Below are 284,811 nucleotides of genomic sequence, written 5' to 3'. Positions count from 1 at the left end.
CGACAGGGCCCTCATTGACCACTACCCATGCAGCCTGCGCGAGGATGTCCGTCGGGAGTTGGCCTGCAGGGATGCCACCATCACCTTTGACCAGCTGGTGGATCTGTCCATTCAGTTGGATAACCTGCTGGACACCTGCAGACGTCCAGAGAGGGCTCTGTCGGTTCCCGCTTCCAGCACCCCCGCTCCGGTGCCAATGGAGCTGGGAGGGGTTGCGCTCAGGGAGGCCGGAAGGGGGGCCTTCACGTGCACCATCTGTGGCCGCAGAGGGCACACTGCCGGTCGGTGCCGGGTTGGTGCCTCTGGGAGTCGAGGCAGCAGGCAGGTGAGTCTGCACCACTCTCATCCAGAGCCCTCTGTTTTTCACCTGTTTCTGCATGTTTTTTTTCCTGAGTTTTCCCCGCATTCCCAGCATAAGGCGCTCGTTGTTCCTGTGGTTAGACCCTTCCCGGTACATGCTCTGGATAGTTGACCATTAGGGTCTGGGTTAATTAGGGAAGCCACCATCTCCCTGGGCATGGTGACGCAGGGGGGTCACGAGGAGAGAATCCGTCTCTTCCTCATTGACTCTCCTGCGTTTCCCGTGGTACTAGGCCTTCCCTGGTTAGCTCGTCATGACCCCACTATTTCATGGCAACAGAGGGCTCTCACGGGGTGGTCGCGAGAGTGCTTGGAGAGGTGTGTAGGGGTTTCCGTTGGTGCTACCACAGTGGAAAGTCCAGACCAGGTCTCCACCGTGCACATCCCCCCTGAATATGCCGATTTGGCTCTCGCCTTCTCCAAAAAGAAGGCGAATCAATTACCACCCCATCGACGGGGGGATTGTGCGATAAATCTCCTGGTAGACGCCGCACTTCCCAGGAGTCACGTGTATCCCCTGTCACAAGCGGAGACAGCGGCTATGGAGACATATGTCTCTGAATCCCTGCATCAGGGGTACATTCGGTCCTCCACTTCACCCGCCTCCTCGAGTTTCTTTTTTGTGAAGAAGAAGGAAGGAGGTCTGCGCCGTGTATTGACTATCGAGGTCTAAATCAAATCACTGTGAGGTACAGTTACCCACTACCTCTCATCGCCACGACGATTGAGTCAATGCACGGGGCGCGCTTCTTCACTAAACTGGATCTCAGGAGTGCGTACAACCTGGTGCGTATCCGAGAGGGAGACGAGTGGAAGACGGCATTCAGTACCACCTCAGGGCATTATGAGTACCTCATCATGCCGTACGGGTTTATGAATGCTCCATCAGTCTTCCAATCCTTTGTAGACAAGATTTTCAGGGACCTGCACGGGCAGGGTGTAGTGGTGTATATCGATGACATTCTGATATACTCCGCTACACGAGCCGAACATGTGTCCCTGGTGCACAGGGTGCTTGGACGACTGTTGGAGCATGACCTGTACCTCAAGGCTGAGAAATGCCTGTTCTTTCAGCAGGCCGTCTCCTTCCTAGGGTATCGCATTTCCACCTCAGGGGTGGAGATGGAGAGTGACCACATTTCAGCCGTGCGTAATTGGCCGACTCCCACCACGGTAAAGGAGGTGCAGAGGTTTTTAGGGTTTGCCAATTACTACCGGAGATTAATCCGGGGTTTTGGCCAGGTGGCGGCTCCCATTACCTCACTGCTGAAGGGGGGTCCTGTACGTTTGCAGTGGTCGGCTGAGGCGGACAGGGCTTTTGGGCACCTAAGGGCTCTGTTTACCTCGGCTCCCATGCTGGCTCATCCGGATCCCTCTTTGGCGTTCATAGTGGAGGTGGACGCGTCCGAGGCTGGGATAGGAGCTGTGCTCTCTCAGTGCCCGGGCACGCCACCGAAGCTCCGCCCCGTGCCTTCTTCTTGAAGTAGCTCAGCCCGGCGGAGCGGAACTATGATGTGGGGGACCGGTAGTTGTTGGCTGTGGTTAAGGCTTTGAAGGCGTGGAGACATTGGCTTGAGGGGACTAAACACCCTTTTCTCATCTGGACTGACCACCGCAACCTGGAGTACATCCGGGCAGCGAGGAGACTGAATCCTCGTCAGGCAAGGTGGGCCATGTTTTTTACCCGTTTTGTGTTCACCCTGTTCTACAGACCAGGTTCCCAAAATGTGAAGGCAGACGCACTGTCCCAGCTGTATGACACAGAGGAGCGGCCCATGGATCAGACTCCCATACCCCCGGCCTCCTGCCTGGTAGCGCCGGTCGTGTGGGAGCTGGACGTGGACATTGAGCAGGCGTTACGTACAGAGCCCACTCCCCTCCAGTGTCCCGTCGGGCGTCTGTACGTTCCGTCTGCTGTTCGTGACCAGTTGATCTATTGGGCCCACATGTCACCCTCCTCTGGTCATCCGGGGATCGGTCAGACGGCGCGCTGTCTGAGTGGGAAGTACTGGTGGCCTACCTTGGCAAAGGACGTGAGGGTTTATGTTTCCTCCTGCTCTGTTTGCGCCCAGTGTAAGGCTCCTAGACACCTGCCCAGAGGGAAGCTACATCCCTTACCCGTTCCACAACGGCCTTGGTCACACCTGTCGGTGGATTTTCTGACCGATCTTCCTCGATCCTGGTTGTTGTGGATCGTTTCTCTAAGTCTTGTCATCTCCTCCCTCTGCTCGGTCTCCCTATGGCTCTACAGACTGCGGAGGCCTTGTTTACACACGTCTTCCGGCACTACGGGGTGCCTGAGGATATAGTGTCTGATCGAGGTCCCCTGCTCACTTCGAGAGTCTGGAGGGCATTCATGGAACGTCTGGGGGTCTCGATCAGCCTTACCTCAGGTTTTCACCCCGAGAGTAATGGGCAGGTGGAGAGAGTGAACCAGGATGTGGGCAGGTTTCTGCGGTGGGCGGCGTTCATGCCCTGGGCAGAGATGGCGCAGAACTCGCTCCGCCACTCCTCCACCAACCTCTCCCCCTTCCTGTGCATATTGGGGTACCAGCCGGTTCTGGCGCCGTGGCATCAGAGTCAGACCAAGGCTCCTGCGGTGGACGACTGGTTCAGGCACGCGGTGGAGACATGGGAAGCCGCCCATGTTCACCTCCAGCGGGCTGCGCTGCGCAAAAAAACCAGTGCGGACCATCACTGCAGCGAGGCCCCGGACCGGGTCTGGCTCTCGACCCGAAACCTGCCCCTCCGCCTGCCCTGTCGGAAGCTGGGTCCGCGGTTTGTGGGGCCATTTAAAGTCCTGAGGAGAGTGAACGAGGTGTGTTACAGGTTACAGCTTCTCCCCGATTACCGAATTAACCCTTCGTTCCATGTGTCTCTCCTCAGGCCGGTGGTGGTTGGTCCGCTCCAGGAGTCTGAGGTACGGGAGGTTCCTCCGCCCCCTCTGGACATCGAGGGGGCCCCGGCGTACACCGTTCGGTCCATCCTGGACTCGAGGCGTCGGGCGAGGGGCCTTCAGTACCTCGTGGAGTGGGAGGGGTACGGTCCGGAGGAGAGGTGCTGGGTGCCGGTGGAGGACGTCCTGGACCCTTCAATGCTGCGGGAGTTCCACCGTCTCCGGCCGAATCGCCCTGCACCTTGCCCTCTGGGTCGTCCCCGAGGCCGGTGTTGGCGCGCGTCGGGGGGGGGTTACTGTCACAACTTCCGCCGAAGTCGGCTCCTCTCCTTGTTTGGGCGGCGTTCGATGGTCGACGTCACCGGTCTTCTAGCCATCGCCACTCCATTTTTCATTGTTCCATGTGTTTTGTCTTGTTTCCCCGCACACCTGGTTTACATTCCCTAATCACACTACATATATATTCCCTGTTCCCCCCACATCTTTGTGTGGAATTGTTTTGTTACGTGTTTTGTGTGACGCGCCAGGCTGGTTTTTCTCTGGGTACCATGTTTAACCCGAAGTATGTTTAATTGTTAAACATTTTGCATCATTGTGACTGTTGTCGCACTTTTCACTTTTGCCATTGGCTGGAGGTTTTTTGACACAGTTGCGTCCGTCTGTTGTTGCTTCTGCCAAATAAAGTGTGCGCCTGATCACAACTCTCTGCTCTCCTACACCTGACTTCTATACCAGTAGCACACAACCTGACAATACCGCTCAGGAAGGAGACACGTTCTGTCTCCTAGAGATGAACGTACTTTGGTGCGAAAAGTGCAATCCCAATCCCATCAATCCCAGAACAACAACAAAATACCTTGTGAAGATGCTGAAGGAAACAGGTACAAATGTATCTATATCCACAGTAAAACAAGTCCAATATCAACATAACCTGAAAGGCCACTCAGAAAGGAAGAAGCCACTGCTCCAAAACCGCCATAAAAAAGCCAGACTACGGTTTGCAACTGCACATGGGGACAAAGATTGTACTTTTTGGAGAAATGTCCTCTGGTCTGATGAAACAAAAATAGAACTGTTTGGCCATAATTACCATCGTTATGTTCGGAGGAAAAAGGGGGAGGCTTGCAAGTCGAAGAACACCATCCCAACCGTGAAGCACGGGAGTGGCAACATTGTTGTGGGGGTGCTTTGCTGCAGGAGGGACTGGTGCACTTCACAAAATAGATGGTATCATGAGGTAGGAAAATTGTGTGGATATATTGAAACAACATCTCAAGATATCAGTCAGGAATTTAAAGCTTGGTCGCAAATGGGTCTTCCAAATATACAATGATCCCAAGTATACTTCTAAAGTTGTGGCAAAATGGCTTCAGGACAACAAAGTCAAGGTATTGGAGTGGCCATCACAAAGCCCTGACCTCAATCCCATAGAATATTTGTGGGCAGAACTGAAAAAGCGTGTGCAAGCAAGGAGGCCTACAAACCTGACCCAGTTACACCAGCTCTGTCAGGAGTAATGGGCCAAAATTCACCCAACTTATTGTGAGAAGCTTGTGGAAGGCTACCTAGAACGTTTGACCCAAGTTAAACAATTTAAAGGCAATGCTACCAAACTCTAATTGAGTGTATGTAAACTTCTGACCCACTGGGAATATGATGAAAGAAATAAAAGCTGAAATAAATCATTCTCTCTAATATTATTCTGACATTTCACATTCTTAAAATAAAGTGGGGATCCTAACTGATTTAAGACAGGGAATTTTTTGTAGGATTAAATGTCAGGAATTGTGAAAAACGGAGTTTAAATGTATTTGGCTAAGGTGTATGTAAACTTCCAACTTCAACAGTATATACTTTCAACAGACCCTACTGATTATTTCCTACAGTACTTTTCCTGTGGCACCAAGAATAGTTTTTGCTCTATAGGCCAATATGTATTCCATATACAGTGATTCACATTGTGGTCAATGGAATGGGTGGAGTAAAAGTCCAGCAACACCCCGTATTATTCAGAGCCCCATGAAATAACACCATATATAGATTCTACAGACCCTACCGAGTACTCCCAACCCCACTTTTACATCGGCACAAATAATAGTTTTTCCTGTACAGTGCTTTATATGTACCATATAGTGTCCAGGCACACCATTTTAAGCTGACCATAGTAAAAGTCCAGCAACACTTCCTATAACCTACCTGTTTGTTCAAACTCATATGATTAGTATTCTAGGGACTGTAGTTGGTAAGTTGACTGGACCAATCAATAGTTTGTTCTGTACATTGCAATTTGTTTGTACAATACAAAAAAAATACTGTTACTTTTCTTAAACATCACATTTTAAAATTGCATTCTTCAACAATAGTACCAGTAAATAAACTAGAATAATACTATAAAAATGATATTTTTTAAATTGTAGATTTATTTACTAGTAGGCTATTATTATGTTATTGATATTAATTTACTTAAGCTCCAACCATTTCTTAATGTGCTCCACCTTATAGTTTTCTTTATCTTATATAAAGTAGTAATTCTCTTTAGTTTATATTTTCCCCCATGTAGTTATAATTTTACATTATGCGCTATGCAAAGCTGCAAAAAATATTGATTTCGTATTATGGAAATCATGGACTTTTATTTTGAAGACAAATTCAGAAAACCAGAAGTCTAAATGTGGATCGTCTCCAGCTAGTTTTGCTGCCATGATGTTAATCACGGAGTTTCTAAACCCAGAGGTGCAGCATTGTGAAGTCAATGAGAGAAGTGAAACATTCTTCCTTTGTTGTTCATTTTATTGAAATCTAATGGCACAAACTAGATTTGAGCCAACGTCTGTAGTAGTTGGACATGTTATTATTACAACCTCGTGAAAGTGGCAAACTGACACGTTGTCATTTTTGTCAAAAACGACTTTATATCTAAGGAGTGTCTTTGATTTTTGACGACCTGCACATGCGCAGTTTGGTGCCAGACGACAGACCTGATGATGTGATTCTATGCAGGAGTTTAGCTAGCCAACATCGCCATGACGTCGCCTACAAGTGTGATCAGGGATTTCTATTAGAGAAGCAGTTTTGTCTTATCTTCATACTGTAGTCTTTGCGCTAATGAGGTGAAGTCCACAGTATGAGTCATAATACCCATAAACCTAGCGGTAAAACGGAAATGTTTCAATTGTTTTTCCACCATTCATTTTTCCCATAGGGGATTTTATAAACACTTAAAATAAGGGCTGTTTCCTGTAGGCTTACCATGGTGTGAAGTTTTGATAACTGTGTCAATCTCTCTAGGACAAGGTTACTTTTATCAATGTATTCGCCTGTAATTGACCTCCCAAAAATGAAACGCTAATTAGCTTCTAATGTGGCTACCATAACTACAAATGCCATGATGATCTGGACGAGACTGCCGAATCAAGGCAAAAGTAAGAATCTCTGGATTACCTATCTAATGCTAAATGTAGTAAAGAATAAATTGTCAAAATTTCTTACAATTTTTACAATTCTGTGAACTGTCTTGTGCAAGTTATAAATTGACACAATACCTGTTAGCAAAGGTGTCAGTTAGAGATGATGTGCAGGAGCTTGCAGGGATGTGTACTTTTGCATGATGTGTACTTTGACGCAAATTGGCATTTTAGTCAGAGTACAGAAAGCTGAAAATATTGATAAGTCACCTTGTCCAAGAGAGATTTGCATGGTAATCAAAATGTCACGCCAGGGTAAGCCTACATGAAACACAGCACTCATTTTAAGCATTTCTAAAATCCCCTATGAGAAAAAATGTATGTGGAAAAATGATTGGAACCATTTCCCTGTTTTCTGGCTTTATTTGGCCCCCCTCCATGTTTTCTGAGCAAAATAAAATTACAAAAATGTGTGTGGAATTTTCATTGTTGGACATAACAGACTGTAAAAACACCAGGAAATCAGCTCCAAGTGATTTTAACATTTGTAGACACGTGATTGTCTACAAATGTAAGCTAGGTTTGAAATCATGATGTTCTTGCGGTCAATTTGCAGTCTCAAATCAAATCTTATTTGTCACATGTCGAATACAACAAGTGTAGACCTTACAGTGAAATGCTTACTTACAAGCCCTTAACCAACAATGCAGTTTTAAGAAAAATAATGTTAAGTAAAAAATAGATAAATAAATTATAATAACAGAAGAGCAGCAGTAAAATAACAATAGCGAGCCTATATACAGGGGGTACCGGTACAGAGTCAATGTGCGGGGGCACCGGTTAGTGGAGGTAATTGAGGTAATATGTACATGTAGGTAGAGTTAAAGTGACTATGCATAGATAATAAACAGAGAGCAGCAGCAGCGTAACAGAGGGTGGTGGGGGCAATGCAAATAGTCTGGGTAGCTATTTGATTAGCTGTTCAGGAGTCTTATGGCTTGGGGGTAGAAGCTGTTAAGAAGCCTTTTGGACCTAGACTTGGAGCTGCGGTACCGCTTACCGTGCGGTAGTTACAAACATATTTGTAATTATGTTCTGGCCCCCTGACCTTCGCTCCAGAAAAAGTCGGCCCGTGCCTGAATCTAGTTGACTATCCCTGACCTACAATATTATGTTTTTCTAAGTAGTGAGAACACTAGGGAGCAGGCAATGTTGAAAAGTAATCATCTTTAGACATGTTATACTTTTCTTAAATGTATACTGAACAAAAATATAAACACAACATATAACAATTTCAAAGATTTGACTGAGTTACAGTTCATAAAAGGAAATCAGTCAATTGAAATAAATTCATTAGGACCTAATTTATGAATTTCACATGGCTGGGCAGGGGCACAGCCATGGGTGGGCCTGGGAGGGCAAAGGTCCACACACTGGGGAGCCAGGCCCAGCCAATTATAATTTGTTTTTCCCCACAAAAGGGCTTTATTACAACAACAAAAAATACTCCTCAGCACCCCCCTTCCCCACTAACAGGAATGTAAAGAAATTTGAGATAAATAAGCTTTTTGTGTGTAAGGAACAATTATGGGATCTTTTATTTTACCTCATGAAACATGGGACCAACACTTTACATGTTGCATTTATATTTTTGATCAGTATAGTTTTATAATTGGCTAAAACAAGCAGACAACAAGAAAATTGCATTTGAAAGAAGTCAAGTTTTTGCTGTGAACCAATGGGGTAACCACAGGTTGTTTCCCCAGGGGTGGGAAGGGTCACAATGTTCTATCTAATACCGACTGAGTCTATCCCAGCTGCACTCGGATAGGGAGAAACTCATCAAAAAAACACAACAACAGAAACTCTTCTCCTTCCTGCCATTTACCACGCAATTAATTCTACGTGTATCAACCACTCCATGAATCTTATTACCATAGAGCAGTGTCAAATTCTTCCGCTACTCCAGAAATGGCAGGTGCCCTGCTTCGAAGATCAAAGCACGACACATCATATTCATCAGTTCCAGTGAGATCAACAGATGCACAAGTCCACTTCTTGTGATTTTACCCATTGCTTTCTTCACTAGTTTTGATATTTTTATATTTGTCATTTAGCAGACACTGTTATCCAAAGCAACTTACAGTAGTGGCGGGATACATTTCTGTAATTTCTCCCCACACTCATCCCCCATGGGAATCAAACCCACAACCCTGGCGTTACAAGTGCCATGCTCTACCAACTGAGCAACACGGGACCCCTAAATTGGGGTCCACACAGATCCACTAAGTCGGGATGTCTTGTTTACCCCCAAAACGCATTCTTACTAGATACGATGGGGAATCTGCAGCACTAAACACATTTACCACAACAACATTGCTCCCCTTTCCATTCTTTTGGACAAAAGTCCACTCATCCTTTTTCCCACCGCCCTCGTATTCAAGCTCCACATCCATTTCCCCCGTGTGTCGGCCACCAGGCGGATATCTATTCATATGACATATTTATCATCCAGTAGTCGGCGCAATTTGCAAAGTACCTGACCAGAGATCTACTGATATGAGTAGCATCAGAGATATGGAACGCCCAGAGTCACTTGAAATAAATACATATCAGTCGAGAAATAATTAAACGTGGAAATTAAATAGATAAATTGAAAATGCAACACAAAAATAAATAAATAGCCTAGACCAATCAATTGGGGAAAAAAATTGTATTTTATTAGCAAAAGTTGTATACAAAAATGTCAAATAACAATGAATGATGCCCCACATTGGTAATCTGGATAAAATACTGTCTAGTATAAAAGGTCTTGAAATTCGGACCCTCAATATCTAAGGGTTTTCAATCATCAGTAGGTTGGTGAGTGCCTCCCCTTCTTTGTGGGGCCCCTCTTCTTTATGGAGCAATGGGAGGTTGATGCTGGTTTGACTTCCCACTCAACTCTATCCTGCTTCTCCTGTCCATCAAACTCTGACACGTCCAATATCTTAGGAAGTGAAGAATAATGCATGGCTTAAGTCTTGGTAGAAAACAAAACTAAAGTGCAGTTTTTCATTTATCTCGTTGCCTTCCCACTGAGCTCAGACGTCAATTCAATGTTGGTTCAACATAATTTAATTGAAATGAAGTAGAAACAATGTTGATTCAACCAGTGTGTCCCCAGTGGGTTGCTACCTAAGTATTGTGCTATCTTATAGCCTTTCGAAGACTTCCTCATACCCCCAGTGCCCTTCACATCACTGTACCTGTAGAAGCCATCTAAAGCTGGTCAGGCCTATGCCACCCAACACATAGAAGATCTGTCCAAACGTATGCACAGAGAGGCCCAAAATACACATCTTTTAGCCTCCTTCCTTATTTCAGCACTCCCATTGACCACTCCAACCTTCCTCCTCCAGACAGGTCCGCTCGATCCTGCGCCCTCCCCACTCCCAAGCTCAGTTAGTCGGGTAAGAGGTTCTCCAAACATGGCTCCAAACCTGGGTGGATAAGCATCTCTGATGGTATGGTGAGATCTTTGTCCAGTGGTGGCCTGTGTCATTGTCCAGTGTTGGTAGATATTTCTCAGAGCTGGCTGTGTGTCTATGTTGATAGGAGGGGTGCTGGCCCATTGCTTCAGGATCAAGGGGGGCATCAGGGTATCACAAACTGCCTAAACATCTGTAAAGAAAAAAAACACCCATCCAGATAACAATACTGACTTCATTTCGGAGACAAACTTCAAAGTCATTTGTCAATAGCGAAGTACAAATTGAAAAAAAGCAACCTCCACTCAGGTCATTTGTGATGTTCCTTTTGATTGATTGGACTCTTGGAATTGGGTTGTTGTGGTGCTGCAATTAAGTGGCCTATGGTGTGACAGAAGGCAACATGTCATCCCTTTGTTAGATATGTCCATAGCATTAGTGACCTAATTCCATGGTCATGTCTAACAGAGACACAGTAGACTCATGCCAGTAGAGGGCACCCTCATACATTTGACTGATTTGACCCAAATGGGTTGGTTTCCTGAAGAGTAAATTTTTTTTAACCCTGGCCTAAACCCACTATAGGAGCGAGTCACACAATAATAGCAATGCCTCAGCCTAAAAGTGACATAACTTCTGTAATACTTTTCACCTTACTGCATTAAATAACTGATGAGAGTGGCGCTTGCTGGTGTAAAACAGCTGCCTGGCAAATGTAGTTGGCGTGGTGAGGCGATCTTATTCCTTGGTAAAAGGGTGAAAAGGAACTGTTTATATCACATTCAGTGTCTGTGTCATAGATTTCTGTTTTCAATTCAAAAAGCATCGAGCAAAACATGGGCTCATCAGTCACGTAAAACCATTGAAACGCTCCCTGGTCACGTTTGCTTCGAGCATACGAACCTTTTATCTCCTCTCCTTTTTTTTGTGCTGACTTTCTGTAGGTTATGCCTGAGTGAGCCGGGAGGAATGCGCTGCCTCTTCGGCTCCGAGTGCATGTAATCAGAGGACTGGCTTTGACCTTACTCAGTGCCTGGTGAATCCCAGCCCATTTACTGTCTTCAGCAGAGTGCATGCAGACCTTGCTGGGGTTATTGATGATCGCCAGGCGTTTCCAGGTGTTGTAGAAATTCTGCCTGTGCGCACCACGTCCTCCGTACACCTCCATCATTTTGACAGCAACTGAGGCCTGTGTCACTAGGGTATCAGTGCAATCCGTCACCTGCCTTGGGATGACTGAGCATGTGTACTTTTAGCTGAGGGTACCGCTTAATAAATGACTAATTAAAAGACGGACATGACACCCTTGAAAACATGCTCATACTTTACAGGTGTGTAGCAAGCTATCAATCTGTAAAACGATTTGCCCTTTACGTGTCTATAACAACACATCAGACATCATTTAGTGCTACATCATAAGGTCACTCAAATGTGCTTACTGAATAGATCAACTCACACAGACCAGAGCCAGTTGCATTGTGGTGGGGATGAATATCTACTGTCAGTGCTGCTTTGATCAATAGCGATCATTAGTTAGAAAGTCCTGCAAATATACTCACACACAGGACAGAGAGATTCACTGCTGCCTGCAGAGCCAGCAGGTGCAACTCTGCCTAGCATCCTTCATCTTGTCCCACTTTCCCCCTACAGACGCACTTAATCATCTCCCTTTCCCCATCTGCGATAAGCAGGAGAACCACACTAGCCCTACACTTAGTAACAGACGGGGGCAACGGAGCAGTGTCTTTCCCAAGAGTTCCCTGTAGATTTGTAAAGTTAATTTAAGACTAAATGGAAACTTACTGCAAATGTGATTTGGTTAACATTTTGAAAACATTTTTTATTGAGCAGCACAAAGGGGTTTTACAATTGTTTCATTTCAATTATCTTACATAACACTGGTAAGTTATGCACATGAGTTTATACACCACACTAGATCCTGCTTCATCACTTCAATACCATATCACTTCTGCACTCTGGAAATATGTGCCCTTTCTTTCTTACCCTGTCACGTCTGGTTACAAAGTCAGTTAAGGATGAAAAGATGACTTAGTGCAGCGTGGAATCATTCAATCTTCCCAAAAGAGTAGACATTCAAGGTTAGTTTTGCAGTCAAGACCCTTCAGATAGGCAATATTGCTTTGGTTCTATATAGATGTGTCAATTAGACCCACAAAGTAGAATATAATAATACATACAACACCAAAGACAGATGGCAACTTGGTTAAATCTATGCAAGTTAGTAAAAATGTGGCCACAGTAAAAGAGGTATCAAGGCTATGCAGGTACAATGAGCCCGGCTGTTCACACTTAAAACAGGCTCTCCATTTAAATAGCATAACTGTTCTGCAGTTTTATGCTTACATAAGTGATGTAATTATATTCAACATATTGTACAGAAATGTATGATACAGATAAGTCCCTCACAAATGTGAGCAGGGTTGGGCAGAAACTGATTATATATAATCTGATTTAAAAACATGTACTTGTAATCAGTTATGTTACCAGCAAAAAAATATTGTAATCAGATTAGATGCTTTTGAAAAACTAGATGATTACTTCTTGGATTAGTTTCAAATTCAGAAAGGATGTTTGCTGTTTTCTCAATGACATTTAATTGAGCATTGATAAAAGCACAGGTTTAAGTTTGTTCCACCTGAGCGAGTCTGACCACAAGTCAGAGACCACATGTGTGTGTGTTGATCCTTTTTTGTCTACTTCTAATAAGGGGAAAGTAATCTGATTACATTACTGAGTTTGGGTAATCGAAAAGTTACATTACTGATTACAATTTTGGACAGGTAACTAGTAACTGTAACAGATTACATTTAGAAAGTAACCTACCCAACCCTGAATGCAAGTTCACTCCAGTCCAGTTCCATTCCAGGGAATGAGGAATCACAAATCCACTGAGATGGAGCCTGGTTTGAGCTGTGTGTCTGAGGGGATCTGAACTAAACAGGTGTCAGTGGGTAGCTGTGATAAGCGGTTATCGGAGTGAGCCTGTCCAAAACTACCGTTTGTCGGTGGTTTCTCTTCGACTCCGACGTCTTTTGAGAGGTATTCCCGGCGTGGGTCAGTGTCGATCTCATAGCGGTGTTGATACCCCTCTAACACGTCATGGCAGGCATCTCGCGTCTCCGCCACCCACTTTTTAATACCTTGCCGGTTGAGGTAGAGCACAAAGAGGAAGACCATGCCCACAAAGCCCAGCACCAGACCCAGGAGGACATAGGAGGTCTGTAGGGAGAGGTTGTCCCCCTCGTCTCTGATTCCGACCAGAGGTGGTGAAGTGACATGGCATCCGATAACTTGGACGCCGAGCCCTTGCAGGGGCCTGTCCTGAAACTCCCAGGGTGAGGCGCAGGTTAGGGCTTCTGCATCCCCCACCTGAGCCCGGGAGCTCTTGAGCCACACGGCAAAGTCTTGGATCTCACATGTGCAGACATAGGGGTTGCGGCTCAGCAGGATGCGGGGGGCTTGCCCCAGCCTCTCCAGCTCCCCCAGAGCATCGCTTCCGAACGCCCTGAAAGAGTTGCGGGTCAGGTCGAGCAGCTCCAAGCGGTGCAGGCCAAAGAAGGTGCCGTTGTAGACCGATGCTAGGGAGTTGTTACCCAGGAGGAGGTGCTGCAGCCTGGGGAGATGGGAGAACATCCCTGGGGGTAGGAAGACCAGGCGGTTCCCGGAGAGGTCTAGGATGTGCAGCCCTCCTAGGCCTCCCCAGCGCAGTGCAGTGGTGAGATCAGTCAGTGAGGTGTAGTTATAGAGGGAGTGGCTGAGGTTGAGCTCCTTTAGAGGACTCCCTGGGATGTTGAAGGCTTCAGGGTGGATGAGAGCCAGATGGTTGCAGCTCATGTCCAGGGAGCGCAGGTAAGAAAGGGTAGAGAAGCTGTGGGACGCAACCTCTGTGATCCTGGGAAGACAGATGTACCATGTTTACAGTCCCCAAACCGATTATTGGACTCAGAAGTAATGTTTGTGGAATTATTGTCATGCTCAAATAGGGGTATCTAAATATTTCATAAGTTGGTGTGATGGCATTCAGGAGAACATGGAATAATCATTTTGTTGTAGTTTAGAATCTTAACTCAAAGCTTCAGAAATGTATAGGCTAGTAAATACAAATGCATGTCTCAATGGTTGAAAATGTTGAATCTCTGCAACAGCAAGAATACAATTCTCTTTATTTATATATATTTTTTCTACCACTTTTTCTCCCCAATTTTGTGATATCCAATTGGTAGTTACAGTCTTGTCCCATCGCTGCAACTCCCGTACGGACTTGGGAGAGGCGAAGGTCGAGAGCCATGCATCCTCCAAAACACGACCTTGCCAAGCCGCACTGCTTCTTGACCCACTGCTCGCTTAACCCGGAAGCCAGCCGCACCAATGTGTCGGAGGAAGCACTGTACAACTGGCGACCAGAGTCAGCTTGCAGACGCCAGGCCCACCACAAGCAGTCGCTAGAGCGCGATGGGACAAGGACATCCCGGCCGGCCAAACCCTCCCCTAGCCCGGATGACGCTGGGCCAATTGTGCGCCGCCTCATGGTACTCCCGGTCACGGCCGGCTGTGACACGGCCCGGGATTGAACCCGGGTCTGTAGCGACGCTTCAGAAAACAATTCTCTTTGATAAGAATATTTACTCACCTATTGTTGCTCAAAATGATGGTGGTGACATTTTTCAGTTCTTGAAACGTCTCTGATCCAATTGTGAATATATTATTTCCTGTGATGATCACATTCCTTGTGTATCCTGGAATATCTTGTGGTATGGCACGAAGATCCTTGGAGACGCATTTCACTGTGCGCGTGTCTGCAAAGCATCGGCAGCCTGATGGGCACTCCAAGCACTGGTGGAGCGCACAGAGTAGCGCACCAAAAAGTACAACGATCACCAAATGATGCATAACTCAACAGAAAAGTTAGAAACTGATAAATACCAGAATATGCAGAAGGTGATGGGGAGTCATATTACGCCGTATCATGCACATCAATGAGTAAAAACAAACTCAGATTCCGGTATGAGGTGTTAGCCTTTCTTTAGATGCTGCCGAATGATTCCGGTTCCGGCCCAATGGTTTGTGTCTGCATTGAGTGAGAGTGAGAAGGATGTTTCATCCGCAGATCAGCAGGACCGACGAATTGTTAGCTTGAGTTTAAATACCGGCGCAGAATCAAGGAGAGGAATAACGGTGAACGTTTTTTAAAGGCACAGACGCTAATAATATTATACTAAACAGAACAGTAGACCTCTGTGGTGTCTTTGTGTGATATGATTTAACAGTTTATAAACAATGAAAGAGTAGGCTATGCATATTATGTACATTTATTTATATTTGTTCCAATAAATAACAACACAAAACAGAGGGTAGTGCGCATGGCCCGCTACATATAATAATTTGGGCGGTGCTTATATTTGTCCTGCTACATACAAGTGTGTAATATAAATGTTTTTTTTTGGGGGGGGGGGGGGGGGGCATTTGCTAACTCCCCTGAGACACTCGCAGGGAGTGGGGGTCACGGCCAGGGTCACCATTGTCCAGCGTCCCTGGAGCAATTAGGGTTAAGTGCCTTGCTCAAAGGCACAGTGACAGGTTTGTTTTTCACCTTGTGGTTCCGGTATTCGAACCCAACGCTCTAACCTCGAGGCTACGTGCCGCCCTCAATAACAGGCAGTTAAAGACTCCAGCCATCCAAGTCATAGACTGTTCTCTCTGCTACCATAAGGCAAGCGGTACCGATGCACCAAGTCTGGAACCAACAGGACCCTGAACAGCTTCTACCCCCAAGCCATAAGACTGCTAGATAGTTTAGCTAAATAGTCTGGGTAGTTATTTGGTTAACTATCTGCATTGACCCTTTTTTGACTCATCACATACGTTGCTGCTACTGTTTATTATCTATCCTGTTGTCTAGTCACTTTATTCCTAGTTATATGTACATATCTACCTCAATTACCTCGCACCCCTGCACATCCACTCTGTACTGCTACCCCATGTATATATAGCAAGGTTAGTGTTACTCTGTGTATTTATTATTACATTTCTATATTTTCTTTCTCTCTGCATTGATGGGAAGCATTTCACTGTTAGTCTACACCTGTTTGTTTACGAAGCATGACAAATACAATTTGTTTTAACTTTACTAGCCTATATGGTATAGCCATTTGCCCATCATTTCTGTAATTCTATCGAATGCTTGGTCATGATTATGTACTACTGTACATTATATAAACATTCCTGAGCATGTTGCTTCAGCATGTTGCTTCAGAGAACTTACAGTATTGCATGAAAGAATACTGTCTGATAAAATACAGTAAACAATTACAAAGTAAAAATGATGTTGAGCTGGTATGACACTGGTTAAATGGGGTTCAGGGGTCAGTAAAAGAGACCAGTATAAAATTATGACCATAGACAATATATTTACATTCAAACTCTTGTCATTTAGCAGACACTATATCAGTTCTATATTTATGGTTATGACTATCCCAAGCCAAACCTTCCTTTATATGACATTCCTTTCTGCATCGAGTAAAAGGTACCTCGAAACAAGGCAGAAAAGCTGGACATAACGGCCCTCATCAGACACCTTTCTGATGGATGTCGGAGAGTGTGGATATTTTAGTACGACACAAAGAAGTGTCCCATCGGAACATTCTTCTTCTTCCTTCACTTTCATGATTACAACTGAGCAGGAAAATCCCGTGTATTATCTCTCCACTCCTCCATCTCCCTCTCCCTGGTGTGGTCAGTGCAGGTTGAGCGTTAGGATGAAGGTGACGAGGGCTCCAGTCAGCATGAGGAAGGGCAGCCAGGTCTTGAGGAACGACACACAGCTAGGGAAGGACAGAGAGAGAGAAAGCACAGTGACAGTAGTAATGACAGTCATTAAATCTTCACGTTTCAGCTGTTGGTCAAAAACACATACTCTAAGACATTTGTAATCTATACTGCACTACAAAGGCAAAATGCAGGAACTACACTTTTGGTCAGAATTGAGTTAAGACTGAAATCAGGCTTTGTAGTATCTGTTTTATCTTGTGACAAAGTGACCTGGATCAATTATGTTCTGTTTCATAGAAAGTTTGAGTTAGAAATTTGCAGTAACTACAAAATCCGAGTAAAAACAGCAGTAACTGAAGTCACTTTGGCTTTGTTCCACCATGTTTTGACTGCAGTTACCCACCATGCCATACAAAGAGCAGTGAAACTCAACGCAACAGTGAAACTGAGAAAAATGCCTTTAAAGTTGTATTTGTTGTCCAGACAAATATGTTGTAGGTAGATAAGTGACAATGCACTGATGTAGTATCTTATTCTGAAGTATTTTTTTATGTGTAACCGATGTGAAATGGCTAGTTAGTTAGCGGTGGTGCGCGCTAATAGCGTTTCAATCGGTGACGTCACTCGCTCTGAGACCTGAAGTGGTTGTTCCCCTTGTGTTGCAAGGGCCACGGCTTTTGTGGCGCGATGGGTAACGATGCTTCGTGGGTGTCAGTTGTTGATGTGTGCAGAGGATCCCTGGTTCGAGCCCAGGTTGGGGCGAAGAGAGGGACGGAACCTACACTGTTACATATGCATATCAACCATGACCACTGATTTGACCTATGACCCCTAAGTCAAATAAATGACCATTCAAAGTCAAACAGAAAAACAACAAGAGTTGGATAAACACATTTAGATTGTAGAATCTACACAGTCAAATATTTTTTATTTAGATATAAACATTCTGTGATGAAACAGTGGCGGGAAAAATGTTTGAGGGTTGCCTTTGCCTTTGTAGGGCAGTATTATAGGGACAGGTAAGGACGTGCCGTCGGTTCAATTTCCCCGAAGCCAGGGTAATTTACACAGGACACTGAGGGCAGACCAACTCCCTTATCTCCCAGAGGTTTACCCCACTCCCTCCCCGTCCTCTACCCTGTCCTCCACCGATCCAGCAGTGGGAGCCCCAGCAAAGAGTTGATGTGGTGATGAAGGGGCCCGCATCTGGCAATGATGAATTACACGCTGCCCCACTGTTGAAGGACGTAGTGCCCTCGGACGATAATGTGGAGGCTGCACAAAGCAGTGACGCCAGCTCCCTATGTGGGCCAGGGGAGAATAATGAGGGGGTTTCTCAGCAGCATATGTTTCCCTGTGTCTGCAGCTCCTCTGTCCCTCCTGCAGAGCGTTGCCTGCTGGCAGGTGCATGCTTGCTTGTTCAGACTCGGTGATGCTGTTTTGCAATACAGACCGGTGTTGCATAGTTTGATTCTGCCCATTTCAGCATGTCTGATTCTGGTCCTTCCACACCAGTTAGTCAAATGATCCAGAAGAAACTCACACACACACACACAGAGTGATTGGTCAGTCAGAATGATGCTTTGTGAGTGGCAAGTATTGTTGTACAGAAGGTTCAGTGTTCGCGCCTTGGTTAGGAGAGGAATGAGCATACTCTGTTATATACAGTAGAGTGCCTCTTCATTGCATGGTATCTCACCTGACATGCCTGCCATGGATAAAGGTCTGCAGGCATAGGTTGACCATGTTCCAGGACGTTCTGTTGTCGTAACGCATGAGGTTGAGGGCCCGGGCCACGTGGGAGTGGCAGTTATCACAGCAGAGGTTGTGCTACAAGAGACAGAGGAAGAAGGCTAGTCAAGTCTAACTCCAGGCATTTTTGTCAATATCACTACAATGGGCCTTTACAATCACTGTACAAAACATGTACATATAAATACCTTTACCCTTTACAATAGGCCTTTAGTGAAGATGTTCAATAGAACCTAGGGAAGATATATAATTCCACTACTAGACCTTCCAGTCTCTTATTATGACACTGTCAATGTTCATACCGGCCTGCATTTGTACTCCTCCGATGCATTGTGCACTGCTTTGTCCCAGGCAGCTGAGCCAGTGCCACACACCTTATCAACATCAAGCTTCCAGTATCTGTTAAAAGAGACAAGCAATGCTGCAGATACCTTACTACATAACTGCAATTCTGCATGTCAATTTTGAGCACAATATGCCAGGCATAGCTCCAAGCATTGAACGAACAAAGCCAACTTACTTTGTTGGTCTTCCAAAGGCCATATTATCTTCCTGAAAGGAAAGATGGGAAATGTTGAGGAACTATCACGAAACAGATGGTCCAATAATATTAGGCTTATGCACATAATGCTGTAGGCCTACTGTCATAATGCATGATCTGCATATACTCACAGACACTAAGTACGATCCAGCGAAGTCTCTTATCACGCCTGCAGAAGTACATATCCCCATGTGACCAATGAAGGGGAGCAACCACCTGAACAAAACAGAGGTACAGCACTGTATTGGGGCGTCCTGGGAATAAAGAGTGCGCGTATAAGGCATCTAACGGTATGGGCATTTTAATTCCAGCCCACATAGTATTTGGAAATTCACTAGCTATAATGCAAGCTAGTGATTTAAATGTCCAAAAGATGTGATGGCCTACATGACCATTGATGTTTATCAACATGATTTGTCACGTAAATAGTGTCTCCATTTCAGATGGTGAGAGCAAAAGAAAACAACCGGAAAAGTGGCTACTCACGACAATATTGGAATAGGTGTCCAAACGATACAATAAGGATAACGGCTGTTTTTCCGGTCTATTTTTTCGAATCCCCCGTGATAATTAATCATTATATCTATATCGTCCGCCCCCTGCGCCATTAGTAATTTTGACACTGACGTAGCCTATGGCTACTAAACTCACAGTGCAAAAATGCGTAGGCGCGCATGGCGGCCGCGTTCCAGGCCGTCTGCAAAGCAGTCACGCACCAAATCTCACAAAGCCAGCCTGGATATTAATTAAATGCCCAATGCAGACGTTTTTATATCAATATCAAATCATTTCTCGGTAACAATTAAGTTACTTAGATTTCCATTAAAATGGGAAGATGGCTTTTTTAGCCAAAAACTACTTCTCAAAGGTCCAATGTTAAGAAGCCGAATGTGGTGGTCCTGGGCTGGCATGGTTACACGTGGTCTGCCGTTGTGAGGCCGGTTCGACATTCTGTCAAATTTTCTAAAACGACATTGGAGGCGGCTTATGGAAGCGAAATGAAGATTAAATTCCATGGCAACAGCTCTGGTGGATATTCCTTTATTCTGCATGCCAATTGCACACTCCTTTAAAATGTTAGATATTTGTGGCATTGTGTTGTGTGAGAAAACTGCACATTTTAGAGTGGCCTTTTATTGTCCCCAGCACAAGGTGCATCTTGTCATACTTGAGTAAAAGGAAATATTCCTTAATCGAAAATGACAAGTGAAAGTCACCCAGTACAATACTACTTGAGTAAAAGTATTTGGTTTTAAATATAGTTAGGTATTGAAAGTCAATGGAATATCTAAAATGTACTTAAGTATCAAAAGTAAAAGTATAAACCATTTCAAATTCCTTATTTTAAGCAAACCAGACGGAACAATGTTAATTTTTTTATTGGCGGATAGCCAGGGGCACACTTCAACACTCAGACATAATTTATAAATTAAGCATTTGTGTTTAGTGAGGCCGCCAGATCAGAGGCAGTAGGGATGACCAGGGATGTTCACTTGAAAAGTGAATTGGACAATTTTCCTGTCAAAATGAAAATAGTACTTTTGGGAATCAGGGAAAATGTTTAGAGTAAAAAGTACATTATTTTCTTTATGAATGTAGTGAAGTAAAAATAGTAAAGTACAGATACCCCAAACAACTACTTAATTAGTACTTTACACCACTGCTGAATGGGTAGTTGTGGACCTGTGTGTAGCCTATTTCTGCACCTGGAACAGTGTGTAGGTGGAAAACATTAGTAATACAATCCAAAATCATCATTACCCTGGTTAAATACACATCAGACGCGAAACAAACTCAAGACAAGTGGTTCAACAATATTAGACCACTTTTATTTTTCTCTTGCAGCAAACTTTGTCATTGGATTTTTCCCAAAGAAAAATAAACATAAAACATTTCTTAAATTATTTTTTAACAAAGAAATTACACATGGAAGCCTAGTGTTAGAGGACTCCATCCTTAGGTTTTCTTTGAACCCACATGTCATCAGTGGTGGTGGTTTGCTGGTTGGCTAGAGGACCGAGAGGCTCGTTGTCCAAATTTGCCATTTACAATGTTACCTTTAGACAAAACCTCATAAGTAAAACTCCAACTGCAGCAGAGGACTCATGCTGGGTCCAAAGCTACAGGAAGGGAAAAATCCCTATTCCATTCTTTCCCCAAAATGTTCTGGAGAAAGCTGAAAGTGCTTGTATAGGGATCCTGAACCCCAAAAGCCACCAAATGGATTGCGTCTACAAAATTGTCTCTATGCCATGCATGAGTGATATTAGGACTGGTGGTATTGCCCTAGGATAGTGAAATACCCTTCTCTCTTCATCACTTTCCCTCTCTCTGTTCAGAGCATCAGTCCAACATAAGTTAACTTTCCCATAATTCCCCGTTTTTTCCCCGAAATACTGGTTGGAAGATTCATGATTTCATGCTTATTCCATCCGGATCCTGGTTATCTACCAACCGGGATATCTCGTAAAAACTGGGAATTTTGTGGAAATTACCAGAATTTTGCAACCTTAGTACAACAAAGTTCGACAGATTCTGACCAATCAACACCTGACTATCAATTAAATCAAACCCCCTAAACTTAACCCCACAACCCTTCCGGCTCTACATTGTTATCAACAAATGACAGAGGAGCAAATGTCTAAGTGTTGGAGAAAATGTGAGGAGCTACTGCTTCAGTTTGACAGCTTTGTCTTAACCTACATAATAAAAGTAAAAGGGAAACATTTTGCATACCTGTCAATAAAATAGGCATATAGAGCCACAAGAAGAACTTCTCATCAACAGACAAAGCAAATGCAACATGGATCCTTGGCCATTATTTACTCTTAAAACTTTGAACGAATTAAGAGAACCTTTTCTTTTGCCAGACCGAGTTTAAAAGAAACAAGGTGCACAATCCTATCAACACATTTAATTTGAGTTGGAGAAACACTTCAAGACTGGGTAACACTTAGAGTCAAGACTTCTTGTGCCCTCTTCCTGTTGACCAATATTCCAACAACTTTAAAAAAAATGATTGTAAATCAAAAACTTTAGGTAGAGACTTTCAGAGCTGCAGAGGGGCTGAGAGTGACCTCTTATACTCCAATTGAAAAGCCCACTAGAGATTAAACAAAGCAACTTCCTGTGGCCTCAAGTCTCATCCTCCAATGAGGACACTGACTATTGGGTCCTCGCTTTGACCTCTAACCTCTGAGCTGTCTGCAGGCTACACTACCAGAGGCGTGGGGCTTCTGCTTGTAGTGTTTCCCTCCAACGCGCTCCCTCTTGAGGAGGGTTTAGAAGTGGTTGACTCCTAGCTCATAGTGAGAGATTAGGGAGTGATGGAGTACTCTCTTCTTTACCGTATAGGTCCAATACCTCCAGCCTTGGAGCAACGGAGGGAGAGGCCGAGGTGATGTCGTTGGTGTTCTTAAAAGGGGTGAAAGGTCGTCGTCGTCACCCCCCCGTGGAATCCCCTTGCCAAACTGGTTTCCTCCAATCCTGCCTCGGGATGTGAAGGAGGAGGGCAGTGCATAGTGCAGAGCTGTGACATGACATTCACTCCATGTTGCTTTCGTTTTAGAGGGGCGAATGAAACATTGACAAACGGAATATCTACGGTGCTTTTTTCCAACCTCCTCACAAACACACACACACAGACGTACACACACACAGAGACAGCCTCAGGGTTTGGGAGGGGGTAGGGGAGGAGTGCCTTGCATCCTGCTGCCTCCATACTGTATGTGGTGTTGGGCCTGCTAGTCTAGCTGGGCCGGCACTGCACCTGGCCATCTGAGCTGTCCTCGTCGTCTGAGCCCTCTGACCCGCGGCCGCTGAGGCCCGTGATGCGGTAACCCATGTTGAGCAGCATGACCTCCAGGGGGTCGGCATTCATACGCCGCTGGTTGGCTGCAGCGGCGCCCTCCATGTCCTCCACCACGCGACCGTTCCCACTCTCACTCTCCGTCTGGATGACAGAGGGGAAAAGGATGGAGAGAAAGAAAGGTTAAAAAAAGGGTTAACTTCTGGTGTTTTGTAAAGTCAGACTTATTTTTTTTACATCAGACTACTACACAGGAGGCCATAGGAAAGGATAGGTCATAGTGCAGCCTCAATTGTGACAATCCAATAATCAGATGTACAATTGTGTTTATTTATTTATTGCGTACTCCTTGATAGTTTTTAATGCATGTATTGGCAGTAAACAATTTTATCGTCAAATACATCCAATCAAAGATTCAATCATGTCGGTGATTGGATTGCTTTTTAAATGCATCTACTCTACGTATAGTGTCCTTGGTGCTGAGGTGTGTTTTTACATCCTGTTTCTTGCTGTATGTAGCCTACTATTCCACACAAAAGAAGTTTGCTCGTGGGGAAAATGAAGTTATTTGAATAGAATTGAATAATGATGTTAATGACCTCTGGCCTGGGGTTCCAGAGCCGCACCACAGGGTCGATGCCGCTGGTAGCCAGGAAGCAGTAACTGGGGTGAGGCTGCAGGCAGTTGACTATGGACTCGTCCCCCTGGAGGATCCGCACCAGGTTAGCAGTCTCCTTCTCCCAGATGAAAAAGGAGCCGTCGTCGGAGCCGCTCACAATGTACTGGCCTTTACTGTGGGTGGGGTGGGGGGGGTTATATATACACTGAACAAAAATATAAAAAAACGCAACAATTTCAAAGATTTTACTGAGTTACAGTTCACATAAAGAAAATCAGTCAATTGAAATAAATTCATTAGGCCCTAATCTATAGATTTCACATGACTGGGATTACATATGCATCTGCATATGTATATGCATCTGTTGGTCACAACCGTTTTTTTTAAGTAGAGGCGTGGATCAGAAAACCAGTCAGTATCTTGTGTGACCACCATTTGCCTCATGCAGCGTGACATCTCCTTCATGTGGAGTTGATCATGCTGTTGATTGTAGCCTGTGGAATATTGTCCCACTCCTCTTCAATGATTGTGAGAAGTTGCTGGATATTGGTAGGAACTGGAACACTGTCGTACACGTCGATCCAGAGCATCCCAAACATGCTCAATTGGTGACATGTCTGGTGAGTATGCAGGCCATGGAAGAACTGGGACATTTTCAGCTTCCAAGAATTGTGTACAGATCCTTGCGACGTGTGGCTGTGCGTTATCATGCTGAAACATGAGGTGATGGCGGCGGATGAATAGCACGACAATGGGCCTCAAGATCTCCTCAAGGTCTGTGCATTCAAATTGCCATAGATAAAATGCAACTGTACTTGTTATCCGTAGCTTAAGCCTGCCCATACCATAACCCTGCCACCACTATGGGGAACTTTGTTCACAACGTTGACATCAGCAAACCGCTTGCCCACATGACACCATACATATGGTCTGCAGTTGTGAGGCCAGTTGGACGTACTGCCAAATTCTCAAAAACAGAGGTGTCTTATGGTAGAGAAATGAACATTTAAATTCTCTGGCAACAGCTCTGGTGGACATTCCTGCAGTCAGCATGCCAATTGCACGCTCCCTCAACTTTTGACATCTGTGGCATTGTGTTGTGTGACAAAACTGCACATTTTAGAGTGGTCTTTTATTGTCCCCAAGCACAAGGTGCACCTGTGTAATGATCATGCTGTTTTAATCAGCTTCTTGATATGCCACACCTGTCAGATGGATGGACTTTCTTGGCAAAGGAGAAATGCTCGCTCAGGGATGTAAATATATTTGTGCAATTTTTGGTTGTTGAGTAATACGCTTTTTGTGCGTATGGAACATTTCTGGGATCTTTCATTTCAGCTCATGAAACATGACCAACACTTTACATGTTGCGTTCAAATTTTTGAGAGAGAGAGTGAGAGAGAACCAACTATTAGACCTTGTTTGATACTGCACACAGGTGGCAGAGACATTTCTGTTGAAGGGTACTTAAATAAGGACTTCATAACACATTCATAATCAAAACGTTCATAAGCAGTACATGAGCATTCTTTCATTCTTATGTCAACTACCCCAATTTGACACCTTATGAACTGCTCACGCGTTATGAAGTTCCTCAGGAGGCCCCGGCGTTTATATAGAACATCGTGTTTTTTCTTCAAAACGTCTAAAAAAATTATGCTGCACACTTACACTACCTTTCAAAAGTTTGGGGTCACTTCGAAATGTCCTTGTTTTCCATGAAAACATATGAAATGAGTTGCAAAATGAATAGGAAATATAGTCAAGACGTTGACAAGGTTATAAATAATGATTTTTAAATGAAATAATATTTGTGTCCTTCAAATTTTGCTTTCGTCAAAGAATCCATTTGCAGCTATTACAGCCATGCCGACCTTTTGGCATTCTAGTTGTCAATTTGTTGAGGTAATCTGAAGAGATTTCACCCCATGCTTCTTGAAGCACCTCCCACACGTTGGATTGGCATGATGGGCACTTCTTACGTACCATACGGTCAAGCTGCTCCCACAACAGCTCAATAGGGTTGAGATCCGGTGACTGTGCAGGCCACTCCATTATAGACAGAATACCAGCTGACTGCTTCTTCCCTAAATAGTTCTTTCATAGTTTGGAGCTGCGCTTTGGGTCATTGTCCTGTTGTAGGAGGAAATTGGCTTCAATTAAGCTCCGTCCACAGGGTATGGCATGGCGTTGTAAAATGGAGTGAGCCTTCCTTCTTCAAGATACCGTTTAACCTGTACAAATCTCCCACTTTACCACCACCAAAAGCACCCCCCCAGACCATCACTTTGCCTCCACCATGCTTAACAGATGGCGTCAAGCACTCCTCCAGCATCTTTTCATTTTTCTGCGTCTCACAAATATTCTTATTTGTGATCCAAACACCTCAAACTTAGATTCTTCTGTCCAATCTTCCTCTGTCCAGTGTCTGTTCTTTTTCCCATCTTAATCTTTTCTTTTTATTGGCTCGTCTGAGATATGGATTTTTCTTTGCAACGCTGCCTAGAAGGCCAGCATCCCGGAGTCGCCTCTTCACTGTTGACGTTGAGACTGGTGTTTTGCGGGTACTATTTAATGAAGCTGCCAGTTGAGGACTTTTGAGGCGTCTATTTCTCGAACTAGACACTAATGTACTTGTCCTGTTGCTCAGTTGTGCACCAAGGCCTCCCACTCCTCTTTCTATTCTAGACAGTTTCAGAAGAAAGTTATTTGTTTCTGGCCATTTTGAGCATGTAATCAAACCCACAAATGCTGATTCTCAAGATACTCAACAAGTCTAAAGAAGGCCAGTTTTATTGCTTCTTTAATCAGAACAACATTTTTCAGCTGTGCTAACAATTGCAAAAGTGTTTTCTAATGATCAATTAGCCTTTTAAAATGATAAACTTGGATTAGCTAACACAAAGTGCCATTGGAACACAGGAGTGATGGTTGCTGATAATGGGCCTCTGTACGCCTATGTAGATATTCCATAAAAAAAAAAAAATCAGCCGTTTCCAGCTACAATAGTCATTTTCAACATTAACAATGTCTACACTGTATATCTGATCAATTTGATGTTATTTTAAATGGACAAAAAAAATTGCTTTTCTTTCAAAAACAAGGACATTTCTAAGTGACCCCAAACTTTTGAACGGTAGTGTATATACAGTGCATTCGAAAGTATTCAGACCCCTTTCCTTTTTCCATATTTTGTTACAACCTTATTCTAAAATGGACTAAATAAATAATCCTCAATTTACACACAATACCCCATAAAGATAAAGCGAAATACCTTATTTACATAAGTATTCAGACCCTTTGCTATGAGACTCGAAATTGAGCTCAGGTGTATCCTGTTTTCATTGATCATCATTTAGGTGCTTCTACAACTTGATTGGAGTCCACCTGTGGTACATTCTATTGAGTGGACATGATTTGGAAAGAGACACACCTGTCTATATAAGGTCCCACAGTTGACAGAGCATGTCAGAGCAAAAACCAAGCCATGAAGTCGAAGGAATTGTCCGTAGAGATCCGAGAAAGGATTGTGTCGAGGCACAGATCTGGGGAAGGTTACCAGAACATTTCTCCAGCATTGAAGGTCCAAGAACACAGTGGCCTCCATCATTCTTAATGGCCAAACTGAGCAATTGGGGGAGAAGGGCCTTGGTCAGGGAGGTGACCAAGAACCCGATGGTCACTCTGACAGAGCTCCAGAGTTCCTCTGTGGAGATGGGAAAACCTTCCAGAAGGACAACCATCTCTGCAGCACTCCACCAATCAGGCCTTTATGGTAGAGTGGCCAGATGGAAGCCACTCTTCAGTAAAAGGCACATGACAGCCCGCTTGCCAAAAGGCATCTAAAGCCCTTAGACCATGAGAAACAAGAACATTTCCAAAAACCTGTTTTTGCTTTGTCATTATGGGGTATTGTGTGTAGATTAATGATGAAAAAAACAACAACTATTTAATCCATTTTAGAATAAGGCTGTAACGTAACAAAATGTGGAAAAGTAAAGGCATCTGAATACTTTCCCGAACGCACTGTACTCTCCCAAAAATGGAATGGGGAAACATAACGGACGTTTCAGAATGCAGTGTCTTCTTCAGGGTTGACTATACATTTAGTCAGCACCTCTACAAAAAAAATGTGTATGTCAAGCTCATGCTTTTTACTTTTCCCTCACAGGTCAACAACTAATATTAACAGTGTTTTTAGAATGTATAAGATATGTGTGTCTAAAATGCTCCACTGACCTGCCAAAGAAGTTGGCCTCCTTGATGTCTGTGGTGGTGTTACAATGACCACAGTAGCGGTGTTTGTAGTCATAGCTGCGCTCCCTCAAGACGACCTCGTCTTCCGGGATGGACTCCTTCCTGTTGAACGTGTGGAAGCGGATTGAGCTGTTGCCCTTTTTGTCCTCAGCTACGAACAGACACGACATGGAAATAAACAACAAAAAAATGAATTAAACAATGTATTATATCAAATCCATACACTAATTAGCACTGTATTCATTTGCATAATTGCCCTTGTGGAATATATAAGGTATTTTGAATTGAATCAACACGTAAAAAACATATTGTAAGTCAACGTGGAAAGGTGATGGAAAAGTAAGAGGTCAGCCAAAATCAACACTTTATTTTTTGGGGGAAACAGACGATTACCCAATCCAGCATCACCATTAACCCCTTCTCACCAGAGTCCATCTTGGAAAAGAGGGCGGCCTTGATATCCTTATCCAGGGCGTCACAGGCGCTGCTGTGGGCTTGCTCGGGGAACTTGCCCTTGAAGTCATCCAGGCATTCCAGAGCCTCGGTCACATACTTCAGCTCAAAGAGGCAGCGCGCCAGCCGGAAGTGGGCCTTCAGGTGCCCAGGGTTGAGGGACAGGGCCTTCAGACAATCCCTCAGCGCATCATAGTGGTCACCATCCCTGGGGGAGAGAGAGAACACATCACACACACAACCGTATATACCACACAGTCAAACACACACGTGTACCAGCATAGTGGTAAACCGTTTTAAACGCAATGAAACAAGGACGTTATGCCTGAACTCAAATGTTTTGTTTTTCGCTGCAAAACATTTTGCTACAGTATGCCATGTTCTGTAATAGGAGAAACACAGAAGGAGAGTGAATGAGGCTAGGGGTTAGCTAGCTGCCTACCACTTGCGCTTCATGTAGGCGGCCGCTCGGTTCCCGTACAGCATGGCGTTGTGGCTGGCCTCGTGGATGCCCAGACTATAGAACTGGATGGCCTGAGTCCACTGCTGCCGCGCAAACGCGTCGTTGGCCTGCTGCTTTATCCGCTCCAAGTGAGGCGGCAGCTCACCAGAACTAGGGAAGAACAATGAGTGGAGGACAAGATGAGAGAGTGATAAGAGAGAAACTAGGGATGTCACTCCCCATAGTGGTGTTTCAATAAATACACTTGGGCTAGGCTGTTGCTAAATGTAATATGTGGGTGAAAATGAACGATTAAAATCAAACATGAGAAAAAGGTTACCCAGAGAAGACTTTGCTTTCTGCGAATCGAAGTCGGCTGGCTGGCAAATGAATTCCATTTGACACACCGTTGGTTGTCTTTCCATTCTGAACATCTGTTGGGATATCACCCCATACAGTTCTGGGCATTACAAAGTTGTACTGCAGCACAGTAAAGAACGTTTGCCGCAAAGTGGATGTAACTGCACTGTCAGGAACATTTTTCAAAAATGCATTTCATCACATGGGTTATTGTCAAGTGATTGATGTCACCCTCCAAGAGAGTAATTTGTCACAGACAATGTACCTTGATGTACATTGCTGCTGCAATTTTTAATGCCCTGATCTGTATATAAACTATGGGCAGACTTTTAGCAAGCAACTACACCCCTCCACATAACTCATTGGTCATAAATAATACATACTGTATATGTCATTTTAATGACCAAATACTGTCGTAAGCTTTGGGCTACTTCCATAATCATAATACCTGTTGATTGACACTTTTTGGGAAGCAGATAGGTGTACGGCTTCTGTTTGAACGTCAAGTCAAATAGATATACCTGCAGACAAGAGAAAACACATTCTTGGCAAAGTTACCCTTTTGAACCAACCACAGGTAATCATCAACTTTAATGATTTGCTTTGAGAGTTAAAGTAGTATGCTTTTTGGAATTCAAACATGACAATCTGAGAAAGAGATGGATTTTTGCCTAGTGGGCTGACCTGGAGGTTTAACCTAAAATAAGAGTTTAACTTCTAAAGCCTCCTTTACCTGTTCTCCTCCCATGTTAACTAGCAGCTCGGTGCCGTCAGGGCTGAAGGTGACGTAGGTGGCCACTAGGACCCTCAGGCGGTTATTGTAGTCAGGGAGCTTCACTGGCAGGTGCCCTGATGTCACGGAAACAAGGACAAGAAGTTGGGTGAGAGGCATACAGAATCCCCTTACCTGTCCCACTAGTTTAGTTCCATATATTGCAAATGACTGCGTTATAACGCACACATTGTCCATGTGTGTTTTTACTGTTTATAATACATTGTAGATACTGTATGGGCTTCATAGAAAGTGTTCACAGCTGTTTTTTATTAATACATTTTGTGCAATAAGCCAAACCATACGATCACACACACACACACACACACACACACACACACACACACACACACACACCTGCGACATAATACTGCCCCGCTCCGTCTGGGATGGGCTTCTGCCTGTCGCAGAATGTGTGCACTCCTGCCGATGTGCTCTGACTCGCAGACTTCCTGTGAATGGGTGTGGAGGAGAGAAACATAAATGATTACCAAAAACTCTCAAAGCTGAGAAAATAACATTGGTATAACTTATGATAGCCCAGAGTAGTAGGGAGACATATAGGACGTTCTATCCAGTAGTCGTGCAAATTCCTTATGTGATACAAAATGAAAAACTATTCAATTAAAAACTCAAATTTGACAGTCAAGCAGTGAGAGTGAAATCCTAACTTCCGATTTGAGATGTCTTGGACTTTCAGTTAAATTATGTATCGATGTCAATGGAAACATGAGCCACAAGCGTCAATCTCAAGTTAGGATTCGAGCCTGACTACTACACACCTGTGGTTGTGGATCATGCGCATGTCGTAGAGGCGTACAAAGGGCCCGTTGGCCCCCACTGCTAGGTAGTTATTATTTTGCGGGTTGACAGCCAAACATTTGGCCTCCACCAGCTGACCACAGTATTCCGTCAGGTCGATGAGCACTTCTGAACGCTTACTGCTCTCCCTCAGGTCATACTGCCTAAAGTAGTAGTAGAAGAAAGCACATCATGAGGACATCAATCATTTCCAGAGAGTCAGAACTTAGCTCTTTAAAATATTGTTTTGAATTCTAATCAAATACTAGACTTTTTGCCAGGTTTAATTGCAAGGTTGAATTAACACTGCAATTTGTGTCCAGAGCCAGCTTGCTCAAAAATAAACAACTACTATACTCTGTACGTGCTACTGGAGGCATGTGGCCTCAGAGACCCAGAGAAAAGATCCCTGGGAGAGCCAAGGAACTGATAGGGAATACAGCTTGAGGTAAGAAAGGGGCCCATGGCATAACACTTCCATTCCAACATTACTTTTTCATGTCATCTTTTCACCTTCGATATTCTACTACAAGCCAGTAGAAATAACATGGTGCATCTGACAATGTGTCTTGACACAGTGTCACCTTAACCAATGAACATCTTTGGCTGCGACAAGGATGCGCCAATGGTTAGCTAGCTACTGGGGCTCTGACCTGATGATGCCGTCCTCTGCAGCACTCCAGAAGATGTTAGGCCACATGGGGGCCGTAGCGATGCGCTTGACGCGGTTTGTGTGGTCGGAGAACATGTGGATGGTCTCCTTGACAGACACGTCGTGCACGTGAACCTTGGTGTCCGCTGCACCCGTCACGAGGATACGGTCACCTGAGTGTGGGAGAAACTGCAAGGGGGTACGGGAAAAACAAAAGGATAAAATAAGAAACAATAAGAAAGAAGCTTCATTTCTACACACATAGAGTTTTCCATCAAGCAGTTTCTGTTTTTACCTTCACAGAGAAGATGTTTGCTGCATGCCCTGTGTGCATAGTGGTGAGCTTCTTGTGTTTGAAGGGGTCCCAGATGATGCAATGTTGGTCATCTGAGCCCGATGCCAGCAGACTGAATAGAACAAGAAAAAATATTACAGATAGGCCAACATAGAATGTAGAAGTTACATATGTAAGTTCATTACATAGAACCCTGCTTTCAGCTCAGGACTTACTCTCCGCGTTCGTTCCATTCCAGGCAGTTCACACACCCAGTGTGGCCCTGTTGACACAACAGATACAGGCTGTCAGATTGGCAAAGACGTTAATGCTGTATGTGCGCAGAAACACACACACGCACACGCACACACATCACCTGCAACTCTGCCTCCAGTCCAAGTCTATTGATGAAGGGGTCTGTGACATGATACTGCCTTTGGAAGCCCAATGCTCTCTTGTCCTGCAGACATTAAGGCAAAACATCACCTGTCTCTCTCTAAAATCTCCTGTCTCACTCTGTCCAACATAAATAAAGCATTTTTGGTGAATACTAGTGTTCATTATTGAATAGATTGCAATGCAGATTGCATTTCAGGGTTGTTAACAAGGGCAGTTTGTTTGGGTAAAAGAGTACAGTATTTCATAAAAACAAGGTCTTAAAACGTTGGACCCACCCTGATCTGCCTGTGCAAGATGTCTCTGGTGATGTTCACAGCAGACATGGCCTTACAGCAAGTCATAGAGCACGGACTAGAGGTGCAGGGTCCGAGGGTCAAAGATCAGATGGCATCTGCAGTCTCTAGGAATGGGCTGCAATTTGAGAAATAGAATAGAACTGACATCACACAAAGAACAAGCTTACTTAGATAGGCTTAATATGTAAACAGAGATGTTTGTTTCTCTACTAGGTACACCAGTCAATGGACACTGGAGTAATTTACAGCTAAATTGATGAGGGGTTCCCAAGTGTTTGAGGTTTAAATACTGAAACATAACTGTTAGCTAACTAGAACAACAACTGGTTATATCTCAGCTAGCCAAGTGGTGGTCTTCAGATAGCCATGTACACACAATTCCTTCCTAATACTAGCCATTGCGACTGGTGATGTTTACATTAGCCAAATAACGTTGACGGTAGCTAGCTGGATTAGCTGCTGGGATGCTAGCTACCAATAGCCAATAATAACAAGCCGTATACGCACAGTGACAGCAGGCTGGGTTGGCCTCCCAAAAAGACAGACATACAGCTCAGTCACCGTAACTAGATATTTCTGACATTCCCTAAAAAAAAAAGCGTTGTACCTGTGTCGTCTGGCATTCAACTCGAAATCGTTCCCAATCTTTGCCCAAGTTTCCAGATAACGATAGAGCCAGCTCAGCTACTGAGCTACAGTAGCTAGCTAGCTGAGCTAACGTGAGATGATTTATTCAAGAAACAGGGAATTCTCAATGCTCTAGTTCTCTATCTAGCACTTAAGCTAGTCCTTACCAATGAAAGTCAAACTGTAACATGAGCCCTTCATATTAAATATTTTGGTAAGAATTTACAAGTGTTGACTGTCACTGCTTACTTACTTGGGTTTATCAACTGACTGAACCCTCCCACTACCCTTACGTGAACTAACTGACGTGAACTAGCCTTTGGTTATGAATTTTAGGAAGAAAATTATGAGTACACCGCTCTGTGAATTGCACCGCTGTTTTTTTTTTTTCGTTGCACGACTGTACTGTTGAGTGACAGGTCAATTACACATGAAAAAGTTACAAAGTTCCTTCGAATGTTTTTATTTTTTTCCAGTGGTGTAAAGTATTTAAGTAAAAAATACTTTAAAGTACTACTTAAGTATTTTTGGGGGGATATCTGTACTTTACTATTTATATTTTTGACAACTTTTACTTCACTACATTCCTAAAGAAAATTATAGAATTTTGACTCCATACATTTACGTTACATTTTGAATGCTTAGTAGGACAAAAAAACATCCCTGGTTATCCCGACTGCCTCGAATCTGGTGGACTCGCTAAACACAAATGCTTAATTTGTAAGTTATGTCTAAGTGTTTGAGTGCACCTGTCTATCCGTAAATAATCTGGTTTACTTAATATAAGGAATTTGACATTATTTATACTTTTACTTTTGATACTTAAGTATATTTTAGCAACTGCATTTACTTTTGATACTTAAGTATATTTAAAACCAAATACTTTTACTTTTACTCAAGTAGTATTTTACTGTGCGACTTTTACTTGAGTGATTTTCTATTAAGGTATCTTTACTTTTACTCAAGTATGAAAATTGGATACTTTTTCCATGTCTGTATTTTTCGACTTATTAACCTAATATTAACCTAATATGAGATCACCAGTGACATTCAGCACTGTTTTCCTGGTGAGATGTATGAAGGAGTGTGGCCTATGGGACAAAATAATGAATTAATAATAAATGAATCCTGAAATAATTAATAAAATAATAGATATATCCTGATACATATGTATGTACATGGTCTTTCATTACTTTCAATCATGATATTACTGCATGTCAGTGAGACTTGTCCAGTGGCATGGACTGGTCCAGTGGTTATTGACTGTACGTTTGTTTATCCCATGTGTAACTCTGTGTTGTTTGTGTCGCACTGCTTTGCTTTATCTTGGCCAGGTCGCAGTTGTAAACGAGAACTTGTTCTCAACTGGCCTACCTGGTTAAATAAAGGTGATATATATATTTTTTTTTAAATAACTAAATGGACAATTGTCTCAAAGTGGAAAGCACCTGTAGACATTCACCATTGCTCACTGTTGTATCTACATTATGATATCAGATCAGTGCAGATGAGAGGAAGCTGCTTTCGAGTATTGACTTTTTGAAATAGAGAAGCAAAGAACTCGGCTTTGTGGAAGTCACAGGTGAACCTTGCTGCTTGTGCAATTAACATAACAACCAAAGAGGTAGTGATGAATTTCCCCAAACTTCTATGCAGCTTCTATTTATTACAGCTAGTGGTCTGTCTTGGTGAGGCAAAGTGTTCAGTTCACAAGCTGGAAACAGGCATCTAAAGGTAAGCACCCATTCTATGGATGTACAACTTCTTTCTTAGAGAAATTCTGAATGTGTTATTTAACCCTTGGCAAAGCTTGGCACAGAGGCTTCTTCTACACACTCTGAAGAAGGCATAGTAGCCAAAACACGTACGTATGTGATTTTAATTATGCTTGTGGACATGACAAGATCATAAAGGCATTAACTTGCACCAAAAATGAAGAGTGAAATCGTATTTCTTCAAATATGAACATTTTATCATGAATAATCCAAAGACCACCTTCAAAATGTTTGTACACCTGTTTTCACCCAGGCAGCAGCCTCTGCCTCTAATTCCATGATCGATTTGTTGTGCCATAAACTGAAACTTGTTTTTTTCTTCTTCTGTGCATGTCAAGAAGTCAATGCCATGGTTCTGGAGACTGTGTGGAGACTATTGTCACCAGTGCAGTGGAGTCTGTGTCTTTTATCCCTTCTCCTGCTTCCCATAGTATCAATGCTATTATGTGCGATCCGTTCAAAAAGGTAATACTTCTTCCTGTATTATGGCCCTTTATGAGCATTTTTCAGGTATTGCTGACATCCTGTCTGCATTTTCCATTAGTAGAAAGACGTCCAGGTTGTCATTGGCTGAAATGGGACCGATCTCTGGTGAAAGGGTCAGTGTACAAAATACCTGGGAATGTACCATTCACCTTACCAATTCATTTACATGACCATTTGCTGTTGTTTGTGGATGTCCTGCTCCAGAAAATAGTCAAACTTAATGTAAAGCTGGAATTCAAATGTATGGAATAATCAAACTGAACTGAAACCAATGGCTCCCTCTGCTGGTACTTATATGATTGCTCATTGCAGCCTCCAGATTCAATTGAGGTCACGACCTCAGAACTAAGGAAGGACATCATTGGACCAGCATCCTCAAAAAGAAAGTCAACCCAGTTCCAAAGAGAACACAGAGGTCAGAGTCAGTTGTTCATCACACTTGCAGTTGGACATGTTTCCCCACATCACTCAGCTCACTGTTTATGTTTCACCCTGTGTAGGGTCTTTCCCAGGGCAGGATACCCCAAGGCCAGTGAAGAAGGCTTTGAGGCAGTTGCCTCCCTTACCTGAGCTGGAGAAGAGCAGTGTCCGACGTCACAGCAGCTACACTGGGTCCGTAGTGTACGACGTTGTGGCCACAGAGGTTTGTATTCCATGGCCCACTACAGACAACCAGGCTTCTCAACAACAGACTGCAGACTGCAGCAACCACCTGGAGGAGGAAGATGAAAAGGGGGAAATTCCGTTCCCTGTCTATGCCAAAGTCAACAAAACCAAAGTTTGCTCGAACTCATCAAGACGTTCACCACTGTATGCCAAAGTGAACAAGACTAGCTCCCGGACTGTGAAATCTGAACTACTCTTCTGCAGTGACTGATAATAAGTCAACACTGTGATTGACATGTCCTCCAAATGCTAAATAGTCCACTATGTTTTACGCCAAAAGCTTATTTGAGATAATTGCTTCAACTGCCAATCTGATTCGTGTAAATAGATGACAAGTGTAATCCAATAGACAAGAAGAGTAAAAAGTATCACTCACAGAGCCAAATGCATAGTTGTTTTGTACTTTCTGAAATGTTTACATGCGTATGTGTTTCTTATGTTGTTTCTCAGGCCCACAATGCTACAAAGACACATACATGACTTCTGTTGTCATTTACTTGAGTCTCAAGACAACAAATGAAGTTTGTTTGCTCTATGTTCAATAAGTCTACTGCACAATCTACCAATTCTATCATAATCAGATCGAAGGACTAGGCCAGACAAATGGAACGTTCCCATGTCTCCCTTCTATTTTAAAATGGGCGGGACTCTGAAGTTGCTAACAGCTTGTGGTGTTGTTTGAGTCAAATCAGAGACGGTTAGCTAGCTAAACTCTAGAACAGCAGCTGGCAAATAACGATTTCTTGAGAGCGACCGAAATTACACATGTGCTAATCTCGGTACACTCAAGGAGTTCATTTTCAAGTATTGGAGAAAAGGTAGGTTTAGGTGACGAAGTTCTCTTACGCCGTCGCTATGGGTTGCTAATGTTATGTCACTAACGCAACTTTGTTAGCTAGCTAACGTTATTTGTATTGCGCTAGCTAGCTAATTTGCTAGGCTATGCAGCCGACTAACTTAGTTTTTTTATTTATTAAACAAGCTAGATAACTAACAAACACAATTGACATGTAAGTTAGCCATCGAATTTATATTACAGTTACGTTAGTTAGGTAACAGTAGGTAGCTAGCTATCTCCTTAGTTGGGGTCCGTGACTATTCTCTCCCCCCCATTGAAGTTAACATCTTAAATGGTTACGGGTAGGGTTTAGTAAAAACACGTCCCAAGAATCCCGGATAGCACTGACCGTGTTCGCTTGGTAACGTTATTTTGCTGACCAGTGGCTAACTGGCATAAGCTATATCTAGTAGATAGTTAAAGACACAGGTCTCGCTTTCTAACTTAATCAGAGCGAGAATCATCCGTTTTCCAGTCATTTGGACTAACTTCAACTGGAATATGGGCTCGTCAGCTGATGACATTGAGTGTTTCTGATACAACGGTGTAACATTCCCCTCGCCCCCCTGGCTCTTAAATTCAGTTTAGACTCTCACACCCCTCCATTAAACCACTCAAGCTCCCGTTATGTAATTTCGAGGTGTTTGTTCTTGCCAGCGCAGTTGATCTGTGTCTGCCCAGAAATACTCCCTGAAATTCCTAATGTTCCTGTGGCTCTACTTTGTGGTCTCTTGAGCAATTGCTGTGATATTATATAACGAGGGGGAGGGAAGTGCTTGTGTTTTGTATCTTCCTATACTTTTCTCTCACTGTTCTGCAGTTCACATTGTTCTAGCCCTAGAGCAATCTGTGCTATTTGTCCACTCAGGGAGCACGTTCAGCAGGACACATTTTGAAACATTCAGATATAAATATATTATGTAGAACATATTTTGGCATTTCTATCTGCAACTGAATGTGGCCCAGAACTTCACACAGATGTTCATAATATCACTCTCCTTTCTTGACAGGTGACATTTATTTTTATTTAACTAGGCAAGCCAGTTAAGAACAAATTGTTATTTACAATGACGGTCTAGGAACAGTGGGTTAACTGCCTTGTTCAGGGACAGAACGACAGATTTTTACCTTGGCAGCTCGGAGATTCGATCTAGCAACCCTTTGGTTACTGGCCCAATGCGCTAACCACTAGGCTACCTGCCTGACGTGAGTGGAATGACCACCTCAGAGATACCTGGAGTCTAAGCTGACAGGTAAAGCTTACCGTATGCTTCCCAGTCTGAACAGTTTGCCCCTATATTATGACATTTTGGTCTTTGGCAGGTTTTTTCCCCAGCTGTTTGTGCACACAATATAAAAAATTAAATACAAATGTAGCAATTAAGTTTTGTAGCCGAAGTCTACGCTCATTTGTTGATCGGTCAACAGTACTACTCCTAGTAGTAGTGGGAACATGAAGTGTTTGTCACCCCACCAAAAAAATATGACTAAGATGTCCTCAGAAAAATCGTCAAAATGAATGACAGTCTTTATTAATCTAAGATAAATCAAGAAAACTATTTTGAGAAAGTGTTTCTGGCAATGTTGTTGCTACGGTGGCTCAAGTGGGACAAACAACAATATTGCCTTCTCGTCTTTTTTTTTTAAGCAGAGGTCTTTAGGGAGTATGAGAACACACTCGCTTCGCCTACTCAAGTTCTGCTAGGAGCAAACAGAACCTATGTAGCTATGAAGACGCCTTTAGCCTCCATCAAAATGAAGGGGGGTGGGGGGAATACCTGCTTGTCGTGAAATGCTATTAGTGTCACCTTGTGGATGTTGGTTGTGCTTTTCACACATGTATGTGTTTCAGCTGGGTTTCCTGACATGGAGTGGCAGACGCCAGCTGTGTCTGAGAAGTTCCAGAGCCGCTTTGGCCGCCGGCCTGGGACAGCGGACAGTGGGGACACGGGGCTAGGCGTCACCCCATCTGACAGCACAGAAGGTGAGAACGTTCCCTCTTGCTCTGACTTCCTGGCGTGTACTACCATAACACCCATGGTTATTATGCAACACGTGGTATAGCTCAGTTCTGTAACACCCCCCACACAGCCGTACACGGTTCACACTGTTCTCTGTTCACCATGGTGAGTAATGTTAGTTACACTGCTGAGTGCTGACTAGCTCACATGTTAAATGTCTTATAAAAGTTAGCTTTTTGTTCAGATCCACCTCGGTGAATATCAATTTGAAATGCCTTAGTTCCCGAGATGCCAGACATTCATAGAGTTGGAAAACGATTATCCGGTGTATGAGGTGATTGTCAGGTTTATTGGCTTATCACAATGCTGTTGTCAGATCAGCCCACAATCTCAAGGTATGTGTGACTCGCTGGACTTACATTTAAGTCATTTAGCAGACGCTCTTATCCAGAGCGACTTACGGGAACAATTCGGCTGGGGGGGGATTCGAACCAGTGACTGGTTAGGTGACTGGTCCAACACTCTTAACCGCTAGGCTACCTGCCGCCCTACCTACCATATCAACTTGAGAGCAGTCGATGTGAACGAGAAGGAGAAATCCACAGCAGCTTGCTGTTTCTCTCTGCGACTGTCATGTTTGGAACAAGGGGTCAGAGGTCAGCATCTTCTGTTGTTGAGTACAGCCTATTTATAGGCAGGGTGATGTGCTCAGGAGATTTACAGGGGTAGATTATATTCCTTACCAGGTGGCTCTGCCAACCTAATTGAGGGATGGGGGGGGGGGGAAATGCCAGGACTGGACAGCTAAATGGAAACACTGAACCCTCGCCCCCTTTGCTGAGTGATACATGTAATGCTCACAGATTAGCTGCACCCGATGGGGTTTAAATGAGAACATCATTTTGGAAGTACTAAGACTGGAGGTGTATGTACTGTCTGTATGTCCTATTGAAGGTGAGACTGGAGTGCTTTAGTAGTGTGCCTGTGGTAAGCCTACTTGTGATTCTATAGTTTATTTCCTAATAATTGGGCGTGAGTCCATTAAACTATTGTAATCACGCCATGCCATCTGCATTCACAATTGAACACCTAAAAGGAGAATTGCATTTAACAAGACATTTCTATTTGGGCCCAACTGTCAAGCAAGCTAGTGCAGCTGATTTCCCCCCCCCCCCCCCCCCCCCCCGTGCTGTAACTGATAACGGTGCTTAGCAGCATGAGTCTCTTGACTCCTTCAACTCCCTTACTCCAGTCTAAACTGTCAAAGGAAAGGGTCAGTGTGGACATAGTGTCGTGTCAGAGAGTTCAAAGTTCAGTCTGACAGGTCATCCTTCATAGGCAATGATATGTTGTTTTTGGGGCCCTGGATGAAGTTGTTTGGTCTTTGAATGCACCTGATTTGTATCCTACTATCCAATTGTCTATTTGTTTCTATTTATGTTTTGGTCACAGTTATTCCCGTACTGCTGGAGTAGCGTTTTATATTAGATCGTTGCCGAATTATGTTTTGAGTGAGTTCACAAACCATTTACCTGCTGGAGAATTAACTCTCAACTTCAATTCCACATCGGCCTAGTTTGTTCTCCCTCAAAGCGTCAGAGCAGTTTGGACTTGTCCTAGCCAGACAGATTCATGAATCAGTCGAGCCTTGAGGGCACCTGAACGTTTAATTTGAAGAATGTTTTCACTGGAAGAGCCTCTGTCTTTGCCAGTTCCTTCCCGTTGTGTGCTCACTAATTGTTATTTTCCCTAGACATTGCTAAGCACAGCTCTGTACAAAATGAGCCATGTCTTTTGGGGGGAGGTTTTTAGCCTCCCTCATTGTTTTTAGTCTCGCTTTTGGGGTGTACACATGTGACGTGCGCGGGAAGGTGGGAGAGGGCTAGGTGCTTAAATAAGCAGCCAGCGTGGATCACTATGTAACCTGAGAGTGGGGCTATAAATACCCCTAACCTTTCCTGCCTGTGTCTGTTTGTGTGTGGTTGCTCTGAGCGCTGTACAGGGCAGCCTGGCTTGGTTATTGTCTAGGACAATACTCCCTGCTGTACAAGACCTTCCTGCCCGCGACACTACACTGCTGTCAGCCTAGAACCTTCGAGCCTCCAGAAAAATGCATTGGAAAGAATTCGGCAACCGCATTAAACATCTTGCTGCTGCGGCTCAGCCCTTCCACTGGGCTGTTAAATGTCACGGTTAATAAGACGTTTCTCCCAGTGTCGGAGTGAGTGCCAGGTGAGCAGTGCTCTGTCGGTTTCTCTTGAAATAGCTGTAATGAAATAGGGCTTGTGTATGGGGTCTGCTGTCACACAGGCCAAGTTGTTTTTTACTAGTTTCCAGTGCTTTAAACGCTGATGTTTCTTCATTTGAAAACCAATGTGTCTAACGGTTTCCATTTCAAAATATAGCTTTGTAGCCGTTATCACACAATCAAAATGAGTTACTTTGGCGTGTAGTCTCATGATCTGAGGTTAGGCTATTTGCCTGTCTGTTCTTGCATGTGGTAAGAGGGCTGTGATGGGTTTCTCGGTTCGTGAATGAATGGTCTTTCTGTTGGCAATGAAATAAAGCAAACATGACTGTCTCGTTAAGGTTTATTTGAATTAGACGCAGCCCTTTTTAAAATGCATTGGAATGGACCAGGGATGACCCCCTAAGACGCATGATCTAGACATGTTACTTTTAAGTTGGGTTGGCTAAGGTCTACTTACTAGGTCTGTCAGTACTAGTGGTGTCACCTGACAGGCAAAGTGGGCCACCCACTGACCCCAGTCATGGTGTGTAGTATGCTTCACATCACCATCTGAAAATAGTGTGGCTGGTATTGGGTAGGTACATCATACCAGCTCTCTGTAAAGGAATCTTAAGCCAGAGATTGTTTGGAGAAAGGAAGAGTTGTACTCTAAGGCCATTCACTGAATTCAATGCCACCCGAGTGGCAGTTTTGTTACTGAATGAATGCTGCTTCAAATTCGTACCCAAATCCAACGGTTCCTTTCTCTTACCCCTCCAGATTTCTGCAGTTCCAGCAGCAGCCCCTCGTTCCAGCCCATCCGCAGTCAGATTCCCATCCCCACTGCCCATGTCATGCCTTCCACGGCCGAACCACCGGCCTCCAAGCCCCAGCCCTGCTCCCAAGAAGATTCCCAGGCTTCTGCCGAGGCACACAGGCCCTCCTCGGGCTCCCGAACCTCCAGTGGAACCTCCAGCTCGAAGTCGTCCTCCCTCTCCAAATCAGCCTCTTCCCCCAACCTGGACATGGCACAAGACGGCATGGGGGGAGCTGACCCCGCCGGGCCCAAGCCAGACTGCTTGAGCCGCTACCGCAGCCTCGTGAACGGACTAGATCACTCTCTGTTCCCCTCGGGGGACCACTCTTGCATGGAAGAGGGCCAGAGGTTCGACATGCCCGCCATGGAGCCCACAATGAACCAATCTGCCCTGCTGGCGGGCTACTGCCCCGACGTCCGACTTAGGCTCCAGATGACCAGCCTGGGGGTGACTCCCGAGTGCAGCGGAGAGGCCTACAGGGGCGCCATGGAGCACTCGTACAAGGCTCTCCCCGAGACAAGGCCAGGGGTCCCCGGAGCTCCAGACCCCTACAGCCAGAGGAGCAGCCAGCCAGGTGGAACTGGGGCTGGGTCAGCAGGTGTGTTCCCCAGCTCTCTGTATCTGCAGACCCAGGCTCTGTTGAGGGAGGCCAAGGCCTATGAACCCATGCTGCAGGAGAGATGCAGCGAGCTGCTCAGCTGGCAGCAGCAACAGCAGCACAAGCAGCAGCTGGAGAGTCTCCGTGTGCAAGTGGAGCAGATGCAGGTGAGCTGAGCATTTAGACGTAAGAACAGCTAGCGTAAAACTGACCCATTTCACTCTGGAGTACACATGTGCACAATTATTAGGCAAGTGAGTATTCTGATCTTATCATTATTTGTATTCACATTTTCGATCTCCAAACCATATAAACTTGAATGGTTATTGGATTTAATCATTTTCAGATATGTATTTGTGTAATGAGGGAGGGTGTGGCGAAAGTGAATAACACCTTATATCAAGGTGTGCATAATTATTAGGCAGCCTCATTACCTCAGGTAAAATGGTCCAAAAAAGACATTTAACTGACACTGAAAAGCCAAAAATGTAAAATGCCTTTCAGACGGATGCGACACTCTTTAAATAGCTAAACTATTGAGGCGTGACCACCGGACAATCAAATGTTTTGTTGTGAATAGTCAACTGGGGTGCAAAAAACACATGGGGAAGAAAAGGCGCAAATTAACTGCAAAAGACTTGAGAAGAATTAAACGTCAAACTACTAGGAACCCATTATCCTCCAGTGCCACCGTATTCCAGAACTGCAACCTACCTGGAGTGTTCAAAAGTACAAGGTGTCAAGTGCTCAGAGACATGGCCAAGGTCAAGAAGACTGAAACAAGACCACCACTGAATAAGATTCACAAGTTGAAGCTTCAAGATTGGGCAAAGAAATACCTGAAGACAGATTTTTCAAAGGTTTTATGGACAGATGAAATGAAAGTGACTCTTGATGGACCAAATGGATGGGCCCGTGGCTGGATCAAAGGGCACCACTTTGAGTCAGGTGCCAGCAAGGTGAAGGAGGGATACTGGTATGGGCTGCTATCATTGAGGATGAGGTAGTTGGACCTTTTCGGGTTGAAGATGGACTGAAACTCAACTCCCAAACCTACTGCCAGTTTCTGGAAGATTCTTTCGTCAAACAGTGGTACAGGAAGCAGTCCTCAGCATTCTAGAAGGCCATGATCTTTATGCAGGACAATGCTCCATCACATGCATCCAAGTACTCCACTGCTTGGCTAGCCAGCAAGGGCCTCAAAGATGCCTGAATAACGACCTGGCCCCCTTCCTCACCTGACTTAAATCCTATTGAGAACTTGTGGGCCCTTCTCAAACGTGAGATTTACAGTGAGGGAAGACAATACACCTCTTTTGAACAGCATTTGGGAGGCTGTGGTTGCTGCTTCAGCGAAAAATTGATCGTGAACAGATCAAGAAACTGACAGACTCCATGGATGGAAGGCTCATGGAAGTTCTTGAAAATAAGGGTGGCTATATTGGTCACTGAATATTTTTGAAAGGCCAAAAATGTTATAATTGTCATTTTGTGTTACTTATCTGTTAAACTTACTCTAAAAATTGAGAATCAACAAGTGAGTTGAGAGAAATTAATTTTGTAATTTAGTTGCCTAATAATTCTGCACACTAATAGTTGCTTATTAATTGTGCACACTTATATTTCCCTTAAAGACAAAACTCACTTTTCCTTTGTTAAACATTCAGGTTTGAGGTTCAATAACATTTTGGATTGACTGAGAGCATTGTGTTTGTTCAACAATAAAATTAATCCCGAGGAATACAATTTGCCTAACAATTGTGCATGCAGTGTAGTTAACATTAGACCTGCTCAAAATACCCATGTTAGGACAACGGAAAACATTTTAAGTGAGTAAAGTGGTTGAATGTTGCCAAATTTAGAGAAGATGGCCTCCTTTAAAAAAAAGAAGAAAAAAAAAGTGGTATTTATTTTAGCTTTAATATTGTAGCTTCCATCAGTGTAATTGTCTGCATCACTTCCAATCCCCCATATATTTTTATTATACACACACACACACACACACACACACACACACACACACTACCAGTCAGAAGTTTGGACACACTTACTCATTCAAGGGATTTTTTTTATTTTCTACATTGTAGAATAATAGTGATGACATCAAAATGGAATAACACATATGGTATCAGGTAGTAACCAAAAAAGTGTTAAATAAATCAAAAGATATTTGAGTTTCTTCAAAGTAGCCACCGTTTGCCTTCATGACAGCTTTGCACACTCTAGGCATTCTCTCAACCAGCTTTACCTGGAATGCTTTTCCAACAGTCTTGAAGGAGTTCCCACATATGCTGAGCACTTGTTGGCTACTTTTCCTTCACCCTGCGGTCCAACTCATCCCAAACCATCTCAATTGGGTTAAGGTCAGGTGATTGTGGAGGCCAGGTCATCTGATGCAGCACTCCATCACTCTCCTTCTTGGCCAAATAGCCCTTACACAGCCTGGAGGTGTGTTGGGCCATTGTCTTGTTGAAAAATGAAATTATAGTCCCACTAAGCGCGAACCAAATGGGATGGTGTATCGCTGCAGAATGCTGTGGTAGCCATGCTGGTTAAGTGTGCCTTGAATTCTAAATAAATCACTGACTGTGTCACCAGCAAAGCACCCCCACACCATCACACCTCCTCCTCAATGCTTCACGGTGGGAACCACCCATGTAGAGATCATCCATTCACATACAGTGGGGGGAAAAAAGTATTTGATCCCCTGCTGACCAAAGAGCTCTCCAAGGATGTCAGGGACAAGATTGTAGACCTACACAAGGCTGGAATGGGCTACAAGACCATTGCCAAGCAGCTTGGTGAGAAGGTGACAACATTTGGTGCGATTATTCGCAAATGGAAGAGAAACAAAAGAACTGTCAATATCCCTCGGCCTGGGGCTCCATGCAAGATCTCACCTCGTGGGGTTGCAATGATTGAGAACGGTGAGGAATCAGCCCAGAACTACACGGGAGGATCTTGTCAATGATCTCAAGGCAGCTGGGACCATAGTCACCAAGAAAACAATTGGTAACACACTACGCCATGAAAGGACTGAAATCCTGCAGCGCCCGCAAGGTCCCCCTGCTCAAGAATACATATACATGCCCGTCTGAAGTTTGCCAATGAACATCTGAATGATTCAGAGGACAACTGGGTGAAAGTGTTGTGGTCAGATGAGACCAAAATGGAGCTCTTTGGCATCAACTCGCCGTGTTTGGAGGAGGAGGAATGCTGCCTATGACCCCAAGAACACCATCCCCACCGTCAAACATGGAGGTGGAAACATTATGCTTTGGGGGGGTTTTTCTGCTAAGGGGACAGGACAACTTCACCGCATCAAAGGGACGATGGACGGGGCCATGTACCGTCAAATCTTGGGTGAGAACATCCTTCCCTCAGCAAGGGCATTGAAAATGTGTCGTGGATGGGTATTCCAGCATGACAATGACCCAAAACACACTGCCAAGGCAACAAAGGAGTGGCTCAAGAAGAAGCACATTAAGGTCCTGGAGTGGCCTAGCCAATCTCCAGACCTTAATCCCATAGAAAATCTGTGGAGGGAGCTGAAGGTTCGAGTTGCCAAACGTCAGCCTCGAAACCTTAATGACTTGGAGAAGATCTGCAAGGAGGAGTGGGACAAAATCCCTCCTGAGATGTGTGCAAACCTGGTGGCCAACTACAAGAAACGTCTGACCTCTGTGATTGCCAACAAGGGTTTTGCCACCAAGTACTAAGTCATGTTTTGCAGAGGGGTCAAATACTTATTTCCCTCATTAAAATGCTAATCATTTTATAAAATTTTTGACATGCGTTTTTCTGGATTTTTTTGTTATTCTGTCTCTCACTGTTCAAATAAACCTACCATAAAAATTAGACTGATCATTTCTTTGTAAGTGGGCAAACGTACAAAATCAGCAGGGGATCAAATACTTTTTTTCCCCCACTGTGTGTGTATGTATGTGTGTGTGTGTTATATATATATATATATATATATATATATATATATATATATATATATATATATATATATATATATACATACACACACACACACACAGGTGTAAAAATACTTTAAAGTACTACTTAAGTCGTTTTTTGGGGTAACTGTACTGTACTATTTATATTTTTCACAACTTCTACTTTTACTTCACTACATTCTTAAAGAAAATTATGTACTTTTTACTCCAAACATTTTCCCTGACACCTAGAAGTACTTGTTACATTTTGACAAATTCACGCACTTATCAAGAGAATATCCCTACTGCCTCTGATCTGGCGGACACAATAAACACATGTTTTGTTTGTAAATTAATGTATTGTGCCCCTGGCTATCCATAAAAAAATAAAAATTGTGCTGTGTGGTTTGCATAATATAAGGAATTTGAAATTAATACTTTTGATACTTAAGTATATTTAGAACCAAATACTTTTACTCAAGTAGTATTTTACTGGGTTACTTGAGTCATTTTCTATAAAGGAATCTTTACTACAGTGACTTGAGTACTTTTTTCACACGTGTGTGTGTTTATTACCCTACCACCCCTCCCCCAACTGGAGCAAACTAGTGAACAACAATGCTAAGACCCTGTATTTCCAGCTTATACATACTATATATATTTTATGGACACAATAATTCTATTTTGCTTGTTTTTAGTCCTGGTCTTCCTCTCCCATCTATTTCTGATGTCCATCTGGTTTGGTTTCTATTTGTCATATCTTTCAAACTGTGCTCTTTCCAAAAAGTTCTTAACCTATATATGTTTTATGGGCACAGTATGTTTTACATTTGAGTTATCTTGCTATTTAGTTATTAGTCACAACCTTCAGCTTCATTCAACCCCTCCTTGGTTATAAGGCTGTTGGGTATTCTTTATAGTTGAGTCGGACATGTCCAATACATTGTGTGTGTGTGTGTGTGTGCAGATGATGACTGCTGGAGTGGGCCAGTACCCTGCTGTCTACTCCACCCCCTCCATGCCACCAGAGACCAGGAAGTGGGAGGCGGCGATCAAAGCCAACGAGAGCATTCTGAAGGAGAAGGAGCTAGTCATCGAGAGGTACACACCTATTACTTCAGATTTGAAAAGGTTAACCAAACTCACTTCGGCCTTGCTTGAACAAAAGAATCAGCTGCGCTACTGCGGGATAATCCCAAGAAAGTATTCTTTACCTCAGGACACTGCAACTGGTGACTATCCAGGAATATAAGGGAAAAGTGCCTGCATAGATCTGGGGTTTTCTGGGGGACAAACAGGCTTACATTCTGGCGTAGCGCGCCTTTATCAGAGCCTTGGTTAGGCTGAAAATAATCTCTGATCCATGAAGATGCTCTTTTAAAGTGTCCTGGGGTAAGGGATATCTAATGCCCTACCTGGGAAAAAATGTAATAATTCTACACTTCCCCTGATACAGCCCGCTGTGTGTGTGGTATCTGACCATGTCACTGGTGTTTTACTCTGGTCTGTGTTGTTGTAGACAGAAGCAGCAGATGTCTCAGCTGGAGCAGCGGCTGCGGGAGAGCGAGCTGCAGGTCCACGGAGCCCTGCTCGGCCGCGGCGCTCCGTACGGCGACCTGTGTCTGCTCCGACTGCAGGTGAGCTGAACACACTCGCACGTCCTTTCACATTTTGTCATTTAGCAGACTCTCTTATCCAGAGCCCCACACACGCTTCATTGAGCTGAAACCGCACGACCACGGATGACCTCCAAGTCTTTCCTGTGTGTCTTCCAGGAGGCTCAGAGGGAGAATGCTTTCCTGCGGGCCCAGTTTGCGGAGCGGGGTGACTGCGCCGCCCAGGAGAAGGCGGAGGCAGAGCGCCGCCTCGGTGCCATGGAGGCGGAGACGCGGCGCCTGAACGATGCGCTGAGGGAGACCAGCGAGAGGCACGCCGAGGAGCTGAAGAAGCAGGAGGAGAGGGTGAGAAGCTGAGTGTTGGGCCACAACATCATACTGCTACATTGATAGTCCAGTTGCTAATTACATAAACTGATTCCCTTTTCGAATTGCATAACGTCAGTTATTTCATGTGACTGCAGTCTTCCCTCACTGCAGTCTTCCCTCACTCATGTGTTGCAGTCGGGGAATTTTTCTATTTATAAAAAGTGACCGTTATGCCATACTTAACGTGTGTGTGTGTGTGTGTGTGTGTGTGTGTGTGTGTGTAGATTCGCAGCCGGGACAAGCACATCAACAGCCTGAAGAAGAAGTGCCAGAAGGAGGCAGAGCAGAACCGAGAGAAGCAGCAGCGCATCGAGACTCTGGAGCGCTACCTAGCTGACCTGCCCACTATGGAGGACTACCAGGGCCAGAGCAAACAGGTCAAAACCAGCACAGACTGCATTAAACACACACATACCTTCATCTCACTCAACACAACTACGTCCTACCTTTATGTTTATGGTCACGTTCCAGGTCGTCTTTTTATTGCTGTCTGGCGATTTTGTGTTCACTGTCTCAGGAATCACATTAATAAGATGTTTAAATCGTCTGATATGCGCAGCTCCACCGCAAAAGCCACACACGAGCGTGCCCTGAGTTTAGTGCTGACGTGTGTGTGTGTGTGTGTGTGTGTGTGTGTGTGTTTTAGCTGTCGGAGGCGGAGCAGCGGGCGTCCCAGCTGCAGGGCCGGGTCAGAGAGCTGGAGGTGTGTCTGGAGGAGGGTCGCTCACACACCCGGGAGAAGGACACCCAGCTGGAGGAGCAGAGACGCAGGGAGAGGGAGCTGCTCACCACTGTCACCAGGTACACACACACACACCAATCTAAGCTCGACGCTATGGTTAGAAAAGAGCAAACTCTGAGCTATCCAACCAGGACCAAGTATTTTACTACCCCACACACAGCTATACACTCATTCTGACATGATCGCATACCAAGTGTGCACGCGTATTTTAACACGCACGCGTACTCGTATAACCTACGTTGTTTGTATAATGACCCGTTTTGGTAAAGAGTTTTTTTTTTTTTGTGTGTCAGTTTACAAGAGCGGGTGCAGGAGGGCCTGGAGGACGGGGCAAGGTTACCCTCCCTGGATGTGGAAGTACTCCGAGGGGAGAACAGCAGCCTGAGAGAGGAACAGCAGAGACTTAAAAAGGTCAGTCTTTTCATCTCGTTCCTTCCTTACATTGACATTTTCACCCGGTACGTTACATTCTGAAATGTTGCTCTGCTTTTTGTGGTTGTCGTCTCGTGCTGGTTCTAAAACGTTCCTCTTCTTCTCCAGGTCCTAGAGAAGCAGCTGAGGGTGATGGAGAAACTGGGCGCCCAGATTGTAGTACGTGATACGAATTCAATCAGTTCACACCTCGGATGATATCTCTGAGTAACCAAATGGACTTAGTAGCCATGCCTAACCCATGTCCAACCTCTGACCTGTGTGTAGACCCTAGAGGAGCAGGTGTCTCAGGAGGAGAGCAGCTCCCACGCTATGAGAGAGGAGGTTTGTTCTAAAGAGCAGGGGCTGCTCCAGCTCCGCACAGCCATGAAGGAGGTGAGATGGTAGGACAGGACCTCACCACTACTGGAACTAATGCTCTGTTCCATGTTCTGATGGGAATCATCTTGAGAGCCCCAGAGCTCATGTTCTGTCCTAATGCATAAAATTATGAACTGGACAGTAGGTTACATTTCAATGCTTATTCATTAACCATGCACATACGTATTGAAGTTGAATCTTTTAGAGTGCTGTAACTGTCCATTTTATTTTACATGGAGTATCTGTGATGATTCTCCAGCACCCAACAATTTTAGGTGTAAAAAAACTTTTGAGTTGAATATGTTGCCTATTTCTGTAATTCCTAATGATGTGTTTTCTGCGTATTCCCAGCTGTCAGCCCAGAACCAGGAACTAATGGAGCAGAACCTGACCCTCCATGAGCGTCTGGAGGACTCGGAGAGGGTGAACCTGGACCGGACGTCGTCCTCGCTGCGGCCGGCCGGGGCCCGCCTCACTCAGCGTCTCCATGGGGAGATGGCCTCGTGCCTCTGTGACCTGCGCTCCCTCTGCAACGTCCTGACCCAGCGGTCACAGGGCCGAGACCCCAACCTCTCGCTGCTGCTTGGCATTACATGTGAGTGATGACCACCGTGCATTAAAAAAAGGCTGCCGCTATTTTTCACTTAATCCTGAAACGCTTATCAGTTGTAGCTTGAACAATGGTAAAAGATGAATGTTTGATCAATTTAAGTGTTGTAGCCACAGAATACTTCCAGCGTTGTAATACGTTGTTGCCCTACGTCATACTTCCAGGTCTGTCACCTAATCTTTTGAATGGGCTTGATGATTGTATAATCAAATTCCTGAAAGTGTTTGGTTATTTAAGGTGTGGGTGTGTGTGTTTTTTTGGTTGATGAATTTACTTAAGCCAGATGCCTTATGTTTTTGTGCTGAAAACCATTTGCACTACATTTTTGCCCGTTGAAGACCATTCAAAAAGCCTAAAGTAAAAAAAAAACGGCTACATTCTGAAGAGAGAAAAAAAAAAAGTTACTTTCATAGTGTGTATTAACTGTTTCTTCTTCTCCCCAGCTCCCCCGCCCATGGCAGAGCAGGTGGAGGATTGGCTGAGTCCTGAGGTCCTCCAGAGGAAGTTGACTGAAGCCCAGCAGCTGCGTCGTGACGTGGAGGAGCTCCGCACCACCGTCTCAGACCGCTACGCCCAGGACATGGGAGAGAACTGCATTACCCAGTAGCCCCAGCTGCTAGCCTGTCTCTAAAACAGACTGAACCATCAGGCTAATTGGGTAAGGCTTCCATATTGGCCTTGCTTCTTCCATACTCCATTGAGTATGAAATGGAATCTCATGTTGGCCCATTGGGAATGGAATCCTTGATCAGGTCATGCATTTCAGTCAAAGGGCTTACAGTGAAAGAACTGTTCTCAAACCAGTGTGTTTTTGTTTTTATAAATGTTTTACTGATACATTTGTGTCTTTGTGTTGTCAGAGGCCCTCCCCTCTCTTTATGACACACATGGATGGGGTTGTGTTGTCTGTTTCAATAAATAACACTATTTTATTATTTAAATCTTCCCTCTGGGGAAATAATGTTGGATGTGGTTGACAATCAACTGAAAATATTTAAATCTGTTTTTGAGTGATTCAACAGGGAATGTTACTAAACCTTTTTTTTTTTTTTTTTTTAAATGGCATATTTGTATCATTGGCGTGTGGGTGGCTTTTAACAGTGGTAGGGCTAATACTGAAAAGACATTCTGTCAGCATTATAACTGAGATATTGTTCAGAGACATCTGTCCCGTTTGTAAATTATTATATCTTTTTTTTATGTTAGCAGATATTTCTCTCAGGTAGTGGGCTTGCTTTGATGTTCAATCGTGCCTGTCTGTGCTTTTGCTGTCATCACCATGCAAGCCAATATACTCCCAGGAAAATTTGCTAGTAGCTTTCTTTCTCAAAAATGTACTTTATTTGGGTGTTTCAGCCGACAGAGCAACTCAACACATTCCTTAAACATTGCTTCATGGGTTGTCCTCGAAGAAGAAATGTCACAGCTAGTTATGGGGGGGGGGGAATTAACGGTCTGTGACGATGTGGACTGAAGCCATTTCACACACTCCTTAACAGTATTTGTGGGACTGGTTGTTATGGGTCTGTTCACTCTTGCAGAGAAACATACTGTAATCTAACAGGTGGGTCCCTGTGCCTACTTTGTCCTTATGGGCACCAAAGTGAACAGTGTATATCTGTACTAGCAAGAAATGTTTGGTTTCAAATGAATAACTTAACTAATGGATGTCAGTATTGTCATTAAAAAAATGTACGACATGACTGAACACTAACTTTATTCTAGTTTGCTTCAGTGGTCGACGAGCACGAAGAGTTAATTTATTGATGGAATGTCACGTCAAATGTTTTCCTTCAGTTGACAAACATGACACTAAGTTGGGACAGACTTGTCTAGATGAGACTGAGTTCTCATTTGAGCTTGAACAAAGTTAGACAACTTGCCATATGTCATATTTTTATATTGAATTTATCCTTAATTACACTGAAATAAAGTTTGTTTTCAATACGTTGGCTTGGTGATCTCCACATGATGAATTGTAATTTACTTTGTTTAAAATCTTTCCATTTTTAAAAGGTAGTCAGCGATATAACGTAGATGCAGTGGGTCAATTTTCCACAACAACTAAGATCATTGGAGGCTAAACGTCTCTGCTGTTTTGATCCCTTGGCTACCACATAAGAGAGTGAAGCAAATCCATGCCCATGTGCAGATACTGTGTGTGACTGTGAGAGCGAAGTCTTGCATCGTGCTCATTGCAATATCTGCGGTGCTGCTCGTGCACCGTTATTTCGTTAATTCACCTTGAACCATGACTGCTTACAAGGTAGAGTTATCAGCATCAATAATTATGCAAGTGTTCCTATGGAAATTAGGATTTTTCCCATGTCATGATGATCCTGAAAAGGATAGTTCTGAATGTAAGTGTTGGCACCCCCTAGTGTGACATCCCTATCAGATCTGAATATACATGGTTATGAAAGTAAATACAGTATTTTATAACCATGAGGAGAGCAACAGGGCGATTGTTGTTTTGTCATTGAGGTGGGCCTGGCCTAGTCCAGAGCAGCATTGGGAGTGAGCCCAGAGGAGAGGAGTGTCTGAGATTCCTCACTGTACCAGCGCTGTGGGAACGAACTGATGTCATATGCTGAGGTGTAACCGATGTGAAATGGCTAGTTAGTTAGCGGTGGTGCGCGCTAATAGCGTTTCAATAGGTGACGTCACTCGCTCTGAGACCTGAAGTGGTTGTTCCCCTTGCGTTGCAAGGACCGTGGCTTTTGTGGCGCGATGGGTAACGATGCTTCGTGGGTGTCAGTTGTTGTGTGCAGAGGATCCCTGGTTCGAGCCCAGGGTGGGGCAAAGAGAGGGACGGAACCTACACTGTTACAGGGGCATCTGTCCATCTGAAATTGTGAGGGTGGAGAGAGAGTTGATAGTGATGGCACAGGACTGGGCTTTCATAACATGTCCAACAGACTGGGATGAGACTTAGTTCTGGTATGCAGATTTTGTCACTAATCATTTGGACAAATCGCGATTCCCCATTTAGAGGAGTGGATACTTCACTAGCCTCGTTAGTACATTTTCTACCACGTCTCCCCCGAGAATTTAATCGAGCATCTGATGCAAGTATGCGAGATTATATTTTTTTTTAAATGTAGGTGGATCAGCTTTAATATTGCAAATAGATTGTGGCTTCTATCAATGTAATTGTCTACATTTCCATTTTTTTATATGTGTGTATATATATATACACACACACACACACACACACAGCCTGGAGATGTGTTTTGGGTCATTGTCCTGTTGAAAAACAAAAGATAGTCCCACTTAAGCGCGAACCAGATGGGATGGCGTATCGCTACAGAATGCTGTGGTAGCCATGCTGCTTAAGTATGCCTTGAATTCTAAATAAATCACTGACAGTGTCACCAGCAAAGCACCCCCACACCATCACACCACCTGCTTCATGGCGGGAACCACATGCGGAGATTATCCGTTCACCTAGTCTGTCTCACACAAAGACACGGCAGTTGAACCAAAAATCTAATTTGGACTCATCAGACCAAAGAACAGATTTCCACTGGTGTAATGTCCATTGCTTGTGTTTCTTAGCCCGAGCAAATCTCTTCTTATTGGTGTCTTTTTTGTAGCGGTATCTTTGCAGCGATTTGACCATGAAGGCCTGATCCTCTTAACAGTTGATGAGATGTGTCTCTTACTTGAACTCTGATGCATTTATTTGAGCTGCAATTTCTGAGGCTGGTAACTAATGAATTTATCCTCTGCAGCAGAGGTAACTCTGGGACTTCGTTTCCTGTGGAGGTCCTCATGAGAGCCAGTTTCATCATAGCGCTTGATGGTTTTTGCGACTGCACTTGAAGAAATGTTCAAAGTTCTTTAATTTTACATATTGACTGACCTTCATGTCTTAAAGTAATGATGGACTGTCATTTCTCTTTGCTCATTTGAGCTGTTGTTGCCTAATATGGACTTGGTCTTTTACCAAATAGGGCTGTCTTCAGTATACCACCCCTACCTTGTCACAACACAACTGATTGGCTCAAACGCATTAAGGAAAGAAATTCCACAAATTAACTTTTAACAAGGCACACCTGTTAATTGAAATGCATTCCAGGTGACTGCCTCAATGAAGCTGGTTTAGAGAATGCCAAGAGTGTGCAAAGATGTCATCAAGGTAAAGTGTGGCTACTTTGAAGAACCTACAATATATTTTAATTTGTTTAACACTTTTTTGGTTACTACATGATTCCATATGTTATTTCCTAGTTTTGATGTCAAATATAGAAAAACCCTTGAATGAGTAGGTGTCAACGTTTTACTGGTACTGTATATGTTATCCTCAAAATCAATAAATATACATACACACACACATACAGTTGAAGTCAGAAGTTTACATACACTTAGGTTGGAGTCATTTAAAACTCGTTTTTCAACCACTCCATACATTTCTTGTTAACAAACTATAGTTTTGGCAAGTCAGTTAGGACATCTACTTTGTGCATGGCACAAGTAATTTTTCCAATAAGTGTTTACAGACAGATTATTTCACTTATAATTCACTGTATCACAATTCCAGTGGGTCAGAAGTTTACATACACTAAGTTGACTGTGCCTTTAAACAGCTTGGAAAACTCCAGAAAATGATGTCATGGCTTTAGAAGCTTCTGATAGGCTAATTGACATCATTTGAGTCAACCTGTGGATGTATTTCAAGGCCTACCTTCAAACTCAGTGCCTCTTTGCTTGACATCATGGGAAAATCAAAAGAAATCAGCCAAGGCCTCAGAAAAAGAATTGTAGACCTCCACAAGTCTGGTTCATCCTTGGGAGCAATTTCCAAACGCCTGAAGGTACCACGTTCATCTGTGCAAACAATAGTACGCAAGTATAAACACCGTGGGACCACGCAGCCGTCATACCGCTCAGGAAGGAGACGCATTCTGTCTCCTAGAGATGAACGTACTTTGGTGCGTGTGCAAATCAATCCCAGAACAACAGCAAAGGACCTTGTGAAGATGCTGGAAGAAACAAGTACAAAAGTATCTATATCCAGAGTAAAACGAGTCCTATATCGACATAACCTGAAAGGCCGCTCAGCAAGGAAGAAGCCACTGCTTCAAAACTGCCATTAAAAAAAGCCAGACTACGGTTTGCAACTGCACATGGGGACAAAGATCGTACTTTTTGGGGAAATGTCCTCTGGATTGATGAAACAAAAATAGAACTGTTTGGCCATAATAACCATCGTTATGTTCAGAGGAAAAAGGGGGAGGCTTGCTAGCCGAAGTACACCATCCCAACCGTGAAGCACAGGGGTGGCAGCATCATGTTGTGGGGGTGCACTTCACAAAATAGATGGCATTATGAGGAAGGACAATTATGTGGATATATTGAAGCAACATCTCAAGACATCAGACAGGAAGTTAAAGCTTGGTCGCAAATGGGTCTTCCAAATGGAAAATGACCCCAAGCATACTTCCAAGTTAAGCAAAATGGCTTAAGGACAACAAAGTCAAGGTATAGGAGTGGCCATCACAAAGCCCTGACCTCAATCCCATAGAAAATGTGTGGGAAGAACTGAAAAAGCGTGTGCGAGCAAGGAGGTCTACAAACCTGACTCAGTTACACCAGCTCTGTCAGGAGGAATGGGCCAAAATTCACCCAACTTATTGTGGGAAACTTGTGGAAGGCTACTCGAAACGTTTGACCCAAGTTAAACAATTTAAAGGCAATGCTACCAAACACTAATTGAGTGTATGTAAACTTCTGACCCACTGGGAATGTGATGAAAGAAATAAAAGCTGAAATAAGTCATTCTCTCTACTATTATTCTGACATTTCACATTCTTAAAATAAAGTGGTGATCCTAACTGAACTAAAACAGGGGATTTTTACTAAGATGAAATGTCAGGAATTGTGAAAAACTGAGTTTAAATGTATTTGGCTAAGGTGTATGTAAACTTCCGACTTCCACTGTAGGTGTCCAAACTTTTGACTGGTACTGTATATTTTCAACTGTGCTGTGATGGGGGGGGGGGATCAGTCTCATGCAACTCCAACCTGAGTTAGAGTAGGAGACAACAGGTTCATAACTCACATTAGCAAATGTGTGTCCCTCTTCCAGGGTCTCCTCTGTCACAAGGTCCCACAAGGCCCCCTAGTGGTGGAAGTGAAAGTATTGTGCATAGTTCTAGACACCTCCATACCTCTCTTTCAAGGCCTGTAGCACTGGTGTGTCTATGAGGGTCACAGCATGGCTGTTTGGAGCATCAGAAGAGCCCTAAACACAAGACACAGGCATGTACTAACATATAGTATACTCGCGTTCATCATCTACAGGTATAAGCAGAAACATGCAACAGATCTGTCTCACCAGCAGACTGGCTTTCACGGAGTCCCTGATGTCAATCACTCTACCAGCCTTCACCAACACCCTGGGCAGCCTGTTCAGCAATTGGTCCATTGTCAGTGTTCTGCCTGTGGGTAACTCAATGTTCAAGTCAGAGCAAAATAGGCTTGGGGTGAATCTCAAGTGACATGCATATAGTTGAACAAACTTCAAGTATGAAATTCTATTATTTCATTGATTCCTTGCGTCCTCTCTCCTCGCCTCCTCAAAGAAGATCCAAGGTTTCTTCCCATCTCATGCATGTTCAGGAGGAGACGAGGAGAGAGGACTCGAGGAATCCAAAAAAATACAATTGAGATTCCACCCCTGCAGTTGGTTCAATTAGAGTGTAAAGTGTAGCACATGTTTTTGGGAACAAATTGAAGCGATACAGAGGGGACCAACCGTGTATTTGGGAGACGGCACAGTACGCGTGTTCTAGGCTGTCTGTTGATTTCTCCCCCTCTGTGCATCCAACAACACCCTTCCCAGGGAGCTCCGCCCACGGTCACCTCTCTTGGAACGCCTCCTCTCGCCTGTCGTGAACCTGTGTACGCCAAAAGACGACGTGCCACTACTCACCACAAAACAAACAGGAAATACATTGTCCTTGTAGTCCGTTTTCCTACAGTAAGCACATTTTAAATTCACGCATGCACACAAAGCAGACACACACACCTAACAGGGCACCCGATCTGCAAACCTGTCCTGTAGCTCAGAAGGGAAGTATCCGTCCATCAGGTCTTGCACGCACTGCTGTAAAGTCATGAGCGGCAGGGTGTCAGACACATCGGACTGAAATACAAACAGAGCTTTCTGTACTTAGTTATTCTGTCTGCTACAATCTGACAGAGTCAATATATGGAAACATTGAAATCAAAGAATCTTTAGTGAAAATGTATCTAAAGCCGTACCTGGTTCTAATATCTAGTCTGTTTCAGTGCCTGGTCTTGGTATGTTGTACTCTCGTAATAGCCTTAACAGTAGCTGATTTGGTTCTGGGTGCTGAGACTATGTACTGACTAGCCAGTTAGAGTGTAGAGAGTATCCCCTAAAGTTCACCAGGATGTTGCTCCTGGCCACAGAGGTCTCTGCAAAACACAGGCCACCATAATAAGTGAATGCATAATTAAAGATGTTCTGTTTGAAAACCATCCGGGCATCACATGAGCACAGCTCTGCGAAACTTTACTGCTGCATTGAAAAAACATAAAAGTCGTGAAAGAAACCACTCTTCGGTGTTGTTTGGCAGTTGCTTTGCACTGTTGGAAATGACAGTTTGAAGATGGGATTCGATTAGATTTCACTTGACGTGTAAATTGAAAGTCAGGCCTATGGTGAGGATTAGAGGGTTACTGAGTACTGGGGCTGCCTGTTAAGGAGGGTGTACTGTTACAGCATGTTCAGATAGAAATGTATCATGTAGAAAGAATATGATTGTCTGTCAGAATAGGAAATCTTAGCAGCTCTATTAACTGCTTTCCAGTCACTGCAGGCTTCCCTTTATGGTCTCAAACTGGTCTTGAATGTTCAGAGCTAGAACTCTGCCAGAGAATGTTAGCATTGTCACATCTGGTGGCTTATCCATCGAAAAAGTGTCGTCCTACAAATACCTAGGTATTTGGTTGGATGACAAGTTGTCCTTTAAAGTTAATGTGGATAATCTTGTGACAAAGCTTATATTGAAATTGGGTTTTTATTTTTGTAATAAGGCTTGCTTCCCGCTTATGGCTAGAAAGAAGCTTGTTCAGCCCACTTTTCTCTCTGTAATTGATTATGGTGACTTGTTGTATATGCATGCAATCTCCTCCGTATTACAGAGACTGGACTCTGTTTATCATGCATCCTTGCGCTTTATTACAAATGCCAAGTCACTCACCCACCATTGCACATTGTACCAAATGGTAGGTTGGACCTCACTTTATATGCGCAGAAAGATACATTTGTATGTGTTCATCTACAAAGCCCTTTTGGGTAAACTCTTTACCTCTGTAGTCTGGTCTCCTTCACCACCAGCAGTTACCATACCCGGTCTGCTAGGTGGTTGCTACTTAAAGTCCCCAGGAAATTCACAGTATTAGGAAAGACTGCCTTCTCTTCTTGTGCACCAGACGCATGGATTAATCTACAATCCTTGCTTCATCTAGATATGTTAGTTCCACTGAACAAATTTCAAATATTGACGGAAGACTGTTACAGAGGAGTGTAAATGCTTTTTTTAGGCTGGATCATGTTGTGCTGTATTGTTGTAAGATTTAATTATGTAATGTATTAATTGTTGCTGCCTTCTTGGCCAGGTCTCCCTTGAAAAAGAGACTCTGGGTCTCAATGGGCTTTTCCTGGTTAAATTTCTATCTGCAACATAAGGTTCAGCACTTAATACCACCCTGGTTTCTTTACCTGGCTGCCACACCCCTCCCTCAGAGATCTGGGTCTGCTCAGCTTCCTTTACTTCCTGTTGTGTCGAGCTCCTCTCCACACCCCACCCAGACCATGCGGTAGTCATTCAGAAACCACTGAGTGGTTAAAAAAACTCAGTGTGAGTTTAAAAAAAAAACTACTTTTCAGTGACATCGGTTAACCTGTCTGGGAACCTGGTCAACAGCCAGTGGAATCGCGTCGCGCGAAATACAAATACCTCATAAATGCTATAACTTCAATTTCTCAAACATATGACTATTTTACACCATTTTATAGATACACCTCTCCTGAATCGAACCACGTTGTCCGATTTCAAAAAGGCTTTACAGCAAAAGCAAAACATTAGATCATGTTAGGAGAGTACCCTGCCAAAAATAATCACACTGCCATTTTCAAAGCAACTAGCATGCATCACAAATACCCAAAACACAGCTAAATGCAGCACTAACCTTTGACAATCTTCATCAGCTGACACTCCTAGGACATCATGTTACACAATACATGCATTTTTTGTTCGATAAAGTTCATATTTATATATAAAAACAGCATTTTACATCGGCGCATGACGTTCAGAAAATATTTTCCCTCAAATGCTTCCGGTGAATCAGCGCTACAATTTACAAAATTACTATTCGAAAACATTGGTCAAATATAATATTGTCATTCAAAGAATTATAGATTAACATCTCGTGAATGCAACCGCATTGCCAGATTTAAAAATAACTTTACTGGGAAATCACACTTTGCAATAAACGAGGTGCTATGCTCAGAAAAATAGGCTAGGCGATACAGGTTAGTGCCATCTTGGAGTCATCTAAAATCAAATATACTATTGTAAATATTCACTTACCTTTGATTATCTTCATCAGAAGGCACTTCCAGGAATCCCAGGTCCACAACAAATGTAGTTTTGTTCTAAAAAGTTAATAATTTATGTCCCAATAGCTCCTTCTTGTTAGCGCGTTCCGAAGGCTACTCAAAATGTACGAGGCGCGCGGGACTTGTCGTCACGAATGTGCAAAAAAATAATATTTACGTTCGTTCAAACATGTCAAACGTTGTATAACATAAATCTTTAGGGCCTTTTTCAATCAGAGCTTCAATAATATTCAAGGCGGACGATTGCATTGTCTTACTAAACGTTTCGGAACGAGAGGGTACCCATGGGCGCCCGTGTCATAGTAGTAATGGCCCTCCTCCTATGACCAACTTTCCAGGCCTCTCGTTCGGTCAGTTTTTACCGGAGAAGACTCAAACAACTTTGTAAAGACTGTTGACATCTAGTGGAAGCTTTAGGAAGTGCTAAATGAATCCTAACTCACGGTGTGTTTCAATGGAAAAGTGTTGAAGGTGATTCCACAAATCAGATTTCCACTTCCTGCATGGAATCTTCTCAGGTTTTTGCCTGCCATATGAGTTATACTCACAGACACCATTCAAACAGTTTTAGAAACTTCAGAGTGTTTTCTATCCAAATCTACTAATTGTATGCATATTCTAGTTACTGGGCAGGAGTAGTAACCAGATTAAATTGGGTACGCAAATACTGCCCCCTAGCCCCAACAGGTTTTAAAGAAGTGAACTAAACTATTTAGAACAGACGTAAAGATGAGTCAACCACCACAACTCAACTTCTTTGTTATACTGTATGTAGAAAAGTTCAAGTCTAAATTGGACAAGCACTGACTTCGTAAGATATAATGTGAATCACACAGACACAGGTTAGTGCTTCCATGGCTTTCAATACAGTGAGGTCCATCCATGTCTGTGCAACGTACCAAACTGTTAGCTGAGGACCAAAAACAACATTGTAACAAAAACATTGCTCCGTTGTATCACCATGGCGATGAGAACACTGTATAGGCCTACATGGGGCTGTATTTCTATAAATACATGAATACTAGACCTACGTGTGTTGTGACTGGAGCTCTGTGGTTCCAGAACTGTATGAGATATACGATAGGCTGAAATAACTTTTTCCCCATTTTGTTACGTTACAGCCTTAATCTAAAATAGATGAAATTGCTTTTTTTCCCCTCATCAATCCACACACAAAACCCCATAATTACAAAGCAAAAACAGGTTTTTAGAAATTGTAGAAAATGTATAAAACATTTTTTTTACTGAAATATCACATTTACGTAAGTATTCAGACCGTTTACTCAGTACTTTGTTGAAGCACCATTGGCATCGATTACAGCCTCAAGTATTTTTGCGTATGACGCTACAAGCTTGGCACACCTGTATTTGGGGAGTTTCTCCCATTCTTCTCTGCAGATCCTCTGAACCTCTGTCAGGTTGGATGTGGAGCATCGCTGCACAGATATTTTTAGGTCTCTCCAGAGACGTTCGATTGGGTTTAAGTCTGGCTGGGCCACTCAAGGATATTCAGAGACTTGTCCCAAAGCCCCTCCTGCATTGTCTTGGCTGTGTGCTTAGGGTTGTTGTCCTGTTGGAAGCTGAACCCTCGCCCAAGTCTGAGGTCCTGAGCGCTCTGGAGCAGGTTTTCATCAAGGATCTCTCTGCTCCGTTCATCATTCCCTCGATCCTGACTAGTCTCCCAGTCCCTGCCACTGAAAACATCCCCACAGTATGATGCTGCCACCACCATGCTTCACCGTAGGGATGGTGCCAGGTTTCCTCCATACGTGATGCTTGACTTTCAGGCCAAAGAGTTCAAGAGTGATTATCGGGTTCTTGGCACCTCCCTGACCAATGCCCTTCTCCAACGTTTGGCCGGGCGGCCAGCACTAGGAAGAGTCTTCGTGGTTCCAAACTTCTTCCATTTAAGAATAATGGAGGCCACTGTGTTCTTGGGGACCTTCAGTGCTGCAGACATTTTTTTGGTACTCTTCCCCAGATCTGTGCCTCGACACAATCCTGTCTCGGAGCTCTACGGACAATTCCTTCGACCTCATGGCTTGGTTTTTGCTCTGACATGCACTGTCAACTATGGGACCTTATTTAGACAGGTGTGTGCCTTTCCAAATCATGTCCAATCAATTGAATTTACCACAGGTGGACACCAATCAAGTTGTAGAAACATCTCAAGGATGATCAATGGAAACAGGATGCACCTGAGCTCAACTTCGAGTCTCATAGCAAAAGGTCTGAATACTTATGTAAATAAGTATTTTCTACAAACATTTCGAAAAACCTGTTTTTACTTTGTCATTATGGGGTATTGTGTGTAGATGAGGAAAAAAAACAATTTAATCAATTTTAGAATAAGGCTGTAATGTAACAAAATGTGTAAATAGTCAAGAGGTCTGAATACTTTCTGAATGCACTGTATACCGTATATTCTTTTGGCGAAACATTTAATGGGTAGTTGCAGTAGTTAATTACTTTTTTGCCATGTTGCAGTGTAGCTAACTACTGAAAAGACTACGAAGATTTGAATTTCGGTAAACTACCACCAAGCTACTGCAAAATGTAGGTAAATGACTATTTCAATGACATAGTGGAACTACTCCCAAACACTGTCTGTTTTCAACTCGACAGCACAAATTTGGAAAATATGTAGCTGTTTGAGGAGGTCTCTTATTACCTCATCATACAAACTATAATAAATATCTTGTCATTCAAAATATGAGAAGTCTCTTATACAAACTATAGTTTAAATAAGGAATCTCTTGTCAAGCAAACTATAAGGAACAAAGGTCAACTACAGAATACCGATGCAACATCCACACATTTGCAGATTTTGTGTAGAAAACATTTACCGGCACCATTTAGCTACTGCTCACACATACTGTAGCAGGAATATGTGTAGACTTAACACTTGTATGACAGGCATCCTGTATGTACAACTTCATCAGCATTCTGTGGTTGAGCTTTCCTTTAAAATGCATGCTTTTGATTGGGTGTTGCGGAGGATCACAGAGGTCGATGTGGTTGAGGTCGATTTCAGATCTAACCAAAACCCTTGTCTTGCTGGAGGTGTTCACAGAAGCTAGATGCAGAGTTGTTACCGGTTCTCCCATCGATTGCACCAGAAGTCGCTCTGGATAAGTGTGTGCTAAATGACTCAAATGTAATGTACAATGTCATTTCTATGTCTGAAGGTGTGTCGTACTTGGCTCCCCTTGTGGTCAACGTCCAGGGCTTGGGTCTTCACCTTGGTCTCCAGCAGGGTCAGCCTCTGTATCATGGAGGGTATCAGCTCAAAATCACTAAGGGGTGCACCTGGAGGGTTCAGTCAGAATTCACTAGATCAGGCAGCGTAATACCTCTATAATAAAGGCTACTGTATGACACTCGGCAGATGTTTTTTTCTTCTCCAAAGCGTCTTACGGTACAGTGATGCATACATTGTTGCTGATTCTGAGAACACTCTTGTTTCAATGTTCCTGTACATTATCAGAAACTCACATTTGTGACCACAGTGCTGTATTAAGAAAATGAGACAATTTATTTTGTGGTCCATGCACACAACATACTAATCTAACAACCATGCATGAGATTTCCAGTGTTATCGAAGTTGTATGTGCTCACGGCACTTATTTTGAACATGACGGATGTGACGTTGGTTGTGGTTGTGAATATTTCAGCACAGGGCAAGTTGCAAGGACATCAAAGGAACATACAAAAGGAGTTGCTTTTCCTTTGTTTGGCCTTTGATTTGGAAGGACAGGCAATATCAGTGGCTTGAGTCTGAGGCGTAGGGTGATTGTAAGTAGATACATCATTCAGCAGAGTAGCTTCATATTCTAAAGAAAAAATAAGAAAAGAAAAAAAAACAACCAGAATGACCCCAGGTTTTTAAAGAACTATATTCAGAGGCAGCATAGGTGTCACGTCCTGACCAGTATAAGGGTTATTTGTTATTGTAGTTTGGTCAGGATGTGGCAGAGGGTATTTGTTTTATGTGGTTCGGGGTGGTGGTTTATTTAGTAGGGCGTTTGATTAATTATTTCCGGGTTTTGGTTTATGTTCTATGTTTTGTACTTCTATGTTCTTTCGGGGTTGGTGTGTTTCTATGTGTAGGTTAATGGGGGTTGGACTCTCAATTGGAGGCAGGTGCTTTCTCGTTGCCTCTGATTGAGAGTCCTATATATGGGTAATTGTTTGGGTTAGTGTTGGTGGGAGATTGTTTCTTGTTTTGCTGAGTGTGCACGACAAGACTGTTTTGTTGTTCGTGAGTTCTTCATTTTGTTATTTTGGTGTTCTCTTGATTTAAAATAAATTAACAAGATGAGCATCCACATTCCTGCTGCGTTTTGGTCCTCTATCCCCGACGATAACCGTGACAATAGGTTTCAAATCATTGGATATCTCATAGTTAGACTATAGCAGGATTCCCCAACTGGCGGCCCGCTGGACGAATTCGGCCCGTGGGTCATTTTATTTGGCCATCCAAGTTTTATGAGCAATAAATAATACTAAAATGTTTTTTTATTTTTGTTGTTGGTCATAAACGACTAAAAACACCAGCAAATCAGCTCCAAGTGATTTTCATTTTGGAAATCTATTCCAAAGTATTCCCACGCACCATAGAGAGATATGTGATCGTATACAAATGTAAGCAAGGTTTGAAATTATTATGATTAGTAAAACAGTATATCTTCTTGTGGTCAATTTGCAGTCTACAAATGATTTGCAATATGTTCTGCCCCCCTGACCATCTGCTCTAGAAAAGAATATGCTTTTAAATACCTTAATTCCATACCTGCAAATGGATTCTCCTTGAAAGGCACTCATCTCTTATTTGATCAAAATTAGCAATCATCAGTAACGCAAATAAACATGTACATCCATCTAATTGCTATACTTTTTGTCTTGGAAAAGATCCACTTTGTTTTCTCTCGAACAGGAAGAGGAACCCGTCGGTTTTTCCCCAACATTGAAAGTGGTGAGCTCATCTCCTCACATTCATAAAACACCTGGGGCCGATAGGATGCACAAATGGCTAGCAGACTAGTTTACAGAGGTCATTTTGTGATTCAACAATGAACGTAAAAAATACAATATTTATGAGCACCTGGCTGACATTGACACGGTTTACATGCAAGCACATAGCAGCTAAAAACGCTAAATAAATGTCCTGAAAGTCTACACTTGGTTCAGTTATTAGACTTAATAAACGAAAGTAACTTTTATTTGCCATGCTATGAATTTATAAATGACTTACAAGTGAATGGCTCTAGATTCCGTAGGTTGGAATATTATTACTAAATGATTGTTTGGAGTTCATTGCGATTGGTAACGTGGATCGTGACATTTCAGTGGCTCGTTGCTGGTTCCAGAATTCAATGCACCCTCGTTCCCACTGTGAAGAACACGCCAAAGGGATACGTTGTAATTCAAAGCATGACATTGTAATCATCCATCGACAAACCTTGACATAGATTGAACGATGTATCCAAACACCAGTCTACTTTTTATTTCAAAAGTTGTCACACACCTAGCCCTAGATCAGAACACATACTAGGCATGCTATACAAAACATAACAATACAATAACCTACAATACAATGCAACACGGTGCAATAAATAGGCTATCGGCATATATGGAAAAATAACCATCTGTTTCATTCGTGCCAAATAGTTTGTAGGCCCTATTAAAGTTAATTTACACTGCTCATGACTGTAAAACAAATATCTGTTCTTGTGCACATGCAGTCATAGTGCACACACCCCTTTCACACCCATCTTCTTCTAGCTGAAATAGACACAGATACACTTTTGCTGTTCAGAGACTCAACCCTATTCAACATGAACAAAGCTCTGGTCTGTGCTGTCTTCATCTTTCTGGTGTTTTCTGTGTTCACAGAGGCCACAGAGGGGAATCATGAACACCCAAAGGACAAGGTAAGAACCAACATATCAGTATTAGTAAAGTATTAAGTAGAGATTAAACATTAATTGTAGAGTTCAGCAATTGTATACATATCATCAATAGCACCAACCTGTGGTGATTAGTTTCCAGGTATTGTGTTAACATTTAGGTAACAGCCTAAAGTGTTGTGAAATGTCTAAAATGGTCCTATGTCCTTCGTCTTTCAGGTGAATGCAACCAACTCCCCAAACAAGGTATTCTCATATTTTTACAAATTGATTGAGCTAATCAGTGAATTGAAGATAGAGAGGGGAATTGTAAACTAAGAAAGTGTCTATAGGCCTACCTACCACAAGGGTTGTTCTTGAATTGCGGCGGTATTTGGGTGTGGCATTATGGAGAAAAAAATGAACTTAATTTTTCTCTATTCTTTTTAATAAAATGTATTGGTTATATCTTCCCATTGTAAATTAACTAATATGGTAGCTTAATGACTTTTAATAATGTTTTACTATTATGATAACATCGTGCCACCAGCAGAAGTAGATTACACCAGTGATGGTAACTCCAATGACAACATTTTGGTAATTGAGGACATTCGAATCTAAGGTCATTAAACCTTTAAAAATAATTGACCAAAGTGTTTATGATTCATAATTTAGCTCACAGTGTAATTTCCCTTCATTTAACATTTGTAACACCAATTACACTATTTAGACACACCAAATTATCAATGGAATCCTCAAATTTACGAGTTGCTAAAAGGGTGTGATTAGCTAATAATTGTATTTAATATAGATCCCTCCAGTGCAAAACTTTTCCACTGGAGGTCAATGCAAGGTACTTGTAAATCTTTGTAATGAGTGATTTTCAAGGTGGTTACACCAATGGGGATAAAACTTAGGGACACGTATTAAATTTGTAAAAAATAATAGTAATTTTAATAGCCTGTCTTGTTTTTATTGATAAGTACAATATACAGTTGAAGGCGGGAAGTTTACATACACCTCAGCCAAATACATTTAACTCAGTTTTTTCACAATTCCTGACATTTAATCCTAGTAAAAATTCCCTGTCTTAGGTCAGTTAGGATCACCACTTTATTTTAAGAATGTGAAATGTCAGAATAATAGTAGAGAGAATTATTTATTTCAGCTTTTATTTCTTTCATCACATTCCCAGTGGGTCAGAAGTTTACATACACTCAATTAGTATTTTGTAGCATTGCCTTTAAATTGTTTTACTTGGGTCAAACATTTCAGGTAGCCTTCCACAAGCTTCCCACAATAAGTTGGGTGAATTTTGGCCCATTCCTCCTGACAGAGCTGGTGTAAATGAGTCAGGTTTGTAGGCCTCATTGCTCGCACACGCTTTTTCACAAATTTTCTATGGGATTGAGGTCAGGACTTTGTGATGGCCACTCCAATACCTTGACTTTGTTGTCCTTAAGCCATTTTGCCACAACTTTGGAAGTATGCTTGGGGTCGTTGTTCATTTGGAAGAACTATTTGCGACCAAGCTTTAACTTCCTGACTGATGTCTTGAGATGTTGCTTCAATATATCCACATAATTTTCCTCCCTCATGATGCCATCTATTTTGTGAAGTGCACCAGTCCATTCTGCAGCAAAGCACCCCCACAACATGATGCTGCCACAACCGTGCTTCACGGTTGGGATGGTGTTCTTTGGCTTGCAAGCCTCCCCCTTTTTTCCTCCAAACATAACGATGGCCATTATGGCCAAACAATTCTTTTTTTGTTTCATCAGACCAGAGGACATTTCTCCAAAAAGTACGATCTATGTCCCCATGTGCAGTTTCAAACCGTAGTCTTTTTTATTGCGGTTTTGGAGCAATGACTTCTTCCTTGCTGAGCAGCCTTTCAGGTATGTCAATATAGGACTTGTTTTACTGTGGAGATAGATACTTTTGTACCTGTTTCCTCCAGCACCTTTGCTGTTGTTCTGGGATTGACTTGCACTTTTTGCACCAAAGTACGTTCATCTCTAGGAGACAGAACGCGTCTCCTTCTTGATGACGGCTGCGTGGTCCCATGGTGTTTATACTTGCATACTATTGTTTGTACAGATGAACGTGGTACCTTCAGGCGTTTGGAAATTAATCCCAAGGATTAACCAGACCTGTGGTCTACAATTTGTTTTCTGAGGTCTTGGCTGATTTCTTCTGATTTTCCCATGATGTCAAGCAATGAGGCACTGAGTTTGAAGGTAGGCCTTGAAATACATCCACAGGTGCACCTCCAATTGACTCAAATGATGTAAATTAGCCTATCAGAAGCTTCTAAAGCCATGACATAATTTTCTGCAATTTTTCAAGCTGTTTAAAGGCACAGTCTACTTAGTGTATGTAAACTTCTGACCCACTGGAATTATGATACACTGAATTATAAGTGAAATAATCTGTCTGTGAACAATTGTTGGAAAAATTACTTGTGTCATTCACAAAGTAGATGTCCTAACCAACTTGCCAAAACTATAGTTTGTTAACAAGAAATTTGTGGAGTGGTTGAAAAACGGGTTTTAATGACTCCAACCTAAGTGTATGTAAACTTCTGACTTCAACTGTATGTAAGGCTTTTGTTTTCTTTCTAGAAATAAAAAATAATACACATATTGATAGCTTTAAATACCCCAAAATATGTCACTATAACTGTACTTTAAACATTTACAATTTTACATTTAAGTCATTTAGCAGACGCTCTTATCCAGAGCGACTTACAAATTGGTGCATTCACCTTAAACAATGCATAAACATAACGATTTGCATTATTAAGCACTTGCAGTATTTTTTATGACTGATAAACAGTCTTTTAAACAGAAAACATGTATAATGTGTAACTATTTGTCATTTTGAAGTGTTTTTTTTGTGGATGTGAATGCCACTGCAGTTCAAGAACGACCCATAAAGGGTTCTTTGGCTGTCCCAGAGAACCCTGTTTGGTTCCAGGTAGGGTCTTATCACCAAAGGGTTATTATAAGGTTATACCATGGTTTGTTGGGTAAGTTGGGTTCTACATTGGTTCTACATCGGTTCTACACGGAGCCAAAAAGGGTTCTCATACAGGGACAGCAGAAGAACCCTTTATGATTCTAGATAGCCCCTTTTATAAGAGTGTAGAAATTCAGTTCCTTCTCTCTCTCTCTCTCTTCCCTCTATCTTCTCTGTAGGCATCGGGGGCAAGCACCTTGACACTTCCGTTTTTGCTGCAGTTGGGGCTGATGGTTGCACCTGCCTTACTTCAAACTCTGCTGTAGCACTTGCTATGCTCTCCTTCCACAAGACTCTGCAGAACTTTTGCAAGAACGGGGGCAACAACATAACAATAGCTTTAATGACTAGGCCTACTATATTTACCGGTACTGTAGACCCTAGCTGACCCGTTTCCATGATTGAACACCATGAAATTCTTAACCCAAATGATCTTGTAATAATCATACAGATACAGAAATAAAGTTGTGTATCTAGACTCTTCTTGATATTTTCTATCTCTGTCTGATAGATGGAGCCATGTGCAGACTATGCCTATGACATATTGTGGGCTAGGGATAGGCTAGGCATTAGCCTTGAAAAATTGACAAAACGTTGATAGTGCTGGAAAACGCACAGCAGGACATAGAAGAGACAAGATGTCGAATGAACAGCAATACCTCCACCTGGTTTCAAAAATGCTTTCACACATACAATATGTCACAACCGGCCGTGACCGGGAATCCCATAGGGTGGCACACAATTGGCCTAGCGTTGTCCGGGTTAGGGGAGGGTTTGGCTGGGTGGGGGCTTTACTTGGCTCATCGCACTCTTGCGACTCCTTGTACCGGGCCGTGCGCCTACAGGCTGACTTCGGTCTTCAGTTGAACAGTGTTTCCACGACACATTCTTCTGGGTTAAGCAGGCGGGTGTTAAGGAGCGTGGTTTGGCGGGTCATGTTTAGGAGGACGCGTGACTTGACCTTCGCCTCTCCCGAACCCATTGGGGAGTTGCAGCGATGAGACAAGATCGTAATTGGATATGACGAAATTGGGGAGAAAAAAAAGAAATTAAAAATGTAACAAATCACATATTAATAAGTTACATGGACTCACTCTGTGTGGAATAATAGGGCTTGACATGATTTTTGAATAACTAGCCCTTCCTCTGTCCCCCATACATACAACATCTGTAAGGTCCCTCAGTCAAGTATTGAATTTCAAGCACATATTCAACTAAAAAGACCAGGGGGCTTTTCGAAGCCTCATAAAGAAGAGCAGTGATTGGTAGATGTGTAACAATAACAAATCAGACATTAAATATATCTTAAGCATTGTCCAGTTAATAATTATGCTGTGGATGATGCATTAAACTACTTAGACACATCAAAGATGCAGTCTTCCTTCTGAACTGAGCTGCAGGACAGGAAATAAACTGCTTAGGGATGTCGCTATGAGGCCATTAGTGATTTTAAAAGAAATGAGGATGGATCAACAGCATTGTATTAACCTAATTGACAGAGTGAAAAGAATAATACAAATATACAGACCAAAATATTCCAAAACATGAATATGTACGGAACAAGACACTGAAGTAATAGTGCAAAAAAAATACACTGCAAAGGAATAAAAATGTTGGCCTAAATGCAAAGCCTTATGTTTAAGGCAAATCCAACACAACACATCACTCAGTAACTGCCTCCTTACTTTCAAGGATGGTGGTGACTGCATCATGGTATGTGTATGCTTGACATTGACTGGAGAGTTTTTCAGTATGAAAATAAATGTGATGGAGCTAAACACAGGCAAACTCCTAGAGAAAAACCTGCTTCAGTCTGCTTTACACAAGACTGGGAAAGGAATTCACCTTTCAACAGGACAATAACCTACTACACAAAGCCAAATCTACACTGGAGTTGCTTACCAAGAAGACAGTGGATGTTCCTGAGTGGCCAAAGTTACAGTTTTGACTTAAATCTGCTTGGCAAGACTTGAAAATTGCTGTCTAGCTATGATACCCAACACCTTGACAAAGCAAGAAGAATTGAGAAAAGAACAATGGGCATATATGGCACAACACAGGTGTGCAAAGCTCTTATGAGACTTACCCAAGAAGACTCACAGCTGTAATCGCTGCCAAAGGTGATTCTAACATGTATTGATTCAGGGGATGAATACGTATCTAATCAAGATATAGTAGTGTTTTATTTTTCATTCATCTTAAAAAATATATCACATTTTTCTTCCACTTGGATATTATAGAGTATTTCATGTAGATAGTTGCCAAAAAAGGACAATTAGTCTAAATCTATTTTAATCCCACTTTGTAACACAATAAAAATGTGAAGAAATCCAAGGGGGTTGTAGACTTTTATGTACACAGACTCGACATATAAATCAAATCAAATTTTATTGGTCACATACACATGGTTAGCAGATGTTAGTGTGAGTGTAGCGAAATGCATGCGCTTCTGGTTCCAACCGTGCAGTAATATCTAACAAGTAATCTAACAATTTCACAACAACTACCTTTTACACACAAGTGTAAAGGAATGAATAAGAATATGTATATATAAATATATGGATGAGGGATGGCCAAACGGCATAGGCAAGATGCAGTAGATGGTATAGAGTACAGTATATACATATGAGATGAGTAATGTAGGGTATGTAAACATTATATAAAGTGGCATTGTTTAAAGTGACAAGTGATACATTTATTACATCCAATTTTTAATTATTAAAGTGGCTAGAGATTTGAGTAAGTATGTTTGGATGCAGCCACTCAGTGTTAGTGATGGCTGTTTAACAGTCTGATGGCCTTGAGATATAAGATGTTTTACAGTCTCTCGATCCCAGCTTTGATGCACCTGTACTGACCTCGCTTTCTGGATGATAGCGGGGTGAACAGGCAGTGGCTCGGGTGGTTGTTGTCATTGATGATCTTTTTGGCCTTCCTGTGACATCGGGTGGTGTAGGTGTCCTGGAGGGCAGGAAGTTTGCCCCCAGTGATGCGTTGTGCAGACCTCACTGCCCTCTGGAGAGCCTTGCGGTTGAGGGTGGTGCAGTTGCCGTACCAGACTGTGATACAGCCCGACAGGATGCTCTCAATTGTGCATCTGTAAAAGTTTATGAGTGTTTTTGGTGACAAGCCAAATTTCTTCCGCCTCCTGAGGTTGAAGAGGCGCTGTTGCGCCTTCTTCGCCATGCTGTCTGTGTGGGTGGACCATTTCAGTTTGTCCGTGATGTGTATGCTGAGGAAATCATGTTTACTATAAAGTTATAACAACTAATTATAACAAATGGTGCATATTGGCCTTATGATTGAGCACTTAGTTGTTATTGAATTAAATGGCTATTTAAATGTTTTATCTCACAAACTGAATTATTGTAGACCAAGTCCCATTCTCATACACTGAATATAAGTAATTATTAAGTTATAACACCAAACACTGTTAGGCTAGAACAAATGGCACACATTGGCACAGAAATGAAATCTTATCAAATCAGTCACTGGAGGGGAGAAGTGAACGAGGGTAGAAATGAGGGAGCACATTTATTTGAATGAAACGCTGCCTTGGTATTTGGATTTAGTAAATTAAGTTCCTCTCCACCTGGTGTCACTGTAAACCAGAGCAATGTCTGTAACCGTCCGGAAGACCAGAGAAGAAGTTAATAAAGCGCCTGTGCTTGTTTGAGATCTACTACATTGCAGTCATACTGCGCAGAATCACTGATCTACAGAAACCATCTTGGGTAAAACAACTACTAATTATGTGGTGAAGATTAGCGTATCTGCGCAGATCCTTGCTCAAATGTATCCCCTCAAACAGGCTATCTACCAGAGGTGGGACCATGTCATTGTTTTACAAGTCACAAGTAAGTCTCAAGTCTTAGCACTCAAGACAGGCAAGTCCGAGTTAAGTCTCAAGTCAAGACCGTCAAGTATCAAGTCAAGTCTCAAGTCCTAAAATTTGAGTTTCGAGTCCAAAACAAGTCATAATGTGCTCTTCACCAAATGTAATACCATTTCATATTTTTAACAAGAGTAATAGTTAGTATATTACATTTACACAAATCATGAATGCTTTTTAAAATATCTATATATTTATTACTTTCCAAATAAACGTTATATTTCCATGGAAATACATGGGTAGCCATGAGAAAGACCCCCCCCCCTCTCTCTCTCTCTCTCTCTGTGTGACAGCGGGAGAGGCGTGCTAGGCTGGGTCGGGTCGTGTGGGGTGGTTGCATAGAAATAAATCACCTACAACAGCCTTTGCCGTGTAGAATAGAGAATCGAGTACAGAGCTATGTATTGCATTTCTATCTGGAAACCTGTGTCTGAATGCGGTGCCTCAGATGAAATAAGCCGCCGTTCTTCATTCATTATCAATGGAGAAAGCTCAAAACTGCGGAGGACAGCAGAGAGGGGGATGGTGGGATTTGTGTGAAGCATAAACACAATCAGAGGTTCAAGCACTCGCCGTAATCAGCAGGTTAGGAAGAGTACACAACCATTTTAGGAGGCACTATGCCACAAATGTGCTCATTTGATCTTTTCCAGCTCCAAACAGTGTGGTGGCGAGTCAATCTGCAAGTCTAATCTAGGCAAGCAGTGAGGAGCGCACATAACAATACAGGCTCCAGACATCACAAAACAGCAAAAAGAAATCATGAAACAAGTTACACACACTCATAAACACACAACCTCGTGTGATGGATAGCTGTTGGCTATATTAGCCACGACTTACCGTTCTTTGTGCAGCTTCAAATGTCGAACAAAGTTTTAAATTGTTGCACCTCCGTCTGTAATTTTCTTCTCACATGTTTTGCAAGTTGCAATCCGTTTTTTTGTTGATACAGTGTCATCTTTATATCCGAAAATAATAATTTGGGGTATCATCTTTCCAAGGGCTCCATCTGAATTCACCCGCCGACGTTCCTCTGCACTGCCACGCCCAATTTGATTGGCTGCTGCCCGATTCAAACTGTAATCCGTTAAATGAAGAGTTGATGCGCTGCACACTTTTTTAAATAGCATCATTTTTAACATTTGGGCTTGGGGAGGGTATCAAGTCAGGTCGAGTAATAAGGCTCAAGCCCAAGTCAAGTCATGAGTCATTGGTGTTAAAGTCGAGTTGCAAGTCATCATATTTGTGACTCGAGTCTGACTCGAGTCCAAGTCATGTGACTCGAGTCCACACCTCTGCTATCTACCGTTGTTGCCATCAGCGAAACAATTGACTGTACAGAGAAAGGACAGCAAACTAGTGAAACACAGTAGAAACACTTAAAAAATACATGTTGCATGACCCACAAACCTAGTGAAACATTGTACACAGAATAATTTGGAACAGTTGTTGGTGCTTGTAGAATAGGGGTTTCAGATGGGGGGGGGGGGGGGTGAGAAAGCTCCAGAAGAAACTGAGACAGATTGAGCATCTGGAGATCAACATTTCACAATCTCTCACTCCAGAAGAGTCAAGGCACAGAATACGACTTCACTTCTCATCTTCATCCATAGTTTTAATATCAGGCGTGTCGTGAGCGCACCGTTGCTTATTCCACAATCCTGAATAGATTTCCCTTGGTACTAATACTCCCGGATATGACTGTACTCGCTCCCACAAGAGATCTTGATGTAGCACCTTAATCTCCCAATACCATCTTGCAGGTTACGGTTGACATTATTACACTCTCGATCGTGAGTGGGTTCAATTGAGGCCACTCTCAAACACCGCAACCTAGCTGGAGCACAACAAGACTGAACAGCTGATCATTAAATCATTTCACCCAAGTGAGATAGAGAATTGGCTCGCTAGATCATAATCTTTAGAAACATAGTGGTAAACAACTTGCGTTCTCATTGGGTTTTGGCCGAGTTTTAGATGTGGTTTTAGATCAACCTCATCTGCACTGGCACTAATTGAATATATCAAATGTAAGCATAACATGATACCCTTCTCTTGTGTCAAAATGTATCATGCCTTTCTAATCTTGATTGAGTGTCATTGTCATAGGGGCTTTGACAATGAATGAATCACCATGTAAGGGGGGGGGGGGGTTGCATTTATAAACCCTGTATTGCTGATGCTATGAGAGGCTTTGAAGCCACCAGTTGGCCATATTGGCACTCCCTAGCAGGAGACCTCCATAGGAATTAATGGAATTCTACAGTATTTCAATTACATATTTCTAGGACAAAGTGACATGTATTTAAGTATTTTTGTTGTAGTGGGGACAGTAACATTGGTACTCGCAAAAATATATACTTTGTAGATCTTTTATTTTGATTTTTTATGTTTAGCTCGCATAATATAATTTTAAAGTATACATTAAGATGCCTGTAATAGAATAATCGTGTCAGAAACGAATATAGACATTAATAAATGCGTTTCTGTAGCTTCCAAAATATACTTTTGCAATTGAGGAGTGCCAAGATGGCTGCGCGGTGGCTTCAATACAGCGCCCCCTGTCAGCCATTCAGGGTTTATACGAATCGTTAGGGGGCACATATCAATAGTCTACAGTGGTCATTTTGTCTCCTTTCCTTCATCTGCTCTCATCTGGAAACACATAGGATCGGTGACAGTACTATAATGGATGGATGTCTACTCACTGTCTTTTATCAGTCCATCTCTTCTCAGATCAGTCCAAATGAAGGAGGAGCGACGTTCGACTATTGAGACGTACCCAGGGAGATTTCTACGGTCATGCATGTTATTATTAACCTAAATGATGTTCAAACAAATCTAAGCCCAACCCCCCTTTCCCCATCTTCAGATCTTCAGGAAGGCGGAGCTCCGCACCAGATTGGCTGAACTTCTGCTGCAGCTTTCTGGCCCCCAGCAAACTCCGGGGATTGTGGGAGAAGGAAAACATGAGGAGATGAAAAAGTGTAAGGAAAGAGAGAGAGAGGGAGGGAGAGCTAGAGGGCGATAGGGGAGATTAACATCCCTGTTTACAAGCTGTAACATTCACTTTGATGCTTTGATCTGGCTTGAGTCTAGCCGACATAGGTCAAAGTCAGTCAGTCTTTCTTTCCAGGCATCCTAATGTATTGGAGTAGTAGAGGGGATAGGTACGTCATGTAGCCATCACTTAGGGATTCCTTCCACGCAGTCACGACTGGGCACACTCTCCCAGGGCTTTGGAATATCAAGGGAATACCAGGGGAAATGTCATTATCACAAAGTAGTATAAAGACATGATAGTGATAATCTGTTAATCAACGTTAAACAACATCGATCTGTTTTCCACGCCATGGCTACAAATGTATATTTATGCACTCTGAGATCATACTTGTAATGAAAAGTGCTGTAGAAATGTAATAAATTATTAGCATTATTTGTAAGCTTGCTTGTGTGTCTGTGGCTTAGCCTATGTACTGTCCTGTATGTCTGTGCACATAATGTTTTCCTGAATGTGACTGCACTGTCAATTCACTCTTGGTATTTGGTGTGTTTTTTGTTGTTGCTCGGGCACAGTGAAGCCACCTCTGAGGCTTTTCCTTCGCACAGCCCCTCTGCTACCAAGATCCCCAAAATCCCCCAGATCCCCAAGGGAGAAGCAGGACCGACAGAAGAAGACAGGCAGTCAGAAAGAGACAGTAACAAGGGGAGAGACAGGAAGAAAGGAGGAGACGGGAGGACGGAGAGAGACAGGAGCAGGGGGAGAGCAGTCAGAGCTCCTGTCTAGCTGTGACCGACACAAGCCCCAAGGAGAACCAGGAAGGTGGGGTTATCTTTAAACTAGGATTTGTTAGATTATGTAGACACATTCTCATACTCATTGGTATCTCACAAATGTACTGTGATTGAAAGAAAGGAAATATGGAAAATCCTTGGTAGGCTCCCAGAAATCATATCACAAAAAGTTAACATTTCGATCTGTCCTTCCCACCTGGCTTGTGTTCATTAGGGTCCACTGTAGGCACACTGAAGCAAAACGCTTCACAACGACAAACCAAAACAAGGGACTGTAGTGATGCCTCTTGGACTGAGATGCAGTGCCTTTGGCCGCTGCGCCACTCGGGAGCCCCCTTAAAGGCAAAACAGATCCTAGATCAGTGTCTATTTTGACTTCATTCCCTCATAATGCCACCGCCTTTACGCGCGATGAATAAGGTCGATGCAACCTGTCGGTTCCAAGTGGAACAACATCTTTGTTATTTTTTTCTGATAGATAAAACACCATTCCCCATGCACTGTAATTTACAAATTGATAAGAGCTATTGATAAGAGATAGGTAAAGTAAGCCGCTTAGATAAGGGGATTGAAAATATTACTGACAATTGTTTCAGATCTATTTTAACTTATGATCGCTGGAGACAAATGTGAAACCAGTCATATGGCAGCAAACTAAAGCATATCAACATATCAACTTTCCCACAGTGATGTTTATAAAATGTAAGCCTTGTAACTTGCAAGAATGACATTTGGAGACACAAACTATAGGCTTCTGGAGCCATGCGCAAATGAGTGTACAGCGCCAAACCTAGAGAGTTGACTTATGGTTTCTAGAATGTTTTAAATATATAAACAGACTTTTGACAGTATGTTTTACAATTTGTATCATGTTGAATATTAGCCACTATTGGTAGCCACTGTCAGTTATACCCACTTACAGTGAGGGAAAAAAGTATTTCATCCCCTGCTGATTTTGTACGTTTGCCCACTGACAAAGAAATGATCAGTCTATAATTTTAATGGTAGGTTTATTTGAACAGTGAGAGACAGAATAACAACAAAAAATCCAGAGAAACACATGTCAAAAATGTTAGAAAATGATTTGCATTTTAATGAGGGAAATAAGTATTTGACCCCTCTGCAAAACATGACTTAGTACTTGGTGGAAAAACCCTTGTTGGCAATCACAGAGGTCAGACGTTTCTTGTAGTTGGCCACCAGGTTTGCACACATCTCAGGAGGGATTTTGTCCCACTCCTCTTTGCAGATCTTCTCCAAGTCATTAAAGTTTCGAGGCTGGCGTTTGGCAACTCGAACCTTCAGCTCCCTCCACAGATTTTCTATGGGATTAAGGTCTGGAGACTGGCTAGGCCACTCCATGACCTTAATGTGCTTCTTCTTCAGCCACTCCTTTGTTGCCTTGGCCGTGTGTTTTGGGTCATTGTCATGCTGGAATACCCATCCACGACCCATTTTCAATGTCCTGGCTGAGGGAAGGAGGTTCTCACCCAAGATTTGACGGTACATGGCCCCGTCCATCGTCCCTTTGATGCGGTGAAGTTGTCCTGTCCCCTTAGCAGAAAAACACCCCCAAAGCATAATGTTTCCACCTCCATGTTTGACGGTGGGAATGGTGTTCTTGGGGTCATAGGCAGCATTCCTCCTCCTCCAAACACGGCGAGTTGAGTTGATTCCAAAGAGCTCCATTTTGGTCTCATCTGACCACAACACTTCACCCAGTTGTCCTCTGAATCATTCGGATGTTCACTGGCAAACTTCAGACGGGCATGTATATGTGCTTTCTTGAGCAGGGGGACCTTGCGGGCGCTGCAGGATTTCAGTCCTTCACGGCGTAGTGTGTTACCTATTGTTTTCTTGGTGATTATGGTCCCAGCTGCCTTGAGATCATTGACAAGATCCTCCCTTGTAGTTCTGGGCTGATTCCTCACCGTTCTCATGATCATTGCAACTCCACGAGGTGAGATCTTGCATGGAGCCCCAGGCCGAGGGAGATTGACAGTTATTTAGTGTTTCTTCCATTTGCGAATAATCGCACCAACTGTTGTCACCTTCTCACCAAGCTGCTTGGCGATGGTCTTGTAGCCCATTCCAGCCTTGTGTAGGTCTACAATCTTGTCCCTGACATCCTTGGAGAGCTCTTTGGTCTTGGCCATGGTGGAGAGTTTGGAATCTGATTGATTGATTGCTTCTGTGGACAGGTGTCTTTTATACAGGTAACAAACAAGCACTCCCTTTAAGAGTGTGCTCCTAATCTCAGCTCGTTACCTGTATAAAAGACACCTGGGAGCCAGAAATCTTTCTGATTGAGAGGGGGTCAAATACTTATTTCCCTCATTAAAATGCAAATCAATTTATAACGTTTTTGACATGCGTTTCTCTGGATTTTTTTGTTGTTATTCTGTCTCTCACTGTTCAAATAAACCTACCATTAAAATTATAGACATTTCTTTGTCAGTGGGCAAACGTACAAAATCAGCAGGGGAACAAATACTATTTTCCCTCACTGTACATTTATAACTGTCACTAGTGTTAGTTTCCTTCCATTTATAACTGTCACTTTAGTGTTTGTTCCCTACATTTATAACTGTCACTTTAGTGTTTGTTCCCTACATTTATAACTGTCACTTTAGTGTTTGTTCCCTACATTTATAACTGTCACTTTAGTGTTTGTTTCCTTCCATTTATAACTGTCACTTTAGTGTTTGTTCCCTACATTTATAACTGTCACTTTAGTGTTAGTTTCCTTCCATTTATAACTGTCACTTTAGTGTTAGTTTCCTTCCATTTATAACTGTCACTTTAGTGTTTGTTCCCTACATTTATAACTGTCACTTTAGTGTTTGTTTCCTCACATTTATAACTGTCACTTTAGTGTTTGTTTCCTCACATTTATAACTGTCACTTTAGTGTTTGTTTCCTCACATTTATAACTGTCACTTTAGTGTTTGTTTCCTCACATTTATAACTGTCACTTTAGTGTTAGTTTCCTTCCATTTATAACTGTCACTTTAGTGTTTGTTCCCTACATTTATAACTGTCACTTTAGTGTTTGTTCCCTACATTTATAACTGTCACTTTAGTGTTTGTTTCCTTCCATTTATAACTGTCACTTTAGTGTTAGTTTCCTTCCATTTATAACTGTCACTAGTGTTTGTTTCCTTCCATTTATAACTGTCACTAGTGTTTGTTTCCTTACATTTATAACTGTCACTAGTGTTTGTTTCAGTGATGATGTAGCCATCGCCTTCAGGCACGAAGCAGAGAGCAGTCACCACGTTAAAGGTATAGATGGACTTTACACACTGGCCTGGACGGAGAGAGGGGAACACAGATTTAATTGTCCACAACATAATTACGTAGGCACACGCAAACACGTAGGCCCATGCAAACACGTAGGCACACACACACACACAGACGCACACAAGCACTCACCCAGACAAAGCTTTAGGGCTCGTGCTCAGACTGTGTGTGTGTGTGTGTGTGTGTGTGTGTGTGTGTGTGTGTGTGTGTAGTGAGCTCACCAGTGCTTAAGGCCCAGATCCTCACACAGCAGTCTGCTGAGCCACTCAGGAGGAACCTCTCCTTGTCTCCCAGAGACAGATCCCTGGCTAGAGAAAGACACAGAGACACAGAGACACAGAGACACAGAGACACAGAGAGAGAGAGAGAGAGAGAGAGAGAGAGAGAGAGAGAGAGAGAGAGAGAGAGAGAGAGAGAGAGAGAGAGAGAGAGAGAGAGAGAGAGAGAGATTGACAGTTGGGGAGAAGGAGGGGAAGAGACGAGGGGGGGGTTGAACGGAAGAAAGAGATGGAGAGAAATGTGGGGGAGGGAATAATAATTATTTTATTTGTTATCACTGTACAGTTCATAGTCAGTACGCATATAATTATCATCCAAGTTGCTATTGATTTAATATGATATGTTCCCGAGTTCTCGTCTTGGCAATGTAAGCCTGAGCAAAAAAACCTGGAGAGAGTGAGATAGAGATACGGAGAGGGGTAGCGTGGGACGAGAGACAGAAAGGGCAGAGACGTTGAAGTAGTGGAACGATCCCTCCTTCAGTCAGAATGAGAGTAACCCAGTGTCTGCTGCTGCTAGTTCTCTCCCTGGATTTTACCTGATGAACTAAAACTATAATTACTGCCTGAAATCAGGATGCCTGACGGAGAATAAGGGTGTGTGTGTGTGTGTGTGTGTGTGTACGTTTTACTATACTTGTGAGTACCGGAAGTCCTCACACAAATAGTAAACCGGTCTTCACTTGTATACAGGCTATTTTAGTTTTAGGCTTAGGGATTAGGGTTAGGGTTAGAATTAGAGTCAGGGATTAGTGGTTAGGTTTAGGGTTAGAATTAGGGGTAAGATTTAGGGTTAGGAGTAGGGTTAGGAGTTAGGGTTAGTATAGTAAGACATAGGTGTGTGTGTGTGTGTGTGTGTGTGTGTGTGTGTGTGTGTGTGTGTGTGTGTGTCCATTCCCTACCTAGTCTCCTACAGTATTCAGGCACAGGGGCAGAAAAGACAGGTGACTCCACCAGTATGACCTCCGAGATTCCGCTGCTCTGTTGCCGTAGGAATGGGCGACAACTTTACTGTTGTGTCTCGACTGAGAGAGAGAAATAGAGAGAGAGAGAGATGGCGAGAACAACGAAGAGCGATGAAATGAGTGTGAGAGAGAGAGACACAGAGCGAGCCCACGAGAGTGAGAGCAGACAAGGTTCAAGTAGCTCAATAACACTCTGTTCAGGCGAGAATGGCTCTCAGTGGTAGGAGGAGAAAGTTAGCATGTCAGAGTTACAGAGAGAGGAGGGAGAAAGAAAGAAATTGATGGAATTGTTCACAGTTATGAGATCTATTATTAAATCGGAGAATGACTCACTCACCAGGTTGTCAACAGCAACCACACAGGTGATGATGTCACTGTGACCCTCCATCGACCTCAAGCGAAACTTGGCCTTCTCCCATGATGCTTTGAGAGATGTAAACTCGGCATCTGAAAAAAAAGGGACCCATCATAATCACTATGAACCCAAGTCTTGGGTGAACTTTTTTCAAAGGGACAAATTCAGACTTGTACGCCTTTCCTATGCACTTCTCAGTAGTTGGTATTCAGATGTGTGTGCGTAACGGGCTTTGTGCAGGTGCGTAACAGGCTTTATAGGTTTGGTTCCTTTGCGTGCGCTGAATCAATTTAAATCAACCGCTGAAAATCCTTCCACTTGACGAAACTCTGAAACAGTCAGAGGTCACCAAGCGCAACATAGCTTCAGCGTGTAAATCAGCTAGAAAGATGTGTCGGCATCGACTAATTGTCTCTGGCCCCCTTCCAGTTAGGGGGAGTGATGAGCTCTACAGCAGAGTCTCACAACTCAATCGCTGGTTGAAAACTGTTTTCTGCCCCTCCCAAAAGATAGAATTTGTAGATAATTGGCCCTCTTTCTGGGACTCACCCACAAACAGGACCAAGCCTGGCCTGTTGAGGAGTGACGGGCTCCATCCTAGCTGGAGGGGTGCTCTCATCTTATCTACGAACATAGACAGGGCTCTAACTCCTCTAGCTCCACAATGAAATAGGGTGCAGGCCAGGCAGCAGGCTGTTCGCCAGCCTGCCAGCTTAGTGGAGTCTGCCACTAGCACAGTCAGTGTAGTCAGCTCAGCTATCCCCATTGAGACCGTGTCTGTGCCTCGACCTAGGTTGGGCAAAATTAAAGATGGCGGTGTTCGCTTTAGCAATCTCACTAGTATAAAGACCTCCTCAATCCCTGCCATTATTGAAAGAGATTGTGATACCTCACATCTCAAAATAGGACTACTTAATGATAGATCCCTCACTTCCAAGGCAGTTATAGTCAATGAACTAATCACTGATCATAATCTTGATGTGATTGGCCTGACTGAAACATGGCTTAAGCCTGATGAATTTACTGTGTTAAATGAGGCCTCACCCCCTGGTTACACTAGTGACCATATCTCCCGCGCATCCCGCGAAGGCGGAGGTGTTGCTAACATTTATGATAGCAAATTTAAATTTACCCCAAAAAAAACAGCAACGTTTGTCTTTTCAGCTTCTAGTCATGAAATCTATGCAGCCTACTCAATCACTTTTTATAGCTACTGTTTACAGGCCTCCTGGGCCATATACAGCGTTCCTCACTGAGTTCCCTGAATTCCTATCGGACCTTGTAGTCATCGCAGATAATATTCTAATTTTTGGTGACTTTAATATTCACATGGAAAAGTCCACAGACCCACTCCAAAAGGCTTTCGGAGCAATCATCGACTCTGGGTTTTGTCCAACATGTCTCTGGACCTACTCACTGCCACAGTCATACTCTGGACCTAGTTTTGTCCCATGGAATAAATGTTGTGGATCTTAATGTTTTTCCTCATAATCCTGGACTATCGGACCACCATTTTATTACGTTCGCAATCTCAACAAATAATCTGCTCAGACCCCAACCAAGAAGCATTAAAAGTCGTGCTATAAATTCTCAGAGAACCCAAAGATTCCTTGATGCCCTTCCAGACTCCCTCTGCCTACCCAAGGACGTCAGAGGACAAAAATCAGTTAACCACCTAACTGAGGAACTCAATTTAACCTTGCGCAATACCCTAGATGCAGTTGCACCCCTATAAACTAAAAACATTTCTCATAAGAAACTAGCTCCCTGGTATACAGAAAATACCCGAGCTCTGAAGCAAGCTTCCAGAAAATTGGAACGGAAATGGCGCCACACCAAACTGGAAGTCTTCCGACTAGCTTGGAAAGACAGTACCGTGCAGTATCGAAGAGCCCTCACTGCTGCTCGATCATCCTATTTTTCCAACTTAATTGAGGAAAATAAGAACAATCTGAAATTTATTTTTGAAACTGTCGCAAAGTTAACTAAAAAGCAGCATTCCCCAAGAGAGGATGGCTCTCACTTCAGCAGTAATGAATTCATGAACATCTTTGAGGAAAAGATCATGATCATTAGAAAGCAAATTACGGACTCCTCTTTAAATCTGCGTATTCCTCCAAAGCTCCGTTGTCCTGAGTCTGCACAACCCTGCCAGCACCTAGGATCAAGGGAGACACTAAAGTGTTTCAGTACTATATCTCTTGACACAATGATGAAAATAATCATGGCCTCTAAACCCTCAAGCTGCATACTGGACCCTATTCCAATTAAACTACTGAAAGAGCTGCTTTCTGTGCTTGGCCCTCCTATGTTGAACATAATAAACGGCTCTCTATCCACCAGATGTGTACCAAACTCACTAAAAGTGTCAGTAACAAAGCCTCTCTTGAAAAAGCCAAATCTTGACCCAGAAATTATAAAAAACTAAATCGGCCTATATCGAATCTTCCATTCCTCTCAAAAAATTTTGAAAAAGTTGTTGCGCAGCAACTCACTGCCTTCCTGAAGACAAACAATGTATACGAAATGCTTCAGTCTGGTTTTAGACCCCATCATAGCACTGAGACTGCACTTGTGAAGGTGGTAAATGACCTTTTAATGACGTCAGACCGAGACTCTGTCTGTCCTCGTGCTCCTAGATCTTAGTGCTGCTTTTGATACCATCGATCACCACATTCTTTTGGAGAGATTGGAAACCCAAATTTATCTACATGGACAAGTTCTGGCCTGGTTTAGGTCTTCTCTGTCGGAAAGATATCAGGTCGTCTCTGTGAATGGTTTGTCCTCTGACAAATCAACTGTACATTTCGGTGTTCCTCAAGGTTCCGTTTTAGGACCACTATTGTTTTCACTATATATTTTACATCTTGGGGATGTCATTCGAAAACATAATGTTAAATTTCACTGCTATGCGGATGACACACAGCTGTACATTTCAATGAAACATGGTGAAGCCCCAAAATTGCCCTCACTAGAAGCCTGTGTCTCAGACATAAGGAAGTGGATGGCTGCAAACTTTCTACTCTTAAACTCGGACAAAACAGAGATTCTTGTTCTAGGTCCCAAGAAACAAAGAGATCTTCTGTTGAATCTGACAATTAATCTGGATGGTTGTACAGTCGTCTCAAATAAAACTGTGAAGGACCTCGGCGTTACTCTGGACCCTGATCTCTCTTTTGAAGAACATATCAAGACTGTTTCAAGGACAGCTTTTTTCCATCTACGTAACATTGCAAAAATCAGAAACTTTCTGTCCAAAAATGACGCAGAAAAATTAATCCATGCCTTTGTTACTTCTAGATTGGACTACTGCAATGCTCTACTTTCCGGCTACCCGGATAAAGCACTAAATAAACTTCAGTTAGTGCTAAATACAGCTGCTAGAATCCTGACTAGAACCAAAAAATTTGATCATATTACTCCAGTGCTAGCCTCCCTACACTGGCTTCCTGTTAAGGCAAGGGCTGATTTCAAGGTTTTACTGCTAACCTACAAAGCATTACATGGGCTTGATCCTACCTATCTTTCCGATTTGGTCCTGCCGTACATACCTACACGTACGCTACGGTCACAAGACGCGGGCCTCCTAATTGTTCCTAGAATTTCTAAGCAAACAGCTGGAGGCAGGGCTTTCTCCTATAGAGCTCCATTTTTATGGAATAGTCTGCCTACCCATGTGAGAGACGCAGACTCAGTCTCAACCTTTAAGTCTTTACTGAAGACATATCTCTTCAGTAGTTCCTATGATTAAGTGTAGTCTGGCCCAGGGGTGTGAAGGTGAACGGAAAGGCTGGAGCAACGAACCGCCCTTGATGTCTCTGCCTGGCCGGTTCCCCCTCTTTCCAACGGGATTCTCTGCCTCTATCCCTATTACAGGGGCTGAGTCACTGGCTTGCTGGTGTTCTTCCATGCCATCCCTGGGAGGGGTGCGTCACTTGAGTGGGTTGAGTCACTGACGTGGTCTTCCTGTCTGGGTTGGCGCCCCCCCTTGGGCTGTGCCGTGGCGGAGATCTTTGTGGGCTATACTCGGCCTTGTCCCGGGATGGTATGTTGGTGGTTGGAGATATCCCTCCAGTGGTGTGGAGGCTGTGCTTTGGCAAAGTGGGTGGGGTTATATCCTACCTGTTTGGCCCTGTCCGGGGGTTTCATCGGATGGGGCCACAGTGTCTCATGACCCCTCCTGTCTCAGCCTCCAGTATTTATGCTGCAGTAGTTTATGTGTCGGGGGGCTAGGGTCAGTCTGTCACATCTGGAGTATTTCTCTTGTCTTTTCCAGTGTCCTGTGTGAATTTAAATATGCTCTCTTTAATTCTCTCTTTCTCTCTCTCGGAGGACCTGAGCCCTAGGACCATGCCTCAGGACTACCTGGCTTGATGACTCCTTGCTGTCCCCAGTTCACCTGGCCGTGCTGCTGCTCCAGTTCCAACTGTTCTGCCCGCAGCTATGGAACCCTGACCTGTTCACCGGACGTGCTACCTGTCCCAGACCTGCTGTTTTCAACTCTCTAGAGACAGCAGGAGCGGTAGAGATACTCTCAAAGATCGCCTATGAAAAAGCCAATTGCCACTTACTCGTGTTACTGACTTGTTGCACCCTCGACAACTACTATTATTATTATTATTATTATTATTAGACCATGCTGGTCATTTATGAACATTTGAACATCTAGGCCATGTGCTGTTATAATCTCCACCCGGCACAGCCAGAAGAGGACTGGCCACCCCTCATAGCCTGGTTCCTCTCTAGGTTTCTTCCTTGGTTTTGGCCTTTCTAGGGAGTTTTTCCTAGCCACCGTGCTTCTACACCTGCATTGCTTGCTGTTTGGGGTTTTAGGCTGGGTTTCTGTACAGCACTTTGAGATATCAGCTGATGTAAGTGTGACAGGTTAAAGGAAATACTCATAGCCTGTTATACATTAAAAAGTATTAGTAGTATTAGTTCATAGTATGTGAGGATCTTAAAACATCTAAGGTTAAAAAGATCATGCATTCTGTATTAGTTGATAGAGATGGATAACATTCATATAATTGTGTTAAAGTTAAAATCCATCAAGTGTACAAAGGGTAAGAATTGTAAAAGGAATGTGTAAACGTTATATTGATTACTTTATTTTGTGGTGCCTAATTGAAGGGGAAAAGTGTTAATCTGTGATTTACTAAATGCTCTTTAATCCATGAGCCTGAGATCGATTGCTCTGGTCTCCACCCAAGTTCGCGGGGAAATCGCGGTCTTTTCCTCATTACAGTAAAAGTTCTCATTGAGGAAACAATACCGTATCACTCTCGTGATTATTTCTCCCCTTTTTCAGGGGCGTAACATTTTTGGAGGCTCCGCTTAGATTGCTGCTCAGATGTCCAGTTTCCACATCCTGGTCGCTGAATTCCGAGCCAGCTAAATCTCCACATAACAACTCAGGCAGGCTGCAGTGAGGAAAGTGTTGCTGTTCGAGGAGAGCTGGAAGTTGGTGGTTAAGTACGTGTCAGCTGAGGCCATTGATCGACCATCAGAGGCAGTAAGGACCATCTAATTCAGAGTCAACTCCTGCACAGTAAAAGTTCCTCCTGTTCTGTCAACATGACGACCGCCTTGGAAGAACTACAGGAAGAGGTAGTAGGAGAATTGCACACCCTGACTAAAGACAAGTTACTAGAGATATGTGATTTCCTTGACATCTCAGGCGAACAGAGAAGAGATGTTCAAGACAAATCCCGCATATCATTGATGACTCACATTATGATGTTCCTTCAAAGAGAGGAAGCTGTAGAGTTAGAAGATGGCGGCTTGTCGGAATTGTTGCTATTTAAAGACAAAATGACAGAGATGATCAGTGGTTTAGATAACAAAACAGGGCAAACTGACCATGATATTGAAACAGCCGGAACACATCACAGAATAGAGGAACTGAGAACTGCAACCCCACAACAAGGGGTGGAAACTGAGCAGATTACTGCAGCCAAAGCCAGTGATTCTCTGCGTCAGCCCCAACCCCATGCTAATCTTCAGGTGAGCGTGCCGCTCTCACCCAGTGCACAGCCCAGCTCATACTGGCGCAAAGAGTTTAAAATTTCTGGTCAGATAGGTGAACCGGGCCAGAAAGATAAACTGATTTTTTCCAGCCTTGCCCATCAGATTGAGAATGGACTTAAGAGGCTATCCTGAGGTAGAAATAGTAGACGCAGTAGTCAGGGCTATTTCTCCAGGCTCACAGCTACGCAGCTACTTGGAAGGTAAACCCCAGCTAACTCTTCCCACACTTAGATGTATCCTGCGTTCCCACTTCCAAGAGAAGAGTGCAACAGAGCTTTACAAACAGCTAGCTTCAGAAGCACAGCATAGCAAGGAGACGCCTCAAAGCTTCCTGATGTGCGTCTTAGATTTGAGGCAGAAAGTACTGTTTGCATCCCAGGAGTCAGAATCAGGGCTTAAGTATGACCCTGCTCTAGTCCAGCGCATGTGTTTACACAGTCCTTACAGGTCTCTAGAGTGACAGTATCAGGATAGACATGCAGCCTCTCCTGCTAGATAGCGAAACATCAGATGAGGTTTTGCTAGAGAAGCTTAACATTGCTTGTGCTGAGATAGAAAGACGAAACAAAAAGCGGTTAAATGCCCCACAGCCTGCTACAACTAAGTGTAGTCCAGTTAGAAGATACGCTATCTGCAAAGTGTCCTGTGAAGGAAGCCAAAGCTAAGATACCCGCAGAACTGTTAACAGAGTTAGCTGAACTTAAGACAGGTGTAGCTTCTCTAAATGGTCTCAGTGCAGAGATTGCTCAGATTAAGGAGACATTACAGCAGCCTGTGTTTCAGTCACCGCCTTGTGCCTATGCCCCACCTCCAGTTAGGAGGCCAGATAGGGACCCCCAGCCACCTGTTTCCCATCAGCAGTATTACAGCAACTACAGTCAGCCCCATGCACCTGTTCCTGTGCAGCATCAATATGCACCTGACCTGTATACCAACCGCTCTGCTCAAGCTCCAAGGAGGTGTTTTGTCTGCCAGCAGGCCAGAACAGATGTACGCTGCACACACTGCTTCCGATGTGGGAGTAGAGAACATTTTCAAGCTGGATGTAAAATCCGGGGAGTCAGACCATCAAGAGAGGCCCCTTTAAACGGGGAAGGGTTACCGCTGAGGGACGAGTGTTAACCGTAGGTACCAAAAAGTCCCAGAAATGTGCAAATTGTGCCAGAGAAGATTCATTTGAGAACCTGAAACAATGTTCATCACGTAAAGAGACACTGTACTGTTCCAAAGTATGTCAAAACCAACATTGGACTAAACATAAGGAAAAATGCACTCACCTGAAAATTGACTCTACCAGGGAAAGGTTTTCCTGCACAGAGGAAAATGCCCACTCTTTACCATCCCTAGCTCAAGGTTGCCACCCCCGTAAGGTCACCTCGCTAGTCGGCAGACAGTGCCTTATTGAGTGTCACCTGAATCGCCACCACCTCCAAGCTCTATGGGACACAGGCTCTCAGGTATCGGTCATCGATGAACGATGGAAAGAGAAATCTCTCCCCAACGCAAGGCTTAGAGATGTTTCAGAAATCCTGGACTCACCTGATGATCTAAGGTTGACTGCAGCAAATGGGACTGAAATGCCGTACCTGGGATGGATTGAAACAATTTTTCGGCTAGCCTCTGAAACTGACCAAACAAAGGAACTGATCATCCCAGTGCTGGTAATGAAAGGCTGTCACCTATCTTATCCCATCATAGGTTTCAATGTTATCAAGCACATCCTGACAATGACTGAAAAGACTAAACGATACAGTACAGTAAAAACAGCTTTCCCAAGCCTCAAAAGAAACAAGGTGAGAGCTTTTATACAGGCTGTTAGCGCAGAACAGACAGATGAATACGCAGTGAAAACCAAGAAAGAGAAGGTTGCTGTACCAAAACACAGTAGCATTCAGATTGAGTGCCGTGTAGCTTCCCAGCCTTTCAAAGAGGACATGACAATGCTTTTCCAGCCAGACCTGAACCCGCAGTGGCCAGACGACCTAGAGTTCTTTGACACACTAGTCAGAGTCAGGAAAGGTGTTTTTCCAGTTGTCATGCTTGATCTCTCTAACCCCACTGACCATGACATTGCCCTGCTAGGACGCACAATAATCGGTACAGTACAAACCATGACTGTGTTACCTGCCCAGGTCTTTGAAAAAACTGTCGCCACAGTGAATCACACCAGCGTTCGAACCCCATGTACTGCTACTGAACGGTGGGATCCACCAGTAGGTTTAAATCACCTCACCGAAGAGCAGAGAGAGGTTGTTAGGCAAATGCTTAGAGAAGAGTGTCACTCCTTCTCCAGATCAGACAATGACATTGGCTGTATTGAACGATTGAAAATGACTATTTCTCTAAAGGACTCTGAACCAGTCAAGCACACATACATGTCAGTGCCCAGGCCACTGTATCAGGAGATGAAGGGTTACCTTTATGACCTCATAGCCCAGGGCTGGGTTAGGAAGTCAAACTCTTCATATTCTTCACCTGTCGTGTGCATTCGGAAGAAGGACGGGACCCTCCGGTTGTGTATAGATTACAGAGACCTGAACAGAAAGACATCCCGACCGCCAGCCCATCCCTCGGGTCCAAGACATCATGGACAGTTTAGGTGGTAATTCCTGGTTCTCCCTCTTAGACCAGGGAAAAGCGTATCACCAGGGGTTCATCTCTGAAGAAAGCAGACCACTGACAGCATTTGTGACCCCATGGGGACTCTATGAGTGGATACGCATGCCATTCGGCCTCATGAACGCTCCTGCAGCTTTTCAGCGGTGTATGGAGGAGTGTTTGGAAGGGCTCCGGGATAACATCTGCATTCCTTATCTGGACAACACGCTAGTTTTCAGTAAAACATTCGACAGCCATGTGAATGATGTGCGAAAAGTTTTGCAGCGTCTCAGAGAGCATGGCATTAAACTCAAACCAAGTAAGTGTGATCTCTTTAAACCCCAGGTCCGTTATTTGGGCAGAATAGTGTCTGCAGAGGGCAGCCGAGTTGACCCAGATGATTTTGAAGCAGTAAGAGCATTGAAAGAAATCAGACCAGAGACTGTCAGCCAGCTCAGAAAAATGCTTGGTTTACTCACTTACTACAGACAGTACATCAAAGACTTTTCTAGGAGGGCCAGCTGCCTGTATGACCTCCTGAAAGCAGATTCAGAGAAATTACCTCACCACCCAAGGAAAACAAAAACAAAGAAAGTAAGTAATGTGGTGCCCTCAAACAAGCCAATCTTGTGGACTGACCAGCATCAACAGGCACTTGAACAGCTGATTGAGTGTTTGCTTCACCCACCAGTCTTAGGTTTCCCTGATTTCACTCAGCCATTTGTTGTACACACTGATGCGTCACACCAAGGCTTGGGAGCAGTTCTGTATCAAAAGCAAGATGGGAAGCTTAGGGTCATTGCTTATGGCTCTCGAACCTTAACAGCCGCTGAGAAGAACTATCACTACCACTTGGGCAAGCTAGAATTTCTAGCTCTGAAATGGGCAATCACTGATAAGTTCCGTGATTATTTGTACTATGCTCCGACCTTCACTGTATACAGCGATAACAACCCGCTCAGCTACATTCTGTCTACTGCAAAACTGAACGCAACCACTTCCAGGTGGGTTGCAGAATTGGCTGATTTCCACTTTACAATAAAGTACAGGCCAGGCAAAGAGAACGGTGATGCAGATGCTTTGCCAAGGATGCCACTGGATGTAGAGTCACTGATGGAAGAATGTTCTGAGGAGCTTCCACCAGACACCATTGCTGCCACGATACAAGCAGTTGAGGTACAGAAAGAGGCTGTTGTACCTTGGTCACTTTCAGCTGCATCTCTGTCAGTATCAGCTGAAGGTGAGACAACCACTGCAACAATCAGCTCGATCCCAAAAGATGGGATAAGAGAAGCACAAGAATCTGATCCGGTCATCCGTCCTGTGCTCAATTTCAAACTGTCTGGTTCCAAACCGCCAGTTAAAGAGCAAAAGAAATGCAGTCCAAAGACAAAATGCCTATTCAGGGAATGGGACAAATTGACAATAGACAGTGATGGCATTCTGTACAGAATCACTACAGCCCGCAAGCAGTTAGTTCTACCAGAGCAGTACAAAGGTAAAGTGATGGAAGAGTTGCACAATAACATGGGACACCAAGGTACTGACCGCACTGTATCACTAGTACGTGACCGCTTCTTCTGGCCATATATGCAATCTGACATCGAGCACATGTGACTAAAACTTGTTGCTGTGTCAAGCAGAAAAAGCCAGCCCATGAAACAAGAGCTCCTCTGACAAACATTGTGACAACACAGCCATTTGAACTGGTATGTATAGACTTCCTTCATCTCGACAGATGCAAAGGGGGATATGAGTACATCCTCGTGATTGTTGATCATTTTACACGTTTCACTCAAGCCTACGCCACCACATCAAAGTCACGTAAAACTGCTGCAAATCTCATCTTCAATGACTTTGCCCTGAAGTTCCGGTTCCCATCCCGCATCCACCATGACCAAGGGGGAGAATTTGAAAATCAGTTGTTCCATCAGTTAAAGAAACTCAGTGGCATGGCGGGGTCCAGAACAACACCCTATTACCCGATGGGGAACGGTCAAGTGGAACGCATGAACAGAACAGTGTTGCAAATGTTAAAGACACTAACAGACACAAAAGTCAAACTGGAAGGAGTCTCTGAACAAACTGGTTTATGCCTATAACTGCACCCGTTGCGAAGTGACTGGCTATTCACCATTTTATCTTCTGTTTGGGAGATCACCCAGGCTTCCAGTTGATATGCTCTTTGGATTGTGCACAGAGGCAGGTTCCAGTAACCAGCGAGACTACGTGGAGAACTGGAAACGAGGGATGGAAGAAGCATACGCCATTGCAAATGAAAATGCTCAGAAAGCCGCTGAAAGAAGTAAGAAGTACTATGACACTAAAGTTAGGAGTTCAGTGCTACAGCCTGGCGAGCGAGTTCTGATTAAAAACCTGACACCAAGAGGAGGACCAGGAAAACTCCGTAACTATTGGGAAGATACAATTCACACAGTAGTGAAACAAATGGGTTCAGACCTGCCGATTTATGAATTGAGACCAGAAAAGAGTAGGGGACGCTCCAGGGTCCTGCACAGAAACCTGCTCATGTCCTGTGACCACTTACCTTTTGAGACGCAACCAGAAATGACCAAAGATGACAAAAGTCAGAAAAAAATGAGACATCAGCCTGAATCAGAGCCTATAGATTCTGATGAAGACAGCGGGGATGAATATGACCTTCATCATGAGCCGCTACAGGTTCCCACATCTACAGTACCTGAGGGGAGGAATGCTGAACCAGCGAGAGAGTGGGAACACAGGCCCCCGCCAGTGAAACAGACAGTTGCACAGCCAGTCCCTGATACGCTACCAGCACAGCCTCTCGTTGAAAAGCGGCTGGAGGAGACAACAACAGTTAACGACCGGCCTGCTGAGGAGCTGAACTTGCCTGCTGAAAATTTGCCTGATGATCGTCCACCAAGTGCCTTTCCTTCATTAACTGCTGCTGCTGAACCTGAGGAACCAGCCTACCAGCTGCCACAAAGAGAGAGACACCCTCCAAGACGTATCACCTATGATCATCTTGGTATCCCTTCCTGCTACAGTATCCAGCCACAGTTGTTCCCTGTCTACTCTGCACCAGGAATGGTTCCATGGCTGCCATCACTACGGCAATGTTACTTTCAGCCACCTTACATGTATGGGCTTCAGCAAACATGAGGCTACAGAGTTGACATGTTTGACCATGGACTACTGACTGATTTCAGACTGTCACAAGAGACAATTTGTAGACTATGCATATAGATCATTAAAATTGATGGACTGTTGATCAATAGTATGAGAAAAGACTGCTTATGGACTGTTTATACAGCTGGTCAACAGATATGGACTGTGGAAATAACTTGTTAGTTATATTTGAACTGTGACCCTTGACCTCTGCTCAAGTACTACCTTACAGAAGAGGATTTCCTAGGTCCAGTGCATACAGACTGTTGAAGAAGACAATGTTGGTAATGTTGGGACAACATTTATTTTGTCAGGGAGAGTGTGACAGGTTAAAGGAAATACTCATAGCCTGTTATACATTAAAAAGTATTAGTAAGTTCATAGTATGTGAGGATCTTAAAACATCTAAGGTTAAACAGATCATGCATTCTGTATTAGTTGATAGAGATGGATAACATTCATATAATTGTGTTAAAGTTAAAATCCATCAAGTGTACAAAGGGTAAGAATTGTAAAAGGAATGTGTAAACGTTATATTGATTACTTTATTTTGTGGTGCCTAATTGAAGGGGAAAAGTGTTAATCTGTGATCTACTAAATGCTCTTTAATCCATGAGCCTGAGATCGATTGCTCTGGTCTCCACCCAAGTTCGCGGGGAAATCGCGGTCTTTTCCTCATTACAGTAAAAGTTCTCATTGAGGAAACAATACCGTATCACTCTTGTGATTATTTATCCCCTTTTTCAGGGGCGTAACATAAGAAGGGCTATATAAATAAATTTGATTTGATTTGAAATTTGATTTGATAACACCTAAACTGAAATCAAAACAGACTGGCTCCCTACATCCTTGTTGGAGAGAATGCTGCCTATCGAGGGTGGATCACGCTCATATCTTTTGGACTTGCCCCACAATCGAAACCTACTGGGAAGAAATAATATCTAACATTGGGAAAATAATGGGATTTGACATAGAACAAACATTCATTTCTTTGTAGTTGGGTGAAATACCTGATAACTTACACAATAGAGAAAAGTACCTCTTGAAGGTCCTACTGGCAGCCAGTAAAAAGGCTATCACTAGGAAATGGATACAAAAAGACCCTCTCACAGTGACACAATGGATAGACATTGTAAAAGAAATACACTACATGGAGCGTATGACCTTTGCTTTAAGAACACAAGAGGAGAGAGGTCAGGAATACTGGGAAAAATGGGTTTCGTACTTGGAAAAGGTCTAATTCAAAGATGTCAATGTAACTAATATGATGAAGGTATGACGTGCACTATAACTGCCAGATCTTTTTTGTTGTTCTTTTATTTTACTTTATTTGTACTTTCTTTGTGTTCCTACAATAAAAACAAAGTATAAAAAAATAAAAAGCCCCTCTTTATATCCAAAAACCTCCATTTTGTTGGCGCGTTTTGTTCAGTAATTCAATGGCTCAAATGCGGTCACAACAGGCAGACGAAAATTCCAAATAGTACCGGTAAAGTTTGTAGAAACATAGCAGACAATGTTTATAATCAATCCTCAGGTTGTTTTTGGCCTAAAGAATCGATAATATTTCAAGCGGACAATAGCGTCGTCAATATAAAAGAAAAACAAGATAGGTGCGCTCTCGGCCATGCGCAGCAAACAGCTCCGGGGACATCCCACTATCCACTCACTCAAAGTTGTCATTCTCCCTCATTTTTCAGAATAAAATCCTGAAACAATGTCTAAAGACTGTTCACAACTAGTGGAAGCCATAGGGAATGAAATCGGGGTCCTATCCCTTTAAATGGTGGATAGGCTTTCACTGGAAAAACAGCCATTTCAAAATAATGGCACTTCCTGGTTTGATTTTCCTCAGGTTTTTGCCTGCCATTTCAGTTCTGTTATACTCACAGACATTATTTTAACAGTTTTTGAAACTTTGAAGTGTTTTCTATCCAAATCTACTAATTATATGCATGTCCTAGCTTCTGGGCCTGCGGTAGCAGGCAGTTTACTTTGGGCACGCTTTTCATCCGGAGGTGAAAAGCGTGTGTAACCCTCTCACCAGGCTCGAATATGACTCTCACAATATTAACTTATGCAGAGTATCTCAGCAGCATGGGATGTTAGGTGAGAAGGACATCTCCAATAAGAATTCCTATTGTAAACTATCTAGGGTTATGACAATAGGGTATTAACTTCAGAATAAATGATTATAGGTTTTTGTTATTGAATCAGGATAGACCATCCCATGCATTAAATTAAATTGAGACAATCAATGACTCCACCAACTCAATATACATAACGTTCCATATGTGTATTAAAACATTGGCAAACACAAATACATTTTCAGACACAACAAAAGAAATAGAAAATAATAAACCCCAATGAGTCCAAATTATTTCAAGTTCGCTTAACCTGTCTGGGGTATGTGGGACGATTTCGTCCCACCTACGTAACAGCTACTGATATTCCAGTGGCGCGATTTTTGAATCGTTAGAAATACTATTACTTCAATTTCTCAAACATATGACTATTTTACAGCTATTTAAAGACAAGAATCTCGTTAATCTAACCCCACTGTCCGATTTCAAAAAGGCTTTACAACGAAAGCAAAACATTAGATTATGTCAGCAGAGTGCCCAGCCAGAAAAAATCAGACAGCCATTTTTCAAGCTAGCATATCATGTCACATAAACCCAAACCACAGCTAAATGCAGCACTAACCTTTGATGATCTTCATCAGATGACACACCTAGGACATTGTGTTATACAATACATGCATGTCTGTTCAATCAAGTTCATATTTATATCAAAAAACAGCTTTTTGCATTAGCATGTGACGTTCAGAAAACGCATAACCCCCGGCAAACTTCCGTTGAATTTACTAACAGTTTGCTAAATTACTCACGATAAACGTTCACAAAAAGCATAACAATTATTTTAAGAATTATAGATACATTACTCCTCTATGCACTCGATATGTCCGATTTTAAAATAGCTTTTCGGATGAAGCACATTTTGCAATAATCTAAGTACATAGCCCGGCATTACAGGGCTAGCTATTTAGATACCCACCCAGGTCAGCATCCACCAAAATCACATTTCCTATAAGAAAAATGTTCTTACCTTGCTTGTTCTTCATCAGAATACACTGCCAGGACTTCTACTTCAATAACAAATGTTGGTTTGGTCCCAAATAATCCATCGTTATATCCAAACAGCGACGTTTTGTTCGTGAGTTCTAGAATGCTTCTTCCCGGTTGCGCGCATGGCGCATTGGCGTGTCAAAAATGTCTAAATATTCCATTACCGTACTTCGAAGCATGTCAACCGCTGTTTAAAACCAATTTTTATGCCATTTATGTCGTAGAGAAGTGATAATATTCCGACCGGGAGTATGCATTGAGCCTAAACAGCCGAATAAAATTTCTCCTCAGAAGCGACTCATGCACGCGCATCATTCAAAGGTCCTCGGAGCATCCACTTACAAAAGGCGATAATATGTTTCAACCTGAGGCTCCCTCGTAAACCTTCAGTTATTTCGCGGGCTCTGAGAGCCTATTGGAGCCCTGGGAATTGTCACGTTACAGCTAAGATCCTTACTTTTCAATAAAAAGATGCAAGACGCACGACTCCTTGTCAGACAGGGTACTTCCTGCTTGAAACCTTGTCAGGTTTTTGCCTGCCATAGGAGTTCTGTTATACTCACAGACACCATTCAAACAGTTTTAGAAAATTCAGAGTGTTTTCTATCCAAACCTGAACAATAATATGCATATTCTAGCTTCTGAGTTGGTGTAGGAGGCAGTTAAAAATGGGAACATATTTTTCCAAAATTCTCAATACTGCCCCCTAGCCCAGACAGGTTAAATAAACCGTTGGCGCGCGTTGGAGCTCAAAAAATGATGACACCCAAAAATATCCTGAAGCACCTCACGTTGTGGTTACTCACTGCTTGGTAGATATTCCCTCAGCGAAGTATGGCAATTCCATGCAGGTTTCCTCACAAAGTCCAAGCTAAACACAGCTACCCATGCAGACAGTACTCCTTAGCCGTAACCGATATCCCATGGGAACACGAACTCGTTAAGCTTCCCAAGCAATTATCTCCCAGTGTCACACGATGCTAGGCTAACCTCAATGCTGACAAATACCTCCACGACGAGACGGTAGCTTCAGTCTTTACTGAGTTTTAACAAAATTATAACAACTCTTTTATAAAATAAAACATGTATCTCCCTTCATATCCTAGTAGGTATGGGTTTTGTTCTAGTTCTGTCGTCTTCTTTTATAATTAATTTACCAACCGTCCTAAGGTAAAAACGTCCATCCTTTTCATCAACGTCTTTTTCCTCTCTTTTTTTCCCAGGCCTCCCGTTAACCAGGTCAACTCCCATTGGCCACAACTTAACGAGCGACATTATTGGTCAAAACTTACAATTCAAAGTAAAACAAACTATTCACTTATACATTAAATAAATATTTCTTCAAAAGCATAATGCATTAACAACATTACAGGTTAGGAGCAATTCAATGATCTTTTAAATATATAACCAATTAATTATAACAAATAAACTCAATACCTGGTTCAAACCAGGGTATTACACGTGCCCCCTACCCTAGTGAGGTTAACTAACTTGTCACCATCCCACCAAAACAGGCTGACATTTTTGGCGGCCTTTTCAAACAGCATTATAAGGGCATTATCATAATTTGAGCAATTTCACAGTATTATTCCAACATCATAGTCTGGAAATATATAAAACACAAGGAAATCACGTTTTTGACTGCCCTGGGCCTTTAAGACTTACATTTATGTAGTGTTACAGGCTCAACACAGTTAGGCCAAAGCAGTGAAAGCACCATCCCCACATTTGTTCATTAATCATGCAAATCCATGTGAAACCACGCACACACACACGCAAGCATGCATGCACGCACACACACACACACACTGTATCCATGCATTGTATTCAGCCACTGCATTCTGTCTCCATGACAACTGCCCCCTATCTATCCTCCACAGTCCCAGGGTCTCCTGATGTTCAGCAGCTCAGCAGAGGGTTGGGTGTCTGTGTGGGAGGGGCTCTGCACCAACCGCGACCCCTGCAGCTGTTACATCCTTGGGATGCAACGGTAACGGGCTGCGGGAGTCAGGGAGGTCATCTGGGGACCGTGGTGACAGGCTTTCTGTTGCCTACGGCAGAGACAACCTCGGGATCCTCAACTGGAGGATAGGTGAGAAGCAGTGTGTGTGTGTGTGTGTGTGTGTGTGTGTGTGTGTGTGTGTGTGTGTGTGTGTGTGTGTGTGTGTGTGCGTGTGCGTGTGTGCGTGCACTATATAGAAGAGCCAGTTTAATACGGTACTGTGCTAGACCTTACAGATCTGTGTACTATCTGATGTTTACCCTTCCGCTGTCCAATCACCACAGGCACTGTGTCCAGGCTAACCAATCAGAGCAGCTTCGCTGGAGTAACAGATTGTGTACATCAGACTCTCCTCATTGGCTCATGCTATGATTTGGCGGATGGGGAAAGCACCTTGAACTGTGAGTAAAGCTAACACAACTGGTTGTTCTCTCAATATTATGGTACAATTGCCAACCTATAGAGCCATGCTGTTCGTAGAATGCATCGTTCCCTAAATCTATTTCGGTTTTCAGCAACTTTTTTTCTCTACTTCTCTCCTTCCCCTCTCTCTCTCTCTCCCCCCCCCTTTTCTCCTTCCATCTCTCCCAGTGTTCTCTCTACCTCAGTGCCAGTACCTGGCCTCGCTGACCTGTGCGGATGCTCCGAGAATCGTCTGGTTTGCGGCATGGCTCACGGGCGGTGGGGGTCACCGCTAGGTCACCGGGGGTCGTGCCCTTACGGTGTGGGAGCAGCTCCCCAGCTCCGGGAAGCACCTTTCTGTCAGTACTCATCTAGATGAATGAATACTGATCTGATGATTTAATGATTTGCAGTTTAATAGAACTTCTTTATGGGTGCACCTGACAAAAAGTTCACTATTACTCATGTGTCCCTATCCTCACTTCTTCATGTACTTTACACTAAACCAATGTCAGCTGAATAATATTTATTTGTAGTTTTTGTAAAAGAGAGGGGTCTCCCTTCTTTTTTTTGTGTGTTTTTTTGTTGTTGGTTTGTTTAACATGTAGGACAGTGTAGAATAACAGGGAAGAGAGAAGAGAGTTTCTTCTGAAGTAGTGATGGAACTGGGATTTGACCCGATGCGTGCAGGCCACTGACATGAGTACCACAAGTAGTACCACAATGGAAATACGCCTTCAGGCTTTATCCTGTTTTAATCCTCCATCATTTTTTATGTATGCAATGTTGTCTCTGTCTGGAGCAGCCTGACACTTTTAATTATCTAATCAATTCAATTCCATATTTGTGCTGAGGGGGTGGTGCCAATCATTAGACCACCCCAGGCCACAGTTTAAAGAATATTAATAAAAAGTCATATATATGCAACAGTATAACAAGAACAATATGGACTGTCGGTGTCTATTTGAGAATAAGGCATGAGGGGGGTGTGGTATATGGCCAATATACCACGGCTAATGGCTGTTCTTAGGCACGACACAACGAGGAGACCCACGAGACCCACGACACAAACCAGAGTTGCCTTATTGCTATTACAAACTGGTCACCAACGTAATTAGAGCAGTAAACATAAATGTTTTGCCATACCCGTGGTACACTGTCTGTCAGCCAATCAGCATTCAGGGCTCAACCCACCCAGTTTATAATGGTGATGTTGTCACAGGGGTGATGTCACAACGAAGCGAGACAATCGATTGGACGCCTCCCTGATGCAATCAGAGGGAGATTCCGAGGAGGACAGTGAGGAGTGGGTTGACAGCAGGCTGAAACACACGCACAAGTGATATACAGTTGAAGTCTGAAGTTTACGTACACTTAGGTTGGAGACATTAAAACTCATTTTTCAACCACTCTACACATTTCTTGTTAACAAACTATAGTTTTGGCAAGTCGGGTAGGACATCTACTTGGTGCATGAAACAAGTCATTTTCCAACAATTGTTTACAAACGGATTATAAATTCACTGTATCACAATTCCAGTGGGTCAGAAGTTGACATACACTAAATTGACTGTGCCTTTAAACAGCTTGGAAAATTCCAGAAAATGATGTCATGGCTTTAGAAGCTTCTGATTGGCTAATTGACGTCATTTGAGTCAATTGGAGGTGTACGTGTGGATGTATTTCAAGGCCTACCTTCAAACTCAGTGCCTCTTTGCTTGACATCATGGGAAAATTGTAGACTTCCACGAGTCTGGTTCATCCTTGGGAGCAATTTCCAAATGCCTGAAGGTACCACGTTCATCTGTACAAACAATAGTACGCAAGTATTAACACCATGGGACCACACAGCTGTCATACCGCTCAGGAAGGAGACGTGTTCTGTTTCCTAGAGATGAATGTACTTTGGTGCAAAAAAGTGCAAATCAATCCCAGAACAACAGCAAAGGACCTTGTGAAGATGCTGGAGGAAACAGGTACAAAAGTATCTATCTCCACAGTAAAACGAGTCCTATATCGACATAACCTGAAAGGCCGCTCAGCAAGGAAGAAGCCACTGCTCCAAAAACACCATAAAAAAAACAGACTATGGTTTGCAACTGCACATGGGGACAAAGATCGTACTTTTTGGAGAAATGATCTGGTCTGATGAAACAAAAATAGAACTGTTTGGCCATAATGACCATTGTTATGTTTGGAGGAAAAAGGGGGATGCTTGCAAGCCGAAGAACACCATCCCAACCGTGAAGCACGGGGGTGGCAGCATCATGTTGTGGGTGTGCTTTGCTGCAGGAGGGTCTGGTGCACTTCACAGAATAGATGATATCATGAGGGAGGAAAATTGTGTGGATATATTGAAACAACATCTCAAGACATCAGTCAGGAAGTTAAAGCTTGGTCGCAAATGGGTCTTCCAAGTGGACAATGACCCCAAGCATACTTCCAAAGTTTTGGCAAAATGGCTTAAGGACAGCAAAGTCAAGGTATTGGAGTGTCCATCACAAAGCCCTGACCTCAATCCCATAGAAAATTTGTGGGCAGAACTGAAAAAGCCTGTGCGAGCAAGGAGGCCTACAAACCTGACTCAGTTACACCAGCTCTGTCAAGAGGAATGGGCCAAGATTCACCGAACTTATTGTGGGAAGCTTGTGGAAGGCTACCCGAAACGTTTGACCCAAGTTAAACAATTTAAAGGCAATGCTACCAAACACTAATTGAGTGTATGTAAACTTCTGACCCACTGGGAATGTGATGAAAGAAATAAAAGCTGAAATAAATGATTCTCTCTACTATTATTCTGACATTTCACATTCTTAAAATAAAGTGGTGATCCTAACTGGCCTAAGTCAGGGAATTTTTACTAGGATAAAATGTCAGGAATTGTGAAAAACTGAGTTTAAATGTATTTGGCTGAGGTGTATGTAAACTTCCCGACTTCAACTGTACATAGATCAGAAAAACACGTCCATTGGTTCAAAGTGTCTTCTTTTGCTCCAGCTGTAGACAAATCTATATAAATCACATCCCAAAAAGTAGCTGTAAGAATATAGCTAAGTAACTTCAAGACAGATCGCTTTGATAAAGATATGGACCTGATTCAATCCGTAGCGCTGAAGACCTGCACTACAGACAGGTAGAAATGTAAAAGCAATGCATTCACGGCAAACGCTGCATATGTCGGCTCAATCGGAAATGACCTCCGGCGAAGATCTTCAGCGCTACGGATTGAATCGAGCCCTAAAGATTGAACTTGTCAACTTATTAAAAGAGCATGAACTGAAAAAGGATAGTTTTGGTCCATTGTTAGCGGTTGCTGTTTTCTCTAAGGAAATACTCACTATCAACAGGTTCCTACTGTATTCCTAATTATCTATATCAATGTATATCTATATCAAGAGAGAGAGAGAGGGAGTGAAGTGTGACAGATTGAGAGAGTGGCGGATGTGGAAAGAGAGCATACGGAGAGGGAGTGAGTGCGAGCGAGAGACAGATCATTTTCTATGTAAATGTTGTTGTTTCATGTATGCAATAAAGCTGTCACACTGTGACCTTCCTGCCTCCAAATATTTATCCTTCACATTGTGGTGTCACCTCGTTTATTATGAACACCAGTTATTTTGTTCATCACCCCACTCAACCTGTCCTTGTGTAAATGAATGTATATTCATTTTCCTCCACCTCTCTGTCTCGCCACTCTCTGGCTCGTCTCAGTTTTATCGAAACATAACAGAATACCTTTTTTCCTCTGCTCCCAAAATGAGAGTGTTCATGTAATTTTCTGTATCTTCGTTATTTCCGTCCTCAAATACATTTCATCTCTTTTTTTTGCTGTCCATTTAATTGAACGAGTTGAAATAAGCATTTCAATCTCTTTCCTCCAGTCTCCCTCCCTCCGTCCTCCTCCACTCTCTCTCTCTCTGACTCTACATGTCTCTGTCGCTAAGGCAACCAATGCCTTTTCCTACTCGCTCTCTATATCTCCCCCTTTCTCACTGTCTCGGTCATTCCCTCTCTCTTCAGCCAGAGGTAGGCATGTTAACTGGTATCTGTCTGAGTGAATGTGGTGTGCGTGCTGGTGTGACAGTAAGTTGTCTTCTGGTGTGTGTGTGTGTGTGTGTGTGTGTGTGTGTGTGTGTGTGTGTGTGTGTGTGTGTGTGTGTGTGTGTGTGTGTGTGTGTGTGTGTGTGTGTGTGTGTGTGTGTGTGTGTGTGTGTGTGTGTGTGTGTGTGTGTGTGTGTGTGTGTGTGTGTGAGAGAGAGCGATAGAGCGATAGAGCGTGTGTTCCTGTCTGTGTTTGACTGAGTGACAGTGGTAGTAAATATGAAGTCAATCTTTCTCGAGCTAAAAGTAGCAGCTTTGGGATGTTGGCTACATGCGTGCCTATGAGGAATGTTTTGTGCACAGGTGTGTGCGTGCAAGTCTGATGTGCCAACTGTATTAGCATGTGGCATAATTAAGCGCTCATTTTGGACAGCCAGGACTGAGAGAGAGAGAGAGATGTGTGAGTATTCCTGTACTGCCGCCTATGAGTGTCTGTTTACGATTTCAATAACAGTCAGTGTCAGAAGAGAAGTGAACCCACCCACCCACCCACCCACCCCCCTCCCTCTCTCTCTCTCTCTCTCTCTCTCTCTCTCTCTCTCTCTCTCTCTCTCTCTCTCTCTCTCTCTCTCTCTCTCTCTCTCTCTCTCTCTCTCTCTTCCTTCCTCTCTTCTTTTTTTTCTTTCCTCCCAGAGAGAGAGATGATCGGAGGATTGGGGGCTCAGTGAACAGAACGAAGCGATGGAGAGATGGTAAGATGGAGAGAGTGAGCGGATGTTAAGACAGACACAGAGTCAGACCCTCTGGTTGTATGAATGTTGCATGAGGAGTCCAGTTAGACAGTGGACAATGCATTTGTAATGTTAATCGTGCTCTAATTCTCTTTCTTTCTCACTCCTTTTCTCTCCCACCTCTTTCTGCTTCTCTTTACTTCTGCCACCGTCTCTCTTCTTTTCTCTCTCTCTCTCCTTCCTTCCTTCCTTCCTTCCTTCTCTCTCTCTCTCTCTCTCTTTCTCTTTCTCAGCTCCATCTCTCCTGTCAAACGACTGACCACCCTCCACTGCCTTTTCTTCCTCATGGTTGCCGCGGTGACGCGACCCTCTACCTGTAACCGTGACGACGAGGGCGAGGGGAAGGTGGAGGCCCTCTCGGCCCAGCTGTCTGTCCCAGGACAGGTCACACCCACCCCTATTTGGTCCGTGGACTGGGGCCCCACACTAGCCCTGGAGGACGAGACGCATCACATCCTGTCCAGCCAGGAAGCAGACCTGCACCACCATGGCCATGAAGTCCCCACGACAACCGCCGAGGCCTGGCCGCATCATCAGAGTGCACCGGGCAGCGCTTTACCCCAGGAGCCCTTGGACCTGCTGGAGGCCCCGGACGCAGAGGGAGTGGAGGATGGAGGAAGTGAGGCAGAGGAGAGAGAGCCTGAGGAAGGTGGGCACCGTAGAAATCAGAAAATATTAAAGAAAGAAAGGATTTGTGTTGGTGGGCATGAGAACAGAGTGTTTTGGAATAAAGACATCAGAAGAACTCTGGGGGCATCAGGGAGTAGCTTCAATTCCCGCTGGGCTGTCTTTGTGTGAATGGATGGCTGCGTTTTGGTGATGGAGAATGCTTAATAGAGTTTTCTGAACTCACAAAAACACACAAAAAGGAAATGGGTGACATCACACACCAAGCGATGGAATGGATGACTTCATCGGCTCATTCTCTTTTGAGTTGCTTTACTGACAGTATGGTAACTCTTTAAAAGCAGAGTTGTGTTTTTTTCTTACATCATTGCAGTTGACCTGGGTTATATTCATAAGGCACCAAACGGAAGAAAAATGACTGAAACAGGGACGGTCTACCTGAACTTGTCCAATAAGAAACGCTAATTTTTGTTTTCGGTTGCAAAACATTTCAAAGCGTTCTCCGTTGCATGCTCTAATGCACATGACCCTGGTTTTCTTCTGTTGTGCTGATTTGATTGTTCCTTCTATTGTTCTGATTTCCAACCATGTGAAAGGTAACTCCTCTGTGTGTGTGTGTCCTCCAGTGGACCCTCAGTTCTACGTCACAGTGACCATCTCCTCTCTGCTCATCCTGACTGCTGTCATCATAACAGTCAAACTCTGGTAAGATTCCCTCTCTCTTTCCCCCGTCCGCCCACCTCCTTTCTTTCTCTTTCTACACCTTCTCTGATACATATTTTTTGATGTACATCAGGGAACTTCGACGGTGTCATTCGTTTGAACGCGGGAACGGTAAAAGTCGGATCTAGATAGCGGATGAAAATACCTTCCCAATGTTTAAAGGCTTTCAGAGGTTTAAGGTGGCGCAATTTCAATCACTTGAGGTCTTGATATCCACGCCGCTCTGTTGCTACATGCCGGTAGCATCTAAACAGTTTGAGGGTTTTCTATTTTGTTTTCATATGATATTTGATGTACCGTTCACCTATACAATCAGCTGGGCGTGTGTTGTGCAAACTCTAACATGAAATGAAAACTGTATTCTCTGGAATGTAGAGCAGCGCTCGTGCTAATCGCTTCAGTTATTTGACAATGGAGGTCTCTTCTTTCCACCTGCTCTCTCACTATTTCACTCCTCCTGTTCTCCCGTTGGTCTCTCAATCTCTTTCTCTGTCTTGCCCTCTTTTTGTCTCTTTCCCCTGCTCTATTTGTCTTACCTTCTGTCACTCTTAATTTCTCTCCCTCGTTCCTGTCTCCCCTCTCTCTTTTCAACCCCCCCCCTCTCTCTTTCTCTCTCGTTCTCTTTCTCTCTCTCTTTCTCAACCCCATTCCTCATCCTTTAATTTAGCTTCATCGCCTTTCAGTAATACTGGGTTCTGGTTGATCCTTGATCGTCACATAGCATTCTTATCTTCTTCGCCAGTCACCTATCACTCCCAGCGCTGCCCGGGCCAGCTCCAGATCCCCAAATAATCCCTCTGCTCACTGTATGCCGATACACGATAAGCCCCATCTCCCTCTCACTCTCTCTTTTATTTCTTTCTCTCTCCCGCTATCTCTCTCTCTCTGTCTCTCTCTCTCTCTCTCGCCCTCTCTCTCTCTGAAACCTGCTCTAAGTGTTTCTGTGTTTAGCTAACTTAATTAACCTCCACTGTAGGCTGGTTGAAAGTGTGTGTGCTGGCTTTACAGTGTGTGTGCTGGAAACAAGTGTTGTTGGAGTGCTTAATTGGAGCAGCAGTATCTCTCTCTGTGTTGTGTATGTGTGGGCTTATGTTGCCGTTTCACTATGACTGTAAATATACCTATGGGGTAAATTGTGGTGAGGAATGGAGGGAAGGTTACAGTGGGAATTCAATAGGTGTTTGACGGGTAAAAGTGGGGGATTGAATAGAGGAGAGACGTGTGTGCGAGCGTGCGCGTATACATGCATATGTGGATAGTTTGCCTGACTGGAACTGCGTGTCTGTGATCTACAGTGTGACTGTGAAAAAGGCTTTGTTGTGTGTGAGTGCTCTGAAGAGCTGTTACCTGTGACTCTCACTGTGCCAACATCATCATAACTCATACACGTAATTGGAATAATGTTTCCCCACATCAGCCCTGTATCCCCTTCCTCTTGCTCTCTCGTTTCATCTCTCCCTCTTTCTCTCTTTTCATTTCCCCCCTATCCCCCTTTCTCTTTACCCTCTCTCTCACACCCTCTGTTTCCTTCACCTCTTTACCCTCTTTCGCTCTCTCTCTCTCTCTCTCTCTCAACCCGCTATTTCAACCTTGACCACCACACTCTTTCTTAACCGCCCTCCCTTTCTCGCAACCTCTCTCCTCTTCTCCCTCTCGTCTGATAGTGCTTTAACGAGTCAAATGAGTGCATTAACTCTCTCTCAGAGGCGGTGTAATGTGTTCGCCGCTGCTAAATGGCTCTGTCATTCCCTCTTCTCCTCTCACTCAGCCTCGCCCTCCGTCTCTCTCTCTCTCTCTGCCAGTTACGACCGCAGCTGTTCCCAGCACCCACCCCCACTTTCCCGTGGCGTGGCCCCCCCTCTCTCTCTCGCCCTCCCTCGTTCCCTGGCTCTGGAGGACAACCGGCAGACGCTGCACGGCACTCCCTCCTTTACCGACAGGGAGAGGTAATGAGTCGCCTCACCAGCTCGCTGGAGAGAGAGGGAGAGTGTTTGTGTGTGTATTTGTGTGGAGTTGTTAGTACATTGATTTGTGTGTGTGTGTGTGTGTGTGTGTGTGTGTGTGTGTGTGTGTGTGTGTGTGTGTGTGTGTGTGCGTGCGTGCGTGCGTGCGTGCGTGCGTGCGTGCGTGCGTGCGTGCGTGCGTGCGTGGGTGCGTGTGCGCGCTTGTTTGTCAGTGAGTGGATGATGTGTCAAGGAGTGCTTGGTGCCTCTCCCTGTATGGTGTACGAGCATAATAATGGTATATGTGCATAATTAGGCGATAGTGTTAGTCTCTGTGGAGTACACAGGCCTGAAGTGTTAGGGATGTGAGATGTATGTGTGTTTTAGAACTTCCTCTCCTATGAGTCACACAGCTCTGGAAGCAGTGAGCGCACAATCCATGAAATTATGCTTTTATAGCCGGGGATTTAAAGTTAATTTCAATCAGGATAATTGGACTCCTCGTTTCTCCTCTCCTTCTCGTCCTTTCTATCCCCTCCCTTCCTCTTTCTCCCCCCACCCTGCTCCAGTTCTACTTCTCTCTCTTTTTTTCCCCTACTCTCGTTTTCATACTTTTCTTTCACCTACTCCAAATTCTCCCTACTCTAGTGTTATATAATACTAATAGCGCATTCTGTTCTCTTTTCCCTCTCCTCCTCCCCTTTTCCAGTTCTACCCTTCTCCTGTCCCTTAACCCTTTTCCTCTGCCCTCTCGCTCTCTATTCCCCTTCTTCTAGTTCGGCATATATATTCTCATCTTGCTCTCTCTCTTTCTCTATTCCCCTTCTTCTAGTTCGACACATACGATATCATCTCTCTCTCTCTCTCTCTCTCCGTCAGGATCCCCGTGGTGAACCTCTAAGGCGAACGTTCTCGATTTGATACACATTCCCACGGGACGCGACGGAGAACATCAACACCGCCAGAGGGTGTGCCCACCGTGGCCCACCGTGGCCTTCTATTTATCTTTGACTGTGAAAATGAAAATCAGGAAACCAGGTATCCAGCCATGGCAAACACCTCTTTTTCCCTCCATCCCTTCCTCCCGAAGGAGAAAAGCCCAATCTCATCCCTTCCTTCCTGCTGCCATCCTCCTGCGCCTCTTTTCTCCACTTTTCTATGGCTCTGTGTCACTGTAGGCTGAGCAAACCTTGCGCTCTGTTTTATATTCCGCTGTCTGTGCTGCCCCAGGCTGTAGCAGCAACACACGTACAGGTCCCTCCACTTTATCTGCTTTGACTAATTCACAAGCAAACAGTGTTAGATATCAATAGAACGTTTTAGTCCCGCCGGTGCCAAAACCGCATAGCTATATGAGGCTATTTGGAATATTTCATACAGCTATCTTGCGTAGCTGAACTTTGAACTATGATGAAATAGTGGACTTGGTTATTGAAACTTAGTTGAAAGTGAAATATGTGTGTTATCTGAAAGTGAAATATAGGTGTTCAGCTAGCTGGTGAAGGGTTAAAACAATCCCTGTTTCCTAGGACTGAAGGGGTTATTTCACAAAGCTGGTTGGCGATGTTGTCGCCAGCCGCCAATGTACTTAACACGACACGGTCCAAAAATCGCTGTTTACTCCCGCTTGGAAGCTTGGAATGCAAATAGGTCCACTGCAGTTTCCACATTCGCAATGTGTTTTCTGGGTGTTTTTATTCCCTAAACTGTATTCTTCGTTTCTTCCTTTAATTTTCTTGCTTCTTTGCCGCCTCTCTCTGTTGTGCATTTGTGAGTCTGTTATCTTGTCTCTGGAGCATGGGGATGAGCAGGGTTTATATATTACTGCTCTATATAGGGTTGTGAAATTCTATCATTTTCCCCAAATTCCCAGGTTTTCCAGAAATCCCGGGTTGGAAGATTCCTGGAATTCGGAGGGAAGGAAATACAGGAATTTTCCAACTGGGATTTCTGGAAAACCAGGGAATTTGGGGGAACGTTATCCTTGTTGTATATGAAAATAGTGGTGCAAACAATGTACAATACATGTTTGCATATATTGCAATCAGTACAATCAAACGACACATGTGGTACAATCAATGGTGGTGTCAGGTAAACATAATGGGTATAAATGATACAGTCCAGAATGAATGAGTCATTTTACCATCATCTGTTGTTTCTGCTCCGACTTCAAGGCTTACACTAGTGTTTACTGTAGGATCTTACGGCAATGTACCTGTCCAACTCGACCACCAGCTTTGAGCAATTACCCACTGGACTTCCACTACACATAGTGTTGTGACGTCATACGTGACTCGTGTCCTTCTGCAGTCTAGTGTTTCTTGGTTCTCAGTAGCATTCCTGTAGACGTGTGGCTCCACTGTACGATGGAACAACAATAAAAACTCAACACTGGTGTTTTAGCACTGTATCCGACTGGACTTTATTAGCCAGTGGCTTTGGGACAAGATAGAATTGACAATGCGCGAGGGCCAGCCTTACAGGAGAACAGTGGATGAATCTCAACTGTCCTGAGTTGCCTCCTTTCCTTCATCTGTCCTAGGTTGGAGATACCCAGGTTACGACAACCTAATAATTCCATGAGGAGACTTATGAACAATCAAACAGATTCATGGGACCAGTGCTGTTGCTAACTAGCATCCCTGATCCCTTCGTTTAGAACCCTTCCTCATTTATGCAAAGACATATACGGAATATTAGAATTCTTTTGTCTTAACCTTTATCTCCAACCTAGCATCTGTACTAAACTTTAGGAGAAGGGGAAAAGAGACCAGGAAATACACGAGAGCCATGTGTTCTAATTGTGTCATTCAACGCCATTAACTTCAAGTTCTATTTGGCTTCTACGGCAGATCAGAGCCATATATTTAGATATCAGAGCCATGTATTGAAATATAAATATATGGCACTGGTGGAGTTATACTTCCTGATTATGACATCATCTCTCTTCTTCTAAATTTGATCCTAGGTTAGGTGATGCTTGTCAGGGCCACACTACACCATCCTAAACTTGAATGTGTTTTCATCTCTGTAATAAGACACAGGAGAGCAAGCCACTTTACACTTTTGAGACGTACCCATAGAAAATCCTACATTTCCTGGAAGTATTAGAAGCTGCGGCGTGAGAGAGACCAGACAGAGATGGACAGTGTCTGCTGTTCCTTTTTCATTTCCTCTGAGCATTTTAATGACCAATCAAAGTAATTGAATGGCTGAAGTCCATTCCAAAGTTAACTGCTGGTTGATTATGAGTCCAACCAGCTGACCCTGTAGTACTCCATAGTCTCTGTGTTTAAGGAAGGACACACAGTTATGTATACACATGAAAAGTCACATCTGAAGTTTTACGCACACACACACAGTATCCCTCTCACAGCCAAGCGCACATAAACACACTTTTATTTCATAAAAAACTAGGCAAGTCAGTTAACTAGGCAAGTCAGTTAAGAACAAATTCTTATTTACAATGACGACCTAACCCCGGCCAAACCCAGACAACACTGGGCCAGTTGTGCACCGCCCTATGGGACTCCCAATCACGGCCGGATGTGATGCAGCCTGGATTCAAACCAGGGACTGCAGTGACTCCTCTTGCACTGAGATGCAGTGTCTTAGACCGCTGCGACACCTAGGTGTACAGCCACTAGAATTCACAGCTCCCATCTGGTAGGAACCGAGCAAACTGTGAAACAGCAAAGCTCAATCACACTGACTGAAATTAACACAGCTATTTATAGAGGGGGAGAACGAGAGAGCGACGGAAAGGGGGAGAAAGAAAGTTGGGAAGAGGGAGGAAATGGGGTTAACGGAATAGGATCATTTCCCTGTCTCTCCATCCCCCTTCTCTCTCTCTGTGGGTGCCATGGGAGTTAATAGCTACCATTAACGTCATGCAGGATAGGGAGAGAGCGTTTTTAGAGAAAACAGAGGGAGGCTGAGGAGAGAGAACGAAAGAGAGCGAGCGAGAAAGAGACACGGACAGGATGAATGTGAAAAATTAAATGTGGAGCGTGTGATGGGGGGGGGGGGCAGACAATTCCGACAGGCAATTTTGACGGTGAAATAGAAGCTTTCGGCAAAATATAGCAATATCAAATATGAACGCCCTGTGTGTATCTCTCTGATGCGTGTATGTGACAGGGAAAATGAGGTGTGTGTAACCAAGCCAACTGATCACAGGGGTAGTTCCAGCGCTCTAATATATTAGTCTCTTTGGGGATAACCTAATTAAGGGTCTGACCTAACACAGATACCCCCCTTCTGTGAGTTAACATTTAGCTAATGATGCAACCTCCAGATGCACTTTAAAGCATGCACAAAAAAACAGTAACACAGACAGATACTAAATGAATAGAGGGGGTTCAATTTATTACCAACAATTCATATCCTGATTTTATACGTTTCAACTCAATCCTCAGCAGAAAAAATATACAAACAAACAAAAAGTGTAAGACAATAGAATACACACATCAAATACACACATTCAGTTTCACTGCCTGTGGCTCTGCTTCTCCTGATAAAACAGACAGCAGCAAAGCTCTTCCCAGAGCAGATTATTCTCTGTCTGTCTCTCTCTCTGTGTACATGTTAGAATGGGTTTGGGTCTGTGTATATACACAGTGCAGATAGTCCGTCTGTCTGGTTGTGTGTACACACCTATCAAATCAGAATGGGCGTCAATTTTGTCACTCACTGCAAGTGTGTCTGGACTCAGTGTCTGTATATATGTGTGTGTGTTTCCGTGCGTGCATGAATGTGTGAACGTGTGTGTAAATCTTAGTGTCTGTCTGTGCATTGGTCACGTTATCGGTCTATGAGTCTGTGTGGGTCTGTGTGTCTGTCAACCTGTGTGTCAGTCCGTCCATCTGACAGTGGATCAGCGGGGGTGTTCCGGGGTCTCTCTGCCTTCAGTTGGACTTGGACCAGATCTTCCCACTTCCACGGAGCCTGAGACAAAAAAAACAGACAACAGTCATTACATTACCCTAAGATGACGTCCCTGACAAGCGGCCGTTTCTTATAAAGGCCGGGTATCGCTTCACATTGTAGCCAATAAACGCCGGTGTCTAACAGACACAAGCGGGTGTCACAGTGTAATTTCACGACGGCAGATTGCCGCTCTGCTCCGAGGGTAATTTCGCACACTGCACCTCGCGCTAGATCAGTGTTTTCCCAAACTCATCAGTAAGCGTTGATTATTTGAATCAGCTGTGTAATGCTAGTGCAAAAAAACTAAAACATGTACCCCTTGGGGGGTCCCAAGGACCGAGTTTGAGAAACAATACTTTACATGATTGATCCCTACATGTCAGTGGGGGGAAAAAAGTCCCCTAAATCACAAAATCATTTTTTTTTTTTACAAATACATGCATGCCTGTGGCTAGTCTAGTGTGTAAGACCACGGCCTGCAGAACACATACGCCAACCCAACGTGGGTATGAATCCCGACCCCACCGTTAATCTTCATCTCCCCGTCTCCCCACTCATTTCACGCTGTCTGAATAAAATCTACAGGTCGGAGCAGATCAGGATATTATGTAACAGCTAGCGCATGTCCACAGTCCCCACTTCAAACGGCATTTAAAGGCTCATCTCCAATACACGCCTGTCTTCAATAAACAGAAGAGGGGTATGAGGATGACGTCAGCTTGACGTCGAAACGTCAGTCACCTGTTCGCATCCTGTACACATGGGGTATACTACGATGCAAGCTAGATCTACTCCGGGTTTTATAAAGCCAGTCAGCTTCAGTTAGCTTCCCATTGCAGCTCAGGCTTTATCCATGTTACGAAGGTGCAAGGTGGATATTGATCGCGCACCCGCCGCTTACTCGAGCTGAGCTTGTTCATGTCGAACGGCGAACTCTTTACTAAGACAACGCTGAAACATCAATCCATGGGCTAGTCAGTGCCACATTTTCATTTGTGTCGAAATCAGAATGGAAAGAGTTATCTTGCAAATGTAGCAGGCTATGGTGGGGGAATAGGCTGTTAGAAGTGCCGTCTTTCTTTTATTACGTATCGTAATGCCGTCTTTGGTGTGCTTATCAAACAACAAGCGCCTTTTACCCACTATTATCGGTAACATATTTTCATTAAGTCAAAAAAAAAATGTATTGTGCGTGAAGTTTCAAATGCATTCTGTCATTAATAAATGTGTACTGTGATAGGTATCTTCAAATTTAAAAAAAATGTACACCAAAAAATTGATTAATAAAATATTTTAAATCAGTCGTCTTCTGCAAATGAAGGGGATGACGACGCAATGTGATTTCATTGGTCCTTAACTCGCAGCTCAGACAATATATTAAAATAAAAGGAGTTAGTCTGCCCCAGAGCAGGTTAGTTCTGAAGGATTCTTGGCTATAGAAATACAGCTACATTCATGTCACCGGTTATCCCGAGTTGAAGTCAGAGTTGACCAAAGTTACCTCGCTAATTCCTCAAACCAGATTCGTAGTATAGGGCGCTGGATAAATTAGTTAAATATTCTGGGGGGAAAAAGCTCATTGATCCTGCTTTGGAGTATACAGTTGAAGTCGGGAAGTTTAAATGTATTTGGCTAAGGTGTATGTAAACTCATTTTTTTCACAATTCCTGACATTTTATCCTAGTAAAAATTCCCTGTCTTAGGTCAGTTAGGATCACCACTTTAATTTTAAGAAATGTGAAATGTCAGAATAATAGTAGAGAGAAGAATTTATTTCAGCTTTTATATCTTTCATCACATTCCCAGTGTGTCAGAAGTTTACATACACTCAATTAGTATTTGGTAGCATTGCCTTTAAATTGTTTAACTTGGGTCAAACGTTTCGGGTAGCCTTCCACAAGCTTCCCACAATAAGTTGGGTGAATTTTGGCCCATTCCCCCTGACAGAGCTGGTGTAACTGAGTCAGGTTTGTAGGCCTCCTTGCTCACACACGCTTTTTCAGTTCTGCCCACAAATTGTCTACAGGATTGAGGTCAGGGCTTTGTGATGGCCACTCCAATTCCTTGACTTCGTTTTCCTTAAGCCATTTTGACACAACTTTGGAAGTATGCTTGGGGTCATTGTCCATTTGGAAGACCCATTTGCAACCAATCTTTAACTTCCTGACTGATGTCTTGAGATGTTGCTTCAATATATCCACACAATTTTCCTTCCTCATGATACACTCTATTTTGTGAAGTGCACCAGTCCCTCCGGCAGCAAAGCATCCCCACAACATGATGCTTCCACCCCTGTGCTTCACGGTTGGATGGTGTTCTTCGGCTTGCAAGCCTCCCCCTTTTTCCTCCAAACATAACAATGGTCATTATGGTCAAACTGTTCTATTTTTGTTTCATCAGACCAGGGGACATTTCTCCAAAAAGTACGATCTTTGTCCCCATGTGCAGTTGCAAACCGTAGTCTGGCCTTTTTATGGTGGTTTTGGAGAAGTGGCTTCTTCCTTGTTGAGCGGCCTTTCAGGTTATGTCAATATAGGACTCGTTTTACTGTGGAGATTGATACTTTTGTACCTGTTTCCTCCAGCGTCTTCACAAGGTAATTTGCTGGTGTTCTGGGATTGATTTGCACTTTTTGCACCAAAGTACGTTCATCTCTAGGAGACAGAACGCGTCTCCTTCCTGAGCGGTATGACGGCTGCGTGGTCCCATGGTTTTTATACTTGCGTACTATTGTTTGTACAGATGAACGTGGTACCTTCAGGCATTTGGAAATTGCTCCCAAGGATGAACCAGACTTGTGGAGGTCTACAATTTGTTTTCTGAGGTCATGGCTGATTTCTTTTGATTTTCCCATGATGTCAAGCAGAGGCACTGAGTTCGAAGGTAGGCCTTGAAATACATCCACAGGTACACCTCCAATTGACTCAAATGATGTCAATTAGCCTATCAGAAGCTTCTAAAGCCATGACATCCTTTTCTGGAATTTTCCAAGCTGTTTAAAGGCACAGTCAACTTAGTGTATGTAAACTTCTGACCCACTGGAAATGTGATACACTGAATTATAAGTGAAATAATCTGTCTGTAAACAATTGTTGGGAAAATTACTTGTGTCATGTACAAAGAAGATGTCCTAACCGACTTGCCAAAACTATAGTTTGTTAACAAGAAATTTGTGGAGTGGTTGAAAAACGATTTTTAATGACTCCAACCTAAGTTTGTGTAAACTTCCGACTTACATTTACGTCATTTAGCAGACGCTCTTATCCAGAGCAACTTACAAATTGGTGCATTCACCTTATGATATCCCTGGGCAATTTCCCAAATCAAGCAGATAAGTTCCTGACTGTTTTAGTTCAAGTTTTACGATAGTTGTAACACAACACAGTTATGAACCAGGTCTGTTTATGATGGCCTTTGTCACCTTTGGTCCAACTCATTATGTCACATATTATTGCAGGGATGTTTCGATTACAATGTTGGCAAACGAATGACTATATTACTGTACTACTCTCTTACCACTTACTGTCACCCAGTAAGTGAATTATAATGACTCTTTTAACTGGAACAGAAAAACTCATCCTGTCATGTAATAAAAAATAAATAAACATTTCCTTTTAGCACCTGAAGCTTTTTCTAAAAATTCACTTCAGTGACATTTAAAAAAAATCCAGGACAGATGATGAATTAGTGTTGTAATTGGCCCAGAAGAGAGAGAGGGCCCCAGGTAGCGCTGTGAGTACCGCTACAAAGCACAGCCTCTCTGGCTAATGAAGATACGCTATGCAGACACACACACACACAGTCACTATTCCAACTTCCACTGGCAGCTGGCATTTAAATTGATGTTTGTTGTTAAAACAACCAAAATATTACTGTGTTCGAGTTGAAGACGCTGCGAAATGACATGTAACGCAGTGGTTACATAATCGACTCCGTGCCGTTTGAATTCATCTGAAGCGATTGGAATATTTTTTGCAACACACAAATGTTTCTTCTTGCCTCGGCTTGAACCACACCTCTGTCGTGACCCTGCCGTGAACCTGGAAGGACGAGGTCATGCTCAGAAGGCACCTTGGACTGAAACAGGTATTACCTGGACTTATTTTTGGGGTTTGATGCGAAATGTTAAAAAAAAAATGGTTTCTGTTTCTTGCCCTAATGAACAAGACCCTGAGGATAGCTCACCAACATCAAATGGTAGCACCTATAAAATAAATAAAACAATGAAAATATGGGATTGACCTAAGGAATATCACCTTACTTACCCTTTGACCTTTGAACTCTTCTTGCCCGGTTGCCGTGGTTCCTGAGAGGAGGCGGGGTCCCGTGGCTCGGCCGGCTGGTCTGCATCCTGATTGGATGCGGCTCCAGCGGCGGCGGGGCCGGACGACGGTGAGGCGGAGCTGGCCTTTAGCGTTTTCTGGAGGTTTGACACCTGAGAGAGAGAAAGATAAGGAAAGGTAAACTAATGAAGTTAGGACAGAACAGATGTGCCTGATTCAAACTAAGGCCGACTTGGAAATGTACTGGGATGGCTTAGATATTTTCTTCTTACAAGGTCCTTTCCAGCAGCTATGGTGGATGCGTAATCAGGCCAGCCCCAATACAGCTTGGCACTGGTTTGGCTCAGTAGTGTGAAAAGCTTAAGGTGCTGTTAATATTTCTAATAATAAGAGGTTAGAGAGTAACTTCTACCTCAAGCTGGAGAAGACTGACTCAGAGGACAGAAAAGCAACCTGTGGCCTACAGCCTCAATAAAGACACTGGACAGAGCTCTAAATTGGACACTGAAATAGGTCAATGAGTAATGAGTATACGTTTTGCTTATGGCTTCACCTCTAGCGTGAGGGTTTACTCCAGCCAAAACCTGTCCTCGAAAATAAAGACCACAAAGTGAGGAATTTTTGTATTGAGGTTAATGAGTGTCAAATTTGGTCAACAAAACATTTAATTGCTAAGTTGTTACGAATGCACTGATGTAAGTGGATACACGTGGCATTTTGGCACGTGGCAAAACGACTTTATAACGGAGTTGTGCCTGTTGTTGATACGCGCATCTGCCCTCTCATTAGCTAGAATGGACCCACCTGATCTCGCCTCCTCCTGCCTGCCTTCCATCTTTGAGGACATGTATTTCCATTGTTAGAGGTGTCACTCAACTATCTTGTCAACATAATAGATCATCTTTGACTCTACCCAGAGAAAAGTGGCTACTGGTACTAACCTCTGTCTCCACCTGAACTTTGACCTTCAGCTGGCTCTCTCTGTATTGGTTAGCTCTGGTTACCTGCTCCTCGATCCCACACAGGACCGCCTCACACCCTGAACACCTGAGAGAGAGAGATAATTATTTAGACACTGATATGAATGATCATACTATCTATTTTATCCCATTCTATACATCTTATTTATTGCATCTATCATGTCCACTGTTATTTTATTGTTTACTATTTTAATTTGTCTCATTTAAAAAGCGTATTGGTCATTATTATGCATCCACTGTAAGAAATGTGTTCTATAAATAAAGTCTAACTTCGTCACACACACACACACACACACACACACACACACACACACACACACACACACACACACACAGAGCTGGGTTCGAGTCAATTCCATTTCAATTCATGAAGTAAACTGAAAAGGCACTTCTAGCACCGCTCTTCGCACACACATATCACTAACTAACCACTCCTGCAGTGTGTTGGCTATGTTGGGCAGCTCGTTGGGCCCCAGGTCTCGGCCCACGCTGCAGTCCACCTCCACCTGCTGGTTCCTCTGGTCCAGCTTGCCCTGAATGATGTCACAGTAGACCGCCTCAATCAGCAGGTCCTCCAGCTCCCGCACGTTCTTCAGCTCCAGCTGCTGCAGGAGCAGGGAGTAGGGCAGGCACTGGGGGAAGAGGGAGACAGAGAATGTCAAATTCTATTACGTTGGGTCAATAGAAGTGAACAGGCACAGAGAGACAGAGAGACAGAGAGACAGAGAGACAGAGAGACAGAGAGACAGAGAGAGAGAGACAGAGAGAGAGAGACAGAGAGAGAGAGAGAGAGATGTTGAATTTTAGATGCTCTTTATGACGTTAGTGAGGAGGGAGTCGAGCAAGGGTGGTGGGGACAGAGAGAGGGGCAAGAGAGAATGTCAAATTCTTCTATGTTGGGTCAACAGAAGTTATCTGGTCTAGAGAGGGAGAGAGAAAGATGGTGAATTTGAGATGCTCTTTACTTCAGTGAGGAGAGAGAAGAGATGATGTAAGAGTGAGGAATGGAAAGATAAGAGAGAGGGGTAGAGGAAGGGAGGGCGGGTCAACATAAATGTACAAAACCATAACATCAAAATAGCTACCAGAGATAGAAGGGAGTTTAGAGTTTTAAAGGGGCAGTGCTGAAGAAAAAAAATTGGATGTAACTTTTATTTATTTATATATTTCCACACTATGACGTCAGAAATGCTGACATTGTGAAAATTATGATAATGACCTTTGTGTAAAAGCTGTTTGAAAAAAAAGCTTGGAATTTCAGCCTGTTCAGGTGGGATGTATTTTTTGGCCCACATCATGATGTCACAATGTGATATGATTATATAGACCAATGACTGTTCATCTGGGTAAGGGAGTGGGCTCTAGACCATCTTATCAGCCAATCAGGGCGGTGTATGTAAATATCTTATAATTTGTTTCCTAACGCCCACACGATCAAACTGAGCATTTCAAGGGCCAAAGGAGGCTCAGGGAAATAAATTATAAAAAATATATTTTGTAGTTATTTTCATAAAATAAACAGTGATTTATTAGACATAGAGTGATGATTTAAAAATAAAATTACAAAGACTGCATGGGGGCTTTAACAAGTCTTTATTAGGCAATTCATGGACAGATTCACCCATTTTGAATGTTTTTGTGCATCTCTGAGCGATATTCTGTCGATTCCCGGGGTCATTTCATGTTTTCATGTGCATCGAAGCTATTCGCCGTTAAAGCAGACAAAAATACAGCCGGCCAATAACTCAGATACACATGAAAACCTGAAATGACCCCGGGAATCAACAGAACATCGCGCAGAGGTATAACGATATAACATTTGAATGGGTGAATCTTTGTGTTAAGGTGTGCCCATACAGAGGTTCAATGTGGCATACTTATACTATGACAGTATAAAAAAACAAGACGGGAAGAGAAAGACCAGAGATAAATGGGGGAGGGAGGGAGAAGGGAGAGTAATAGAGAAAGAGAGAAATGAATCAATCAATTATTTATTGGGGAGAGTGGAGAGAATGAGATATGGGTGAAAGCAAGGTAGGAAGAGAGACGGCAGAGGGAGGGAAAAAAATGAAATGTGGATGGGCTCGAAATGAGAGTTAGATGAATGGACAACAGAGAGCAGCAAATACATAAAGAGACAGAGAGCTCAAAGAAGAAAGGACAGAATACTTAAAAGTATCTAGCCAGAATCTCATAATGATTTCAATCTCAGCCGCTATCATTCTCATCTATGTGATATAAATAAAGTTAAACCACATCACAGACAGGCTCTTAATAAAGTCCTTCACAACACAGTCATTTATCTTGTTCATGTGTCAAGAGTTACAAAGCAAGTTGTCTCATAACCATATCATTAAAATCAAAGTTGAGCAAATTACTTGCTATTTTTGGTACTGAAGCTTGCTGAGTATCGTTAGGACTACCATTGTAGGTAGGCTATTAGAGTCCATGGAAATACTGCACAAAAGTATTATTTGACCGGCAATCATTTAATAACAAAATAAACTAGACAAGATAAATCCAGAGAGTGTTACGTTCAGAATAAATGGCAAACGGATGATGGCTATCATTATATTACATATCATTCTAAACTATTTCTATCATTATAATGTGAGTGACCCCTGTTGAGCGTACTAAAGCGAGCAGGGTAAGGAATTTAAAACCAGATGAATGGGTGGTAATCTACCTTGAGATTGGATGCCAGACTGATGATGGAGAGGTGACGGAGTTTGTTCCTCTGGGCTGGGGTCAACTCTGGGAGAGAGGCTGCCCTCTCTGAAAGAATAACATACCACAAACAGACAAGGAAAAGAAACAGACAGCGAGAGAGCAACAGAAAAGGGACACGTCATTACAGGGACACACCCTTACAAACACAGGGGTACAGGCTCTGTCCAGGCAGAAACCTCTGCAGCCTGCTGAATTCCACAAGGGAATACAATGAAAAATCATTTGAGTGTGTGTGTGCGCCTGCGAATGTGGATGCTTTAAAAAAAAGAAGAGTATTGACAGTTTTTCCTCTGTGCTCCATTTTGTAATTTAAAAAGCACTATGAAAGTGAATACGGTATGTGTTGACATAACAAGATTTGTATTTCTCTCTTCCATATTGCTCGTCTCTTATGAAGTCTTGTTACTAAATGTGTTGCTAAAGAATGACAAGTCCTTTACATATTCGGGTATTTCAAAGGGTATTCAGGATTTCATTTGTCAGTTTGATGACAATGCAACCACTTACAACCAATAAGAATGTCTAACAAAACGTCAGAGAAGTCTGTCCCTGGTTGAGTCCCAATGAGCTCTCCTTCCTCCTAAAGTGCGCACTTGTTCACTATTTCCCACAAATGTAAAAGCATTGGATTGGTGTTGGCAGGCTAGAGCAGTGATAAGTCAACTGTTTCAGCGGGCACCCCATTTCTTCCACCAGAAGTTCTGGGGACCCCATTTTTTTTTCACCAGGAATGCTAGCGGGAGTTTCCATATACCAGTTATTTAATTCCAAATCCACAAAGGAAAGTGAACAAGTGCACACTTCTAGAGAAAGGAGAAGTTATTGGGGACGCAACCTCTGCCGTGCCAAACATTGTCACTTGGCTCCTCGTATAGGATGAAATAAAGTCTTGTGGTTGACTCTGTAAATGATCGGGGGCTGTGACAACCTACAACATTGATGAGTTGCCTTGCCTACAAGGCTGACGAGCAGGGAGAGAAATACTGCTAATAATAAAACAGCTCCAGGGCCACTACATGACTTATTCACACAGCACCGCTGCCTGCCACTGTCGTACCTTTATAGTCACAGTAGGTTCCATAGGCGAAGAGGTTGAGCAGCTGATACACTGGAGCGTGCGGACCTGTCTCCAGCTTGGGGTAGAGTAGAAGAAGAAGGTGGGGGGGGGCTTGTTAGGGTCTCTTGCTATACCACCTCCAGTGAGAGCTGTGCCTTGAGAACGGCTGTGACTGTGTGCTTGTTTGTTTGTGTGTGTGTGTGTGTGTGTGTGTGTGTGTGTGTGTGTGTGTGTGTGTGCATGCATGTGTGCTTACATGCGAGTGTGTGTGTTACCTCTCTGACGTTGGGCAGCTCAAGGATGTCTGAGAAAACGTAGAGGCCTGGTGTCTCCAGCAGAGAACTTATGGCCTGGGCCAACGCCGGGCCTGAGAGAGAGAGGAGCTGCTCTACCTCCATCTGTGAGATAGAGAGACAGAGAGTGAGAGAAAGTGTGCAAGAGAGAGAACGAGCAAAAAAAGACAGAAGGCAAACAGAAGTCAGTGGAAAGACGAAATGAGGATAAGAGAAATAAGGACAAATAATGGTAGAAGAGAGGGGAGGGAGGAAAGGAAAAAAGTGAAGAGACTTAAAATTGTCTTGAATAAAATGGTCGACCTTCGAATGAACCGTTAATACAGCATATCTTACATTTAACAGGCTGATCAGCTTCTTTTTAATAGCAAGACAACTTGAATGCTTTGTTAATGTATGCCTGTAGCTCTGTCTAACCAAAACAATTACACAAATAGCCCTTGTGGCAAGACTCCAAGTCAGTAATTCAATTTTCCCTCTCATAAACTGATATGTAGGCAAGTGCTTTGAAAAACACCCTTCTGGTCAAAGCCAGTCACAGACACAGATTATTATTTTACATAATTAAATAGGCCTTGCTTAATTTGAATATGAAATTGGCCCTACTAAAAGCACTGAGAATGTATTATTTTAAATCTATCCTATTTGTATTTCATATACTGTGCTATTTGGTGAGAATAATAGGCAGACACAACATTACTTATAAATAGCCTAGCTACGTAGTAGTAGTAACCTTCCTAGGCTGGGCATTAGGACACTACATGCCATTGTAAGATAATCATGACTTTGCACACTTAGCTACTACTTCACAACGTAGCTATTTAGGTAGCCTATTAAACTCAACTAGTCGGCTACTATAGGCTAGCTTGGGCACAATGTTGTGTAAAATATTGACAGACATGTAAAATAAGGAATCATGTCCGATCAATTCTATCTGCATCGTTCGACCTACTAAACTTGGCCTTAGTGTGGAGTGTTTTGAGTCAAGTTCATTCAATGCTGAGTCCCAGGGCAGGGACCGATTTTCTGAATAGTAGTAACGTTGGCTATCTAGCTAACGTCACACAGTCTTCTGTATTGTTTTTAATGTCACAGTCATGAACAACCGATTGCATGCTAGCCTAGAAGGGAGCTAGTACACTAGCTCTTTGTGGTAGAGAAATGATATTTAAAAACTGGCCCAAAAAAATCACAAACTAAAAAGATTTCTAAAGTTTGACGAACTGTTGTAGCAAAACTAGCACATGGGCGCTAGCTAGCTAGCTAGCTTACTACAGCAGTATGACTATGAGGAGTCATGCTAGCTGCTGCTAACGTTACCACTACAGCTCGAGGCATGACCGTAAAGCGGTAACGTTAGGCCTCTTCCTGTTTTTCAGTTGTCTACCGACTCAACTCTAACGTAGCTAAATGATGCAAGGGTAACCATGCGATTACCTTTATTGAAAACTAGTTTACAAATATGTCCATAGGAAAAAAAGCAACAAATTACCTTATTGGTAAGCTAACTCAAGTTGATAGCCTGTCCCCCGAATCCCTCAGTTCCGCCGTCAGTGCACGTTTGACAACAAAGGAGAACATCACTGCCCATTGGGCGAAACGTGAAAAGGAGGAGGGGAGTGTTTATCTTGACTGACAAGGGACTGAGCGGACCAGATGGTTGCTTTTAAAGTAGTGCCATCTTGTGGCGAAATATTATCTTCTTCGATGTGGCTAATCGGCGATTGGCATCCAACGTTATGTTGCATTGCCTCCACCTAGTGTACTGGGTTTGTATAAAGCAGGTCTTGGCTACTCCGTGAGCTAAATGACTGGAGACTCATCAACACTGCACATGAATCAGAGCAACTACTCTGTCTGGCTTGACTTCTTCCAACCACTGCCAGGCCAACAGTATGGCCATCAGCTCCGCTGTATATACAGCCAGATGATCTGTAATACGTTTCCTGACTGCCACCCCACATTCCTGCACTACAAATGCTGACCCAGTACTTCCTGTCCTTTGATCTTTTGAACCATCTGTGTAAATGGCCACAGAATCCTGAAACACAGTATCCAGACGTCTCTTGAACAAATCAGATGGATCAACACTATCCCTATCTTTCTGTAGTCTCTCCAACACTTCTAGATCAACTACTGGATGCAAGCGACAGGCCTCCTAATTGTCCCTAGAATTTCTAAGCAAACAGCTGGAGGCAGGGCTTTCTCCTATAGAGCTCAATTTTTATGGAATGATCTGCCTACCCATGTGAGAGACGCAGACCCGGTCTCAACCTTTAAGTTTTTATTGAAGACTCATCTTTTCAGTAGGTCCTATGATTGAGTGTAGTCTGACCCAGGAGTGTGAAGGTGAACGGAAAGGCACTGGAGCAACGAACCTCCTTTTCTGTTATAATCTCCACCCGGCACAGCCAGAAGAGGACTGGCCACCCCTCATAGCCTGGTTCCTCTCTAGGTTTCTTCCTAGGTTTTGGCCGGTTCCCCTCTCTCCACTGGGATTCTCTGCCTCTAACCCTATTACAGGGGCTGAGTCACTGGCTTACTGGTGCTCTTCCATGCCATCCCTAGGAGGGGTATGTCACTTGAGTGGGTTGAGTCACTGATGCAGTCTTCCTGTCTGGGTTGGCGCCCCCCCCCCCCCTTGGGTTGTGCCGTGGCGGAGATCTTTGTGGATTATACTCGGCCTTGTCTCAAGATGGTAAGTTGGTGGTTGAAGATATCCCTCTAGTGGTGTAGGGGCTGTGCTTTGGCAAAGTTGGTGGGGTTATATCCTGCCTGTTTGGCCCTGTCTGGGGGTATCATCGGATGGGGGCACAGTGTCTCCTGACCCCTCCTGTCTCAGCCTCCTGTATTTATGCTGCAGTAGTTTGTGTCGGGGGGCTAGGGTCAGTCTGTTATATCTGGAGTATTTCTCCTGTCTTATCCGGTGTCCTGTGTGAATTTAAGTATGCTCTCTCTAAATCTCTCTTTCTTTCTTTCTTTCTTTCTTTCTTTCTTTCTTTCTCTCTCTCAGAGGACCTGAGCCCTAGGACCATGCCTCAGGACTACCTGGCTTGATGACTCCTTGCTGTCCCCAGTCCACCTGGCCATGCTCCTGCGGCTATGGAACCCTGACCTGTTTACCGGACGTGCTACCTGTCCCAGATCTGCTGTTTTCAACTCTCTAGAGACAGCAGGAGCGGTAGAGGTGCTGACCTGTTGCACCCTCGACAACTACTGTGATTATTATTATTTGACCATGCTGGTCATTTATGAACATTTGAACATCTTGGCCATGTTCTGTTATAATCTCCACCCGGCACAGCCAGAAGAGGACTGGCCACCCCTCATAGTCTGGTTCCTCTCCAGGTTTCTTCCTAGGTTTTGGCCTTTCTAGGGAGTTTTTCCTAGCCACCGTGCTTCTACACCTGCATTGCTTGCTGTTTGGGGTTTTAGGCTGGGTTTCTGTACAGCACTTTGAGATATCAGCTGATCTAAGAAGGGCTATATAAATACATTTGATTTGATTTGATTTGGAGGCGGGAGTAGCCATGGTGGATTTACAGGAACAGCTACCGTTGGACTAAACTCCCTTCCATACAGTCACCTCGGTATTACCCACCCAGGTCAGTCAAAACAGAGAGAACAAGAGAATAGAATGAAAGAAGAAGGAAAGTATACCCCAACGAACCTGAAGGCCCCAACCCTCTCCAAGTTTCTCCCATATAACCTCAAGCGTTCCTCATCTCCCACCTTCCTCCTGGCAAAAAAAAAAACACTGACTTTTCTCTACAGAGAACCTGAATCCCCACATTAATGCCCACCATTCTAACTCATCGATTTCTTCCTGTACCTTCCTGACTATGTGTGGCACATTTCTTCCTCTCTTCCATGAGGCTCCATCATCTGCAAATAACGACCTCCCAGTATCCGGCCGTACCTGAGAGTTAACATCATTGATCATGACTGAGAACAACAGAGGACTAATCACGCTCCCCTGCGGTGTACCGTTATCCACCCTCACCAAACAGGAAATCCTTTATCCAGTTGTAATTTCTTCCTCCTACCCCAATAATATCAATTTTGATGAACAACCCCTCCTTCCACATCATATCATACGCCTTCTCCACATCAAAAAAGACAGCTACAACAGTCTCCTTGTTCACCTGAGCCTTCCTGACCTCTGCTTCTAAGCAGAGCACTGGGTCCATATTTCCCCTACCCTTCCTGAACTCACTCTAATGTGGCGATAATAGCCACCTGATCTCCAGAAAGTAATTTAGCCTCTCCGTAATTATACGTTCCATAATCTTACATAATTAAAGCTATTGGCCGATAGCTGGTTGGCCTCGTTGGGTCCTTCCCTGGCTTCTGGATTGGTAACACTACTTCCTCCTTCCAGCTGCATGGAAGTTTCCCCTCCTCCCACCCTCTGTTGTACAACACCAAGGCAAAATATTATGTAAGAAACAGTGTTGTCTTAAAGAAATAAAAATATGATTTCTAGATTAGAAATACGAATGAAAAAACATAATTTCAGCAAATAAATGTATTTAAATGTGTAAAAAAAAACATGAAAACGCAATCATTTTTCAGGCTACATCATTGAACAATAAAAAAGTGGATGAGCAAAGACACGGGAGAAAGCAACAGATGTTCACCAAAGTCAATTAAATGTTTTTTTTTTATTCCAGTAAAATGTAACATGCATTGGAAAAAACCCAGACACAAACCAGAAAGATACATCAGAGGAAGAGTAATTCATTTGAAAATACAGTTTTTATTGACACATTAACTCTCAGGAATACACTTTTATGGTTAGTGCAGTAATACAGTATATTTCGGAGATTTCTGTACAGGTCACACAGATAAAAAAAAGGCATACAGATTGCTCAATAGTATCACAGCAATCAGTTTGGCAAGCAGCAGAGTTGATTAGAGCATCTACCTCTTTGATTGCAGTAGCTGATTTACTAAATTGAGTGCATGAATTTAAATTCTCCTTGCAGAAGGTGCCAGATTTGCTAAATGTTTGCATCTGTTATTTTCAGTACGGAATGAACATTTCATGAAACTAGCTATACCATAAAACTATCTTTATCTCCTCTTGTCATTCGATATCTTAGTCCTTCCCTTAACCTCTCCTGTCCCATTTTGTTTTATGGTTTCTGAAAAATGCTAAGTAATACGCACACTTGGCAGTGTAGTTGAGTACATCTGATCCATAACCTAGTTCAGTTTCCAGTTCTGATGTTTCCAGTAAGAACTGTAATTTCACTTTTAAAGCGCTTTTCATTGCACTAAAACATCTCAAATCGCTTGAAAGACATAAAAAGGATAAACTATTTAAGACAACATTGCCATCATTTATGAATACATGGATGGCAGATCTAGATGACTGGGAAGTTCATGGCTTGGTTTTAGTCCTGTGATTCAGTCTAGCCGGATGGCATCCATCTGACAAATGCGTTTGTAGATGTTGTCACACGGCACGTCAAACCAGGTCAGCGAATGGCTGTCCAAGGTGGCACAGTCTTCCCCATGTGATCCTCCTGACTGATGATTGTCAGGCTCAGAGCTATGCTCATTCCAATACCTGAAAGAGAGACAGGGAGAGAGGAGATGAGAGAGAGAGAAAGAGAGACAGAAGGGTGGAGGGAGAGAAAGAGAGGGGGTAGGGGAGAGAGAGAGAAATAGAAAGGCCAAAAACAAAAGGAGGGAGGCAGTTAGGGAAAGAGGTAGAAAAAGAGGGAACAAGAGAATAGAATGAAAGAAGAAGGAAAATAATTGAGAAAGGGAGCAAGGGAATGAGAGTGTAGAAAAGTAACTATTTGCCTCCCTCTCATTATAACACGTGATAGTGGGTTATTTAGAATGGGCTTCACATACTTGTTTGTCAGTGTTGTGTTGTCCACCCATCTCCAATCCCCTTCCTTCTCTATATCTGATAGGCCAATCCAGAAGTGATAGTCAAACCCGCCAATCCTCCGGGCCTCTTTTTCCAGAGCGTCCTACAAGCAAGCACAGTTATGGTTACAATGAGGTTACACATGCACAAATACACACACACACACACACACACACACACACACACACACACACACACACACACACACACACACACACACACACACACACACACACACACACACACACACACACACACACACACACACACACACACACACAATCTTACATGCTGTTCCTTGCTGTGCAGGATGGTAAGGTGGCTGCCCAGGGAAGTACAACTGTCTCTGCTGCTCGGCCAGTCCATCTTGTCATTACTGAAGGAGTAACATTTCTCATCTACATGAATCCAGCCCTCAGGACACTCCTTACACTTCCTTACTGTGAGAAGCGGAGAGGAGAAAGAGAAGAGTAGGAGAACAGGAATAGAGAGGTAAAAGAGATGAAGAGGTGAGGATGAAAAGGACAAAGAGAGACAGATGAGTGAGTATGCATGGGTAATTAATGTTTTATGTATACTGTATAGTGTACACTAAAGTAAAACTGTAATTGATATGGTCATTTGGGGTATTATCAACAGTAAAATACTGTGAAACGTTTTACTGCAGCATACTGTAAAATATTTTGCGTTGTGGGAACATTTTGTGGGCAGGGAAAGAATTGCTGTATTTGGAATGGTACTGTAATTCCGTCCCATAGAATACAGTACTGTACCGTATTCTTGGAGCACCAAAAACCTTTTGACCACTAGTGGGTGCATGGTATTGTTGTTTCTGGCTCTATTTCTGTTGCACCTTTTACAGCACTCTGCTGTACCAACTTAACTGGTATGTAGTAGTAGTAGTGCCGCATCAATTTAAAATCTATAGTTGACAGATGCCTGTAAGTAACTGTTAACTTCACGGCAACCCCTTTACAGTGCACCATTTCTTACGTGAAATAATGTAATAGTGAACGACAGTTGTCTAAAGTATCTATCCACTCTGAATTACACTTAGTCCCCCTTTACCTGTCTTTGAGCAACTCTGGCCCAGTTTGGAGTAGTCATCACAGAGACGGACATAACGTCCTCGAACTGAGTTCAGCTTCAGGGTCAGAGCTGCTGCCTCCAGGGGAACACTAGGTAACGGCCTGCTAAATACTGAGAGAGAGAGAGAGAGAGAGAGAATGAAAAAGAGGAATATATACAGAATTGAGAGGTCAGATTGGGACAAATTGGTGTTTCTTTAAAAATAGTGAATGCTCTCAGCGTGTTATAAAGACTGAACAGCCTGGGCTGCCAGAGAGTGAGAGTTCTGGGAGGGAGCACATTTCACAATTCTGGACTTTTGTTCCTCTTGGATTGCACAACTCCCACAACTATCGTTACCATTCTGCATGCCAAAGAAGGCATGACGAGGAAGAGTAAGGGAGAGGGGGGGTGCTGGGTTGGAGAGAGAGAAAAAGAGAGAGAGAGAGATTGATGTTTACTCACAGAGCACGCTCAGAGCGATGTTGGCACAGATGGATGCCAATAGACCAATCAGCACAAAGAGGGCAGTCTGACCTCTGAGACACTCTGACCCCCTCTTCAGCCCCTGGGTATCTGATTGGACAGATTACAGCTCAATGCAAAGAGTGACACATTTACATTTCATTTACATTGGAGTCATTTAGCATTAAACTATAGGTAAAAATAACCACATATAACAGTCATTGCAAGTCGCCAGGTAGCCTAGTGGTTAGAGCGTTGGGCCAGTAACCGAAAGGTTGCATGGATTGAGTCCCTGAGCTGACAAGGTAAAAATCTGTCATTCTGCCCCTGAACAAGGCACTGCTCCCTGGTAGGCTGTCATTGTAAATAAGAATTTGTTCTTAACTGACTTGCCTAGTTAAATAAAGGTTACATTTAAAATGAAAAGTCAAACCTTCTTCAAAATAACATTAATCTGTCAAATCAGTGGCAGTAAGAAAATCAGAGTGTGAGAGTTGACTGTTTTTCACCTGTCATTCACCTTTCATGCTTCAGAAGTCCTTTGACTATGAACAACCTCTCTCTAATCTATCTGTAACTGTCTACGATTTTACAGTGGGCTAACATGGAACCATAAGGTGACAATCACTTCAAAAATATTTAAAAGGATTAGCTCTAAAGGATTCCAAAGGAACTGATGATAGCCAATAAACTGAAAGACTATCTGTAAAACTCACACTGACTATTCCCTAAAGAGACACCGTGTCCTTAGAGTTATGGTCAATCTCACACTTATGCACGTTCGCTAGTACGCACGCACGCACACACACACAAACACTTACTTTGGTTGTTTAGGATAGGCTTGTTTCCTCTGCTGGAGATATCCTCAGTAAACTCGTGTAGGCTGGTATAGTTCTCTTCCTTCTCCATGATTGAAGATTTGGTTCTTCACCAGCTCTTCTCACTACAATCACTAGTTAACTTACTAATACTAACTATTGCAGAATCTCCCAACTTCGTAACTAACTGTAAATAAAGTTAGTTGCCCAGTATCCTTTAGCAGTATTTATTGTTGCTCCTCCAGAAATTCACCGGTGGTTCTTTTAGTATTGCATCAAACCTGCTCTCTCTCTCTTTCTCTCTCTGTCTCTCTCTGGCAAGAAGGACTGTGTGACAGGGGGATAAGTCAGGAGAGTGTGTGAGTGTCAGTGTGTGTGTGTGTGTTTTTAAGCAAAAACTCTCAAGATATTGGAACTGAGGGGAGAGTTTGGCAGGAAATGGGAGGGTCCATCATACTGTGTGTGTTTCTGTGAAAAGTACTGGATTTGTGTGTGTGTGTGTGTGTGTGTGTGTGTGTGTGTGTGTGTGTGTGTGTGTGTGTGTGTGTGTGTGTGTGTGTGTGTGTGTGCATATACACGTGGAATTGATGCAGCTGCTCATTTGTGAAAACAAAACAAGTAAACCCATGCCGTTACACAGCATTTGGCTTAAAGTGCAATGTCATGCTTTTGTAGTAAACCTCTCTGCCAACCTCATGAAACTGCACTGTCATGTTTAGTGACAGAGAGAGAGAGAACTTTGATCGCTCCGACCATTGGCAAATAATGTTCAAACTCTGTGACAAATCCACTTTGTTCGGTAGCATTTGATTGTTCACTGAGACTACTGATCCAACTCTGCATGGCCAGCTGGGTTTAATTCCGTGACAGATTTTCTGTTATTGCACCACGTCTATTGCTCCACTTTTCCCGTTCAAATCTGATTCAGGTCCAGCATAACGTTATTTCCACAATTTGTACTTTCCAACCATTTCCCGACACTCACACACAGACACACACACCACGTTGCTATGCAACACCAACTCTGAGCGGAAAAAGAGACACGTTTGATTTATGAACGGTTAACTAATCATGTACCAGTGATATTACACAGAGAACATGGAAATCTACCAATCTAAGCAAGGGAAAATAAACTTGTGGGTCTACATCACTGTGTGCGTGTGCGTGTGCATATGTGCATGTGCGCGTGTGTGTGTGTGTGTGTGTGTGTGTGTGTGTGTGTGTGTGTGTGTGTGTGTGTGTGTGTGTGTGTGTGTGTGTGTGTGTGTGTGTATGTGTGTGTGTGTGTGTGTGTGTGTGTGTGTGTGTGTGTGTGTGTGTGTGTGTGTGTGTGTGTGTGTATTTTTGTGTATCAAGTTTGGGCAAGTCACTTTGTTACAATGTTTAGGTTCATTTAAATGGCATCTAAAAATACATCCTGTACGTAGAACTGTTACTGGAGAATGAATTGTCATCTCTATTCTAATCAGGTTAAACTCTCATCTGACTGTTAAACTCACATTCCTTCGGAGAGATTGGAAACCCAAATTGGTCTACACGGACAAGTTCTGGCCTGGTTTAGATCTTATCTGTTGGAAAGATATCAGTTTGTCTCTGTGAATGGTTTGTCCTCTGACAAATCAACTGTACATTTCGGTGTTCGTCAAGGTTCCGTTTTAGGACCACTATTGTTTTCACTAAATATTTTACCTCTTGGGGATGTCATTCAAAAACATCATGTTAAATTTCACTGCTATGCGGATGACACACAGCTGTACATTTCAATGAAACATGGTGAAGCTCCAAAATTGCCCTCACTAGAAGCCTGTGTTTCAGACATAAGGAAGTGGATGGCTGCAAATGTTCTACTTTTAAACTCAGACAAAACAGAGATGCTTGTTCTAGGTCCCAAGAAACAAAGAGATCTTCTGTTAATCTTCTGTTCTGAATCTGACAATTAATCTTGATGGTTGTACAGTCGTCTCAAATAAAACTGTGAAGGACCTCGGCGTTACTCTGGACCCTGATCTCTCTTTTGAAGAACATATCAAGACTGTTTCAAGGGCAGCTTTTTTCCATCTACGTAACATTGCAAAAATCAGAAACTTTCTGTCCACAAATGATGCAGAAAAATGAATCCATGCTTTTGTTACTACAACCCGGATAAAGCACTAAATAAACTTCAGTTAGTGCTAAATACGGCTGCTAGAATCCTGACTAGAACCAAAAAATGTGATCATATTACTCCAGTGCTAGCCTCCCTACACAGGCTTCCTGTTAAGGCAAGGGCTGATTTCAAGGTTTTACTGCTAACCTACAAAGCATTACATGGGCTTGCTCCTACCTATCTTTCCGATTTGGTCCTGCCGTACATACCTATACGCTACGGTCACAAGACGCAGGCCTCCTAACTGTCCCTAGAATTTCTAAGCAAACAGCTGGAGGCAGGGCTTTCTCCTATAGAGCTCAATTTTTTTGGAATAGTCTGCCTACCCATGTGAGAGATGCAGACTCGGTCTCAACCTTTAAGTCTTTACTGAAGACTCATCTCTTCAGTGGGTCCTATGATTGAGTGTAGTCTGGCCCAGGAGTGTGAAGGTGAACGGAAAGGCTCTGGAACAACGAACCGCCCTTGCTGTCTCTGCCTGGCCGGTTCCCCTCTCTCCACTGGGATTCTCTGCCTCTAACCCTAGTACAGGGGCTGAGTCACTGGCTTATTGGTGTTCTTCCATGCCGTCCCTAGGAGGGGTGCGTCACTTGAGTGGGTTGAGTCACTGACGTGGTCTTCCTGTCTGGGTTGGCGCCCCCCCTTGGGTTGTGCCGTGGCGGAGATCTTTGTGGGCTATACTCGGCCTTGTCTCAGGATGGTAAGTTGGTGGTTGAAGATATCCCTCTAGTGGTGTGGGGGCTGGGCTTTGCCAAAGTGGGTGGGGTTATATCCTGCCTGTTTGGCCCTGTCCGGGGGTATCGTCGGATGGGGCCACAGTGTCTCCTGACCCCTCCTGTCTCAGCCTCCAGTATTTATGCTGCAGTAGTTTATGTGTCGGGGGGCTAGGGTCAGTCTGTTATATCTGGAGTATTTCTCCTGTCTTATCTGGTGTCCTATGTGAATTTAAGTATGCTCTCTCTAATTCTCTCTTTCTCTCTTCCTCTCTTTCTCTCTCTCGGAGGACCTGAGCCCTAGGACCATGCCTCAGGACTACCTGACATGATGACTCCTTGCTGTCCCCAGTCCACCTGGCCATGCTGCTGCTCCAGTTTCAACTGTTCTGCCTGCGGCTATGGAACCATGACCTGTTTACCGGATGTGCTACCTGTCCCAGACCTGCTGTTTTCAACTCTCTAGAGACAGCAGGAGCGGTAGAGATACTCTCAATGATCGGCTATGAAAAGCCAACTGACATGTACTCTTGAGGTGCTGACTTGTTACACCCTCAACAACTGTGAATATTATTATTTGACCATGCTGGTCATTTATGAACATTTGAACATCTTGGCCATGTGATGTTATAATCTCAACCTGGCACAGCCAGAAGAGGACTGGCCACCCCTCATAGCCTGGTTCCTCTCTAGGTTTCTTCCTAGGTTTTGGCCTTTCTAGGGAGTTTTTCCTAGCCACCTGCACCTGCATTGCTTGCTGTTTGGGGTTTTAGGCTGGGTTTCTGTACAGCACTTTGAGATATCAGCTGATGTAAGAAGGGCTATATAAATACATTTGATTTGATTTTGATTTGATCTGATTGACATGTATACTGTATAATATAACTCTGTTGAGCTCCCTCTTTGATCAATCCAATCAGGTTCCCGGTGGGGGAGGGGGGAGAAGTGGGCAGGGCTTCCTCCTTGTGCTGATTGGCCTCTTTGTATCCATCAGCACCAATCAGGCAGCTACAGAGCCCCTGTCAAATGCCACTCAACCTGGGGAGACCCCTGAGGAAGAGTTGGCCTCCCTGAGGTTGAAGCTGATTTCTGAGCTGCGTCGCTACAGCCGTCTATGTGGTGACTATGTCAGTCTGGCACAAAACTGCTCTGCCACAGGTTAGCACTAGCCAGCAAACACTATGTACTCGTTAGAGAATAACTCCATTGTCACCAAACGGCACAGAATCACTGATGGACAAATCACTGATCTCCTAAATAACTGCTCATTATGTGATCATGAGTAGTACTTCTTGTTCAAACGTATCCCATCAAATATGCTGCATACTGTATGTTCCCAGATGGTTAGGACAGGGCCAGGAGGTCACATGGTCAGGTTCATGTGATTAGTGGCCCTAATAACATTGCCCAGTCTACATTCCCCTACCTCTTTTATCAAGTTCTCTGAATATTTCCATAATGTATTGCAGCAACATTTTCATAAATCTAGGGACATTCCACATTTGACACAGGACATGAACCCACAGCTGGGTATAGTAAATACTATATCTATCATACAGTACAAAGGTAGGATTATAGCGAAATCTCTCTTTCTCTCTCTCTCCCTCTCTCTCCCTCTCTCTTTCTTTCTCTCTTCTCTCTCTCTCTCTCTCCCTCTCTTTCTCTCTCTCTCTCTCTCTCTCTCTCTTCTCTCTCTCGCTCTCTCTTTCTTTCTCTCTTCTCTCTCTTTCTTTCTCTCTCTCTCTCTCTTCTCTCTCTCTCTCCCTCTCTTTCTCTCTCTTTCTCTCTCTCTCTTTCTCTCTCTGTCTCTGTCTCTCTTTCTCTCTCCCTCTCTCTCTCGCTCTTTCTTTCCATCTCTCTCTCTCTCTCTATTTACAATGGTGAATTTCACAAAGTGTCCTGAGTGGTGGCTTCATGTACCTGTAAATGATCATCATAACCATGTGTTTGTTTATAGGAAGCCCTGGAAAACGAGGCCAGTAGGATTGGTGGGTTTAATAACTACTTATGGATCGGCCTATCAGACAGAGAGATAGAGGGGGACTGGAGATGGGTGGACAACACAAAGCTCACAAATGAGTATGTACTGTCTGCAACCCATTCAACAATCTCAACATGACACGCACACCATTGACTCAAAATATCTCAGTTGCTCAGTCCTGTCTTTTTTCTCCACTATTTGTCTGCTCCTCATTTACTTTTTTTCTGTCTTATCTCTCTCCCTCTCTGTGACTTCAATTCCATCCTGCCCATCATATTTTCTCTCCCCCTACCTCCCTTTCCCAGACCTGGTCCGACGTGTGACTTCACCTACCGCCGCATCTGTCACATGGATGCCATCCCCATTACTTGCCCTTGAATCAGCGGGTGAAAGACACCACTGACCATGAAATAAGCTTAGAGTGACAGGAATTCAATAGAAGGCACATTGTAGGGTTGCACTGTTGACAATGTGCATTTTAAATGCAATTTTCCTTTGTTGAAGGAAATCAAATTCAGTGTAAACGCAGCGGTAATAAAGTGTAAATTCCCTTTTAAAGTTAAACACAATGTGCATTTCTACAACGTGCAATGGATTGAATCCCAGTCGCAGTATGTATAACTAGCCAAAACAAATGAAGAAGTGACAGTGGGTATCTATTTGTGTTGGTGTCTGTCTACCCACCGCTGAAGGTATTTCAATAAAGCTGCCAATCAATCACCCCTTAGTCACTGCTTGTTTTTTTATTTTTTTATTTTTGCTTAATTCAAGAAATTTAAATACAATCTAACACTTTTTTTCACAGTCCTACAACACAACAACAATAACCCCTGTATTTTCTCTGTTACTATTTCAAACAATTCAGCAAAACTTTGTAGCCTGCTGAATCCTAGCTTGGTGAAACGAGCCTGATCACGCAGCAGTCTGCTCACACTACCTGAAACCGGGAGAAACTATAGTATTAAGATGTTATTACATTCTCTTAATAAAATATTGGGTAAAAAATGGACTCTAAAACAAAGTGCTATGCAATATCCACGGAGTATACCAAACATTAGGAACACCTTCCAAATATTGAGTTGCACCCCCTCAGAACAGCTTCAACTTGTCTGAGATTCCCACAGTTGTGTCAAGTTTGGCTGGATGTCCTTTGGGTGGTGGACCATTCTTGATATCAGTGGCGGTCGGTGCCGTTTAAAATGAGGGAGGATGATTATTTTTTTATGAGCATGGCCTTAGTTCTATTACAGCATATTGGATGACTGCCATTCATATTCCATTCACCCAGCTCAGTGTAACATTGATAGGTTAGGCTACTACATGATTCTCTAATTTTCCCTGTACCCATCATGAGGTTGATACAACAGGTTGAGATAATTTTTGCTAATCAAGGTGACAGACAGTGGCACATTCAATACCGCCTTGCGTACTCTAGCCTGCTTCTAGCTGATCTAGGGTGTAATCATTAGTCCAACAGTTGCAAATGAGAGTTTCTATTGGACGAATTCATGTATGTTTATCCCCGTTTCGTTCCGTTTGCTTCCGTTTAAGAAACATTTTTCAACAGAATCAGCGGAATGAATACACCCCTGATCACACGCAAACACACATATACACTCTGCGCGTTGTATATATAACTCCTTCACGGCACTATCTACGCGCTCTCCTCCCCTTCGCTTGTGGACTTCAGTGCACAACACATCGGCTGTCTGTGACCAGGCGAATAAACCAAACGCTACCCTACAGAGTGCTGCTGAGGCTACTGTAGACCTTCCTTGCAGACCAGTGTGTTTTAATCAACTATTTGGTGGCATGAATATATTTAGTATAGTTGTTTCTAAAAAGGATACCTTTTTTTATGTTTCACAATTTTTATTTTGGTCCTCTGAGGAGCCTACACTGCAATACACACAGGAAACGGTTGAGTGTGAAAAACCCAGCAGCGTTGCAGTTCTTGACACAAACCGGTGCGCCTGGCACCTACTACCATACCCTGTTCAAAGGCACTTACATTTTCTGTCTTGCCCATTCAGCCATGTCTCAATTGTCTTAAGGCTTCTTTAACCTGTCTCCTCCCCTTCATCTACACTGATGGAAGTGGATTTAAAAAGTGACATCAATAAGGGATCATGGCTTTCACCTGGATTCACCTGGTCAGTCTATGTCATGGAAAGAGCAGGTGTTCTTAATGCTTTGTATACTCAGTGTACAGTAAAAAAAGCGACAGTAGCTATACATATTTATATACAGTATTTGTTCAATTGTAGCTCAATCATAGGTCATAAAGCATGATAATATACACCTGTGAAATCTATTATCAAACATCACATGAAAACATCTTCTTTCTTGCTTCTTTTGTCCTTTTGGTTTTTCTTTGTATCAGAATAGAATAGCTAAGACGAAATAGTAGAGACATTGTCCATTGACAAGGATTCCGGTCTGTATGATATCTCTAGTTTCTGTAGAATCCTTTTGGTTTGGGGCTGTAACAGAGGAAAACAGATTGGTTAGCACTGTAAATAACCATTCTCACACAGCATTTCTCAAATATGGGAGGCAACAAAAATCCTGTTTTCCTCTGAATTTAGTTGGCAAGAGTTGCAAAAAAGTTTAGGCTTCTACCTTGAACCCGCATCACCTTGAACAACTCTGCACAATCAAGGCCAAAACACAGACTTTCTGTCCCTCAACCTAACCAAATTTGAGGGTCTGTGTGTGTGTGTGTGTGTGTGTGTGTGTGTGTGTGTGTGTGTGTGTGTGTGTGCTCAGGAAATGACACTCACTCTTTGCAGCGGCAGATTCTGCGTTTGCCACGTCTGGGCATCATCACCCGCTGAAAACCAACAGAAACACACACACAGGAAAACTCAGTAACACTACCAACAAGACACAAAATGTAAGAGATAGTCAGTACATTTTTAAGCAAAAATAAATATCTGATTAAATCACCAAACTGTACCTGTCTGTGGCGTCGGATGAGGATGACAGTGAGGATGAGGAGGAGGATGAAGATGACGGCTGCGGCACAGATGGTGACCAACAGCCACACGTCCATGGGGACTCGCTCTGTCCATCAGAACAACATCAAGAAAAACAGAATCAGTATGGAAGTTCTACATTGTTCCCAGCATATCAAATCAATAAAGATGTATTATCGTATGACAGTATGTGGTTTTCAATAATACTATTATAAGGTAGGTGTTCAAAGCACACATCAGAGCTTCCTTCTTTACAGGCTTATAGTACTGACTGCTATAAGTACATTGTACTTAATTACTGAAGTAGTACTGTTGTACTATACTGTTTAAAGTGCTGCAGTAAGCGTGGCCACTGGCCAGTGAGGCTAATTACACCCTAACCTCAATAGTCACAACCTAACCTCCACACACACACGGACCACGCACCCTAACCACATCCTGACCATGTCACTTCCTGTTTCTCCTTTCTTACCGATCTTCAGTGTGATCTCCACTGACGTCAGCTTGGTTTTGTTCCTCCACAATTCACACCTCCACCTCCCACCATTTATATCCCTCGCTTCCGGGATGGTGAGATGGGCGGGGTGTGGGGAGGAGCCTAAAGCGAGGAGGGAGGATTGGCGTGGTGGGATCCATTTCACTTCCAGGTCAGAGGTCAGAGGCTGGCCCAGGGTGCAGGTGAGGTTGACCTCCTGACCTACAAAGGCCACTGGAGCTGGAGAGGAAAACACTGGACAGGAGAGTGAGTGAGTGAGTGAGTGAGTGAGTGAGTGAGTGAGTGAGTGAGTGAGTGAGTGAGTCAGTCAGTGAGTCAGTGAGTCAGTGAGTCAGTGAGTCAGACAGACAGACAGACAGACAGACAGACAGACAGACAGACAAAATTCACAATTTTGATGTGAATAAAAGGCGGAGACAGACAAAATATATATTATTTTACAAAAACGTGGAGAAACATGTTTTTTTTATTAGTATTAATTCAGCTGGCATATTATCCTGGCAGAGAGAAACCTCATTATACCTGTCATGAATCCCTCCGGAACTTTCATCACGCACACCTGGCCCCTATTCCCACTGATTAGTATTTGCATATATGTGCCCTTTGGTTTACATTGGGCTGACCATTATTGTTCCAATGTCCGTTGGTGCGTGTGAGTACCTGTACTGTGTGTGTTGGCTTTCGTGCCCTTGTGGATTGCCAGATAATTACGGGTCTCGTCCCGTGTGTTAATCATTGTGTGCGTGTGTATTTATTACAGGTAGTCCTCGCTCTTTTGTTTGGGTTTCAACCCTGTGTTTTGTGTACGTGTTTGTTTGGTTTTCGTCCCCGTGCCTTTACACGGCACGCTGTTATTTGGGGCGTAATAAAAAAAAATATTACGCATTCCTGCGCCTGTCTCCCGAATCATTGTTACCAGTGTGACAATACCCCATTAAAACAAGTGGAGCCAGACAAGTGTACTATCCACTGAATTAGACACAGGACACAATACCCCTGGGGACATACTGTTCCCAATGAACGACAGAAGGAGATGAGAAAACTGTCTGGGTGTCATAAACAGAATCATAGAAAGGGGGAATAGCATTGCCATGACGATGGTCTGACGGGTTTGAATGTCAATGAAAGGAGAAAGAGGGATAGAGGAATAGAGAGGGAAGAAGAGAAGGTTAGAAATAGGGTGCAGGCCAGGCAGCAGGCTGTTAGCCAGCCTGCCAGCTTAGTGGAGTCTGCCACTAGCACAGTCAGTGTAGTCAGCTCAGCTATCCCCATTGAGACCGTGTCTGTGCCTCGACCTAGGTTGAGCAAAACTAAACATGGCGGTGTTCGCTTTAGCAATCTCACTAGAATAAAGACCTCCTCCATTCCTGCCATTATTGAAAGAGATCGTGATACTTCACATCTCAAAATAGGGCTACTTAATGTTAGATCCCTCACTTCAAAGGCAGTTATAGTCAATTAACTAATCACTGATCATAATCTTGATGTGATTGGCCTGACTGAAACATGGCTTAAACCTGATGAATTTACTGTGTTAAATGAGGCCTCACCTCCTGGTTACACTAGTGACCATATCCCCCGTGCATCCCGCAAAGGTGGAGGTGTTGCTAATATTTATGAGAGCAAATTTCAATTTACAACAAAAGAAACAATGTTTTTGTCTTTTGAGCTTTTAGTCATGAAATCTATGCAGCCTACTCAATCACTTTTTATAGCTACTGTTTACAGGCCTCCTGGGCAATATACAGCGATCCTCACTGAGTTCCCTGAATTCCTATCGGACCTTGTAGTCATAGCAGATAATATTCCAATTTTTGGTGACTTTAATATTCACATGGAAAAGTCCACAGACCCACTCCAAAAGGCTTTGGGAGCCTTCATCGACTCAGTGGGTTTTGTCCAACATGTCTCTGGACCTACTCACTGCCACAGTCATACTCTGGACCTAGTTTTGTCCCATGGAATAAATGTTGTGGATCTTAATATTTTTGCTCATAATCCTGGACTATCGGACCACCATTTTATTACGTTTGCAATCGCAACAAATAATCTGCTCAGACCCCAACCAAGGAGCATCAAAAGTCGTGCTATAAATTCTCAGAGAACCCAAAGATTCCTTGATGCCCTTCCAGACTCCCTCTGCCTACCCAAGGACGTCAGAGTACAAGAATCAGTTAACCACCTAACTGAGGAACTCAATTTAACCTTGCGCAATACCCTAGATGCAGTTGCACCCCTATAAACTAAAAACATTTGTCATAAGAAACTAGCTCCCTGGTATACAGAAAATACCCGAGCTCTGAAGCAAGCTTCCAGAAAATTGGAACGGAAATGGCGCCACACCAAACTGGAAGTCTTCCGACTAGCTTGGAAAGACAGTACCGTGCAGTATCGAAGAGCCCTCACTGCTGCTCGATCCTCCTATTTTTCCAACCTAATTGAGGAAAATAAGAACAATCCGAAATGTATTTTTGATACTGTCGCAAAGCTAACTAAAAAGCAGCATTCCCCAAGAGAGGATGGCTTTCACTTCAGCAGTAATAAATTCATGAACTTCTTTGAGGAAAAGATCCTGATCATTAGAAAGCAAATTATGGACTCCTCTTTAAATCTGCGTATTCCTCCAAAGCTCAGTTGTCCTGAGTCTGCACAACTCTGCCAGGACCTAGGATCAAGGGAGACACTCAAGTGTTTTAGTACTATATCTCTTGACACAATGACGAAAATAATCATGGCCTCTAAACCCTCAAGCTGCATACTGGACCCTATTCCAACTAAACTACTGAAAGAGCTGCTTCCTGTGTTTGGCCCTCCTATGTTGAACATAATAAATGGCTCTCTATCCACCAGATGTGTACCAAACTCACTAAAAGTGGCAGTAATAAAGCCTCTTGAAAAAGCCAAACCTTGACCAAGAAAATATTAAAAACTATCAGCCTATATCGAATCTCCCATTCCTCTCAAAACATTTTGAAAAAGCTGTTGCGCAGCAACTCACTGCCTTCCTGAAGACAAACAATGTACACGAAATGCTTCAGTCTGGTTTTAGACCCCATCATAGCACTGAGACTGCACTTGTGAAGGTGGTAAATGACCTTTTAATGGCGTCAGACCGAGGCTCTGCATCTGTCCTCGTACTCCTAGACCTTAGTGCTGCTTTTGATACCATCGATCACCACCACATTCCTTCGGAGAGATTGGAAACCCAAATTGGTCTACACGGACAAGTTCTGGCCTGGTTTGGATCATATCTGTCGGAAAGATATCAGTTTGTCTCTGTGAATGGTTTGTCCTCTGACAAATCAACTGTAAATTTCGGTGTTCATCAAGGTTCCGTTTTAGGACCACTATTGTTTTCACTATATATTTTACCTCTTGGGGATGTCATTCGAAAACATAATGTTAACTTTCACTGCCATGCGGATGACACACAGCTGTACATTTCAATGAAACATGGTGAAGCCCCAAAATTGCCTTTGCTGGAAGCCTGTGTCTCAGACATAAGGAAGTGGATGGCTGCAAACATTCTACTTTTAAACTCGGACAAAACAGAGATGCTTGTTCTAGGTCCCAAGAAACAAAGCGATCTTCTGTTGAATCTGACAATTAATCTTGATGGTTGTACAGTCGTCTCAAATAAAACTGTGAAGGACCTTACTCTGGACCCTGATCTCTCTTTTGACGAACATATCAAGATTGTTTCAAGGACAGCTTTTTTCCATCTGCGTAACATTGCAAAGATCAGAAATGAGGCAGGGCTTTCTCCTATAGAGCTCCATTTTTATGGAATGGTCTGCCTACCCATGTGAGAGACGCAGACTCGGTCTCAACCTTTAAGTCTTTATTGAAGACTCATCTCTTCAGTAGGTCCTATGATTGAGTGTAGTCTGGCCCAGGGGTGTGAAGGTGAATGGAAAGGCATTGGAGCAACGAACTGCCCTTGCTGTCTCTGCCTGGCCGGTTCCCCTCTTTCCACTGGGATTCTCTGCCTCTAACCTTATTACAGGGGCCGAGTCACTGGCTTACTGGTGCTCTTCCATGCTGTCCCTAGGAGGGGTGCGTCGCTTGAGTGGGCTGAGTCACTGACGTGGTCTTCCTGTCTGGGTTGGCGCCCCCCCTTGGGTTGTGCCGTGGCGGAGATCTTTGTGGGCTATACTCGGCCTTGTCTCAGGATGGTAAGTTGGTGGTTGAAGATATCCCTCTAGTGGTGTGGGGGCTGGGCTTTGCCAAAGTGGGTGGGGTTATATCCTGCCTGTTTGGCCCTGTCCGGGGGTATCATCGGATGGGGCCACAGTGTCTCCTGACCCCTCCTGTCTCAGCCTCCAGTATTCATGCTGCAGTAGTTTATGTGTCGGGGGGCTAGGGTCAGTCTGTTATATCTGGAGTATTTCTCCAGTGTCCTGTGTGAATTTAAGTATGCTCTCTTTATTCTCTCTTTCTCTCTTGCTTTCTCTCTCTCTCTCGGGGGACCTGAGCCCTAGGGCCATGCCTCAGGACTACCTGGCATGATGACTCCTTGCTGTCCCCAGTCCACCTGGCCGTGCTGCTGCTCCAGTTTCAACTGTTCTGCCTGCGGCTATGGAACCCTGACCTGTTTCCCGGACGTGTTACCTGTCCCAGACCTGCTGTTTTTAACTTTCTAGAGACAGCAGGAGCGGTAGAGATACTCTCAATGATCGGCTATGAAAAGCAAACTGACATTTACTCCTGAGGTGCTGACCTGTTGCACCCTCGACAAATACTGTGATTATTATTATTTGACCATGCTGGTCATTTATGAACATTTCAACATCTTGGCCATGTTCTGTTATAATCTCCACCCGGCACAGCCAGAAGAGGACTGGCCACCCCTCAGCCTGGTTCCTCTCTAGGTTTCTTACTAGGTTTTGGCCTTTCTAGGGAGTTTTTCCTAGCCACCTTGCTTCTACACCTGCATTGCTTGCTGTTTGGGGTTTTAGGCTGGGTTTCTGTACAGCACTTTGAGATATCCGCTGATGTAAGAAGGGCTATATAAATACATTTGATTTGATTTGATTTAGAGAGATGGCGGGAGGTACTGATTGAACAATTGAGAGCTGACAAATCAAAGTGATCTGTCACTCCTCACGTTGTAGGCAGAAAGAAGGGGGAAATAAGCAAGGGGAGAATTAAAGGAGGGAGGAAGTAAGGTAGCAACCAAGTTAGGAAGTAAAGAAGGTAGGAAGGAAGAAGGACATTTTTTCAGGATTGCCACAAAGCTTGACTTACCCTGTAGCACCTCCACACGCATACTTCTCTTCAGGGTGTCGTCCCTCTGGAACTCCACAGCGCAGGTGTACTCGCCCCTGTCCCCCTCCGTCACCCCTTTCTTTGTCAGCGAGAGGTTTAGATTTTCCCTCTGCAGGGCTGAGACATCCAGCCCTCTCTTCTGATTGACCACCCAGGCTAATGGAGGCCCCAGGGAGAGGTTGACGAGGGTCTGGACAACCCTAGTGTTGGAGCCTGCCGCTGGGCTTGGAGTAAAGGTCCAGCGGCCTCCCTGGATGCTCTTTTCCTGGCTGTCTGACCAGGACAGAGGAGGAGGATTGGAAAAGAAACATGGCAGATGGAGAAGAGAGAGGGAGGAGACAGAGGTGTAGATAGGCTGTGGATGAGCGGGGGAGAGGTCTGAGAAGGCGAGAGAGAGAGAGAGAGAGAGAGAGAGAGAGAGAGGAGAGAGAATGAGAGACAGAGATAGGAAAGGGACAGTTTATCCTCAGTCTGATGACATTTTACCTCTTGAGGGGAAATGATTTAATCTAGAAGACCATAAACCATTTTATCTAACTTAACACTTACCTATTACAGTAACAGGGGTGTTGGCAAAAGCTTCCCTGCCCTGGTATGTCACCACACAGGTCCACTCTCCATGGTCTTGGCCAGTGACACTCATTACTGTCAGGCTGCCGTCATTCTTGATCTGGACACGCATGTCGTTGTTCAGGTCATGTTTCTGGGGACTTTGCCATATTCTCTGTGTCCCTTCAACTATTTTCTCTATGTCACACTTCAGATTAAGATTCTTCCCAGCCAACAGTGGAGAGACTGGCTGTACACGCACTGAGAGAGAGGGAGAGAAATAGAGCGAGAGAGAGAGAGAGAGAGAGAGAGAGAGAGAGAGAGAGAGAGGGAGAGAGAGAGAGAGAGAGAGAGAGAGAGGGAGAGAGAGAGATAGCGAGAGAGAGAGAGATAGCGAGAGAGACAGAGAGAGAGGTGGGAGGGTATACAAAGGTACATTTGTAAACATGTGTGTGCAGTACTTGTTTCCCCCGCATGATGGTGGCTGAACACAATGTCCCATTTCCTTCCTCATCTTTCTCATAACACTGACATGAGACATAGAAATCCCCTCTTTCGCTCTGCACTTACCACGGGACAGTCTGAATGTGGTGACATTGGAAGTTGGTTGTGGCCTGAAATCTTTCAGTTCACATTTGAAGGATTTGAAGTCCTCCAGTCTGATATTGTTGATGATCAAGGAGAAGTCAGTCTTTGACAGAGACAGCCTGTCTTTCCACTGTGGCTCTGCATGTCAGTAATCAAGTGATTAATAGTAGTAGTAATAGTAGTGTGAATCAGAAATGTGTCTTCTTTCTGTCTTATGTTATTCCCAACCCACCTGGACACCACACAAACATATGAGAATATGGAAGCAGCACAGGGCCACCTGCAGAGGCAGAGCAGTGAACCCTGAGCAGGACAAGGGTTAAGTGCTCAAGAGAACAACGGTAGTAGGCACCTGAGATTCTGATGCCAGCAACCCTCAAATTGTAAGCTAGTCAAAATCAGGTTAAAAAAAAAAGCCAACTACCAAATACTGTTTTGCTCAATATGTTTACGTCTCAAAAAGGTCACGCTCGATTAAAGATGGCTACCGTCTAGCGCTAATCTCACTCACCTGTCGTCTCTCGACCATGGGCGTTGCGGGATATCAAAGGTTGTGTGTTCGTCCCAAGGTACCATTGTACCAACACCCTTTCTGAACCCCACTTCGATCTGGGGAGTGTGACCGTCCCTCCCACCTGCCCATACACAAGCACATCTCCAGCCGCTGAGGGAGAACACAGAAGACAAGATATATATATGTCTACTGTACGTCCAATAGTAAGTTACCTTTACAGAAATGTATCTGTTGCTATATAATAGATGAGTAGTATGAATATATAGTATGAATAAAATTCAGAACACACTCTCTTACCTGTTGAAGAGATGAACAATGCAATAATGATTGAAAGGAATCCAGAAACATACTTCATTTTGTACTTTCTTCTGAAAACAAAGAGCAGCAATAGCTGAATAAGACGAATTGCTATAGTCATGTATTTCCTGTCACCCAAGATCAAATACTGTGGAAACAAATCAACATCAAGTAGTACCGCTTCTTCTTGGAATATAAAAGATAAAACAATAACATAGATATACTTTGTATATCCTCCTGTAGACAGTGGCCCTTGTAGACGGAAAGGGGCATAACGCTAATTGGGCAGTTGTCAATTACAAATTGTCACGTTAACCTTTTCATATAACACAATAACATTTTCAAATAACCATTTATATTATAATTATTTTAAACGCACTCTACAGTATATTCCACGAGAGCTAGCTACTCTTTTCTACCGTGTCATCCCGTTCAACTACTGTGGCTACTGTACAGGTGCGCTTGTGCCTGTAAAAAGTAGCCTATATGTTTTCACCAAATAACATTGTTATGCATTACTAATATAAATATAAATTGACAAGATTTTCTGCCATGTTTTGTCATGGCATTAATCAAAAAATGCCTTAGAAAATGTTTTGCCTCGCATCATTTTGTAACTGCTACGACCGCAGCGCAGCCGTGGCTAAACAAGTAAAAACCCGCGCCCTCTCCTTTATTGTGTAATTGCAATCGACACTAGTCTCCAAATTAGCAAAGGGCATGTGTCGGGGGATTTTGTCGCAATTTATAATCAAAGCACATTCTAAATAGCCTATTTCGTTCTGTCAAATAGGCCAATTAATGATACAGTGGAAGCAGCCAAGTTTGTTTGTTTGAAGTTTGTTAAAATACTGTGGTCCCTCTAGCTTTTACTCTTCAGCATAGTAAAAATGATACACCTGGTAGTGTTCCAATTTACAGCAGTACAATTGGAAAAGGTTGTAGGAGTAACAGTGAGTGAGTGAGTGAGTGAGTGAGTGAGTGAGTGAGTGAGTGAGTGAGTGAGTGAGTGAGTGAGTGAGTGAGTGAGTGAATGAGTGAGTGAGTGAGTGAGTGAGTGAGTGAGTGAGTGAGTGAGTGAGTGAGTGAGTGAGTGAGTGAGTGAGTGAGTGAGTGAGTGAGTGAGTGAGTGAGTGAGTGAGAGGTCTAGCTTTGGATAACCTGGCCTATACCCTCTGTGACAATGTCACATACCTCACTCAGAGTGTGTTCAAGCTGTGTAAACAAACCAAGCAGCCCACAGTCAGCTCTTTACCTGAAAAGTTACCCATTGCATGCTTGAGAAACACAAACCCATAAACACCCTCTCACACACTCTCCTGACCCCGGAACTGTAGTGATGCGAAGTGTGCCAGTCAGGCCTGCTTTCTGTTCGACTACGGGTGGATGCCAGTCACGAAGTGAAACCTTTACTTCCCATTAATGGTATTGATTTCGAAACACTTCTGCTGGCTCAGCAGTCGGTCTCGAACCACGGCACAGAGATAGCACGAGCCAGGCAACCACAGATCCTTGTTCTTGATTCGTTGACGACTTTCTATGTTGTGTCAAGACCCCTGAATATAGCCTCAACAGCACATGACAGAAAGGTTACTGTCGGAGCTTTAGCTACTAAAGTGGAAATGTTCTTCCATAACCCCAGAAGTCACTGGACTGCACCCTCACACAACTTGTCCCTCCAGCACTTTGTGTTCCTCATTGCAGCTGATTAAACTTTCTGTCTGACTGCTTGACGTGGAGGTATGTGAAATCCTCCTAAATGGACGAAACATGTCTCTTTAAAAACAATGATACATTTAGTTTTAGGCTATCTTATCTTGTCTTTGGTTGTATGCTCCTGACAATGTTGAATTCTTTTATTTTAAGAGTGTGCCTCTATCATTTCATCAGAATCTTAAATGGACAGTGAGTTTAGAAATGGTAGCCCTAATCCTAGGCCTATAGTTGGATTTTCTTTGCTTAACTTGTTGTGGGAGACATTGGATATCAGGGCATATAATATCCAATGTAACGTAACAAAATGTGGAAAAGTGGAAGGGGTCTGAATACTTTCCGAATGCCCTGCAAATCAGGCTAAAATATGTTGTTTGTCTGTGTTTACTTGTTGAGAGAGCAGACCTGACTCCGGCCAGGCGGACACATTGTCGTCGCTCTAAATCAACATCAGGTGACATGCATGCAGCATGATGCTACTGAGGTTTAATAATAGCCCTGGTTCTAACGTAGAGGTCAGATACACACTGCTCCTGTCCTGTTAGCAAAGTGTCTTCATTTTCCACCTTAGATATTATAGTTATCATACTATACTGTACAAAATGATAAACGCAACATGTAAGGTGTTGGTCCCATGTTTCATGAGCTGAAATAAAAAAAGCTTAGTTCTCTAAAATTCTGTGCACAAATTTGTTTACATCCCTGTTAGTGAGCATTTCTCCTTTGTCAAGATAATCCATGCACCTGACAGGTGTGACATATCAAGAAGCTGATTAAACAGCATGCTCATTACACAGGTGCACCTTGTGCTGGTGACAATAAAAAGCCCCTCTAAAATGTTTTGTCAAGCACACAATGGCACAGATGTCTCAAGTTTTGAGGGAGTGTGCAATTGGCATGATGACTGCAGGAATGTCCACCAGAGCTGTTGCCAGAGAATATAATTTTTTATTTCTCTACTATAAGCCGCCTCCAACGTCGTTTTAGAGAATTTCGCAGTACGTCCAACTGGCCTCACAATGGTAGAACACGTGTATGGCGTTGTGCGGGCCAGCGTTTTGCTGATGTTAACGTTGTGAACAGAGTGCCCCATGGTGGCAGTGGGGTTATGTTATGGGCAGGCATAAACTACTGACAACAAACACAATTGCATTTTATCGATTTTATCAATATCTCAGCAAGAGAGCATGAAAATTGCAACAAGTGGATCTGTGAAAATTGAATTCAATCAGAATTTCTGGACTGGGCTGCGCTCAGAGTATCCTGCCTTGGGAAATCGCGCTGCTAAGACACTGATGCTCTTTGCAACCACGTACCTATGTGAGAGAGAATTCTCAGCCCTCACTAGCATGAAAACTAAATACAGGCACAGACTGTGTGTGGAAAATGATTTAAGACTGAGACTCTCTCCAGTACAACATTGCAGAGTTATGTGCATCCTTTCAAGCATGTGCATCCTTCTCATTAACCTGTGGTGAGTTATTCGATTAACAAATAAGGTTTTATATGTAAGATGGCTAAATAAAGAGAAAAATGATTGATTATTATTATATTATTATTTGTGCCCTGGTCCTGTAAGAGCTCTTTGTCACTTCCCACGAGCCGGGTTGTGATAAAAACTCACATTCATTCTTAGGTTTAATAAATGTATCGTATGGTGTGTGTGTGGCAGGCTTATAATGATGGTAAAAAACATAATTTGAGAGTGCGCTGACCCTGGTGCTAGAGGGGGTACGCAGCTGGAGGTTGAATGTTTGAAGGGGTACGGGACTATAAAACGTTTGGGAACCACTGTCCTACAGTATCACTGTATTTTGATGTTATGTTCAATAAAGGCAGCAAAAACTGTAACTGAAGAGACCCAATTTCTGTTTCTCCCTTTTGTCATGTACTGTAAATGCCATCTTTTACCCATTTAAAATACATGTATTTAGATAAATTCACTGATTCACATTAAATTGATTTCATTCACTTCCCATTCCCTTGACAGTGATTCCTGTTGCGCAATACATCATCATCAGAGTAAAAAAAAAAAAAAAAAGACAAAGGATGGGGTTTGTGGTGGTCTCCGATTTAGAGGAGTTGAGAGACAGACAAAAAGAAGAGGAAGAACGAAGAAAGGCGGAGGGAGAGAAGCAGTAGCTTTGTGGTGGGCCCTGGTTGAGAGAGGGTTGGGGGAGGAGAGAGAGGGGGCGAACGCCTGAGGCTGTGGTGGGCCCTGATTTCACGAGGTGTAGATTTGTATCCCTATCCTCACCTCCTCCCCTCTCACTCACACACCCCCTCCCTTCCTCCTCTGTTCCACGAAAGGCGGATTTCTCCACGCTTGATGGAAGAAAAAAAAGACCACAGTGGCAGCCGAACACCGGGAGTGTGGTCTATGGGAGTTTTTCTATTCTGTTTTCTGTGTTGTGTGTGCATGCATGCGCGCGTGTGCGTACGTGTGTGTATGTGTGTGATAGTTGTTAGGTGTGTTGTGGGTACTTTCAGAATTTTTGTCTGAAGCGTTCTGCACCTTTTAATCTCTTTTCATCTTAAGACAATTCTCAATCATTTCACCTGTGTGTGAAATGAGTACAGTAAGCTCCTGATAAAGGTAACAGCTTCGGGCTGTCATGACAGGGATGTGCACTTAAAGGTAGCGTGGAGTTATCGGGAGCAATTCAAAGAATGTAATATAATCAGGATTGTAAAACTTCAGTGTGTTCGGTCAACTAGGCTGCAAACAATATCCCCTTAGGGGATGATCATGGTCTATTGAATTTAACATTGTAGAATTACTCCACCAAACTATGAATATGTGCATTAATAAAACATAGTCCTTTTTTATTTAACATCCACGTGTATCATCAATTAACAATTATTTTTTACAACGACGGCCTACCCCCATCAAACCCAAACGACACTGGGCCAATTGCGCACTGCCCTATGGGACTCGCAATCACAGCCAGATGTGACGCAGCCTGGATTTGAACCAAGTACCGCAGTGATGCCTCTTGCCCTGAGATACAGTGTCATAGACCACTGCGCCACTCGGGAGACGAGAGAGTGTGAGCTGCCGTGAGCTGGCATGTTATCCGACGTTATCGTGTAGAAGACAGGGTGCCTACTGGGGAGGACTATACAACAATATACTAGTAGTAGATTGCTATCTTGGTAAAATAAAAATCAAGGATCAAGGTACTCTTTATAGTGTGTTAGAAAATGAACTTGCTACCAGGGTAAGGGATATTATATGGGCAGCAGGTAGCCTAGCGATAAGAGCATTGGGCCAATAACTGAAAGATTGCTAGATCAAATCCCTGAGCCCACAATGTCAAAAATCTGTCGTTGAGCAAGGCACTTAACTCTATTTGCTCCAGGGTGGCTGTTGATAATTGCAGACTCTGGCTGTGACCCCACTATCCGAGGGTGTCTCAGGGGAAGTTGGGATATGCAACAAAAACATTGAAATTGGACTAATGTGCATTCGGAAAGTATTAAGCTCCCTTGACTTTTTCCACATTTTGTTACGTTACAGTCTTATTTTAAAATGGATTTTTTCCCCCTCGTCGATCTACACACAATACCCCATAATGAGAAAGCAAACACAGGTTTTTAGACATTTTTGCAATAAATAAATAAATAAATTGAAATATCACATTTACATAAGTATTCAGACCCTTTACTCAGTACTTTGTTGAAGCACCTTTGGCAGCAATTGCAGCCTTGAGTCTTCTTGGGTTTGAAGCTACAAGCTTGGCACACCTGTAATTGGGGAGTTTCTCCTATTCCTCTCTGCAGATCCTCTCAAGCTCTGTCAGATTGGATAGGGAGTGTTGCTGCACAGCTCTTTTCAGGTCTCTCCAGAGATGTTCGATCGGGTTCAAGTCTGGGCTCTGGCTCGGCCACTCAAAGACATTCAGAGACTGAAGCCACTCCTGCATTGTCTTGGCTGTGTGCTTAGGGTTGTTGTCCCGTTGGAAGGTGAAACTTCGCCCCGGTCTGAAGTCCTGAGTGCTCTGGAGCAGGTTTTCATCAATGATCTCTCTGTACTTTGCTCTGTTTATCTTTCCCTCGATCCTGACTAGTCTCCCAGTCCCTGCCGCTGAAAAGCTCTAGGAAGAGTCTTGGTGGTTCCAAACTTCTTCCATTTAATGAATGATGGAGGCCACTGTGTTCTTGGGGACTTTGAATGCTGCAGAACATTTTTGGTACCCTTCCCCAGATCTGTGCCTCGACACAATCCTGTCTCGGAGCTCTACGGACAATTCCTTTAACCTCACTGTCAAATGTGGGACCTTATATAAACAGGTGTGTGCCTTTCCAAATGATGTCCAATCAATTGAATTTACCACAGGTGGACTCCATCAAGTTGTAGAAACATCTCAAGGATGATCAATGGAAACAGGATGCACCTAGGCTCAATTTCGATTCTCATAGGAAAGCGTATGAATATTTATGTAAATAAGTATTTTTATACATTTGCAAAATGTTCTAAAAACCTGTTTTCGCTTTGTGGTTATGGAATATTGTGTGTGGATTGATGAGGGGAAATTAATGTAATACATTTTAGAATAAGGCTGTAATGTAACAACATTTGGAAAAAGCGAAGGGGTCTGAATACTTTCCGAATGCACTGATAAGCACCCAAATAATTATTAGCAGGTGCACAGGGAAAAATATATATCCAGCCGTTATGGACCCAGATGAAGGTTAATTGAGAGCGTTTAGATTTTTTTTTTATTAGCAGTGAGCTGGATTTTTCCTTTTTTTATCTATTAGCCTGACTCTTCATAATATGAAAATGCGCAAAATAATATGAAAATATGAAAATGTTTATGCCATTTTATTTAAGTGGCATAAACAGATTCTTAAAAGCTTGGAGACACTTCGGCCTTCATCAAGATGCCAAAACTCATCTTGGCATTCGTCGTTCCTATCTCTTTTCATGACAACCTCACCATTCTACTTCATCTCCTGTCTACCTTTTGATTTAACTAGGCAAGTCAGTTAAGAACAAATTCTTATTTACAATGACGGCCTAGGAACAGTGGGTTAACTGCCTTGTTCAGGGGCAGAACAACAGATTTTTACCTTGTCAGCTCGGGGATTCAATCCAGCAATTTTTCAGTTACTGGCCCGACGCTTTAACCACTAGGCTACCTGCCGCCGCAACTAGGCTACCTACCTACCTGCCTTTCTCTTTATAAAATTACTTGACATGTTTTTAAGATCAAAGTTAGATAGAGATATCAGGTAGTTTGTGTAAGTAAAAATGTTATTTCATTCAGGTCAGCTGTTAGACCTATGTTAATTGTTGTAGTACAATACATTATATGATGAGATAAAATATGTTTTGAGAAATGTTTTGAAGTATTTGTATAGGCCATTCCTCACCTCTAATCTTTGTAAGACTTATCTGTCTGTTGAGGTTGGTAACAGCAGTGGGATATGAGATAACCAAAAAGAGAGAAGATGTGAGGTGCTGGAGGAAGAGGAAGCATAGCGCTATATAGAAGAGAAAGAGAGAGAGAGAGAGAGAGAGAGAGAGAGAGCGAGAGAGAGAGAGAGAGAGAGAGAGGACAAGTGATAGAGAGAGAGAGGAAGAGAGAGACAGAGAGAGAGAGAGAGAGAGAGAGAGAGAGAGGAAGAGAGATCGCACCTGAACAGTTAACCCAGAAAAGCAGATGATCGTATCTGTGGTCAGGGCAGAGGTTAAACAGCAAACAGAGAGAGGGGGAAGGGAGGGGGGAGGGAGGCCAGGATCTGTCTGTAAAAAGGTAAAGGAATAATCTTACAGAATTGTCTCCCATTTTAAGGTAGTGGAACTCTGATGCCTTCAATTGAATTGTACGCAGTACAAAACATATGATGGAATGTAAAATGGGACTAAATCATTGTTCCCCATAAAGCTTATCAGTATAAGTAATACGAGTATAATTGTTGAACCTTTATGACTTGTATGTAAGGTGTGTATAAGCCATGTCACAAATGTAAGCCAGGGGTTTGAAATTCAATGGGACCAGATAGGCCTAGCGCAAAGAGGAGTGTCTCTGGTTTGAGAGCATCAGTTCAGAGAGGGCCTTTACAGTACATTAAAAAGTAATCATGAAATGTCTGCGAAATGTTGTAAAGTACAATGGCAATGAAACCATGTCTATTTACCGCGGTAGTACGACAGGGTAAATACATCAGCGGACAAATACATTGGGTTGACCGCCATTTCAACGTTTATCTGAAGCGCACTTGCTACCTCTGTTATTGTAGTTTAAGGTTAAGTTAACAGGTTTTACTTTACTGTGAAAGCAAAGCGGGCAATACGCTCCAGGGCAGCGTGTAACATTTTATGAAGGTGAAATAAATGATTACAAATATTCTGCGTTCATTAATGCAAAACAAACCCACGTATGTTTTCTCTGTCAAGATAATTGTCTGATTTAGACACTCGATGGTCTACTGCGAGCAGTCATAACAATGATTAACAGTTATTACATCAATACTTTTTCATTGTTTACCACAAGTCAATGATCATGGAGTGCTATTATACCATATTACGTCTAGCTTCTTAGTTAACATCCTTTTCTATACTTACGTTTGGCAGATAGCGTTGAGAGTCCCTCGCCAATGATCAACAGCCAGGCGGAAATGTAGATCTTCAGAGAAACAACTTTGCTTTTAAACCCCGTTGCACCTCCCTCACTACTGATTGGTCTAAAAAAAATCGGGAAATGTACAGTTATTAGTCAAATGCATTAAGGCCAAAGCAGTGACATTTTTAATTGGCTGAAGAAAGAGCGGATTATCTTGGCAAAATGTTTCGCTAGCATGTTAGCGCAGTAACAGCCGGTAATAACAAAATAGGCTACATAATAGTTCATATTTGAACCATTATTATTATACTCATTGTTGTTATCATCATCATCGATATTATTCTAACCCACATGTCAACAATAGTCAGTCGATTTGATGTACTTCTGCCAGTCGTTATTCACCTTACATTGCTTCGCTCGGGCCATAAAATTACAAATGTTTTGCTCAGTCACAGGTTCATCTACATTAGACAGAACATAAATCGGCAGAGAGAAACAAGCAAACTAGAAACACACACACAAATACGTATCTCTCTTGTTTCATTGTATATAGTCAAACAACAGTTTAAACATGAAACTGAGTGCATGCAGCACATATTTATTGAATCTGTAAAATGACCAAAACTGACATCAATATATATATGTAGCCCTTTCCTGCAGTCAAATTATGTTATTCATATTTTTTTATAATTTCATAATTAATAAACATACTTTTTTTAATGCCGAAAATCCGCTGTTTCTATGACAAACGGTTTTGTTTTATTTCAGTCTTCTGTGATGCATATAAAGCATAATATTGGGATGCAAACTCAAAATTGAAAACATTTCAAGTGTCTTCATTTTTTTAAGCCGATAAGCTTAATGAGGTGTATACATTTGTTTCTAAGTAGATTTGTTCAAGACTACCCAGAAACACTTTGTGTGACCCTGATTTAGCCCACTGCAGTAAAAGGTTAACTAGGTGTACCGATCATACGCCTGAATCAGATTCGTAGGCCTTTGAAATACACAAAGTTTAGCAAAGCATCACATTTAAGAAATTACAATAATGCTCTAAAAAAGCTTAATCAATAAAGCTTACCACTGAAAGACAAATAGACCTGGCCAATGAATCTGTGGTACTGAACCCTTGAAAAAGATTACACCATATTTAGCAGGATCCATTTTGAAAGCGCATAATCCATCCTTATTCTAATGACCACCATCAGACCATTTTTGGTTATGAAATGTAGTCTTTATCCTACAAACACATGCACAGATCTGTAGCCTACATTTCCACACATGAAAAAGTTAATCATTTAAAGAAGAATTCATATTTCATGTGACTTGGTTTTGTTGGTAAAAGCAACACGGTAACGTCACAAGATTGGGTACATGAATAAGAGCAGTTGAATGTAGACTATATAATTAATTTAAATGACCATTGAACAGCAGGAACTATTGTAGATTGCATCTTGAAATATATCCACAAATTTGATGCGAATGTACCAGTACACTACATATTTAACATTGACCATATAGTCGTGCAATTGTTACTCATAATCAGACATACACCTTGAACAATGTATTCAATGATATTCAATTTCCTACCCAGAGTCACAACTTTTACAAGATAACAAAATGACTTCAATCCTCTTCACAATGATTCTAAACTCATGTATATAACTCAAAATTCGTAATTCATAACACACCTTATCCAATTGGTGCCCCGTGTGAGGAGCATCCCTTACACAATTTGTGCCCCGTGTGAGGACAATCTCCTACAGTATGAACCTCATTCCACATTGAGAATAGCAATGATCTATTCTAGTAAATCAATGTCAAGTTCGATTTATGTATTAAGCTATGTAAAATTCACTGCTAGGCAAATTTCGTGGTGCACAAATTCGACAAGAAAGAGTTGAGATAACTGAAATAACTCTGACACAAATGATCAAGTATGACAAACCAATATCATAAATGTTCTTTCAAATATGACAAATTGCAAAGAGTCATGCATAATCATTCATCAACGCTACCTCAATGAAGATGAAAAAAAATGGACTAAATGTAATAGAGTGAATGGAAGCTTGATGGCACTTTTCTGTTTCGCTCTACAACTATGATTGCATGTTTTACTAAGTTCAATATAAAACCCATAGGAATTGCAAGTCCCTTGAATCTAGTGCATACCCTATTTGATAACTCCTTTAAAGCTCCGCAGGTTCTAACCGTTGTCTTGGCTGAAGAAACACCTGTGTTCACTTCACATGTGCCTCTCCATGCTGTACATACCCTCCTTAGTACGTAGCTCTGCAGAGAGTGGGATCATGTCTGCACTCAAAACTACAGTAGAAGCCCAGAACCCCATATACCATCTGTTCATCTATATGCTCCTAACTACCTGCATTACAAGTTAGTGTATATGAAACTCTAAGAGCTGAAGTCTAGAGATATAAACTTGAGATGTGCTCGCGTAGCTTGTCCACGTCAAGGCATTTCCAGACTTGTCTTGGTAAAGACATCGCAGCCTAAAAGTCAACAACAAAAAGTATCCGACGTTCAATCCAGGTGTTTTTGATTTTCAATAGTATGTTGGCTTTACTGTGTCTTTATGGGAAAGAGAACATGGTTAGTTTTGGGCCAGTAACGGAAAGGTCACTGGTTCAAATCGCTGAGCTGACTAGGTGAAAACTGTCCATGTGCCCTTGAGCGAAAGCACTTAACCCTAATTGCTCCTGTAAGTTGCTCTGGATAAGAGCGTCTGCTAAACGACTAAATAAAACTGTCTAACCGTCCAAGGCTGTCTTCTAAGTGAAATACATAGGCAAGGACAAAAAGCTTTTCTATCTAGCACTATGAAACATCTGTGTTTGACTACAAATGCCTTCATGTTCTATGGCCATTAAAGCCATTGTTCAACTGAAGACTTACTAGAGAAACACCTGTACTAGAGAAACACTGCTCAGGTGGTTTGGAGACAAGAACCACAACAAGCACCAAACAAACATGTCACTCACGTCTCATCTCTCTCTGAGGTTTGCATTCTTTCATGCTCTCTTTGTCTGCCGCGCTCTGTTCTGAGATTAACTGAAAAAAGGGTTGAACACTCCCGGTCTCTGAATTATTACCTACTCGGGCCTTTTGGGAGGACTTTAGAACGCTGCACGTATAAAGGTCTTGGTAACGGATTTACTAACGCTCTACGCATCAATAAAGAAGTTAGGCGTAGGACCTCTGTCGAAAATGTGCTGGTTCAAGGACACCATCATCCTCACTCAAAAGAATGGAAAGACTGCAAAGCCAGTTCAAAGCTCATATACAGTAAGAGATGTTATGCATAGACTCATAGAAATACACACGTCGTCTCAGATTCCCAAACATGTAAAGTTTGTTGTATTTATATTTTCTGATCCAGCATGGGAACGAGAAAACATGCTAAAAAATGTACCAAAGAATCTCCTGTGGAAAACACCTGAAAGTGAGGACTCCCTCGTTAGTCAGAGACCTAACGATTTGAAGGTGTTGTGCACACACCACACAAAGTCATTACCGAAAAAGAGAATGAGAGATAGTGTGGGGGGTAGGGAGAAAAGAGGGGGTGATTGGTTTTTCGAGACATCCCTAATTCCTCTTATGATGTCCCCATCTTTCCTATACATTGGGTCTCTCTCATTCTCTCTCTCTCTCTCGCTCTCTCTCTCTCTCTCTCTCTCTCTCTCTTTCTCTCTCATCAGGTGTTTGAAGGTCCAGTCGGCCACTGGAGTTCCTGGTTGCATGTTTGATGCGGAAGGCAGTCGAACTGAGACATGAAGAGAGCTGTGACCAAGACAGAATGGGGAGGTACCTGGTACTGTTCTCCTTTGCTTTCTGTCACTTTGAATCATACATTAACTCCGTTCTTTTCTTGTGTTTAAAGAAATAACCGTTGAATGTCAGTGGAAAGAGAGGCTAAGAATAACAGAGATGTGACATTTTGTGAAAGGATTGTGAAAACACAATTTTTTTTTTTTGCAATCCGCAGTTCATGTTGGTAAACTTTGTTCAAGGCCTTTTAAAACTCATATGTTGTGTAACTGCCTCCCTGAGCCCAGAACGTCTCCATCTTCTCTTTCTGTACCTATGCTGTTTATCTGTTTCCCCCTTTCTCTTTCTGTCTTTCTCTGCTATCCCAATGGTCTGCATGCTTTGATGTTTTCATGCTGTAAAATGTAACGGTTCATTTCATGTGCATGAAAACAACGTACTTCAATGTATGAACTCCAATGTACTTCCTCCAACTCAATGTATATTTACAGTAAAGTCTTTAAATAAAGGCAATTCATATCTAATTGTTTGTATTTGAACATATCCGAGAGAGCTTTTAGCTCTCTGCAGGTGAATAAGGAAAGGAAGGTCACATGACTGAAATATCATAATAATGAAACAATTGGCCAAAAATAATATAGCATGGGCAGTTTGTAGCAAACCACATTGAGCACTTGTTGTGAATCAGGTGCAATTGTATTTTAGTAATAACCATGAAAACCTTGTCATAAGCTGACGTATATCTGCTAGAATTAAAAACGACAACCCAAGTGGAAATACAAGAGGGAGGACCAAATGTCAAACACAATATCTCAGTCTTACTTTGAATGGAGAAAACTTATCAACGGAGAGAGAGAGGGAGAGAGAGAGAGAGAGAGAGAGAGAGAGAGAGAAAGAAAGAAAGAGAGAGAGAGAGAGAGAGATAGAGAGAGAGAGAAATAACAAGAGAGAGAGAGAAGAGAGAGATGAGAGAAAGAGAGAAAAGAGAGAGAGAGAGAGAAAGAGAGAGAGAAAAGAGAGAAGGAGAAAGAGAAGAGAGAGGAAAGAGAGAGAAAGAGAGAGAGAGAGAGAGAGAGAGAGAGAGAGAGAGAAAGAGAGAGAGAGAGAGAGAGAGAGAAAGAGAGAAAGAGAGAGAGAGAGAGAGCTATTAGTCATGTTTATGAAAGTCTGAACGAGGGAATCCTTGTATCTCATTATGAAAAATTATCCCTCGCCTGCACAGTATTCTAAACATGAGAATATTTCTAGGGTGACTCTAACCAAAGGAAGCACCTGCCTCAGCCTGAATGGGTGTTCTCTATTTTTTTTAATGCACCTGCAAGAGAGGACCAAAAACAGATGTAGTTGACAACAAAATATGTATGTTAAGCCTGTCTGACTTTACTTGAACAGGCTTTCTCCTTTTGTGTTCATAGGCATCCATCAATTCCTTTACTAGGCCAGAGTTGTCAGTAGTGTTCTTCAGTACTCAAGTATACAATACGTGTCGTAACAGTAAACTACACCAGTAGCTTAAGCTGCGTACGTTTCCAATGACTGAAACCAGACTGAAACCAGTACAGGTTAGTGTTACTGTGATAGACTTTACAACACTACAGTTTAGGCCCAAAATAAGATACAGGTAACCCAAACCAATGAAATGCAAGTAAAATACTCTAAACAGAATATCTGAATAATATCAGAATATCTGAATGGTGCATAGCGTGGCTTTATAAAATACTGCGCTGATTAAGCTACATGTTGGATTCAAATGTGGGGTGAAATACTATAGCGTTGAATGTATTCACAATCAGGTCACACTGTAAATCCATAGAATAATGTACATTTACTCACTACACAGGGTGCTGTGCTAATCCAAGTACAATGTACACCATTTGAAATATAGTGCTTTATGAAAAGTACATTTCTGTTTGAGTATACTATTGTGAATTACATTTTCACAATTACATTTGCTGGGATTTGCAGCCCTGGGGTTAAACGTGTCTGGATTGAAGACTGCACTAATTTGAGTATTCTAAATCCAGTATTCTATCGTAACATTTTATAATAATTAATTTTAAGGTCTGCCTAAATTGCTTATCTTCATTGTTACAGTTAGTTGACCATGAAGTAAATACTTGTGCAGAACTTTCTGTTCTTGATCTATACTGTATATGACTACAGACATTTGTAAATATATGTTAACAAATACATGAATTGGTGACATATCGTGATTTACAACCAAGTAATAGTTTATTAGCTATTTAGCGAACCTTTAAATAAAGTGTTACAGATATAATCCACTAACGTGTTTTGAGCTTGACTAAATATCGGCTGACAGGATTATAGATATTCAGTTGTTGTAGATACTGTGTAAGCATTGCAACTGAATACCTATCGTTTTGGCTGCTTTTTAATATTATCAGCGCAAGCTGGGATGTTTCCTGTTGTTCAATGGACATTTAAATGAATGATATACCCACCCAATGAATGATCTGTTTTCATTTGAGTTTTAGTAAACGATCGTATAAATGTATATCTTGAAAATATCGTATTGATCTCACGGACTGTCCTTTCCTGGCATCCATTTGGATTGAAACGCAAACGTAAGATTGTGACCGTGACAGATTGTGATTACCTTGGACAGGTACATGACTATAATGTTGTGTTCGTTCACATGACCATCCTCATGTTCCTTAACATTTCAAATAAACCTTTTTAGTGATTGAGTTTGCGGACCGTCCATAGCAGGCCTAACCGTTCTTTTCCAAAGGATAGTGAAAAATACTACACTTCGGGGTTGGGCTCAATTCCATTTCAATTCAGTCAATTCAGGAAGTAAACTGGTATTCCAATCCAATTCCAATTTTACTCAACGCTTCTCTATGTGACTGAAGTCAAATTGAATTGACCTCAACCCTGCTATCCGTGCTACTTGCATCACTGCTACTTGTTTCCCAAATGATAAGTAAAGAGGGACCTACTGGTGAGCCGTATCCAATTCCTACATGACCGCAGCTAAAGTCTGTGCTACTACCAGAAAGACTATTCAAACAGCTTTAGGTGGGACATGACCCAAAGACGTTAATATATCATGTCTCTCTTGCCACAGTTGCTGTTGTTTCCTTGGCCTCGGCCCTCATCAATAGACAGAACTTGTAACTCTCCTCAGCAATACTGAGCTGTACATATATGCATGGGCCTACATTACAGCTTACAAATACTTAGAACTTTACAAACTCCAGTGCAATTGTAAACTTCATTTCTTGACCGTGGATACTATATTAAATCTCCTCCGGAGGATTTGTGGGTCTTAAAATGAAATAACTCACGGTTACAACAGGTAGAGTATTTTATCTTGTATTCGTTCTCCGATCACAAGAACACAGCCATGTCGGAATTAAATCAACATCAAAGCTCTTCTCTTTCCCTCTGGACACACACAGGTCACTTCTGGGAATAATGAAGTGCTTCACAATAAAAGTCTTAAACGGGTACCGGCGGTAATAATGACTGAATATAGATTCAGAATCAAAGTACTCTACAACAACCTAGGCTACTACACTATTGCTACAAGTACATGTTTTACCAAATACGTATGGCATACCCAATGCAAATGTTACTGCGATCCCATGCTGCTATTGCAAACACACTTGTTATTGTTCCAGCAGGCCTAGGCTAGAGTACGACCTGATCAGAGATACACCAAGTTGACTTCTCTGCATACACTGTAGGCTAAACAATAGTCACACTCATTAGTGTACTTACTCACACCAAGCACTGACTTCCTAGCAATCATACAATTTACACCATAGCATCTGGCCAGCCATCACCCAATACTCTCAACATGCCTGAAAAAAGACAGTATTCAACATGTTATTTCATTACAACTCTGGAAGCATCTAAAGAGAATTGTTTTAATCACTATTGTAGCAAATGGCGACAGTGTAACGCACCTTGCGGGTCTCCCAGCCCGTAGGCAGACCAGCATACCACTGCTCCCTTTTGGGGGGGGGGGTCGTAAAAGGCCTACCCAGGCAAGGTCTGTTACACAGTCCCCTTCATTCAGGAGAACGTGTCCCCACGCTTCACTATACCAAGACCCTCTCCGATGGCCCGTAAGGCAACATCCCACCATTGTTGCAATTTTTGAAAACGGCAACAATGTAATGCCCCTCGCGGGTCTCGAAACAAGGTCTTCCAGCCTGAAGGCAAAACCTGCTAGCCACTACCTCCAATAAGAGTTAAGCCCTTTTTGGGGGGATTGTAGCAGGCCTACCTAGGCAAGGTTTGCTACAGTATATTCTACATAACCTGCATGTGTCAATTCTGTTGGATATAGCCTACATAGACTAAAACCGTTATTGTCAATAATCCATGATATCTTCCATTATATGGTTCCAGCAGTTACGGTAGGGACACAAAGCATACTACTATCTAAGCCCCTGCACTTGAAAACAATATATACATGTACTGTATCTCAGGCAGTTGTCCAGCCTACAGCTGGTCATGTGAGTTGAAAGACCATACACTCGTTTACAGTTACATCAGGATCGTATTGCGAAATATCTGCAGGTATTTCACAAGTCCGTTTTTTGTTGTCGTTCTAAAACCTCCCTGCAACACATACGATATCACTAACATTGTATTATTAGACCCTGTGTCCTTTTGTCATTGTGTAAGTTCTCCAAAACACATTGGGTACCACAACAGAATATATGATTGATAAACGTTCATATGGCTCTGGGGACTACTCATCCGTAGCTATGGATCCCTTTAGTCCAATGTCAATACTATTCTTAGTACTGGCACAGTGAGTGAACTTTTGTGTTTTTATAGATAATAATTTGCTTCTACATTATCCTCAGTCTGACAAATCCATCTTTATCATAAGTGTGAAAAATACATGTAGTAACACTGTACTCACCAGTATGATGCTCTCAGTGCAGAGATGAGATCAGGTCTGACATCACTCAGAATGTACACACTGTTACACACAGGGAGACAGGAAGCTAGACTGCACTATATGATCCCCTCTGATCCTCTCACTGGTGCCTTCTGTGTCACATACACACACAGACAAGCACGCACACACACGTTACGGACACACACACACAGGCAGGCACACACACACACACGTTACGGACACACACACACACACACACACACACACACACACACACACACACGTTACGGACACACACACACACACACACAAGCAGGCACACACAGGCAGGCACACACACACACGTTACGGACACACACACACACACACACACACACACACACACACACACACACACACACGTTACGGACACACACACACACACACACAAGCAGGCACACACAGGCAGGCACACACACACACGTTACGGACACACACACACACACACACACACACACAGCGGTGTAAAGTACTTAAGTACTTTACTATTTATATTTTTGACAACTTTTACTTTTACTTCACTACATTTTCCCTGACACCCAAAAGTACTATTTACATGTTGAATGCTTAACATGACAATGGTCCAATTAACCCACTTATCGAGACAACATCCCTGATCATCTCTATTGCCTCTGATCTGGCGGACTCAATAAACACACATGCTTCATTTGTAAATGATTGTCTGAGTGTTGGAGTGTGCTCCTGGCTATCTGTACATGTAAAAAACAAGAACATGGTGCCTGGTCTGGTTCAACTAATATAAGTAACTTGAAATGATTTATACTTTTACTTTTGTTAGTTAAGTATATTTTAGCAGTATATCTTAGCAATTACATTTCCTTTTTAAAATTATATATTTTTCTACCTTTGACACATAATCCTTAAGAGCACCTGTGCATCAATCTAAGTATCAATCTAAGTAACATATAAAAAATAAAAAATAAACATCAAAAACATAAAGCTAGAGATGCATGGGCTGCGTCTGAATCCACCGCATCCGCCTATGTCGGCCTTCCACATCTGCGGTGGAATGTAGCTACAGCGATGTTTGTCAGAACACGAGACATCACAGAAATGTGTGTAGCGTCCGAGCGGTTTGGCCTACAAACACTATATGGAAAGGGGAGACTAACGAACACGATGGTGTTCTCCGTTTTGCTCTAGGACCCCCACAAGTGTCACGGGACTCGTCTGAAGGTAACCCATACAAACAAATGGAAGATTGGAGGTTTGGAGATTTTTGTGCCAACAAAAATAAGGGGTTAAATATTTGTCCAAAAAAGCTAATATATTTATTTTTTGCCATTTATGAATGTGTTATTCAAGGCGTTTCTATGGGCTATAGTAGTAAAGGTCAAATTCAATATTTTATTAAATAATACAAAGAATTAGAATAATTTTTGATACCTAAAGGGGTCCTTAAATTCTAAATGATCAATGGTATGACCATCTTAAAAACAATTCCATATGTTAGCTTAGACTTTTAGAGGTTTTAAATATATTTAAATCCTAATACTTTTAGACTTTTGCTCAAGTAGTATTTTACTGGGTGACTTTCACTTTTACTTGAGTCCTTTTCTATTAAGGTATCTTTACTTTTATTCAAGTATGACAATTGGGTACTTTTTTTACACACACATACTATTTTTTTTTACTGGACTCACAACTCCAAGACATCACTCGACATGCTTGGAGTCTACATTGTCACTGACAGCTGTCTGCACTCTACTGCACCAGTTAGTGAAATGGAACCACTGACAACGCCACTAGAATGTATGTAATAGGAGGCTGAAGTAAGTGTTTAAAAAGACTCAAGTAAAAAGTATACTTATTAAAAGTGAGACGAGACTCAGCGGTACATATTATGTTTGAAATCAAACCAAAAGAAATGTCCTTTATATGATCTGTATTCCCTTCAACAAGAAAACACTTTAATTTAACAGGTATATTCATTTATAACATAACAAGCATTTGTAAATATGCCACACTGAACAATATCACAGCAAGAATCATTCTAAAACCGTACAGTATAAGTCTCCGGCTTTGTGTGAAAATGAATAATCATTGAAAATGATCTAAGCACAAAGATGCAATGCAGTAGAGGATGCTCTGACAATGCGAGGAAGACATCAGATGACATTCAATAACATATAGGTAAGAATATGTGATTTTTTTCAATGTGTGATTTTCAGTTTATATAATTTCATCATTCATATTTTTGAAACAGACATAAGGCCATTTACATGATCTCCCCCCTCTCTTTCTCTCTCTCTCCCTTGTAATCTCTCTAACTGTATGACTACTTTTCTCTCTCTCGCTCTATCATTCTTCCATCCGCCCTGTGTCGTCAAGCAATCATGTTCCAGCCCATAATACTCCGCTCCATCAGCGCTGTTGCCGTGGTACAGCCGAAGGCTTCTCTCACTGCGTCCTCCGGGGTGGACCCTCTGGTGTGCTGTGAAATACATGTGTTACAATCTTAAACTTGACAATGTATCACTAACTACTTTATATGACATAGTTCCATGTATTTTAAATGTTATTTCCATAGCTAGCAAACCTGATTCAACTTGTAAACTAATCATCAAGCACTTGAATTGGCAAATCAGGTGAGCTAGTTCAGGGCTACAACAAATTGGAAAGGGGAGGTTTGAAAACCACTGGTCTACGTGACTGTTCAGGAATAGACAGTGTGCAGAAATTCCCTTCTATGATTCTACTAGATAGAGCAATAGAGTAGTTACCGGTTACACTGGCAGTAGTCGTTGGACTTCAGGGGCACTCTGATGTTCTTCATCTTCCGGTCTCTTCTCTGAGGGAGAAAAACATGTATTGTCTTTCTCTTTCATTTGCTCTTAAGCACTTACTCCACCTGAATATAACTAAATCAATATTTAATTGGGTTAGAGACATAGCCGTGGGAAGTATGGGTGCTGCAGTACCCACAGTAAAAATCTGAAATAAAAAAATATATATGAATAATAATATACTGTCTTTTCTCACAACTGTAGTGCACTAGGCCTTTACTAATCTTGTATTAGCAGACCGATATAGCTTTCTGTTGCGCTGACAATATTTTAAAAATAAATATATATTGATCTATATATGCTTATAAATCACTTTGGGTTCTAAGTTTGACAGTGACATTTTCATTGATCCCTCCCCTCTAGCCTGTCTCCTCACCTTCATTCTTTTGTTCCTGAGGTGCAGGAGAACAATGGTCACCAGGAGTAAAACCACCACCAGGCATCCTGCTCCCACTGCCACCCACACCCACAGGCTTAAGCCCAGAATGGACACCCACTCAACGGGCTGCTGGCTGCCCGTGGTACCTGAGAGACACACAACCAGGGAGCACCTCAGTGAAGACCTCGGAAGTGGCAAGTCACCCTCAAAATCGCTGTATTGATGTCAATGCACGGTTGACTCGAAATGTGTCATTTCACACTTGTTTCTCAAGTTAGGATTTGTCCCCCTATCTGTCAAATGGTGTGGAGATAGAATTTACCATAGTTTCTTTTACATTTACATTTACGACTTACAGTAGTGAATGCATACATTTCATACATTTTATGCATTTTTTCCCCCCGTACTTTTGTGAAAAATTGATTTTATTGAATCACTTTAGATTCATGAGAAACAATAACGTTTTATTTTTGTAACTTTTTGAACAACCCCTCCTCCCGTCCTGAATTGACCAATGTTAAGGAGAGATTGAATAAAGTAGGAGCTTCCAATAGCTTTACCATGAGGAAAATGAAACAATAAATCAGTAGTCAGTGTTCATAAAGTAGTGATACTCACAGTGATTGCAAGGTGTCACTGTGTTTACATTAGAGTTAGGTCCACTGTGCCCCTGCCCATCATCTTGGCCCTTGTCCTGCGACAAACCTGGGAGAGAAAAGACAAAAGCATTGTTATATTCATTACTATCATGGTTGTATTGGGGATACTACCACCGATAACCTACTTCTCACATTGATGGTCTGAGTCTCTTTGTGTGTCTTCTCATCCTGAGTAATCTGACATGTCCATTCTCCTGTGTCTGACAGGGCCACAGAGCTGAAAGAGACTTTCCAAGAGCCAGGTCGTCCAGGGGCCCCTTCCACCGTTCCACCTGGACTACGCCACTCCACACTGGGCAAGGGATCCACTCCTGTCACCTGGCACTCGAGGATAGCATTGGTGCCTTCGATGAGGACATTGGAGGGGTGGACATTGACTGGTTCAGACAGGGGAGGGGGAGAGGGAGGAAGGGAGAGGGAGGAAGGGAGGGAGAGGGAAAATAAAGAGGGAGGGGTAGAGTATGAAAAGAAAGCGAGGAGGAAAAGATAGGGAGGGAAGAGACAGAGGGAGAAATGTCTAGGTTGAACACGGAAGCTTTCGCCACATGAATTCTGCCATTAGAATTTACCTCTGGTGCAGACCTGGGCCAAAATAATATTTTCATTCTTTTAAATATATTTTCATTCTTTTAAAGATACAGCCTGCCTGTAGTGCTAAGTGGGTGAGGATTGCACTTTTGAGACATTTCTATTGGTTCCATTGCAACATGGAAGCTCAATCAAACACAGATACAGCCTTTGAAATGATTTCAAGTAGTACTTGAACCCAGATCTGCTTGGGTGGTGTCATTCAAATGTACTAGCAATAATAATATCACTTCACTATTACTGCTATAAAAACTGCTAGTTTGCAGGACTGGTGTCCACATTCACTTGCTGGACACCCCCATAACCCTATGCGGGGTGACACCTGTGACAAAGTCGAGTCTGTGATCCATCTCTTTCCTGTCCACCATACAGATGTAAAGTCCGGCGTCACCATCATTTAGAGCAGAGATTTCCAGCCCGTCCCCTCTCACTTTCGCCCTTTCAACCATGGGAGCCTTTCCTGACATGGGGAAAAGACAGGCACTATAATGAACACGTACAAAACGCCATGTATACATTTGTTTTACGGCATAAGATCTATGCAGTATTTTAGGAAACACTTCTTTTTACTGCTACTTTTTCATGAAATAACCAATTTATTTCTTTGTAATGAGCTCTTTTCTATCCACCTTTCCGCTGCTTGCCAGTCCTCCCTTTAATGTCCATGATCAACACAGATTCACTTCCACCCACAGCTTTATGTCTCCACTCTACATCCTTGTTAGACGTCTTGAATCCGCAATCAATTTTGACAGAGTGCCCCTTTGTCTTGTAGATCACCTCACCCACCACATGGAGAATACACAGGGCTGAGCGGAGAAAGAGAGAGAGGGAGAATAAGAGAGGGAGAGAGAGAGAGTACTGCAATCACTTTATTATTATTAAAGTACTTCTGTTACTAGTATTATAATGTATTATTAACTTTCCATTTCAATAAAGCATACTGAATTGAAATTGAATTGATAGAGAGAGATTTATATGTTTATTTATTTTCCCTTTCATACTTCAACTATTTGCACATTGTTACAACACTGTACATAGCCAATAATATAACATTTGAAATGTGTAATGTTTACTGTTCATTTCTGATTGTTTTATTTCCCTTTTGTTTACTGTCTATTCCACTTGCTTTGGCAACGTAAACATACATATGTTTCCCATGCCAATAAAGCCCTTTGAATTGAATAGAAAGAGAGAGAAGAGAAAGGTGTGTGTGTGCGTGCGTGCGTGTGTGTGCGTGCGTGCGTGCGTGCGTGTGTGTGTGTGTGTATATGTGAGGAGTAAAAGTAAGAGTAAAATGAATACAACAACATTTTAATATTTCAATCATGTAGTGTAGATCTTTACCCACCGAACACAAACCAGGAGAAAGTCTTCATATTGAACATTTTATCTGAAATCTGGAATGCAAATTTAAATGACATTCATGCAGTCAAAATGCATAGAACATTTTAAGGAGAGATTGGCACTTTTGAAACATCTAAAATGTAAAATATATTATCTAAAAAATATCTTAAACCTTTGTTTGGCTTAAGTACGTTTCTAAGTAGAGTTTAATCTAGACTTCATGTTCTTACATGGCTTCTGTTTGAGTGAACTTGTGGTTTCTAACTACATGGCTACTTCCTCTCTCTCTCTCTCTCTCTCTCTCTCTCTCTCTCTAACATTTATATATGTATACAAAAAGAAAACATCTGTGAAAAAAGTCAAAAGAGTCAAATGTTTCTTTGCATGACTAGAGATATGATGATAGTTTTCTGAGCAGGGCTAGAAAGTTTTCTATCTTTTCATTATTTTCAGAACCTACTCCAAACATTTGACACATTTCAATAACAGATAGACGTATATATAATAACATGAATAGGCATATAGGCCTCGCTAACCGATAACAACCAAAACGTATGTAATGAATTGTTATTGAGTATATAAATCAGTATAATCATCATCACCATTATTATTGAAATACTCAAATATGAAAATCATTAGTCTATATCAGAGCACAATACAAATAACTTTGTGCCATAACTCACAGTTCATGGATAGAGATCCCAGTAAATAAATGAACTGAAAATCGACAACAAAGGTGGTAAATATTCTAATTTACAGTATAACATTAGTTACATGTTTTCAAGAATGATATTCCTCTGAAGATGGTTTATTGAATAACAATAAGTAATCTATCACTCCACAATAGTTTTAGTAAATAGTAATTATATATATAATTAACTCATTTTCACTATTTGTTTTATTCAGATTGATAATAATAACTTAATTTATTAGAGCTGTATTAGTAATTGGGGCAATGCTTTACTACTTTACAATATTCACCTTTTACTTGACCAACTTAATTAAATTAAGACCCATTTATTTATAATGATACTGTAAGCCTACTTGAAATCGGCATTTCATACTTTATCAGGTGTTTGATATCGATGTTATTCTTAACACTATCTTTGATAACTTTAAAATATTAAATTATTCCACAAAGGCTATATCTGAATATAATGCTATTCACAGAGGTGAATTATAGGCTACTTTAAAATGTACTGTAATTTACTAATAGTAATCATCTTTATTATGAACCGCCTGAACTGCCTGGGGGGGGGGGGGGGGGGGGGGGGGCAATGCCCCTGTGACAACAATTTTGAACCCCCCCAACTCATTTTTGCTATCGTTCTTTTTTTACATCCGTTATTAGACAGTGGCAACGATGATGATTATGAACATGGTATTTTGCCTGCTAATGCCTGCAATACAGTGAAGAAAACGATATGACAACAATAACGTCTAATGTAACTGGCGCCTCTAACAGTACAACTGGCCCCAGCTTGCCCCCCCCCCCCCCCCCCCCCCCCAGTTGAAATGGTCTAGAACCGCCACTGCCTGTAATCAAATGAAACATTTGACGAAATTGCAGTAGCCTAATAATTCTTAGATTCGTGGCTAAAAACATGGCTAAAAACGTAGATGCCTGCTTGATAAAAGCCTACCCTATAATATCTCATCGATATACTATTGATCAAGAGCTATTCATTTGCTATAACTGTTATTTTGTACATTTATTTGTGTGTTATGAAACATTATAATAGCCTACTGATTGTGGTGATTCAACAGTTTTAAGGCCAGGCTGAAATGACATTTTTGCATCTACCGATCAGTTTTGAGATTTGTTGGTGTTTTGGTCAGTTAATATTTGTATTTTCAAAACTTGATGAAAATGTAGATTTTCTTTAGTTAATCATACTACCATCATAAACATTTTAATGCATTTTAAACACTTTAAAAATCGACATACATCAATATTTTCAAAGCTCACTACAATAAATTACAGATCATTTAAATGTCAATTTCATAGAGAACGTCACAAACTGGACTGACTATATTTAGTAACTTACTTTGAAGAGATAGTGATTCGGTCGAAATAGGCGTTTGGTAGTCTAAGTCATACTCTTCCCACACCCCAACTAAGAAGCATCTGCGTTAATCACATTTTAGTCCGGTCCGGGAGTGTCTTAACAAAATGACTCTAAAATATTTAGGCTGGTTTCGTCCAGAAAAATGGATTTGCGCAATATGCAAATATGATATACTGCCTCATTTGCATATTTGTAAAACATATTTCTGGAAAAATGTAATATAACAAAATATTATATTTGTGTCTAAATTTAACTGGTAAAAGTTGATTATCCGTCCCCTCTCCTTTCAACATTTCTCACGAAAAAAAGAAAGAATAAAACTCCTCTCCTCTCTGGGTAAAAAAAACAACTGAACTAGCTCCGACAAACATATGGGAACATTAATATTACCTGATCTGATTTGTAATTTACCTGAAATTGATTCTCAAAACGTCTTAGGTTACAAAAATCGGAGAAAAAAAAACACTGTCCTTTCGCGACAATACACTGAGTATGCGTTGAGGATAGTGACCGAGTAGAGCGGAAGAGATCGAGAAAAATCGTCTGCACTTTGGAAAGATTGTGGGTTTACGCATGCTACTTGCCTGCGCCTTCTTTGCAAACTCCTTATTTGATTCTGTATTCACCTTCCACCAGTGACCCAACTTCATAGGAAATGGGCTCCTTACTAAAAGTCCAATCTGCAAAATGTGCTGTATATAGGAAACATTGTATTTGCGCTGACTGGCTGCATATAACAAGTATCGTAAGTGACATACTTTTTTGTGATGATCCTTTATGACGAACTTGACAGTAATACCACTTAAACTTCTCATGTAAATATAGTATGTGCTTCCGCATTATCAATAGTAGCCTACTTTTAAAATGTACCTTATAAAACCACGCTATTAAACCAAATAAAAGTAGGATATTATCTTTTTTCCGGCCCATCATCAAAATAAATTGAATGGCAAAACTGATGTTCAGTGAGATGGCCTTGGGTCTTCCAGGCATGTGGCCATGAAGATATACACACCTGAAAGACTACTAAATTAGTTATTAGAAGAGCATAGTAGCAGCAAACATAAAATGAGTCAAAATGTAGTTGGGTGTCAGGTGTAACTGAAATCAACCAATTAATCCCCACAATGATCCCACTCCCACCCTATGAAGAAGACAAGACCTATGGTTTCACTCTCACCATGTTTCCCTGGCATGTAACAGCCCTCAGGAAGATGTTGAGCCTGTGGCCTGATGCCAGTGCGGAGCACCATGACTCAACTGGTGTCCCCAGCTCTTCAGCAAGAGCCTGAATATAAGGACCCAGTGCAGCAGGGCCACTAGATGACCAGTGGTCACTAGTCACATCCATCTCAACACAAACACAACAAGCAGGGGCGGCAGAAAGACATCTTTATTTGTCAGAGCAGAAGTAACAAAGGAATTCATTTGAGCAAAATAAAAAAAATAAAAAAGCCAGATATCACCCTCACCACACTTAAAAGAACAACCTGTTTGGTTTAGTTTTTATTTCGTTTTTTAAAATACACATTTTATTTTTTTGTATTTTATTAACTTTTTTCTCTCTTACTGTGGATGCCAAACTTATGAAAATGCCATGTTGGAACACAGAAGGGGGAGAGAAGGGAGGCAGTGCTTGGCTTAAGAAGCAATAACAATACAACAGATGCTAGCCAATAAGTGGCATGTTGTTCAGGGAGGGGGGGGGGGGGCAGGAACATTGTTGCCATAGATACTGGTATCATTATACAGTGTCTATCATGAGTTGATTGGTGTCAGTTGCAAGATGAGTATAGACTTAGAAGGGGTGAATACACCAGCAGCCTTCCACCAACACTACTGTGTTTATTGTAAAAAGTGGAGTGGAAAAAAAATATCAAAAAATAAAAAATAACTTCTACTTTAAAACACCCCATCCATTCCACCTGCCTGTGTCTGCGTACATAGCTGTGGGAAAAGTGTATTTATTTAAACCCTACATTTGTCAGTTCAGAAGCTTGTGTCAGAGCATTCTTAGTAGCTCAGTGTGTGACAGTGTGCATATGTGCATGTTGACGACCCTCTTCCCCTCCCTAAGTGAAACTCTGCCCCCCTCCGTTCACTCGGTGACTCTCCGGTAGAAGTAGAGGTAACCCAGGTCCTTGGGCGGCTTCTCTGAGGCACACACTTTCTGATCGTTAAAGATAACCCACCTGAGAGAGAGAGAGAGAGAGAGAGAGAGAGAGAGAGAGAAAAGAGGGGAGGAAAAGAAAAATACAGACAGACATGAGAAAACAAGAAACAGCACTTTAAAGCTTTGTCTAGATTGTTATAACCGCAGAATCTCAATAGCAACACTGCACCACAGCAGTGGGAATAAAGTAGAACGACATTCATGTATCAAGTGTGTGTATAAAAGGAGTGGTTTCTTCTATAAGAAATGAAGAGAGAATGGCGCTTACTGTTGGTCCTTCTTGATGTGGCAGACGTAGTGGCCGCACATAGTGCTCGTGCCCATGTGACTGATGAAGGCAAACAGCTCATACTCTGGAAGAGAGGGAGAGGAGGATAGAGGAGAAAAAGGAAGACGTACATAGCAGAGACATCAGTGACTGAATCTATACTGCAATTTGACATCAATTTGAATACAAATTGAAAGACATGGACAGAACAATTTGGAGTCTGCGCATTGTCAAAATACATGTAATATGCTTTCCACAAAGAGTAAATCATTAACCAATAAATGTTGTGGAAAAAATGAAGTATATTCTTTGTTTTCCGGGAGTGCGTACATACAGATGCTTTGAAGAGAATATTAAAATATGTTCAAACATCCAACTCAAACTGGAGCCACTCCCTTCACCCGCTTCCTGTCGCTGTTGACTTACTGCCCGGTCCGTCTCGGACTTTAGGCCCAGGAGGGGGCTCCCTGGACCCCTCGCTCTCGGCGGCCGAGCGGCCCCCCTCTGAAACCTCCATGGACTCTAGATCATCCAGGTGGGAGAAGATCCAGTCCACGGCGCGCTCTAGGACGTTACTCTGGAAGAGGGATAGGAGAGACTACTTGGTTAAAGGTTGGAGACCTGACCAGCAGCACAAATGAAGAACGTATGTGTGAACTTCAACTCTGTGCTAGAATAGAGTATATTGTGCCAAAGGGCTAATTGTAGAAAAAGCCCATGGAGTTGGTGGAATAATCCTTTAATTCATTGCCACTTACTCAGCTGGGCCAGGGGCGCTTTAATTAGGTCAGGTGGAAATGTCCGACAGATCTCCACTCTATAAAAGGAGGAAATCACCATCGCCTGATCGCGCTGCTTTCTCTTCCTTCACTCTGTCAAATCCAGAAGTTCTGTGCGTCCATGAATCCACGAATTCCTGCCTCAGTCTCATCCATTTTTCTGTCACCTGACCCGTGACCACCTGTTCACCCTCACTGTCAGTCATCCTACCTGTCCAGCTACCCACACAGATTCCACTAATCTTTCACTAATCATACCAGTAAATTCCACGAGGTCAATACAGCTACTGAGCATGTGCGAAATCTCACTGCAGTTGTATTATTTATTTGAAGCAACATCAAGGAGTTCTGTCACTACAGCAGTGCTAGACGTGAAGAGGAGTTGATTCAATTCAGAGTAAGGGTAAGGGAAACACCGTCTCACCGTGGCCCTCAGTGCTCGCGTGGCCTGGTCTCGGCTGAAGCCCATGGAGACGATGGTTGCTAGGTGCTCCTCAGAAAAGCTCTCTGTGGGCGTGGTCCCGGGAGCGGAGCTGGTGCCCGGCAACACCAAGGGAGCGGAGAAATCTGCAGCCAATCACAGAGGGGGCGGAAACGTGAATATAACGTACATAATGAAATTAGTTACATGCTGTCGTGAAATGACTATTGTAAAACATGAGTAACAACATTGCTGGAAATTACTAACTGGGTCTACTTCATGTTCAAACACATGGCAGTCCATACCATTTAACTTCCACTACAAGTCCAGTTTCATAACACGTACTTATTCAAGGGTTTCTTTATTTTTATTATATTCTACATTGTAAAATAATAGTGAAGACGTCAAAACTATGAAATAACACATATGGAATCATGTAGTAACCAACAAAAAAAAATTTAAAATCAAAATATATTTGAGATTCTTCAAAATAGCAAGACAGCCCTACTTGGTAAAAGATCAAGTCCATCTTATGGCAAGAACAGCTCAAATATACAAAGAGAAACAACAGTCCATTACTTTAAGACATGAAGGTCAGTCAATACGGAACATTTCAAGAAAGTTTCTTCAAGAGCAGTTGCAAAAACCATCAAGCGCTATGATGAATCTGGCTCTCATGAGCACCGCCACAGGGAAGAAAGTCCCAGAGTTACCGCTGCTGCAGAGGATAAGTTTATTAGAGTAACCAGCCACAGAAATTGCAGCCCAAATAAAAGCTTCACAGCGTTCAAGTAACAGACACATCTCAACATCAACTGTTCAGAGGAGACTTTGAATCTGTGGGAGGGGAGGCTCCCTTCTCTCCTCCCTCCCTCCTCTATCACTCCCCTCCACTCTCCTGTTATCAGTCTCTTCACCCCCAGTACAATAGCTGTCTGATATGCCTCCTGTCTTAGCTTCTCCCCATGAGCCTGTCCCTTCCACCCTCTTATTCATCCACTTGCTCTCTTTCTCGCCCCCTGCCTCCCCTCTCTCCATATTGAGGTTGGTGTTCTCGGTTCCCCTTCCGGTCTCTATTCTAAATTCCCTGCCTGTGAAATCAGGCCTTCATGGGTCGAATTGCTGCAAAGAAACCACTACTAAAGGACACCAATAAGAATCAGAGACTTCCTTGGACCAAGAAACATGAGCAATGGACATTAGACCCGTGGAAATGTGTTTTTTGGTCTGAAGTCCAAATGAGATTTTTGGTTCAAACCGCCGTGTCTTTGTGAGACGGCCCTGAATTTGTCCGAATCGTCTCAGTGCTTCCCCTTCCAATAGGGCGCTTCCCCTTTAATTCCCAATTAAATAGCCAGCATCAGCTGCGCAAAAGTGGGGTTGTGATGGTGGTGCGAATGTGTTCAACCCTCAGATCCAAAGCTTCTTTACTCCATTTGTTTTGTTGCATTTAAAAAGTGTCCTTTGTAGCCTTGTCTCAACTTTAACCAGGATCGGATCCACTCATTTCTTCCTTTGGACTACACATCTCCGCTGGAGATCTGTTGACGGATTGTCTGACTGACTACAACCTTTTTGTATACGGTATTTCATTTGTTTTGGTGTGATGTATACCGTGACGATTTATGTGGTCAGTTGAAGACTTATTGAGATTTGATACTCTTTATGGTTGTGTGGTAAAAGAGTTGATATTGTGATTGTATGATTGAGACTGGGTTTATGCTACACTTTTATGAATGGACAAACATTGCATGACTAAGGTCACTTGAGTTCCCTGAACTCCTTTACCGGGCTGGACTCTTGTAGACCCGAGGTACGGGACTTTTCTGGAGGAACCAGAGCTCGTTGTTTGTTTTATTATGTGTGATCATTTATGTTGGTAATACAACCCACGCAAAAGAATAGTTGTTTGAAGTCATTTCCAATGTTTTAAGGGTTTATGAAAAGTGCATATCCATCCTGACTTTTACATGAGTCCTTTGTATTGGTGTAGACTTGACGGACCAGACGGGACTCATTCCCTCCCAAACCAAAAGGAGAAATCAATATTTTCTCTGGTAGGCACAACCTACCTGGCACCCCTACAAACAAACAACCTCAAGTCAAACCCATTACACGCAGTGTGGGTGAACTGATGATCTCCGCATGTCTATTTCCCACCATAAAGCATGGAGGTGTGATGGTGCTTTGCTGGTGACACCGTCTGTGATTTATTTAGAATTCAAGGCACACTTAACCAGCATGGCTACCACAGCATTCTGCAGCGATATACCATTCCATCTGGTTTGCACTTAGTGAGACTATCATTTGTTTTTCCACAGGACAATGACCCAACACATTTACATTTTAGTCATTTAGCAGACGCTCTTATCCAGAGCGACTTACAGTAGTGAATACATACATTTCATGCATTTTGTTTTTGTACTGGGGGGCCAGTACACACCTCCAGGCAGTGTGAGGGCTATTTGACCAAGAAGGAGAGTGATGGAGTGCTACATCAGATGACCTGGCATCGACAATCACCCGACCTCAACCAAATTGAGATGGTTTCAGATGAGTCGGACCACAGATTGAAGGAAAATTAGCCAACATGTGCTCAGCATATGTGGGAACTCCTTCAAGACTGTTGGAAAAGCATTCCAGGTGAAGCTGGTTGAGAGAATGCCAAGAGTGTGCAAAGCTGTCATCAAGGCAAAGGGTGGCTATTTGAAGAATCTAATATATTTTGATTTGTTTAACACGTTTTTGGTTACTACATGATTCCATGTGTTATTTCATAGTTTTGATGTCTTCACTATTATTTTACAATGTAGAAAATAGTCAAATAAAGAAAAAGCCTTGAATGAGTAGGTGTTCTAAAACTTTTGACCGGTAATGTACATTTCTCAACAAACACCACCCACTTACAGCCCTACATCCATGACAGACACACGTGTCTTATGGTATATGTGGCAAAACTAATCCCCCGTGACCTACCTGGGTCGTCCATGTGGCCCATGACCCAGTTCATGGCTGCGTCGATTCCAGTATTCCCAGTATAGTACACAGCCTTCCTGCAGGCCTCCAGTGGGAATCCCATCTCACACAACTGGGACAAGGTAGAGTCGTCCAGGACTGGTGCTGAGAGCGAGAGCGAGAGAGAGAGAGAGAGAGAGAGAGAGGAGAGGGTCTAATTATATGGATGCAGGCCACAGACAGCAGCAACAATAAGGATGTCACTAATGGTCCTAACAACTGCTGAGAAACTGGACTTTTGGAGAAGGCCAACGAAATAAAACCAAGTTGGCAAACCATATTAAACTCATTCTGGACAATAAGAGCAAAGCCAAGTCTCTTTCCCACCATAGACTTGAAATGATAACTCACGTCACCTCACTGAAAATACAAAACCAAATTTAAAAAAGATGCAAACACAAAAACATGGAGAAAACATAAGAGGGAAAGAAAAGAAAGGAAAATATGATGACGGGACGACAGGACGAAGGGATGAAGGAAGGAAAGCTCAGACAGACTGACACAGTAGTGGGGAGTAGAGCGAGTCGTCCTCCTCGTTGCCGTGGGAACCCAGGATACCTTTGACCTCCACGTCAGGGGTCATGAGAGGGGGTGGGGCCACCTCTGGCAGAAGCTCCTCCCCCGGCTGCTGGCCGGTCCCACGGAGCGCAGTCAGGTCCAGCGTGTCTGGAACGTCGATGCTCACGTCTGCAGGGACAAACAAACATCTATTTAGTTGACAGGGACTGTACCACATTAATCCCACATTTCAGTTCTCACATTAATGGAAAAGTTATTTAAAATCGGTGGTTCCTTGTCAAGCAACTACAGTGGAATTTCCTACTTGAATTGAACTGATATCGTCTGTGATAACCCCCAGGTGTAGATGTTGCATGTGTATGTAAATGAAAATAAAATGCTATTCAATACAGAAGATCATGTAGACCTTGTTTACACTGTGTGCAGAGCAGACTACTCACCTAGTTTCTTAGGGACCCAGTCCTGTCCAAAAGTGAACTTCTTAACCTGGATAACCATGTGGTCAGGGAAAGAGGCAAAGCGAGTGGTCCTGAAAGAGGGATGAAGAGAGAGAGAGACTAATTAACTACATTTTCCCTAGGAAAATGCATTGATGAGATGATTTAATTCAGGGTTTTCCAACTCCAGTCCAACATACATTTTTGTTGGACCCCCAGACAAACTCACCTGATTCAACTCATTGAGGGCTTGATGACAAGTTGAATCAGGCGTGCCTGTCCGAGACTATTACAAAAGTGTGGGCTGTTGTGGGTACTCGTGGACTGGAGTTGGGAAATACATTTCATTGACTGGGAAACTGATTGATAGATTGATAGACAGTGAATCATGTGCGTTGTCATACTTGGTGGCGGTGGTCTTGGCCTGCGCGGCGGAGCTCCAGAAGTCTGTGAGCGTCTCCGGTTCGCTGAGCGCCGCCATGCACGCTGTGAACGGGATACAGGCGCGCACCGGCACGGGGGGAGGGGCTCCCGACGAGTCTGCCTCCTCACGCCGACGCTCCGCCTCCTGCAGCTCCTCTGATGGAGAGAGAGGGATAATTGATGTATTCAATTTAAATGTTATTTTGTGACGAATATATTTGACTTAAAAAAATGTGTTGGTTGACTTATTTAATGAGGCTTCAATAAAAAAAACAAGGGAATTGACACAATAACAAACTACATTTCCCATGAGCCCCTCACCTGTGTTGGTGGCCTGGTCCATGGGCACAGGTAGCTGGAGGATGTAGTCCACCCTCTGCGTGTACTTTGCTTTCTGTGACTGCTGACACACGATCCTCTCCTCTACCAGGAACCGGAAGGCTTCAGACGGGTTCACCCCCGAACGACAGTTTCTCTGAGGTAGAGGTTAATAAAACAAAACTAAGAAAATGGGGTACAACAGGAGGGTGGGAAAAAAACTGATGACAGAAGATGGAAAGATGGGATGACTTTACCTCCACCATATTAATGAAGTGTAATAAGAACTCCTGGGCGTCTTGTTGCCGATTAGTGGAGAACTCCGGGTGGCCCCGCCCAACAAGTGCTTTGAACATGCGTGCCGCTATGCCAACCTGGTCACCCTGGAAACAAACAAAATGGTTATTTAGACAATACACATGGAAAACGAAAACACAATCACTTAATGTAAACACAACTGGAAAAACGTTGTCATGTTTGGAGACAGGTGTTTGAGGTGCCAGTGCTATGGTTGCTAGCATTCTGACTTAAGACAACTTCTGCACAATCTTCTAGTGTTTTCCATTCACTTACTCTGGGTTCAGAGCTGGGTTCAGAACCCTCTCCTGGGTCAGGAGCTGGTTTGGAATACTCGCCCGACAACAGACCATAGCCCAGCTTTGCTCTGAAATAAGGAAGAGATGTTGAACGCCAAACCAACATTGGAATAAAGTCAATTTAAAATGATGTACAAATAGAGGATAATAAAAAAAGGAATTACTGAGCCATCGGGAGAAATCCTATTTCTTAAACTAAGTCTTATAAATTAGAGGAAAGTGTTGAAGGAGGTTCGGCCTGCATTTTTTCTCCAAATACTTAAAAATAAGTGCTAACAATTACCATCCCCGTATCTTATCTAATGCTAGTCTTGGCCATAGAAATGGATTGTTTTCTTCTCAGAAAAGTGAACAGTTAGTGACATCTGGTGGAGAAAGGCTGGCCTTCAGACAATGACCTACTGTCCATCCAAACATAACACATGCATCTCACAGTGCCAATGACTATGCGTGTGTGTGCCATAACAGTTGTATGCCAGTGTGACTAGCTTTGAATACACGCGTTATAACCCTGACTCTGTGCTACATGCAGACACAGGTGTGTGTAGTCTCAAGGTTGTTGGGAAATGGCAGGTTTAATAAACCGTATTTATGTTTGACGCGAAATGGATAACAACGTTAAGCTTGTGCGAGTGTGTGCATGCTACACTGAAAAAGAAAAAAAGCATTTGGTGGAAACTCACACTTGGGTTTTGAAGTCCTGGGTGGGGTCGCTTGGAGCTTCATTGAAGATCTTGTCAATGTTGGAGACGTACCTGAGGCGGGGTACACACACGACAGAGGGGTTTCGTGAGTATTTTCCAGCACTCTTTTTACAATCTGTCTAAATTGCTCTTTATCTCGGGGCCAATGGGCCCTGGTCAAAAGTAGCACACTAGAAATGGAATAGGGTTCAATCTGGGACGCAGACTAAGAGGTAGAAGTGATAGACGTTACTGACTTGCTCTGAAAGTCAGGCACGGTGAAGAGGACTTGCATGACCGAGTTGAGGTAGCAGCTGTTGCCCAGGTTCTTCATGCCGGTGAGGCCGGGGCCCGATAGAGGACGAAGGGTGGCCCCTGACTCCTGGATCACCTCCCACTCCCCCACACGCTGGTTCACCGCTATCTCCAGCTCTGTCATCGTGTGCTCCGTCTGCATGGGAGGGAGGGAGGGAGGGAGGGAGGGAGGGAGGGAGGGAGGGAGGGAGGGAGGGAAGGGAAGGGAAGGGAAGACCGGTGTCGAGGAGAAACAGGGAAGGAACGGCAGGGGGAAAGACAATGACAGATGAACCTGATGGAGGACTGATCTCACAGAGTCCCATCTCTAATTTTTTGTTATAACACAATAAATATGAGCTATTGAAAATGGGGCCAGGCCAGCTTTGAACATCATTTTGCCACCAAAAACACAGGTAAGGCAAGTACGGAAAAGTATAGTCCTTATTCATGAAGGAAAATATCTGTTACTAAAGAAGACAAGTCCTTAAACCACAACACTGCAGCAGGAGAGAACCTGTATCTGTATTGATTTCGGCAGTCCTACCTTTTCCATGGTCATCATGTCGATGCCAAAGTGGGATAGGTGTTCGGGGAGCTTTGGATCCAGTACCATGTCATCCTCGTCATAGGAGTACACATCTGGAAAGGCCACAGAAGCAAGTCAGATATTTAAAGCTCAAAAAATACAGCATCTAACCAAGTTACAACTGTCTTCGAGTCCTTTTCCTTGCCAGTGTTTCTTAAATCGTCCCCTTTAAATAATTCAAGGGTAAGCGTGTCAATATGGATTCTGTGACTGCTGGAATATTGGGACTAGTAAGAAGCACTTGTTAATAAAACAGAATTGTGTTGTTTCAAGTGTCCAAGTATTTGTTTTGTGTTGCCATCACCTGCTCCGTCGGGGGTGATGGTACCCAGTTTGACAGCCAGAGGGTGTCCCGTCTGCTGGAAGTGCAGGAGGGCATGGTTGTTCCCCCCGGAGCCATCGAAATACCTGCGACCGCAGAACACCCTTCCGTCCGACAGGTTCATCCACAGGTTCTCCTGCAGGTCACACACCTCACACCGCCAACCACTGGAAGACAGGGATGGAGCGAAGGGAGAAAGTTGGAGAGGGGTGGGTGGGGAGAGGCAGAGAGAAAGGGAAAATCATCAAATGATGGAAAGGAAAAGGGAGAATGAGAGATTGACAGAATGAACAATCATTCACAAAAATATATAGGCTACATATTGACAAATGATTTAATATATTAATTACGCCATCAGACCTTGTATATGATCCAAGTCGATGATGAAATGAATGGACATTTATGAAGCAAAAGGAGCAAAATTGTCAAGTTCCTTTAACGCTGGAATGCTCGTGATATTCTAGCCAATGCCAGCTCAGAACAACAACCGAGCCTAACCAGCCTCTCACCTGGGAGGGATCTTGGTGCCGTTGTTGAGCTGCTTCAGTTCGACGGCATGCCGGGACTCCGCCCGCAACTCGCCGTCCCACTGCTGCACCTGCAGGGTGTGAGACACTGAGTCTGCAGACATCAGCCCTGCCATGGCTAGAGATACCTAAATGGATATAGAGAAGGTTATAAGTGGTTACAACAAGAATGCACGGTCAATCTATATGAAGTGTAATACCTAGAGCAGGGGTCGTCAATAGGCTGCCCGTGGGCCAAAACCATCCCGCTAGTGTTTTTTTTGCCCCCCCCCCAAAAGTTAGTTGGTCCAAAAAAAACAAACTAAAATCAGATAAAATGAGTTTACTTTAGGAAATCTGTTCCCAAGTATTCCCCACAAAAAAATAAGTGATCGTGTCTCAATTATTTTCAAATACAATCTCTTTTTGGGCTTAGCTGTGGTCAATTTGCAGTGTCAATTATAATTAATTTCCATCTCCCCGACCATTCACTAACATTTTTCTTTTTTTTAAAAGCAGAATCGTATTAGTTTCCAATGCATACACTAACTATGAATGAAGGGATTCAAAACGACATGCCCATGGCAATGATAGGGCCTCTTTCTAAACACAGACAAACACACAACTGTTAAGAGATAATTAGCAAAGTTGAGGCAACACTTGAGGTGTTCACCCACAAAGTGTCTCACCCGCTCTCTCACAACATCTGGCATGGTGGCGAGATCATCGGATGTAACTTGCTGTCTATCAGGGAAGAGGACGACCTTTACTTCCTCCTCGTACTGCTCCTGCTCCACATTGAACCCTCCCTCGATCCCTGAGACAGAGAGGAGGAGGAGTGTAAATAGACATTATATCAGTTTCATTGATCTATCATGGCAGAGTATTTTATGAAAGTTTTGGCTACAACCGAATACAATGGAAAATGTTGGTGTCAGCGTCCCTGAAGGCTAGCCTGGGTACCCATATGTTTAGCTATCATTCCACTCTGTGTCATATGCTAAAAACATGCTTGTCATGACATGGAATACAAGGAGTGGAATGCTAGTAGAAACAGACTGGTATTGAAGGCTGCTTCGGGGTTCTTTGCACCCACAGAGGCCTGTCAGAAAATGTGCTACTGTTAACTCTGCTGTTACCTATGGCTAATCGGGTGGGCTTCTTCTTGGGTGGGTCACCGGATCCAGAGTTCTCATCATCTTCCTTCTGGGGAAAACGACAGTTCAGATTTAGTGAATTGTGGAATGTTATCCACAAGAAAGGTGGTTCATTCATAGTGTATCATTTCTTATAGAGACGTTGAGCAAACCAAACAGAAGTAGCTGCCATTAAAACCAGCTTAACTGGCCTGATGGCACATTGTCATTAGATGCTGCCAGTTCCCTGTCATACTGTGTAAAGGTGTATTACTTTTGTACTGTCTAGAGTAGAGGTGGACCGATTAATCGGAATGGCCGATTAATTTGGGCCGATTTGAAGTTTTCATAACAATCGGAAAGCGGTATTTTTGGACGCCGATTTGTAATTTTTTTTTTACCTTTATTTAACTAGGCAAGTCAGTTAAGAACACATTCTTATTTTCAATGACGGCCTAGGAACGGTGGGTTAACTACCTTGTTCAGGGGCAGAATAACAGATTTTTACCTTGTCAGCTCAGGGATTCAATCTTGCAACCTCACGGTTAACTAGTCCAACGCTCTAACCACCTGCTTTACATTGCACTCCACGAATGCAGTAAGAAGCTAAGGTAAGTTTAATGCTAGCTAGGAACTTATCATATAAAAAACAATCAATCATAATCACTAGTTAACTACACATGGTTGATGATATTACTAGTTTATCTGGCCTGTCCTGCGTTGCATATAATCGCTTAGGTACACGTTACTCCAACCATAAACATCAATGCCTTTCTTCAAATCAACACACAAGTATATATTTTTAAACCTGCATATTTGGTTAACATTGCCTGATAACATGAATTTCTTTTAACTAGGGAAAATGTGTCACTTCTCTTGCAAACAGAGGACAGGGTATATGCAGCAGTTTGGGCCGCCTGGCTCGTTGCTAATTGTGTGAAGACTATTTCTTCCTAACAAAGACAGCCAACTTCGCCAAACGGGGGATGATTTAATAAAAGTGCATTTGCGAAAAATGCACAATCGTTGCACGACTGTACCTAACCATAAACATCCATGCCTTTCTTAAAATCAATACACAGAAGTATATATTTTTAAACCTGCATATTTAGCTAAATGAAATCCAGGTTAGCAGGCAATATTAACCAGGTGAAATTGTGTCATTTTGCGTTCATTGCACGCAGTCAGGGTATATGCAACACTATGGGTAATTTGTCAGAATTTTACGTAATTATGACATAACACTGAAGGTTGTGCAATGTAACGTTTTGTTTTCGAGATGATAGTTTCCGGATTAGACCATATTAATGACCTAATGCTCATGTTTCTGTGTGTTATAATTAAGTCTATGATTTGACAGAGCAGTCTGACTGAGTGATGGTAGGCAGCAGCAGGCTCGTAAGCATTCATTCAAAATAGCAGTTTTGTGCGTTTTGCCAGCAGCCCTTCGCAATGCATTGAGCTGCTTATGACTTCAAGCCTATCAACTCCTGAGATTAGGCTGGTGTAACCCATGTGAAATGGATAGCTAGTTAGCCGGGTGCGCGCTAATAGCATTTCAAACGTCACTCGCTCTGAGACTTGTAGTTGTTCCCCTTGCTCAACATGGGTAACGCTGCTTCGAGGGTGGCTGTTGTCGATGTATTCCTGGTTCGAGCCCAGGTAGGAGCGAGGAGAGGGACGGAAGCTATACTGTTACACTGGCAATACAAAAGTGCCTATAAGAACATCCAATAGTCAAAGGTATATGAAATAAAAATCGTATAGAGAGAAATAGTCATATAATAACTACAACCTAAAACATTTTACCTGGGAATATTGAAGACTCATGTTAAAAGAAACCACCAGCTTTCATATGTGCCCATGTTCTGAGCAAGGAACTTAAACGTTAGCTTTCTTACATGGCACATATTGCACTTTTACTTTCTTCAACACTTTGTTTTTGCATTATTTAAACCAAATTGAACATGTTTCATTATTTATTTGAGGCTAAATTGATTTTATTGATGTATTATATTAAGTTAAAATAAGTGTTCATTCAGTATTGTTGTAATTGTCATTATTACAAATACATAAATAAATGGGGAAAAAAAGAGAAAATAAAGAAATGAATTTTTTATTTTATTTTAAAAATCGGCCGAATAATCGGTATCGGCTTTTTGGGTCCTCCAATAATCAGTATTGGTGTTGAAAAATCATAATCGGTCGACCTCTAGTCTAGAGGGCAATACTTTTGATTTTGACACTCAATGTGTTGTTGTTTGGCCACTATTCAGCCTCAAGTGATTCTATTGCTGGCTAGACTCAGCCAGACTTCAGTAAAAGGTTTGAAGGAACAGTGTGTAACTCACCGGAGCTTTGCGGGTCCGGGAGATGTGCAGGTAAGCCCGCTGTCCGCTCCTGGTGTGGTGTCTATCCACATACTGGCTGCCGAACCCAAGGAAACTGTTCATGCACACATACAGGCCTCCTTCACTCTCCTAAAAAATAAAAAAAGTTATGCGAGAACATTAAGGTTAGTCATTACATTGGCTGTCTTGGTAACCGGACAGCTGCTAGTTTACCCAACAACCTATTGGATGTAACCGTACAGTAGTTGAAGTTTCCCACGCGACCAACTCGTTACATTGAAGATAATCACACTGTCAGTTGTCATGATGATCTAGCATGCTAACTAGCAAGTTAACGTTAGTTAGCTAAACAGCTGGAATGACACGTCAAGTGACAGCTATAGTTAGCCACCTGGCTACCTAGCGTTAAAACTTGAAAGGTAACGTTGGCTAACTACGTATCGTTACTGTGAGTTCATTGACAACTAGTCGTGATGATAGTCGGAAATGATTTGACAGCCACTGGTTACAGTAGCTAGCTAACGTTAGCTGAATGCTAAAGATGTTAGCTAGCTGGCTAACGTTAACGTTTCTCAATGTAGCTACAGTAGCTAACTAGTTAACGCGTTAGCTAGCTATTGTTGTGACTAGCTGACTACCAACCTAGCTAGCTGTATAACTGGTAAAACACAAATTAAAATAAAACATCCCCAAAGAAAAAGCATATCTAAAAGACAGGTTTAATAGGAAGCTAATAACGTTAGACGAGAAGACGGTTACTCACCGGAGAAGAAAATGACAAGGCGCATTCGTCTTTGTGGACACGGTCCCCGGGCCTCGGAACCCGAATTGTAGACAAAACCGACATCAAAACCTCGCTTACCTCCGCCATCTCAAACTAACTAATTCTGCCTTCCAGTCGGACACTTGTTCCTCTGAGTTTGGACCCCAGCTTTTGATTCCCCAGCTTTGACTACTACTGTCTGTTTGTATTGCTCTCCCCCTCTCTCTGTTTGTCCGTCTTCCTCCAAATGAATGGCTTGATTACCTCCCTGTTTGTGTGGACGCAAGGCCGAACGCGCACAGCACGCTCAGGGTAGCGTGATAATCGTAATATATAGAGTACAAACTACCGCACAATTATGCGATGTTGTGTTTGAAAGAGAAACATTAATTAAGTATGAATTCAGATCGCCAATGAATCACATTTATATTAAAACGTTATTTAACTTCTAACAAAGACATACAATAAAACGCACAGGCAAAATAGACACCATCTGTTTATATCACACATAGCGTTTTCAGTAATTACGGTCATGTTTAAGAACCCGCCACTTCAACGAAGAGAAGGCGAAAATGAATCAACTAATAATTCAACTACTGCCACCGCGTGGGTGGAAAGAGAACTTCACACAAACCCCAAATATGGCATTGAAATTGTCTATTCATTGTAATAGACCATGGAGAAAAAGATACAGGATTGGATGTGTCATATCAGCTGCCACATTTAATGCTGATGAACAAATTACTTTGTAGTCAAACAGGGTAAATATTTTACATGTTGCATGTTCAGACCTGCCATGATTTATGTTTGGTGAGTGGGACGTTGGTAAAGTAGGCTATATAGCCTAAATAGTTTGACTTAAGAAATTCTGCTATGAAAAAAATAGGCCACCATAAAGAATGGAAACAATGTGTTTTGTGTAGTCTATACAGTGTTATGAATGAGTGTGTACAGACTGTAGGCAAGTACACTAAGCTAGACAATAATATTATTTTAGCATTATTTTAGTGCTTCCAAACACTTATTTACTGTGTCAATAAATCTACTTTCAAGTGTACTGCCTCTTTCCTTTTCTCCACCCATCCTACTACTTCTCCTCCTCCTCCTCCCCTCATCACTACCATGCACGTCTTTCTTGCCCCCCCTCCTTCTCAAAAATAACTATGGCGCTTTGCGCAAATCACAGCTCTGTCTACGTGGCGCTGCACATCTCTCTTATTCACTCTCTTTTCTCATTCTTCTATTTGACCTCTCCTGTTGCAGGCATCGGGGCTTCTGCAGGATCTGCGTCCGGACTCATAACCTCTTACGATGTTTTGTATTATACCGGGGTCCGTGCATACTTTAGCGAGGAGTGGGAGAAAGCTGCGGAGCTGCTCGAAAAGTCGATGTCTACCCGGGAGGCTCTATTTCGGACCCGACGGCAGTGCCATGAAGAATGTGTGCCAGCGGGATATGACAGGCTCTCAAAACTGGGTATGTGTGTGTTTACTGTGTTGTATGTGTTCGGTTCATAGGGTATGTGTGTGTTTACTGTGTTGTATGTGTTCGGTTCATAGGGTATGTGTGTGTTTACTGTGTTTGTATGTGTTCGGTTCATAGGGTATGTGTGTGTTTACTGTGTTTGTATGTGTTCGGTTCATAGGGTATGTGTGTGTTTACTGTATTTGTATGTGTACGGTTCATAGGGTATGTGTGTGTTTACTGTGTTTGTATGTGTTCGGTTCATAGGGTATGTGTGTGTTTACTGTGTGGTATGTGTTCGGTTCATAGGGTATGTGTGTGTTTACTATGTTTGTATGTGTTCGGTTCATAGGGTATGTGTGTGTTTACTGTGTTGTATGTGTTCGGTTCATAGGGTATGTGTGTGTTTACTATGTTTGTATGTGTTCGGTTCATAGGGTATGTGTGTGTTTACTGTGTTGTATGTGTTCGGTTCATAGGGTATGTGTGTGTTTACTGTGTTTGTATGTGTTCGGTTCATAGGGTATGTGTGTGTTTACTGTGTTGTATGTGTTCGGTTCATAGGGTATGTGTGATAGAGAGTATGTCTCTCTGTCTCCACCTGTGTGTGCTGTGTGCATGCATGAAATATATTAAATCGCAAGTTTCTGTTTGCCACTTACATTCACAGCTTGCATTAGGGCCTAGATATCTCCCAGGAGTCAGTGATGATCCTATCTATGGTCATGAGTGCAAGACAGTCCTGGTATGGTACATTCCAGTAATGTAGCATCTCTGCCGTGTGTGTGTGTGTGTGTGTCCTCAGACACTGAGAAAGGGAATGTGTGGGACCTGTGGGCAGTGGACTGGGTCCAGCGGCGGGCTGAGTGTGTGCGGTTCTGTTTGGGACGGGCTGTCACTCCCGCAGGACAGCTTCCCGTGTCTGCCGACATCGAGTACGAGTTTAGCACCCGGAACCCCTATAACTTCCTGCAGGTGGTCTACTGGAAGGTAACTGTTACCACACTCATTATGTTCCTGTGCATAGGCATGGCTAACAGTTGAATTATAGATCTGAAGTGCTAATTGCATGTTAAAGCAATTACATAGGTTATCCCACTGGTCGTTAGTTACTCTGGTATAAGGTATATATGATGTAATGTGCCAGCTCACTTTACTACATACTGTAGCAACAATATCCTACAACGACAGCTGTGGTCTTCGTGCACTCTAGCTCATCTGGACTTTTAACTTTTCTTCGTCTACCTCATCCTCCTGTTATTTCTTTCCTCCTCCCCTCTTTCTCCTCCTCCTCCTCCTCCTCTATGTCTTCTACCTCGATCTCGCTCTCTTTCCCCATCCTCTCCTGCCTACTGCTCTTCCTCCCTCTCTTCATCTTTTACCTCATTCTCTATCAACTTTTCCCCTCCTCCATTCTCTTCTTCCTCAGCTTGGGAAAGTACAGAAGGCGGCGTCAGCAGCCCACACGTTCTTCGTGGCCAACCCCAGCCACCTGGAGATGAGGAACAACATTGAGAAGTATAGAAGGATGGAGGGAGTAACAGAGGACGCATTCCAGGATAGAGAGATGGAGACAGAGAAACACTGGGTAATAAAAAAAGAGTGGGAGAGGAGGAGGGTTGTGTGTGTGTGTGTGTGTCTGAGAAATTGTCAAATAAATGGTAGATTGTAAGCATAAATAAGTATTCATGAATCTTGTTGTAAGAAATATTATTTGATTCTCACATGTGGCCTGAGGGTTCAAATTCCTCTCTGTGTTTCACTTTAAGTACCTAACCGATCGTAAAAGCCCTTTGGGCTCACACGGTAACCTCTGCATGCACCCAGAGCATTCCTGATAACGTGTTACTAAAGGAGTGTACTATAAATGAGAATACATCATGTGGACTTCACTGGACTTTTGATATCGCTAAAGCCTAACAGTAAAAAAAAAAAGAAATGCAGTTAATTTCACTGCTTTGTTTTGCTTGTCTCCAGCAAGTCTTCATGCTTTCTGTACTTACTATGCCCATTGGGAGTATAGGCCATCGACGACTCCTCTCCATCGCACTCCGTTCTTGATGTTTACCAATTATAGCCAACCTTTCCTGCTAACCTCCATCCCTCTATTAACCACAGGCCCTGTACGACTCTGCCCTCACCTCTGAGGCCTCCTCTGATTGGGCGCACGCCGTGGAGAAATGGAGGGAGTGTGTGAACGAGACACTGAGACAGACTGATGAGTGCCGGGCGCAGTGTGAGGTCGCCTCACAGCGGCTCCCTGAGAACAGAGGAGAGGACGGAATGGACGGGGTGTTTGAGAAGGCTGCAGGTGAGGAAAAACATGTTTGTTTGTTTAACAAATGTATATTTTTAAGGGTTTTATATATCCTTATTGAGATTGTGAGTCAGAAGGGCATGGGTCGTTTGAACCCATGCTGACATTGGAAGCTGGGTTGTACATGTGGCACTAATCACTGGACCACACAGGTCATAGGAAAAACATGTTTGTGTTCATGAAGCTGGTTGTCTATGCAGGGCTATAGCTCATTCATTGCTAGTAGGCTGACCCTCTAGTAGGCTGAAAATGTCTGTACGGTGATAGTGTTATATAGCATTATAAAGGCCTTATTACAGGGGGAGTGTTACCAAGACAGCTGACTGTAAACAGTATAATGTCACGCAGCGCATATTTTGTTTGGTCCAAAACAAAGCAAAAATTGTAATTAGTTTTACATGTATAGGATAGTTGTCCTACTATTTTATTCTATGCTATTCTCGACTTTTCTAACTTTTCCTTATCGTGTGATTTTTATCTCCTGTCCTCCAGCACTCTCCCTCTCCCTCCTGTCCTGCCAGCAGGCCTGTGTGACTCAGGTGGCGACGCGACCCGGAAGGATTTCAGCCCAGGAGGACTTCCTACCCACACAGCTAGAGCATCTACACATCGCACAGTTCAAAGGTTAGACAGGGGAACGGTCATATCTGAAGTTACAGTAATGACCACATGATGACGCTAACGACGATTATGATGCTAACTCTGCTTCTACTGCAGCTGATGATACTGGCCTGACTATGGCACCTGAAATAAATGTATTATTTCAAAAAAGGCTCTGGTGTTTCATACAGGAGTTGACATATCTAGTGAACAACCAACGCCCATCTCCCTCCCTCTCTCTCTCACCTATTTCCCGCAGCGGGCGATCTAGGAGGAGCGGTGCGTTCTCTGCGGTCTCTCCTCCTGTTCTACCCCTCAGACAAAGACTCCCTCAGTAACCTGGAGCTCTACACAGAGACACTGGGGGGGGACACTGAGGCACATGGGACAAAGCCCTCCCAGGTACTAATGGTGCTCAGCCTAAAATCAACAACCCCTAGCCTGGCCCATTAGGGAGGTTTCATTTTATAAACAACACTCCTCAAATTTGATAGATACATTATTGTATCTTACTCTACTGTGAAGACCAGTATATTGGTTCTCCGTAGGCATCACTCTTTTAATTAAATGAAAATGTGCATATCTATGTATTTGTCGCATACACATATTGCAGGTGTAGGGACATCCTTTAGTTCCTAGCTCCAACAGGGCAGTAGTATTTATCAATTCACAACAATACACACAAATCTAAAAGTAAAAGAATGGAATTAAGAAATATATAAATATTAGGACGAGCAATGTTGGAGTGGCATTGACAAGAATACAGTATATACATATGAAATGAGTAAAACAGTATGTAAACATTGTGTTATTGCGGGTGTAGGGATATATTTATAAAATATATATTTATTTTTATTAAAAAGTGACCAGTGTTCCATTATTAAATTGACCAGTGATTCCATGCCTATGTACATAGGGCAGCAGCCTCTAAGGTGCGTCTAAGTCTCTGTCTCTATATTCTCAGGAGATAGCCAGGTATGTGAGCCGCTCACTGCAGGAGAAAAAGCTACTCTACTTCGGAATGGAAAACCTCAACTTCAATTTCACCGACCCGGTATGATAAAGTTGTTTATTGATTATCGCTGGTCCTGGTTTGGCTCAGAGCTGTAAAGTAGCTACTGTATATCTAGGCTATATATGGCTCTGATTTGGTCACTCACATTTACTTTGAAACTGAACAACACAGCAGTTTGTTCCTTTTTGTGTTTTTGTCCTCCCATATAGGATCTCTGGACTCCAGAGGAGGTTGTTCCCGAGTTGCTCAGAGACACATGGAGGTAAGAGGAAAAGTGAAGGAGAAAGTTACTGCAAAAGAGGACGGGAGTGTGGAGAGAGAGGGCTTTGAAGTGCTATTGGGCGGTTGAAAGCCATTTCCCTTTTGATTTCCAGAGCAGAAAAGGAAGTGCTGAATGAGAAATTGAAGGCGGGAGAGAAAGAAGTAGAGATGGACGATAGTGGGTTCTACGCAGGTAAGGATAAAAACAGTGTTTGGCACGTTACAAGCACACATTGACGGATTGGTAATGACAAAAAACATAATTGGCTCGGGTCTCGGGATTGGGAAACACTAATCTGATAAATATCTATTTGATTTAAATGTGTGTGTGTGTGTGTGTGTGTGTGGACCCTCTTCCTGTGTCTCACTCACACCTCCGTTCTGTTCCCTCCCCAGGGGGTCCCGTTCCTCAGGTTGGTGTCACCATCAGCATGGACGACAGTTCTTTAAATGGAACTAATCGCGTGGTGCTGGATGGAGTTCTAGATCAAAAGGAATGCAATACAGTACTGCGCCTAGCGACCGTAAGCTTGCATATTATTTGCTCAGAAAACAAGACTCCCTCAGACTCCCCTTTAATGAGCCCTGTCCCTTTGGTGTTTCCCATTGGATGGGAAATAATAGCTGAAACTGCAATATAGTGAAAATCACACCGAGCCTATCAATGGCCTTATACAGTGTATATGTACATACAGTTGAAGTCTGAAGTTGACATACACCTCAGCCAAACACATTTAAACTCAGTTTTTCACAGACGCCTCACAAGTCCTCAACTGGCAGCTTCATTACATAGTACACGCAAAACACCAGTCTCAACTTCAACAGTGAAGAGGTGACTCCGGGTGTCACGGCTCTCTACGAGAGGTGGGTGTAGGAGTCAGGCGCAGGAGAGGAATAAATGCAATCAAACATGTTTAAGAAAGTCCATCCAAAAACATACAGGCACAGGACCAATACACAGTCCAAAAACACCTCTAGAACAAAAATCTAGGGAAAACACCTGAATGAAATAAATGAACAAAATCACATCACCCAACATACAAACAGGGAAACTAAAATAAACCCGCACGAAACAAAGCGGGTAGGGAGAAAATAAATACCCAAACAAAACAACCTAAACAAGGAACAGGTGCACAATCAAAACTAAACGAAAAAAGGATCGGTGGCAGCTAGTAGACCGGCGACGACGACCGCCGAGCGCCATCCGAACAGGGAGAGGAGCCACCTTCAGTGGAAGTCGTGACACCAGGATGCTGGCCCTCTAGGCAGAGTTGCAAAGAAAAAGCCGTATCGCAGACTGGCCAATAAAAATAAAATATTAAGATGGGCAAAAGAACACAGATACTGGACAGAGGAACTCTGCCTAGAAGGCCAGCTTCCCGGAGTCGCATCCTCACTGTTGACGTTGAGAAGCTGCCAGTTGAGGACTTGTGAGGCGTCTGTTTCTCAAACTAGACACTGATGTACTTGTCCTCTTGCTCAGTTGTGCACCGGGGCCTCCCACTCCTCTTTCTTTTCTGGTTAGAGCCAGTTTGCGCTGTTCTGTGAAGGGAGTAGTACACAGCGTTGTACGAGATCTTCAGTTTCTTGGCAGTTTATCGCATGGAATAGCCTTCATTTCTCAGAACAAGAATAGATTGACGAGTTTCAGAAGAAAGGTCTTTGTTTCTAGCCATTTTGAGCCTGTAATCGAACCCACAAATGCTGATGCTGCAGAAGGCCAGTTTTATTGCTTCTTTAACTAGAACAACAGTTTTCAGCTGTGCTAACATAATTGCAAAAGTGTTTTCTAATGATCAATTCGCCTTTTAAAATGATAAAGTTGGATTAGCTAACACAACGTGCCATTGGAACACAGGAGTGATGGTTGCTGATAATGGGCCTCTGTAAACCTATGTTGATATTCCATTAAGAATCAGCCGTTTCCAGCTAAAATAGTCATTTACAACATTAACAATGTCTACACTGTATTTCTGATCAAATTGATGTTATTTTAATGGACAAAAAATGTGCTTTTCTTTCAAAAACAAGGACATTTCTAAGTGAGCCTAAACTTTTGAACGGCGGTTTATATACACTTTATGAATTCAGGCCCTCATCTTTATGGATCTTAGGGATATGAGCCAGGGGTGGATTTGGAATTCAGCAATAGCATAAGTATTCCAACAGGGCTATAAGCTCATATCCTCCATGATGACTTCCTGTGTTGTCTCTGACAGGCAGCTGCGTCTGCTGGGGACGGTTACCGGGGGCGACGGTCCCCACACACACCCCATGAGAAGTTTGAGGGCCTGACTGTCCTCAGAGCTGTCAAGGTGAGAACGATGTATCTGAAGATTAAATCTATCTATCCGTCCGTTTGTCTGTCTGTCGATCTCTCTCTCTCTCTCTCTCTCTCACATGGCCACATAGCTAATGAACAGTTAAACACTTTTCTGGTCTGCAGTTGGCTCGGGACGGCATGGTGAACCAATCAGACGCTAAGCTGCTGCATGAGATGGGGGAGAGGGTGAGAACCCTCTTGCACTCCTACTTCAGGAGCCCCTCAGGACTCCATTTCTCCTACACACATCTAGTGTGCCGTAGCGCCATCACAGGTATGGTCCACTCAAGCAATGTCCTCTATTTCTTGGAATGATGGTTCCAAAAATGTTTGGTTTCATGTTATTTTCCATATCTGTTCTGTTGATTCCATTATGTATTACATTTGTGGGTCTCAATGCAAAATGGTGCAAAGCTTTCCTATTCAAATAGGGTTAAGGCCTCTAGATTTCATCACACTTTTCCCATTTATAGTGTAACCCAATAGCTAACCCCTGACTTGTATCAGGTGTCTTATCTGTTTTGTGTTCAGTCACACGTTGTGTTACCTGGGTCATGTTCATTAGGGCACATAATGGAAAACTGTCTAAAACGTTTTGCAACAGAAAACTAAAATGAGTGTTTCTTATTGGACAACTCCAGATAGTCCCTCCCTATTTCAGTCCGTTTTCTTCCATTTGGTGCCTAATGAACATGGCCCTCTTGTGTTGTGTGTCCTGTCCAGGGGACCAGGAGGGGAGACTGGACCTGTCTCACCCTGTTCATGTGGACAACTGTCTACTGGAACCTGAGACCAGACAGTGCTGGAGAGAACCACCTGCCTTTACACACAGAGACCTGAGGTACACACACTCTCATACATGCGCACACACACGCACAAGCTGGCAGGACACACAAACACACACATGCAGACTGGAAAAACACATGCACACACACAGAAGCATGCAGATGTCTGCACTGTCCATGCACAGACATGTAATTACAATATAAAAACACAAGACTTGGACGGTGAGCTATATAACACCACACACACTCCCATATATAACACCACACACACTCCCATATATAACACCACACACACTCCCATATATAACACCACACACACTCCCATATATAACACCACACACACTCCCATATATAACACCACACACACTCCCATATATAACACCACACACACTCCCATATATAACACCACACACACTCCCATATATAACACCACACACACTCCCATATATAACACCACACACACTCCCATATATAACACCACACACACTCCCATATATAACACCACACACACTCCCATATATAACACCACACACACTCCCATATATAACACCACATACACAACACCACATACACTCCCATATGTATGTATTTGGACAGTGAAGCTAAAATGGTCCATTTGGCTCTATACCCCAGCAGTTTGAATTTGAGATTAAATGTTTCATATGAGGCGACAGTACAGAATGCCACTTTTTATTTGAGGGTATTTTCATACATATCTGTTTAATCATTTACAAATGTAAGCACTTTATGTATTTTGTCCCCCCAGTGTGAAGAAGTCATAAATATTTGGAGAAATTCACTTACAGCGTATCAGAGTAGTCAAAAGTTTAGTATTTGGTCCCATATTTCTTGCACACAATGACTACATCAAACATGTGACTTTACAAACTTGTTGGATGCATTTGCAGTTTGTTTTGATTGTGTTATGTTTTGCACAATAGTAACTGATTGGTGAATGGTGACTGGAGTTTTATTTTCTTCTAAGTGAGTAAGATAAGAGATAAGATGTTTCTCTAAACTTTCATTAATCCTGATAATGGCAAGGTTAAGAAAAATCATTCATGAATCATGAATAATTATGAGTGAGATGACATTGAGGCTAACAACAAAACATGCTAACCTCTCACCATTACCAATAATAGGGGAGGTTAGCATTTTTGTGGGGGTATGATCTATATTCATGATTGTGGGGTTTTGACCATCATTATTCATGATTCATTCAGGATTGTCCGTAATCATGGTAGCATCCACATTAATGTAGAACTGTTCAGAAACATCTTCTATATTTATTTACAATGCAATTGACTCCAAAACGACACGATACATTATTCACCATTCAGTTCCTAATGGGCGAAATATAATCCGAAACACAACCAAAACAAATTGCATCCAACAAATTTGTAGAGTCACAAGATTGACGTGGTCATTGCGTGCTAGGAATATGGGACCAAATACTACACTTTTGACTGCTTGAGTACGCTATAAGTAAATACAGTGCATTCGGAAAGTATTCAGACCCCTTCCCTTTTTCCACATTTTGTTACATTAAAGCCTTATTCTTAAATTGATAAAAAAAACATGTTTTTCCTCATATATATATATATATATATAAAAAATATTTAAAAAATATATATAAAAAAAAATATATATATATATATATAAAAAAATATATATATTTACATAAGTTTTCAGATACAAAGAGACTTGAAATTGAGCTCAGGTGCAGCCTGTTTCCATTGGTCATCCTTGAGATGTTTCTACAACTTGATTGGAGTCCACCTGTGGTAAATTCAATTGATTGGACATGATTTGGAAAGGCACACCTGTCTAGATAAGGTCCCACAGTTGACAGTGCATGTCAGAGCAAAAACCAAGCCATGAGGTCGAAGGAGTTGGATTGTGTCGAGGCACAGATCTGGGGAAGGGTACCAAAACATTTTTGCAGCATGGAAGGTCCCCAAGAACACAGTAGCCTCCATCATTCTTAAATAGAATTTGGAACCAGCAAGACTCTTCCTTGAGATGGCCACCCGTCCAAATTGAGCAATCGGGGAAGAAGGGCCTTGGTCAGGGAGATGACCAAGAACCCGATGGTCAATATGACAGAGCTCCATAGTTCCTCTGTGGATATGGGAGAACCTTCCAGAAGGACAACCATCTCTGCAGCACTCCACCAATTAGGCCTTTTATGGTAGAGTGGCCAGACGGAAGCAACCCCTCAGTAAAAGGCACATGACAGCCCTCTTGGAGTTTGCCAAAAGGCAAAGAAACAAGATTCTCTTGTCTGGTCTGGTCTGATGAAACCAATATTGAACTCTTTGGCTTGAATGCCAAGTGTCACATCTGGAGGAAACCTGGCACCATCCCTACGGTGAAGCATGGTGGTGGCAGAATCATCCTGTGGGGATGTTTTTCAGCGACAGGGACTGGGAAACTATTCAGGCTGGAGGGAAAGATGAACGGAGCAAAGTACAGAGAGATCCTTGATGAATACCTGCTCCAGAGCACTCAGGACCTCAGACTGGGGTGAAAGTTCACCTTCCGACAGGACAACGACCCTAAGCACACAGCCAAGATAACGCAGGTGTGGCTTCGGGACAAGTCTCTGAATGTCCTTGAGTGGCCCCACCAGAGCCCGGACTTGAACCCGATCGAACATCTCTGGAGAGACCTGAAAATAGCTGTGCAGCGACACTCCCCATCCAACCTGACAGAGCTTGAGAGGATCTGCAGAGAAGAATGGGAGAAGCTCCCCAAATACAGGTGTGCCAAGCTTGTAGCGTAATGCCCAAGAAGACGCAAGGCTGTAATTGCTGCCAAAGTTGCTTCAACAAAATACTGAGGAAAGGGTCGAAATGCTTATGTAAATGTGATAGTTTTTTATGTTTAATACATTTGCAAAAATGTCTGAACCTGTTTTTGCTTTGTTATTATGGGGTATTGTGTGTAGATTGAGGGGGAAAAAACGATTTAATCAGTTTTAGAATAAGGCTGTAACGTAATGAAATGTGGAAAAAGTTTAGGGGTCTGAATACTTTCCAAATGCGCTCTGTCCAAAATCTTCTGACTTCTTCAAATCGGGGGACTAGATACATACAATGCCTTTATTTCTAAACGGTAAAACAGATATGTATGAAAATGCACTCAAATGAAAGGTGACATTGTGTACTGTCGCCTCATATGAATCATTTGATCGCCAATCCAAAATGCTGGAGGCTAAAGCGAAATGTAAAAACACTGCTTCACTGTCCAAATACATATGGAGGGGAGTGTATATAAATGACATGAACAGACATTTCCCATCCTGAATAAACTCAAACCCGTACGGCGTGACATCTTAATACTAACCGTGTTTGATGGTCTCCTCATTCTAAGGTAAACAAACACAGGTGCCATTCCACAGCCTAGTGTAGATTCTTGATTTCAGGCAGGAGGGTGTGAGGAAATAATGTGATGTGCCTCTGGAAGTGTGCTATCTAGCACCACTAGGTTTGTTGACGAAGCAATAAAGATGGCGACTGACAACTTTGACTAGACTTGTTGTTAAATGCCGACTAAGACCATGTCTGATTCCATTCCAGCGCTGTGCTCTATCTGAACGATGACTTTGACGGTGGGGAGCTCTTCTTCACAGACAGGGATGCCAAGACTGTCACAGTAAGTCACTTGACATTAAAACTCAAGTAGAACACTTTACACTGGCTGATCTTCACATGAACTTTGACCTATGCCCCACCGTGACCCGGTCATCACTATCTGGCCATGCCAGAAAGGATGGAAGCACAGCTTTCTAACGTATGCAATTCAAACCTTAACCCGTTCAGTAACTGTACACCTAATATTAGCCGTAACGCTAAATTAAGAACAAATAGTTTGTGTTGTGTGTACTTAGTAAGTTCTGACGATATTGCCTCTTCTATCCATTCTAGCATGACCCTTATAGAAGCTAACCTTTCTGACGCTCTCTCTCTCTTTCTTTCTGTAGGCCCGGGTGAAACCCACCTGTGGTCGACTGGTGGGGTTCTCCTCCGGTCCTGTCAACCCCCATGGTGTGACCGCGGTGACCGCTGGCCGCAGGTGTGCACTGGCCCTCTGGTTCACCAAGGAGAAGCACCACAGGGATATGGTGAGAACTGTTATTGGATTGGTTGCTCTATATAAGCCTGGACCAGATCAGATATGTTTGGCATGACAATGACCATAGGCGTTGGCAAGACCGCACAAACAGATCTGGGACCAGGCTAACGCTTTAATGCTATAGAGTTAAAAAAAGGGAGGACTGACTGCTCGCTAGATGGTAATGTGGGCTGGCGGCCATCTTGGTAGGGAAGTGAAGTTGAAATTGGTTAGTGTTGCCCCTAACCATTTTTTAAAAATAAATGTATTGTATTAATGGTTAGGTAGGCGATGCTGACCCTAGATCAGTGGTTAATGTGAACGTCTACCACAAGCGGTGAAGTTACAAAAGTGACTGCAAGGTTATTGTTTATAGCAACGTATTGTACATAGCAACAAGATCAGCTGCAGACAAACAAACAGAACATACATGCAAATGTAATGATAGATTTTTCACATCTAGCGCTGACAATTTAAACCTATTTTCCCTATGCTAGTTAACATTTTGTTTAGATAGCGCTTTTGAAGAATAAGTCAACGTCAGCTAGGGTTGGTAGTCAAATAACATGTGACAATAGGCACTTTTTTATTTTACTGTTGGTCGGTTTATTAATGATCTATAAATTTAAGGTTGAACTTGAGGAAAGTTCCGGCCAAAATTTTCCCTCGATTTTAAAAGAGCACTTCTGCTTCCTACCCCGCTAGCCTGGATTTTGTCAGATCACGGCCGTGGTGTGAATAATGTCCATTCAACCTCACTTTACCTCACATTATTGTACCTTCTGTGCCTCATGCAGGAGAGGGAGGAGGCCGAGGCCCTGTGGGCTGCGGATGGACAGAGTGTGACGAAGGGAGGAGAAGTAAAAGAGGAGGGAAGAGAAGGCACCGCTGCCCCTGCTCGGAGTGGTAGAAGTGGAAGCCAGTCGTCGAGGAGTAGAGGGAGGGGCAGGGTGACAGGGGGAAAGGACGAGCTGTGATGAGCTGCTGTGATGGATTTAAAGACTGAACCATCCACGCTGAACAGCGGGGTAGTCCTGTTAACCTCCCCGTCCTACTTGGTGGACCGTCCCGGTCCAACCACCAGTCCCCTCTCCCAAAAGACCATAAACTCTTCTCTATTTTTACACCAGGCTTTTCAATCCCTACCCACGCTCTTTCACTCTCTCTTCATCTTTTCCTCTCTCTCTCTCTCTGTCTGTGAGACCATTTGTGAAAAAGGTATTTTTGTCCATCTTTCTCGCTCTCTTTCGCTCCCTCAGTCTTTCTCTTTGAGACTGTGTTGTGTGATTGTGTGTGTCTTTCCACCCCCTCCATTGACAACCAGTCCATTTGTGTTACAGTGTATGCCTTAGTGTTTGCTATGTAATAACTGTTACATACCTGCTGGAGAAAAGTAAAAGGAATTGAATAAAAGTTATTCAAAATGGTGGAGAGGGAGTGAGAATGAAAAAGCCCTTGTTGCAGATATAGAAAAAAAGCCATAGTGGAGGTGCTTCTGAAGTGGCATCTCCCCTCTGTCTGAAAGAGGTATAAGTGGGAGAGAGAGAATGTTGGAATCCCCTTTATTGGGTCAATGCCATACATTACACACATGTACATTAAAAACATGACATTAAACATCACTATCCACATAAGCTCTCATACACAACCCTGTAGAAGGTTAAAAGGTCAACTCCAAACCTCCTGCATTATCAACTGTTTAACCCTTTACCCTCATACCCATTTGCGGGTTGAATAAGGGCAGATTCAGAACGTAGTGGCTGTAAGTAACATGCTATCCATGACGTTAGAGCTCTGGCTCTGCGCGTCACAGCGCTATATGGGTTTTGACTGACTGCCGTTTTGAACATGAGCACCAGCGCTCGACAAGAAGTTGCCCTCCCGCTAATTGGGCCACCTTTGCAAATGCTGTACATTTAAGATGACTCGATGAAAGATGCGACGTTGAGGATTATAATAAATACAGCTTTGAAGTCATACAAGCTAGCCAAATACCCATAGAGTCCAAATGTGCACTTCACATTTCCATATCATGAAACTCATGTCAACGTTCATGATCACTGTTTGATGTACAGTTACAAGATGACATGGCATCATACCCTGGGTTGTTCTGAACAGAATGAGTTTACGTTTGGTAATTGTTAAGAGAATTTGCTGCGGCACACTCACCTGAATGCACTCATGATTCCTTTCTATGCGCACCAAAATTACGATCTGTTTCTCTGAATTGCCTTGTGAAAGCCTAACACCAAGATCGTACAAAACTCAGCAAGTCACGTTGGCAATAGAACAAGCTTTCAAATCATGCTCACCTGACCCAGATGGCGATTTTAAATGGACCGTTTTTGGATTGCGTAAAAACAACATCAGTAATTGTGTGATGGCTGTGACGCAGGGTTGTGTTCCAAACAAAACAACCACAAGTGTGCTTGCTCTAGTTCCTCGAACGGCACAGCTAGGAGAGTATTTTCCAGGAATATCTTATAATACCGAATGTATTTAGAGTATTTTCTGATTTCGTTATCAACAAATGCGGCCGGCGAAAAGTACAGCAAATGTCAAATGCGCATAAACTCAACAGTGTACTGTTTCAATTCAGTCTTGTGTCAGTTGAACTGTTGCGCACTCACCTATGGTCTAATAATGTCCCCATTATCTACAAACTGTTCCCTTTCAATTGCTACCATGGTTATACATATGGTTTTCATATTTGTTCTGGAAGCAACATTTCAATTTAGCCCTATCCATATATGCCAATTCCCACGAGTGTAAAGGGTTAAAACATCAACTGCATGCCACTAGAGAGAGAGAGAGAGAGAGAGAGAGACTGGGGGAGAAAGAGAGGGAGAAGTGGGGGGGGGTTGAGATAATAGGTGTGGATTCGTAGAGTCCATTAACCATTACCTCAGTGCCAGGCTGCCTTTGAACTGTGTGGAGATGAAGACCATGAAACCAAGAGAGGGTTAATGTGTGAGTGTCAGAGATGGAGGGGAGGCAGAGAGAGGCAGAGGAGGGGAAGGGAGGAGAGAGGTGGACAGATAAGGAGAAAGAGATGTCCCACCTGCTTAGGGACTAGACCATGCAGTACAGAAACACTGACATAGAAAGGGAAAGACAAAGAGGGAGGGGGAGATGGACAAAGCTCTGCAATGCACGAAACAACTGATGCTTGGGGGAGAGAGAGGGAGAGACAGAGAGAGGTATGCAGAAGGGGGGAAGGATAGAAAGACAGATTACCGTTAATCCCTCATAAATGAGTGCATTTGTTTATGAAGTTTACGAAATCTCTCCCATTTAGAATATGGAACCATAATCCAACTAGAATTCATTTCATAATTTACATCCAGTCTGACTCACATCTTCTCTCCCATTTATATCTCCCACCCTTCTCCCCCTCCTCGCATTACTGAGTCACAGCCAGTCAAGCACTGTTTACGACCCATATTAACTCTCTCACTCCCCCCCGTGTGATAATCCGCGGGTGCTGCAGAATTGGGTCGACTGGCCTGTTAATGGACTCCTGGTTTTAACCGCTTCCATCCCTTAGCCTACCCTCTCCAGCCGCTGCATTCCCTAAAAAGGCCCAGTTAATCAAATTTAAATCAAATCAAATTTATTTATATAGCCCTTCGTACATCAGCTGAAATCTCAAAGTGCTGTACAGAAACCCAGCCTAAAACCCCAAACAGCAAGCAATGCATGTGAAAGAAGCACGGTGGCTGGGAAAAACTCCCTAGGAAAAACTCCTGAGAAAGGCCAAAAACCTAGGAAGAAACCTAGAGAGGAACCAGGCTATGAGGGGTGGCCAGTCCTCTTCTGGCTGTGCCGGGTGGATATTATAACAGAACATGGTCAAGATGTTAAAATGTTCGTAAATGACCAGCATGGTCAAATAATAATAATCATAGTAATTGTCGAGGGTGCAACAAGCACGTCCGGTGAACAGGTCAGGGTTCCGTAGCCGCAGGCAGAACAGTTGAAACTGGAGCAGCAGCATGGCCAGGTGGACTGGGGACAGCAAGGAGTCATCATGCCAGGTAGTCCTAGGGCTCAGGTCCTCCGAGAGAAAGAAAGAAAGAAAGAGAATTAGAGAGAGCATATTTACATTCACACAGGACACCGGATAAGACAAGAGAATACTCCAGATGTAACAGACTGACCCTAGCCCCCCGACACATAAACTACTGCAGCATAAATACTGGAGGCTGTGTTTAAGCAGGCGTACATCTATATCATGCATCTCAGGCATTGTCACACTGTCACCCCACTATCTAGCGTCAAATGACGTGTCTATATGTGTATACAAGTGATGTACTGCATTTCGGCTGTACATCACACGATTAGTAATCAGTCCCAATCGTTTTTGATATAAAATACAACGTAAAAGGAGTCATGGGTCAGATGGTGAAAACATCACCACCATATCGTTTAAATGCGTAAAGGAACACCTCATTTGAATGTGTTGAATCATTTCCTTTATAGTTTGATGTGATAGTGTTTTCCACAGATATAATCACTGTTCTCGTTCTATTTCTACGGTGTTTCCTCTAATTGAGTAAGGACACACATCCATATTACATACAGTATGTACGCCAAGTGTACAAAACATTAGGAACACCTCTTTCCGTGACAGACTGAGCAGGTGAATCCAGGTGAAATGTCGCTTGTGAAATACACTTCAATCAGTGTAGATGAAGGGGAGGAGACAGGATAAAGAAGGATTTTTAATCCTTGACACCTAAGACTTTGGATTGTGTGTTTGTGTCATTCAGAGAGTGAATGGGCAAGACTAAATATTTAAGTGCCTTTGAACGGGGTAAGGTAGTAGGTGCCAGGCGCACTGGTTTGTGTCAAGAACTGCAACGGTGCTGGGTTCTTTTCACGCTCAACCGTTTTCCGGTGTGTATCAAAATGGTCCACCAGGAGGACATCCAGCCAACTTGACAAAACTGCGGGAAGCATTGGAGTCGACATGGGCCAGCGTCCTTGTGGAACGCTTTCGACAGCTTGTAGCGTCCATGCCCTGACAAATTGAGGCATGTCCATATCCATATATCGTTTTCAGTATGTCCTATTAAGATTTAAGCAGACATTAGCTACAGTAAGGCCGGTTTGATTGAACCCTTTTTGATACTATATACTGTCAAGTCAAGTGATCCTGTCATATCAATGTTGGTTACTGCCGTCACACTATAGAAGCACATTGGTCAAAGGTGACAAATAAAGACAGGCATACAAGTAGCGCAACGACTGCCCGAGACAGGGTAGTCTAGTATTAGATAGGCTTTCACTTCTGTGTCTTCCCAGGTTGTTTGTTGACGGCTGATTCCTCTGGCTGTGTGATTTTACATTTAATCCCATCCTCCCCCTTCCCTTTTGTTTAAGACTTGGAGAGAGGGACAGTGGGCTGCTAATGGCTGTAGTATTATAATTATGCTGTAAAGCATCACAGAGCAACAGAAGGCTCAGTGCTCTGTCCTGGCTGTCACATCCCTACTGCAGCCAAAAGCTGCTCTGCAGGCTCACTGCTGGCGCGTGTAGCTTAGCTGAATGTGCGAGACCAATAGAGACGACCACACAAAGCTTAATAGATTATAATTCTCGGCCCCACGCTGGTTCTCCCAAATGCCCCGCCATACCTCTTGCTCTCCAGCTCTCTTTCTCTCTCACGTTCTCTCGGTCTCTCCCCTGAATCCAGCGTCAGCGCTGTCAGAAAAAGGAGAGTGTCTGTTCGCTCACTGAGTCCTGTTGCTATTTGAGCATGCGAGAGAGAGTGGAAGTACTGGGTTAATACTATCCATGTGAAGATAAGTTCAGAAAGTCAAAGGGCAATGTAGTGAAACTTCTCTCTCTCTTTTTCGCTCTGCCTGTCTCCCTTACTCGCTGTGGTTGTTTCCTCTCTCTCTCTCTCTCTCTCACACCCCCTGGACACTCTTTCTGTTGATCTCCTTTTTACTGTGTCTCACTTTTAGCAAGTTGCCTTCCTTGATGCATGTTTTTGAACAGAATAATGTAGCTCATTGAGACCATGAAAAGTGGCACATATAAAAGCGCCGTAAATACAGAATTACGGACCACACCTATGAACCATGGTACGCCTGTGAAAGAGAATGTCCTTCTCAGAGGACAATCAAATCTACTCTATTCTTACCCATGTGGCTTTGTAGCAAATGTGTATCTTCATCAGGTCATAGTTAGGCAGGTTGAGGTGCTGGCCTTAGAGGTTCATACATGCAGGTGTACTAGAGTAACTTCTCTCCCCTGGCCTGCGATGTGTCACCAATGTCCCCTCGTCTGGTCCCCATCTGTCTGTGTCTGTGCTGCTGGCTTTTCTAATATTAGACTTTTCTCAAGTTTACAAAACACTGAAGCCCCTGCCAGTCACAGGCTTTCACACCACACCATAAAAAGCCATATCCAGGAGTGCATGTTTTATTTTATTTTTTATTAATGCAGGACCGGTTCCTGTCTTTTGACCCCATGACACGATTGCCCACCTTGTTTGGTGTGCTTTGCTTGCCTCCCTCTCTCTCTCTCTCTCCCGCTATGTCTCCCACTCTCTCTCTGTTTCTCCCTCACTCTCTCCTTCTGTCTGTTTCTCTTTCTTTCTTTCTCTCTCCCTCTCGCTCTCCCTCTCTCTTTCTCTCTGTTTCTTGCTCTCTCTTCTTTCTGTCTCCCTCTCTCACACCCCCCACCCACCCTCTCTCTCTCTGTCCATCGCTGGATTTATCCCCTCATCCCTGATCTCTCTTCATCCGCTCCAATCCTCATCTGTTCCTCACAGGAGAGAGAGTGAGAGAGAGAGAGAGAGAGAGCAAGAGAGTGGAATATCCATTCTGTGTGGGACAGGAAAACTGAATAAAAAACATCTAGTAACAGAAGAAGAGTAAACATATGACAACTAAACGGAGGGACCCTGAAAAGTGAGAACAGGTTAAGAAACCCACTGGAGAACCTCCTTCTTTGGTGAGTTGGAAGCCATACATTTTTATTTTACACCTCAATTGTTGTTTTCTTTATTTATAGTTTTTGATTGGATATGTGAATAGATGTGTAAGTGAAACCCTCTGGTCACAGTAGCGCTGTATATGGAGCTCTTGGTTGAACCAGATTTGTACATTTTTGTCATTTAGCAGACACTTATCCAGAGCGACTTACAGGAGCAATTTGGGTAAGTGCCTTGCTCAATGGCACATCAACATATTTTTTACCTATTCGGCTCCAGGATTAAAACCAGCGACCTTCGGTAACTGGACCAATGCTCTTAACCTTTTACTGCAGTGGGCTAAATCAGGGTCACCCAGAGTGATTCTTGGTGGTCTTAAACAAATCTACTTTGTAACAAAAGTATACACCTCACACACATGGTTATGGGCTTAAAGAAAATAAGACATCTGTACCATGTCAGATATAGAGTTGAAATGTATTACATTTTAAGTTTGCATCCCAATATTACACTTTATATACATCACAGAAGACTGAAACATAACAGCGCTGTTTGACATAGAAACACTGGATCGTCATGAGGTTTTTTGACATCATCTTTATTAATGATGAAATGATGAAAAATATGAGTAATATTCCAGCCATGAGGTCAAAGAGGGCACTTTTGGTAATTAACTGCAGGAAAGGACTACCCGCTAAACTACCTGCTGCTGCCAGATCAGTTTGGGGAGTGTAGAAATACTTCTAGTTCTGGATTGAGTGTGTCCTGATTTTCTCATATAATCAAAGTGAGTGGATCTGTTGGGATAAGTCTCAATTTCATTTGATAGCACTATGACGAGGGTGCCGTTTAATGGCGACAAATAACAGTTTATCGATACTGTAAAATCTATGAATCCATTTTCTTCTCGATAACATGGTAGGGAATTTAATTGAAGAAGTATGGCAGCATGGTCGATTCCTTGGAGATCACATGGAAAAACAACACTAACTTGGATTGGATATGTTGAATTGAATGTTTTACATTTTTATCAAAACAAGGATTTACATATGATTTATATATTATAATGCATGTAATATTGCTATTGCACTACTCTGCTTACAGATAATCTTAAAGGATAACATTAATTGTATCTTCTAAGTGGATTTTTTCCCATTGACAGACAGTTTACACATGCAGCCCAAATCTCATATTTTTTCCGCTAATTGGTCTTGACCAATCACATCAGATCTTTTCACCTCAGATATTCTTTTTTTTCAGAGCTGATGTGATTGGTCAAAAGACCAATTAGTGGGAAAACAAAATCCGAATTGCGCCACCTGTCTAAACGCAGTCCATTTGAATGATCACATCCTTTGTTTTAGTGTTTGTTCGTTTTTTGAAGAGCATTGTACAGTGTTTCCTCTGATTCATCCTGAATACATTTGATTCTCTGCCGGCGGTATCACTAGTGTTGTGGGCGTCTAGTTGGCATAGGTGCTGAAACGTGGTACTTTGTGTTAGACCCTTTCATAGCACGGAAATACAGTCCAAGGCGTCGTCGTTCAAATCAAAACTAAAGTGTCTTGCAACAAATTGGAAACAGTTCTTCAGTCCCATTCTGAGAAACGTCTGTTTTTAGTGCTAAATTCTCACTAAGGTTTGGCCAGCCGGTCACTGTTAACATTTTTTCAATCTGCCTAATAGTACGTGGCACAATACTAATGGTGTGTCAATAGTGAAAAGGTGAAACATTTACAGCGAGAAAACAAGATCTGACTTACACATTCCTACAATCACTAGCTCAAGTTCATTGCCCATTTCATACAGAAATCACCCATCTCACCCTATCTTAGATTTTAACCACCCCATTCTCTCCCTTCTCCCTCCCTCTCATGCGCCACCACTAGTTTCCCCCTCCCTCTCTCATCTCTCCATCACGCCCCTCCCTCTCTCCACCTCTTATCCAGATGCAAAGAGCAGTCAGTAATCGGATGAGAGCAGATTTGAATCAAAAGGCTTCCTTTAAAATTTCAGCCACTAGGATTTAAACTCACTCTCTCCTGCATTGCCTCTACACAAGGCCCACCCCCTTCTCTCTCCCCCTCCCTCCCTACCTCTCCCCCCCCCTTCTCCCTCTGTGTTAATGCACTCCACTCTGCGACAACCTCTAGCAGCCATTTAATCACATGCAACAACGGCAGGCCGGGGTCTCAGGGACAGGATGGCAAAAGGGCAATAGCACAGTTGAAACACTTTTTAAAAAACGGTCCCGTTTTATTGGGTTAGTACTATTTATAAACGTAATTTTGTCAGGGAACCAAATATGTGGCCTAAATCAGATGAAGGCTAGATAAGGTGACCATTGTGGATCCTACTCCCTTTAGGTGAGGGAGCAGGACACCTATGAGCGCAGCTAACTTGAGATGGATGCAATCGCCTTAGGGTTAATTGTTTCAGGCATTTCTATATTTAGACATACGATTTACAGTGTTTTCACACATGCATGTATCCTACAGTACTAGACAGATAGGGACAGCAAGGAACAATAGACAGTGAATATCTTCCTCTGAGTCACTGCCTCTTCTCTCTCCCTCTACCTTTCTCCTCAAACAAATGAGAGGCAAATTAATTTGGTAATGAGATTTGACAGAGACACTTTAGACAAATAGAGAGAGAGAGAGAGAGAGAGAGAGATTGCAGCAAAGAAACACGATCAAAGCCAGGGATATAGGGTTTTGAGTTTTCTTCTCCTGGTAGTTTTCAAGGTAAGATAGAGTAAGATCCAAATAATTGAATCTGTCACAAATATTATGCAACTATGTTATTAGATGCGTGGATGTTACATGAAATGTTGTGTTATGTGATTATCATGTTTAGAGTGTTTTAAAGTAAAGGTTATCATCTGATTTCATAGAAAATAGTCTGATGCCATTGCCAGTTATAAAGTTCCCCATTTGATAATGTGACAGAGATACTTGAGATAGCTGATCCCTACTTTTTGTCTTTACCGTATAGCAGGCCTAACCTGAGAATATTTTGGTCATTGAAAAAACAATTCAGTCCTCATCGATTCAGTCGACAGGATTATTTGCATCATTAGAGCGCTGTGATGTGATATCACTGGAATCCCAACAACATAAGCGCTTTCAGGGCTGACGTAAGATCGGAACGCTTTCAAAGTCTATGGCACTAAAGTATATTGAGATAGAAAAGGGCAGAGTAAATACTGTGTTTGTTTAGCTGGTATAATAAGCATGAGGAGAGACATCCAACAAGAGAAGCGTTAGTATGAAGATGATGCACCGTACAGGTTTGAGTTTACAATCACGATGGGAAAGTGTGTTCGTGTATATGCAGTAAGAGTTATATTAACTAGTTCATATAGTTGCACGCTTGTATGTATGTGTGTGCGCGTGCATGTGTGTGTGTGCATATGCATATCTGTGCAAGTGAGCTTGTTTGACTATGGGTGTGGGTTTGTGAGTGTATGGGTATTTGGTGTGTGTGTGTGTGTGTGCGCCTGTGTTTGTGAGGGTTTGCAAAGTAGTTGAGGGAGGTTTGAATTGCAAAACAGTAGCTAAACAACAAAGAAAAGAGTGGGTAGACCTTGATCTAAAAAGCTGGTAACACACATAAATATCTAATGTGTTGCTGTATACAGGTAACAGACATTGACATTACAGTGAGAAGAATGGATAATGAACTGATAAAATGCAATGTTACATTTATTCCTCCCTCTCTTCCCCAGGATTACGTCTGCTCACCTGATTTCCCTTCCTGTCTCCATCGGTGACGACGCTTACCAACCGTTGCCATGGGCGAAATGGAGGAGCTGCGAAAGGAGGCGGACAACCTCAAAGATCAGATCACTGTCAGTTATCAATCAATAATTCAGATGAAGATCACATTATTGGTCAATTGCACACTGGATCCAACCAGATTTTGACTTCCGCTTCTAACTCAAGGATTTGATACCAGCAACACTCTATTTGCCAGCTCACTTCCCGCCCATTTTTTCCCCAGTCAGACCCAGGATTCAAACTGGCAGCCCTCCGGATGCTGGATCTCCTTTCTAACTGCTTGGCAATAATCAATCACTAGTGCGAATATAACGCCGGCCTGTGTTCCTCTCATATGCTAGTACTTTACTATTTGCCTTTTGCTGAAAATTTTACCATGATCATCAACCATAAACTGAACAAGAATCCTCATCCTATAGACCACCAAAGGCCACCTATATACCACCAAAACCCACATTAGAACTGGGCAAAAGATCTTTTACCTCAGGGCAGTGAAGTCCTTGAACTTCTTGACAAAAACGAGTTGTTTTAAGAGATTAATTCGTAAAATGTATTGAACGACTAGAGTATTTAAATCCATATGTGGACATGAAGTATGCGGGTGGGGGGAAGGAGGGGGGAGGGGCTGGGGGGTGTTACTCGTAATATGTCTAGGTAATAGGGATGTGAAACTTTGTGTTTTTGTCCTTTTATTTTAGCTTTTGTTGTTTTTCTAAGTTTTTTTTTTTACATTTCTTAAGAACTCTTGGAAAACTAGCCCTTGTGCTAAAAGAGATCCTAATACAATAATATAAAATCCTAACTGTTCTGATTCTCTGGACAGTAAGGTGTATAGGTGTTCATAACACCACAGTCATAGTCATATCTATGACAACAGTTATGACCATACATCCCCACCCCTGACCGCTCTGTTCGTCCAAAGGCAGGAGGAGTAGGTGTAAACAGCAGTTTAGTCATATGTAATACGTTTTCTTCTGAGACCAGGTTGCAGCAGCAATAGCACACCTTGAAAATTACAATCGTTATCACAGTGGTTTTAGCCATAGTTAAGTGGACCATAGTTATTATAACCATAACTTGACCATACACAACCATCCCTCTACAGGAGGCCCGAAAGGTAGTGCAGGACACCACCCTGCAGGAGGCGGTTGCTGGGACGACGCTGGTGGGGCGTGTCCAGCTGAAGACCAGGAAGACGCTGAGGGGTCACCTTGCCAAGATCTATGCCATGCACTGGGGCACTGACACCAAGTAAACACACATACGCCATATACAAGAGCACACACACACATACAAACAGGCACACAAACGTACACACACACACACACACAAACACACACATACAGGACCACTAGCTCAAAGTAGACAATGACCCTTCATACTTCTAGCCTGTACTCTTTTCCTGAGAATTGCTTGTTGAGTCGTTCAAGTATTTAAGTATTCATTCAATCATTTCTGTTAGTTCTATCATGTCATTATGTAACATATATATTCATCTGCTCATCCATTCATTCAAACAAATTGCTGTGACAAATACTGCTATGGTTTAAAACTGGCATCATGTGGTGCTCTGTGTTTATTGGTTAATTGGATTGGCGTTGCAATCCCATAGCTTGTTTTAATTGGACGAATTAGTGGAACCAGGAAACACTTGACTGACAGTCTGGCAACACTTTAAACCGACACTGTCCCTGAATCAATCAATTATTGCTGATACTGTAACTTCAATGTGCACTAACCCACCTTTTCTTCTTTCATTTTGTCTTCTCTCCTTCTCATTACCTCTCCCTATATTCTCATTTCATCTCATCTCTTCTCTTTCTCAGTTGTAGCAAGTTAGTAAGCTTATTAGCTTTTCCTGGGTTTACAATACTTGGGGTATCCTACATTTGGTGGGTCTAAAGAGAGTTTTTACTAACTGAACCAGTGTTGGGCTAAGAGGTTCTGTAACAATGCCTCTCTATGTCTAAGACAATACAATCCAATACAACTTTATTGTCCCTCAATGGGGAACTCATTTGGCAACTGTGAACACTTAACACACAACATATTCACACATACTCCTCCATAGTGGCTAGACATAACTACACAGCACACAATATCATCATCATTATCATCATCATCACCAGCATCGACATCCCCGTCATCATTTGTGCTGGAAACACCTGGCAATAGGAACAAGTGCAGTAGCATTAGTCAATTACCATGTCATGTCTTTTTAGATCAGTCATGTTAAAGACGGACTGCCATTGGGACAAAAGAGTCTCTGTATCTATTATCGATCTGTCTACCTTGAGCTGCTGCAGGTCCTTGGATCTTTTACTGTACTCTGTCTCGCTCTTTCTCTGTTTCTGTCTGTCTCTACACCGGTCTTGTTCTCTCTACCAGGTTGTGTGTCAGTGCCTCTCAAGATGGAAAGCTGATAGTATGGGACACCCTGACCACCAACAAGGTATGGCAGACTGCGTCTGGGTTTACAGTCTGGGGAGTTTTGGTCATGGGACAGTGTTTTTTGCATGAATACGGCATGTAATGACAATATACTGTAATATCAAGTGCTCATATAAGTGCTCACATTGGCAAATGCGGTGTGACAGGCATGCACACACACTGGTCCCCGTGAGGAATCACTTTCCTTCTCTGTTCAGGTGAGCGCCATCCCTCTGAAGTCGTCGTGGGTGATGACGTGTGCCTACGCGCCCTCAGGGAACATGGTGGCGTGTGGCGGTCTCGACAACATGTGCTCCATCTACAACCTCAAGGGCAAGGACGGCAACGTCAAGGTCATGCGTGAGCTGGCCGCACACACAGGTACCACACTCGACACTTACCCCACTATTTGCATTCATTAAGACTGCATTACTGGCAACGAGTTTAACGATGAGTCATTTCGATCAAACACAACGTAAGAACATACGAGGTAGTATTTATATAGTCTATCCAATACAGCAATCTCGCATGCTTGTGTTGTATGGCTCTGATGGTGCTCTCTCTTATTTCCCAGGTTACCTGTCCTGCTGTCGCTTCCTTAGCGACAGTGAGATCATCACCAGCTCTGGCGACTGCACCTGGTAAGGTCATAGAGATGGAGTCTCTATGAGTCTGGTGTGCAATAAAGGGTTACTGACCAGAGATCAGTCCAATCTGTTAATGCTACCATGTCATTCTAATTCTATGGCTTATACGGTACCCTTCATTTGATATGCAGTCTTATCTATTACTTTTCTGCAATGGTGTCCTAAACATTCTTCCATCGCAACCCTCTCTTCTTTGACCATGTCCCTGCGGTCTTCTTTGCCCACCTCTACATCCATCCTCTCCTCCTATTCCCTCCCTCTGTCCAAACTTTATAGTGTTCTATGGGACATTGAGACAGGGACAGAGAAGACCATCTTCGCGGGCCACTTGGGTGACTGCATGTCCCTGGCCGTGTCCCCCGACTTCAAGATGTTCATCTCGGGGGCGTGTGACTTCACGGCCAAACTGTGGGACATCAGGGAAGCCGCCTGCAGACAGACATTCAGCGGCCACGAGAGTGACATCAACGCCATCGGGGTGAGGACAGAGGACCCCCAGCATTTATTCATTGTTTAGTATTCTGATAGATGCACTGCACCCGGCAGTTCACATGGACAAACAAAGACTTCCAAGTTTTTACAAATTTAAGCTTTTAAAAAGCACTTATCAAAACGTACAATATCCCAAAAAATGTATTTGATGCAACTGGTTGCTCAAACAGTTGATTCATTTAATGAGGTGAACAAAAGCTTACACCTGCTCTGTAGCTCTCCAGAACCACAGTTAGAGAGACCACTGCTCTGACCTCTCCACTCTGTCCAGTTCTTCCCCAATGGTAATGCGGTTATAACGGGCTCAGACGATGCCACCTGTAAGCTGTACGACCTGAGGGCAGACCAGGAGCTCATCACCTACCAGGACTCAGGCATCATGTGTGGAGTGACCTCCCTCGCCCCGTCCCTCTCCGGCCGCCTTTTACTGGCCGGATACGATGACTTCAACGTCAACATCTGGGACATGCTTAAAGCCGAGAGAGTGGGTGAGTACGGAGGGGGAGAGAAAGGGAGATAGTGTGGGTGAGTATGCAGGGGGGGGGGCTGGAGGGAGAAAGAGGGAGACAGTGTGGGTAAGTAGAGGGGATGGTGAGAGGAGAAAGGAGGATGCGAGTGGGACGAAGGGAGAAATTGAGGGAGAGAAAATGTGGATGCAATGTAGGCAAACATAATATTTGCATACATTCTATACTGACATAATTCTCTTCATGGTTCAGGAGTGCTGGCTGGTCATGACAACAGGGTGAGCTGCATCGGAGTATCCTCGGACGGAATGGCATGCTGCACAGGATCCTGGGACAGCTTCCTGAAGATATGGAACTGAGCCAGTCCTCTAGTCTAGAGAACAGACAGAACGAAAGACTAAGGAGAGGGGAATAGAGGAAGAATATCATGAAAACCCGGTAGCTTGAAGAGAGGGAGACTAGGAAGCCATGGGTTAAAGGTTATTTATTTTTATTGTGCCAAGTCTTATTCGATTTGAGAGAAGAATTGTGACGAGAGTCTGTCGTCTCTTCCTACTCAAGTTTAGAGTTAGGCGGGGGGACTTTTGTAGAAAAACATGATCGATTTTATGTCAAGGTTCAAACTGAATTCTAGCGTTACATGAATATATTTCCTAGGTCATAAGAGCATTTGCCAAATGGAAACAGTAGAGATTTGGATGAAATAACAGGATATGATCACAAAATAAATTACCACTGATAGACTGTGTAGGTTTACAATAACTAGGACGTTACATGCTTTTATATTTGAGACGAGTTAAAATGCTCGTCAGAGGATGAATATGTAAGCATTAATTTGTTTCAAGCGGATGTTTGTGTTGGTTAGAATTCCCTTGTTTAGTTACGTTTTTTTCTATTTTTATGGTCACATTAGAATAAAATTGTTTAGCCTGCAGATTTCTACATGAGTATGTCTGAAAGTTTACGTACGTGTTTAAAAGGATAAGTTTACCATAATCTATTGGCCTACTTCCCCATGGCTAGGCATAAGCGCTCTCGGTAAACTGTTGGCTGGACGATATAGATCTTATGGTTCACTGACAAATAAATAAAAAGACAAAATGCACAAGACCACAATATTTCACATTTGTCAGAGGACTGGAGGAGTTTAAACCTTACCTGGCTGTGTATAGCTAAGTGACAGTAATGGCTACACACGTGGTTTGTTTTACCAATGTCGTGCAAGCAAAACAGTGGCAACCCTGTACAGCACAATAACTCAATGTGAAGTGACAATTTCTTTTCAAATCGCATCACACACACTTGACAATTTGGACAGCCTGCCTTTACCATCAGAACACTGTGCATATAGTAAATTCATAAGGCGCTTTTCTTACACTTAAGGTATGGCTTTACTTAGCACTTTAAGATTAATAAAAACATGTAATCCTGCTTCTAACTTATCTATCTAAAAGACCAGGAAGACGCTGAGGGGTCACCACCCCCCCCCCCCCCCCATAAAGGTGTTTTCCAGTTAAGAGCATAAAAAAACAGATTAGGATTAAAAGCAAATTTATTTACATAAAGGACAGGATAGCAAAAACACTGATATGGACATTTGAAATAAATGCAAAGAAACAGTCAGACAAATCATATCGATGACACTTCCAAAAGCAACGTACACTAATGATAATTTGTTAGCAGTTTGAAAAAGTCACTTTAAAAAAAAAAAGAGAGAAAAAAAGAAAGCTGTACACTTAAAAAGGCTTGTTTTTAGAAAGATATAGAAAAATGGCAAAGTTCTGTACACTGGCCAGTTAGTGTTTGTGCATGTTCTTCTGCAACGTTCCGTCTATCTGTTCTCCTTGTCCATGGACACAGTCAGGACTCTCCGGTCCATCTGACCCAGCCTCTGTCTGTCTGGGGTGGACACCTTCAGCTTCACCTGATGGGCAGGGAGGGAAGAGAGACAGAAGCTTTCAGTTAGACCACAGGTTTAAAAGCCGTTGCGATTGTTCCTTTTCCTCCTGACCCACCAAATAGATCAATCCTGTTCCTTAGGCTTTAGTGTGTGCAGAAATGAACAAATGATGGCAAGAGTGAGATAGGGAACTGCACATGTACTTGCATCTGAGGGAATAGTGTGTACATTAGGGCTGGCACAATTACCGTATAACAGACTTATGGATGAAGACAGTCATGAAAATATAATTAGTGTCTCTTCAAAAACCATTTATTTGTATCACTGTGGAACGGACAGCTGACTGAAGACGGGACTGCCGGGCAGTCGAGTCAGTTTCCGCAGTAACATGGACTCTTTACAACGTGATGAAACTCTGCTCGTTTCAGCAAGGCCTTGTAGCACACATGGAATGGGCTTGCAACCTCTGATCCTGGCAATTTGACTGGTAAACCCATTGGTACAGGCAGCAACGGCTGCCTGGTATTGTGATGCAATCATTTCCATGTGTTCCATATAATGATCATTCAAATTAATGTTAACAGATGTCACCATTTAATTGAATGTATTTTTTGTTATGTCAGTCGAGTTGAATCAACAAATCACAGCACATATTGATGGGTACACTCGCAATGGGGTTCCCACTAGTTGGGCCAGTGGCAAAGTCAAAACGTAGCTTTTTGGTCTTAATTCAAGTTTTGGTTTAGGCTTAAAGTAAGCAGTGTGGCTAAGGTTGGGTTAAAAATAAGACATTTTTGAATACAGGTTTTTCGGCTTTACCGCTTTCCCAGATAGTGACGACCTCACAACGGCCGCCAGTGCAACCATTATGACATCATTGACTTGAATGGGTGACCAATAACCATCTGAAATACCATGACTGTCACAGCCCTACTGTACACCATCTATATACCTGTGTAGCTTGCTCCCGGGGGGAGTTGGTCTCCTTGAGCATCTGCAGAGGGGAGCGGCCTTCAGCCATGAGTGCCTTGTCTGCCACACGGGAGCGGAGAGAAAGCGTTTTAAAACAAACATTTAAAATCACAGGAAATGTTGCAAAAAATGAAACACCCACGTACCTCTCTGCTTCGGTTTGACCGACTGCCCCTTGTTCTCATTGGCTGCATTCTTGTTTCCAACCTGGACAGAGAGTGGTGAAGTGGACAAACCCCCCTTGCCTCCTCTCCCTCTGGCCCTCACCCCTGTGGCCCCGAAGCCCTTCCCTAGCCACTGGGGCTTGAACACCACTTGACTGGGGCTCTTGGTGTCAAATGTGGGGCAGCGGATCCCAGTGGCTTGGGACCGCTGCTGGCTCACACTGGGGCTTGGGCCAGTGGTTGTGGTGGATGGTACAACAGGCGACTCTTGTTTGACAGGCATCACTGGCTCCTCCACTGGTGTTGGGACCTCCACTTTAGGCATCTCCGTAGCAACAGTGACTTCAGTGAAGTCTGTAACGGTGGGGATGAATGGTTCAGCCATGGGGTTCAGAGGTTGTGTAGGGTCAGAGGTGACTGAGGGAAGGGCATACGCGTGGTCAGGTTCGTCCTTGTGGAGTTCAGCAGCAGCGTTCTCAGGGAGAGGTGACGCAGGGCTGTCGTAGTGCACCTCGGCGAAGGTCGGTGATGGGGTGACACCATCGTGGCAGGTGATCAAGCTCATACTCAGGCGCTTGTGTAGTGAAGACTCTTTGGCCTCTTCGGCTTCTTCCAGAGTGAAATCGGCTTCGACTTCTATCTGGGCCTCCCCCACGAGAACGAAGGGGCTCTGGATGAGAAGCGTATGACTAGTCACGCTCTGGGGAGATGGCTGGATCATGTCACCTGAGACCTGCAATGGCTGAGGAGAGAGAACGGGCTCACTGGAGCCCAACTCTCCCTCCACCACTGCCTCCTCCTCCTCCAGGTTGAGAAACTTGTTAAAGGGCACAGGGGCAACTAGTTCTACAGAGTCACCGTGGAGGAGCATGTCGAGGCAACGGGCGAAGGAGCCAACTGTCACTGGAGGAAAAAAAAAAAAAAGTCAAGTTTAAAATAAAATAACTGACAAAAAGATTTTTGAAAATGTACTGAAAGGGCAATGCTGCATCTACAGATTAGGGCAGGGGTAGCCTCTGCTGAGTCCCCAACGTTGAGAAATACTGCACCAAACATCAGTTAGATGTAAAATTGCGTGACAAAGATCTCCTCTGCAAAAACGTCAACATTTATTACAAATTTGAGTTCTTAAGATTCATTCTGACTATTGAGGAAGTTTATAGTAGTTATTATATCTCAAAAAGGGACAAACAGTACTATCGCAGTCCAGTTTTTCAAGCGAAGATTTTTTTTTAAAAAATTTTAAAGGGAGTATGCGAGGCAGAGATGTTCACGTCACCTAGCTGAGTGCTGCTAGGAACAAATCGAACCTAGTATGCAGACGCCTTAATGTTTCTACAGTCAAAGAAACTGGATGCCGTCCCCATGTCAAACCCAGTTGGTGTTATTCTGATGTATTTAGGGATCATCTGAGAAAGAGAGCTGGTCTCAGCAGGACTCCCTGTTAAAATAAATCATTCTAACCAAACCCAAAATCAACCCTAGGCCTTCTTCCAGTGCTTGACTGGATAGCTTTGCCACTTGGGTAAGATAGTTACCTCTCGTTGAGTCCTTCATTGGGGTGCGGGTGACACCGACTGAGGATGACCGAGGGTCGCTGGCTAGAATGGAGCAGTCACTCTCCACCACAACTGGGACACAGGAGACAGTTCCACCCACCTGAAATAGATGAATACATTCTTGTTACACGATGTATGCATGCGTAAAGCTGTCAAGGCAAAGGGTGGCTGCTTTGAAGAAACTCAAATATAATTACATGATTCCATGTGTTATTTCAAAAGTTGTGTCTTCACGATTATTCCACAATGTAGAAAATAGTAAAAATGGAGAAAAACCCTGGAATGAGTAGGTGTGTCCAAACGTTTGACTGGGACAAACAGACACACGGTAAAATATGATTCAACTGATACCGTCTGGCAGTCCGACTTAAGAATCTGGGCTTGGCAGATGCCAGGAGAACGCTACCGGCCCCAATGCATAGTGCCAACTGTAAAGTTTGGTGAAGGATGAATAATGGTCTGGGGCTGTTTTTCATGGTTCAGGCTAGGCCCCTTAGTTCCAGCGAAGGTAAATCTTAACACTACTGCATACAATGACATTCTAGACAATTCTGTGCTTCCAACTTTGTGGCAACAGTTTGGGGAAGGCTCTTTCCTGTTAAGCCCGGAAAAAGAGCAGAAACGGCGTCGCCGCCCTGGATCCAGAGGTTCCGGCACCATCTTCGCTAGGGGCTTCTGATTAGAGATCGGATCCGGAGGTACCTGCGCCTCGGCCCTCTGTTTGGTCTTCCTCTCCGGTGGCTTCTACCTCGGGCTCAGATCCTCAGAGCTACCACCCTCAGACAGCCAGCCCATTCATCATCATCCACGATGGATACTACAGCTGGCTCGGGTCCATCGGGCCCCACCGCCCTTGAGTGGTTTGCGAAACCACTCGAGGCGAAAGAACAGCTGGACCTCCTTAGCCATTGCACCAGCTGTCGTCATTGGCATCTTAATTTTAGAAATATTTTGGTTCCCGGGGTAAAAACCCTGTGCCATCCTGGAGCACGAATACAGGACATTACAAGGCTGCTTCCGACCGATGCTGGGAGCTGACGCTGTCGTAGTCCATGTGGGGTGAAACAACATCTGGAGGGCTAGCTCAGAACTTCTGAAAACTGATTCTAGCACTGAAAGATTCCAAAAAAAAGCAGGCGTGAAAGACTCAGCAGGCTACTGGCATTACACACCTGGCTAAAAGGTTACTGTAGCTCTGTTGGAATCACTTTTATAGATAGATAATGTCGACACCTTCTGGAAACAGAAGATGCTCTACAGCAGTGGTTCCCAAGCATTTTATAGTCCCGTACCCCTTGAAACATTCAACCTCCAGCTGCCTACCTCCTCTAGCACCAGGGTCAGCCGCACTCGCAAATGTTTTTTTTTGCCATCATTGTAAGCCTGCCACACACATGATTCATTCTTAAGTTTAATAAATGTGTGTGAGTTTGTCACTTCCCACAAGCCGTGTTGTGACAGAGCTCTTACTAGGACCTGGGCACAATTAATAATACATAATTTTGCTTACATATAAAACCTTATTTGGTTAACAAAAATGGTGAATAACTCACTGCAGGTTAATGAGGAGGTTGTGCTTGAAAGGATGCACATAACGCTGCAATGTTGGGTTGTATTGGAGAGAGTCTGTCTTAAATCATTTTCCACACACAGTCTGTGCCTGTATTTAGTTTATGCTAGTGAGGGCCGAGAATCCACTTTCACATAGGTACGTGGTTGCAAAGGGCATCAGTGTCTCAACAGCGCGACTTGCCAAGGCAGGATACTCTGAGCGCAGCCCATTCCAAAAATCTGACAGTGGCTTCTGATTAAATTTTCACAGAACCGCTTCTTACAATTTCGATGAGGCTCTCTTGTTCAGATATCGGTAAGTGGACTGGAGGCAGGGCATGAAAGGGATAACGAATCCAGTTGTTTGTGTCATACGTTTCGGGAAAGTACCTGTGTAATTGCGCACCCATCTCACTCAGGTGGTTCGCTATATCACATTGTCCATAAGCTTGAGTTCATTTGCACACACAAAAAATTCATACAATGATAGAAAGACCTGTGTGTTGTCCTTGTTAATGCAGACAAAGAGCACCAACTTCTTAATCATAGCCTCAAATTTTGTCCTGCACATTGAATACAGTTGCAGAGAGTCCCTGTAATCCTAGATTCAGATCATTCAGGCAAGAAAAAACATCACCCAGATAGGCCAGTCGTGTGAGAAACTCGTCATCATGCAAGCGGTCAGACAAGTGAAAATTATGGTTGGTAAATAAAACTTTAAGCTCGTCTCTCAATTCAAAAATAATGTGTCAATACTTTGCCCCTTGATAACCAGCGCACTTTTTTCTGTTGTAAAAGCATTACATGGTCGCTGCCCATATCATTGCATAATGCAGAAAATAAGTATCCTGTTTTAACAAATTTCTATCAGCATGTTAAATGTGCAACCAGAGGGGGGGGAATTTGACCATAGATCTGGCAAATCTGACCATAATTATTACCTCCTCATTCCTGCTTACAAGCAAAAACTAAAGCAGGAAGCACCAGTGACTAGAATAATAAAAAATAAAAAGTGGTCAGGAGAAGCAGATGCTAAACTACAGGACTGTTTTGCTAGTATTAGACTGGGACAGGTTGAAGATGTCAGTGAAGACACTTACCAGATGGTCAGCGCATGCTCGCAGTACACATCCTGGTAATCCATCTGGCCCTGCGACCTTGTGAATGTTGACCCGTTTAAAGGTCTTACGCACGTCGCCTGTCGGAGAGCGTGATCCGTCTTCTGGGAACAGCTAGTAGTGCATGTTTCAGTGTTACTTGTCTCGATGCGAGCATAGAAGTAGTTTAGCTCGTCTGGTAGGCTCGTGTCACTGGGCAGCTCTCGGCTGTGCTTCCCTTTGTACGTCTAATGATTTGCAAGCCCTGCCACAGCCGACGAGCGTCAGAGGCGGTGTAGTTCGATTCGATCTTACTCCTCCTGTATTGACACTTTGCCTGTTTGTCGGAGGGCATAGCGGGATTTCTTATAAGCTTCCGTGTTAGAGTCCCGCTCCTTGAAAGCGGCAGCTCAGTGCGGATGCTGCCTGTAATCCATGGCTTCTGGATGTACGTACGGTCACTGTGGGGACGATGTCATCGATGCATTTATTGATGAAGCCAATGACTGATGTGGTGTACTCCTCAGTGTAAACAGCTTCCACCCCCAAGTCATAAGACTCCTGAACATCTAGTCAAATGGCTACCCAAGACTCTATGCAGTGCCCACCCCATTTTTACACCACTGCTACTCTGTTGTCCTCTATGCATAGTCACTTTACCTACATGTACATACTACCTCAACTAACCGGTGCCCCCGCACATTAACTCTGTACCGGTACACCCCTGTATATAGTCTCGCTATTGTTAGTTTACTGCTGCTCGTTAATTACTTGTTACTTTTCTGATCCGTTTTTTTTTTTTACATTTTAAACTGCATTGTTGGTTAGGGGCTCGTCAGTAAGCATTTCACTATAAGGTCTACACCTGTTGAATACGTCGCATGTGACTAATACATTTTGATTCGATTTGAAAGCTGTTCAGTACTTTAAAAATATTCTCTGTTGTCCTGGTTTCCAAAACAGGAGGTCTTCCTTAATTGACCCCCCATAAACATAACGGACATACCAGGGGCTGTGCCAGGCCCGCCACGCCTGTTGACTCATCCAGCTGTAACGCATAGAATTCACTGGCTTGTATGCGAAGCAGTAATTGTTTCAAAACAGCTCCTGCCATGTCGCTGATGCATTGTGAAACAGTGTTGTTTGATGAAACCATTGTCTGTATAGTTTTTGGTCTTTTCCCCCAGCATTGTCCCAGCCATATACGCGGCAGCGGGAAGAATTAAGTCCGCCACAATAGTATGGGGCTTGCCTGTCCTAGCCACTCGGTAGCTCATTAAGTTGTCTTAATTCTCGCTCAAAAAACCCCGGTGGCTTATTTTTCTAATTGGCATGGTTCATTGCATAAGAGTGAAAGTTTCATCGATTTGTGCAAAAGTACGATAACACACCGTGGCTGAGGAAAGGCACAAATCCCAATAAGTGAAACCCAAATCAATGTAGTTCTCATCACATTATAGACATGTGCGGCTTATTTATGTTCTCATATATATATTTATGTTCTCATATATATATATATATATATATATATTTTTTTTTTTTTATTCAGTGGGTGCGGCTTCTATTCAGGTGCGCTCAATAGTCCGGAAATTACGGTACTCAGGCAAGAGAAAAACAATCATCCAAATGTATAGCCTCATTGGAAATTCTAAATGGACTGTTTGAAAATGTGAATCACATTTGTATTTGGCATACCCCCCCTACAGGAATGACAGAGTCCATCCAAATCATAATTTCGAGGCTGCGTTGAGACAATGACTTATCAATGACCCCAAGACCAGCTCAGTTAATCCCTACCAGTGTCACAGTTGTCAAAAAGCTGCATCAAATGTATATTATCAGAGGGGAGTTGGCAGACAATGCAAGTAACTTAAATGTCCCCCTAACTTCCCAAAATACATTGTTGATCCTACAGCTATTGTATGCAGTAATCATGGGTCTATGAACCAGAGTTACTGTTAGCACTGAGGTGGAGTCCCATAATAGGAAGTTCACTGTGTACATATTCAATATAAATAACATAAGCAAGTCTACTTCTGATAAGCTTCCCAGTAAAGCAATAACAATCAAGCATCCCATAAGTGCTAATAATATGCTTCATATGTTAATATGGGCTAAGAAACAAGGTTCATGAAGTCAATAACTTGCTAACAGAGGACATTCATATTCTGACTTCCTCAAACTCACTTAGATAATACCTTTGATGATAGTGATAGCAATACATGGTTATAACATCTACTGAAAAGACGAATGCCTATGGGGGCGATGCAGTCTATATTCAGAACCTCATTCCTATAAAGCTTAGATAGGATCTTAAGTTAAATACTGTTGAAGTAATATGGCTTCAGGTTCCTCTGCCTCACCTAAAAGGCCATTCTTGTGGGAAGCTGCTATAGCCCAAGTGCTAAAAGTCAGTATCTGGATAACATGTGTGAAATGCATGTGATAGAGTTATATTTTCTGGGTGATTTAAATATTGACTGGCTTTCATCAAGCTGCCCACTCAAGAAAATGCACCAAACTGTAACCAGTGCCTGCAACCTGGTTCAGGTTATCAGGGTAGTTACAAACAGCACAGGAATGAAATCAACACATATTGATCATATCTTCACTAATGCTGCAGAAATGTGCTTTAAAGCAGTATCCAAACCCATAGGGATGTAGTGACCACAATATAGTAGCCATATCTAGGAAAACCAAAGTTCCAAAGGCTGGGCCTAATATTGTGTAGATGTCATACAATAAGTTTTGTAGTGATTCTTATGTTGATTATCTAAAGAATATATAGTTGCTTGTCTGTGGTTTGTAATAAGGAACAACCAGACGCTGCACTTGACACATTTATGAAATTGCTTATTCCAATTACTAATAAGCATGTACCCATTAAAAACAAAAACCTTTGGATTGATAAGGAATGTAAAAAATTAGAGGGTTGAGGCATGGAAAATAGGTCTGGCTGTACAACCAATTGGCAAACATAATGCAAATTGAGAAATCATGTGACTAAACTATACTATGTGACAGAAATAAATGATAAAGAAATAGTAAAAAGCGTTGGCACACCTTAAATGAGATGTTGGGCAAAAAAGGCACAAAAAACAATGATTTTTTTCCATTGGCAAGATTTGCAAACTTAGGCACTTAGTGCCAGCAACAAATGCTGACACTACACATCCATGTATATCTGACTACATTATGAAAGACAAGAATTGTACTTTTGAATTCCGTAGAGTGTGGTAGAGGTGAATATTATTGTTGTCTATCAATGACAAACCACTGGGGTCTGACAACTTCAATGGAAAATTACTGAGGATAATAGCTGACAATATTGCCACTCCTATTTTGCAGATCTTCAATTTCAAATTGTGTTTGACCAGACACAATGCTATTGTACTGTAAAACAAACTCTTAGCACGCTTATAGGGAAGGACATTCAACAAGCACGGCACTTACACAAATGGCTGATTGGCTGAGCGAAATGTATTATAAATACAACTGCCCCAGTGCACAAAGCGAGGTCCATACAGAAGTGGTTTGTCGAGAGCAGTGTGGAAGAACTTGACTGGCCTTCACAGAGCCCTGAGCTCAAACTCATAGAAACCCTTTGGAATGCCGACTGCGAGCCAGGCTTAAATCGACTAACATCAGTGCCGCACCTCACTAATGCTCGTGGCTGAATGGAAGCAAGTCCCGCAGCAATGTTGCAACATCTAGTGGAAAGCCTTCCCAGAAGAGTAGAGGCTGTTAAGCAGCAAAGCGGGACCAACACCTTAGTAATGCCCATGATTTTGGAATGAGATGTTCGATGAGAAAGCATCCACATATACTTTTGGTAGTGTCTCTGCCCTATCGCCTCTAGTAATCTTTGTGTTCAATCTAGTAATGTTGGAAGCATAGATTGGGGAAAAAAATAAAATAATTTAAAAAAAGGGTGTATTTGATGTTGGTGTACAACCAATTCAGGAAGTGAATCAGAATCACCTTTAAAGAGCCCCACAGTGGTGGTGTCATAATACCCATAAAACCTAGGGGTCAAACAGGAAAATGATTCCAATCATATTTCCCCCATAGGGGATTTTAGAAACACTTAAAATAAGGACCGTTTCATGTAAGCTTACCCTGGTGTGACATTTTGATAACCATGTAAATCTCTGACAAGGAGACTTTTATCAATATATTTCAGCACCATTTACTCAGATCCTAATTAGAGTCACAGTAGGCATAATTCAAAACTACAAATCCCTGCAAGGCATCTCTAGCTGACACATTTGCTAACAGGTATTGTCAATTTAAAATTTGCACAAGACAGTTCAGAATTGTCCATTTAAAGAAATGTTGCCAATTTACTCCTTAACTACTTCATTTAGCTAACATTAGATAGTTCATCCAGAAATTCTTACATTTGCCTGGATTCAGCAGTCTATTCGAGATCATGGCATTTGTAGTTCTTTATGATAGCAACATTAGCATTTCATTTCTTTGGGGGGGGGGGGGGGGTTAAATACAGGCAAATGTTGAGAGATTTGCAAGGTTATCAAAACGTCACGCCAGGGTAAGCCTACATGAAACACAGCCCTTAAAATGTAAGGGTTTCTAAAAATGTATGTAAAACGATTGGAACCATTTCCCTGTATGACACCTCCACTGAGGGGCTCTATTCGCCAAGTACATGTACCCAGAATTAGACTTGGTGAAATGGTGCTGCAAGTTAAACACTAGACAGGAATTTACACAATATACATACAATACGGATACAGTAAACAGAACAATTACACATGATATGAGAGTATTCAAATTAAATGCATGAGTTAAGAAGTATTAAATAATAAACTATTTTCAAATCAAAACGCTGGCCCTTGTCAGCTACCGTTACCTGAATAGGTGTGCGGTCAATGGCTACAGATGGAGACCGTGGGTCGACAAGTTGAGAGAGACGGTCGTGTTTGATGCGATGGCTGTGGTCATGTTTGGGCGTTGAGGCCACAGCAACCTTACTCTCGCTGGATCCCATGACGATTCAGTAGATGCCTAATGTCCGGAGACAGACGTTAGACAAAAGTTTACGTTAAAAAAGTTCAAGCGAGTTTTTTGTCTTCTATCTAGCTAAATAGTTAACGTGTTCTTGAAGCCAGATAAAATTAATACAATCATTCATTAGGCAATTTAGAATTATTGTGGATAGCTAAAAAAAGTTCGATTGGTTCGGCAAACTTGCTCAAACTAACAAGTCACGTTAACTAAAGTCTGCGGATGGCTAAACTCAGTTTAACAAAGTTATCTTGAAGCGAGCTACAAAATAAGGTTTTTGCTCTTCGATTATTTGTATGCGATTCACATGAATCTGCTAGGTAATAAAGTAGCTTTTAGCAAACAATGACTTACCTTAAACGTTTAGCTTGAAGTGAGTATCCTTTCACTTTTTCGAAGCAAAACATGAGGATTTAAATTGCGAAAAGCGTGCATCCAGTTATTTTCAAACCAGCCAATCAGTGAAGTTGGTACCACCGCCTTCCCAACAGAGATTGGCTGATTGTACCTACGACCTCTAAAATGGGCGTGGTTTGCTACTGAAAACAAGTTTAAAACCTACACAAGACCTGACCATGCAATGCGGATTTGAATTTCAGCCTCTTGAATGTTGTGCAGTGCAACCTGTGATGCCAATTTAGCAATTTTGTTGCTAGATTTAGCAACTTTTTTTCAAACAGCACCTAGCAACAAATGTAGCTACTTTTAAAAATGTATTTGGAACTTTTAGCAACTTTCGAAAAGTGACTCAAATGCTAAAATGCACGCATTCTCCGTCTAAATGACACAAAAACGATTTTCTCTGTCACACACTCAGTCACAAGACACGTGCCTGGCTGCAAAAGTGCATTGTTGACTGACTGCAGCAGCAGTAGTACGGGTTCGACGAGCCAAACCCAATGATGATGTTTGATCTTGAACAGAACTTACATCAATCAACATGTCTCAATCACAATTTTACAGAAAAGAGTGGGACTCTGTACCTGAACAATGTCAAATCATATTTTTGGCCGAGATGGCCAGTCAATTTGAGTAATGACGTAGTTTTACGTAATCACGCAATGACATCACAACGTCATTTAGCAACTTTTAGCAACAAATCAACCTGCCTCTAGCAACTTACCCTGAAAATGTGTTGGCAACACTGAGTGCAACGTTATTTGAAAGCCGCATTCTTATCTGGTGAATGGGAATACGAATGTGAAGGAACATGTTTGGTTGTGCTATACCCATAGAAAGAGCCCATAGCAAAATACTGTATCTGTGCAGTAGATAAGTCAAGTTCAATGATGTATATAAACCCATGAAGTTATATACAAAGTAGTCCTTGCAGCAGATACTAGTAACTGCATTTACCATTTTCTGTGTTGTGCTGTAAAAGCAGCTTAATCCTGGGTATTTTTGTCCTATTTGGGTCTACTCTACAGCAACTGGTCAAGAAAATTAGGGAAATACTGTCAATAACCACGTTTTCATCCACAGTTTTTATGTGAGTATTGTAAAGTCATACCGAATAAAAAAAGATAAAGACAGCTGTGACAGAAACAGGAGTTTCGATACAATTTTATAAATGCATTTGCTGCTGACAGATACTTTCTTAGTTTGACATGGTGGGATCTTGAAATGGTGGTATAAACGCCTTTATGAGCAAATGTTGATATAACAATCATATCGAGTCACACGATGATATGTTGTGTGGTCCTCCCACTATGACTTTTCATTGGTAGATAGAAATCGCAGGCATACATTTGAACCAGATTCTTTTGTTTGGTAATTGTCAAATGTTGGGCAATGCAACATACACTACATGACCAAAAGTATGTGGACACCTGCTCTTCGAACATCTCATTACAAAATCATGGGCATTAATATGGAGTTGGTTCCCCTTTGATGCTATAACAGCCTCCACTCTTCTGAGAAGGCTTTCCACTAGATGTTGGAACATTGCTGCAGGGACTTGCTTCCATTCAGCCACAAGAGCATTAGTGAGGTCGGGCACTGATGTTGGGCGATTAGGCCTGGCTCGCAATCGTCATTCCAATTCATCCCAAAGGTGTTCGATGGGGTTGAGGTCAGGGCTCTGTGCAGGCCAGTCAAGTTCTTCCACACCGATCTCAACAAACCATTTCTTTATGGACCTCGCTTTTTCCATGGTGGCATTGTCATGCTGAAACAGGAAAGGGCCTTCCCCAAACTGTTGCCACAAAGTTGGAAGCACAGAATTGTCTAGAATGTCATTGTATGCTGTAGCGTAAAGATTTCCTTTCACTAAGGGGCCTAGCCTGAAACCATGAAAATCATTCCCAGACCATTGTTCCTCCTCCACCAAACTTTACAGTTGGCACTATGCATTGGGGCAGGTAGCGTTCTCTTGGCATCCATCAAACCCAGATTCGTCTGATGGACTGCCAGATGGGGAAGCGTGATTCATCACTCCAGAGAATGTGTTTCTTCTGCTCCATAGTCCAATGGTGGCGATGTTTACGTCACTCCAGCCGACGCTTGGCATTACACACAGTGATCTTAGGCTTGTGTACAGCTGCTCGGCCATGGAGACCCATTTCACGAAGCTCCCGACAAACAGTTCGTGCTGACGTTGCTTCCTGAGGCAGTTTGGAACTAAGTAGTGAGTGTTGCAACCGAGGACAGGCGATTTTTACACATTACGCGCTTCAGCACTCGGTGGTCCAGTTCTATGAGCTTGTGTGGCCTACCACTTCCTTGCTGAGCCGTTGTTGCTCCTAGACATTTCCACTTCACAATAACAGCCCTTACAGTTGACTGGGGCAGGTCTAGCAGGGCTGAAATTTGACAAACTGACTTGTTGGACAGGTGGAATCCTATGATGGTTTCATGTTGAAAGTCACTGAGCTTTTCAGTAAGGCCATTCCACTGCCAATGTTTGTCTATGGCGATTGCATCGCTGTGTGCTTGACTTTATACACCGGTCAGCAATGGGTGTGGCTTAAATAGCCAAATCCACTAATTTGAAAGGGTGTCCACATACTTTGTATATATAGTGTATTTGAAAGATGAATACTTTCCTTGTGAATACGTATGTGAATGTACATACCCCACCTAAACCCCTTTGTACTTACAAGTACTTGTCCACTTGTAGTATGCTACTTACTATTCATAGAAAGAGCTGGATATGTGCAATTTAAAGTAGTCCCTGTAGCAGATACTCTTGGCTGAATAAACTAACTGCATTGACCATTTGCTTTTTTGTGCTGTAAAAGCAGCCTAATCCTAGGTCTTTTTAGGTCTGCTATCCTGCAACTGGCCAAGGAAAATACAAATATGGGAAATAATACCCTTTCAAACATGAAAAGTAGGCCTAATCAATGAGAGAGCATTTCTGGAGTCAGAGCTTTATTGCTGAATATCATATTAATAATCATTACAGTATGGTTAACTATTTTGAAAACAGTACAATAATTATATTACAGACAATATGGCAAAAAAAGCATTATTTTACAATTAAGCTAATTATTTTACAACAAGGGCATTTGTCTGAAGAAAGAAGGGTTGAGGGTGGGAAGAAGTGCAAAGACACCTATTTCGGTATACCATCACCTATAAACTGATGTCATCCTCTGTCCAAAGCCGAGTCATATTCATTCTTGCACACCGTAGCAACAGAAAATGAAAACAAGTGTTTATCGGACAAATTCAGGTAGGTCCCTTCCCCGTATGCTTCCATTGGGTTACTACTAGTGAATATGACTCTGGTGTGTACAACTCACATCAGTAGTCTTTCATTTCTCTCAAGTACTTCATTGATTTATATGTCATCGATTGGACTGAGTACAAGTATAATTCATTCTCTAAAATAATGAGAGAAAAAAAAAAAGACTGTGGCTCCTCAAGGACCGGAGTTCAGCCCCCCTGCTCCAAAGCCAGATATCTATATTACTGTAATGGTCTCTTTTTACCTTCAGCAATTGATTTGGAATCAGTAAGCCAGCTTTACAACATTTGAACTTCATATTTTCAAGGGGGAATAAAAAAGGAAAAACAAAGATCCTCCAAACAAACAAGATCCTATCTTTTCTTTACATTACAGGAACATTCATCTCAACTTGATCTTTTGCTCTACCACGTCTGTGTTTTATTCCCTCTGGGAAACATAAGGTGCAAACTTTTCACTAGTATCCAATGTATACATCCCATGGTTCATAAGGCTGAATGAAACTAAGGGAGTCACGTGACTCCTGTTTCAATAGGCATGACGATGCCTCTGATTATGAGGAACACAAGAACATCCCCGCACCAGTTGCTGAGGACAGAGGGTAACTAACCAGACATCTGGGAACTAGCCTGGGTGCCAGTCTGTTTCTGCTTTGTGTCAAACATGATAATGAAAAAAGTAGAAACCAACTGGCAACCAGGCTATGTCAGAGTAATCAGGGGAGGAAATAGTATGTATTCAATACACCTGGTGTATACTGTGCATTTCCCTTGGTTGCTAAGACACATCAAAATGTCCTCACCTCTCCTCCCTTTCGTCCTACTCTCCTGAAAGGATTGGATAGGTATCAGGGTTGGTGTCAGTTCCATTTAAATTCAGGAAAAAAACTGACCCCAACCCTGGTAGTTATAAGCAAGATGGCAGAAATTAAACAAATGGAGCTACTTCCATGTTTTTTATACTTATCCAATCATTTCAGGTTTATATGAAGTGCCTACAGGGTTAGGGCTAGGGGGTTGTTTGTGGACACAACCTCTCGCTGTCCTCCTTTACTCTCTCTACCTCTCCCAGACACCTTCCTCCCCTAAGTGCGCACTCACACATTATCAACTCTCCTCCTGCCCCTCGCCCCCCCTCGGACCTCCCACGCCTTCATTCCCCCCCCGCTTCCCCCTCCCTCTGACAGAAGTAGGAGACCAGCGTGTCGAGGTCTCGCCGGTCGGCCGCCGCGTATAGCGAGCTCTCTCCCATCATGCTTAAGGCCATGCGCAGGGTAGACCAGATGTTGTCGGACATCATGGTGGCTGCGGCGCCCCCCGGGGCCCGGCTGGCACTGACCGTCTCGCCCTCCCCCGACGCCTGGCGCTGCAGGGACAGGGCTTCCAGGAAGTGCTCCACGGCCTCTCTGTAAACCAGGAAGAGAACAGGGGCCAACTTGAAAGTGTCATTGTGGTGCATTCAATAGATTTGTATTAAGGAAAAAATTATTATATTGTGAACAAAGTCATTACATTATATAAAGTCAAAATTTCTACCCCTGGTATGACCTGAATCTACAACTTACCTTTGACGAACATAAGAACGTGCAGTGTTTTAAGTGGTTTTGATCGAATATTATAAAAAAAAACGTATTGCGTGAATTTGGTTCTTGCAACATTTTGTATCTCTGGCCACAAAAGGCTCTCCCTCTCACCTGTGGGCTCCTAGGTTGACACAGCTGATTCCCAGGTTGTACCGACTGCGGATGAAGCCTGGCTGCAGTTCCAGCGCCCTCCTGTAGGCGGCAACAGCCTCCTCTGAGCGGCTTCCATTGGCCAGGGTAGCGCCCAGTTTATTCCACAGCAGGTAGTCCTGAGAGAGAGACAGAGAGGTCATGAGCTCCTGAATTTGTGTTGGATACATTGAGTTTCTCACGCAGACTTATACAGAAAACTACCCTCTGCATTACGTAAACACCAAATTTAAAAATGATAACATACACCTTGATTTTGGACAAACCTACTTACTTATTTGCTGACTCTTACAAACCGATGATCATACACTTAATTTTGCTCACAGACCATCCCCTTGCATGACACAGTGCTATAAGAGCACACTACCCTTCTGTTAACCTGTCTGGGCCAGGGGGAAGTATTTTCACGGCCGGATAAAAAACGTACCCGATTTAAACTGGTTACTACTCTTGCCCAGAAAGGAGAATATGCATATTATTAGTAGATTTGGATAGAAAACACTCTGAAGTTTCTAAAACTGTTTGAATGGTGTCTGTGAGTATAACAGAACTCATATGGCAGGCAAAAACCTGAGAAGATTCCAAGTAGGAAGTTGCCTGTCTGCGATTTTGTAGTTCTCCTTTTGCTTGTCTATCGAAACTACAGTATCCGTGGGGTTATGTTGCACTTTCTAAGGCTTCCATTGGCTCTCTAAAGCCGTCAGAAAGCGGATTGGGGCGTCTCCTGTCTCTGACAAACTGAGTTACTATACTTTGCCCAGTGGTCTGCCTGAGGACAAAGGGAATGGAAATGCGCATTCACGAGACCACGCCATTTTTTCTTTTCCTCAGTATTGTCCGGTTGGAATATTATCGCTATTTTACGAGAAAAATACCATAAAAATTGATTTTAAACAGCGTTTGACATGGTTCTAAGTACAGTAATGGAACATTTTGAATTTTTGTCTCGAAATGCACTCGCGCGTTACCCTTTGGATAGTGACCTGAACGCACAAACAAAACGGGGGTATTTGCACATAACTATGGATTATTTGGAACAAAAACAACATTTGTGGAAGTAGCAGTCCTGGGAGTGCATTCTGACGAAGAACAACAAAGGTAATAACATTTTTCTAATAGTAATTCTGAGTTTAGGTTGCGCCGAACTTGGCGGGTGTCAAATTAGCTAGCCGTGATGGCTGAGCTATGTACTCAGAATATTGCAAAATGTGCTTTCGCCGAAAAGCTATTTTAAAATCTGACATAGCGATTGCATAAAGGAGTTCTGTATTTATAATTCTTAAAATAATTATGTATTTTGTCAACGTTTATCATGAGTAATTTAGTAAATTCACCGGAAGTTTTCGGTGGGAATGCTAGTTCTGAACATCACATGCTAATGTAAAAAGCTGTTTTTTGATATAAATATGAACTTGATTGAACAAAACATGCATGTATTGTATAACATAATGTCCTAGGAGTGTCATCTGATGAAGATCATCAAAGGTTGGTGCTGCATTTAGCTTTGTTTTGGGTTTTTGTGACATATATGCTAGCTTGAAAAATGGCTGTGTGGTTATTTGTGTCTATGTACTCTCCTAACATAATCTAATGTTTTGCTTTCGCTGTAAAGCCTTTTTGAAATCGGACAATGTGGTTAGATTAACGAGAGTCTTATCTTTCAAATGGTGTAAAATAGTCGTATGTTTGAAATATTGAAATGATTGCATTTGAGGTATTTGTATTTCGCGCCACGCGATTCCACTGGCTGTTGAATAGAGTGGGACGCTAACGTCCCACCTAGCCCATAGAAGTTAAGAAAGAGGGTATGAGCAAAGGGAGCAAACTAAGAATAATGGACAACCAAGACCCTGACACTGACAAAGGTCATGTCAACCTGTACAAATCTGGAACAGTATTGGTGCAGGGCAGCCTCAAACCGTTTGTAGCAGGACTTCTACAAGATCAAAGAGTGCACAGCATAAGAAGCTCAGCCTTGGACCACATCCCCACCCCATAGACGAGCAGCCCCAAGAGGAGTGTCCCTACCCTAGCCCTGAGCAAACCCAGGTCCCACAAATGCACTGCTCCTGCATTGATCCGAGGAGGAAATGCACCATGGTGGAGATGAAGCTGGCGCAGCTCAAGGAGCTGTTCAGAACACTCGAGACAGCAAAGACCCAGACAACAGACCAGCACAACAATACCCCCTGAACAAGACCCAGAGAGCTGAAGGAGGAGAGAGACAGCTGTCTGGTTGAGGGAGAACAGCCCACCTCAGACCCCCCAGCACAGCTGGCAAAGACAAGAGTGAGAAAGACAGAGAACATCTGTCCATTGCCACAAAAGGTGAGCTGAGTAAAATAGTTCAAGAGGGGATAGTTAGTGTCTGTGAAAAAGGAAGGACAATCACAGAAGCAGAGGGGGGTAAATGCTACATGTGACTAGGGAGGGGTAGTTTCAGAGAGAAAAAAAGTATGAATAGGGAAAGAAAGTTAAAGGGGGGGATAGACATACCATTTGAAGAGGAGGAAAGTAATAGACCCTTTTGGAATACCTAAAAATGCATTCCCCCGGTCTCCCTCCTTCCTTCAAGTATTTGACAGTCTATGATTAAAACAATGAGGTATGGTCCACAGATCTAATTGAATCTGTACAACCCTTTAACTGGAACAGAATATGGAAAAATATGACCTTGGCATCCCATAATCTGAACCATCCATTTATACATTTTAAGTTTGTTCACAGACTGTATTTAACACCAAGAAAACATTATACGATGAAATTGGACCCAACTCCCAACTGTATCCCCTAAATCAGGTAGGCACATTTCTGCATATGATGTGGGAGTGCCCTGCAGTTAAATGCTTCTGAATTTAAATATTCAATGCTTTGCATCCATTATGTTACTTAACGATGATAGCCCCTTGAATATCTCAATCAGTCTGAGAAGATTACTGCTGGCAGGCAGCACTGCTGCGAAACAAATGCTGGCTTGAAGATGGCAACCACCTCACTCTCTCGCATTTAACCAGTGGATAAAGTTACTATTAGAAGTTATAACAGAATTATCGACAGCGAGAATGAATGGTGCAAGTCAAGGAACAATTGAAGCCTGGACAAATATACTTGACTCTCTAAAGAACAATCTCAGCTAAAGCCCCACACATACAAACTAATATATATTTATTTTAACTTTTGTTACTTTCTTTGCTTTCAGGCCCAGAGGGAAAGGGTGATACGGAGGAGGGGGTCTCTGGTCGTCTTGGGATAGGGCTGGGGGGGATTGGCGGGAATGTAAGGGGTGACTCAGGCGATGGATAGGTGGGAGGGGGACTGATAGGCAACTTCGGTTGCTGGATGGGAAGGGGTTATCTTTGTATGCATTTCTTTATTTTTGTACATGTAACCCACCGTCTGAAAATAAAATAAAAGGTGGATCACAAGATTTTTTACAATTGGATGGAGCCAATTGCTTTCAGGTAACGATTAGCATACAGATCAGAAATTACTTCAAGGAAGCAAGCAAGGAAGGATGCATGTATTCGAACACGTTTGAATGCATCAACTTTATGCTGTTTAAATAAAATTAAGCAAATCATAATCAAGTGTGTCTATTCTCCAAACACAAATGAACCACAGATTGGTAAGAGTTACTGCTGTGAAGTGGATAACCTACTAGTGTACCTGTGGTGTGACAGAGAGGGCCGCTGTGAAACAATCCACAGCCTTGTCATACTCCCCGCTCAGATTGAAGAGGACTCCCAGGCCACACTGTAGCTGGGGGTCGACGCGGGCGGGGTCAGAGTTCGCAGCACTGAGGAACAGGGACTGCACTTCTGTAAACAAAGATCTGAGAGTGGGGGAGGAAGGAGGGAGGCACAGAGATGGGGAAAATGGAGGAGGGAGAAGATTTAACAATTGTAATATTTTAAGCCAACAGATAGAATCCATGTTTTCGTAACATATAAAACATGAGAAAATACAGAAGAACGTATTTATCATTTCATATTAATTAGGAGTTTTAAGTATTATTTTGAATATACATGCACACCACATTTGTACACAATGAAAAAGGTCCACTCACTCTGGCAGCAGTGAGCCAAATCTCTCCCGCTCTCTGGTCCCTCCGTCCTTCTCTCGCTCCCGTTCACTCTGCTCCAGGACTGGCCGGTACGCGGGGTTGTGCCTCAGCCAATCGCGAAGGGTCTCACAGGCCTGCCTGTGCAGCGATTCATTGGTGAAACTGACAGCCAGTGCCATCAGAGCGGTCAGGTTGTCCTTCTTCAACTCTATGCATCTAACGGCGAGAGAAGAAGAGAGCACAAGAGACAGAGACAAAAAAAGAGAGAAAGGTGAGAGAACCCGAGAAAATGTTGTCAGCCAACAGTAAGGCAACAAGTCGTCACAGGTGTCATGTAACTTCAAGGACTTCCTATTTTGCACCCAAGTTCATGCTTATCATAGCATCTTTGTATTCAAGCCACACATAAAACATGTATTCATAAATCAAATAAGTACATACCTCATGACATACTCTTAATGTCACACAGGAGCTACGTCCCAAAAGGAACCCTTATTATCTATATCAGGTGTGTCAAACATACAAGCCAATTCAATGCAGCTCATGGGTGGTTTAACACCTACTCATTCAAGGGTTTTTCTTTATTTTTACTATTTTCTATTTTGTAGAATAAAAAAGTGGAGACAAAACTATGAAATAACACATAGTAACCAACCATTTCATGTGAAATCCATAGACTAGGGCCTAATGAATTTATTTCAATTGACTGATTTCCTTATATGAACTGTAACTCATAAAACTGTTGAAATTGTTGCATTTATATATTTGTTCAGTATATAATGGACCCACATATATACAATTTCCTCACCCCTGTCCAGCTTGCTAACAATCACTGAAACAAAAGCTACAATCAGGGAGCATAAAAAAAGTGGAAATGTTTTTGCACATTTTGACAGCAAGGGAATAACACATTTTCAGTGTGGCTCTCTGGACCTTGTTGAAGACAGAATGCAGCCCCCAGATCAAAATGAGTTTGACAACCCTGCTCTGTATAGTGCACTACTTTTGTCCAGAGCCCTATGGGTGACTTATATAGGGAATAGGGTGCCACTTGGGACACACTAGGGACTTCTCTCCAGTCAGTGAGGCTGCTATTCCATCTCTTTACCTGCGGAGGGCACTGATGGCTGCAAACTCTTGTTCGTTCTCTGCCTGACAGGTTCCCAGATATTGCCATGCCTAAAAAAAAGAAGCAGGGAAAAAATTGTGAGTGTGAATAGTTCTCTTTACCCACCTAATGCTAGCATGGTAGGAAAGAACCCCCTTAGTCGCCAGCGCTTGTTAGCCATAAATAATTTCACCTTGAGTTAATATTATATCTGAGTTATTAATTAGTAATTAATGAGTGTCTCACCAGCTGGTTGTCTGGTTCTCTCTGTACGGCGCTCTCAAACAGGCGCACGGCACCAGGGATGTCCCCTGCCTCCATCCTCCTCACCCCCTCAGCAAGGGGGTCCTGGTGGGACATGTACGGGTTGTCCTCCTCAAACTGGTACCCCTGGATGGGGTGAGAGAGCAAGGGAGGGAAAGAGAAAGAAAGGGAGGAAGAAAGAGAAAGAGAGTTAAATCATGAACAGCAACTTAACAGACAAGACAACGCAGATTTTTTTTAGCCTGGACAGGTAGGAATGCTGAACTTACTCATTGTGATCAGAAAGGCAAAACTTATCCTTAACTAAAAACGAACCCATATTTTAACCAGGTAAGTTGACTGAGAACACTTTCTCAATTACAGCAACAACCTGGGGAAAAGTTAGAAGGGAGAGGAGAGCAGGTGGTATGAATGAGCCAGTTGGAAGCTGGGGATGATTAGGCGGCCATGGACACCGGGGTTAAAACCCCTACTCTTACGATAAGTGCCATGGGATCATTTTTTTTTAGACCAGAGTAAAGAGTGCCTCCTACTGGCCCTCCAACACCACTTCCACAGGTGGATAGGAAGCTACGTCAAGTACCTTGTCGTAGGAGCTGCTGAGCATCTGGTCAAAATCGGAGAGCCAGGGGTGACTTTCTGCGTCTCTCTTGGCCATCTCCTCCCACTCCTGCTGCAGCTTCTCCCAGAAGTCCACGTCGCTCTGATACAGAGGAACAGTCACAATGTCAAAGTCAGGGGTCAAATGATGGAGGTGCTGGGCATCACCATAATACCAGTTGCTGTGGGAATTCCTCTAACATTAACATTGGTCCAAACCACTATTTTTAGGGGATGCCCAAGGGCCAATGTGAACTTTGATAAAGGTTCTATATACAGTGTACTTTAAGCCAGTGTAATTACCTGATGTGTGAAGTGAAAATGTGCAATGGCATTATTAGTGCAATATAGTATATGTAAAGAGCTTAATATTTACTGAACACAAATATAAACGCAACATGTAGTGTTGGTCCCAAGTTTCTTGAGCTGAAACAAAAAATCCCAGAACCTTTCCATACGCACAAAGCTTATTTCTTTCAAATGTTGTGCAAAAATTTGTTTACATCCCTGTTAGTGAGCATGTCTCCCTCCTTTGCCAAGATAATCCATCCACCTGACAGGTGTGGCTTATCAAGAAGCTGATTAAACAGCATGATCATTACACAGGTGCACCTTGTGCTGGGGAAAAAAGGCCACTCTAAAATGTGCAGTTTTGTCACAACCCGACAGATGTCTCAAGTTGAGGGAGCGTGTAATTTGCATGTTGACTGCAGGAATGTCCACCAGAGCGGTCGCCAGATAACTGAATGTTCATTTCTCTACCATAAGCCTTCTCCAACGTCATTTTAGAGAATTTGGTAGTGTGTCCAACCGGCCTCACAACCATAGACCATGTGCAATCACTCCAGCCTTGGACCTCCACATCCAGCTTCTTCACCTGCGGGATCGTCTGAGTGAGTGATGAGGAGTATTTCTGTTTGTAATAGAAGCTCTTTTGTTGGGAAAAACTCCTTCTGATTGGCTGGGCCTGGCTCCCCAGTGGGTGGGCCTATGCCCTCCCAGGCCTACCCATGGCTGCACCCTTGCCCAGTCATGTGAAGATTAGGGCATAATAATGATTTGGGCATAGGCTGGAATTATTCTTGATAGATACAATTTGGAAGATGTTTAAAAAGACGTTTATGATAATTATTCTGTTATCTTTCCTATCGTATTGTCCTGCATCTCTCTTACCTCCACAGCAGCTTTAGCTTGCTGGAAATCTGGACCTGCAGTGGCGAACTCATCTACCCATGATTCCGCTGACTCCACTGAGACCTGAACAGGAAGGAAGAGGTAGCAATGGCAGATGTGGACACCAAGTTGTCCATAACTCTATAACAACACTTAAAGTGGGACGTTGAGGTTGTGACAGTAAAGGAGAAGCAGAAAAAGATGGGGAAGAAGGATGAGAGGAAGACAAGATAAAGGAATGGGAAGAAGCAAAACACAGAGAACCATACCCATTCTCCCACTCCCTTTCTCCCCTAGAATTTACACACCTTTAGTGCAGGTCATTTTTACTACTTCTCTAAAAGTAGTCGCTATAATCTAAATGCAAGTTTAATCAGCAAAAACAATGCATCTTCCTTGGGTTTACAAAGTGCTAAGAACTACGGGAAAAACTACAGGGGGCACAACATTCTGCCACTAAAAACAGCCATCCAACTACCGCAAAAAAGGCTGATGAAAAATAATCAGCTCAACGCAACTTTCTTGCCAGAAAGCCAGTTGCGGAGCCACTGGGCAGTGTTGCCATTGCGTCAGGGGTCCTACCTGCTTGACGACAGAAGCCCATTGATGTGCCTGTTTAGCCTTAGCTTTGGCAATCTTCTGATCCCACTCTTGGGTTGTCAAGGGTAAAGTCCCTCCCCCAGTCTCCTCCAGGAACTATGGCAACCAGGGAGCGGAGAACGGGGGGAGGCGTGATTGTTTTGTCGCAGGTGTGAGGCGTTGGGTTTTTGTTTTGGGAGGGGTGAGGACGGAGGAGTTTTGATTTGGTACAAATGAATGGGGGTTATTAATCGAAGGAGGGGAAAGCCAAGAGTTCACGGCAGGGTCAAAGGGGGAAAAGTAGATGTCACAGTTAAAAAGGGCAACCATGAGAACTCCTAAGACTACATACACCAGGGCTGGAGTCTAATTCAGGAATTGACTTGGAATTCAACTCATGATGAAAACAATACAAAAATGCCTATTATTATTTTTCATTCCCCTACCGGAATTGAAAAATGATTTGCCACAAGCCTGTTAAAAACATACGACTTCACTTGATAAGGGGAACTGGAAGTCTGATTCAAGACGGGAACAGCTACGATGATTTTCATTGGCAGAAGTTGGCAGATGGAAATCGCATGTATTGAAAGGACAATGCTCTCTTTTCCACAATAAATGATTTCTACACATACCATTTCCAAATTATACATTGTATAGCCTAGTGCAAGGCTCACATACAGAAAAGTTAATGGCCATCACTTGGTTATGTAGTTAGTAACAATTGCAGGGGTCTGCACCAAATACTGGGATGTGGGGGGTCATGAGGCACAAAATGAGGACACTTGAGCCAAGATGGCTCCCTGTAGGTTGACAGTTGCACCCTTCCCCTTGTGTCTTCAATGGAAGTTGGGTCATACCTGGTTGAGGTTGGAGGCCCAGTTCTGAGCCTCCTTGGCCTGAGCTCTATCTGTGTGCTGTTTGCCTGCTCTGTCCTCCACTGTGACACTGCCCTCACCAATCTGCCTAATGAACCGCAGGAACTACAGTGCAACACAACAACAACATAACAATGACACAATATCCATTATGACTAATGGCTTATGGACCAAGATTGGTCATTAAATCAGTTTGTGCTTTAGCCAAATCCCCAATAATGACAGAGGACTTGGATACCACACAAACAGTTCTGAAGACCAGGTTGTAAAGAGTCACTATGCTTCTACGGTCCATCACAGCAAAATGCTTTCCCATAAAACATTTTGATGTCTAATTGACTACAAAGAAGCGGGTCTTACTGAACAATTCAAAAGAAACGGCTACAACTACAATGATCCCGTTATTGCAAAGCTACATTACTTCAATGGGCAAAGAATGGGGAAAGGGTATGGGGATAGATATGTAGAAAAAGGTATGAAACACACGCAACACGGAAATAACACACACACCTCAGTGTTCTGTAACTTGGGGTCATTGACCTTTGCGACCAGCTCATTGGCTGTTTGCTTCAGTTCGTCTCCTGGTAGGTACTCTTTCGTCCTATTGGATTTACAAACATTAACATCAAAGGGTTAATTTAAACAGCTAACTAAGTCTCAAACAGTGATCATTTTAAAGAACAAGTGGGTTAAAGAGACCATGTACATTTTACATAATCACACTGTATCCTTGCATTGTCTCTTTTCACAATACATATCCAATAAGGATGGAATCAAAAGACACTTTTGAATACATAATTAAATGACTGCTACTTATGGGGTCAACGCATTACATACACAAACTAAAAGCCTGTGTGTGGGATTTACTGGCTATCATTTTCTTTCTTGACTTAAGAGTTATGCAATGACTTCAATTCACTAGCACAAGGCTGTGTTACGACCAAAGCCCTTATAAAGTGAATGCAACAACAAAGAGTTCTGAGAGGACGACGTCAAGGACTTTAAGACACACTTAGCGGCTCAACATCACAATGGCACCATCTTCTCTGGAACTTTCTCACGGTCTCACGGACTGTCGCTGTATCTATCTACGTGTCCCTTGCTCTCCTCTTTTTCGCTGTCTCTCCATTATTACCATTCTTGCTCCCTCTCTCCCAGGTCTCCGAGCCATAGCTTCTCCTCCGACTGCTCCAGATACTCCTCTGCCCAACGCCCGGGATCTGAGAGAGAGAGAGCGAGAGAAAGAGAAGAGAAAGAGGCAAGAAAGGGAAAGAGAGTAAGATACAGATTATTTCTCTACGTGTTAGACGTTTTGGCCACAAAGTACGTTCAAACAAATGGTTGGCAATTGTGCCTACCATTGACATTCCAACAAATGTACCTGTGCCATCGGTGATGAACTCTCTGGTCCAATCAGCATCGGCCGGGTCTCCAAGTCCCGCCTGCCCTGATGAGGTGGCGGCGGCGGCATCCGCTCCCGATAGAAACTCAGACGTCCAATCACCAGACAGGGCCAACGCGGCCACACCCGGAGCTACGGACAGGACAGGAGGGAACGGGTGTTGTTTTCTTCACACGTTGGTAAAAGAAAGTGTGTTTTTCAGTGTAAGTACTTGGATGGAAGGTACAGGAAAACTTAATAAAAAGGTTTCTTGAAGTGTCAACATATGTTCCAAAACCTGTGGGGTAACAATATGGAAGTGCTGCCGGGCAGCTGGACAGGCACACCGCAAATCTTTCACCTGTTAGGGCTAGGGGGCAGTATTTACACGGCCGGATAAAATACGTACCCGATTTAATCTGGTTATTACTACTGCCCAGAAACTAGAATATGCATATAATTATTGGCTTTGGATAGAAAACACCCTAAAGTTTCTAAAACTGTTTGAATGGTGTCTGTGAGTATAACAGAACTCATATGGCAGGCAAAAACCTGAGAAGATTCCTTACAGGAAGTGGCCTGTCTGACAATTTCTTGGGCTTCTTGACTCTCTTTATTGAAAACTGAGGATCTTTGCTGTAACGTGACACTTCCTACGGCTCCCATAGGCTCTCAGAAGGCGGGAAAAAGCTGAATGATGTAATTCCAGCCACTGGCTGAAAAACATTAGCGCCTTTGGTAAGTGGTCTATCAGAGGACAATGAGACTGAGGCGCGTGCACGAGGCGACCCCATGTTTTTATTTTCTCTCTCTTTGAACTTAAACACGGTTTCCCGGTCGGAATGTTATCGCTTTTTTACGAGAAAAATGGCATAAAAATTGATTTTAAACAGCGGTTGACATGCTTCGAAGTACGGTAATGGAATATTTAGAAATGTTTTGTCACGAAACGCGTCGTGCGCGTCACCCTTCTTTACCTTTCGGATAGTGTCTTGAACGCACAAACAAAACAGAGGATATTTGAACATAACTATGGATTATTTTGAACCAAACCAAGATTTGTTATTGAAGTAGAAGTCCTGGGAGTGCATTCTGACGAAGAACAACAAAGGTAATCCAATTTTTCTTATAGTAAATCTGACTTTGGTGAGGGCTAAACTTGGTGAGTGTCTAAATAGCCCAGCCATCACGGGCTAGCTATCTACTCAGAATATTGCAAAATGTGCTTTCACCGAAAAGCTATTTTAAAATCGGACATAGCGATAGCATAAAGGAGGTCTGTATCTATAATTCTTAAAATAATTGTTATGTTTTTTGTGAACGTTTATCGTGAGTAATTTAGTAAATTCACCGGAAGTGTTCGGTGGGAATGCTAGTCACATGCTAGTCACCTGCTAATGTAAAAAGCTGTTTTTTTATATAAATATGAGCTTGATTGAACAGACATGCATGTATTGTATAACATAATGTCCTAAGATTGTCATCTGATGAAGATCATCAAAGGTTAGTGCTGCATTTAGCTGTGGTTTGGGTTTATGTGACATTATATGCTAGCTTGAAAAATGGGTGTCTGATTATTTCTGGCTGGGTACTCTGCTGACATAATCTAATGTTTTGCTTTTGTTGTAAAGCCTTTTTGAAATCGGACAGTGTGGTTAGATTAACGAGAGTCTTGTCTTTAAAATGGTGTAAAATAGTCATATGTTTGAGAAATTGAAGTAATAGCATTTCTAAGGTATTTGAATAACGCGCCACGGGATTCAACTGGCTGTTGAGTAGGTGGGACGAATTTCGTCCCAACGACCCTAGAAAGGTTAATAGTGTTGCTTCTGCTGCGTTGGAGAGTATAATAGGGTATTCTATTACTACTGTGTGTGTACCTCTCTGTGGAGCCTGTCTGTAGCTCTGCTGATCAATCTGCTGCATTTCCTCCAGTAACTGGCCCATGTCGAAGCTGTGAGGGGGCCGTGGAGGCGCCTGCTGCATGAACTCATTCACCAACTGGGACACACACATGCAGAAGAGGTCATCAAACGCTAGCCTATTCAATAACGATTAACAAACCTCATATGAATGGAATGTGTTTTCATATTCCTTTTTTAGAATATGTAGACAAAGCGCAACAGTTCGAATCAAAAGGACTGGGAAAGTAATATGAGACTGACCTCTTCTTCTGTTGCTATTTCAATGGGTGTAGGGGGAATCTAGGAGAAAAAGAGGGATGAAAGTGATACTGTGAGATATATTTGTGAAAGGTATAGTACAACTACGTTGCAGTATCTTGTCTAAGTTGTATGGTCCAAACAAACTATGTTGTATGAACTTGTTCAATTATGAGTAGATGGGTCCAGGGCTAAAGTGCGACAAAGTTTCTGTGTTTTATTTTGGGAGCTCTACGCGACTAGGAAAGAAATCTCCCAGATAATAGTTGTTGTAATAAGGCGTCGCTGTACTGTTGTTTCAGAGTGCCTAAGAGAAAAAAGTGAGTGCAGATTCGATCAGGTCATGGTTGCTCCACTACTACAGCTAAAACGGCTTCACCAAGTCAAAAGATCTGACCCATATTACAGGCGCAACATTGTTAACTTCCTACAGCGAATCGCCGGGACCACATTTTACATTCAGAAACCATGTTGGGGGCCATTCTAAAACTATAGCCAAACATTTGGGGGCACAGAAAGAAAGGAAAATGCATAGCTTCTTCAGGAGATCAAAGATCATAGAAATCACAAACCTGATGTTTTTATAGAGACAGTGTACAATTTTAAATGTCATCTCAATAGGAAAATAGTGCTTTTACACAATGTAGAAACCTAATATTCCACAAATGACTGTAATTTCGTTTGAACTTTTATAATAAAAAAGTGTCTTTACAGTGTTACATATTACTTTATAGGGCACAACATGTGCTTAAAGTAGATAGAATTCATATAGGCTGTATCTCAATCATTTTTTTAAATCTCAGTTCTGGTGCTCATAAATTTCATGTTGTGCTCCTAACTTTTGTTTTTAAATTGGGAGCACCAGTGTTACCAATGAAAATGTTACATTTAGAGCCCTGGATGGGCCCCACCACTGACCAGGAAAAATAACTCTCAATGCAACATGGTCAATAAACTAATAATATAAAAAACATAAAACATGGATTACGGTACATATTCCATACATTTTTTATTCTAATTTCTACAGGTGACTACTCACAGTGGGCGTTGACCTGTGCCTCCAAGCTCCTCCCTCCTGGGTCATGTGACCCGTCAGCTTCATGAGAGGATTGGCTCCCCCGCACTCCCCCTCTACCAGCTCCCGCATCGCCATGGCAACAGCGGGCAGCGGCGTATCCAATCAGACCACCTTAGAACTGAAGAGAGTAAGAAGTGAATAAAAACATTGATTTAGCCATTAGATGATGGATGGAATTATTTGAACATTCCACATCTAATTAACTCAGTTTGATAATATCACATTCAGGATCCTGCCTGGGTGGCAGACTCTTTCTGCATTTGTTGAGGTGCCTAACAAGACAAAACATGTGAGCTATTAAGCAGAGATAGATCAGCACCAACACCATTCACGGTCCCATGCAAGACAGCTCAGAATAAACCATTTGAATACAAAGAGGGTGTACCGGTATCAAGAAAAACATAAGAAAAAACGTGGATGTCCGCTCACTGTTGGGCAGTCATTTACCTTCCTACTACAGCTAGGCTATCCTTTTCTCCAGCTCCTGTGCTGTGTTTGGACGTGCATCATCACTCTCTTTTCAACCTTTCACATCAATCAAAGCAACAGGAGAGAGCTGTTTGAGATATATGGAGGTCTATTTGGAGGATGAGAGGGCTAGCCAGGCCAAATTGAAATCTCATCCTGGGTGCCCAATGACTCATAGTCCTCTCCTAATCTAACATGCTCTATCTGTTGGATTTTAACACACACACACACACACACACACACACACACGACTGATGCCCTCCAAGGATACCAAACAAATGTAGCAAGCAGTCAAATAATGGCTCCACAACAGGACTGAGTGAGAATAGCCTTGAGCTTCACTTTCACTCTTCCAACTGGCTTTTCAGTCTTTGACTCACTCTTTAAAATACTCACCTGGCCCTTTAAGTGAACAAAAACATTCAAGGGTGACAACCAACAGTCAATGCAACTCCCTCTCCTGCAAAGCTATAGTAATATTCCCTGATTCAGTCCTCTCCCCCACAACAGTGTGTCACAGCAATCAAATGTCGGAGAGAGACGAACCTGCTGTTCACATAGCAGACCTACTATCTAGGCCAACAACAGATGTACATAGATAATGGCCTACTCAACTTCACTAAACCTCTCAGACAAACACAATTGTGACAATTTCTATAACGCAGTCAGCCCTGGAGCTGAGAAGTTAAGCCCTTTCCACCATTTTACAACAATTCAAGAAGTAACGGCACCACACACACACAACTGCAGGTAATCTTGCCCCAAAATAAGGGGAGACAACGCTGTACCCTGTCCACAGGTGGTCCAGTAGCTACACTAGGGTTTAGATTTAAGGACTTCTTTCCGCTGACCCAAACAGATGCTGTACGATTAGGGCCTTGGTAAGAGGATTATAGACAGATATTAATAAACACTGTCTCACACACACAGCTCCATGTGATGTGCAATACTGTGGATAGAAGAGACTTAATGAATATGTATGGAGTGAATGTGCAGGGGTTTAATTCAGTTAGTAGGTATTCCTTGTTATGTGTCATACTTGGCACTGTATGACATCACGCTGTAGCTATATTGGCTCTACAGTAAAATATAGGTTGGCTTCTCAAGTTGAGACTGAGTGCATGAAAATGTTATGATGAAGGTATGATGCATTGTCATGTGTTGAAAACAAAGTTAGCATTGCTATGCTTTTACCTGAAAACCACCAGTTGAGAATTCAAAGATCACCATAAAACGAACCATTGCCATCAGATAGCAGTAGGTACTATAGATACTATATATTGTACTAACTAGCTACTATACTGCACACATCCTACTACACCATGGCAATAGTTCATGCACAAAAGTTAAGAGGGAGGCATGTCTTAGCCACATTACATCAATTAATGTCCTCCCAACTAGCACTGTAACGATAAACATTGACTTTACACAATATATGTACTGTATGCCAGCTAGCTAGCTACCTAGTTAGTTAGCTAACGTATCTATTGTTTAGTGGGTGTAGCTAGCTAATTAGGGTTAGTCAGAGAGCGTTGAGCTTGCAAAATACATTCAGTAAAATATTAACCGCTAACTAGTTACGTGGCTAGCTACCTGTTTGCTACAATGCACGTTTATGACCAAATGCTAGCAAGTTAGCTACAAAAATGTGACAGACCATTATTCGACTGATAGCATAATGTTCTACTCACCACCACCTACTGCTGACTGTAGACCTTCCTACCTTTCTACTATCCTCTTCTCCTAATTGTCTACTTACAAAATAATAAATAGCTGGCACATTAAGAAACCAACAAAGCTACCGAGTGTGAAAGTAAATCTTTACCCGTGTTTATTAGCGCGTGTCTCTTTATTTACCTCCTGCTCTTTCCCCCATGACCCACAAAAATCTACACAGACGCACAGCTAATCCTGCAAGGCGTATTCTCGAACAGCGTGGACGTAGACGTTGAATGACAGACAATACGGAATGTGCGCAGAACGAGTTTGTGCGTGTGTAAACGCTGCAAATCGGTGTTGCCATGTATGCCAACGAATATTGAAACATTCTAATAATGTTCGATTAAGGTGCAATCCCTGGCTACATTGGTGAAACAATGAGGCGTAAAATTGACCTTGATTGACAGTGGGCGAAGTACGCAAAGGGAAAGCAAGGTTTGCGTATATTATTGCGCAAGGTATGAATGAATTGCAAAGTCCAACAAATTTGTATGCTTTCTGGCAACATCATTTTCTGTCTCAAACGGGTTATTCCTGATATATGTAGGCTTTTACCAAGGAATTTATGTATTCTCTCAAACCATCCAAAAAGTACTCAGAAGATGGTAGTGATTGTGAAATATTTCAAAATTGATTATTTACTTAAAAAACAGGCGGCATTTAGACCTCATCAGAGTGTTTTATTATGAACTTTGAAATGTTTTCAGACAGTCATCAATAACAATAATCTTCGTAATCCATGTTATCATTGTATCAATAATTAAAGTTAATGTCCCAATAGTAATAATATAAGTAATTAATGCAATTTGTTTTCCATAATATTACACTGAAAAACAACAGGCTTTATTTACTGACAGGTTTATCACTGCACTTTGACACACAGACAGACAGCAATAAACACAGAGGGAGGAAGTGAGGGAGAGATGGAGGGAGGTGGTAATTTCAATAGACCAAAGAGATGGTGGGGACTGGCACGAAAAAGACAAGAGGGAAAGAGGAGCTGAGGAAGAGAGAACGATTTGAGAATATTCTAAGGAGGTGTGAAAGAAGGAAGGAGTGAGAGAGAGAGAGGTGACAGAGTAGCTATTTACCAATGTTCCCTCCATTTACTGTGATTCAGATATGAACACGATTTGAAATTACAACAATTCAACACACTCATACACTCAATACACTCATCAAGCCAGGAATCATCATCCTTATTACTACTACTATTATTATTATTATTATTATTATTACTCCGTATTCTGATGGTGTAACCTTAAAAATATACAACAGCTGGTCAAATGATAAAACAATGTAATTGGTCATAAATAATATGTTTATGCAGCTCCCTCTTTAAGAGTACAGACAGAGAGCAAGCGTTGACTGCAATAATAATAATAACAATAACTGTATGTACAGAAAATGTAATACAATCAAAACTGCCCAAGCTGAGCTGACATTCTGGATACAGCGGGTGTTGTGGTGCGTTGTGTGTCGTTGTTGTAGTGAGATTGTTACGAGAGCGGTGAGAGTGCAATGGGGTGGGGGGGTGGGGTCGCTCAGTCGAGTCACTGGGGTTGTGGTAAGGGTCAGAGGTTACTCTATGCCCTTATCGGCAGCCTGTTTGGTTGTCTTGCAAAACCTTACAATGAAAGGGTTCTACTAAGCAATACAATTTAACATTTAAAAATCTACCCTGACAAAAGGAAAGTTCTGAAAATGTACACTTTTGCGTGGACAATTTATTTGATCTAATTTAGCACATCACATACAGTACGCGAAGCACTTTGTACATAGTATGTAAAAATCAGCTAGAACCCTATAATTGTATGTTTTTCTATATTAAGGTTACTATACATGTGGAACTGAGCTGGAGTCAGATATGGGGGGGGTTCGTGTTTTTGGAAGTTGAGGAATGTACAGAGAGAGAAAGAGCGAGAGATTGTGCAGCAGAAAAGACGACTAGATTAAATCCAGAGGTGTGTGGGATAGCGTCAGGATCATTGTTTGTGTATATATGTGAAGGGCCTACACAAGGCTTTGTGTGAATCGATTGCTTCAATATTCATGTTGTGTGGTGGGCAAAGGTGTCTGAAGTGTGATATAGAGATAGTAAAACATATACAATCCTAACTTCACAACTAAGTTATGTAGCCTCGGTCCGGCCCGTCTCACACAGACTTCCAGGACAATGTCAATTCCCTGTGAGTTAGGAATTAGTGCACCACATACAATTTTTGTTGGTTGTTTGGGTCAGGCGGTTAGAGTATAACGTATATATTGTGCCGTAGAACATTTACGTGGTGAAAGATTCAATGCCCTGTTATTGGCTATAGATCACTAATGGTGCTGTGGTGTTGCGGTAATAGAGTGTGCGTTGTTGTACTTTTACATTCCATAGACTAGAGGTGTCAGCAGTTTTTGATATTTAAACGCGTTGAGGTGAGTGGCGGGCCGTTTTGTGGTTTCCATGGAAATGAGTGCTTCCAGAGAGAGAGAGAGAGAGAGACGATTGGCTTAGTAGCGACGGGGGTGGCCGTCTCTGCCCTCTTTCTTGATGATGATTCGCTGGTCGTCGTTGGCGTCATCGGGTGACTCCACCACTTCCTCGTCCTCCTCCCCCTCACCTTCGGTGTCGGCTGAGATGCCCATACGAGACTCATAGGACTGAGAGAGAAATAAATGATAAAATAATCATTCAAATAAATCGTCTCTCCTCTTAAACCAAAATCAAAACTTCCACACTGAAATAAATAAATACAAATCTATTCTATTCCACAAAAACACAGTTAGGTCTTTACCTCCATGGGGTTGACGATGATGGTGAGGGCAGAGTCATCCCATTGGCCGCTATCCTCCTTAGACCCTCCCCTGGCGCCCTCGCCACGGCGGTGGATGGAGCGGATTCGAAACACTCCCAGGATCACCATGACAACCAGGAAGCCCACACACACCATGATGATGACTGTGGCCGCTCCTGGCACCACTGTCAGAGGAAATGAAGACTTTTATATGAATCTTACAGCCACCATCCTGTCATTAATGTCAGTGACACTGACATCTTGTGGTGAAAATGAACCTGTGAATTTTGCTATTTTGAATCTCTATTTTGAGAGTGGATAGGGGATTTCCCAATAGAAATAAAAGGGGATGGTTTACCTTCCTCCATCTGTTTTTATGTGTCTGGATTTAACATTGAGCAAAACGGATGTACTCAGGAATATAGAGCATAGTTCTCCTGTAAAAGATAAATCAAGCGAAAAAGGTCAACATTAATACTGAGGTAAATGAAGTGTGTATAAACCTGAGTTGCGGTGGGGGTTAGGCAGGGTGTGTCCACTCAGCTCCCCAGTGTGGTGAGATGGGTGAAGGAACTGCTGCTGGGAGGCCAGGAGGTGAGACGGGTGGTACAGACTGTCCAGGGAGTGCAGGAAGTTCACCTGAGAGCAAGGATGGATGAATATATGGATGGACAGACAGAGAGAGTGAGTGAAAGAGAGAAAAAAGAAAAAGAAGCCTCGTCACAGAACCTCTTACTAACTGAACTAATGCTGTGCTATCGCTCTACCCACCAAATGCTAGGTTAAAACCACTTAGCTAGTGCCCTAGTACTGTACACCCCATTGAAGCTTATTTGCATTTAGGGTTAATTACAGCATCTATGGTCAGTTAGATGAGTTACCTCCAGTGTGAGCTCGTTGCTGGTGTATCTGCCATTCATCTCGGAGCAGGACAGACGGAACCGCCTCTCAAAGCGGGCCGAGCCTTTAGCCAGCCGGTAACGGACGGACCGAAGGACATCCTCATACACGGAGATGGACTCAGCTCCTAACAGAAAGAGAGAGAGAGAGATGACGAGAGGTAGAGAGTAGGCAGTTCAAGACTGAGGAAACAGTAAGACGAAAAGAAAACGCTACAGTTTGTGAACGTGATACAGAGGTGCGATGCAATATGTAACATAACCTTATGTGTAATTACAAAATCCCAAATAATTGCACCATGCTGAATGTCACTGCGGGCAGTAAATGAAGCGCTTCAGCACACGGACTATCCCTCTGGTGCAGTTTTCCGAAACTTTTCTTCGTTTTTCTTTGGAAATAAAGACCCACTCCAATCTCACTAGCACGGAATTTATCAAAAGGTGCATTTCAGGAGCTGGTGCAGGGTTCCTCATTACATGGGAGAAGTGGGGGGATGAGCCCTTCATTTTTTGTCCTCTATTGCTCCTATATAGTTCCTGCAAGCAAGGGGGGAGGCTGATGACATCAGAGCGCACCCAACAGACCAACTCCTTGAATTTCGCAACTGTGCCTACATTTTTGTTGTTGTTGCTCAAAACATATTTTTTTTTACCTTAAGTATTTATACTTGGAATATCGTTTTTCAACGAAAACAGTTTAAACATAGCTGAAGTGGGTCTTTAAAATAAAACCGAATAGGGGAAATGAGCGGTACCTGTGATGGCGATGTAAGCAGTGGTATTGATTATCTCCAGACCCCTCTCTCTCAGGGCATCCATGTCCACCAGGAGCTCCTCCCTCTCTGGGTTTAGCTCCTCCCCCAGGGGCTGGACCTCACAGCCGTCCAGAGTGTGGGCCACGGCATCTGACATCAGAGCTGGGGGTCATGGGGGGAGAGAGATGAATGGAGGAGAGAATGAGGCAAGAGAGGGAGGGCAAAAGATGGAAAGAGGGGAAAGGCAGAGTGCAAAGCAGAAAAAAAGGAAGGGAGAGAAAGAAAGCAGACAGTTAAAAGGAGGGGAAAAAAACCAACAAAAAACGGCACATTAATGACAGATTACCCAATCGTATAAAACTACAGATAAAGACGAGAGAACACGGGGAACGGGGGAGGGGTTAGGGCCGGGTGGATTAAGTGGATAAAATAGGACTATCCCATTTTGGAGAGACATAATAAAGTACCTAATAGATTAGGTAGTGAGCCACAGATAAAGCATTGGCAGAGACTATTTTCTCTGTTGCTACACAGCTTTATGAACTATGTCCTGACCTGAACAGACCCCATGCAGGAAGAGGCTCTTATACATAACCCTCATCGTCCTCATAACGGATGACAAACATAACCCTCATCGTCCTCATAACGGATGACACACACAGATGTGGTGTGCTTCCTCACCAATATACAGCCATCGCACACATACATATAATTCTCACATGCACAAGGCACTTCTAATAATAGTACAGGGTCTGTGGGGTCCTAGTTAGTATTCAAGCACACAATCATTGGGGGAAGTTGATGGGTGGATGGGGGCTGGGTCAGTGATGAATATATGTATACAGTGAGGGAAAAAAGTACTTGATCCCCTGCTGATTTTGTACGTTTGCCCACTGACAAAGAAATGATCAGTCTATAATTTTAATGGTAGGTTTATTTGAACAGTGAGAGACAGAATAACAAAAAAATCCAGAAAACGCATGTCAAAAATTTGCATTTTAATGAGGGAAATAAGTATTTGACCCCTCTGCAAAACACGACTTAATACTTGGTGGAAAAACCCTTGTTGGCAATCACAGAGGTCAGACGTTTCTTGTAGTTGGCCACCAGGTTTGCACACATCTCAGGAGGGATTTTGTCCCACTCCTCTTTGCAGATCTTCTCCAAGTCATTAAGGTTTCGAGGCTGACATTTGGCAACTTGAACCTTCAGCTCCCTCCACAGATTTTCTATGGGATTAAGGTCTGGAGACTGGCTAGGCCACTCCAGGACCTTAATGTGCTTCTTCTTGAGCCACTCCTTTGTTGCCTTGGCCGTGTGTTTTGGGTCATTGTCATGCTGGAATACACATTTTCAATGCCCTGGCTGAGGGAAGGAGGTTCTCACCCAAGATTTGACGGTACATGGCCCCGTCCATCGTCCCTTTGATGCGGTGAAGTTGTCCTGTCCCCTTAGCAGAAAAACACCCCCAAAGCATAATGTTTCCACCTCCATGTTTGACGGTGGGGATGGTGTTCTTGGGGTCATAGACAGCATTCCTCCTCCTCCAAACACGGCGAGTTGAGTTGATGCCAAAGAGCTCCATTTTGGTCTCATCTGACCACAACACTTTCCCCCAGTTGTTCTCTGAATCATTCAGATGTTCATTGGCAAACTTCAGACGGGCATGTATATGTGCTTTCTTGAGCAGGGGACCTTGCGGGCGCTGCAGGATTTCAGTCCTTCACGGCGTAATGTGTTACCAATTGTTTTCTTGGTGACTATTGTCCCAGCTGCCTTGAGATCATTGACAAGATCCTCCCGTGTAGTTCTGGCCTGATTCCTCACCGTTCTCATGATCATTGCAACTCCACGAGGTGAGATCTTGCATGGAGCCCCAGGCCGAGGGAGATTGACAGTTCTTTTGTGTTTCTTCCATTTGCGAATAATCGCACCAACTGTTGTCACCTTCTCACCAAGCTGCTTGGCGATGGTCTTGTAGCCCATTCCAGCCTTGTGTAGGTCTACAATTACATTTACATTTAAGTCATTTAGCAGACGCTCTTATCCAGAGCGACTTACAAATTGGTGCATTCACCTTATGATATCCAGTGGAACAACCACTTTACAATAGTGCATCTAAATCTTTTAGGGGGGGGGGGTAGAAGGATTACTTTATCCTATCCCAGGTATTCCTTAAAGAGGTGGGGTTTCAGGTGTCTCCGGAAGGTGGTGATTGACTCCGCTGTCCTGGCGTCGTGAGGGAGCTTGTTCCACCATTGGGGTGCCAGAGCAGCGAACAGTTTTGACTGGGCTGAGCGGGAACTGTGCTTCCTCAGAGGTAGGGAGGCGAGCAGGCCAGAGGTGGATGAACGCAGTGCCCTTGTTTGGGTGTAGGGCCTGATCAGAGCCTGAAGGTCCCTGACATCCTTGAAGAGCTCTTTGGTCTTGGCCATGGTGGAGAGTTTGGAATCTGATTGATTGATTGCTTCTGTGGACAGGTGTCTTTCATACAGGTAACAAGCTAAGATTAGGAGCACTCCCTTTAAGAGTGTGCTCCTAATCTCAGCTCGTTACCTGTATAAAAGACACCTGTGAGCCAGAAATCTTTCTGATTGAGAGGGGGTCAAATACTTATTTCCCTCATTGAAATGCAAATCAATTTATAACATTTTTGAGATGCGTTTTTCTTGATTTTTTGTTTGTTTGTTATTCTGTCTCTCACTGTTCAAATAAACCTACCATTATAATTATAGACTGATCATTTCCTTGTCAGTGGGATAACGTATAAAATCAGCAGGGGATCAAATACTTTTTTCCCCTCACTGTAGATGGATTAGCTGAGGATGTCCACACTTCAAATGAAGCTGAAGTCTGTGAGTTGTTGTGATTCTGGATGGCCAGATAGCTACCAACAATGACAAGAAACTGCCTTGTGGGGAATCGTAAGTGACTCGTTTCAGCTAGTTCTGAGGTGTTTTGACTGATTTCATGTCAAAGGCAAAAATTTGCTAGCTAGCTAGCTAACCAACAACTGTAACGATGTATTTGAGAGACAAGTGCTCATTGGGCAAATGTATTTATGTATTCAATAAACATTGGAGACGGAACGATAGTTTACATGTTGTCAACTATTTTGGGGAATTTTTGTTATTTTACTAGGCAAGTCAGTTAAGAACAAATTCTTATTTTCAATGACAGCCTAGGAACAGTGGGTTAACTGCCTTGTTCAGGGGCAGAACGACAGATTTTTACCTTGTCAGCTCGGGGATTCGATCTCGCAACCTTTCGGTTACTGGCCCAACACTAACCACTAGGCTACCTGCCGCCCCGCTCTAAGTCAATCCAGTCTGTCTTGCCCCATAGGTGCCCATGCATCGGTTTTGTTGCTAAACAACCAACCCAACTATATGACTGGGAATATGCTTTCCCAGGGGTAGCAAACATGCACCCCAGTTCAAATCAGATTTTGAAGAAAGACAGATCTTACTTCACATTATTTGTCAGCAATACATATAATTAAGTGGCACTGCTAGTAAGTGGAAATAGAGGCAGGTGTAAGAAAAATAAGTGATTTGTAAGTTTGAGATCCAGGCGTCAGCCCTGTATGACTTTTGAAAACAGCCTGAGATCAGGTGTAGAATCTAAGTAAAATATGCCCAGTTTGATTGATGACATAATGTGTTCCGACGCACTGATCACACAAAGACCAGACAATGGTCCATATGTAAATTAGCCGTGCTCCCATAATTATTTTGTGGTGTATGGAGTGCATCAATCCATGTACAATAGAAATGCTGGCAAAATGCTCTCAAAATGATTAGATTGATGTGATTGGAATGCACTAGTCTCTACCCCCGCATTGTAGTATTCATTGAAGGGCTGTTTGCTAGCTCACCTCCTCCCTCCATGCCCTGAGCGGCTGTGTTTACAGCATGAGACAGGGAGCACACGATCCTCAGCTCTGGGAAGAGGGGTACACCACGGGGTCCCTCAAATTCAGGCGCGGGGCGGGCCAGGTGGGGGCCGACCCCAGACAGGGAGATCTGAGGGGCATCGGGCTGAAGGACCACCAGGTAGCCCTCCAACTGCCTGAGCGTAAGACAACTCTCCTCATTGAAACACCTAGGAGGAAGAGAGGAAAGAGAGATAGAGAGAAGGAACGGGGGGAAATAGGGTACCAGTTATTTCTCTATAAGTAAACAGTTTTAGGACTTGACGATTAGCCAAATCAGGTGTGTTAATGTTAGTCTAGGACAAAAGCCTGCACACCCTGTGGATTTCCAGAACCAGGATTGAAAAACCCTGGACTATATGATATTGCATGCATTGTCTGATACTAATTAGTAGTGGATACTAATTGTGCCACTTTTCAGAAGCACTTTGAAATGGTATTATTATTTGGCGATTCAGTACTTGATTTATGATTCAAGTGGTGCTTTGAGTTGTTTAGTGTGTGAGTGTTGGAACTGCAGTAATACTATCTCTCTCTCTCTCAGTGAGCAGCTGCTATATCTGACTCTCCACAAGGGCCTGCTGTCAGCCATCTGGAGGAACTGCTGACCTCAAATCAGTCTTATCTTTAACCACTATTAAAAAACATCCCCTCCTACTACTAACTGATAATCAGACTGCAGAACACACTAGAAAAGCCAATAACCTCCTGACCTGGAATCAGACTAATCTTAAAAACACAAGCAAAAGAAAATCCACAAACTCATGAAAAGAGATCTCAAAACAAGCATAAATACACCACATCACTGTTGTACCTTAAATCTGACTAATCTTAAAAACACAACATTAAGCGCAGCTATTTATATAGCTCTACCATACAGGGTTAGATAAGGAGGACTTCCTGTTGTTGCATCACTTCCTGTGATGGGTCAGATACAAAATAACATTGATAGATAGGACCTATATGCATTTCACAAAGTGCATAACTATTGAAATCATCAAAGTGGACAAAAAGGACCCGTGGTAGGCTTATGTGGTGCATTAATCCAAAAATAGAAAAAAAATGTCTGGTTATCCATGAATTTAATACAACTTGCGATACACTGTGGCTTTAAAAAAAATGTACTGTTTCAAGATTATATGCTTCAACCGTGCTTCCTCTTACCCAAGGCTAGATTACCTAGTTGAGCAAAAGACTGACTCATATCATCTGCAAATCAATCTCCACTCCTTGCACAGGGATGATATCATTCAACATAACAGTGTATCATTGTGCTCTGATTCACCTGCAGAGTAAAAGTTTCAAGTTTCACATGCACAAGTACAGTGAAATGCCATTCTTGCTAACTCCAAACCCAACAATGCAATAATCAATAACAATCTATTACTAGAAAAAAACACACACTCAAGAAATAAGAATAAGAAATATACAATAAAGTAAGTACTGTAAGTAAGTATACACAGGAAATATTTAAAAAGTCTTATCCAATACCATATTTACACGTGCAGGGACACTGGAGTGATGGAGGTAGATATGTATAGGGGTAAGGGGACTAGGCAACAGGATATAAGATAAACAGAGTAGCAGCTTGTACGTGAGTGGGTGTGTAGAGTCAGCATAAATGTATGTGCATATTATGTGTCAGTGAGCAAAGTATGAAGTGAGTGTATGTGTGTGTGTGTTGGAGTGACAGTGTGTGTGTGTGTGTGTGTGTGTGTGTGTGTGTGTGTGTGTGTGTGTGTGTGTGTGTGTGGTGCCCTGTGAGTGTGCACGGAGACTATGAGGGGTAAAGGGTCAATCAAAAAGGAGTCTACATGTTCTACCCCCAAGTTGTATAAGAACCTTTGAATAAATGAATGAACAAATTATTTCATTCATCATTAGCCTGGGTACCTGACAACCTTCAATGGTGTCATGTTGTTAAACAATGGATAGACAACGAAAGATATCCAAAACGAGACAGAAACAAACTGGCACCCACACTACATCAACATGGCTGAAATAGTCTGTCACAGAGAGGATAGGTTGTGGTGAATGAATGGCTTTAGAGATATGATACAAGTAATTGCGGACCAGAACATAAGTCAAAGATAAGATAACCCCAGGTTCTAATGGCAGTTTGGGACGACGTCGTTCCTTTAAGATCATGCTCTTTCATTCCAAAGCATTGCTTATCAACTACTCTAGCCATGTCCACGTTTATTGAGATCAATGTCCAATGAATAGCTCCCATCCACTGAGCAGTCCTGGAAACCTGCATCCACAGCTCTGGAATACTGCTGCATTCTTTGTGACATTATGTTTGACCTTCTTTGCCTCTTTTCACCTGCATTTCTAGTTTATGTACACTAGCACTGTCAGTGTGTGTGTGCCTGGTTGTGTTTAAGTTTCAAGTTTTAAAGTCATGTGCACAAGTACAGCCTTTCTTGCAAGCTCTCAACCCAACAATGCAGTAATCAATATCGATGTAGTACTAAACATAACGTAAGGTAGAGCAAAAAAACACATGCGAAATAAAAATAAGAAGAACAGGAGAAAGTAAGTAAACTATATACGTGGTCAGTTCCAGTAGCATATTTACAATGTGCAGGGATACTGTAGTGATAGAGGTAGATATGTATAGGGGTAAGGTGACTAGGCATCAGGATATATGATAAACAGAGTAGTAGCATATATGATGATTGTATGTGAGTGTGTGTGCGTGTAGTCATTGTGCATGTTGTGTGTGAGCAAATTAAGTTAGTGTGTGTTTGTGTGTGTGTGTGTGTGTGTGTGTGTGTGTGTGTGTGTGTGTGTGTGTCAGTGTGCGTGAGTGTGTAGAGTCTTGTGAGTGTGCAGAGAGACAGCGCAAAAAAAGGCTCAACTCAGATAGTCCGTGTTGCCATTTTGTTAGCTATTGGCTTGGCGATAGAAGCTGTTCAGGAGCCTGTTAGTGTCAGACTTGATGCACCGGTACCCGTTGCCGTGTGGAAGCAGAGAGAACATTCTATGGCTTGGGTGGCATGAGTCTAACAATTTTCTCGGCCTTCCTTTCACACTGCCTGATATAGAGGTCCTGGATGGCAAGGTGCTCAGCCCCAGTGATATACTGGGATTTGAGGGCCCATGCCAAACCTTTTCAACCTCCTGAGGTGGATGAGGCGCTGTCGCACCTTCTACACGAATGTGTGCAGACCATTTTAAGGCCTTATTGATTTGGACACAGAGGAATTTGAAGCTCTCAACCTGCTCCACTGCAGCCCTGTCGATGTGGATGGGTCCACAATCAGCTCCTTGATCTTTCTGATGTTGAGGGAGAAGGTTGTTGTCCCGGCACCACACTGCTAGGTCACTGACCTCCTCCCTGTAGGCTTTCTCATCGTCTCCGTTGATCAGGTCTACCACCGTTATGTTGTTAGCAAACTTGATAATGGTGTTTGAGTTGTGTGTGGCCACGCAGTCATGGGTGAAAAGGGAGTACAGGAGGGGACTAAGCACGCACCCCTGAGGGGCCCCTGTGTTGAGGGTCAGTGTGGCGGAGGTGATGTTGCCTACCCTCACCACCTGGGGTCGGCCCGTCAGGAAGTCCAGGATCCAATTGCAGAGGGAGGTTTTCAGTCCCAGGGTCCAAAGCTTGGTTTTGAGCTTGGAGGGGAAAATGGTGTTGAACGCTGAGCTGTAGTCAATGAGCAGCATATTCTCACATAGCTATTCCTCTTAGGTGGGTGAGGGCAGTATGGAGTGCAATTGAGATTGCGTCATCTATGGATCTGTTGGGGCGGAATGCAAATTGGAGTATCTGGGATGATGGAGTTCATGTGTGCCATAACCAGCCTTTCACAGCCCTTCACGATTGCAGATGTGAGTGCTACAGGGTGGTAGACATTGTGGCATGAAACCTCAAAGTTCTTGGGAACAGGAATGATGGTGAACAGCTTAAAACCTGAGGATTACATACTGGGACAAGGAGAGGTTGAAAATGACCGTGAATATGCCTGCCATTTGTTCTGCACATGCTCTGAGAACACGTCCTGGAACTGGCCGGCCCCGCGGCCTTACGAGTGTTGACCTGATTAAAGACCTTACTCACGTCGGCCTCGGAGAGCGAGATCACTTAGTCCTCTGTGTGTGTGTGTGTGTGTGTGTGTATGTGTGCACGTACATGCAAGCGTGTACCTGAGGGAGGTGGTCAGTTTGAGTGGCCTGACTCCAGGGGTGGCGAAGCGGAGAGAGTTCCTGTAGGTGACCTGTTGGACGGCTCTGTTGAAGCTCTCAATGTCATCACCCTCCAGAACCAGCACAGACTGACTGGGGTTCACATGCACCTAAAAGGTCAAAGGTCAAGAGTTCATGCTCCGAAGTCGCACACCCCTCATAGTCAGAAACATAGTTAATTCTGGCTATGTATTCTCTTTATATATTTCATCAGTACCACCGTGTTGGGACTTCAGTTTTGATTGACTGTAAAAAAATGTTTTTGCATGTGCACAGAAAAATATTATGCAGTAGACTCCATATACATCAGGGGGAAACTAACCCTTTTTGTACACAACAATCTGAGTAGGACATATACTGTAGCAGTGGTTAAAAAAAAAACGTTTGGGTGCCATGACCTAGATGAAGAAATAAAAATTCTGGGTGTCAAAGCCCACTCTTAAGCCTTAGCCAAGTGAGACAGTGATCTATAGGACTCCTCTTCAGCAGGGTGAGGTTACCTTCATGCCTGAGCCCAAGGTCTCCAGGTCCCCAAAGTCCAGCCCCTCCCTGCAGGCGTACAGACACTCCACCACACTGTGGGGCTCCACACTCCCTGGACGCACCGTCACCCCTGACAACAGTCCACGGTAACCACCCACATACTTCCCTAAAGAACCAGAAACAAAATGAACACAGTCAACACACACAAAAAGATGAACACCCACACACAGGCTTACACAGACATATATGCGCATGAATGGACACACACACACACACACACACACACACACACACACACACACACACACACACACACACACACAATTAAGTCACCTGTGTCTTTCCCCTCAGGGATGGTGTTGTTAAGGATATCCTTCTGTTTATCTTCTGTCTCTGTGGGAAGAAAAGAAGAAAGGTTAAAGGCCCCATGCAGTCCTTTTTATATGAAATAATTTCTGGGTAACAATTAAGTACCTTTTTTCAAATTTATTTTACCTTTATTTAACTAGGCAAGTCAGTTAAGAACAAATTCTTATTTTCAATGACGGCCTAGGAACAGTGGGTTAACTGCCTGTTCAGGGGCAGAGCGACAGATTTGTACCTTGTCAGCTTGGGGCTTTGAACTTGCAACCTTTCGGTTAGAAGGTCCTGTGTAGATTGTATTTTCAACCAGCAACTATCAGGAAATAACACTGATAAAAAGTTTCATCAGCTGTTGTAAAATATTATTTATATAACAGGTGGGTCTAATCCTGATTGGTTAAAACCACATTCCAGCCGATGTCTATTCCAAAACTTACCAGCAGGTAAATATAAGATGCTAAAATGCCTATTTACTCTGTTCCTTCTGACTACGCAATCCACCATCTCATCAGCCCAGTCAATCAATTTATTAACTTGATGTCCATTATTAAAAGCATCTAGACATGATCTAACATTTCTTTTAGGATAACATTTAGTTTTCTACAGCGGAGATTTGTATAAACCTTGCTGTCTGTCTCTCCGGCATTTGTAACATTGTTTCAATATTCAAATTCGATCCCAAGCTGTCCCAGAGTAATGAACGAGTCGAGAGTCGAGATGAGACATACAGGCAGCTTTTCTCAGCCAGTCGAAATCATGAATCAGCTGGCATCATATTTATGGATATATACAAAGAAATGTAAATGTAAATCCAGCTTCAGTTTAAAGTGATTGTGTTAGCTGTTTTGTTGGCTAGCTCCTCTGAACAACAGCGTCCTGACGAGGGAGCACATTTTCTATGCCAGATGAAATCGTGCCTCATTAGCTCATTATTATGAATGTATCCAAATAAATGTCACCAGAAAACAGCTTAAACAATTGCAAATGTGGCAAGTTACATAAGTTAGCCATAGTTGGCTAGCTAGCAAGCAAGGGATAAGAACGTTGCCAGCCAGTATGGCAATGGAACATATCGAACAAACGTCCATGGATACAGAACAAAAAGACTGAACGACTGGGTCGCGTCTCCAAGCAACCGAACCGATAGAACGAACGACCAATCGGTTTGGGTAGCAACCCTAGATTTGTGTCGGGACTATATATTGTGGAAGGATGAAATAGTATGAATAAATTCACCAAAATAACGTTTTTAATAAAAATATGTCAATCATTATTTGAATATGTTGGTAACCCGTTGTATAAAAGTGAGAATGCCCTTGAAGCCAGTGTTTGGAAGATATATAACACCCGTGCCAATATATCCTCCAAACACTGGCTTCTTGGGAATTATCACTTAAATAAAACACAGAAAACAGAATTTTGACTGCCCTGGGCCTTTAAAGACAGAAGGGGTAGAGGATAACAGAGAGAAGTGAGAATGACAGGTGTGAGAGGAGAAATAAATGGTTAGTAAAAGCAAGTGGCAGAGTGGAAAAAGAGAAAGGAGTGAAAAAAAATTAATAAGAAGGAAAATAAACGTGTAAATCTGACAAAGGTGTGTCATACCCTCATAATCTCCCAGCAGCTGGTTACCACACAGGCAGTAGCCATGAAAGTGTGTGTGAGTGTATTTCCAGTGCTAATTGGTGTGTCCCATTTTAGCGATTAGCGCTGGTGTAACTGGCAAGCTAACCGTCTGGCCTGCCTGTTGTTCTGTTAGCCTAAATAATTGATAAGTCAGTGATATTAATAGAGTATGGAGAGGCAGTCAGAGCATCTCACACAAATATAATTAGGTGAATGAGGAGGGAAATGCCATGCTTTTCAGTGTCAGATGGCGTGTGTATGTACAGTGCCTTGCAAAAGTATTCAAATCCCTTGGATTTCTTCACATTTTATTGTACTACAAAGTGGGATTAAAATAAATTGTCATTTTTTGTCAACAATCTACACAAAATACTGAAATGTGAAAGTGGAAAAAAATATTTGTTTTGATAAATAAAACATGTATAACTAAAATATAGTTGTTGCATAAGTATTCAGCCCCTTAGCCTAATTAGTTAAGGAGTACATTTGGCTTAACAAATCACGTAATAAGTTACATGGACTGTGAAATAATAGGATTTGACATGACTTTTGAATGACTAACCCTTCCTCTATCCCCCAAACATACATAGATACATACATTTGTATGATCCCTCAGCCAAGTATTGCATTTCAAGCACAGATTCAACTACAAAGACCAGGAAGCATTTGAAAGCCTCATAAAGAAGGGAAGTGATTGGTAGATGGGTAACAATAACAAATCAGACATTGAATATCTCTTTAAGCATGGTCAAGTTAATAATTACGCTGTGGTTTATACACTGAGTATACCAGACATTAGGAACTCAGGGTGCTGAATACTTACGCAACAACTATATTTTAGAATTTTTCTTCCACTTTAACATTACAATATTTTGTGTAGACTGTTGACATGACAATTAAATACATTTGAATTCCACTTTGTAACCCAATAAAATTTGAAGAAATCCAATCGGTCTGAATTCTTTTGCAAGGCACTGTGTATATATGTGGGTGTGTTGTGCGTTGCTTTCATTGGTGTGCTGGAACATTTGGTTCTATGAACTGTTTCATTTGCAGAAGAACGTGAACTGGGACAACTGCCAAAAATGTATTTTTGGGGCAGGCGTTGCTCTTTTGTAATCTTGTAACCTATTCAAGAAATGTATTGCCAAAGCAATATATTCCATTACCTATTGTGGTACATTATTGTGATCTTTTCCTTGCCATGTTCTCATCAACTACCACTCATTAGCAACACTTGTCATTACATTGCCATCATTCCAGGGTATCTATATGTGTATGTAATTAAAAGTGACATTTCTAATTCATTCTTGTTAACTAGCTTGTTATAGAATAATATGTTATTAGTTATCCAACTGGTATTAACTCTAGTATAGGACCTCTGTAATGTAAAGTGTGGCCCACTTAGGCATCCTTCATTTGCTGACAGGTGTTCTATGCAGTGTAAGGTTTAACCGTTCTAGGTAGCGTAAGGGTTAACCACAGAGTTTCTAAACCCAGAGGCGCACATCGCAACGTTTTCCGGTAATTCTTGTGAAACAGGCCAAACAGACCAGGCCGGGGTTGGGTTAGTCATTGAGAGACGTAAAATAATTCTTCCTTAGTTGTTTATTTTCTCGAAATCTAAAGGCACAACCTAGATTCGAGCCAATATCTTAAGTAGTTGAACATTATTACTCCAACCTCGTGAAAGTGACAAACTGAAACGTTTGAATTTTTGTGAAAAACCACTTTATATCGAAGGAGTGCCTTTAATTTGCGCAGTTCGCCACCAGACGACTGTTAGACACAATAACGTGAGCTTAGCTTGCCGACGTCGCCATGACATCGCCTACAAGTGTGATAGGCTAAAATCACCAATCTTCATACTGTCTTTGGTTTAACCAATCGTTACCCCAGCAGGCGCCAATGACCAGTCGCTGTCTTGGGGCAGGGTTGGGTATGGCTCCGTTGTCGTGGATGAGGGCGGGGTCGAAGGTGACTCCGTCCACGTACAGTGTCACAGAGGGGAACTGGACACTGAGGGACAGGTGATGCCACTCGCTGTCACACACCTAGTGAGGAAAGAAGGACATGAAGACACAATAGGTCAGAGGTCAAGAAACAGCTGAACACTTGGGTTGTGTACAGCAGACACAAAACAGGAGAACTAAAAAAGGAGAACTAAAAAGAACTAGATGTGCTACATGAATTTATCCCATATAATATCAAAATGTTTCTAAATGTTTTATCCCTTTTGTTTCTACTGAACACTACCCATGACACCAGACTGAGCACTGTAACAGATATTGTCGCAGAAGAGAGACAGAGGGATATGCCAAATCTTATCTGTATCAGCTTGGCCCTTATAATCCTACCCAGTTTAAGCTGTCTACGACCAGTAACCCCAGCCAAAACCACTTAGTCCCCCCTCCAACCAAAACCACACAACCCCACCATCCCCTTATCCCCTCTGCCCCTGCCTCTCATCCAAATCCTATTCTTCCTAATCCCCCTGCTCTTTGTCCATTCCCATATTTACAAATTCCCCCAAGGGAAATATCCTAGCCTAGCAAGTAGAGCATTGCGACAGTAACCAAAAGGTTGCATGTTTGAATCCCCAAGCCGGCAAGGTGAAAAAAACTGCTGTTGTGCCCTTAAGCAAAGCAGTTAACCCCCACAACAACTGCTCCACGGGTGCCGATGATGTCGATTAAGGTAGTTCCCCGCACCTCTCTGATTCAGAGGGGTAGGGTTAAACGCAGAAGACACATTTCGGTTGAATGCATTCAGTTGTGTAACTGAGTAGGTCTTCCCTTTCCCTTGAAGCTAGCGAGTCTGCCTTGAGATCAGGAGCCCTGGGTTGTAACTCTACTTAATGCAGTTGTCTTAAAAATAAATAAATACAATTGCAACTGGCATTAAGTGAGCGTTGGCCTTTTTGTATGGCTCTTTCACTCATAGCTCTCCTTCTAGCAACTGTTAATTGAAGAAAATCTGTTCCAGCCTCATCCAGCAACATTCCCATAGTACCTGCTCCAGTTTCCAGAGAAACTTCACAGGCCGCGCAGCGGAGACGTCGGGCCAGTAGAAAAGAGATAGACGGCAGCCGTGAACGGAGAGAGAGTAGTGGGAGAAGGAGTCGTCTGAGGAACAGGGAAAGGAGACTGGCAGTCAGTAGACAGAAAACAGCATTTGAGACAAAACTTGCAGACGGAATATGAGAGACAGGCAGTGCATCTCTTCATATTTCCTCGCCATAGTCTTCACAGAATTAGACTGAAGCAGAGCCATAAAGATACAGTATACATAGCGGTGGGAAGTAAGGGTGCTGAGGGTACTGTATCACCCTCTGCAAAATCAGAAGAAAAATATATATATACAGTACCAGTCAAAAGTTTGGACACCTAATCATTCCAGAGTTTTTCTTTATTTTGAGAATTTTCTACATTGTAGAATAATAATGAAGACATCAAAACTATGAAATAACACACACAGAATCATGTAGTCTTCAAAGTAGCCACCCTTTGCCTTGATGACAGCATTGCAAAGCTTGGCATTCTCTCAAGAAGAGACTTGCTTGGGCCAAGAAACACGGGCAATGGACATTAGACCAGTTTAAATCTGTCCTTTGGTCTTATGAGTCCAAATTTGAGATTTTTGGTTCCAACCGCTGTGTCTTTGTGAGACGCAGAGTAGGTGAACGGATGATCTCCGCATGTGTGGTTCCCACCGTGAAGCACGGAGGAGGAGGTGTGATGGTGCTTTGCTGGTGACACTGTCAGTGATTTATTTAGAATTCAAGGCACAATTAATCAGCATGGCTACCACAGCATTCTGCAGCAATACGCCATTCCATCGGGTTTGCGCTTAGCGGGACTATAATTTGTTTTTTTTAACAGGACAATGACAATGACCCAAATCACACCTCCAGGCTGTGTAAGGGCTATTTGACCAAGAAGGAGAGTGATGGAGTGCTGCATCAGATGACCTCGCCTCCACAAGCACCTGACCTCAACCCAATTGAGATGGTTTGGGATGAGTTGGACCGCAGAGTGAAGGAAAAGCAGCCAACAAGTGCTCAGCATATGTGGGAACTCCTTCAAGACTATTGGAAAATCATTCCTCATGACGCTGGTTGAGAGAATGCCAAGAGTGTGCAAAGCTGTCATCAAGGCTGTCACGCCCTGATCTGTTTCACCGGTCTTTGTGCTTGTCTCCACTCCCCTCCAGGTGTTGCCCATCTTCCTCATTATCCCCAGTGTATTTATAGCTGTGTTCTCTGTTTGTTGCCAGTTCGTTTTGCTTCGTCAAGCCTACCAGTGTTTTTCCCCTGCTCCTGTCTTTCTCTAGTTCCTGTTCTCTAGTTTTCCCGGTTTTGACCATTCTGCCTGCCCTGACCCTGAGCCTGCCTGCCGTTCTGTACCTACTGACTTTGACCTGCCGTTTGCCTGCTGTTTTTGTAAAACTTTTGTTACTTCGAAACTGTCTGCATCTAGGTCTTCTCCTGAGCCTTGACAGTACAAACTAGCCATGACGGACCCAGCAGACTCAGACCAGCTCCGCAACACCGTCTGCTCCCAAGGAGCCACCATTGGTTGGCACGAGGAGTTGCTTCATGGTCTTATGGAAGGGTTCCAGACCTTGGGGCGGCAGGTAGCCTAGTGGTTAGAGCATTGGACTTGTAACCGAAAGGTTGCAAGATCGAATCCCCGAGCTGACAAGGTAAAAAAATCTGTAATTCTGGCCATGAACAAGGCAGTTAACCCAATGTTCCTAGGCTGTCATTGAAAATAAGATTTTTTTCTTAACTGACTTGCCTAGTTAAATAAAGGTAAAATAAAAAATAAATAAAATTGGTCGGACACTATGACCGCTTGTTGAACACATTGTTGGAGCAATTCCGCAGGTTGTCTGTCAGGCAGCCTACAACGACGGTAACCTCCCAGCCCCTCAGTAACCTGGCTGTTAGCAGCGCGGCCACCCCGGTTTCCCGAGAACCCCGCTTACCTCCCCTGGAATGCTTCGCTGGAGAGTCTGGAATTTGTTGGTCATTTCACGCGAAGTGTTCTCTCATCATCGAGCTGCAGCCCTCCTCTTTCCCCACGGACCACTCGAAGATAGCATACCTCATCACGCTGATGTCCAGAAGGGTTCTCGCCTGGGCTGGGGCCATGTGGGAACAACAGTCGGCCGTATGCTTCAGTCTGGAGGAGTTCGTGGCGGAGGTGAAGGTTTTTGATTCTCCATTGTCCGGGAGAGAGGCTGCCCAGAAGTTACTCCAGCTTTGGCAAGACTCCCGCAATGTGGTAGAATATGCAGTGGATTTCTGCACGTTGGCAGCTGAGAGTGCCTGGAACCTGTAATCGCTGAGCGGCTACGGGTACGTAGGAAGGAGAGGAGGTCCAATCGACCTCGCCTCCGAGGCATCCCGAAAGTCCCCAACGTCCCCATGGCCGAGAGGACTCAAGTCTAGCCGAGTTCCCCCGGGTGTCTCCGAAATCGATATCTCTCCGGGTACTCCTCAACTCTGGGGCCGATGAGTTTTATAGACGCTACCCTGGCGTCTGAGCTAGGCATCCCCACTCAGCCCCTCTCCATTCCCATGGATGTTAGAGCATTGGATGGGGCCAGGTCACCCGCAATACCACTCCCATCAATCTACGAGTGTCAGGGAACCAAGGCGAGGCAATTCAATTCATGCTAATTAAGTCTCCTCAGGTTCCGTGGTATTAGGATTCTCTTGGCTCCAGCGACACAATCCCTTAATAACCTGGACTGCTGGTGCCATCATGGGCTGGAGCCCATTCTACGATGCCCATTGCCTGAAGTCAGCGCAGCCTGCCCCAGGACATCTTCCTGTGGGCTCGAAAGTTGCCCCGGACCTCTTTCATTCCCGCGGAGTACCAGGACCTCCGGGAGGTTTTCAGTAACGTCCGGTCCACTTCACTTCCTCCGCACCGACCCTATGACTGCGGGATCAACCTTCTCCCAGGCACCACACCGGGGACGACTGTACTCTCTGTCGGGTCCAAGGCTATCAAGACCTACATCGAGCAATCCCTAGCTGCAGGGTGTATCTATCCTTCTGCCTTCCCCGCCTGCGCAGGGTTCTTCTTTGCGGAGAAGAAGGACAAACCCTGCGCCCGTGCATTGACTACCGGGGTCTCAATGACATCACGGTGAAGAACCGCTACCAACTACCATTCATCGCCTCGGTCTTCGAGCTGTTCCAGGGGGACACCGTTTTCTCCAAGTTGGACCTGTGGAACGCCTACCACCTGGTGTGGATATGGAAAGGGGACGAGTGGAAGACTGCCTTCAACACGGCCAGCAGTCACTACAAATATCTGCTCATGCCATTTGGCCTTACCAACACCTCAGCTGTGTTCCAGACCCTAGTTAATGACGTTTACCGCGACATGTTGAACCGGTTCGTCTTCCTCGACAACATCCTCGTTTTCTCCCACTCAGCCCAAGAACACATGTTCCACGTCCGACAGGTCCTCCAGCTCCTCCTGTAGAACCAGCTTTTAGTGAAAGCGGAGAAATTAGAATTGCATTGCACCACCATCCCCTTCCTTGGTTACATCATCGCTGCAGGGAATGTACAGATGGATCCAATAAAGGTGAGAGCTGTTGTGGATTGGCCCCAGCCTATGTCCAGAGTGCAGCTGCAACGTTTCCTGGGATTTTCCTACTTTTATCGCCACTTTATCCGGGGTTACAGCGTTTCCCTGGCTTCCTCGTCTACACTCACCTCTCCCAAGATTCCGTTCACGTGGTCCCCAGCTGCTGACCAGGCGTTCCGGGACCTGAAGCACCGCTTCACCACAGCTCCCATATTGGTTCATCCTGACCTGTCCTGTCAGTGCGTGGTGGAGACCGATGCTTTGGATGTCAGAGTGGGGTCCGCCCTGTCCCAGCATTCTGCCCTGAACCTCAAGTTACATCCCTGCGCCTTCTCCAATCGCCTAAACGCCAAGGAGAGGAATTATGATGTGGGGAATCGTGAGCTTCTCGCGGTGAAGATGGAGTTGGAGGAGTGGAGTCACTGGTTGGAAGCGGCGGAACAGCCGTTCATTGTGTGGATGGATCACAAGAACCTGGAATATCTCCGCAATGCCAAGTGTCTCAATTCCAGGCAAGCTAGGTGGGCCCTGCTTTCACCCAGATTAACTGCTCCCTCTCCTACCGACCGGGATCCAATAATAACAAGCCGGAAGCGCTGTCACGCCACTATAGCCCTGCGGCTACACCCTCGGAAGCTGAGACCATACTTTCCAACTTGTGTCTGGCGATGGCACTCAGCTGAGGAAATAGGGAAGAAGGTCCGTGACACCCAGAATTCCCAGCCGATATAGGGGCCAGATAGTCGGATGTTTGTTCCTGACGCTGTCCGCCCCTTGGTCCTGGAGTGGCCCCACTCCTCCAGAGTTACCTGCCACCCGGGCTTCCGTCAGACCATCGCCTTTGTACGGCAATGCTTTTGGTGGCCTATCATGGTCCCGGACGTTCCGCGTTCGTTGCCGCATGCATGATCTGTGCGCAGAACAAGACTCCTCGGCAAGCTCCAGCTGGTCTCATTCAGCCACTGTCCCTCACCGTCCCTGGTCTCAAATATCCCTGGACTTTGTCACGGGTCTCCCCCCCATCTGATGGCAACACCGTCATCCTGACTGTAGTGAACCGGTTTTCCAAAGCCGCCCATTTCATTCCTTTCCCCAAGCTACCTTATGCCAAAGAGACGGCCTAGCTCATGGTGCAGCACGTTTTACGGATCCATGGACTCCCGGTGGACATGGTCTCCGACCGGGGTCCTCAGTTCTCATCCTGGAAGGCGTTCTGCACATTCATTGGATCGTCGGCCAGCCTGTCCTCCTGGTTCCACCCTCAGTCCAACAGCCAGTCGGAGCAAGTCAATCAAGACCTGGAGACTACTCTTTTCCCGCAACACCCTCCCCTGCTCTGCCGCCGGGCTCTCGCCGCCTTTCGAGTGTTCCCTGGGTTATCAGCCCCCGCTCTTCCTGGAGCAAGAGGAAGAGGTCGGCATACCCTCGGCACAGATGTTTGTCCGCCGTTGTCGCCGTACCTGGAAGAGAGCCCGGTCGGCTCTTCTCAAGACTACCTCCTAGTATCGGAGACAAGCGGACCGCCACCGGACCCCGGCCCCCAAGTATCATCTTAGGCAGAGGGTTTGGCTGTCCACCTGAGATCTGCTCCTCTGGGTGGAGTCCCGCAAACTTTCCCCCATTTTAAAATTGTCCCTTTCCCCATCTCCAAGATCATTACCCCTCTCCTGTTAGTCTTCTGTTGCCCCGTACCCTCTGTATACATCCCACTTTTCATATGTCTAGGATTAAACCCATGTCTCACAGCCATTTGTCTCCTGTTAGGCTACTACATGATTCCATGTGTCATTTCATAGTTTTGATGTCTTCACTATTATTCTACAATGTAGAAAATAGTCAAAATAAAGAAAACCCCTTGAATGAGTAGGTGTGTCCAAACTTTTGACTGGTTATATATATATATATATATATATATATATATATATATATATATATAGATAGCGGTGGGAAAAGTACCGAATTGTCATACTTGAGTAAAAGTATAAGATACCTGATTATAGATATATTTACCCCAAAAATATTGGAAATGCAGACAATTACATTAATGGAAGCAACAATCTATCCGCAATATTAAAGCTGATCCACCCCTGAATTAAAAACAAATACAAAAAATACAAAAAAATTGAAAATGACTCAAGTAAAAGTTAGTCACCCAGTAAAATACCACTTGAGTAAAAGTCTAAAAGTATTTGATTTGTGACTGACCATTTGCCTGACCATTCTTGACGGTACTGCAGACGATAGTCTCCTCTTCCCTGCGGTTTCCTCTGGCCTGATTAGTCGGAGGCTGGGTGTTGATCCCACCCCTTCGCATCCACAGCTGGAGGGTGAAATGGTCTCCGGATATGGCCGCGGCAATAGAGTCGGGTACCATGGCAACATGGGTGGAGCCATTGAAGGAGAACACCAGGGACGAATCAGAAGAAGGGAGGGTGGGCAAGGCTGAGGTCCAATTGGCTGCTGGGGATGGGGGCGGGAGTAAGTCCACTTCTCCTCTCACAGCACCTGGTGAGACAGAAGTGAAATCATGAATGACATACTGTACAACCCTAGCCTTGGTAAAGGCCTTAGAAGCATTAAGTCTTTTGGGACTGTCTGTGGTTAATGTGCTTGTTTCAGGTTGGGAGTTCAAACTCCCCTTCTGACTCACTCCAATGTTGCTGCATAACTCTATTTACTAACTCTAAACACGTTAATGCCTTAACGAGCTGACTTTTGGACTCAATGAATATCAGGGCCTGTATTCTCACGAAATGCATGACTACATTACTTCATTTCATTTATGCACACACCACAAATGCAAGGTATTTTTATGCTCATGTGGCAAATAGGGCTAAAACCTATGTGACTTGAGCATGCTCCATTCCAATCTTCAAATAGTCACACATTATTATCCCAAAAATTGAGTCCATCATGAATAGCCCAGACTCAAGCAGCACTCACCACAGAGTCTGCGCACGGATCGGTCTGAGTAGCTGTCCCTGTCACAGCCCTTCCCAATATGGCCAGTCTGCAGCTCTACGGTGGCCTGGATGTTCCACACAGTCTCTTCGCAGGTCTCCAGGTGCAAACTGGGGAACAAGGGAATGCTGCCTGACCCGGGGGTATACTCCACCCGCTTCGACCAGCCTGAAAACCAACAAAGAAAATAAACCATCAAAATACAGTGCATTAGGAAAGTATTCAGACCCCTTGACTTTTTCCACATTTTGTTACGTTTCATTACAATTACAATTTTTTCTCATCAATTGACACACAATACCCCATAATGACAAAGTGAAAATAGGTTTCTATTTTTTGGGTTGCAAAAATAAATAAAAATAAAAAAGAACTACCTTTTTTACATAAGTATTCAGACCCTTTCCTATGAGACTTGAAATTGAGCTCAGGTGCATCCTGTTTCCATTGATCATCCTTGAGATGTTTCTACAACATGATTGGAGTCCACCTGTGGTAAATTCAATTGATTCGACATGATTTGGAAAGACACACACCTGTCTATATAAAGGTCCCACAGTTGACAGTGCATGTCAGAGCAAAAACCAAGCCATGAGGTCGATGGAATTGTCCGTAGAGCACCGGGACAGGATTGTGTTGAGGCACAGATCTGCGGAAGGGTACCAAAACATTTCTGCAGCATTGACGGTCCCCAAGAACACAGTGGCCTTCATCATTCTTAAATGGAAGAAGTTTGGAACCACCAAGACTCTTCCTAGAGCTGGCCGCCCGGCCATTCCGATCAATCGGGGGAGAAGGGCCTTGGTCAGGGAGGTGACCAAGAACCCGATGGTCACTCTGACAGAGCTCCTCTGTGGAGACGGGAGAACCTTCCAGAAGGACAACCATATTTGCAGCACTCCACCAATTAGGCCTTTCTGGTAGAGTGTCCAGACGGAAGCCACTCCCCAGTAAAAGGCACATGACAGCTCGCTTGGAGTTTGCCAAAAGCCACTGAAAGGACTCTAAGAAACAAGATTCTCTGGTCTGATGATGCCAAGTGTCACTTCTGGAGGAAACCTGGCACCATCCCTACGGTGAAGCATGGTGGTGGCAGCATCATGCTGTGGGGATGTTATTCAGCTGCACGGACTGAGAAACTAGTCAGGATCGAGTGAAAGATGAATGTAGCAAAGTACAGAGAGACCCTTGACGAAAACTTGTCTAAGCACACAGCTAAGACAACACAGGAGTGGCTTCGGGTCTCTGAATGTCCTTGAGTGGCCCAGCCAGAACCCGGACTTGATCCCGATCGAACAACTGTGCAGCAATGCTCCCCATCCAACCTGACAGAGCTTGAGAGGATCTGCAGAGAAGAATGGGAGAAACTCCCCAAATAAATGTGTGCCAAGCTTGTAGCATCATACCCAAGAAGCAGTGACCTGTCATGCAGGGCAGCTTTGTTGCCTGTTTTGCATGTTATTTTGGCATTAATATGATGTCACATATCAGTTTGCAAAAGTTTTATACATTTTTTTTTAAAGCCACATACAAACATGGTCTCTTTTTGTTTTCTTGAATAAGGCAGCTCCAAAATGCAGGTGTTTCAGCCTAGCTCAGTGCTTTCTGTGGTGGTGGGTCAGTACAGAGCGTAGGGGTTGGTTATGTTCTCTAGTTGCGCCGTGATTGGCTCAGTGTTCTGTCACTCATGGGGACACTACGTCACCGCAAAATCTACAGGGAGCGCTTGAAAATTCAAGCCCTTTGGGTGCTGCTCATAGATTTACTTTAGAAGTGCCCATCCAAGAAGGCACAAGGTCATTGGCTATAGATAAAATGACGTCAAATCATGTTATATCTACCGTAGCTTTGATTGGACTGATCATGTCAACATCATACCTTCAAAATCTTAGCTAGCAAGATAGACAAGCAGTCATCATCCTGAATCAAGTCGACAATCTACTGGCAAATCCTTTTCAATCCTTGTCATATGAAGATCATTTTTTTATTAAAATGTATTGGTGCTCATCGGTCATTGGATATAAACATTATACAACAAGTTGGAAATCGCAAATTCAACAATGAGTGGTTTGGGAGGAATCAGTGGCTAACTGCAAGCATTGCAAAGCAATCACTAGCCTGCTATTCAGAGGAGAGGGTGTGTGGTCCAAGTCTGGGTTTAAGGGTCTCTTTTCCAAGCTTAAAAGGATAAACATTCACATGCAACACCATGGGCCAGAAAAGGTTGAACACATGTCAATCCAGCATGACTTCTGTTGCATTCAAAACAACTGGAAACTTGGATCTTGGAAATGTTCAGTGAGTTTAAGACAACTGGGAACTCTGAAAAAAATTAGCTCAGACTGGGAAAATACGTTTTGAACGGTCATCCAACTTATAATTGGCAAGTCGGGAACTCAAGCCTCTTTCTAGAGCTTGGGCCTGAAAATCACTGACGTCATGATTCAACCTTGTTTTTTTCTGAGTTCCCAGTTGTCGTGAAAGCACCATAAATCCAGAGAATGCCAAATTTTTATGACAAAGTTTGATGACAAAATTTGCCCACAAGAAGGAGCCCCACGCCATCTTCCTGTTCAAGTGATCACAGCACAACAAGGAGTCCAAAAATGTATTGTATGCTGCTGCTGAAATGGTGTAATATGCCAGGGAGATATGTATACTGTAGCTAAGAAAGTAATACTAAGTGTATGTTGTGTAGTAACCTGTTAGTAGCCCATGTGCCTCACCCTAATAATTTGGTCCCTTTCCCCTTCATTTAGCCTACTGTTCTGACTTGTTGGTGCACATGTAGTCTACAGCCTGTTTTGGAGAAATGTCATCATCGAATATTGTAAGAGCTACTTATATGCCCCCTTTATTTAAACAAGATTTCACCAAGATTTACATGCTGCAATCGCCACTACCAAGAAGACTCAAGGCTGTAATCGCTTCCAAAGGTGCTTCAATAAAATACAGAGTAAAGGGAGTGAATACTTGATATGTGATAGTTTTTGATTTTTAATGCATTTGCAAAAATGTCTAAAAACCTGGTTTTTGCTATGTCATTATGGGGTATTATGTGTTAGATTCAGGGATAAAAAAAATATATTTTAGAATAAGGGTGTCTAGTAACAAAATGTGGAAAAAGTTAAGGGGTCTGAATACTTTCCGAAAGCACTGTACATAAATTCTGTGTTGATGAGTCATTCATGTTAGCATTATTATGCAAGGTAAGTTGTGTCCCTCGACCATTCACACCAATTAAGCTATCAAGTAGCATTGTCATCTTTGGTTATCACCATTTTCTCAATTGAAGTCTGCAAAATGTAACCCAACAACGTCCATTCTATATGCTACAGTATCATTTCAGACACTAATGTAGTTCCAACAAAGATACAGCCTGTGTCCCAAATTACACCCTATTCTCTATATACTGTAGTGCACTACTTTTGACGACGGGCCCTAGGGCTTTGTTCAAAAGTAGTGCACTATATAGGGAATAGGTCCATTCCACACCACCACTGAGGAGACAGATGAAGAAGTCATGAATAATGAGGGTGATGATGCGTTTAGTGTTATTGATTACCGATCCAGCCGGGTTTGCAGGACGGTTTGACCGTGACGACGACCTGGGCGTCGGCCTGAGCGCGGTTCTTGCCACAGTCGAACGCGGTCACCCAGAAGGTGTGGACACGCTGGCGCTTCGAATCCAATGGCTCTGTGTTCTTAATGTTACCTAGGAGATGGGAAGAGAGGGATGGAGAGGGAGAGAGAGTTATGTACAGTACAATACAAAACACAGTCATTCACTCACTCAAAAGCACAGCGTGGAAAGTATGCACTCTTAGACACACACTCTCACCACACCTAAGCGCACACACAGCAGACACTCCAAAATTGTTCAGTGCAGTATATTCAAACAGAAAAGGCAACGACGAGGGAGGGAGAGAGAAGAGAGAACTAAAATAATGAATAAAAGATAGTTTCTTCTTATATCTAGAGACGAAGAGAGAATGTAACAAAGATATGGTTGACGGGACCTGCACGACAGGCCCCAGACAATGCGAGACGGGGGGAGAAAGAAAGACTGCGAAAGGGAGAGATGAAAGAGAAATATAGAGGTAGAGTGGGAGAGTGGGAGAGAGAGAGAGAATGACAATACTAGGGCATTTAAACTGCCCGGGCTGAAACAAAAAGTCTCTGTGCTTCATCTGGGCCCAGCAGCCTGACCCATATATTAAAGGAACTTCTCATCCCCTGCAACCTCCTCCCCAGTCACTGCCAAATGTGCAAAGTCATGGTAAAAACCTGACTCCTGAGAAAATCTGCCTCAACCCTATTCTGTTGTCATTTAACAAAATGCCCGCCATCTATCTCCCACCGGCAGCCCGTCAATGGCAGTCTTGCAGACTGAAATCAAAGCCTTCTCCTCAGAGGAACCATGTCTACAAGATCAACGGAAACACTAGACTAAGGCCTAACCCCCTGAACCTATTGTCCTCTGGGCTCTGTTCATATAAACCTGCCCTAGCAATGTTGATGCATAAGCTTTGCTTACATAACTACTACCTAAGCACACGTATGTTTTTCTGAAAGCTGGGACTATCTACCTGCGAAGGCGGGAGTCAAACTGTGTTTCTTACAGCAAACACATGCTGCAAATCTACTCATCGCGGTGCAAAAGGAATGCTGTAGCATAAAAACTGCAAGATACTTGGAAATGGCTCAGGCCGGTGGAGGAGTGAGTGAGTGACTACTTAAGGGACCGGTCATTCTCTAGCAACGTACATAGCAACAAGACCAGCTGGAGACAATCAAAATAGAACAGGGAAATTAACTTGTATTTTTACAGTTTGGTAGTCATCAACATGCTAACTGTTGTTTTCATTGGTGACAAGATGTCAACTCACACATTACATTCAATTTTATAGTATATGAATCAAATAAACAAAATGTAAAAGACCAGAGTCATTTATTTAGATAAACATCTTCTAAATTTGTGGAAAACTGCTGTAAAGCCCAGCTCTGTTGTCGTAGCTGTAGTTCTCACCATCGTTATCGATGACAAAGGGAATGTTGGGGGTGAGGATGTCGTAGAAGCAGATCTGGCTGTACTGCGGGGAGCAGTCCGCGTCGAGGGCCTCAACGCGCACGATGCGGTCGAACAGACGGCCTTCAGGGACGGAGGCCTCGTAGCGACGCTCCACGAACACTGGGGAGAACTCGTTTACGTCGTTCACACGTACGTGCACCGTGGCCCTGAAAGAAAGAGAGAGAAAGAAAGAAAAGAAAGAGAAATAGGAGAAAAGTAAAGAGCGTGATAAAGATGAAGGAAGAGAGGTCAATACATACATAACTGCATGGTAATATAGTAATGTATGGATCAAGCATAGCAGTGACAAATACCCAAGGGTTAATCATTCTCCAAACTACAATAACCAGTATAACCTCTGACAACAACCCAATCCATTAAACCTATTTGACCTTTAGGGTAATGTAGTTATCTCACTTGTGGGACTTCTTGCTGTTGGCTCCATCGGGGCCCTCTCCACAGTCATAGGCCTGGATGGTGAAGCTGTGCTCCCGCTGGCTCTCACAGTCCAATGGCTCTTTAGAGCGGACCAGGCCCTCCCCTGTCGAGCGGTCCAGAACCACCGCCTCAAACTGGACCGAACTGGATCCCGAGGGCCCATTGTGCACCCGGAAGCCACAGATCTCACCTGGAGGAGAGAGAGAGAGAGAGAGAGAGAGGGGGGAAGGAGGGAGAAGGGAGGGCCCAACTAATTTTAGTACCAATTTAACTTCTAGTGACATTTTGATGATTTACATTGACGGATTTACTCAAATAGAGTCTTCAATGGCTAAGATAAACAACATGAAATTCAGTGATCTATTTCAATGAACCCCATGTGATGTTACATGATCCAATCAATCATTTCATTGTCCCAGTTGGGAAATGTGTACTATAATGATTTCTGTGAGCACAGGGTATATAATGTTCCCAATGAATACAAATGATTGAATTTCACTTGGCTGTGAAGGACCAGTGCAGTACCCAGGAATAGAATTACACACCGACTATTGGGGCGGCCCTAAAAATAGAGGACTGGACAGATATGATTATTTTCCATGTTAATATTTGTAATGCTTTGTAAATGCCCAGCAATACCCTTTCGGTAGTGCTTTATTTTACGGTACTTGTTCCACTGGTATTTACCAAATTGTGTGGTAACAATGTGAACTTTCTGGCACAAATGATGGTCCTTCATAGGTTATTATTGTGTAATTACCATTTTGCGCAGTCCACTCTGATTTTAGGACGGCATAACATTTTCCATTTCTAACAATTTCCCCTCTACAAAATGCTTAGTCACTGAAGGGGTATTGTGAGAGTCGGTTTTCAATATGCTAACCGTGGCCATTGTAATCAATAGCAAATATGTTCCGAATGGCAATATGCTTTATGTTTATACTCGGTTTAATTAGTAAACACCCGGTAATATTTCTACCGTAAAATACATTGCTACCATACTTTCAATGCTAATATTTTATAATGCTTATTATGTGGGAGAGTCCTGATTTGCTATAGGAGGACTGCCAAGTGGCCCCCCATCATTCTAACCATGCCTGTACTGTACCTGCGTAGTGCAGTGGAGCGTCTTTATCCAGGGCGAACAATGGTGGGTTGAGAAGAACGGTGTTGTCGTTCTCCATGACGATACCCTGGTACTCCGTCTCGATCCATGGCTTGTGCTTATTGGCTGAACGGCAACACAGGAGACAAAAGGAGGCTTGGGTTAAATGGAGCAATTAGAAGGGGGAAAAAACATGGCTATTTGTAACATGACAGGACGTGTGTGTGTGTGTGTGTGTGTGTGTGTGTGTGTGTGTGTGTGTGTGTGTGTGTGTGTGTGTGTGTGTGTGTGTGTGTGTGTGTGTGTGTGTGTGTGTGTGTGTGTGTGTGTGTGACCACAGATACACATACAGACAAATGAAGACACAAAACAGACACACAGAAATGCACACACACTCAACCCCCACCCCCTAACACACAAGTGTCACTCTATACCTTGCGTCAGTTGGCAACATAATTACACTTAGGCCGATTTCCCCTTATCACACAGGGAGAGGTATATTGTACATATCAATCAGAACAGCCCAAGCAGCCAGCCCACAGGCTGCCTGCCCACTTCACTCACTGGCAAACGTGGACGTCCAAATTAAACAGGGAAAGTTTGCCGTGAATCCACCCTCTAATTGCCAATTAATTATTAATTTCTCTCCAGAATGTTCACCCATATCAATCAAAGGCAGAGCTAACGAGCTGGAACGGTGACGATTTTACACTCAAACAATCAAAGACCAAAACAAAAGCCTGAAGGCTTTTATTTTAGACATGCCTCCCTCACTAGACCCTGAGATGATGACGTTAGACTCAGACAGCGATGACAGAGCCACAGGACGTGTTGTGTAGCAACTGCTCCGCTGTTTCGACAACCAAAACACTCTGGCTAATTATAACAATTAAAAATGCCAATCGGGCCTGAATCAACGTGAGATGAGAGTACTACAGAGTGGAAAGTAATTGTCCTCCAGTACTAGTCATCTCAAAGACGAGTGGCGTTCTCTCCTAGCCAGATGGGTGTACTGCAAAGCAGGAGCAATGAGTTAGCCAGCTAACTTTGACAAAAAAAATTAAAAAATCAATAAAAAGAAGAAAACTTTGACAAACAACCAGAAGCAATAGTTAATTTTCTGGTTCATTAAGAAAGCTAAGCATACAGTGCATTCAGGAAAGTATTCAGACCACTTCACTTTCTCCACATTTTGTTACGTTACAGCCTTATTCTAAAATGGATTAAATCATTCCCACCCCCCTCCTCGATCAATCTACAAGCAAAACAGGTTTAGATTTTTTTGCAAATGTATGAACGTTTTTAAAGTATTCAGACCCTTTACTCAGTACATTGTTGAAGCAACTTTGTTGGCAGTGATTACAGCCTTGCGTCTTCGTGGTTATGACGCTACAAGCTTGCCACACATGTATTTGGGGAGTTTCTCCCATTCTTCTCTGCAGATCCTCTCAAGCTCTGTCAGGTTGGAAGGGTAGCGTCGCTGCACAGCTATTTTTAGGTCTCTCCAGAGATGATCAATCGGGTTCAAGTTTGGGCTCTGGCTGGGCCACTCAAGGACATTCAGAGACTTGTCCCGAAGCCACTCCTGCGTTGACTTGGATGTGTGCTTAGGGTCGTTGTCCTGTTGGAAGGTGAACCTTCGCTCCCAGTCTGAGGTCCTGAGTGCTCTGGAGCAGGTTTTAATCAAGATCTCTCTGTACTTTGCTCCGTTTATCTTTCCCTTGATCCTGACTAGTCTTCCAGTCCCTGCTGCTGAAAAACATGCCCACAACATGATGCTTCCACCACCATGCTTCACCGTAGGGGTGGTGCCAGGTTTCCTCCAGACGTGACGCTTGGCATTCAGGCCAAAGAGTTCAATCTTGGTTTCATCAGACCAGAGAATCTTATTTCTCATGGTCTTAGAGACCTTTAGATGCCAAGCGGGCTGTTGTGTGCCTGAATGCCAGACGGAGTGGCTTCCGTCTGGCCACTCTACCAGAAAGGCCTGATTGGTGGAGTGCTGCATAGATGGTTGACCTTCTGGAATGTTCTCCCGTCTCCACAGAGGAACTCTGGAGCTCTGTCAGAGCGGACCATCGGGTTCTTGGTCACCTCCCTGACCAAGGCCCTTCTCCCCCGATTGCTCAATTTGGACGGGCGGACAGCTTTAGGAAGAGCCTTGGTGGTTCCAAACTTCTTCCATTTAAGCATGATGGAGGAGGCCACTGTGTTCTTGGGGACCGTCAATGCTGCAGAAATGTTTTGGTACCCTTCCACAGATCTGTGCCTCGACAAAATCCTGTCCCGGAGCTCTACGGACAATTCGTTTGACCTCATGGCTTGGTTTTTGCTCTGACATGCACTGTCAACTGTGGGACCTTATATAGACAGGTTTGTGTCTTTCCAAATCATGTCCAATCAATTGAATTTACCAGGTAGACTCCAATCAAGTTGTAGAAACATCTCAAGGGTGATCAATGGAAACAGCAAAGGGTCTGAATACTTACATAAATAAGTTATGTTTTTTATTTTTAAGAAATTTGCGAAAATGTCTAAAAACCTGTTTTCGCTTTGTCATTACGGGGTATCGTGAGTAGATAGATGTGAAACATTTTTTTTAATCAATTTTTAAACAAGGCTGTATCGTAATGAAATGTAGAAAAAGTCAAGGGGTCTGATTACTTTCCTAATGTACTGTAGATATCCCACTGGGCGCAGACATCAGCTCAACATCTAGTTTTGATGTATATTTGGTTGTTGTCAACTAACGTGAATTCAAAGTGAAATAAACCAAATATTTCACCATGGATTTAGGTTAAAAGTTGGGCGAAAAAAAAGACTTCATTCCCCAACGTTGATGACTTTTTTCCTAATCCAGTTTCCCACATTGATTTAACGTCATCGCATTGATTTTTGTGGTTGAAATGACGTGGAAACAAAACTGATTCATCTCATTTTTTCCCCAGTGGGATGTATGTTTGGTTGTTGAGTCAATTAGACCATGCCCATAACAAGTATTCAGGCAAGTTAGCTGCCTTGATCTTGCTTTGTAGTACACCCCCTTCGGTTGTGTGACCAGCCTGGTGAGTCATGCCCAGGCTAGTATTCGCCATCCTCAATGGTAAATCTGATTCGAACACTGCCTGTCCTCAAGCTTCTGCTCTGTCCCTCTTTTTGTCATTTATCTCTAACCCTCTCTCCCCACCTGTCTCTCTTTCCCATCCCCTCCCTCTCTTCATCTCTCTGCAATACAGCATTAATCTGAACATCAGGGCTGTGGATTACACCCGGGATTACAGATTGAGAGACATCTCTTTCCATCCCTCTCGCTCCATCTCTCTCACTTTCTCTCTCTCTCTCTCCACACAACATCCCCTCGTTCTCTGCCCTTCTCTCGCACGCTCTTATCTCTCTCACTCTTTTTTCTCTCGCTCCATCACTTGATTTAATGCACCGTCTCTCTCTCTCTCTCTCTCTCTCTTCCTCTCCCCCCCGCCCTTCCTAACTATCTGACTGTTTGTCTGTCACACACGCTGCGTCTCTGTATCTCTTTCCTTGGACCGACTCCTTTTGCTCCCCCGTCACTGCTGCTCTCCTTTCCACTTCTGTCTCCCTGTCTTTCAGCGTCACTCCCTTTCTCCTCTCCTCCCTCGCCCTCTCTGACGTCCTTCGCCCCACTCTGTCCATTTCGGTCTAATTGCACGTCTCCAGCGTGATAATCACTGGAACAATGTTGGTAAATCAAGAGTCATGGCTATCCACAGTGATCTATCTCAGAGAAGAAGATTGATCCTCCTTGGAATGCCATGCTATCAATTACACACAGAATCACGTACAGCAACATCACCACATTGAGCAAAATACATACATACAGGCTACATGCAGGACAACACTCTTATAATGACGATGTGCATGCAATCATACATTGCAGACATATAATGTGACGCTGAGCACAGTGAGTGGATATATGACTGCATTCCCTCGAGTTTAGGGGACAGCGACAAAAGGGCCCTGGCCATGAGCACGACTACAGGTCTCTGTGCTCCCATGGCAATAGAAAAAAAACATGATTTCAGCGGTTCTCACAATTAACAGTCAAAAGGAAAGGAAACTGACCTTTGTTGCCACTGGCAACCGAAGTCAAGCAAAGGAGGAGGAAGGTGAGAAAACTCATTCTGTCCATCTGAGGGAGGAAGGGAAAGGTAGAAGGGAGAGGAGGACAGGGAGGAGGGAAGAGGAATACAGTACATGCATTAAACCAGGGGTGTCAAACTCATTCCATGGAGGGCCTAGTGGGCTGGTTTTTGGTTTCTCCTTTCAATTTGTGTCCAATTAAGACCAATACAACCAGGTGTGGTGAGTTCCTAACTAATCGGTGACCTTAATTCATCAACGAAGTACCTACGGAGGAGACACTCGGCCCGCCGCAGAATGAGTTTGACACATTAAACCGATCAGCACTGGAAGATAGGCTGAGGTGTAGAGAACATAGACTAGACATGCCAGGACAGACAAATACACATCAGTAAAAATCCTAATACATTAAGCCTACATCCAACGGAATCTTCCGGCGCTATACTTTCACCTCATACAGAATCCAGATGAATAATGCATAATAAGAAAAGCCCAGTAAAAAGACAGCACATGGGTCCAGGTCATGGTAGGGTTAAGTGAATTGGCACATTAAAATGGTACAATAAAACGGAGCATTAGACTGAATCAAAACAAACTGGCATGCATCATTAAAAGCAGTAAGGTATAGTCTATTAGTGTCTAGGTATGCTGTTGTTCATTTTGAGAAGGTAAATGATACAGTGATGTTCTAGCCTGTACAGGCCCATTTGCTGCCCATGCAGACACCTACTCATTGCCTGTGTGGGTGTGTTTAGGCTTTGGTATCCGTGCCAGTTGGTTGACACGGTCTCCAAAATGATTCCATGGGGTATTGAGTCGTTATTGGCATCACGATACCCACATTCTACCATTCACTGCCATGCGTAAAATCGAAGCTTATCAAGGCCTATATTTTAAATCAAAACTAAAAACTTGAACGAGACGGTGAAGAGGGGCGTACAATATATATTCTGCTCAGAATTAGTTAGCACAGGTTGTTCAAGGCTACACAGAGGTGATGCAGACATGCGTTTATGCGACAATAACTAATCGATTTTATACCCCATATTGATTGATAGGTGCATCAATTGGCACCGTACGCCAGCAGATCTATATTTTGGACCCTTAAAAAAAATATTGTCTTCGACATAGATACTGGTTACAATCAAAAACATAAGAAAGCCGCTGTCAATTTCACATTACCGTGATGAGTGTGAGGTGTTTTGGTACCCAACGCTACTACCCTCGTAGCATCCGCGCTTCTGCAGCTCAGCTATCCTCCTCCTCCTCCGACGCAAAGAATCTAAAGCGCAGGTAACGGGACTTCACACACAGATCTCTTGAAGATGCTCAAATGTGTACGCCTCCGTTTGATGCAAGACAGTGATGCGAACGGATAGTACCTCAATACCGATGTCCTTGTTTTCGGCAGACGTCGTATGAAGGGGGGGGGGGGGGAAACGATGGGACTATAACGCTGACGTCCCCTCCCTCTCCGTGTTTCTTAACCCGCCCACACTGCGTCCTCTCTCCTCTCAGCTCCAATTCCAGCTCCCTGCCAAACTGCACTGTTCTCTCTGTTTATTGAATCCACTATGAGGATGTTGGGGCCAACGCATGATATTGCTCATTTCAGCGCAACATAATATTTTGTTGTTGTCTTCATGTTCATGACTGACAGCTGGGGACACTCTTAATAACAGCCACTACCTTTCCCCGCCCTGACTGCAAAATGACGTCACATCACCCCTTCTGCCAGACAGCGTGTACACACACACACACACACCAGTGGAGGAAAAGGCCTCAATTGTCATACTTGAGTAAAAGTATAGACACCTTAATACAAAAATGACTCAAGTCACCCAGTAAAATACCACTTGAGTAAAAGTATTTGGTTCTAAATATACTTAAGTATCAATAATTTAAAATTCCCTAATATAAAGCAAACCAGACACCATATTTTCTTGTTTTTAAAATGTACAGATAGCCAGGGATACACACAATGCATGTGAGTCTACCAGATCAGAGGCAGTAGGGATGACCATGTGTGTTCTCTTGATAAGTGTGTAAATTGGACCGTTTTCCGATCCTAAGCACTCAACATGTAACGGGTACTTCTGGGTGTCAGGGAAAATGTATGGAGTAAAAAATACATTATTTTCTTTAGGAATGTAATGAAGTAAAAGTTGTCAAACAAATAGTAAAGCAAAGTACAGATACCCCCCAAAACTACAAGTAAAAATACTTTAAAGTACTACTTAAGTACTTTACACCACTGAAAACACACACACCCATCTTTGGTTTTTAAAATCCAGCATTTTAATGAACATTACAAAAAATGTATTTAAAATTCTTTTCCCCCCCATTTCTCTTTTCCTTTGTACATTTGGTAGCAATAAGGCAAAAAAGTAGTCTCTTGAATAACAATTAATTCACATCAATTAATTATTACCACAAGTATAAATATTATTAAAATCTGGGTTGTTGCTACAGTGAGTCACTGCTCTCCCAATGTGTCTCTGCATTGGAAAATGATAGTGGTAGATGTAGGAACAGAGTATCTGACAGGTCAAACATTCTAGATCTGACCTTGCGTCAGTGGTTAGGGCGAAGTTTTACCAAGTCCTAAGAAAGATCGAGGAAGGTGCTAGATCTCGCTGGAGACCACTTGTGATGCTGCTGACATTGGTATGGTGATGTCACGCAATGTAAAAGTGGTGGTTTTGGTTACCTGTTGTGAGTTTGTTTTCCAGTTTGTTCAGAGACAGCCGGAAGGGTGTGGGGTGGCAATGGAGTGAGAGGAGGATGGCAGACGAAGAGAGGAGGAAGAGGTCATGAGGAGAGGGAGATGGGGAAGAGGAGAGCATTGAAATCCCTTCACGGAATCTTATCCAAAGCTACAAAATGGTTGATCGTAAAACCCTCCTAAAATAGCTATAAAATCCAGTCTCGTCACGAAATAACGGAAACAAAATCTGAATTGAAACCAGAATGTAAAAACATTAGTTGATAATACAAGGCCATTTTCGAGTCACGTGTTAGTGTGTACAGTGCTTCTTGTGAGTGAGTGTTGGCCAATGAAAACACTCCTCCCCCAAAATATATAATTCCCATCAGAGCAGCAATCCTTGGTTTTTTGTTCTCTCAACAAAATTCATGTTTACATTAAATCTGAAAGCGCCAAAAACATTTGTTGTGCCTGAACC

The 284,811-nt window shown here is 43.1% G+C and overlaps 16 protein-coding genes and 4 long non-coding RNA genes across 38 annotated transcripts; 8 read left to right on the top strand and 12 right to left on the bottom strand.

The window, feature by feature from the left end:
- Positions 1-12,975: 12,975 nt before the first annotated feature.
- LOC115176982 (trophoblast glycoprotein-like) lies at positions 12,976-15,239 on the bottom strand. Its single transcript, XM_029737411.1, has 2 exons — positions 14,782-15,239; positions 12,976-14,043 (listed from the first exon to the last, which is right to left on the bottom strand). The coding sequence occupies exons 1-2, from the start codon at positions 15,039-15,041 to the stop codon at positions 13,029-13,031; spliced, it is 1,275 nt and encodes a 424-aa protein (XP_029593271.1). The 5' UTR covers positions 15,042-15,239; the 3' UTR covers positions 12,976-13,028.
- A 958-nt stretch (positions 15,240-16,197) lies between these two features.
- LOC115177293 (transmembrane protein 222-like) lies at positions 16,198-19,892 on the bottom strand. Of its 2 annotated transcripts, none has more exons than XM_029737938.1 (6): positions 19,699-19,885; positions 19,344-19,428; positions 19,192-19,223; positions 18,974-19,070; positions 18,619-18,749; positions 16,198-16,972 (listed from the first exon to the last, which is right to left on the bottom strand). In XM_029737938.1, exons 1-6 carry the CDS (start codon positions 19,818-19,820, stop codon positions 16,885-16,887), a joined length of 555 nt encoding a protein of 184 aa, XP_029593798.1. In that variant the 5' UTR covers positions 19,821-19,885; the 3' UTR covers positions 16,198-16,884. The 2 variants fall into 2 exon arrangements, with proteins under 2 accessions (XP_029593798.1, XP_029593797.1); XM_029737937.1 differs by lacking the exon at positions 16,198-16,972 and adding an exon at positions 17,886-18,220 and having other exon boundaries at positions 19,699-19,892.
- A 1,127-nt stretch (positions 19,893-21,019) lies between these two features.
- Positions 21,020-35,887, bottom strand: LOC115177291 (WD and tetratricopeptide repeats protein 1). 3 transcript variants are annotated; one of them, XM_029737929.1, is made up of 16 exons: positions 35,800-35,887; positions 32,325-32,460; positions 32,027-32,110; positions 31,887-31,933; positions 31,672-31,783; positions 31,378-31,565; positions 30,706-30,888; positions 30,281-30,375; positions 29,885-30,000; positions 29,600-29,672; positions 29,132-29,225; positions 28,792-28,962; positions 28,322-28,557; positions 27,879-28,047; positions 23,620-23,812; positions 21,020-23,164 (listed from the first exon to the last, which is right to left on the bottom strand). In XM_029737929.1, exons 2-16 carry the CDS (start codon positions 32,388-32,390, stop codon positions 22,961-22,963), a joined length of 2,031 nt encoding a protein of 676 aa, XP_029593789.1. In that variant the 5' UTR covers positions 32,391-32,460; positions 35,800-35,887; the 3' UTR covers positions 21,020-22,960. The 3 variants fall into 3 exon arrangements, with proteins under 3 accessions (XP_029593789.1, XP_029593791.1, XP_029593788.1); XM_029737931.1 differs by lacking the exon at positions 35,800-35,887 and adding an exon at positions 33,226-33,297; XM_029737928.1 differs by lacking the exon at positions 35,800-35,887 and adding an exon at positions 32,953-33,284.
- Positions 34,530-36,279, top strand: LOC115177292 (uncharacterized). Of its 5 annotated transcripts, none has more exons than XM_029737934.1 (5): positions 34,531-34,706; positions 35,086-35,212; positions 35,292-35,346; positions 35,546-35,648; positions 35,734-36,279. In XM_029737934.1, exons 2-5 carry the CDS (start codon positions 35,097-35,099, stop codon positions 36,108-36,110), a joined length of 651 nt encoding a protein of 216 aa, XP_029593794.1. In that variant the 5' UTR covers positions 34,531-34,706; positions 35,086-35,096; the 3' UTR covers positions 36,111-36,279. The 5 variants fall into 5 exon arrangements, with proteins under 5 accessions (XP_029593796.1, XP_029593793.1, XP_029593794.1 ...); XM_029737935.1 differs by having other exon boundaries at positions 34,531-34,836; XM_029737936.1 differs by having other exon boundaries at positions 34,530-34,706; positions 35,086-35,346.
- A 277-nt stretch (positions 36,280-36,556) lies between these two features.
- Positions 36,557-52,361, top strand: LOC115177289 (centrosomal protein of 85 kDa). Of its 3 annotated transcripts, none has more exons than XM_029737925.1 (13): positions 36,557-36,717; positions 38,590-38,721; positions 41,709-42,511; positions 47,253-47,386; positions 47,805-47,922; positions 48,061-48,246; positions 48,495-48,647; positions 48,917-49,071; positions 49,306-49,423; positions 49,553-49,603; positions 49,712-49,819; positions 50,156-50,399; positions 50,858-52,361. In XM_029737925.1, exons 2-13 carry the CDS (start codon positions 38,604-38,606, stop codon positions 51,019-51,021), a joined length of 2,352 nt encoding a protein of 783 aa, XP_029593785.1. In that variant the 5' UTR covers positions 36,557-36,717; positions 38,590-38,603; the 3' UTR covers positions 51,022-52,361. The 3 variants fall into 3 exon arrangements, with proteins under 3 accessions (XP_029593785.1, XP_029593786.1, XP_029593787.1); XM_029737926.1 differs by lacking the exon at positions 36,557-36,717 and adding an exon at positions 37,874-37,990; XM_029737927.1 differs by lacking the exons at positions 36,557-36,717; positions 38,590-38,721 and adding an exon at positions 39,919-40,930.
- A 13,441-nt stretch (positions 52,362-65,802) lies between these two features.
- Positions 65,803-69,459, top strand: LOC115177288 (uncharacterized). The gene is made up of 3 exons (XR_003872381.1): positions 65,803-66,002; positions 66,198-66,224; positions 69,158-69,459. It is a non-coding gene; the product is annotated as an uncharacterized LOC115177288 (long non-coding RNA).
- A 6,149-nt stretch (positions 69,460-75,608) lies between these two features.
- Positions 75,609-76,781, top strand: LOC115176853 (uncharacterized). The gene is made up of 2 exons (XR_003872294.1): positions 75,609-75,857; positions 76,447-76,781. It is a non-coding gene; the product is annotated as an uncharacterized LOC115176853 (long non-coding RNA).
- Positions 76,782-79,891: 3,110 nt separating this feature from the next.
- On the bottom strand, positions 79,892-81,620 carry LOC115176852 (uncharacterized). The gene is made up of 3 exons (XR_003872293.1): positions 81,549-81,620; positions 80,190-80,276; positions 79,892-79,975 (listed from the first exon to the last, which is right to left on the bottom strand). It is a non-coding gene; the product is annotated as an uncharacterized LOC115176852 (long non-coding RNA).
- A 21,679-nt stretch (positions 81,621-103,299) lies between these two features.
- Positions 103,300-109,400, top strand: LOC115177287 (PILR alpha-associated neural protein-like). Its single transcript, XM_029737924.1, has 6 exons — positions 103,300-103,374; positions 103,608-103,666; positions 103,939-104,354; positions 104,959-105,037; positions 106,858-107,001; positions 107,878-109,400. The coding sequence occupies exons 2-6, from the start codon at positions 103,656-103,658 to the stop codon at positions 107,897-107,899; spliced, it is 672 nt and encodes a 223-aa protein (XP_029593784.1). The 5' UTR covers positions 103,300-103,374; positions 103,608-103,655; the 3' UTR covers positions 107,900-109,400.
- A 1,941-nt stretch (positions 109,401-111,341) lies between these two features.
- LOC115177286 (COP9 signalosome complex subunit 7a) lies at positions 111,342-122,904 on the bottom strand. The gene is made up of 8 exons (XM_029737923.1): positions 122,763-122,904; positions 121,253-121,375; positions 120,978-121,053; positions 119,877-119,965; positions 117,620-117,822; positions 117,152-117,257; positions 116,193-116,362; positions 111,342-111,945 (listed from the first exon to the last, which is right to left on the bottom strand). The coding sequence occupies exons 2-8, from the start codon at positions 121,373-121,375 to the stop codon at positions 111,906-111,908; spliced, it is 807 nt and encodes a 268-aa protein (XP_029593783.1). The 5' UTR covers positions 122,763-122,904; the 3' UTR covers positions 111,342-111,905.
- A 3,011-nt stretch (positions 122,905-125,915) lies between these two features.
- Positions 125,916-129,894, bottom strand: LOC115177285 (galactose-specific lectin nattectin). Its single transcript, XM_029737922.1, has 6 exons — positions 129,512-129,894; positions 128,691-128,801; positions 128,226-128,357; positions 127,446-127,597; positions 127,139-127,260; positions 125,916-126,845 (listed from the first exon to the last, which is right to left on the bottom strand). The coding sequence occupies exons 1-6, from the start codon at positions 129,597-129,599 to the stop codon at positions 126,683-126,685; spliced, it is 768 nt and encodes a 255-aa protein (XP_029593782.1). The 5' UTR covers positions 129,600-129,894; the 3' UTR covers positions 125,916-126,682.
- A 6,678-nt stretch (positions 129,895-136,572) lies between these two features.
- Positions 136,573-162,112, bottom strand: LOC115177282 (T-cell surface glycoprotein CD4). Of its 5 annotated transcripts, none has more exons than XM_029737916.1 (11): positions 162,016-162,112; positions 153,326-153,444; positions 145,039-145,109; positions 144,739-144,891; positions 144,210-144,365; positions 143,640-143,900; positions 143,070-143,468; positions 137,799-138,056; positions 137,308-137,414; positions 137,132-137,181; positions 136,573-136,831 (listed from the first exon to the last, which is right to left on the bottom strand). In XM_029737916.1, exons 3-11 carry the CDS (start codon positions 145,094-145,096, stop codon positions 136,801-136,803), a joined length of 1,473 nt encoding a protein of 490 aa, XP_029593776.1. In that variant the 5' UTR covers positions 145,097-145,109; positions 153,326-153,444; positions 162,016-162,112; the 3' UTR covers positions 136,573-136,800. The 5 variants fall into 5 exon arrangements, with proteins under 5 accessions (XP_029593776.1, XP_029593775.1, XP_029593777.1 ...); XM_029737915.1 differs by lacking the exon at positions 162,016-162,112 and adding an exon at positions 160,421-160,510; XM_029737917.1 differs by lacking the exon at positions 162,016-162,112 and adding an exon at positions 160,421-160,510 and having other exon boundaries at positions 145,039-145,106.
- On the top strand, positions 146,584-148,854 carry LOC115177284 (uncharacterized). The gene is made up of 2 exons (XR_003872380.1): positions 146,584-146,778; positions 148,742-148,854. It is a non-coding gene; the product is annotated as an uncharacterized LOC115177284 (long non-coding RNA).
- Positions 162,113-163,922: 1,810 nt separating the features above from the next.
- Positions 163,923-170,622, bottom strand: LOC115177283 (uncharacterized). Its single transcript, XM_029737921.1, has 9 exons — positions 170,467-170,622; positions 167,818-167,866; positions 167,096-167,275; positions 166,789-166,926; positions 166,004-166,255; positions 165,838-165,924; positions 165,217-165,365; positions 164,778-164,845; positions 163,923-164,488 (listed from the first exon to the last, which is right to left on the bottom strand). Exons 1-9 carry the CDS (start codon positions 170,530-170,532, stop codon positions 164,455-164,457), a joined length of 1,023 nt encoding a protein of 340 aa, XP_029593781.1. The 5' UTR covers positions 170,533-170,622; the 3' UTR covers positions 163,923-164,454.
- Positions 170,623-171,257: 635 nt separating this feature from the next.
- Positions 171,258-185,803, bottom strand: LOC115177281 (ubiquitin carboxyl-terminal hydrolase 5-like). 3 transcript variants are annotated; one of them, XM_029737913.1, is made up of 20 exons: positions 185,476-185,803; positions 184,713-184,841; positions 182,365-182,428; positions 181,915-182,042; positions 181,229-181,374; positions 180,702-180,886; positions 180,356-180,450; positions 179,772-179,965; positions 179,515-179,586; positions 178,809-178,899; positions 178,493-178,618; positions 178,239-178,392; positions 177,899-178,073; positions 177,498-177,586; positions 177,040-177,225; positions 176,500-176,643; positions 173,527-173,669; positions 172,750-172,900; positions 172,324-172,408; positions 171,258-172,074 (listed from the first exon to the last, which is right to left on the bottom strand). In XM_029737913.1, exons 1-20 carry the CDS (start codon positions 185,581-185,583, stop codon positions 171,981-171,983), a joined length of 2,559 nt encoding a protein of 852 aa, XP_029593773.1. In that variant the 5' UTR covers positions 185,584-185,803; the 3' UTR covers positions 171,258-171,980. The 3 variants fall into 3 exon arrangements, with proteins under 3 accessions (XP_029593773.1, XP_029593772.1, XP_029593774.1); XM_029737912.1 differs by having other exon boundaries at positions 182,365-182,431; positions 185,476-185,802; XM_029737914.1 differs by having other exon boundaries at positions 177,097-177,225; positions 182,365-182,431; positions 185,476-185,801.
- A 798-nt stretch (positions 185,804-186,601) lies between these two features.
- Positions 186,602-199,785, top strand: LOC115177280 (prolyl 3-hydroxylase 3). The gene is made up of 16 exons (XM_029737911.1): positions 186,602-186,951; positions 187,745-187,929; positions 188,369-188,527; positions 189,058-189,250; positions 189,749-189,880; positions 190,116-190,258; positions 190,821-190,910; positions 191,081-191,133; positions 191,246-191,325; positions 191,529-191,656; positions 193,352-193,447; positions 193,579-193,729; positions 194,179-194,296; positions 197,822-197,897; positions 198,226-198,366; positions 199,154-199,785. Exons 1-16 carry the CDS (start codon positions 186,639-186,641, stop codon positions 199,331-199,333), a joined length of 2,238 nt encoding a protein of 745 aa, XP_029593771.1. The 5' UTR covers positions 186,602-186,638; the 3' UTR covers positions 199,334-199,785.
- A 5,392-nt stretch (positions 199,786-205,177) lies between these two features.
- On the top strand, positions 205,178-214,054 carry LOC115177279 (guanine nucleotide-binding protein G(I)/G(S)/G(T) subunit beta-3). 2 transcript variants are annotated; one of them, XM_029737908.1, is made up of 10 exons: positions 205,178-205,322; positions 209,033-209,155; positions 210,190-210,335; positions 210,911-210,919; positions 211,473-211,536; positions 211,733-211,895; positions 212,089-212,155; positions 212,438-212,639; positions 212,925-213,141; positions 213,373-214,054. In XM_029737908.1, exons 2-10 carry the CDS (start codon positions 209,099-209,101, stop codon positions 213,477-213,479), a joined length of 1,032 nt encoding a protein of 343 aa, XP_029593768.1. In that variant the 5' UTR covers positions 205,178-205,322; positions 209,033-209,098; the 3' UTR covers positions 213,480-214,054. The 2 variants fall into 2 exon arrangements, with proteins under 2 accessions (XP_029593768.1, XP_029593769.1); XM_029737909.1 differs by lacking the exon at positions 210,911-210,919.
- A 600-nt stretch (positions 214,055-214,654) lies between these two features.
- On the bottom strand, positions 214,655-225,853 carry LOC115177278 (cell division cycle-associated protein 3). Its single transcript, XM_029737907.1, has 6 exons — positions 225,746-225,853; positions 225,237-225,391; positions 217,695-217,815; positions 216,139-217,059; positions 215,973-216,052; positions 214,655-215,044 (listed from the first exon to the last, which is right to left on the bottom strand). Exons 2-6 carry the CDS (start codon positions 225,372-225,374, stop codon positions 214,952-214,954), a joined length of 1,353 nt encoding a protein of 450 aa, XP_029593767.1. The 5' UTR covers positions 225,375-225,391; positions 225,746-225,853; the 3' UTR covers positions 214,655-214,951.
- Positions 225,854-228,736: 2,883 nt separating this feature from the next.
- Positions 228,737-246,643, bottom strand: LOC115177276 (peroxisomal targeting signal 1 receptor). 3 transcript variants are annotated; one of them, XM_029737905.1, is made up of 16 exons: positions 246,394-246,643; positions 244,062-244,218; positions 243,026-243,064; positions 242,741-242,861; positions 240,861-241,013; positions 240,615-240,699; positions 239,990-240,080; positions 239,462-239,584; positions 238,023-238,106; positions 236,833-236,952; positions 236,232-236,375; positions 235,986-236,056; positions 234,881-235,093; positions 234,481-234,646; positions 230,776-230,933; positions 228,737-230,487 (listed from the first exon to the last, which is right to left on the bottom strand). In XM_029737905.1, exons 2-16 carry the CDS (start codon positions 244,173-244,175, stop codon positions 230,235-230,237), a joined length of 1,935 nt encoding a protein of 644 aa, XP_029593765.1. In that variant the 5' UTR covers positions 244,176-244,218; positions 246,394-246,643; the 3' UTR covers positions 228,737-230,234. The 3 variants fall into 3 exon arrangements, with proteins under 3 accessions (XP_029593765.1, XP_029593764.1, XP_029593766.1); XM_029737904.1 differs by having other exon boundaries at positions 246,260-246,642; XM_029737906.1 differs by lacking the exon at positions 239,462-239,584 and having other exon boundaries at positions 246,260-246,640.
- Positions 246,644-246,946: 303 nt separating this feature from the next.
- On the bottom strand, positions 246,947-283,308 carry LOC115177275 (calsyntenin-3). Its single transcript, XM_029737903.1, has 19 exons — positions 282,809-283,308; positions 281,609-281,675; positions 277,514-277,636; positions 276,385-276,595; positions 275,926-276,134; positions 274,462-274,611; positions 270,882-271,067; positions 270,144-270,443; positions 264,340-264,452; positions 263,222-263,381; positions 259,672-259,731; positions 259,356-259,504; positions 258,817-258,965; positions 254,605-254,831; positions 250,728-250,889; positions 249,955-250,100; positions 249,577-249,712; positions 249,074-249,258; positions 246,947-248,939 (listed from the first exon to the last, which is right to left on the bottom strand). The coding sequence occupies exons 2-19, from the start codon at positions 281,673-281,675 to the stop codon at positions 248,790-248,792; spliced, it is 2,883 nt and encodes a 960-aa protein (XP_029593763.1). The 5' UTR covers positions 282,809-283,308; the 3' UTR covers positions 246,947-248,789.
- Between the last annotated feature and the right edge of the window lie 1,503 nt (positions 283,309-284,811).

The sequence above is a fragment of the Salmo trutta genome, chromosome 37, assembly GCF_901001165.1.
Source record: "Salmo trutta chromosome 37, fSalTru1.1, whole genome shotgun sequence".
In the NCBI taxonomy this organism is placed as follows: domain Eukaryota; kingdom Metazoa; phylum Chordata; class Actinopteri; order Salmoniformes; family Salmonidae; genus Salmo; species Salmo trutta.
The sequence above is the reverse complement of the archived record's forward strand: the minus strand, read 5'-3'. Positions and strand labels throughout refer to the sequence as shown.

Bases quoted from the DNA above. Each gene is read 5' to 3' on its own strand.
- LOC115176982 (XM_029737411.1), bottom strand. From the start codon at position 15,041: ATGCATCATTTGGTGATCGTTGTACTTTTTGGTGCGCTACTCTGTGCG. The intron at 14,044-14,781 runs GTGAGTAAATAT...CTGTCTTCCCAG, and splicing joins ATCATTTTGAGCAACAATAG to GATCACAGAGGTTGCGTCCC.
- LOC115177293 (XM_029737937.1), bottom strand. From the start codon at position 19,820: ATGGCGCAGGGGGCGGACGATATAGATATAATGATTAATTATCACGGG. The intron at 19,071-19,191 runs GTAAGTTGGCTT...CTCTTTTAACAG, and splicing joins GCCTTTGGAAGACCAACAAA to ATACTGGAAGCTTGATGTTG. The intron at 18,750-18,973 runs GTATGAACATTG...TGTCTCTTGTAG, and splicing joins AGGAGTACAAATGCAGGCCG to CACAACCTCTGCTGTGATAA.
- LOC115177291 (XM_029737929.1), bottom strand. From the start codon at position 32,390: ATGACTTGCTGTAAGGCCATGTCTGCTGTGAACATCACCAGAGACATC. The intron at 28,963-29,131 runs GTAACCTTTTTC...GTTCTTCCCTAG, and splicing joins GAAAGCAAAGTCTTCTCTGG to TTCTGGTGAGCTGCCGCCTC. The intron at 28,558-28,791 runs GTAGGCAGCTAG...TCTCTCCCCCAG, and splicing joins GCCTACATGAAGCGCAAGTG to GGATGGTGACCACTATGATG.
- LOC115177292 (XM_029737932.1), top strand. From the start codon at position 35,025: ATGATCGATTTGTTGTGCCATAAACTGAAACTTGTTTTTTTCTTCTTC. The intron at 35,213-35,291 runs GTAATACTTCTT...ATTTTCCATTAG, and splicing joins TGTGCGATCCGTTCAAAAAG to TAGAAAGACGTCCAGGTTGT. The intron at 35,347-35,545 runs GTCAGTGTACAA...TGCTCATTGCAG, and splicing joins GACCGATCTCTGGTGAAAGG to CCTCCAGATTCAATTGAGGT.
- LOC115177289 (XM_029737925.1), top strand. From the start codon at position 38,604: ATGGAGTGGCAGACGCCAGCTGTGTCTGAGAAGTTCCAGAGCCGCTTT. The intron at 48,648-48,916 runs GTCAAAACCAGC...TGTGTGTTTTAG, and splicing joins ACCAGGGCCAGAGCAAACAG to CTGTCGGAGGCGGAGCAGCG. The intron at 49,820-50,155 runs GTGAGATGGTAG...GCGTATTCCCAG, and splicing joins TCCGCACAGCCATGAAGGAG to CTGTCAGCCCAGAACCAGGA.
- LOC115177287 (XM_029737924.1), top strand. The intron at 104,355-104,958 runs GTGGGCACCGTA...TGTGTCCTCCAG, and splicing joins GGAGAGAGAGCCTGAGGAAG to TGGACCCTCAGTTCTACGTC. The intron at 107,002-107,877 runs GTAATGAGTCGC...TCTCTCCGTCAG, and splicing joins TCCTTTACCGACAGGGAGAG to GATCCCCGTGGTGAACCTCT.
- LOC115177286 (XM_029737923.1), bottom strand. From the start codon at position 121,375: ATGGAGGTAGAGCAGCTCCTCTCTCTCTCAGGCCCGGCGTTGGCCCAG. The intron at 121,054-121,252 runs GTAACACACACA...CTCTACCCCAAG, and splicing joins AGCTGCCCAACGTCAGAGAG to CTGGAGACAGGTCCGCACGC. The intron at 119,966-120,977 runs GTACGACAGTGG...TTATTCTTTCAG, and splicing joins AACCTACTGTGACTATAAAG to AGAGGGCAGCCTCTCTCCCA.
- LOC115177285 (XM_029737922.1), bottom strand. From the start codon at position 129,599: ATGGAGAAGGAAGAGAACTATACCAGCCTACACGAGTTTACTGAGGAT. The intron at 127,598-128,225 runs GTAAAGGGGGAC...CGCTTCTCACAG, and splicing joins CCAGAGTTGCTCAAAGACAG to TAAGGAAGTGTAAGGAGTGT. The intron at 126,846-127,138 runs GTATGTGAAGCC...TCTCTCTTTCAG, and splicing joins AACACAACACTGACAAACAA to GTATTGGAATGAGCATAGCT.
- LOC115177282 (XM_029737916.1), bottom strand. From the start codon at position 145,096: ATGAAGTATGTTTCTGGATTCCTTTCAATCATTATTGCATTGTTCATC. The intron at 143,901-144,209 runs GTAAGTGCAGAG...CCTCTCTCTCAG, and splicing joins CACATTCAGACTGTCCCGTG to TGCGTGTACAGCCAGTCTCT. The intron at 143,469-143,639 runs GTAAGTGTTAAG...TCGCCTTCTCAG, and splicing joins CACCCCTGTTACTGTAATAG to ACCTCTCCCCCGCTCATCCA.
- LOC115177283 (XM_029737921.1), bottom strand. From the start codon at position 170,532: ATGAAGTTGGGTCACTGGTGGAAGGTGAATACAGAATCAAATAAGGAG. The intron at 167,867-170,466 runs GCAAGTAGCATG...TTTGCATTCCAG, and splicing joins AGTTTGCAAAGAAGGCGCAG to ATTTCAGATAAAATGTTCAA. The intron at 166,256-166,788 runs GTGTCACCCCGC...TGTCTGAACCAG, and splicing joins CAGACTCGACTTTGTCACAG to TCAATGTCCACCCCTCCAAT.
- LOC115177281 (XM_029737912.1), bottom strand. From the start codon at position 185,583: ATGGCGGAGGTAAGCGAGGTTTTGATGTCGGTTTTGTCTACAATTCGG. The intron at 179,587-179,771 runs GTCAGTAACGTC...ACCCCGCCTCAG, and splicing joins GTGCCTGACTTTCAGAGCAA to GTACGTCTCCAACATTGACA. The intron at 178,393-178,492 runs GTAAAGTCATCC...CCTCTACCTCAG, and splicing joins ACTTCATTAATATGGTGGAG to AGAAACTGTCGTTCGGGGGT.
- LOC115177280 (XM_029737911.1), top strand. From the start codon at position 186,639: ATGGCGCTTTGCGCAAATCACAGCTCTGTCTACGTGGCGCTGCACATC. The intron at 187,930-188,368 runs GTAACTGTTACC...CTTCTTCCTCAG, and splicing joins TGCAGGTGGTCTACTGGAAG to CTTGGGAAAGTACAGAAGGC. The intron at 190,911-191,080 runs GTATGATAAAGT...CCTCCCATATAG, and splicing joins ACTTCAATTTCACCGACCCG to GATCTCTGGACTCCAGAGGA.
- LOC115177279 (XM_029737908.1), top strand. From the start codon at position 209,099: ATGGGCGAAATGGAGGAGCTGCGAAAGGAGGCGGACAACCTCAAAGAT. The intron at 209,156-210,189 runs GTCAGTTATCAA...ATCCCTCTACAG, and splicing joins ACCTCAAAGATCAGATCACT to GAGGCCCGAAAGGTAGTGCA. The intron at 211,896-212,088 runs GTACCACACTCG...CTTATTTCCCAG, and splicing joins TGAGCTGGCCGCACACACAG to GTTACCTGTCCTGCTGTCGC.
- LOC115177278 (XM_029737907.1), bottom strand. From the start codon at position 225,374: ATGGGATCCAGCGAGAGTAAGGTTGCTGTGGCCTCAACGCCCAAACAT. The intron at 217,816-225,236 runs GTAACGGTAGCT...CATCTATTTCAG, and splicing joins TTGACCGCACACCTATTCAG to GTGGGTGGAACTGTCTCCTG. The intron at 217,060-217,694 runs GTAACTATCTTA...TTTTTCCTCCAG, and splicing joins AATGAAGGACTCAACGAGAG to TGACAGTTGGCTCCTTCGCC.
- LOC115177276 (XM_029737905.1), bottom strand. From the start codon at position 244,175: ATGGCGATGCGGGAGCTGGTAGAGGGGGAGTGCGGGGGAGCCAATCCT. The intron at 235,094-235,985 runs GTAAAGAGATGG...TCTCGCCGTTAG, and splicing joins GCCATCAGTGCCCTCCGCAG to ATGCATAGAGTTGAAGAAGG. The intron at 230,934-234,480 runs GTACACTAGTAG...TCTCTCTCTCAG, and splicing joins CCCTCTCTGTCACACCACAG to GACTACCTGCTGTGGAATAA.
- LOC115177275 (XM_029737903.1), bottom strand. From the start codon at position 281,675: ATGGACAGAATGAGTTTTCTCACCTTCCTCCTCCTTTGCTTGACTTCG. The intron at 277,637-281,608 runs GTCAGTTTCCTT...GTTGCCGTTCAG, and splicing joins GGTTGCCAGTGGCAACAAAG to CCAATAAGCACAAGCCATGG. The intron at 258,966-259,355 runs GTAACCTCACCC...TTGACCTTTTAG, and splicing joins CCTTGGGCTCAGGCATGAAG to GTGCATGTGAACCCCAGTCA.